Consider the following 288,358-nt stretch of genomic DNA (forward strand, 5'->3'; position numbering starts at 1 on the left):
GTTGTATTTTTCCCAGTTTGGCGTCCGTGGGCGACTTGAATATTCAGCAGGTTGCCTGTGTGTTTCCTGACAGCTGTTGGACTCGCATGTGTCACTGGCACAGTAATCATTCTCTCGGGCACAGAGTGAGTCCCCCTGCCAAACCTGAAATGAGTTCATTTTGGTCGTTCACGTTAAAAGCAACTAGAGTACCCAAATAATTCATTTATTTCCTCACACATGTTGACAGACGGAAATTAAGCATTATCGGAACCCATCTGCCAACCAGTGACTGGGCGACCGAGGAACGGTAACGCGTGAATTCGGATGCAGGGAGCTAATAATATGGAAGCGCAATTTCTGACTTCTTCCCTCCAAGAGATCGGAAATCTGTCCTTTTCATTTGTCAGATAGTGTTTGTGTGTTGAACATCTGCTGTGTCATCTTCCTGTGCATTGATGATATGAGCGTTTACTGCTCAGTCAAGGTGGGGAATGTTCCTTCTGTGTTCCACATTCAATGGGAACAATGGAGTGTAACCAAAACCCTTTCACTGGCTCATTACCATACACTTTTATGTATGGGAAGTGGTTGCATAATCCCTGGAAATTAAATCAATTGATTAATGCTGATATTTTATGGCTTGGAGGTTCCTCAAGGGCTCCATGCTGCTAGGCGATAATCAACCATTCACAGCCACATGCAAACAGTCAGTGCCTGAGGGGATTTAACACACATTAAAATTGATAGAGGGAAATTAATCTCATTGCAATTAAATTATACATTCTTCTCTGTGCAGTTCAGTAACAGATATAGTACATTATGCAGGGGAGAAGGGCAAGTTATGTTGGTGTGTTTGCATATTTAAAATTTGCATCAGAACACCAGTATTTGTGTGTTTGTTTCTACATCTTTGTGTTTGATTTTCCCACATCTTCAGTTTACCAGGTATTTCCAGATGTCTTTGGCTGTGTTAGAATCTGAATTTGCATTTTAATTTAGAAGTGGCGTCTTACAAATATATTGTAACGCAAAGAAAAAACAAACCAAAAACAGACATATTCACTCTAATGCTCAGCTGCCTGGAACAGATGACTGTAAATTAAATGCTTGGCGTTCTTCTATGCACATATAAGAGATGGCTTTATTTTTTCAGGTTTGTATATTAGGACACAGGCCTTAATATTTTGGTCGGATATTCAGTGGTTTTCCACTACAGGCGTTGGTCTTTTTCATTCCTGGGACCTTGGAAGAGGTTTTGTTTGAGGTTATATTGCAAGCTCTTGAGAGCTCTGTAAATGGTATTGTGCAGAGTTTACCATTAATGTATTTAGTTTTAAAAAAAAAAATCCCAAAAGTGGGCATTGATATGCATTGTCAGTAACAAAAGTTTAAACTAGAAATCAAATCTGCCACATACAGCTTTCGAGTCATGTAAAGGCTGTTGGTGTTTATCTGTCATAATAGAGATGTGAAATTCTGAAATGACAGAAGATCATGATTAGGACTGGCAGCAATGGCTTCTTTGTCTAGCTTTCACAAGTTATAACCGCTAATAATGTTGTTTTTCTAAGGTGATAGTATTGTTTGCACACTACCCAAACACCAGAGTTTTGCAAGACACAGTGTGATAGATGACCAAGTCATCGTGGCATGGGTCTATAATATTTTTATTTTGCAAAATCATATGGTCAATTCAGGGTCTTACTGGGTTCAAGGCCAAGATATGTCAAATACTGATCTCTAATAACAGCTGATATGCCCTTGGAGGGCTATGTGTGTCAATATGGGTTCAAAAAGGTACTGTAGTGTATTAAAAAAATGCTGTAATTATAGGAACACAAATACAATTGAGTCCAGTTCATATCAATCTTTTTTTAAATATTTTTTTATATAATGTGGTGGTGTGCTTGGGGCAAGTCAGTTGGGTAATTATAGGTAATAATAATGTGATCTATTGTAACAATTAAACATTTCCCTGGATAAGGGTGTCTGCTAAAAAAATATATAATAAATTAGATGAATGTAATTCTAATCCATGTTACTGAGACACTTTTAAAACCTTATAAACTACAGATAACTGCTCCTATAACCATTTCCATCCTTGAACATTGGATGGATACTTTTGACAGGTTTGTAAAATAATATCCAAGATAGAGATTATAGTTCTTGAGAGCTGGTGCATATTATTGTTAATTGTCTCTTATTTTTGTATAATTGCTTCATCAATATTATTGTATTTTTCTGAGTTGTAAACATAAGTCAAAGTGAAGTAGTAATTACTGATATGGGATCAAACTCAACCCATTAAAGCAGAGAGTTGTCCAGTTAGTATGAGGTACACCCCCCCACCCCCCCCGCCCAAGACTCTTGTGTTTATTTTGACCTTCACATCCATTAACATTTAATGTAGTGAAGTATGGGGTACATTTTTTCCAAAGACCCCCTTTCCAGCCAATCTTCAATTATGGCTTAAATGACTCCAAACCTTTATAATGTTCCCATAGCAACTGCTTCTGACCAAGAAATCCTTTTCTCACAAATTGTAAGGATTTTTTAAAATTCTATTTTATAAAACAATGCCATCAAGAAGCACTGCAACCGCTGTCAAAAGGTTAAAAAAACGAACAAGGTGATGGGAGCTGATTATAAAGTGAGGGAGTAAAGATGATTATGCTTTCACAGAACTGTTATATATATCATTAAATATTTATATTAAAATGTATTTCGAGCCCAAGTTATATTGTCCATTTTCCAATTACCCGGAATTTGAAAATAAGTTTTCCAGAAACTCATGTGTTTCTTTTAATAACCAGAGGAGGCAGGTCTGCTCCCAAATGATCTGACTGGGTTAAGAAAAAATACATTACAGGCATTGATGTATAACTTGAAAAAAGATCTGATTGTTTATTTTTGGTCAAAAAGAGTGAAGCTTAGGGAGTGATAATCCCTCCGATAATGGATGGTGCCATACTGGGGGCAGAAATACAATGAATACCTGAATTACTGGGGATTTCAAGGGTTGCTACCCAGTTCTGCATAATGGTTAAGCAAAGGTTGTACCAATTATTTCAGATCTGTGAGAACGATCAATTGGCCCATTTAACCAAAGCAGTTACATTTAAACAGTGTTTGAGACTTCTTGTGTAATACTAGGGCCTGTCTTTGAGTATCTGACTTAAGTGAAATGGTTTAGAGGGAGATAATGATTTAAAAGCAAACGGATCATTAAGTCCTAAAGTCTCCTTCACTTTCTTAACAAACTTTTCTCTGTCTGTCTCTCTCTCTCTCTCAATATCTCCACAAACCCTGGTGAGCCCCTCTCTATCTCTCTTAAATTGACAATTGAATGCCTAAGGAACACATTTTGTGAAGCTGGGGTCAGCCCGGTGATCGCACTTGAGAAAAGTAATCTGACTGGGATTGCAGGATTTGGGAAAACAGAGTTGGAGTGTACTAAGTCTATAGAAGCTCACTATCAAATGGACCTAGAGAAAAATCAGCAGATCAACTACAGGATTATTATTAATATTTTTGTGATGTTATTATTAAATAGTAAGATTTTATTTTATCTTTGTTATAGGAGTGATTCCCTCATGGCTAACCTGTTTGTCTTGAACTCAGCTTGAGTCATTAAATGAATGTGAATGTTTATATATATTCATGTATTTATAGTTATGCAGTTGCTTGCCTTTGTATATGAAATGCCATCGTCTAAAAACATAATCAATAATCTAAAGAATCAATATAAACACCTGTAGGACTCTAGCACTGAATTGTAGTATTTTGTGTGAAGATTGCACTTGAATTTGGGTGTTGAGGGCTTTACTGGATGAACAGGTTCAGACAGACTACTGTGTAACACTGAGATTGTGGATTTGCTCAAGCCACTCAGCCATTACTTCTTTATTTAATTTAATTTTCACTTTCTGACTCTTTCGTCCTGAAGCGTTCCAGCCTTTCTTGTATACAGTTCAGCCCCTACAATTTTCCCTTATGCAACAGTGGAGCAAATGAAGCTTTACAACTGGAAGGAAAAGCTTAGTGTTTATGTTATGTGTTCTGTGTAGTTTACAGGTCACTGGATAAGAGAGTACAGTGCACTTGTGGGTGGCAAACCTCCCGTGTGCATCAGTCACCCGAGGCAGTATTACTGCACATCAGACCCGCGCAGTCCGAGTCGTTCTGTTTGATGGCTGGCACAGAGATCTTTTTTACTGCATTATCAGGAGAGTTGTATTCACCTCCCAGGTTATCTGTTTGCGTACTCTGTTTAGAAACCAGCTTTTCACATTTATTTATGTTATTTTAAATCGCATGTCATTTGTTCTACCTTTTTTTTTTTTTTTTTTAAGAATACTACAAACTAAACTAAGACCAAGATTGTGTTGCTGTAATTTCTCACAGTTTTTATCATGGGGGAAAATAAGAGGAATAAACACACACACACACACACACACACAAACGTTGGTCATTGTAATAAACCGCTGTTGTATAGCTGCTTGTCTCCCTCATTAAGAAATCCATTTCACAGTCACATATTACCAGCCGGCTATGAAAACCACAGTCACTGAAATGCTCGATTTTAAAAATGTTCAATTATCATTAACTGATGGCTCCATTACATATTTTGTTCTAGAATGAACTTAATTATCTATCCTTCTTTAATTAAGACCGATCATGTTACCCATTTGAATCCTTAATTTAATACTTTTGTAAGATGGAGATTTGAAATACATCTACATCTACAGAATTTTTCAATACACCTGGTCATGATAATATCTTAAAAGCATGGCTTCGTCATCCATACAGTAAATACATGAATCACAATTCCAGGTAAGTGCTATGCTATTTTAGTAACCCAAAGAGGTTTCAGAAGTATAAGCCTTAAGTACAAGTGAGTATGTATGAATATGTTTGTTCTGGTCTTCTAATGGGTTTGAAAAAGCATAACTGACCTTAACCATAGTCAACTCTGTTCAGTTTACCTCCCCTTTTTTAAAAGATGAAAAACAGGTGCTCAATTTAAAACTGAAGCATTTCATTTGTTTTTGTTATCCTAAATCGGCACTCTTCAAGCTTTGGCGCACTTCTCCACTTTTGTCATTTTTGTCATTTTGTCAGGTGTAAGCATAGCAAAGGCTTAATGGATGTCTTTCCTGTTCTTATGTGTTACTTTATCCTCATTGGCTGCTACTCAGATACTTATTCTCAATGTTCAGGACTAATGGAGTTTGACAAACATCAATCCAACAAAAGGCACTGATTACGGTGAATCAGAAAAGTGATTTCTGATTGGAGAACAAAGCAGCATTATGTCTGTGTTGCGTGTTTTTCTCTGGAGGCCACCATTCTAGTCACAGCATTGGTATGCAATGCAATGCAATGCAGTTCAGTTCACCAACTCAGCTTGGCAAGTGAATCCATTGTTAATGAAAGCGGTGCTAAGGTGTGAGAGAGAAGAGCTGGTGTACAGGAGTTAAAATACATCATATTAATGGCTATAAAAAGATACACTTGTGACTATTATTAGCAGTGATGTTTGTTATGTGCTTATTGTTTTTGTTAAGATTGTGTTGTTTATTGTGTAGTCTGTGGAGATTCAGGTCGACTGCAAACTTAAAGGTTTCAGAACCACTGGTCTACAAAACAACACGTATCCTCCCTTAAAGCATAAAGCAAAAGGCCATCTCTGAAACGCCTAAACATAACACCATTTTATTTTAATAGTGAAAATGTATTGATCTGTTTTATATATATATATATATATATATATATATATATATATAATATAATATAATATTAATTCCCAGCATCCGATCTAAGGGTTGACTTGAAAACTATGGGCAAAGAGACACAAAAACATAAAACATAATGCTGAAGTGTTTCCAGTTAACTACTCTCAAGTTTTCCCTCATTAGGAAAGCTTCCTGCAATGGCACTGCGAAAGGGAGAGGCGTCTTTCAAGTGCTCATTTACCAATGAAAATAGTTTCTGTCACCAATGATACAGGAGTTAACAGTCTTATACTTTTAGACCATGTTGTTACTTTGATCAAACCAAGTCACTTTTTCAAAACTGTGCACCAATCCTTGTTGCCTTTCACTCTTGCCTGACTTGCCCTGCAATTTGCACTGCAAGTTTCACAAGTGCACAAGTCATTATTTCAATTAATATGTGAACAATCTTTTTCATCCAGTAGTTAAAGGGAAGGTCTGGGCATTTCACGGTGTTTCTGATTTACAAAGGAAATAAAACCATAAATACATATAAATGGTAATTCCTTAACCAGAATGATTGAATAATCTATTCTAATTAACAATATCCATAGATTTAAAACTCTAGAATTAATGCAAGTAATAAAATAGTCCGGAGAAAAGTCTCCACTGTCACAATTGCACACATGGAGACTTCGCTGCAGCCCCTTGGTTGGTAAGTGCATTTGAAACCATCTGTGCCCACACAACTAAGTGTGGTGTTCCAGAGAAAAATCACATTTTCACTCCCAACACTTGACTACCATTTGAATATCACCTTCTTTAGATTTCACTGCCATGGAGCATCCTGTTGAACCATTTCCATGGTAACTCCACCCCTGCATCCCCATGGCAACAGTAGGGGGGTGGTGAGATGGGAACATGCATCCGCACAGCGCTTCAAATCACACTCCTCACCCTTGCCACCTTATTGATTAAGGTACTGGCTTTCTTGTAAACAGGGGAAATGTACTGATGTCACAGACAAAGATCATGTATTACTTCCATTTCAGAATGATTTTAAAAGCAGATAAATGATCAGTGGGTGACTTCTATTGAAACACATTCAGTGCTGTAGTTAATGAGAAACTGTGAAATAGAATGCCTCAAGGATAAGAGTTCCATCTTCTCTTTATTGCTAGAATGTTTCCAAGCTTGTTTATTGATCCTTCATTCTGTAGGCATGCCTGTAGTAGCATAAGAAAAAAACTTATGTCATGCACTTTTAAAATTCGTTATTTGTGTTTCATAATGGCATTGGTGTTAACAAGTATAGGTCAATTACTGTTTCTGGCTACTTTTGCTTCAGTCAATTTTTATTTGGCATAGCGCCCTTTCGCAATCCTGTCACAGTTTGCTTCGGACTCTGTAATAGATTCCCGTTTTATTTTTTGTTACGGAGTGGCTTACAAACAATGGGTTAATGGCAGCTAGCAAACTAATAAACATTCTGTTCCTAATTATAATAGGCCTTTCTTTGGAGACATCTTAAGTGAATTAGATAAAGGTCACTTGATGCATGAAAACGGGGACTGCGGTCTTTAACTTGGGAGTGAACTATATTATATATAATAAAGAGTCTCACCCTCACAACGGTATAAAGAAATTAATATAATCAGAAAAACATATCAAATAATACTTGTATTGCTTTTATTTGTGTGTGTGTGTGTGTGTGTGTCCATTCTGATCAATGCTTGGAACAAGTTTGAATGCAAAGTCAGTAGTTCCATGGGAAGACTGATGCCATCCTGTTGATGGGTAGCTAGAAGATTACCCTGCATATCAGTGGCTTTGTATAAATAATGCAAAATGGAGTTGTTGCCTTCTAGTTCTCCAAACAGTAAATTCCTCCTGTCTGATGGATTTGCTTCTTTTTACAAGCAACAATTATCAAGCCCTGGAGTGGTATTGCATTAAGTGCAACTGACAACTATAATCTATACATGAAATTGTGCTTTACTTCACATATACTCATCATGTTCTGGGCTGCCTTTTGGGATTTGTCACTGTTGTCTTGTTAGGGGCATGAGTCAACCTCTGCCGGACTGCTGCGGTGACTACACACACAGTGACGCTGTTTAGTGACCTCAGAGTGTACGCAATGCTAGCCTGTGGCCATGCCAGGAAGTGAAGGGGTTAAAGTGCGGAGCGGAAAAGGGAACCTACTAGGCTTTGCACAGTGATTGGGGTGACAGCAGCAAGTACATTCTGTAGTGATTAGTCCCAATTGAATGCCCTTTCATTGCTGTAAAAGCACACTTGTTTTCACATGATTTCTCTTTAGACAGTAAAGCAGTGGTTGATTACAGATTGGACTGTTTTTTGCTGGCTGTGTTCTTAGCCAGGAATAAAATGAATGTAAGGAAAGCGCTCACGTTTTGCACTTTTGTATTTCCCTGCTATCCATGTGCAACTTTACTGTGGTTAGTCTGCTTTCATGATAAATTCAGATCACACTCCCTGTTCCATTCCCGCTGCACACGATAATGGGAAAATCAACAGGTTTCTAGCCACTGAAATGCCAGACCGGCCGTTCTATTGACAGAAATCGCTGCAGTGCCACTACCAACATTGATTACCAGCGACTTGTGTGCTTTTCTGTCAACAATTGGAGGATGATGTATGAAAAGACCGTCTGTGTTTAATATGAAAAAATGCATTCAAATCTGTACTGAAAGTAGGCCATACAAATAAATGTTTAAAACGCTGGATCTGATTAAGCATTTGCTCAGCAGGTGTGCAAATTTGAATTGGAGCCACAACGGAGAACAGAGAGCAAATCTGTGAAACTGAAAATAACATCTAGGGACAATGAAAATCTTGTTCATTTTTTTTTTTTGGTCACTACAAAATCCACTGTTTGCACTACACCTTTAGAAGCCTACACCTGGTGTATGAACACATTTGGAACTGCGAGATATACAGCGTTGCTGGAAAGTGACAATTTGTCACGCAGCCATGCATGTTGCCTGTATATTTCAGGGAAGGAAAAAGAACCGCAAGCAATCTTCCTCTTCTAGGTTCTAGGTCAATTTAATCTCTTAACTCCCTTTAACTTTTGGTGTCTTTGTAGAGAATTGACTGCATACCGAAGAGACATGAATACAGACAAGGCCCCAACACTCATATGACTGGGTCCAAGGTCTAATTAAAGCTGTGCTTCTGACTCATGCACTGATGTGACCCACAGGGGACAGGCCACTTGGCCTCTTGAACGTTTGTCTCCCTTCTGCAGGCAGAGAATCAGACAGCATAGCCTTAAAGACCATACGTGTCTCCTGTAATTTCCACTTCCCTGTTCGTGACAATGACCTGCCATCGGATGCTTGGAAACCTTGCATGAGATTTACAGTGGTAAAGATTAGACCTAAGCATTTTCTATGCATGTATGCATGTGTGTCATATATACACTCACCTAAAGGATTATTAGGAACACCATACTAATACTGTGTTTGACCCCCTTTCGCCTTCAGAACTGCCTTAATTCTACGTGGCATTGATTCAACAAGGTGCTGAAAGCATTCTTTAGAAATGTTGGCCCATATTGATAGGATAGCATCTTGCAGTTGATGGAGATTTGTGGGATGCACATCCAGGGCACGAAGCTCCCGTTCCACCACATCCCAAAGATGCTCTATTGGGTTGAGATCTGGTGACTGTGGGGGCCAGTTTAGTACAGTGAACTCATTGTCATGTTCAAGAAACCAATTTGAAATGATTCGACCTTTGTGACATGGTGCATTATCCTGCTGGAAGTAGCCATCAGAGGATGGGTACATGGTGGTCATAAAGGGATGGACATGGTCAGAAACAATGCTCAGGTAGGCCGTGGCATTTAAACGATGCCCAATTGGCTCTAAGGGGCCTAAAGTGTGCCAAGAAAACATCCCCCACACCATTACACCACCACCACCAGCCTGCACAGTGGTAACAAGGCATGATGGATCCATGTTCTCATTCTGTTTACGCCAAATTCTGACTCTACCATCTGAATGTCTCAACAGAAATCGAGACTCATCAGACCAGGCAACATTTTTCCAGTCTTCAACTGTCCAATTTTGGTGAGCTTGTGCAAATTGTAGCCTCTTTTTCCTATTTGTAGTGGAGATGAGTGGTACTCGGTGGGGTCTTCTGCTGTTGTAGCCCATCCGCCTCAAGGTTGTACGTGTTGTGGCTTCACAAATGCTTTGCTGCATACCTCGGTTGTAACGAGTGGTTATTTCAGTCAAAGTTGCTCTTCTATCAGCTTGAATCAGTCGGCCCATTCTCCTCTGACCTCTAGCATCAACAAGGCATTTTCGCCCACAGGACTGCCGCATACTGGATGTTTTTCCCTTTTCACACCATTCTTTGTAAACCCTAGAAATGGTTGTGCGTGAAAATCCCAGTAACTGAGCAGATTGTGAAATACTCAGAGCGGCCCGTCTGGCACCAACAACCATGCCACGCTCAAAATTGCTTAAATCACCTTTCTTTCCCATTCAGACATTCAGTTTGGAGTTCAGGAGATTGTCTTGACCAGGACCACACCCCTAAATGCATTGAAGCAACTGCCATGTGATTGGTTGGTTAGATAATTGCATTAATGAGAAATTGAACAGGTGTTCCTAATAATCCTTTAGGTGAGTGTATATATATATATATGTACACACACAAACTGTATGTTATATGTATATGTGTTTAATGTATGTATGGTTATTTGGCAGTTATTCTTTCTTGGCATATGTTTTTAAACTCCTTCCCTTTGGCTCCATCATCAAGCTGTTATCCTTTAATAAGTTAAGAGGTCATACACTAAACAGGAATTTTAAAGTTAATACATCATAAATAAACTATACTGACAAAAATGACAGTGCCAAGAGGAATCTGGTAATCAACATGCATTACTACTCAGTGAAAATTATAACATTAAATGTTTTCTTGTTTGAAGTCCACACAGACTTTCCATGCGTTCCAAGTAAAAGGAATTTCATTCCAATTACCTTGACAAGACTACAGCTTCAAACACATCTCACAATCACAAGGATGCCTTAAAGGAAAATGTAGGTTTATTTAAGACATCTCCTTCATCATAAATGTCTAAGTATGTTTATGTCTATCCTATACTCTGTACTCATACTTGTGTTAGTTTGTGAATGCATTTATATATATAGATATTTATGTATAACCTTTCCTATTGTAAAAGTACATTCCAAAAGCTTGCATGCAAATTGATATACATTAAAATGTTATCCTTTACCGATTTCCCCAAACTGCCAAAGGCACCTTCCTTATATTTTCCAAAAAGAAATGCTCACGATGATGTAGACTGTTTAAACATGGGCAGAATATTTGTATTCATGCTAGAGTTGATCTTCAGGCAATTTGGAAAAATAACAGCCCTAAGCGTTTTGATCAGCATTAACTTGTTTTCTCAGGGTACTGTCTCACAAGCGGATAGTTCAGAAATTAGTTAACCTGAAAGCCCACTTTTAATCAATTCAGTAAACTTTAACAATTATTGAAAACACGTAGTTTTGGGAAATTCAGATAATTTGCATTTCAATCTCTGCATTCTTTTTTTTTTTATTCTTAAACTGTACCTTCCAACTGATTTTATTAAATAGCATCCTGATTAATGATAACACTCAACTGTTGGCACATAATCAGCTCTGTTTAAATTACTTGCCAGAAACAGAATAGCAGATGAGAAGCCAAGTCTGTAGATGCCCTTACCTTGAATAATTTTACACCTGATATTACACTAGTTGTAATATTATATTTTTTTGGTTTTCAGGGCAGGATTCTTTTGAGAGCTGATATTCATTGATCTAAAAGGTTTTGATCTCTTGCACTAGCTGAGAAACCCAACATGATTTATTTACTTATTTGACTCCTTTCTCCACTGTGCCACTGGATTGAAGGATTCACTTGATTGAAGATTTGCTTGACTCCTTCAAAACTGTAGCGTGGAAGACAATATTGTTTGCAAAATAAAAAGTGAAAAACTGACATGCTGTAGCAACTGGTATGAATTTAAACGTCTTCCACTGGGTAGTCATCTGAGCTTAAATTTGCTAAATGTTGCTGAACATAGTGGCTTTCTATGTTCAACGCTTGTGGAGTTTTACATTGATTCTAGATCCACAACATCAATAGCTCCGGGATAGTAACCGCATGACTAATAAGTATACTATAAATGCTAATGATGCAGTAAGATGACTTAAGAAAACTGCAAAAGGATAGACATTGATCGTCTTCAAAATTGGATGTACATAATTACTGTAGTGTAGATACCCAATTCCCGAATCTTAAATGAGTCACTATTAGAACTTTTAGATAAAGTGACAGGCAGATGATATCTCGGGCTAGTTTACATAATCTGCTTTCTCTTATTTCATATCTGACTTAAATCCAATCCAATTTTTTGCCTGCTTAGTGATTCTCTTACGTATTTTTTATTCTAACAACTGCAGTAAAAATAGCTTCCGATACAAGTAGCAGTGAGTGAGGATATACACTCACCTAAAGGATTATTAGGAACACCATACTAATACTGTGTTTGACCCCCTTTTGCCTTCAGAACTGCCTTAATTCTACGTGGCATTGATTCAACAAGGTGCTGAAAGCATTCTTTGGAAATGTTGGCCCATATTGATAGGATAGCATCTTGCAGTTGATGGAGATTTGTGGGCTGCACATCCAGGGCACGAAGCTCCCGTTCCACCACATCCCAAAGATGCTCTATTGGGTTGAGATCTGGTGACTGTGGGGGCCAGTTTAGTACAGTGAACTCATTGTCATGTTCAAGAAACCAATTTGAAATGATTCGACCTTTGTGACATGGTGCATTATCCTGCTGGAAGTAGCCATCAGAGCATGGGTTCATGGTGGTCATAAAGGGATGGACATGGTCAGAAACAATGCTCAGGTAGGCCGTGGCATTTAAACGATGCCCAATTGGCACGAAGGGGCCTAAAGTGTGCCAAGAAAACATCCCCCACACCATTACACCACCACCACCAGCCTGCACAGTGGTAACAAGGCATGATGGATCCATGTTCTCATTCTGTTTACGCCAAATTCTGACTCTACCATCTGAATGTCTCAACAGAAATCGAGACTCATCAGACCAGGCAACATTTTTCCAGTCTTCAACTGTCCAATTTTGGTGAGCTTGTGCAAATTGTAGCCTCTTTTTCCTATTTGTAGTGGAGATGAGTGGTACCCGGTGGGGTCTTCTGCTGTTGTAGCCCATCCGCCTCAAGGTTGTACGTGTTGTGGCTTCACAAATGCTTTGCTGCATACCTCGGTTGTAACGAGTGGTTATTTCAGTCAAAGTTGCTCTTCTATCAGCTTGAATCAGTCGGCCCATTCTCCTCTGACCTCTAGCATCAACAAGGCATTTTCGCCCACAGGACTGCCGCATACTGGATGTTTTTCCCTTTTCACACCATTCTTTGTAAACCCTAGAAATGGTTGTGCGTGAAAATCCCAGTAACTGAGCAGATTGTGAAATACTCAGAGCGGCCCGTCTGGCACCAACAACCATGCCACGCTCAAAATTGCTTAAATCACCTTTCTTTCCCATTCAGACATTCAGTTTGGAGTTCAGGAGATTGTCTTGACCAGGACCACACCCCTAAATGCATTGAAGCAACTGCCATGTGATTGGTTGGTTAGATAATTGCATTAATGAGAAATTGAACAGGTGTTCCTAATAATCCTTTAGGTGAGTGTATACACATGTACGTGTATCCTTAATCACCAAGCTTCTCATATATGAAGATATTTTTACAAACTGAAATGTATTTAGAATAGTTTGAAGCCTAAACAACAACAAAAAGTTGAACAAAATAAGCAAAATATATTCTAAGATATCATGGATGAAAAAATAATACAAATCTGACATTTTACTTTGTTTGGATCTTTTCATTTACAAATGCATACCTCATAAAGCTGCTGAGGTAGATGTAAAATGCAGCAGAAGTGAAATAATATAAAGACCAGGAAAATAATATTGGAAAGTGACGAACTGCAAACACTAAAACAACTTTGAGTAATCAGTCTGGAAGAAGTGTGACCCACTGGTCTTGTATCTCTCCCTAGCTCTTAGTCTTCATGATCCTGACTTTATGATGTGAAAAGCCTGCCTTTATGGAAAGCTTGTCATATTGATCAAAACTCCAGTTTTATTATATTTTCTTAATAAAGCTTCATAGATCCATTCTTATTGCTTGAGTGGATTTCTTTGATTATTCCATCTGCTTATTTATTGGACCTATGGTTATAGACGTTTGTGCTTGCCTTTCTTATTTGCAGACAAATATTCTGTGCCTCCAAGTCAATAAATTCAGTGGTTCCTCTAAGAAATGAACAAATGCCAGTGCAAAATCCTCAGCCTTGCATTCGTTGCTGTTGGCGTTGCCTGAGCTCTTTGCAAAGATACATCTAAGAGGCTGTGTGGGCGTTTATCTCCAAGAGATTCTGAAACCCAGCTAAACACAGTTATTGATTTGAAAAGAAATATAATTTTAAAAGATTGAAGTTAAATCTAAAAAGTCTAAAATACATTACAAATACAAATAAATGTATTTTACAAAAGGGGGCATAGATCTTAGAACACCTAAAAGTGTAATTTATTAAGCCGTGCACACAAATAATGTTAATTTACAACACTCTTGTTGTCAACTTGCTTAATGCTGAATTAATTCTAGGCTAACCGAGCTGAGTTTATTCAATAAATAATTACGTACAATTAAAATGGTTTTAATGGTTTTCCATGACACAATGGTTTGATTTTAAATAATTTACCCTCTGTCCCTTTTTTATAAATTATAATTATGTGAGCTTTGAAATAATGGTTGAGTATACTTCTGTGGTTGTCAGTCCATTTTCTTAACAGGAAAACATTGGAAACCTTGTTTGTTCCAATAATTAAGCTCTAATGTACCCGTTACGTTTATTTCCCATCTGTGCAATTTGTATTTCCCCTTCAAATAAACATACACCATCTGCTGTGGTCTCTTAACCTGCTCCTGAACTTTAGGCTGAATTGGTTCCAATGCACATTGGGATGCATACCTCTGTGGCTGGTTAAGATAAGAACGGCAAGACTTTAGAGGAGACCTTTTGTCCCATCATGGGTATGTAATTACTAATAGCTTATGGGTATCAAAAATCTCAGCCATTACAATGTACATCTTAGATCTAAGTGGCTGTTGATATAAAGGTGCCTGGTAAGATTTTAATAATTTGCTTGCATTTTGAACCTGGGCTTTGCAAGGAGGACATGAGAAAAAACATCTTTCCTCGTTTTGGTGCCAGGCCAGGAGACCAGTGGCCTCCTCCAAATTCTTTATGGTTTGTTGTACCAGGTCATGTGATTCAGTGAAGGCCCGGGGGACAGGAAATTTAGATGTCATGATGTCACACAGATGTCCTCCGATCAGTCAAGCTACTGCTTTTAGAAATTAGGCCTGAAAACTTGCAATTATGGTGCATTTGTGAGTCAGCTGTGTAATTTGCTGTTAATTACTAACTAAACGTTGGTGTTATTCCAACATTTGTTTGTAAAATGTGCATTAAATATTTTTACATGTGATAGCCTGTCATATCAGTGCAAACATGTATGCTACTATACATTAGCTAATTATTATTACTTCAGCTAAGAAGCTGTATTCTTGTCTATCCTTTTGGCTAACATTTTAAAATTGGTATTTTCCGATAACTAACTTCTTTATATCATGTTCTTATGAATCTTCTGTCCGTGACACATGAAGATTTCTTGAACATCCAGTACAGTTTTAATGAATTAATTCATAAGCATACATACTCATATACAGTACACACACACACACACATTTCTGCAGTACTCTATTGTTGTAAATCAAAATGTTACCTTCTTTGATGATACAAGTACCTCTGTATGTCTGTGCCACCATGAGAGCACCCCACCTACGAGTCAAGGATAACATTATTACAGGTTAATAGTATCCTTAGCTGATTATATTCGTCCTTTGAACTTAAACTTATGAAATCACTGGAAAATTACACTATGATGTCTAAGATTAGAAGCAGAAGGTCTGGCCATGTCATTTCTGTTAAATGTCAAACCATTTAATTGGGGGCTCAGGACCTCAAAGATGTACATGTACTTCAAAGAGATTTGTGTTCTATCAGCATTTTATTTAGACATCTTGTGAACATTTTTCACCTATCTGCGTTAGGTCTCCGATACAGCATTAATAATGCCACTTGATATATACGCTAGTGGACATTGAAGCACTCGAGGGACTGAATAAAGGCTTTCTCGATTTCTAAAGGATACTCAAATACAAAAGCAATTGAAAATACATTGAAAATGAATGCACGGGAATGAGGTTCTTCTATTCCCCCCTGAGACTCAATGAGGTGGTTTCACAGACCCAGATTAGCACTTGTCCTGGACTATCCAATGTTATTTTAGGTAGAGTAGTGCTAATCAACACTGTGAAACCAGCTGAGTATGTACTTATCATTTTGGAACTCATAAATAAAATGAATCATCCAGTTACATGTGATTGGAACTTTTAAAAAGTTGGGTTCCTCCACAGTAAATTGTGAACAGAAGTGTGACCAATCACAGCAGCCTCTTGGTCTCTTGGCTTGTTAAGGTTACAGAAATCCCTCACCTGAAACCACTCGCTCTCCCAGTTTGAATGGAGCTGTTGATGTCTCAGTGCTACACCACAGCTAATAAAAAAAATACCCCTGCACCAAGGAAAAAGCCATCACTGATGGGGTTACTTTGGTGGAAATTCAATGGAAGTGGCTGCCTCACTTCAGTAGTGATAGGGTGAGGTCACATCACCTGCTGTGGAGTGATTGTTCCCAAAATGTTGAGTACAACATTATATAATTCAGTGATGAATTTCAAAAATACAACATACAGCAAACTTTATGAGATGCAGAATTAATGTGCACTTGCAATTTGAGCATACAACTGATTATAAAACAAAGGGTGCTTGTCATTTAAATCCTTGCCGTGGGCAGTGTGAAGTGCTATTGTAGTGCTGGAAACACAGTAAGTTGCCAAATGGAGATGGAGTGTAGAGTCCACTGGTGCAGTCAATCAAATGATCCACATTATGGAGACATGTTCCTTGCTGGATTGTTTTCTAATAAATGATTTAATTAATCATATTTTAATCATGCCAATTTCATGCTGGCTAATAACTATTGGCCAGAAACAACATGAGAGCTACAGTTCAGTGTTTTAAAGGGAGGGGGAGAAGGTGGCTGTTTTAGTGAAGGGAAGTGGTCATTTCAGATGTTATTTTTTTTTGTTAACCAGGCTAAATACTTGTGCTGGGATCATTGCTATCGTTTTTGTGTGTGTGACTTGTGTGCTACTTTTGAAACTGGCTCAAACAAAATACCATTTCTTCTTCATTTCTTTATTGGCGTGCGATTACCTTTGCGACCTGCAGTGTTCATGTCAGTAAATGATCATTCCTGTCTCTGTAGTGCCAGTGTACATTGTGAAACTGAAACACGGAATAACCGTTGGAAGGTCCAACATAAGGGCAAGCTTTCTTGGTGTCATGAATCTTTAAACACATGAAGATTGTAAGCACTGCAAGTTCAGGTGTAGTTCTCATTAAATACAACTCAATCCAATAGGTAAGGAGAGATGTTGTCAGTTTCAAGAACTTATCCCTAAACAGAATCAGGTACATTTTGCTCACAGATTGGTTTAAGGAGATTGTTGCATTTTTTTTGTATCATGCCTTTTTTTTTAAACTAAGCTTATTAACCCTAGAAATATGAATTCAAGTGCACTGATATCCTCGAAGTAGAGATTCCACCACTAGCCTAGCATTACCCGACGCAAACCAGTGCGTTATGGAGATGTGAAGTGCAAGCTCATCATCCGGCTGTTAGCCTGCTAGCAAACCCGGCCCCAATGATTGCAGCCTCAGCATCGATCAGCCTGCCTGGACCCTGGAGGCTTGCAGGGCAGGAGCTCTCCTCCATATAGACCCGTCTCTGTCTGCATGCCTGAGATGATGCTGCATTAGGATCTGTTACAGCGTCGCCTCCAATCCACTCCCACCACCCAGCGGAGAGCAGCGCACACCCATCCACTTGCGCGCACAGACTGTCAGAGTGAGCAGCTGAGGAGCCCGCAGATCCCAACTTGCAGCTCATCCCGAGCGACTTCAGAGCCGGCTTTGGACAGGCACCATGAGCCATGGGCCAGGCTTGTGGACACTCTCTCCTGTGCCGTAGCCAGCAGTACCAACCCGCAGCGTCCGACCTGTAAGTGGGCTTTGTTTTTCCTTCACTCGTTGTTTGCTGTAAAGTGCAGGCAGAAGCGGCACATCATTTCTCAAGGCGTGAACACCGACAAGACGTGCCACACAAACAACATGCATTTGAGACGAGTCGGAGAGGGGGATAGGCACACGTCAAATGCCGCGGTCTGCAGGAAGGACAAGGTTAAGTTGTTGAGGATGTGAAAGTTTATCGGCAAAAAACACGCCGTGTCTGCAGTGATAATGTCCACCTCTGTTATGCCGTTGTTCTTGTTAGCATGTAGCTGTGCATTGCAATATGCACCCCCCCCCAATAACTTTTAACAACTGCTCCACGTGATCTGATCACATTTAAAAACGCATATGTTGCAATTTTAGGATACAATGATGATGTTTGTTTATTTATGTAAAGGAAACCGTTACAGTAGTATCCTTTGCTGACATTATTTGCAATGCAGCTCTATTTATAGTTCATTATTTGTTTATGTATGTATGTATGTATGCAGGTTCATAGAGAGCAAAACATAACAGGGTGAGATATACATATATTCGTGTGTGTTTTTGTATACTTTTAACTGCGACCATTACAAATGCAATATGTACAGTACATGGAATAATGGATACTATTTCTTTATCTAGCAGATGTGGTGAAAAACAATTCCTAGCCTGATGCGTTTTTTTCTGGGGATTAAGCTGTAACCAGGCATTTATATATATATATATATAGCGATCAGAAGGAGTAACCCTAATTAATTTGGTTTATGAAACCAGCAAGGGTTAATTGGTGGTAAGGGTTGCCTTTTCTTTGCAATCAAAAAATCAGTTTAGCTCTGAATCCTTCACTGAGATGAATGAAACAGAGAATCATCTGCACACAGGACTGCTTGAATTGTTCTGTAGTGCCAATGTTGATTTTAAATGATTTGGAATAAAACACAACTAATATTTTGGAGCAAGGGTAGAGTACATATAGTTTTCAATCTGTTTAAAACTATTTTACATCTTGGAAACTATTATTCATGTACCATATACTGAAGGAATGAAAAAAACAGTTTATGGTTCTCTTTACATTTGCAGAGAGGAACCAGGTTGTTGATTACATAACTTGGATTAATTATTTTAAAGATGTGAAATAACAGTCAATTTATGCTATTAGTTATATTATTATATTATTGATCTATGAAAACTTGCCCTCAGGAGATGACAGTATAAGCAGGAGTTTATTCCTCCAAAAGAAGCAAACACTTATAGGTGCTGTTGAGAAGAGGAAACTGGTGGTTGAGTTTTCTTTCTAAGACATTGAAAAGGGGATATGAGGGTTAATGAACACATGCATCAAAAATGGTTTACACACTGGTACACAACAGTATTAAAAATGCCAAATAAACTATTATTATTATATGTATCAATTCATCATAAACAAGGATGCTAAAAATTCAGAATTCCTGTAAAAAGTGACTTGAAAACATTGTGAGCCTAACCCAGAACGGAAACCACAATTATCTCTGCTCTTTTAACTTCGTATAGTCCCTGTTGTGTCCCTTCAGCCATGTTGTTGGTTTGCTTTGTTCCTTATTAATCATTAGTCTTTTGCAGATATTACCATTATTGGTTCTTCACATTATGACACAAATTAATACATTTCCTTTGATCTGTTGTTCTCCCCTTTGCAAATCTGATGACGCCAAGTGTTTTTTTAATTTTTTTTGTAATTGTTTGTTTTTTATAAAATTAAAATTAAAACTATTTTATATTACTTTGCTGTCAGAAACAATGCCATCTGTTGGTAGGTAGTCCAAAGTATGTGAACTAAGTAAATGTGGAGGCATAATGTATCATAACAATTTCAAATTGTACGCATATTTTGAAAGATAGTTGTTGTTATTCTTGGTCATTTAAAAAAATGAGTAAACATTTTGTGTTGACCTTGACATGTTTTAATTTGATTTTTAAGTAGTAATAAATAAATAAATAAGTATATAATGCATTACATGAAAATGTGATAGAACACAGTTTTGTAATTTGTGATTTGCGGGTATGTCATGGTCTAGCCTTCTGTTGCATTGATGTTTAAAAGGGGCTTGTAGTTCTCGATCAAAACTGAATCTTGTTGCTGTCCTTAACAAAACACTCCAAGTTATTTACCAGCTAGCTACTCTGCTAGTCTCTTCTGTGAAGGTCTCATGTCAGGAGTGCAGTCTCAATATTATTGGTTTGAATCTGGCTGCCCCTCTTGTGGTCTGTGCTGGGGTGTCCACAGTGGCTCTTTGGCCCTTGAGATTGGAATGGAATACAAAAACTTGACACCAGACCTTTGACTCAACTGTTGTTGCTAAACTGCGTGGCTGATGTTTGAGCACTGTCTTTTCTTCACTTATCAACTTGAAAGGATTATGATTGTGATTATTTGATTTTAGTTATTAGTGTTATACAATCATGCTTGTGCTTCCATTACTCTTTCACGACATCATTATTTACACTGGTCAGCATGGCCAATGAAGAGCGTAGCCCTTGTCAATGTGAGCTGTCGTTTGTCCCGGGTCACCCATTTTCTCAGCTGCATCGAGTGCTCCACTTACACAGATGTGTCATATTCAGGAATCCTGTTTGAATCCTTTCCAGGTTTTCCTGTGAAAACAGACCCGAGTTTCCTGAAGGGGCCTCATTCACTGCGATCTCAAGCCTCTGCCCTCCATTCTTTAATGTGCTCCATAACTTCTCTTAATAAGAAAAACATTTACAAATTTACAAAGGTGGAAACAGCTAGGAGTTTCTAAAGTGTTTTTCTTTAACTAGCTAGGAATGTTCCTGTTGTGTCAGATGTGTACAGGCTTATCACTATCATGGATTTTTCTTTTCTCAGATCTATAGTTTGGTAGTCTTTGTAATGCCACAGATCGGCAGTGTAAAAGTACAAGCAAATGCAAACTCAAAACAGTGTAACACTGTGAAAGAAGTGTTGTATAGTAACCTTTCACACTAAGGACATGAACACACTGCTATTTGACTACAATCCAGTGTAAAGATTGAGCACTTTTCTTGTCTGGATAAAGACATTACAAGAGGTAAGCACATTTTAATTAACACACACTATTGTGGAGGCGTTCAGTTACTGAAAAGTGCTTGCATTGGCTACACAAATTGTTGGCTTGCAGTCATGCAGTCTGTAATTGACTAAGCAGACAAGAACGAGGCATTCTCAGTAGAGCAGAGAGAGCTTGAGCTAGCAGGGTTTTAAGACCATTGCTCTTTATACTTAATGTTTATTTGGACCTTCTCATGTTATTCTTTGGTGTGTACCCTCTACTGTTATACCTTTAGGATCTTTAACTTTGTATGATTTATCTGAGCCAACAAGCTAGACAGATCCTTGCAGATCAAGGATGCAAAAATATTAACTAGCAAAACGTATTAGTAGACAGAACCATTAAAAAGGCTTTGCAGTTTGGTGAGCGTGGTGAACATGGTATTTAGAAAACACTTTCCAATACTGGTACAGACTTTTTAACAGACAGAAGAGTAGAAAACATGTTGTGGAAATTGAAGACATGGTCTATCTCCCACTTTACTTGTGACAGGAAATTCCATCCAATTTGAGCAAATTATGAATAGGGATGTTCAAAACATTAAGAATGACCTCATTCCTCTTGGAGTTCTTCATCTTAAATGAACCAATTCGATTTCCTGTGCCTGCACATCATACCCTTCTTGTACAGAATCTGGATTTTACTCTGACTGCTCCTTCCAGACCTCAGAGCTAACTATGTACTATTTTGAGCCACAATTTACTCTCATTACACTCAGTTTTGACAAAGATCCACAGCATGCTGATGCAGACTTGATATGGGAACAAATTATAGTCCAGAATCTGCACAGTACACTTTTAATCTCCTCATGCAACCTTTCAGGAAGACTATTGCTGTGTTCTAAGGTAGAAAAGAACACATCTTAAATTGTATTGGCAGCCAATGCAAGGATGCCGAGACAGGAGTGAAACGATCATAAGATTTCAGTGATGTCACTGTGGAATTCTGTACACACTGCTGACTGTTAACAACATGAATAGAACAGGAGGAGAAAAAGGCACGTACCAGTTTCTCTGCAATAGCCACAAAGAAATGCTTTGTACTCATTAAGGAAAGGCATATTAGGAATATATTAAAGAAACTTTTAAAATGAGTCAAGCAGTTCACTTTTTATTTACAATTTTTTTTTTTTTTTTTGCTTTATTATAATAATGCAGACAGCTGCAATGAATGGCTCTGTAGGGAATAGAAATTCCTATTCACTTTGATGAAGGATTTGATAAAGGCATATAGATCACGCCAAAATCCCAGGATTCATCTGTGCTTTACTACACTTTTTTATTTTTTAAAACCACACAGCATGCTGTACATATGGATATCACTTTGAGTGAATGAGGATTGATCTGACAATATGAAACCAGTGTCAGCCAAAGCATATTCCAGGGTCTCTGAGGAGATTTCATTGGGACATTAGATGCTTGATCACAGAGGAAGATGAATGGTTTCTGATCCTTAAAACACTGGAAAACTAGGGCTGAACTGCTGTGGACCACATAGAGGCCAATGAAAATCTAACGTCAATGCAAGAATACAGATGCAGTTTGGAATATGGTGTGAAGAACCTTTATTTTTTTGTCTTGACTATTTAATCACAGTTCAGACTTGCACAGGAACTTGTGATGCATAGTCAGATTTGATCAACACTGATAGTGGAAAGCTTCCCTGATTCCTCATCTTCAGGGGTATACTGCCATACCAGGTTTAAGCAGTTTAACAGATCCTCACTGATACAGACTAGTCAGGGAGTCTCCTTGATAATTTGTACATTGTTTATTACAAATTATGTGGCTTTGTGCTGGAGTTCAAGAAGACCCTATCAAGTACTTTTGAGTTCCCTTATTGTTTGGTCAGAACATGACAGATTTCTTTTTAATCCAGAAGCAATTTTCTATTTAAAGTTTGTTTTTGTTTTGTTACACTGATCTGCTGACTCATTTCATACCATTGTTTTGTTTAGTTATGTTGACCATATTATCATGCTGTTGTTCTCCGTGTATGTAAGTTAATTGAGGACCTTCAAGTTTTCTTCACTTTTTGTAGTTTCCTCTGTAAAATAACCCCCCTCTATAATCAATCAAAAGCTTTTACAAACAGGGTTCTACACCACCAAACCATATATTGGTGTGTATATACACTCACCTAAAGGATTATTAGGAACACCATACTAATACTGTGTTTGACCCCCTTTCGCCTTCAGAACTGCCTTAATTCTACGTGGCATTGATTCAACAAGGTGCTGAAAGCATTCTTTGGAAATGTTGGCCCATATTGATAGGATAGCATCTTGCAGTTGATGGAGATTTGTGGGCTGCACATCCAGGGCACGAAGCTCCCGTTCCACCACATCCCAAAGATGCTCTATTGGGTTGAGATCTGGTGACTGTGGGGGCCAGTTTAGTACAGTGAACTCATTGTCATGTTCAAGAAACCAATTTGAAATGATTCGACCTTTGTGACATGGTGCATTATCCTGCTGGAAGTAGCCATCAGAGGATGGGTTCATGGTGGTCATAAAGGGATGGACATGGTCAGAAACAATGCTCAGGTAGGCCGTGGCATTTAAACGATGCCCAATTGGCACGAAGGGGCCTAAAGTGTGCCAAGAAAACATCCCCCACACCATTACACCACCACCACCAGCCTGCACAGTGGTAACAAGGCATGATGGATCCATGTTCTCATTCTGTTTACGCCAAATTCTGACTCTACCATCTGAATGTCTCAACAGAAATCGAGACTCATCAGACCAGGCAACATTTTTCCAGTCTTCAACTGTCCAATTTTGGTGAGCTTGTGCAAATTGTAGCCTCTTTTTCCTATTTGTAGTGGAGATGAGTGGTACCCGGTGGGGTCTTCTGCTGTTGTAGCCCATCCGCCTCAAGGTTGTACGTGTTGTGGCTTCACAAATGCTTTGCTGCATACCTCGGTTGTAACGAGTGGTTATTTCAGTCAAAGTTGCTCTTCTATCAGCTTGAATCAGTCGGCCCATTCTCCTCTGACCTCTAGCATCGACAAGGCATTTTCGCCCACAGGACTGCCGCATACTGGATGTTTTTCCCTTTTCACACCATTCTTTGTAAACCCTAGAAATGGTTGTGCGTGAAAATCCCAGTAACTGAGCAGATTGTGAAATACTCAGACCGGCCCGTCTGGCACCAACAACCATGCCACGCTCAAAATTGCTTAAATTACCTTTCTTTCCCATTCAGACATTCAGTTTGGAGTTCAGGAGATTGTCTTGACCAGGACCACACCCCTAAATGCATTGAAGCAACTGCCATGTGATTGGTTGGTTAGATAATTGCATTAATGAGAAATTGAACAGGTGTTCCTAATAATCCTTTAGGTGAGTGTATATTATATATATATATATATATATATATATATATATATATATATAAAATCAATCAGTCATAACATTATGACCACCTGCCTAATATTGTGTAGGTCCCCCTTTTGTCAAAACAGCCCTGACCCATCGAGGCATGGACTCCACTAGATCTCTGAAGGTGTGCTGTGGTATCTGGCACCAAGACGTTAGCAGCAGATCCTTTAAGTCCTGTAAGTTGTGAGGTTTGGCCTCCATGGATCGGACTTGTTTGTCCAGCACATCCCACAGATGCTCGATTGGATTGAGATCTGGAGAATTTGGAGGCCAAGTCAACACCTTGAACTTGTGATTCATCAGACCAGACCACCTTCTTCCATTGCTCCGTGGTCCAGTTCTGATGCTCATGTGCCCATTGTAGGCGCTTTCGGCAGTGGACAGGGGTCAGCATGGGCACCCTGACTGGTCTGCGGCTACGCAGCCCCATACGCAACAAACTGCGATGCACTGTGTGTTCTGACACCTTTCTATTAGAACGAGCATGATCTTTTTCAGCATTTGAGCTACAGTAGCTCGTCTGTTGGATCGGACCATACGGGCCAGCCTTCGCTCCCCACATGCACCACCGCTTTTCCTTCCTTGTACCACTTTTGATGGGTACTGACCACTGCAGACCGGGAACACCCCACAAGAGCTGCAGTTTTGGAGATGCTCTGACCCAGTCGTCTAGCCATCACAATTTGGCCCTTGTCAAAGTCGCTCAGATCCTTACGCTTGCCCATTTCTCCTGCTTCTAACACATCAACTTTGAGGACAAAATTTTCACTTGCTGCCTAATATATCTCACCCACTGACAGGTGCCATGATAACGAGATTATCAGTGTTAATCACTTCACCTGTCAGTGGTCATAATGTTATGGCTGATTGGTGTGTGTGTATATATATATATATATATATATATAGTTCTGTCCAAACGTTTTAGGCAGGTGTGAAAAAATGCTGTAAAGTAAGAATGCTTTCAAAAATGGACATGTTAATAGATTATATTTATCAATTAACTAAATGCAAAGTGAGGGAACAGAAGAAAAATCCAAATCTGTATTTGGTGTCACCACCAATTCTAGGTACACTTGCACAAAGTCAGGGATTTTGTAGGCATATACTCAAGTGTATGATTAAAGAACTATACCAAACAGGTGCTAATGATCATCAATTCAATATGTAGGTTGAAACACGATCATTAACTGAAACAGAAAGATCTGTGTAGGAGGAATAAAACTGGGTGAGGAACAGCCAAACTCAGCTAACAAGGTGAGGTTGCTGAAGTTTTCTGTCAAAAGTCATACACCATGGCAAGACTGAGCACAGCAACAAGACACAAGGCAGTCTTGCATCAGCAAGATCTCTCCCAGGCAGAACTTTCAAGGCAGACAGGGGTTTCCAGATGTGCTGTCCAAGCTCTTTTGATGAAGTACAAAGAAACAGGCAACGTTGAGGACCCTAGACACAGTGGTTGCCCAAGGAAACTTAATGCAGCAGATGAAAGACACATCATGCTTACTTCCCTTCACAATTGGAAGATGCCCAGCAGAGCCATCAGCTCAGAATTTGCAGAAAACAGTGAGACCCTGGTACACCCATCTACTGTCCGGAGAAGTCTTGTCAGAAGTGGCCTTCATGGAAGACTTGTGCCCAAAAAGCCATACCTCTGACATGGAAACAAGGCCAAGCGACTCAACTATGCATGAAAACAGAGAAACTGGGGTGCAGAAAAATGGCAGCATGTGCTCTGGGCTGATGAGTCAAAATCTGAAATATTTGGCTGTAGCAGAAGGCAGTTTATTTGCTGGAGAGCGGTGCACGAATGAGTGTCTGCAGACAACAGTGAAGCATGGTGGAGGTTCCTTGCAAGTTTGGGGCTGCATTTCTGCAAATGGAGTTGGGGATTTGATCAGAATTAATGGCCTCCTCGATGCTGAGAAGTACAGGCAGATACTTATCCATCATGCAATACCATCAGGGAGGCATCTGATTGGCCCCAAATTTATTCTGCAGCATGAAAACAACCCTAAACATACAGCGACAGTCATTAAGAACTATCTTCAGCGCGACGAAGAATAAGGAGTCCTGGAAGTGATGGTATGGCCCCCACAGAGGCCTGATCTCAACATCATCAAGTCAGTCGGGGATTACATGAAGAGAGAGAAGCAACTGAGGCTGCCTAAATCCACAGAACTGTGGTTAGTTCTCCAAGATGTTTGGGCCAACCTACCTGCTGAGTTCCTTCAAAACCTGTGTGCAAGTGAACCTAGAAGAATTGATGCTGTTTTGAAGGCAAAGGGTGGTCACACCAAATATGGATTTGATTTTAGATTTTTCTTCTGTTCACTCACTTTGCATTTAGTTAATTGATAAATATAATCTATTAACATGTCTATTTTTGAAAGCATTCTTACTTTACAGCATTTTTTCACACCTGCCTAAAACTTTTGCACAGTACTGTGTATATGTAATATATATATATATGCTCTACACAAATCCAGATGACCTCGCCTCAGCGATTTGAGTGACGACACATATCAAGCACACTCCAGTCGAATTTTAAATGGTTCCCCGGACTTCAGTCATGCAGAGAGGGTTAAGTAGTTCTGCCCCAGTGTTTTGTTTAAAATGACAATTTGTCCTCTGAGGGCAGCAGCTGTATTTTCACTTGGCGGTCGCCATGGAAACTTGAAATTGGCATTTTGGGTAATGTCCGATTAACTGGGAATCATACTAATCAGGGGTGAGGTCAGGTACAATGAAAATAAATTGAAAAACCCCATCTGTGGAGCTGGAGGTAGACCTCATTCTGTGTGTTAAGTGGGGCTGATGCTGACGTACTACAGCAACAGAAAACCCAGTGAGTGATCGTGGGTCTATTCTTCCTCAGAGGCTGCTGTTCTAAGTGGATATGTACAAATGATTTTGCCCATATCGCAACTTTTCCTCATCTTGCTGTGATTTTTACAACACATTTCTTACAAATCCAGAATTTATAATTACACACCAGCTTCTTGATCGTTGACTTTGAACTTTCTGCATTCTACATTCTTACCCATCCCAAAAGCATCTGTTGACTCATTAGACATATTTTTTTATTTGATGTGTTTGATAATTGCTTCGTACCCTGGTGGTTTGTAGGGGCGAGTGGTGTGGGCTGAGTGTGGTGGGGGTATAGATCTGTTGCTAGTACAGTTTCATAACTAGGATTATTTGCAGCTCTGCCTTTTTCATCATGTAACCATTGACAGCTGAGGAGTTCAGTTCCCCTGCCTCTCCTTAGAATTGTAGGCATCACTGGACCCGCATCTATTGCATTTCAGATACAGTTCTTGTTAGTGTAATACTACAGTTGTATTATGTGTGTGTTATGTATTCACTATGCTCATTGAATTTCTCACAGTCTTGAATACATACATTTGACCAGAGTTCATGGTAACTTATTTGATATGGTTTGGTCAAGAGCACTGCCCAGATTACTCTTTTTGCTCAGTCCAAATCTGCAGCTGATTTTCCGAGGTTTAATCTTTTCATTTTCTTAGTCAACATACAAAAAATTGAGCTTATTTTTATTGCTGATCTAAAAAGAAGTTTATCTGATTTGGTACTGGAGTAGAATTGCTTTAAAAAATGAACCCAACTGTGTGTATAGGAATTTGTGTGTGTTGTGTAGACTGATATACTCGCACGTGTCGCTGACTGAATCGTGAATGATTTCAAACTTAATCCTGTAGTAAATAATCCATTAATGTAACCGTACTTTCCCTCAATGAATGGTCCTGAAAAGAAAATAGTAGTGGGGGTCAGTAGCAGTTATATTATTACAACTATTAAAGCTTATTTTGTTTATAGAGGTGTGTAAAAAAATCGGACAAATACATATTCATGACACACCTTTATAGGCTCTGGCAGAACAGTACTAAGATGTATGGAAAATCAAGCTTCTTTCCAGGACAGTTAAGCTCTGAATGTGGGTACTGCATGAATTTTGTATGTGCTTGTAAAATAGCATTGCATTCTTTTATTGTAATGTCTTTTCTTAACCACTATCAAAGCCAAATAAAATGTGTTTTTACATTCTCATTTGTCCGTTACAACGTGGAGAGTATCACAGTAAACTTTCTAAAACAGATTCGCCAGGAATGGATAAGAGTGACTGGGTTTTGATGACAGGGCTGTCAACTGTGAAGCACAAAGTGATTAGGTTCTGTGTAAATCTCCACTTAGGTTAATGGTGTATGCCGTTGCATGCCAATTCATTTTTGGGAGAGCTATTCTGGTTGCGTCAAAGCAACAGGTGCTGGTAATGCATTCGAGATGTTTCATTGTGAAACATAACAGAAATTGTTAGGCACATAATGAAGTAATGACCTCTTGAGCTCGGTGAGAAGTGACCTTTTCGTTCATTGTATATTCCTCTACTACTCTTGGAATGGGCCCAACATATCCTCTCTTACAAGAGGTATTGGGACAGCGGATACATACAAAAGACTGCTGTTCATAATGGTGTCAGAATGCCAAGCTGGCAATGCAGATGTTTTCAATGGTGTGTGTTACTTTGAATGGTTATGATGGTGCTGGTAGATGTTTTGGCCATATTGTGCTTAATTCAACATCCACTCGGACCTCTGTCTTGCTCAGTGGAGTGAGACGTGTCTCCCTACTTCTGTTAATATGGTATATCCTTTGGGATACAAGCAATAGTTTAGTCATGTTTTAAATTTACTAAAAGGTGTAGTGTATATGGTGCTATTGTAATGCATATTAGACACCCTTCTGTTTCATGAAAAGGGAAAACATAATTACACCTCCCCCACCCAATTTTTTTTTAATTCTCTTACATTGAATATTCCCTCTCTACTAATAATGTGTACATCAGCGTGTATTATTTGATTTACAAACATGATTACTATTCTGCATGAAGTAAAAAAAACACTTGGGTCTCCTGTTTGGTTTCTATGGATTACCTGAATCATAATAGGATTTACAAACATCTAGCTAAAAACAACATCAGTGAAAGCAAGGGTTGACCTTGGTTACATGCCTGTTATGTGTAGCGCACACCTTATTGCCAAAGTGTACTGTGGGTCTCAATACAGACTGCTGTCTTGGGAGCTGCAAACATTAAAAAAATAAAAATAAAACATCCCCTTGTCTTGAAGTATGGAGTGAGGTCCTGGTTCTGTACTTCAAAATAATGGAATTCATTCTCTTTTGACTTTTCTATTCAATAACCTATATTTATGAAGATACTGTTATTTCATACATATTTTGGGGGTTGCCAAGCAACTAATGGGCCCACAGAAAGGACGCAGTTACTTAGCTAGCCTGAGTCTAGCTTCCAATCAGGCTTTTATTTCTTTATTTATTTGAAGCCTTTTTATACAAGTGTAATACTTATTTCAGCTGTGGCAGTCTGCATGCTGTGCCTACCAGTTTGTCAGCTCATGGTCCCCCCTGAATATCCCAGGCATTATCTTCTGAACAGCGTGCCTTTGAGTTGAAAAATAAGCAACCATCACATATACAGTATTACAGGAACTGAGTCTCACAAGCACTTGGTCTGCTCAATGATACTAACTGGACAAAATCTACAACACAGTTGATGGTTTACAGAAAAAAAAAATATATATTTCAGATTTAAAATCAGAGAGAGTGAGTTTAGATGGAAAAACAATGTTACACGGATACAAACATTATGTACAGCCCCCCAAAACAATCTGTGTGTATGCTTCAAGCTCCTTGATTTAAATGTCTGTTTTCCTGGTAATTTAAGGAAATCATCTTAATGTATTGCATGTACGGAACATCGTGTATACTACCACGTGTTCCAGCCTCGTGGCAGATACATACAGATGCAGTAATTATAACAAGAACCTGGTTGTTAATGTTTCAGTTGTATACATAAGCATCAGCTGTGGCACAGTGCTCCTTTATCTGATCATCTTAAGACTAAATATCAGAAACTGTCATCTGGACTCACTAAGGAGAAAGGTCTGACCTTTCTGCAAAACCATCTGCAGGGAAAGAGTTAAACTTGGAGCATTTCCAAGGAAGGTGCTGTTTACTAATGAGGTCGTTTTGAGTTTCACTGAAATATTTATGAATCAAGGTCAAAAGGAGCCATTGACGTTGCGCAGGTCAACCTCAACAATAACAGTGCCACTTTTGCTGCCTTGTTCATTGCTGACCTTGTCACTAAATCGCCCTTTCATTGAAGACCTAAATTTGAAATCAGCTGACTGTGTCATATGTGAATATATGGATATGCATATGCAATATAAATATATATTCTGGGTCTTGTCATGTACAGACACACAGAAAAGTACAGAAAAGCTTTAAAGAGGTTCTATTCTATTTAAAAGGTAAGCAAGGCCACACATTTACCTAAATATAACTTGGGTGAATGCTGCCAAAAAGAGATTGATGTTCCCTTTGATAATGGCATAACCCATAAGTGCCAGTTTAATTATCACATGCCTGCACAATGTCTTTGTCTCCTTCGTAAGGTCTGACTGTTAATTGGCCAGACTTTGAACTGCCAACCTCTTGCTTTGGTGGTTCAAATATTAGAAAGAAATGGTTGGTTGAAAATCTGATATTACAAATATGCAAAAATCAGAAAACTAGATGGGGGACAAATATTTTTTCTTATATTTTGCATATATGCAGGACATGCTATTTCTGAGCTCTTCAATTGTGGAGGATGCTGTTCTCTTGGTCAAAACAGTTTGAAGTGTATTGACCTTAAATGGCATTCTTTCAGCTGTTACTATATTAAACCACCAGTAATAACCATTTAAAAGCTGATAATTAGGAATTGAGTGCAGAGAGGCTGATGTGTCACTGCTAATAGTAATCACACCAGGGCAAGCATGGGGACTGCAAGAGGAGAAGGCCATTGGTCTCCACCATGTCAGTTGTTTTGTTCCTTGGCCTTATGAGTAAATTATTAAAAGCTGCTTGGAATAATTGCGTGCGTCATTTACCAGTATTCAGGTTTCTATTTCTTTTGCTAAGAGAAGCCACATTAATATTGAATGAGAGGTAACTGCTTGGTAAAACAAAACCTTGCAGCCTGTCAGAAAATCCTCGTGTCTGTAATGCGTTTTGTGCCGTCAGGGAGGCTGTTTGGGAATTAACATATACAGCACAGGTGATCTAATGAATAAAGAAAATGAAGGTAGCTAATTGTGCAACTAGGAGACTTCGCTGGCTGGTATTGTGACTGTGGCCTTGAATTAATGCCAGCTTTAGAAGCCGCATTAGAAACCATGGCTGGAAACCTCATTATCAAGGAAAACACGACGGAAAAACCTTGAAAAATCTTGATGTGGAAATCCTTAAATGGTTTTGTATGGAGTTTTAGAAGTGTATACATCATATGCCATAATATTAATTATTTAGAATGTGGTTTAAATGATAATGATTTGCACATGTGTGTTCCCTAGGCACTGTGTTATGTTGTTTGTCGCTTCTTGGATTTTGCCAACGTTTGTGTATTCTATAAATATGCAAATACAATAATTATTTATCCAGATGCCCTGTAGCCACATCATAAACTGGAATTCGAAATCAGATGGAGAACAGAATTACCTGACCGTAATTTATATTGATTATAAAGTGTTCATTAATGGTTCTGTGCCTCGGAGCCTTGAATCCCTGTTATGAAAAGAGCGAAAATTGGTTAGCAACACCTTGGGATTAATAACTAACTGACCTTTGCTTGTAATCATCTTGTTCATAGGAAACCTCAATACAATACGCATTACCACCTCTGAATTTCCTGAGTGTTGTCATTTTTAAATCTATGTTCACGTGTACCAGGAAAGGTTATTAGTGGCATCTTGGTTGTAATGGAAATTCTGTTTCATAAAGAGCTTGTAGACAGACCTCTGACACAGCCATATAAACACTGTTTTTATTTTTTATTTTGATCCAATTTGTGTGCTCCATTAATTATCTACAGGAGACTATATTAATGATGCAATGTTGTATTATTGTTTTAGTTTCCTTGCCTTATAGCCTCTGTTTTAAAGGACAACAATGTTCACAGCTGGTTTACCTCGCCTCACCTCAAGTGCTGAGGGTCCCATGGGGATAGACTTTTCATCCAGCTTCAACGACACTTACAGATTGTTTTTTTTGTGGCTTGACCATGTGCCATATGTCCATTTTTCCAGCACATCAAACAGAATTATTACAGTCCATCAATGGCACTGAATAATTTTCCTTAGAAGTGATTTTGGAACTTGTGTGACTTAAAACTGGTGACTAAGTTGTGTAATCTATGCGTGATGAAGAATAAAACTAAAAAGCAATTCCTTTTGCACCAAGAAAATCACCTCCAATCAAGAAGTTTACCTCCTCTGATGTCAGCTTGTACTTGCCAGCCTAAGACCACAAATGTCGCTTGGCTAACCTAGACAACGGGAGCATTTTTACAGTTGTACATTTTCCTGGCTTGATGCTTTAATTAAATTGCGTACACCTAGTGCATCCCAAAGTACGTAATTGCATTACTTCTGGACCATGAAATTGTTAAATATTGCAAACATTCAAATTCCATATGCTTTCCGCTGCTCTCTCTCATGCATTATACATCTTTCTGTTGTTGTGTGCGAAAAGCACAGTGGGAAAAGAACTTAGTTTTTTTTGTTTTTGTTTGCTGGGCATGATTGTGTCAACTTGGATAAATGACAGAACATCCTGATTTAAATTTGGCTTTAAAGTGATTTCTAGTGTTTTGTGATGTACCTTTCATTTCACCTTAATACCTTCCGATCCGATATGGTTCTCCATCTTCTTGTATCTTCCTTTCTCGATTTCTGTCTTCATCCTGCTCGCCTCTTCCTGTAATCTGCCTATGCATCTTCACCTCCTTTTTTGGGAGCAGTGTGTGAAGACAACTATCCTATTCATATGTGTGCATCTGTTCATCAGTCCTTTAAGGTAGTTAAAGACTGATCCTCACTAATTTCACATTATACAGTGGTTTAACATAGTGAAAATAAAGTCATTTAAATTCACCACTGGCAGACAGGCACAGTATGCATTCTACTTTTCATCCAATCATTTAAAATAGTGATACTTTAATTAATACAACTGCTGCTGAAGAATTTAAAGCAATTTATTAACGGTAACCATTTACATTTTTTGCCCTCACTGATTGAAATATAAGTAAAAGGCTTCTGATTTTGCCATTACGAAACGACTCATTACTGTACAGGTCGGTGTAATTGATTCACTTCATGAATCTAAGTGATGGTAAGTGATATTTATTGATGGGTTTAGTGGTAAGCTAAGAAGGGAGACATGTTTTAACAAACATATTTCTGCTTTACTTTGGATTATTGGTGGTTAGACTTTGTCAATATCAAATTTTGACTTTATAAATTGGACCATTTAAAATCACAGCACTGTTGTAGTTGCTTAATCTCTGCAAACCACTGTTTCACTCCTCACTGTTGGTAGAATACATGCCCTGAAAATAAAAGTAATTCAGTGCTGGCGATATAATGTTATACAAAATATTGAAATACATACTTGTGGTCAAAACCCAATCTGTATATAGCACATAGCCTCTGGGACAATCTGTTTTTACCAGAGGCTGGAAAATCCCATTACGTTCCATATTATAGTGGAGGTCTTTGTTGCTTTCTAAAAGCTATAAAAGAATACTCCAGTGAAGTACAAAAACACTGTATTTATAATGTTTGGCTTCACTGCATTATGTTTTGTTTGCACTAGACTACAAGAATAACTATATGGTTGGGTTCTACTTTTGACATTTGAATATTTTCAACAACTATTCATAATCGGTTCATACGATTCAGATAATCTGTTTGTGTTAAGAAACAAAATACAAGAAAACTATCAATACAGAAAAACATTAAACAAACATGTCAACTGTGAAACGATCATTAATATTCACTGGAGAATTAGGAAACTAATCACTGTCCTGTGCTGCTTCTTTGTTGATTTAAGACACTTCAATTAAATTGATCTGCACAACAGAACGACTGGCTAATTTACTGAACATCCTCTAGTAATGATTGATATTCATAATTTATTCGCTGTGAAACAAGTGCTCTGCAGTAGACCTTTACTGGCCCCCTTGGTACCCACCTCACCTTTATTGTACTTCCAATATTTCCATATTTCTTTTATAGGTATATTTTTCTGCGTTTTCTATATTTGCCATTTCAGTTTTTAATGTTATTTTTTTTTTTTACTAGTTTTTACCTTTTTCAACCATTCCACAGTTACCTCGAGATTGTTTTACCCATCTCTAGCTGAGCTTGTATTATACCTAGCTATCCCTCATAAAGTTTTATTATGGTACTTCTAGCACTAAGTGCTTTTTGCTCAATAAATCTCCAATCTAATATCCTTTTATTTTGGCTCACCGTCGTTAACTTGTGATCAGTAGGGGAATGGATTTCCATTAAAACCATATCTTGTACTTCATTTGGTTTCCTTAGAAACAATAGTAAACTAGGACTCTGCTCTTCTCCTGTGATGTCAGCACATGTAATATGAGGCAGAGGATAATGTATTGAGACAGAGTATCCGTTTATTTGTTTAGACTACAAACCTGCCTCGTTATGTGGCGCACCAGATGCTGATCCATAAATGTCAGTTTATTCAGGTTTTACATCTCTGACAGAATAGATTAGCTATGTCAACCGGCACAAGAAGGAGATACCGAAACGCCTCAGTGTGAGAATGTGATGGAGTTGATAAAAACAATGTTTCAATGAATAAAGAAATCGCTTATGCGGCAAACAAATGTGGTGTGCACATTTTCGGGCTTCTCGCATTGTGCCCAACATTACTGTCACTTGGTAATGAGCATGCTTAGCTTTTCCTTGTGTAAGCCAGTCTCACGTGGCAGGTCACAATACTCTGCACACTTTATTATATGCATCTTGTTTCTCAACTTCACAGTCATACACTCACACAAATGGGTTGCCTACGTCTAAATACTGTATATATTTATAGCCAGGCCCTTCAGGATGCCTGACACTTCTAATTCAATCTGCACCTGATAAATGTCACGCGTGCCACAGCACAGGATTGACAATTATATATATACACCGATCAGCCATAACATTATGACCACCTGCCTAATATTGTGTAGGTCCCCCTTTTGCCACCAAAACAGCCCTGACCCATCGAGGCATGGACTCCACTAGACCTCTGAAGGTGTGCTGTGGTATCTGGCATCTGACGTTAGCAGCAGATCCTTTAAGTCCTGTAAGTTGCGAGGTGGGGCCTCCATGGATCGGACTTGTTTGTCCAGCACATCCCACAGATACTCGATTGGATTGAGATCTGGGGAATTTGGAGGCCAAGTCAACACCTTGAACTCGTGATTCATCAGACCAGCTCACCTTCTTCCATTGCTCCGTGGTCCAGTTCTGATGCTCACGTGCCCATTGTAGGTGCTTTCGGCAGTGGACAGGGGTCAGCATGGGCACCCTGACAGGTCTGCGGCTACGCAGCCCCATACGCAACAAACTGCGATGCACTGTGTGTTCTGACACCTTTCTATCAGAACCAGCATTAACTTTTTCAGCAATTTGAGCTACAGTAGCTTGTCTGTTGGATCGGACCACACAGGCCAGCCTTCACTCCCCACGTGCATCAATGAGCCTTGGCCGCCCATGACCCTGTCGCTGGTTCACCGCTTTTCCATCCTTGGACCACTTTTGATAGGTACTGACCACTGCAGACCGGGAACACCCCAAAAGAGCTGCAGTTTTGGAGATGCTCTGACCCAGTCGTCTAGGCATCACAATTTGGCCCGTGTCAAAGTCGCTCAGATCCTTACGCTTGCCCATTTCTCCTGCTTCTAACACATCAACTTTGAGGACAAAATGTTCACTTGCTGCCTAATATATCCCACCCACTGACAGGTGCCATGATAACGAGATTATCATTGTCATTCACTTCACCTGTCAGTGGTCATGTTATGGCTGATTGGTGTGTATGTATATGTATGTATGTATATATATATATAGGGCTGTGCGATATGACGATATATATCGTATGACGATAGAAAAACGTCTATCGTTTCATATTATGCTATATCGTTTATATCGTGGTGTCGCAAATTGCAATCTTTACGGCAGTATTTTTCGTCATTAGGACGTTTTGCGTTCTTCCCGGTTTTTCCACACGTGTCGGATGCGGCAAGAAATGAGCATCAAAAACAGACAGAGATGAGGAGAGAGAACTGACGCACAGTAACCAACACAACCAAGAGATACTGTAATGCGCAAGCGCACACGCTGCGCCCCGCTCTCATCGCCGGGCTGAACTCGATCTGCACACACCCCCACCCCAACTAATTTAGATTGATATAATTTGTACAAAATTAATAAACGTTTGTTTGCATTGTAATTAATTGGAAAGCAATGCAAACACATGCAGAAAATATAATTTTCTTTTCATTAAGATGGTGAAGTGGTTCTATTATTATTATTATTATTATTATTATTACTATTATTATTACTATTATTATTACTATTATTACTATAACTATTTTGTATTAACAACGTGCTGTACTTGTAAGTAGAATCGAAACGCGACAGTCAGAGGAGAAATGTCTCTGTCCAGCAGATGTTAATGTGCCACTATAAACCCGGCTGTGGTGAATCTTCCTGAATCTGTACCTTTTACAGCGCATGTGTTGCGTGATCACTATTACTTGTGTTATTGTTGTTATGTGACAGTAAATCATACTGTGTATATGTATATACACTCACCTAAAGGATTATTAGGAACACCTGTTCAATTTCTCATTAATGCAATTATCTAACCAACCAATCACATGGCAGTTGCTTCAATGCATTTAGGGGTGTGGTCCTGGTCAAGACAATCTCCTGAACTCCAAACTGAATGTCTGAATGGGAAAGAAAGGTGATTTAAGCAATTTTGAGCGTGGCATGGTTGTTGGTGCCGCTGGGCCGGTCTGAGTATTTCACAATCTGCTCAGTTACTGGGATTTTCACGCACAACCATTTCTAGGGTTTACAAAGAATGGTGTGAAAAGGGAAAAACATCCAGTATGCGGCAGTCCTGTGTGCGAAAATGCCTTGTTGATGCTAGAGGTCAGAGGAGAATGGGCCGACTGATTCAAGCTGATAGAAGAGCAACTTTGACTGAAATAACCACTCGTTACAACCGAGGTATGCAGCAAAGCATTTGTGAAGCCACAACACGTACAACCTTGAGGCGGATGGGCTACAACAGCATAAGACCCCACCGGGTACCACTCATCTCCACTACAAATAGGAAAAAGAGGCTACAATTTGGACAAGCTCACCAAAATTGGACAGTCGAAGACTGGAAAAATGTTGCCTGGTCTGATGAGTCTCGATTTCTGTTGAGACATTCAGATGGTAGAGTCAGAATTTGGCATAAACAGAATGAGAACATGGATCCATCATGCCTTGTTACCACTGTGCAGGCTGGTGGTGGTGGTGTAATGGTGTGGGGGATGTTTTCTTGGCACACTTTAGGCCCCTTAGTGCCAATTGGGCATCGTTTAAATGCCACGGCCTACCTGAGCATTGTTTCTGACCATGTCCATCCCTTTATGACCACCATGTACCCATCCTCTGATGGCTACTTCCAGCAGGATAAGACACCATGTCACAAAGGTTGAATCATTTCAAATTGGTTTCTTGAACACGACAATGAGTTCACTGTACTAAACTGGCCCCCACAGTCACCAGATCTCAACCCAATAGAGCATCTTTGGGATGTGGTGGAACGGAAGCTTCGTGCCCTGGATGTGCAGCCCACAAATCTCCATCAACTGCAAGATGCTATCCTATCAATATGGGCCAACATTTCTAAAGAATGCTTTCAGCACCTTGTTGAATCAATGCCACGTAGAATTAAGGCAGTTCTGAAGGCGAAAGGGGGTCAAACACAGTATTAGTATGGTGTTCCTATTAATCCTTTAGGTGAGTGTATGTGCTCTGAGGAAGAGAAGTCGAAACGCGTAAGCATTATGATGTTCACTTTTTCTCTAATAAATAATTTTTCAGACATCGGTGAATATGGACTGTTTTTAGACGGGAATTGCTGTACCATCCTAATATAATAGGGATAATTGTTCTATATAAAATCCCTGGGATAAGGCACCCCGCATTTAAGATTTATTAAAACTGTTGTAACGCCAGCTATTTTTAAACTTTATATATATCTATATCTATATCTATATCTATATCTATATATATAATCCCATAACAACATAACACACGTAATAGTAATCACACAACACTTGCCCTGTAATGTGTTGCAGGCTGTCATGGTAAATATATGCAGAATGCATGTAGTATTTGTTAGTTTTGCTTATTGGAGGATTAACGAAATACATGTAGTTTGAATGTCTTTGGTCTTATTTTGTGGCTTGATTGGATAAAAACAAGAAATATCGAGATATATATTGTGTATCACCCAAACTTTTAAAAATATCGAGATATTATTTTTAAGTAATATCGCCCAGCCCTAATATATATATATATATATATATATATATATATATATATATATATATTTTAATCATGTCCCCCCATATGCTTCCTTTGGTTCAATCACTTTTTTAAAGCAGAGAAAGCACAGGTGTGGTGTAGGCTTGATAAAATGTTGTCGCTGTGGTTGCATATCCCAACAAAGGCAAAGATCAGAGTCTCTGCTGTGCTAATTGCAATTCACTGAGCCAGCTATAGAATACCATCCCACAGTGAGAAGCACAAATCATGTGGGAGGAAGACAACAGCGTTATGATTTGACCAAGTGATTTCCTGGTAATGTTGGATGTCGGAAATTGTTGGATTTGAATGAAGACCTTCATACTGAGCAATAAGCAACGCATGGATTCCTTTTTTGTATGACTTTTGGCAAAGGTTTTTGACTGGTACCAATCCATGGTGAATCTTCTAAGTGTTTTTCCTCTTCTTTTGTTTCTACATGCTGTGTTCAGCTCTTGTCTCCAGTGTAGCGCATGTTATTTCACAGAACATAACAAATGTTGCTTTTCTGGGTCAGGTAATTTATAAGTATTGATCAGAGCTTCTAATGTAACCAAGAAATCCCTTGCTGGCTTATAATGCACTGTTGCTTGGTGCTGGGAAGTGTGTTTTATCAGAACTGTGCAGCAGTTATACTACTCTGGGGTCTGCTGGGGCCTTCGTTACAGGTGGTAGATTATTAATCAGAATGAAGAAGGCTTTAAATTACTCTATCGCACATTGGAATTGTGTTTGGAAACCAATTACCTTGTTTTGTATTTATTTACTTACCATTTTAGACCTTGCTGTTTTGTAATTGTACAGTATGTATTTAAAAAACATCAGAGCCTCTGTTTCCTGTTTGAGTGAATTCATATTATCAGAGAGATTTTTGTCAGGTGTTAATCAGCTAATATTTGGCAACTTCTGCCTTTCTAATTTGAGGATGTGTTACTTAGTAGTAAAAGCAGTTCCTGTGTATGACATTTGTTTCGATATATCTGGTGAAGATCTTAACATTTTTATTTTTATTTTTTCTTCTTTTGCAATGAAAAATGCATGTAAGCTTTCGACTTTGAGCAAAAGCTTTCAAATGTTGCATGTAGAAAAGTTATTCAATTATAAAATATGTTTTTTCAATAAGCTTTGTACATCAATACAGGGATTATAGTCCTAAAGAAATTAATACTAATGGTAAACAATGAGAGTATAACTGAAAGCTCAAGCTTACCAACAGAAGGGAAAAGGTTGCCATAGCCATCAAATGATAAAGCCACTGTTTTCAATAGCTGCAAGTGTTGTATATCTAATGAGAAGAAACTTGCAGGCAGATTATTGACAAATAACGTTTATAATTAAAAAAAACAAAATGCATCTAGCTTAGGTGCAAATTTGTTCTTCGGAATTCATGATTAATAATATGACCTCAAAAATGTGCAAAAGTATTCAGAGCTATTGGATTGTAATCAAATTCCAAATGTTTGTCATATTGAGTAATGTTTGTATTTACAGTGGCGGGTGTTAGATTACTTATGTAAAGGCCAGCTGGAATGAACAGTTTTTCCATTGCGTAACATGCATATTAATTGGATAAATTGGCGTACTTGCGTTAAAGTTTAGCATGTAAGCTATGATTATTAACATTATCAGACCCATACTAACACTCTTAGCTTTGTGCACGTTGTTTTACATTTTCGACAGTTAATTTCTCTTGCAACCTTCAATTAGTGTGGGTGTTTTTTCCCTTTTGAAAAAATAAAGACCTTTTTGTTGGCATTCTTTGAACTTACCTTACAACTTTTCCAGAATTGAATGATAATCACAGAACAGAACGATTCCCTGAAGCATTATGGAGCTGGAACTGGTAGTTTCTAACCGTTACATGAAGAACAGACAGATAACGATACCGGCTGATAGGTCCCATTGCAAACTGATTGATGTGCCGGCTGTGTTGATGTTCCACCTCTTTTGAGACACCACTGATCTCACCGGCCCAGGTGTGACCGTGAGGGCCAGGGGTGTCTTTGATTTGTGCTGCCTGTAAGGAATTTGGCTAGGGCTGTACACTTGCTAGACTCATTTAGCAGCCAGAGACGTTTCCCCCGCTGAGAGCTGTTCAGGCGGGAATTCCTGCAGGTTGCAGCCTTTCAGTGTTTCAGTTGATTCCTGGTTATAATTTCTGATGGGCTGGAATCAACATTGATGGTGAAATGGACTTGAACCTGTGCTGGTTGTCCTCATTCCCCTGCAGTATGGGGCTACAGAGCGTGCACCATTGAACCATTGCTATCTTGCTGCTTCTGCCTGATCCTGTGGTTCTCACCTGTGCTGTGGTATTAATCTGTCACATCTGTAGAGACCTGGTCACTGAAGCCCCCTGATTTCTGCATTAAAGGCGATGTATACAATAGCATTGGTCTCCCTTTTATATTTTAGCACTACAAAGGTATTGCTTAATTGCTTTTTCATGCATTTAATAGTTTAAACCCTAGAGATGTATTCTCATATTTGGCACTGCCTATTCTTCTGTAAAACAGTTGTCATGAGGTATAGAGGAGAGAACCGTTTGACATTTTCAATGCAAGACATGGCAACTAATGTTTCAGGAACAGGAAGGACAAGAGATAGTGCAACTGAGCTAAGGTATTTGACAGCTACACACATAGTATTTTATTTATTTAAAATATGTTTTATGGTTGAATTGGAAGTTGTCAAGGTATGTTCACCCTAGTCCCAAGCTTTGCATGATGATATCGATGTGATACGCAAAGTCAATGTTGCAAATGGAGTAATTTCAAATACTGTATAAGCATATTTAGTATAAATTATATTTAATAATAACAATAACACAAAAATGTTTACTATAATGTGATTCTCTGTGGATGCACAGCACTCTTCTATACAGCTTCTAATTGCTCTCTTTGGGGCTATGCTGCAAGTTGTCTCCCCCCTGGGTCCAGCAGTATCTCTTTATTTATTCATGTGTCTCTCGGAGGTGCAGAAATGCAAACAATTAGCTCCAAATCTTGCTAAGCTATGAAATGTGAAATCATTTCCCCTGCCCACATTCAGCTGTGCTGCTAGATGTTCACTCCTATTATCAGTCTTAAAAAAAAAAAATTGCTGGGAAGAAACGTGCTTATTCCTGAAATATTCAGTGCATATTTGCAAGATATTGTTATTATGATGTTAGACACATTTTTGTCAAAGAACATTTCACGGGAATTATGGTGGGTCTCATGGTACACACTTACAGCTACACTTTCGTCTGGTAATGTGTTTTAAATTGACGTAATTCTGCTGCAAGCCTGAAATTATAACACAATATTCATATTTATTCAAAGCCAAAAAGTGAAATCACAGCTTCCAAACCTGCACATTGTAGGGTATATTGTTTAAACCTTGACCTATTATGAAGTACAATGTTAGATATTTGTATACCCATTAAACAGTACACATCTTTGGGTTGCATGGTTTCATATGCCTACTTGTGTACAGGACCCTGTTACAATTGCAAATCTCCCTTATATTTGGAAATCCACCATGTCAGTTGACAGTTTTTCTTAGCGTAGCAGGTTTTTTGTTCTCTTAGGGCATGTGGGTCAGCAGGGACAGCAGTTTGGATCCGAGTCAGGATTTACTTGAACTCCACAAAGACATTGTTTACATTATTACTGTGTGCTACATAACCTTAGGCATGTCACATAAACCTCCCAATAGCGCTGGAACATCTATAATTTAATAGGTCATGTGAAGAGGTGTCTGTTATTGTTTAAGAGCGATCATCTCGGGCAGTTTGGGTTCAGGCTATGCAATGAGAGACCCCTATCATACGATATCTGTACACAAGATTAGAGGTATAGGAACCTTTGGAAATGCTTCTCTGTGATTGTCTGGTTTCTCATGTGATTTATAATCGATATAATAGATCACTTTATAAATAAGAATAAAATACTCTTACAGGAGCTCTGACTGAAGCAATCAGAAAAACAAGCCAAGGTACCCATGTTGTATATGCTAATGAATCACAATTATGGTTGAGTATGGATTTAAAGACAGCAGTGTGCAGAGAAATTTTGCCAAGTTGTTGAAAGCCCGGATTCATAATAAACAATCATTATTTTGTAACCTATTCGATGTTTCTTTTCTTTTTTTTTCCTTTTCCAGATGAGGGATGCTTTTGCACGAGTTCAGTTGGCACAAGCCCTCGACAACCAACCTGATTTCGTTAGAAAGAGCTTCGTGTATAATTGATATTTGATGAAAAAACTGGATAAATTGCACTTCTTTGGTGAGACCAGCAATTACTGCAATTGCAGCAATTAAGTCTCCTTTGACTGGCGCTTCATTTATCAGATTGAAAGTATTGTTATCAGAGCTCATTAGATTATATCTCAATTAAGGCCATCAGCATTTTGTTTGTCTGCTTCCTATCAACACTTCTAATGCATAGTATTTCTGTGACGTAGACACTAGATCATATCCTTTACTTGCTGTGCATATTAATTTGGAGAGAAGGCCTTGTGCCCCAGACATTTAATTTAAATAAGCTGTATTTTTCAAGGCTTGAAAAGCAACATACTTACATACTGGATATGAATTCACCACTACTAACCTCACTTACACGGACACTTCCCCTCTGTAGATTTGAGTATTCATACATGTTGATTAAGAAACGATGTACTGCAGATTTGTTTTGGCAGTAATTGGGTCATTCACTTTTTTGCATCCCAAAATAGACACCCATGTGACGGCAATGTGAGACATTACTGAGCTGAAATCACAAGGGAATTTAAAAGAAAAAATCGAAATAATTAAAGAAAATGGCTTTTATTCATCAGTTGCTCCCATGTAGTGAAATTCACGATCTGTTGTTGTTTACAGTATTCCTCCCCTCATGTTGTTCCACTAAGAAACATAAAAGCAAACACTATTTTATCTCATATCATAATTTGGCAACATCCTAGGAATGGTTGTGCTTTAGGGACATTTTTAATAAGTTTATAGGGACTTATTTATATTTATTTTATTTATTAATTTAATTGTTAATCACTGTGGGACTTCAGTGCTACCTCAAGGCTTCCTAAGTTTAAGCCGTGCTTAGTATTCTCACTCTCACCATTCCCATAACCCTGCTTAAGGGAGAGGAAATTCAGTCTAGAAAGTAATAAGCCTGCATTTATAATAACCAAATGCTTTACATCCATTGTTTTGCATTTAAAGATCCTTTTAACACCCCAGTATGTTCTTCTGCGATGTATAATACTCCTATAATGGGACTTAGGACTTTGTCAAAGGACTCATTTGGAGTTCACAGGTTCTTCAATGAAAGCTGTTCTAGTTGAGCAATTGAGATGTGACTAGATATAACATAATAATGTGAACAGATGTCATACAGAGTGCAACTAATGTACCTATAATTTTTGGTTTAGTCATGTTTAAGTACTCCCAAATAACTCCGAGGACCATGCTGACAGATCAGTAAAGAAAGGATTTTTAAATCTCTGGGCCTTATTCCATTTAGATTTGCTCACATTCATGATTTATTATTCATTATATATTATTCATACTCTGTCTTAAATATATTTAACATTTTCCTTCAATAGTGAATCTACAAATTATGATCTTGCAGCTGGTTAGTAAGTGGGCACATTTGAAAATGAACCTGCTATACCATAAGTATGTTACAGTACCCCCCCCCCCTGAAATGTTACACTATAAAAACTGTAGGGTGTATTATTAATGAATTGGCTTATACAGGGACAAAGATTGAATTATTTAGAGAATCAAACAGCATAAAGTAAGGCTTTGAATTTGGAGGCATAATATGAAGTTTGATGAAGAGCTGAACAAGTTGGTAGAATAAGAGGTTCTGATGAAACCGTTTTATCTGTCTCATTCCTAATCAGGTGTAAAGTGTTTTCAGACGTTTGTGCTGTGACTGGAACGTCTTCGCAGGTCTGGAATTAAAGTTCACAAAAGCAATTTGTGCTAATTAGGTTGGATAGAAGATACAAACTGAGAGTCAGAATGATGTAAATTGTGCTCAGAGTCAGTGGCTTTCCAATATACATATCAACTAGACCTTGACTCATGATTTATTTCTTTCCTAGTCAGTTCAAACAAAAACTTTTTTCTTTTTTAAACTAATAACAGACTTAATTTATTCTCTGAATGTTCAAAGACATACTCTGCCAATCACTCACCTCAGCTGATCAGATAGCAAGCTTTGGGGAACAGTTTACCTAGATTTAAGATTTCGTGCTTGAGTGATCCTTTATTATGTTGTTAATAAAACTGAAGCTATTAGACTATTATTTTATCTCTGGTAAAGTCAAATAATTGAAGCTTGCTGACACTTGATTCATATCCCTCTAGTAAACAATGGAGGCCCTTGGGGTGCTAAACCTTACCAAATTCACAGTTAAAAGTCAATGGACCACACATACGACATCCATGAAGCTCCTATTTCTTCTTCGTCCAGATTTGGTCATGATGTCATGATCATCTTCAACTTTTAAAGACCTGTTAATGAGCTGTATTCAGTTTGTATGGATTCACTTTAAGGTGAAAGAAAAACAATTTGTATTGTTTTATTTGTAATTGTATAATTTCTCACAGTGTCCATGAGTTTGAATGAAAAGTAAAGTGTACATATTTTCTATTAAATGCAATGGTATACCTTTTATGTAAGCCAACTCTCAATGCAAATGTAAAAATTGATGCCCCAGATGGATAAAGGTGACATTTACATTTGAATTTCAATCGGATTATTTAATAGGCCAAGCAAGCATTCCTCCGTACTGCAGAAGTATGAGTCTATATGCTGGAGCTGAAAACATGATAGCTTCTGTTTACTCCACTTTGATAACCCAGTCCTTCAGCTGAGCACCAGTTGTCAAATTATTTTGGTTTCATCAATTTCAAGTTCTTTTTTAATTTCTCATATCAACGGACCCCAAAATGGGTCATACAGAGTGCCTTGGCATACAACGATGTCTAACATTACTTTTTACTATATCCACACACGGATGAGAAAAAGAGCAGAAAATAGAAAATGCCCAAAATCAGTATATTTTGTACCCAATTATGTTGATTTTCTATGGTGTGCGAATGCTCAGTGAACCTGGCAAAGGGAATCGATGCTCATACCTCCAAGGTGGTTGCTTTGCCTTGTTCTTTAGCTGGAAAGGTTACGGTTTAAAGCATGTGATTGGTTACTTAAAGAGCTGCTTCAAACGTGTGATCTGTCTCCAAATGTCCATATTTAGATGCTTGACTTTAATCTTTGATTAATACTGCATGCTGTTATTCCACAGAGGAATGTACATTACATTGTTTATATAAATATTTCTTAACCTCCCCATGTATGGGAATGTAATTGACCACACTTTGCTCTTCACTCTCAAATACTACCCAGATATTATATTCTAATATAGCATTTTCATCGCAGAAAGTTCATTATTATAAACTAAGGTGGAAGCAGCCCTCAAAATCATTAATCAAATATTATTTGAACTTAAACATAAACAAGAAAAGACTGGAGTCACCGAATAGGTATATTAAAGTAATCTGTTTCTTTACATTTACACATAACTTGCAGATTGTTAAAATTCAATAGATCCCTTTCAGTAAATCGAGGTGCAATGATGAGATTCCTATTAAATGGACAAGTTATTTTTGTGCTTCCAAATAAGACTTTTGGCTCATCTATCTGTTCAATACAAATTGAAGGTGAGGCCAGAGCTGGTGTAAAGGGGCCAGTTGTGTTATTGATCCTAATATTAGGGATTCTCTTCCATAGAAATCAATAAACCTTTCTATCTATCTGTCTGTCTATCTGTTTGTCTCAAACTCTTAATGACATTTATTATATTTTCCACTGACACAATGTGGTGCGTGTGTGCGTGCGTATGCGTGTGTGTGTGTGCGTGTGCGTGAGTATGCACCTGTATCTCTCCTAGATGGAGAGCTGTTATTGAAATATTGCCATGGCAACAGCATTTTTCACCCCCCACACATCTGATAATAATCCAGAACATATTCATGGACACTTTTGCACTCGCAAATCAGCTTTGATTATTTCAAGCTCAGAGAAGCCTTCACTGCTGCTGCGCTGCTGACCCATTATTTGCTGTCACAAGAGGCCGCTTAACATTCTGCTGGCATCTTGGCAAACTCTATCATCCCTGTAATGCGCTATCAGAGCCTCACCTCCTGATGGAAAAGGCCTTTTCTCACTTTTTTTTTTTTTTAATAGATTTGCAACAAAGTTTTTCTTTGCTCTTGTCATTTGAAATTGCTGCAAGAGAGCAGTGTGATTGTTTTGATTGTTGTTATTGTGCAATACATTCTGTGTATTTCTCTTGTGTTGTGGTGCAGCGTAAAGCAGCGGTTGTTCAGACTTTTAAGTAGAAGTGTCTGGTAGCTGGGGAGTGGAGATAGCAGGGCATTGCAATATTGTATAAAACAAAATCCTTTTAATCTTTTCATAATTTAATTTGTTCCCCTGAAATTTAATTATGAATATTATTCTTATCTTATGATTTCAGCAGGACTATGGTATAAACATACATATACACAATGTAGTTGTATTTACTGCTCTGCTACTTTTTTGTGGTACAGGGCTTCCCATTGACTTTATGATCAGGTGCAAGGGTGGGGGGTCACAACAGGTGGAAGAATATGACCAAATACTGAGATGCAGTCGGTGCCGACCTGGTGAGGAGCCAACCCAAGCTGATGACTCAGACTGAAACGGCAGCTGAGTCACAGGACTTAAACACTTTTTAAACCTCTTCTTTTATAAAGGCTAAGGTTTGCCCCGTATCCTCACCATGTCAAAACAGAGTTTCCCTTGTGGACAGTCTGAGCATATCCTTAATCCTTTTAAGCTACTTATAAATCTAATGCATTGTTAAAAGCTATACAAAAACACACAAAACATCACTAAGAGCAATTGTTACTAGGGGTTTATCTTCTGCAAATGCAAATGGAAGTCTACTTTTCCAGACATTTAGTGTAATACAATACTGTCTGGTCTAAAACTGAAACGTGGACTGCTGAGGCTCTGAAAAACTGTGATACTTACTGTCATTAAAATAGAAACAACAGAAAAATAAAATATGGGATCTTCTACAGCCAAATGACGTTTTCATCTTGTTATTAAGTTTGGTTTAATTACATTGGCAAGTTAGTCCAGTTGTTCTAATTCACCAGAGATTATTAAAATGCAGTAAAGGTAATAATTGATAATTACAGTTATTTATGGGAGTCCTAGCAACTTCTTCAAATGACAAGGTTTTTCTTACACCAGCCATTAAGGAGCCCCCACACTCAGGGATGCTTTAAATTATTATTAATGTCTTATGTAGAAATAAGTGTGTTTAGCTGTTTTTCTACTAACACTTGCAACTGGCTCATATACGTATTAATCAAAAAACTGTTTTGAAACTCAGGCAGGGGACATGAGTGGAGACAGATGGTTGTCAGAATTCATTAATTTGCCTACTGAGGAGAACCCTGCATCTTTGAATTCAGATTTGTGTTGTTAAAAAAATCAATATTAAATAATGTCACTTTACAGGTCCACCTATACCTGGTACATGAAATCTAACATCATGTAATCTTGACTGACAAATAAATTCAAGACAAGAAACCCACTAATTAATTTACCTTCTCTGATACAAAGTCCTTTTCTCTTGTCACTGTTGAGCTCATTGGAGAAATGATTCAATAGCTCCATAACATAACTGGTGTTTTTATTCACATACAATGCCAATATTTGATCTGCTAGTCAGCATACAAGTTTCTTTCTCCTTGTAGTCAAAATATTTACCATGTTATCTACACCTATGAAGCAGAAGTTTTAAGAAAAGGACAGTTTTTAATGGTGTCATCCATCCTTAAGGAAACCATACTGATTTGTTACGTCATTCCATCCAATTATTACTTCTAGCTGTGGGCTTCTGATGCTCCATTGTCCTGGGACAGACAAAAAGAAAATGCATAAATAAGATTAATTAGATTAACTTTACCAGTAGATTAACCTTTGAAAAGTCAGTGCGTTCCATATGTTTTGTCAAGACCAGTCAAGCTAACAAAGGAACTGTACCTTGAGGCTAGAATCCTTTTCTCTTTGCATTACTGCGCTGGGCTGATGGGGGGGATGGAGATGAACCACAGCGACGTACACAAGCAAGTGTGTGGTAATAACGGGTCTGCGGTGGCAATCGCTACTCGATTTCAGGCCATTTTTGTCTCAATTATTGACCCTTAATGGCAGCAGAATTTGGACTATTAGCAATAATGGATTTAACGCCAATACTGTTCAGTATTTCCAAAACATAAATAAATACAGTTAGGTCCATAAATATTTGGACAGTGACACAATTGTTATCATTTTGGCTCTATATGCCACCACAATGGATTTGAAAGAAAACAAAGCAAGATGTTCTTTAAGTGTAGACTTACATCTTTAATTTGAGGGTAGTTACATTGATTGGCTGAACCATGTACAGTCCTGGAACAACATCCTATGGACAGATGAGACAAAGATCAACTTGTACCAGAATGATGGGAAGAGCAAAATGACAAAAGCAGCAGGATGAATTCTGAAGTGTTTAGGGCTATATTATCTGCTCAGATTCAGCCAAATGCTTCAAAACTACTTGTTGGACGGTGCTTCACAGTGCAGATGGACAATGACCCGAAGCACACTGCGAAAGCAGCCCAAGACTTTAAGGTGAAGAAGTGGAATGTTCTGCAATGGCCAAGTCAATCACCTGACCTGAATCCAATTGAGCAGCATTTCACTTGCTGAAGGCAAAACTGAAGGGAAAACGCCCCAAGAACAAGCAGGAACTAAAGACAGCTGCAGTGCAGGCCTGGCAGAGCATCACCAGGGAAGAAACCCAGCATCTGGTGATGTCTATGGGTTCCAGACTTCAGGCAGGCATTGACTGGAAATTATTTGCATCCAAGTATTGAAACTCACAATTTAATTAATGATTATATTAGTTTATCCAATTACTTTTGAGCCCCTAAAATTGGGGGACCACATATAAACATGGGTGTAATTCCTACACCGTTCACCCAATTTCGATGTAACTACCCTCAAAGTAAAGATGCTACACTTAAAGCAGATCTGGATTGTTTCCTTTCAAATCCATTGTGGTGATGTCCAGTACAAAATGATGACAATTGTGTCACTGTCCAAATATTTATTAAACTAATTGTAAATACAATAAAAACACCTGCAACCTTTTGGTGAACTGAAATGTTGTACTTATTTTGAATTTGTAGCAACCTCCGTGAATTGACTTTTTTGTTAATTATTAATATTATTATAATTTTAAACATTAAAACAACTTATTAACATTGTGTCCCATGACATTGTCAGGGTTTGACATCTACGCTTTTGCATGAATGAATTAATGAACATAAGACTGCTCTGCATTAATGTGTTTATTAACGTAAGGCTACAAGGGACCTCATCAGGCTCATACGAGTGGGGTTTGTAATCACAGGTTTTCAGAAAAGAAACTGCTTTTGTGATGCATAGAAACCTGGCCTATTTAGATGGTAAGTTTGAGTTTTGCCTTGCCGTGGCTTTGCTGAATTTGAGTAGGCAGCAGTGTATTCTCAGCCCACCTCTCTCTCTCTCTTGCTGGACAAAAGGTTTCAAAAGAGCAAATTCAGATTAGTTCTAAAGGTAAACCACTGCCAAAAGCGAGATGAAAAGCAAATGCAATATGAAGTCGGTGGTGGAGTGGGGGATGAGGCTGGTGCAAAACTCATTTAAGGGACCGAAAATGGAAAAAAGAAGTATAAATGAGATGAACTCTAGGGAACAAGGGGAGGGACCGTTTGCAGATCCATTAGCTAGCAGGCTTTTTATATGAGACAACTCTTAGACTGCACAGCTGAAAGGCTTTGGTTCGCTGAAGTTTCAGTGTCTTTTCCATGGGAGGGATATATGTAATTTACTGAAATATGGGTCTCTCAATTCTTCTGTCTTCTGTCACTTTGGGAGATCTATTTCAAACTGAAAGGAAAACAGACAAATGAGACTTCCAAGAACAGGTTTCGACATAAGCCAGGTTATGGCACCAAGCTGCTGGAAAAAGCTGTTTAATTAACAGTCCTGTAGCCAGCATGCAGGTGGTCTTCTGCCACCCCCGATGATTCAGAGAGGCTTTCGCCCAGGATTCAGTTGGCCGGTATACATTTTACATGCAAAAAATGTGCAACCGAGGGAAGCAGAGAGAGTTATTGATCTTACAGGGCTCTTTCCCCAATGAAAGACCTTTTTGGTAAATGAGATCCCCCTCTCATTTGTCAATGACGTCAATGCACTTTTGTCAGGCAGTTATATTGGAATGGTTTTAATCCACATTGCTTTAGCCCAAGCCACTGACTTCGTGTAGAATAAACTACTTTAAACACCCTGCCAGCGAGTCCTGTCCTGGGTTTAATTTCATACCCAAAGGATAAGCGACTGAAAAAAAAAATCTCAATCGGTGTGTTAAATTTCGGTTGGTCATTCTTGTGGGAAAATCATTTCAAAATAATAGTGGGGCAATTTTCTTTGATTGGCAGGTTGGGGATTTTGTCCCCAACCACTGAAAACAATAACCATGGAAACAACATGGAAATCATGCCACTTGATTGTTTCATGATCAGAAATAAAATGAAGAGCAACAGGAATATAAAAAAAACCATCCCCCCGCCACACACACCAGAAATGATAAAATTGTGAATGTAAAGTGATTGTCATGACAGGCTGGGAATCATTATAAAGTGAAAAAAATCCCCTTTGCAGCATTGTGACACATTCGTTAGGTTTTGATCTGTCATTCAACCTAGGATTGCTCCATTTTCCTTCCTATTGTGACGGAATTGTCTTAACAAAATACAGAATTTAGACAACTGTTTCCATAATAAGAACTCATGTGAAAATATTCACTTTCTGGGTGTGAAGCACATACATATTATAAATTGCTACTGGCATACCATACACACAGCTTACAGTTATATAACACCCTTTGTGGCAAAGTTATTCACATGGTGCCAGAGAGAGATTCCAGCCATAAGGTTGGTTTTACACAATTATTGATATTTTTAATCTGGATGCCATAAATAATCGCTAATAATTAATTGAATTCAATTTAATGTAATTTTTATGAATTACACTTGTCATTTTGTTTTCTCTTTTACTGGTAATAGTGCCACTAATTACACCACAATTCAACAAATTGGCTAAGAAAGGAAGCTCCATACATTTTCCCACAATTGTAGTGATTCATCTAATGAAGACTTCAAGCAACCATACAGAATGTGCATAACAATATGAATCGCTTCTCTCACTGCGAACACTGTTACATTTATGCACTTCTGTAGCAATTTCCCCAGGAGCAGGTAATCTTAGCAACGCCACCCCTGTGAAATAACATCCTAATTGAAATCCCTTGCATCGCATCTGTAGTTGCTTGGTTGCCAGAAGCCTAGCCTGAGCTCACACAAGCCCTTGTTTGTTTTGATAACTTCAACTGGATTCAATTGCAAAGGCAGGCGGAAGCTCTCGGCTTTGATTTGCAGTTTCCCCATACAAACGTGGATGTGTGATGAGAATGGCATGATACACACATACAGGGCACAATAGCTGTGTCGGCAGTAAGTGTGATGACCTCGGTGGGCTACTGAGTAATACAACATAATTAAAATATAGAGAATTAGTACATTTGGAGAGATATGGCTATTATACAACTATAGACATGCAAAATATTTGATTAACTGTACCCACTTGTATTTTTTCACTTCTCTTGCTAGAGCTGTAACTGCCTAATTTTATGCTTTAGTTAGTTGGCATTAGATTTTCAAGTTTGAATTCTCTGAAGGAGACAGAGAAGATAATTGATAAGAAAATCTCAAGCTTCCCTCCTTAATTATTTTAAAAACCTTGCAGATTGACTGCCAAATGTAATTACTCCTGGTGTTGTAAACCACAACAGTCTACCTGGCTATTTTCAAGACAGTCGGGCCTTCTTTGTCTTTTTCACAGTTTTTTTAAACACTGTAGAGTGTATCTGTGCAAAGAGATGGTGTCAGTCTGTGACATACTGCACTGTGTATCTACTGTATATTCCTAGCAAAGATAAATGACTCTGAATTCTGCGGTTTAGATCAGACGTTAGTGAGTAAAACAATGTGGCAGGACACTGCATGACCAATTAAATTGTATTAGCCACTGTGTAAGAAGTAACTTTCAAGACTCTACTACAGTAACACTTGAATTTGTAATTGAAAAAGTTCAATGACACTTAAAATGTCCGAAGGTAAAGAATTTAGTTCAGTGTTGAACAGATATAGACAACTAAGACGTCCCTGTGAATTTTACAACTTAAACAAGTGTCTGTCTGTTCTAATTTGAGTGTTTTAACTTAATCTCTTAATATTTATTCCAACTTGTAATAGACATTTAACCATGCTTACAAAAAAACTGGAACTTGGATTGCACTAGTTAGAGCTCATCTGGATACTGTGGACAGTTCTGGGCTCCAGACTTCAAGAAAGATATCGCTGCTCTAGAGGCAGTTCAGAGGAGAGCAACCAGACTTATTCCAGGTCTGAAGGGAATGTCCTACTGAGAGACTGAGGAACTGAACCTTTTCACCCTGGAACAGAGGAGACTACGTGGGGACACAAATGGAAATTGGGCTTCAAGGCATTCAAGACGGAAAACAGGAGACACTTCTTCACAAAGAGAGTCGTCACAATCTGAACAAACTCCCCAGCGATGTGGTTGAAGCTGAAAATTTGGGAACATTTAAAAATAGCCTGGATAGTATCCTTGGATCACTTAGTTATTAATGGACACCAAACGAGCACGATGGGTCGAATGGCCTCCTCTCGTTTGTAAACTTTCTTATGTTCTTATGCTAGTATATTACTTGCACATTGATTTATGTATTTTATGTAATAACATGAAGACATGAAGACAGGGCCCTCGTTCTGCAGTGATAACCCCACAACTTGCAATATTAATCCTCTTGCCTGCAGCCGCCTGTAGCTGTCATCTTATGTGGAAATGGAGAGTTGTCCGCACTGTAGCAGTCCTGTCAGCTACTTTTAGGCAAATTTGATAAGGCATCAGAAAGATTTGATGGATGCCTATAATCCTGAGACTGAAAGGCAGTAGCCAAACCCAATTCCTTTCTGCCACCTGCCACTTATCCCATCTCCGGAGTGCTGTCAGATTGGTTGGCATCATGGATTTAAGTAACAGCCCCTGGAGTCCGGCATGCAGACTCTACTTCTATGACAAAATGGACCATCTTTTGGGTGCCTGTCGATTTGAGCTTTAGGCTGCATTAATGAAACATCTGGGAGTTGCTGAAAGGATGAGCCAATTCTCTTAAGCAGCGGATTGATTTATTCAAGTTCTGTAACTATTGTGTGTCATCTGGAAGCAAGCATTTTACAGTCACGAACCCGTAAAGCAAGGCAATATGACCACAGGGGTTGTGCCACAAAAGGTTTGCTTCATTTTCATCCATGGCTAGTATAGAGCAAAGAGACCCTTTTTTAGGCGTTTGGCAAATGGCAGACAATGGGTTTCCTCTCTGTGAGAGCACTGTAAATGTGAGAATAACCGACACTGCTTGGTTTTTGTTTGGGAGATTGAATGGTGGTGACAGAATAATGTGTCAGAGCTGCAACAAAGGCTGAGTGCAATCAGGCAACCATTCCTCCTTAATTAGTTAGATGCTTCTAGTTGTCCGGCTCATAAAAGTGACTGGATGCTGTTGTGAAGTTTGCCTTTGGCAGGTCTATGATTTTCTCAAAAGAGTAGTTAAAACCAATTAATTACCTTATGTATTTATTGGGGGGAGATTTCATTTTCTTCTTCTGTCTTCTTTTGTTTTACAATTGTTTGCTAGAACAAATATCCAGGTGCTGCAAGATTGTGATACAATATCTCCTGTGCAAAACAAACAAAACCACAAAAGTCTTGGTTTTGAAAATGCCTGGCAGCCATTTCAGCTGCAGCTCTCCTCTGTTTCTGCACTGATCCCTTTGGAATGGTTATATAATGTTCTAACAATCCTTTTTAGGCATTTGCAAACACTGTTTTGTGTATTTATTAAATTAGTGCAGATTTAAATTTCATAAACAATATTTGGAATACAAACATTGCACAGATTTAACGGAAAATTAAATTAAATGCTAGTATTAGCTTCAAATTAATAGATTTTAGTAATGGCATCTTGAATGTAAAGTAAAGGCTGAATTCTATATATTTTTCTATGAAATACAGGAAGTCCGAAGTAGATTTAATACTTTAATCAAGTAGGTCATTGTGATTATAAAGTGCTTTTAACAGTATTCTGTATCCTTCTGCTGTAGAAGCAGCCTTGGACAGATTGTCTTATTCATCTGTGGTTTTCAGGAGTGAAAATGTCAGATAATTACTTAATGTCAGTCTCCTAAGTGCCTTGACCCCCCCAGCTATTAAATGTCACAGATATATGAATCCGTTCCCTGCCATTATAGTTATTATGTGACTTTAAAATGTAATTATACAGAAGTGCTTCTCTTAAAGTTTGCTCTCATGTCATCTGTTAATATTCACTTAATGAGCTCTCCCACTTGGGCTTTTATGAATATTCATGCAATTCAAGCCATTAAAAAGAAATCAATTTAACGATTTTAATATAGCACACGATTCCTAAAATTTTATGCCTGATAATACATCTTTATGGAACTTTTGTTTTGCAACCCTATCTGCATAAAGAGTGCAGTATATTTGAAAACTAAGTTTGAAACCTACTCACATGCATGAAACAAAGCCAGCGAAAGTCCTTCAATCAATTGAGAAAAGTAGACTGATTCTTTTAGAGTACAATACATTGCCAAGAAACTTTTGGTTAAGATGATTCACCTAATTTGCATTTTTGCTAACCCCTCTTAACCTCCTGCCTACACGTTGCTCACAGAGTTATAATCCTGCACTATGAAGGAAAAAACATACAGTGAGGGAAAAAGTATTTGATCCCCTGCTGATTTTGTGCGTTTGCCCACTGACAAAGAAATGATCAGTCTATAATTTGAATGGTAGGTGTATTTTAACAGTGAGAGACAGAATAACAACAAAACAATCCAGAAAAACGCATTTCGAAAAAGTTATAAATTGATTTGCATGTTAATGAGGGAAATAAGTATTTGACCCCTTCGACTTAGTACTTGGTGGCAAAACCCTTGCTGGCAATCACAGAGGTCAGACGTTTCTTGTAGTTGGCCACCAGGTGTGCACACATCTCAGAAGGGATTTTGTCCCACTCCTCTTTGCAGATCCTCTTCAAGTCATTAAGGTTTCGAGGTTTTCAATGCCCTGGCTGAGGGAAGGAGGTTCTCACCCAAGATTTGACGGTACATGGCCCCATCCATCGTCCCTTTGATGCGGTGCAGTTGGCCTGTCCCCTTAGCAGAAAAACACCCCCAAAGCACAATGTTTCCACCTCCATGTTTGACGGTGGGGATGGTGTTCTTGGGGTCATTCCTCCTCCTCCAAACACGGCGAGTTGAGTTGATGCCAAAGAGCTCGATTTTGGTCTCATCTGACCACAACACTTTCACCCAGTTCTCCTCTGAATCATTCAGATGTTCATTGGCAAACTTCAGACGGGCCTGTACATGTGCTTTCTTGAGTAGGGGGACCTTGCGGGCACTGCAGGATTTCAGTCCTTCACGGCGTAGTGTGTTACCAATTGTTTTCTTGGTGACTATGGTACCAGCTGCCTTGAGATCATTAACAAGATCCTCCCGTGTAGTTCTGGGCTGATTCCTCACCGTTCTCATGATCATTGAAACTCCACGAGGTGACATCTTGCATGGAGCCCCAGACCGAGGGAGACTGACAGTTATTTTGTGTTTCTTCCATTTGCGAATAATCGCACCAATTGTTATCACCTTCTCACCAAGCTGCTTGGCGATGGTCTTGTAGCCCATTCCAGCCTTGTGTAGGTCTACAATCTTGTCCCTGACATCCTTGGACAGCTCTTTGGTCTTGGCCATGGTGGAGAGTTTGGAATGTGATTGATTGATTGCTTCTGTGGACAGGTGTCTTTTATACAGGTAACGAGCTGAGATTAGGAGCACTTGAGTGTATAAAAGACACCTGGGATCCAGAAATCTTGCTGATTGATAGGGGATCAAATACTTATTTCCCTCATTAACATGCAAATCAATTCATAACTTTTTTGAAATGCGTTTTTCTGGATTTTTTTTCTGTTATTCTGTCTCTCACTGTTAAAATACACCTACCATTAAAATTATAGACTGATCATTTCTTTGTCAGTAGGCAAACGTACAAAATCAGCAGGGGATCAAATACTTTTTTCCCTCACTGTACTGCTTTTCTCTTTGTTCACAGATGAATCAACACTAGTTATATCACAGAAGTTGCTTTTTAAATGTCCATTGCGATACTTGCGTTTTGCCATTCCAGATATACACTCACCTAAAGGATTATTAGGAACACCTGTTCAATTTCTCATTAATGCAATTATCTAACCAACCAATCACATGGCAGTTGCTTCAATGCATTTAGGGGTGTGGCCCTGGTCAAGACAATCTCCTGAACTCCAAACTGAATGTCTGAATGGGAAAGAAAGGTGATTTAAGCAATTTTGAGCGTGGCATGATTGTTGGTGCCAGACGGGCCGGTCTGAGTATTTCACAATCTGCTCAGTTACTGGGATTTTCACGTACAACCATTTCTAGGGTTTACAAAGAATGGTGTGAAAAGGGAAAAACATCCAGTATGCGGCAGTCCTGTGGGCGAAAATGCCTTGTTGATGCTAGAGGTCAGAGGAGAATGGGCCGACTGATTCAAGCTGATAGAAGAGCAACTTTGACTGAAATAACCACTCGTTACAACCGAGGTATGCAGCAAAGCATTTGTGAAGCCACAACACGTACAACCTTGAGGCGGATGGGCTACAACAGCAGAAGACCACTCATCTCCACTACAAATAGGAAAAAGAAGCTACAATTTGCACAAGCTCACCAAAATTGGACAGTTGAAGACTGGAAAAATGTTGCCTGGTCTGATGAGTCTCGATTTCTGTTGAGACATTCAGATGGTAGAGTCAGAATGAGAACATGGATCCATCATGCCTTGTTACCACTGTGCAGGCTGGTGGTGGTGGTGTAATGGTGTGGGGGATGTTTTCTTGGCACACTTTAGGCCCCTTAGTGCCAATAGGGCATCGTTTAAATGCCACGGCCTACCTGAGCATTGTTTCTGACCATGTCCATCCCTTTATGACCACCATGTACCCATCCTCTGATGGCTACTTCCAGCAGGATAATGCACCATGTCACAAAGGTCGAATCATTTCAAATTGGTTTCTTGAACATGACAATGAGTTCACTGTACTAAACTGGCCCCCACAGTCACCAGATCTCAACCCAATAGAGCATCTTTGGGATGTGGTGGAACGGGAGCTTCGTGCCCTGGATGTGCATCCCACAAATCTCCATCAACTGCAAGATGCTATCCTATCAATATGGGCCAACATTTCTAAAGAATGCTTTCAGCACCTTGTTGAATCAATGCCACGTAGAATTAAGGCAGTTCTGAAGGCGAAAGGGGGTCAAACACAGTATTAGTATGGTGTTCCTAATAATCCTTTAGGTGAGTGTATTTGACCATGAAGCTAAATGCTGGGAGACGTGCAAAATTAGGAGATAAGGTCTGAATAATAAGCAAGATTTACTGTGTGTCTTGATGGGATGAAAGATTGTCATCTCCACGTGGGGGGGGAAAGTTGTCATCCTTAGGGGAAAATATCTTGAATGAACACTATTTTGCCACAGCATGCTGGAGAACAGAAACTAATGTAGATAAATCTTAAAAATAGTAAAATAGTTCAAATAAGCGTGTACAATATTCTGTGATGATTTTGTATGTGAGGTAGGTATTCGAATCTGAAGCAAAACTATTTTATAGATTGTCTCAAAGGTTGTAGCCGAGCTTCATCAACACTAGGTGGCAACCTTAGAAAGTGGAATAATTGTGGCTGAATTGTAAATTGTTTATACTATGCTGTACCTTACTGCTTTACTCATGTAAGCTGTATTATGATTATTATTCGAAAAATCTGTAAATGTCCACTTCTTTCAAGTATGTCACTTTAACACATAGTGATTCAATCCTAACTGTCGTCCTGAATTCAAAGCAGATTGTTCTAGTATGCCATTAATCAATCAACAATTATACCTGCCAGAGAGGTCAACCCCACCCCAATTAATCTCCCATATTTAAATATTTTTAAATACTTTTTCTAATGATATTGACTTTCAATGTACACATTGTTCTATTAAACCCCAGAACAATTATCTACAAGCATACTTAATAGAGATGAAGATGAAGATAGAGATGCCAAAGAATAGAATCTATAAGGCTTAATTTAAAAATAATATGCTCCCCTAACTTTAGATTTGCCAATAGTTGGGGAACTATATGTTTAAAAATAAGGTTTACCAGGTAACCATTTTATATTGTTTTGTAGCAGGTACAGAGTTTCAGCTCTCCATAATCCTCCAGGTATTGCAGACAGAGTGAATTTACGATTTTGACTTGATCTCTCTTGCATCAAGTACACATAATTTTACCTTTTCATTTCTTGAATAATAATGCTACCTTGCAATGTATTTTCACATAATTCTGGAGAGATTGTGAATAGACCACCATAAAAAAAAAGAAAAAAACTCTTTTCCCTTCATATATCTTCAAAATTCTCTTACAGTCTTATGGAGAAACTGAACTGATTAATATGCTGAGTGCTAGAAAAATATGTTTGCAAAAATTGTGTGGTGTAGATTTTATTTTTATGGCCTGTGTAATATTCCAGCACATTGGTATCAATTATATTTATGCTCCCACTCATTAGATTTACAGCTTGAGGTTTTCTGTGCTTAATTCCATATACTTTGCAGGCCTCATTTAATCTAACTTGCCTTGTAAAAGGAACGCTTTACTGTCTCTCACACTGCGGTCTCCAGAGCTCGCTGTCAAGGTCATCAAAACAATATGCAATCTCTTGCTGTGACACTAGTCACTCGTGCTGACTCGCTGGGCCCAGACTTACAATACTCTTTTCATCCTCTCACGAAGCAAAGGTTTAAAAACAAATACCTCAGATTCCCACTCTTTATTAATATGAATAATGCGCTGGCCTTCGATTTCTTTCTGCCATAGCAGAGTCAAAATGGAATCCATTGAGCATTACAATTCAGGAATGAACAAGGAATCCAATGACTTACAACTACATTGACCTGAGCTGGAAACCACAGAATAAGTGTCTAAATAAGAGACCAGAATAAATACAAGTATCCTGAACTACAGTTAGGTCCATAAATATTTGGATAAGGACACAATTGTCATCATTTTGGCTCTGTACACCACCACAATGAATTTGAAAGGAAACAATCAATATGTTCTTAAAGTAGACTTTCATCTTTAATTTGAGGATATACATCCAAATTGGGTGAACGGTTTAGGAATTACACCCATGTTTGTATGTGGTCCCCCCAATTTTAGGGGCTCAAAAGTATTTGGACAAACTAACATTATCATGAATTCAATTGTGAGTTTCAGTACTTGGTGGCAAATCCTTTGCAGTCAATGACTGCCTGAAGTCTGGAGCCCATAGACATCACCAGATGCTGGGTTTCTTCCCTGGTGATGCTCTGCCAGGCCTGCACTGCAGCTGTCTTTAGTTCCTGCTTGTTCTTGGGGTGTTTTGACTTCAGTTTTGCCTTCGGCAAGTGAAATTCTGCTCAGTTGGATTCAGGTCAGGTGATTGACTTGGCTATTGCAGAACAATCCACTTCTTCTCCTTAAAGTTTTGGGTTGCTTTCACACTATGCTTCGGGTCATTGTTCATCTGTACTGTGAAGCGCTGTCCAATGTGTTTTGAAGCATTTGGCTGAGTGTGAGCAGATAATATAGCCCTAAACACTTCAGAATTCATCCTGCTGCTTTTGTCAGCAGTCACATCATCAATAAATACAAGGAACCAGTTCCCTTGGCTGCCATACATGCCCATGCAATAACATGCTTCACAGATGAGGTGGTATGCTTCGGATCATGAGCAGTTCCTTCCCTTCTCCATACTCTTCTCTTCCCATCATTCTGGTACGATTTGATCTTTGTCTCATCTGTCCATAGGATGTTGTTCCAGAACTGTACAGGGTTCTTTAGATGTTTTTTGGCAAACTCTAATCTGGTCTTCCTGTTTCCTGTTTACATCTTGTGGTAAACCCTCTGTATTTACTCTGGTGAAGTCTTCTCTTGATCATTGACTTTGACACAGATATGCCTACCTCCTGGAGGGTGTTCTTGATCTGGCCAACTGTTGTGAAGGGTTTTTCTTCACCAGGGAAATAATTCTTCTGTCATCCACCACAGTTGTTTTCCGTGGTCTTCTGGGCCTTTTGGTGTTCCTGAGCTAACCAGTGCGTTCTTTCTTTTTAAGAATGTACCAAATAGTTGATTTGGCCACACCTAATGTTTTGCTATCTCTATGTTTGGTTTGTTTTGATTTCTAATGTAAAACTGAAGGCAAAACCCACCAAGAACAAGCAGGAACTAAAGACAGCTGCAGTACAGACCTGGCAGAGCATCACCAGGGAAGAAACCCAGCATCTGGTGATGACTATGGGTTCCAGACTTCAGGCAGTCATTGACTGCAAATGATTTGCAACCAAGTATTGAAACTCACAATTTAATTCATGATTATGTTAGTTTGTGCAAATACTTTTGAGCCACTAAAATTGGGGGCACCACATATAAATATGGGTGTAATTCCTACACCGTTCACACAATTGGGATGTAACTTCTCTCAAATTAAAGATGAAAGTCTACACTTAAAGAACATATTGATTGTTTCCTTTCAAATCCATTGTGGTGGTGTACAGAGCCAAAATTGTGTCCTTGTCCAAATATGTATGGACCTAACTGTATATAGTCACAACACATACATTTACTCAATTTAGTGTAATGGTCATGTTGAAATATGCATTGTGGATTATGTTTAATTGGTATATACATGGCCAGCTTCATAGCCTACCCCCCCTGCTGCTACCATAAGTGCTCTAAAACAGATTTCAACCCATTGAAGTAACACTTAGGCTGTGTTCAGTCAATCAATAAAAAATGATTATTATTCTCCTCATTGCATTGAGAAATAGACAGAGAATCTAAAACCTTCTCTCTGCGATGGTTTAATCTTAAAAGACAAACGCAAACCCATCACAGACGATGCCTTAAATGGGGAATTAATTATTCCTCAGTCTTTATTCTCACACTTGATAATAAAGCATTGCATTAAACATTTCCTCCTGTGCGCACCCTGTCACCCCCCCCCCCGCCCCCCCCAAGATAAACCCTTCTATATCCTATAGTGTCAAAGAGATGAAAAGCATTGAAGTGAACCCGTTATCCACACCTGGCAGACCTGTGCCAGTTATTTACTTCTTAAAAGGGTGAAGAAAATCCTGGCTCAGACAAGCTTGTTTTTGAATGATCTAGTGTCTGCACAAGTGTCCATATTTAGGGCATTTAAACCACATTTTTGAGTGTTGGGCACGTTTTGTTTCCAAAGCCGTCACTTTAAGAAACACATGACATCTTATAGAATAGTATTCTAGGTCAAGTGGTACCTGTTCTTCTTGTAAAAGTTATATCCCCCTTTTCCAGTTTGGTACCTCTGAGATGATTAGTTTCCCTTTCTTTATGCAAATGCCTGAAAGCTCAGTATTTCAGACTCTAACTAGTGGGGGGGGGGGGGGGGGAATGAAATCCTAATACTAACATCACAGAAGTTTCCAAGTGTGCTTCTATATCCTGCGGCTTTTGCAAACAGATGTGTTCTGGGTCAAGGTTTTGAAGGGTTCCAACAGTGAGAGAGGCCATGCTTCTATCTGGAGAATGACAATCAAGGCCACTGCATCTGTAGATCTCCTAGCACGGCGCTCGCTCAGCTGGGTGTTATCAGCGAGTGAGTTTAATAGCGAAATGCCCAGAATGGAACCCATCGACAGTGTTAACTTTGTCTCTCTTACCTGGTGTTTTAAAAAGACACTCCTTGTTTTCCGGCATGGTAACAACAGATGACCCTACAAGACCCACTTGTAACCTGCAAAAGCAATCGGAAATGGCAGTTGAAGAGTTAACAGCTAAAGATAAATAATGAGGAATGTAAAGTTATTAATATGCCTTGGTATTTTGAGCACCATGGCAACTGCAATTCAAATGCTTTTTGCTTTTCATTCACTATTTTAAAATGACAATAGCTATTAAGTTTTTCTCCTAGGTAATTCTGGACACTATTAAATAGTCGTTTTAAATGCCTTTTTGAAAAGAAATTCTAGAAATAAATTCAGATTATGACATAGGTTTTTATTTGACAAAAATCACTTGTATGTGTTAAGCAGTGTTGTTGCTACATTTCAAGGATGCAATTTGAGATTGTTTAAATTTTCCAGTTCATTAAACCTTTTTAATTCACAGCTGCAATTAGGAGCTGTCCTACTTGGAGGTATGTTTAACTAGGTTGTTGCTACTGCTAAAGTCCAGTACCTTGCTCCAGGCTCTGAAATCCATTAGAGAAATGGCAAAAACATCATCATTTGATCAATACCTCCATTAAGAGAGAAATGGTAGATTGTAGCTCAGTACTCCTCTGGTTTGAGAGAGTTTTTAAAAGTTTAAATACTTCTCACTCAGGATTTTCACTTGGTTCATTTGGAAGTGAGCTATCATGTACAACCAGTCCACTCCTTCCTGCCCAAGAGAGGAGATGAAACATTTAGCTAATGCACTTCATCCACTACTTGCTTGATCTAAACACCTATTTGGCAAACATTATCATAAAGTATTCATCACTGCGGCAAGCAAATGTGGTCCTCTAAGCAAACGGGCCAGATGGGAAGCAGAGCTGAAGAAGTTGAGCAAAAACAGCAGATGAGAAAATTGTGCTTTTCATGGCGGTCATTGATAAGAAATTGACATGGCTTGTAAAAGTAAAAAGTTGAGTGTATCTTGTCAGATCCTAGTTGCCAAATGCTGGGCCCATTCACTTCATCAAAGTTTTCAACCACAGAGAACAGAACTCTGTCTAGAAGTTGGTTGTCAACTCTCAAGCACTGGTTATTGCGTGCTATCTGGGAGCAAAAGAGAAGGTAGGCCTTGTCTTGGCAACAATCCCAGAAGAAGAGTATCGATTGAACCAGTTAAACACAATAATTTCTAGGTGGCAACCATCATAAACGGGGCACTTTCACGTTTTAGGGTAAACATTTTTACATATTAGAATGTATAAATACATAATCAAATTTAAATGTATGAATACAGCTCTGTGAAGTAGGCAGCGATTGAAATGGATACTGGAAGATACATTTATGTCTTCAGGCCTAGTTTTACAGTAGAGACACTCTGGGGATATGAATTAATGATCTGCAGATTAAACTCTTTAAAAGTTTGCAGTGGCAGATAATTGAGGAAAAAAGCTGTCCAGTTTGCATTTGATGTGGTTTTAGGTTCACTTTTGTATCCATTATATTAATTTCCTATGATTTTGCATAATATGCTATGATTTTCCACGTTGTCCATGGAATACTAAGTATTATTGATGTTCAAAAACAAAATGGCTTTACATTTTCCAATATTTAAATATGCTAGATGTTAGAAGGAGCACAAGTTACCTACCACTCTTTATCTTTATTATCTTCTCTGCACCCTGTACCAGCTACAACCAGGTTTTCTTTGTCCTTGATCTCAGGAGTGATTTTGATGCCACCTCAGTGTGTTTGTGGATAAGAATGCCATCAATGATCTGTACATCAGATGCAGTGTATGCAGATTAGACCTTGTCAGTACCTTCTTTAGTTCAGCTCAGTTAAAACATGCAATCCCAAAATGTATGCCCCAGCGAGGGAAGTATCTGGGGATTTGTCTAATTTTTCACTGTATATAAGAAAGTTTAAAAACGAGAGGAGGTATTCGACCCATCGTGCTCGTTTGGTGTCCATTAATAACTAAGTGATCCAAGGATCCTATCCAGTCTATTTTTGAATGTTCCCAAATTTTCAGCTTTAACCACATATCTGGGGAGTTTGTTCAGATTGTGACGACTCTGTGTGAAGAAGTGTCTCCTGTTTTCTGTCTTGAATGCCTTGAAGGTCAATTTCTGGAAAAGCTCCTCTGGTTTGAAAATAACATGGATCACCTTTTTAAATATAGATTTAGCCTTATTATATTACAGATTTTATGTGTTTAAGTATTTTTTATTATTTGTTCCTGTTCTTCAAAGTTTCTAGTCCCAGTCTTTTTTCTTTCCTTTTTATTTTTTTCCCCTCATGTGGCGGTTTTATCAATCGGAAACTCTTAAAGTTGATTTACACCATAGGGACCACATCATTATGCTTTTAGGTTTACCTATCTTGGCTGCTACAGAAACCATGGCAGGGATATAAGTGCCCACACAAGGTTTATGGAAGTGTTAAAATAAATTATTGTGCAAGCACTGCTGTGAAGAACAAGGAAGCAGAGTGAACACATACTTCTTGGATGTTAGAGAGGTCTCTCTCTAACTGTTTTTTAATCTCTTTCTTGCTTGTATTTTTGTTAACTTGTGGTTATGGTGGGATTTGGGACCTCCATACCTGACCTCCTCTGTGCTTTTTTATATTTGCCTCCCTCTTAGAGAGACTGTGGGCAGTCAAAGACAAACCCCCACCAAGAAAATCTTGTAATTGTGCCTATAATGTTCTGTTGTTCATTGCTTTGGTGATAGATTGTCGTGCATTTGCCCCAGTGGGGTTAATGGGAGTGATTGCATTTATTGATTTGATTGATTATTAGATGTATTTTATTTATTGGCTAGCATTACATATTTCTGATTTAATGCATACATATAGTTCCAGTAGTTTTCCCTGTCCCTTGGCTTTTAGCGTCAAGGGGTATCAAAGACTGGAGGCCTAAACCACAGTGTAACTTAGTTCTAACTTGTAATTATACATTTAAATTTGACATGAATTAATGAAATTGTGTAAAAATAAGCAAACCTTTTTTTAAGTGTAAATAAATAAATCACTGCACCACATTGTTTGACAATCTGTGTAATGTTCCGGTCACAGTATAATTATTTGTGTTGTTTTTGTTTTTATAGATTGGCCTATTTTCTCAGGGTGAATTGGAGGTCCTGAGGGGTTATGCTGAGTAAATATGAAAATGACAGGAACTGTGTGTGTGTGTGTGTGTATGTGTGGGTGATGAGACTTCCTCTTTCCCTGCTTTGCCTCACAGTTTCCTTCTAGAGAGGTTGAAAGGCTGAGAGACATGGTGCCTTGTTGTGGAATTCAGAGGTAGTCAGTGTTCGGTCAGTTAGTTTCCAGTCTGTCTCTGGGACTGAAGGAGCCACCTTCCTGGCGGTTTTATGATATTGGTTGTGCCCCTGTTGGTTTCAGAGAGTATCAATCTGCAACACATTCAGCTTCTTAGTGCCTTCTCTCGTGTTTGTCAATTGTCAGTCAGACACATTATTGGATTGGATTAAAATGTCACAGTAAGTCTTTTTTTCTCCTTGTTTTTGAATAGGAACAAAATTTGACTAACTGTAACAAAAACATTTGCATCTGGTTGTGCGTGTTTCTCTTCCTCTCTGACAGCCACTGTCTTTCGTGACAAATAGGAATATATATATATATATATATATATATATATATATATATATATATATATAAAGAGAGAGTAAGATGATGTCTAAAACCTGACTTTTTGGGTACAGAGGAAGCAGAGATAATATAAGAACACGAATAGTTGTGTGTGAAAGGTTCTCATTGTACTGATGGGGATTTAGATGTCACGATAAGGTACTCAGCTGTGTGATTTTATCCTAATATGAACTTCTACATTTACATTCCTGACAGTTCTTATTTTGTGTGCGTTGTGTGATCTCGAAAATAGACATTCTGTCTGATGTATAAAAGAAGAACATCAAAAGTTGTGGACACAAGACAATTTATATAATACTTTAAATGGGACACATACAACAGACTTACTTACTGCAAATAAATTATTTGCTGGAGTCCATAAGGTGATGCATTTGTTATTTTGTGGCTAGATAGCTGACAGTCATGACTACAGAAATTGTAAAAACCTTAGTATATTTTATAAAAAGCTTTTGTTTATTTTGAATGTAACTCATTCATTCGTATCTAAAATGCTATATATTTGGGATGTGTAGGGACTTGCAAAATAATTCACAATTTCTGGGGAGTAATTCCTGTTCAGAATCAGTGAAAGAGCACAAATCAAAAGTCAGGACTTCAGTGACCCCTTAGCCTCAACAAATTCTGTCAAGTGCTGCTTCTTCCCTCTTTACTGCCCTGCAGTGGGTACTGTGTGTTTATTTTTGTCATTTAGCAGACACTCTTATCCACTGCAACTTACATTTGTACCCATTTATACAGCTGGGCATTTTTAACTGGAGTAATCTAAGTCAAGTACCTTGCTCATGGGTACAACAGCACTGCCTCACCTGGGATTTGAACCCACAACCTTCTAGTCATGAGCCAGAGACCTAACTACAACTCCACAGTGCTGTTTATCAGTTCAATGTTACGTTGTTTAAATGTTCACAAAACATTTTCCGAGTTTAAAACTGCAAGTGCATTATCTGCATTTTTCTTCTCCCATGCCTGACATTTTATTTAGCTCCTCTGCAACTTGTTTGTAGAGTTGCTTTTTCAACTTTACACTTCAAATTAAATCACATACTTCAAAAATTTATAAAATACAATCATAAAGAGAAAAGATAAAGGAAGAAAGGACGTTATTTACTTTGGTCAGATTGCTAATGTGCACAAATTCTATTAAGCTTAATTCCCAGTTGGCAAATATATCTTCACACGTAGTATTTTCTGGTGATTTGCCAAGTTTTGATGTCTCATGATTTAGCTGTAATAGATATCTGGGAGACCAACTGCATTTCTTTTTGATGTATTTTAATAGCAAAATGGATCTGAGGGAATTTTGAAACAAAGATTAAGCAAAATTTGTTCTACTTTTGATAAAGCATATTTTAGATCAAAAGTAAAAATTCTGTCTTAAAATGTCATTGTGTTTCATTGATAACATGTTTTATATATGGTGACGTGGGATGTGATGACTGGTGAGGGTTCAGCAAATTACACAAATTAGTAATTTACACCAGTCACAATGTCCCATTTCAACACCACAAATGGGTGTCCCTTTCCATGGATTATTATGATCACTTAAAGACATATGCGAACTATGACACAGGGACTACTGAACTTGGTCACAATTAAAAGCATTCTCTCATGCTTAATTAGGAGACCACATCAGCTCAAAATATAAAACATATACCCACACATAAGCAGTGCTAGGGGAAAAAAGGAAATATTTTACAGCACTAGCCAGTCAAAACATGTAGCAATGAGCTCGTTAGAGTGCTTACATACTGCAGTAAAGTATTTTTCAAAGATTTTGTGATTCTCATTTGCAGTATGATTGTGTATCAGCTGTGTAGTTTAATGAAAGCTCTTGCTGGTTGTGGTATGTGTTTAGCACAGTATTTATTTGTGATGTGTGTTTTTTATATATATCTTTACTGAACTAGATCTAGAGGAATCATGGTTGTATATATAACTGAGGATTTTTTTTCCAAGCAAGAAGGCTTTGCTCGTCTTATAGGAGTTATAACATTACCGCAATGTTTATTGAATCTGGAAGGATTACAGCTGCGTTTGGGTGTTGTTCCGTCTCTGTGTATCCTGTCTAGTTACTGTAAGGGAAGAGATTGTGTAAAACACTGGGTTTATTCTGGGTTTGACTTTGGGCGTCTGTGTACGTGTATTTGCATCCTATGTACATTAGGTTAATTTTTTTTGTTCCACATTTGCTTTGGATATATATGCCGTGTGAGAGTAATGCCTTAGTAGGGATGTCAGCCCTATTGTTTGACTATACTTGTGGAATTGTTCGCCGATTCTCCAGGACAGTGATGAGGGAGCAAACCGGGAGAACAATCATTCAGAGGAGTATTTTGAATGTCTGTGGAAAAGTGATTTCCTTCACTCAAAGCAATGACATGTTTATAAATATTTGCATATCATTTACCTGTGCAGATCGTTTGTGATTACATAAAATAAATATAAAATGATAGTCTTTCCTTATTCTATGTCTCCCTTTGTTGTTTTGTGTGTGCTTTGACCTTACTCGAGACAATATGCTACACTGAAAGATTAAATTACCCTCTCTCTCTCGTGGGGTTACATGGTTTTAGTTTATTACACTCGGGACAAGCTGCTGTTTACCCCGTGTCATACAAATTAAGGAGAAAGGTTTGACTTAATATGCAAATTAGATATATGTACAGCACAGTGCATTTTTTGCTGGAAAATTCCAACACAATGTAAAGTACTGAACAGTGCACAACCATATATATGCACAACAGACCCACAACATTATAGAGAGCATAATGATAACAGAAGAAGAAAATCAAACTGCTCTCCATATTAACATGAAATACACCATTGCTAACCGTGAAACATCCATCACCAACTTACTTTACCTTAAAACCCACAATAAACTGACCAGTTATCTTCCGCTTTCATAGTGTGTTCATTTAAGGATGTACGATTATCTTGGTGAGATTTACATGTGACATGCGGGAGTATTTGGGATTGACCCTGCCCTTCTCTGTGGCTGTTTTTTTTGGCCCCAAACCTGATTCTGACAAGTTTTTGGGCCAAAGGTGCACGAGCATCATCACTTCATGAGTTAAAAACACTGCATGTAAACTTCGCCATGGAGTCTATGATATATAAACCAGTTTTAAATGTAATACTTATTCATATTGAGACAGGATGGACTTTGAGATGTGTTTGAAAAGATTATTATTTTCTGGAAGCGAGCCAAACAAAATCCCAAGGGTGATAACTCATTTTTGATTCTGTATAATCCCAGATGATTAGTAGTCACTCCTACACTATTGATGTTCTTGTAAACCCGACCCAGTCATTTATCTCAGAAGTTGCCCTCAGGGACGTATATAAAAAACATGCTTCTTTTCCCCCTACATTTTCCTCTCTGTTATCAGTTAGGATCTTATTCTCCGACTGAAGTTAATCGGCGGACAATAAGAATCACACTGAAGGTTGTTTAGTTATTTCACCCCAAAGTCCTGTAGCAGAGCTAGAGTGGAGCAGTTAGCATTGTCACGCACAGTGGTAATTTGAATCAAGCTGCATATTTACTTTCTCAGAAATCAGGTTGATTACGGCAGACAGGACTACAATTGGGCAATAGGGATCCCTCACTAAAAGCTTCCTTACTGTTTCCCGGGTGGTCTTTTAAATTAGCTGCTTCATTCAGCATTGGAGGACTACTAGAGTGCAGTTGTATTTTACTATACTTTGCTGCTTTTGTATAATAAATGGTTTCAGCCTTTGGAAAAACAAATACAGATTGTCTTAACTGTTAAAGTAGCCCAGTAGAGCCAAGTCTCTTTTTCTCTGGGTTTTGCACGCCTTGTTGTTCAGCGATAATGTTAAAGCTGAAGCAATTTGTTAACTGTTTAGCTGTAGTGTGGCTGTGCTTACCTAGGCTTCAGTAAACTCTGTAACTCAAAAAATCTGCTAACGCCAATATTCATAATATCACGAGTGCCAAGGGACTAGAGTTCCTCTGGTGCCTTCAGTGAAGCTGAATTGATTGTGCTGATGAGGTCATGCCGAAAGCTTCTTCCCCGCACCAATATGATTCAAGGTGCCAGTCAAATTTCTAAACCATGTCTGAATGCCAAAACCGCATATGGGTTATGATTGGTTTCTAAACATAGAGTCAAAGGGTGATAATATGCTTAGGCTAAAACAACGACATAACTATGATCAATTTACAAAACATAGATGGCTGTGCTTCCAACTTCACTTTAGTCATGCACATCATAGAAGTATCTAAATCTGTGTCCCTACATGCACCAAATATAAAATTTACCTCATAGATGTGATATCCTTCAAAGAACATTAGTCTCGGGACTTATCTTTAAATTGGGTTAAAAAAACTGTCATTATTTTTTCTCATTTTTATTTCAGCTTAGATTTTATAGAGCTGATTTGTGAGGAAATGTTTATTTCCCAATCCACTCACATATTTGCAGATGTTGTGCCTTAGCAACAGTTTTAAATAAAAATGATAATAATAATAAAAAATGAAGAATGGATCTCTTTCATGAAACTCCATTTAGGCATTCAAAGGTTTATGATTTTAAATGACCTATCAAGTCCTTTGCTGGATTATTGATAATTACATTTCTTATCAATATGAAATAACGGCTGCTTTTTAATCAGCATTTTTCAATCAATAGCACTTTGCTAATTCAGTGCTCTTCTGTGGTTTGGTGTTAACCCATTAAGTCCTATTGGCCCATTAAGGTGACACTGTGTGTCCCTCTGATTACTAATGCATTCAGAGGAAGTCGCAAATCCTGTAAACTACTACCCCATGACAGCTGTGTTTTTCCTCCTTAAAATGTAGGTCTCCCTCCTCTTAACCTCGGCAACAAAAGCAATTTTTCAAGTCAGCTGTCACATCCAAACACACACACCACTAGTATTTTAGAAGGGTGGCAGTTTGTGTTGCCTTGAAGTTGGATTCCTATTTCTGCAATACTGTTGGCCCTACGAAGCCATGTAGTTCTATTTATTTCCATATTGTCTAAACTGATAATGTGCTTGTAGTTTCCTCTGTACACAAATTTTACCAAGAGCAATGGGGCATGCCTCCTTCCACTAGTAATGGATTGCCCCTGAGGTTGTGTGGTTAAAGTAGAATGGTGTCAAAAAACATTTCACTGCCTGCTCCCAGTCTTCACTTAAATGCACACAATATCTCTGTGATTTAATGCGGTGGTGACATGAGGATGAGGCCACAAACAGCAACGTCTCTCACTGAACTGCAAATTACTCTTTTGGAAAATGGCAAATGGCGCGGTATTCCCTTTGGTCATGTATCAGGAAGATTGCAGTTGTTATTAAGGCCAATGTTGGCTCTTTTTTATGTTGAGCCCACTGTGAACAGCTGCCTTCTTGGTGTTTGTCTGATGTTCCAATACTTTATTTTGAGAATAATTGCATATGGCACATAATTTAGTTGAGGGTCATTTGAAATGAAAGCTAGACATCTTCTTACGTCAGATCAGCCAAGAATACACTTAGAAGAAAATATGGCGGTGGAGGGTTTAATGTAGAGGTCTCAAAGCCTCTTACTGGGTGGTCCAATATCGCGCTGTTTACAGTGCCATTTCATCTGGACCTGTGTTTGAGAAGTGCCTGATATCGTGGTGCCATATTTCTTCACACTATGCTGGTGACAAGATTATCTGTTCATTCAAACCAACTCATGCTTCCGAAAGGACGTTTTCTTGTAGGACTTTTGCTTTGAAAAATCTTTGACATTCTTGATTGCATTCTTGTTTACATTCCTCAGTACAGAGAACATAACATCAGTGTAGCTGTTACTTTTTAAAGTGGTGAAGTGGTTTAGCAAAGAAGGTTTTATAATGGCCACATTTACTAGCTAATTATGACATACTACTCTCTATCTGTGTCCCTTTGGAAACATTAAGAAAGATTAATATTGTGCCGGAGTGTAAACCTGATTTGAAGCCAGGCTAGGCAGTCTGACTATTAATAACGAAAATGCCACCAGCAAAAAACAGAACTCTAGTGTTGTAAACCAGAAATAAGACACCTGATGAAGGTATAAGCTATCTTGCAAACTTTTAAAGAAAAATATCCTACTGTCAACTTTTCAGCTAGTCCACTGAGACGCCGTGCAGAAAAGGAAACATTTAATTTCACATTGAGTGGGACTGAAACAGGAAGCAGGCACTGGGACCCAGAGGAGACTGCAATCTCGAAGCTCTTCCACCGTCTTTCTGCATAAGTGTGCGTCTCCTGCAGCAGCCCTCCTGCCCTCTCGCTTTGCCTCTCACAAGGGGAGGCTGCCTGCTCGCTCAGTCGCTATGTGAAGCAGGTGTAGATGACACCCCAGCCACTGAGAGGAGATGGAGGGAGGGACCAGCTTTGATATGTAGGATGTGGCTTCAAAAAGAGTCACTACAAAAAAAAAAACAAGGAAAAAAAACCACACACACAGACACACGCACACACGCTGTTCATAGTGAGAGAGAGAGAGAGAGCGAGAGAGAAGGGGGAGAGGGAGATAAGCAAAGGGTGTGCGTATATGTGTGTGCTTGTGTATATAGACACTCTCTCCACAGCCACTGACAGAAAGCCAGGGGAAGGGAGATAGTAGTGGGAGAAAGCAAAAGCTCAAGCATGGTTTTGATCCTGCAGCACATTCTGATTGCGGTCATTCAATTTTTCAGAAGGGGGCAGCAAGTGTTCCTGAAGGCAGACGAGCCCCAGCCACATTCCGACGCCTTACAGGTAGGGCAACTGTCTTATGCTCTGTTCTCTTCAGTTTTTGTTTGCCTTTTTTTCATTCCTCACCCTTTTCTTTCTCTTTTCTGTGTTCATTCTTTACGTGCTGACTGGCTGTGGTGTCTTGTGACAGGCGGAGATTGGTTTCCACTTCATTCATCCACTATGCATTCACTCACTCAAGTAAACTTTCTGCACCCCATGATTAAGAGGCGTCAGGAAATGCACCTGTGCCGACGGGATTTCTTCTGTATCAGGGAGATGAATGGGCTGATTTTCATGCTCACTGCTTATTATGAAATTGAAGACGATGTTAAAGTGAAAGTGACTGACTGTCAGCAACATCTGTAGACGCTCCAAAAATCCCTTTATTTCCTATGGCACTGATATGACAGCCAACAAAGCTTTTCCTGCTTTGTTACTTTCTCCCCTCTCTATGAACTATCCCAAGTAAGATCTGATGTACAACATAAGAGTTTGTTCATGCATGAAACGAAAAAATAAATCTTTCTGGTCCCTTTGAATTAAGGCTTATTAAAATGTACCGTGGCACATTCCTGGCTTCAACAATTCATAGCAACACAAAACTACCCCCCCCCCACCAAGAAGCGTCTGTTTGTCTCACTGCAGTTTGTGCATGTGTGTGTGTATTTAAGTGACAGCTGATGTTTGACCAAAACAAATATTTTTAATTGACAGCTATTCAATTCATTTTCTGTCTCTCAGCATTTCACATTTCAAATGAAGGGGCACTTAACGTCCTTCTGTTCAGACAATCCATTTAATTTGTGCGCACCTCTCGACAGCAGCGTATGGTGCAGAAGAACCTACTTAAGTGCTGCCATTGGATGCTAGTTTAAAACCAGGCACCTTATTTGCAACTTGGGGCTGGTAGACTACTACTATATTGTGAGGGAATACTTAATACTTTCAATCAAATACTTCATACAAAATACTTCAATAATATCTACATTGAATTTATCTACACAACTTAGGAGTACAACCTCCCTGTATTTGGTATGCACCTGTTGATGGATCTGATTTCAAAGGGGAAAAATGGGATACGCACACAGACTTCTCCTTTCTAAAGCTGTCTACTCTGGCCTTGCTTGCTCACGCTGGCTGGTGCTTGGTTGTGGATCAATGAGACTGCAATACAGTTAAGTGCATCTTTCACGTCAGCTGGAGCAGCGCTGACAGAGTGGCAGAGATCTTAACGTACCACCGCACTTCCCCAGGCAAGAGGTGTGCAAATATTGTGTACACTTGAAACCACTACAGGTGTACAACTGTGAATAATGGCTTGTTGCGTATGAGACCTCAGTTTTGAGATTTGTGACTTTGGCAAGCTTCTTTTTTTCTTGACATCTGTGTCTGCTTCTCTCGCAATGAAAGTTTCCGTTTTGGCTGAAATCTGTGGCATTGTATGCTCAGCCATAAATCTAACCAATTAAGGTGTTATGCATTACAATTTGTATTATTCATTTGAATCTATGATGTGAAAAGCCTTCATTTAAAAAAAAATTTGATCCAATATGTGAATTCCATATTTTAAATAGAGAAAAACTCTGACCATACATTCTAAACACACAAAGCACAGAGCACAGTGTTTCTATCATAACTGCATTATTTATCACACACAGGTTCTGATTCATTGTGTGTTGCAAACGGATCGGCAACTTTTCCCTGAGCCCTTGAAACAGACCCAAGACAGCACTGTTTTCTTGTTATTCCCCCAAGCCTGTTATCCCCTAGTGTGCACCGTAAATCTCCTTAACTGAATGTTCACATGGCAAGTTACACACAAGGAAAAAATACTTTAGAGGTATGTGTGTGTATATGTATATGTCTATATTCAATCTCCTTTTTATGGCATACAAGCTTGATCAACGGGAGTAGTCTGCATTAGCAAGATGCAGTCCCACCATATTTGGGCATTTTACAGACCCTCAATTACCCAATGAATACATGATTTCCCAGGAGGTTCAGATAGGTTGAAAGAGCAAAAAGCCAGACAGAAATAAAAGTATACACGGTTTTAAAAAGAGACCAATGAGACTTATTGGAGCTTCAGATTCCCACTATGCCTGTCCACATAATCCCACAGCATGTTCTCTATGAAATTTAGAAAACCCTCTTATTAGATTAATAAATAATAACTTCTTGCCACCGATAAATAGATAGTATGTTTTACTTTGACACATTTGCAAACAATCTTCTTCCTGTAATGAGGATGTAATGTTTTTGGCAGTGCACTGGAAAGATAGCTGTATCACTCTATGCAGATAGCTGCACACTTTGTCAATAATCCAATTACAAATTAACGTATGCCTCATTGAAGTCTAGGATTTAGTCAAATTGAATGATGATACCCAGTGTTATTGTGGCAACATTTTCTGAAACATATTCATTAAACATTAAAAATGCCTTGTTGATAAACAACGCCAGTAAAAGAGGCATCACTTACAGTTCACAAAAAAGTAACACTCAAGAATCCATATTTGCATAAACTTTGTACTAAGAGTGTTCGCATTGGCCTCATTTTCCTTGCTCCAAAACTCTTAAAGAAGCCTACAAACAGCACCATTGTGACTATTTTCAGTGTATTTTGCCTGTCAAATGGTGTCATAAAGCATTACATGTTCTAATTGTTGACCATCTTCCAAGGGCTTGTAAAAAAAGATTAATAAAATGTATAGGAATGAAAGATTTATGGACATTTAGAGAACTTGTGTGCATGAGCTCTCTTCAAAAAGAAGAACTTGGATTAGAGAATGGAAAGATTTTCTGTTTAGCAGGAATAGTGAGTAGACTCTAGGGAGCATCCCTCCAGACTTCAGGTATAAAAAACAGTGTGTGAATACATATGTATATAAAGTGCATATAGAAGGACCCCACCTGTTATTGCCTTGGAATTAAAATGCAATGTAATATAGTTGGTGTCCCATTTATCTACACATCCTACCTGATAACTTCTAAGTGAAAACATTTGAGAAATCTGTGGAAAAAATATTTAAAATAAAACCTGAAATAGCTTAATGGGCTTAAGTGTTCACCCCCTTGTAATAGCTATCCTAAATTAGCTCAGGAGTAACCAATTGCGTCACAGGGTCGGTCCCTCTGCTGGGTAGGGCATTTCAAAATAAAGACTCCACCATGAGCACCAAAGGACTTATAAAGGACTCTGAGGCAAAGTTGTTGAAAGGCACACATCAGGGGAATTTCCCTTGGAGCACGGTCAGGATGATATATGGCACAACCAAGACCCAGCCTAGATCAGACCATCCCTGCAAACTAGATGACTGAGCAGGAAGGAGACTGGCCAGAGAGGCTACAAAGAAGCAACTGTGCAAGGCTTTTGTGGCCAAGACTTGTAAAATTGTGCATGTGACAATTATATCCCAAGCACTTCACAAATCTGGCATTTATATTAGTCAAGAAAGCCCACCTTGAATCCTGTTTGAAAAACATTCAGGAGATTTTGTGAAATGCAAACTTTCTGGTCTAAATGCAATGTGTTATATTTTGGCGCAAACCTAACAAAGCACATCAACCAAAGAACACCATCACTACTGTGAAGCATAGTGGTGGCAAGCACTGCAACAAAGTAACAAAGAAAATGGAACAAAGTATAGAAAAGTCCTTGCCCTATGCAAGAGAGCTGAAACTGGGATGGATGTTGACCTTTCAGCATGACAATGACCCAAAGAACAGCCAAAACTACACTTCGGTGGCTAAGGAGAATGTCATTGAGTAGCCCAATCTAATCACCAAATTCAATCAAATTGAAAATCTGTGCCATGATATTAAGATTCCTGTCCATCAATGTACTCAAGGAACTTGACAGTGAACAGTTTTGTAAAAGAGAATGGTCAAATATTGCCAAATCTACTTGTGCAAAGTTGGTAGAGACCCATCCCAAGAGACTCCCAACGGTAATTGCTGCCAAAGGTGCTTCCATCAAGTAATACGTCAGGGGGTGGAAACTTATGCAATTATGATATTTCCGTTTTTTATTTTTAATATTTTTTCATAATAAAATATTTTTTCCCTTAACAGTGTCTGATGTGGTGTGTGGATAAGTGGTGGGATGTTCCTAATTTAAATGCAAGAAACTATAAAGCACTCACACAACAAAATGTGAACAAAGTTCAGGGGGGTGTAGACGTTCTATAGGCACTGTGTATGCAGGCTATATGGTGAATATGTGTGTGTGTGTGTGTGTTTATGTCTGCACCAGCAGCAGCAACCTCTTAATCAACAGCAAATGTTCGGGCTTTTCAAGCTGCTACAATAACATTTGGGATTCTATAAACCATCTAACAAATTACTATCTAAACCTAAGTAAATGTAAAATTACAGCAAGTCGGTACTGGCTACAAGCCATTTTATGTCATTAGCATTGTGTCTGTTGTTTGTTGTAAATGTACTGATTTCTGTAAATCACATAGAAGCCAAACTGTAAGAATAGAACTGTAGCAAGTAATTAAGATTCGTTTTAAAGGCTTTGTTTTCAGAAAGGCTGTGGTTACAGAGGTCAGTAGGTTCAACAGTAGGTATTAATTATTTTGCGATACATTTTACCTGAAGCCCTGAAGAAAAAATGTGTGACTCTCCTGTACATTGGTGAGTACTATTTATATTTATCAGATAATTATATTTACATGTACTTGTTTAGCATTGGGGTAGAGGTTTTGATTTACAGCATCAAGTCTTTTAAGCTTGTGATTAGAGCTCACCCTGTTTTACAACTTTTTTTACAACCTTTAAAGTGTGCAGGTCAGTTTTCAAAGTTGCCCTGACAGACTGCTATTGCCAGTGGGTTATCGATATCTTCAGACTAGATTTGAAAGGACTCCAGGTGTGAAAAAAATGAAACAACCATTCACATGAATAGACCATTATAAGATGTAATACAATACTCGCACATTGAAGTCAGCATCAGATCCTAATCTCAGCTTCAAGTTTATTCTTTCAGTTTTGGGAATAGAAAGTGACACCCCCTGCCCTGCTTTTGTTTGTCTTCTGAATTCCTTTAAAGAACTAAACTTCTCTCAGGGTAAACTGAAGGCTTTGGACAAAACTAGAAAGAAAACCCGGGATATCTGAAGTTTTCTTCAGTTGGTTTTCTTTTTAAACATCCCTTTCAAGTATTGTTAGACTATACACATCTATAATTTAATTTACAGAGCCTTCGGTGAGAACGTTTGTGTTGCCTATCAACATGTTCGTGTCGTGTTGCATATCAAATTTCACTTCTGTATTATGACACGCTGCCTGCTATATATGTTGCTATAAACAAAGTTTAAAATTACTATACATATCCAATTAACGCATTTATTGCTGACTTGTTACACTCTGATGCTTGGCAACCATTAACCGGTCAAACACACAGACATTTGTTTGTACTTCCTATAAAAGCAGCTCCTTTGACTACCAAACAGACCACTACGTGTTTCTTGCAGGTTATACACAAGCTACTCGTCAGTGGTCTACATAGAAGGCTCTGTTTAATATTTACAATCTCAAATCCTAAGAAATTTCACAGGATTATACACTAGCCCAAGGGTGATATACTGTCTTTTTGAAGATGGAATTGTAGAAGTTTTAAAATCATAATCTCTCCTATACAACTAATTAACCCAGTTCCGTCTAAACAACACTCCCCACACAGTTTATTATTAAGAGAGGGTTGGTAGGAGCTAGATGTATAGTCTGGACAGGTGATGTATAGTGTAGGAAAAGCCCAGAAGCTACATCCTGAACTTCTTGAGCAGAAAGTGAGTCTCCAATGTATGAGTTGATCACTCCTGAAGGGGAATGGCCCACAGCAGAAAGGGTGATTGATGACTGGCACCCATTTCCCAATTGCTTCTGTCAACAACATGGAAATGAATTAACTCTCAGGCTGAATCAAGAGATATAGCTCCTGTGTCCCCCCCCCTTTTTTGTGTGTTCTCCACACCTGCAGTGTCCCATGGTGCCTCATTTGCAAGCTATTGAAAATGACAATGTGGCGAAACAAAGCAAAACTCCCGACAGCTTCACTGATGGCATTAAGAAGCAGCAATTGAAAAAGGGACTCATTTCATCCTCCCTCACCATTCACTGCTGCACTGCGCCTATTTGCACAGGAGCCTAATGGAATATTGCAAAACTGTCAGCTCGGTGCTCAGCGTTCACTGCTTTCTCCTCAGCTAATGCAAATCGTTTCTTCATTCTGGAGACTGGAAAGAAACTCTATGATTTACAGAAGTAAAACATCCATTCTCAACCTAGTAGCTGAGAGATGTAAAAATTGAGAGAGATCTCATTCAGCTTATGAAAACGAACAATGTGAAAGATCAACCATTTCCCCATCATTTGTGCATCAAAGGTGCACATTCAGTGAATGTGGCTGTTTTCCCAGTGTGATGCTTCATTTGAGAAATGGATTGGACGTCAAACAGCAGACCTTAAAATAAGAAATAAAACAACTTACACATATTTACGTCATGTAAGTCAGAAGTGGGTTACAGGAAATTTCACAGAGGTCAAAGTATGTGAAAGAGGAATCCCTGTCTCTAGCCTTTTCATCTTCTCTTTTTTGAGGTGCTTGAGATTATGGAGGCAGTTGTGGGGTGTGAAATTCAGGAGTCCTTGATTCTAGTGAGCTCCAGGACTACTCTTCCTCCCAGTCTAATTACTCAGTTATTATGCATGCTAATCCGTGTATTTATGCTGTCTGCATATTATGCTGAGCCACTTCTACTTTATCGGTTTCTTGTGAAACATTATATATTTCAAAATGTTGAACAATTGCTGTCGGGCAGATTTTGTATTACTGCTGTGAAATAAACGTATCTGAAGGTTTTCGATATCTTTGTGCTCTCGGCTCGTCACTGTGTGGCCCCCGGGGGGATCATTAGCTCCTGCTAAGACGTTCTAATTCACTACCTCTTCACCGCTGGAGAGACCGGAAGCAGCAGCTCGAGCTGATTCCAATGCTACATTATTTATCCAAAATTTCCAAACCTGTCAATTCCAATGTAGAAGTCTTAAGGTTGACACTAGTTTTATAGTTTTTTCTCATGTGGAAACTGAATGAAGGCACTTTGAAAAGCTGGTATTCATTTTGCTGCTGCTGTATGCGTGATTTGCAAGTTCTTGGCACATTCATGTAAATTCTTGTGTTGTGCTAAAACGATTATGAAATCGTCTTGCGTGTGCTTTGCTAATGTCTTAAAGACATTTTGTATTTCACATAATTGCTTATAATGGAAATACTCATGGGTTCATTTTATATGTCTTGTTAAAAGTTTCTTAAAAGCTCTTTCAAAGTATTTAAATGAAACCTTGTCTTGCTCAATGAGAACTAAAACAATGTTTTACAAAGTCGTCATGTCACTCCAGAGGGTTATTTAATTGCACAAGAGAGGGCAGATACGCTAGTTATTAAATTCACATTTTTCTTTTTTCAATGTCAAAAATGACATTTCGGTGCACAACACGTTTCATTCCAGTCAATGAAAGAGAAAAATAAATGTCTCGCACATAAAATATGGTTATGCCCAGCATCTTTATGGTTGAAAATCTTGTCAATAAAACTTTTATTTCGTCAGATTATATAGTGAGCCGTTTTAACAACAACAACAAAACATCCTCACTTTAATTTCTGGAACTGAATCTCCATAGAAGGTGTTAGGGCTCGTGGACACGTTTTCTCAGTGCTTATATCTGGTAAACATTGATCGACGTAACTGTGTAATCCCACCAGAGCCGCCTCTGCATTGTGTGGAATAATAGATTGGCCAGATAAATACTGCTCCATTACAATGTGGAAATGGTATTCATTACTCTGGGGCCCAGTATGATAAATATGTTTTATAACCCCACCCGGCTAGGTCACACTTGTAACTTGGCACTGCTGTCTGCCAGCGCTGTAAATGGAAATGCAGACTTTTAGAGGCCGTGACGGTAAGTTCAGCCCAATGATTATTCAATAATCCCCACTCATTTACTCCTGTCAGGGTCTTTGGCAGAGAGGGTAGTGAAGCAAAAAAGCAAAAGATTCCCGCTTTGGATGTACTTTTCTCTGTGGCTTAAGACTCATTCGAAGCTGTCAAAGTGTGCCATGCTGGGGATCACACAGGCACGTCAAGTGCAATGCGAGGGCTCAGTTCACACTTTCATTACTGAGGCTAAGCGTAATGCACAAAAATTGGTCATCACTGATGCGCAAATGAAACAAATGCATCTGATGTTCCAGATGGATATGATTAATGTATTAAGTAATACTGTATCGTATCATTAACTTGATGGTTTTTCATAGTTATGTTGGCTGTGAATAAGTTCCTTCTGATTTGGATTTGGCAGTTTCCATGGCACAAAAACCAGCGATCTGCACATTATTTAATAGCATTCGGTGGTGGTCTGTCTGTTGTTTTCCTCGCTTTTGTGATCTCAAGGCTCACATTCCTCCATCACACATCAGCACTATTACTACACAGGAACAATGTATTCACAATGCAGCAGATCACGACTGGCTTTCAGGTAATTACAATGCGTTTCTCTGGCTGCATGTGGAGAACATACCTTTTATATTCAGAAAAAGAAGACAAGAAAAACACTTATAAATCTTTTTTTTTTTTTTTTTGTACAAGCTGTTGACATTTTAAAGCAATACGATTAGTTTCTGAATGAACCCAACAAAATCATGGTACATGGTTACTTTATGCTGATGTTTTCCATGATGATTCCCCGTAAAATGTATGTTAAACAGCTATTAAAAAACTTTCTGAACTGATTGTGGAAATATAGTATCATCTAAATACAGTATCATATAGTATCATCTAAAATGTGAAGAAAATGGACAAAAAAAATCTCCAATCAGAAACTTGTACACATAGTTGTTTATGAGGTTGGATTTCTAGCCTTGAGTGTGTTAGGGTAGACGTCACACATGGCATTTAGACACAAATTCCACTCATCCTGTGTATGATTTTCACGTGGTTGATCCTTTACATGATCGCCAAATAGTTTCAGGGGGGACAAAACATTTTTTTACATGCAGCAAGCTTGACAGTGAGATTTCTACCCATGAGAGAACTGAAATCATGTCACACCAATGTCAGTTCACTGATCTACACAGCATGCTTGATTGACACCATTAAATCATTTTTTCTTTTTCTATTTCATTGCTCCCGTGCTCTGTGAAATGTCCCCTCTGTTGTGCCCTGCTGAAGGAGTCATTGAGGGTTTTTGTTCTGTAGAGGCAGAGCATTCAGCCACTTGTAAGAGCTGGTATTCTCAATAGCTCCCATGTTGACAGCTAACAGATTTTGCCCCTTTTTTGGGGAAAGATGAGAAGCAGGGTGATAAGGTAATGTTGTACACTGCTGGGTACACTTATATTATCAGCCCAGACATGGAAAGAATAAAAAAAGAAGGAAATATTGTTCCTTTGTGTGTGTGGTTTTTCATCGAGAAAAGTATGAATGATTCATGATCTTGTGGGAATGTGTAAAATTTTACCAGGACACAGAATACTGCACACACAGTAGAGATATAATTGAGAATTACAATGAATGGGTTGCAGGGAGAGTAGAGACCAGACCAAGCACTTGGCACACTGGAAAGTCAACAGATGGACAATGCTGACAATGAGAAACAGAGGGAGACGAGCAAGGGGAATATGCAGGGAGGAACAAAATACAAATATTAAATTACATTTAATTAAATTGAAGGCTGTATACTCTATTGTAAAGTGGAGTTGGTTTAATTTGAATGGATTAGTTTTGTTTTGTTTTTGTTGTCAGTCATCATTGAGTCTATTTTGAAATCTGCACTTGAATGTTGGTTGTCAAGCACAAAACAAGCTTTTGACTTGACATAAAGAGGGAATTGATTGAGACATTGATGCCAAAGTAATTAACAGTATTATAAATAAAATAAAAAAGTAAAGGCTTAATGAGATGAGATTTTTAATGGCTTAACAACTGCCTGAACCCAAACGCCAGCCAAGTCCTACATATCCAGTCAGGCAATTGAAAAGTCTGATGATGAAATAAAACATTGTTAATTCCCATTCAATCCTAATGTGATAATAACTATTTGTAATACCATTGAATATGTTAAAGATGGTTATTAAGCTTGTGCTTAATATCGCAACATAGTTTGGATGCTGTCACCTGCATAGCCTTCAGTGTCTGTAAATCACATACTCTGAATCAGGCGAAGAATTTGTATTTGTAGCATTTCTTGTGGAGGAATTGGACTCCTTATAATTGCGTTATTCAGCCAGTGTCTTTATGTATTTTCTTGTAATTGCTTTTGCTTCTATGGATGAGAATGTTGAGAGTTTGCATTTTGCATTTTCACCTCATGGCAGTTTTAGTTAATTAAATATTCTGTGTTTCAAACAGCTTGTAAAAATGGAATATGCCTCAGAACGTGGGTCCACGTATTCCATCACTGAAGGTAACACAGTTTAATATGTTATAGTGTGGCAAACAATAAAGGGGAATACTTTTGGGCTTCTGTGAATACGCAAGTTGCATTCCATTTGAAGATGATCTCTAATGACATTTACTCTAGGCCACTTGTTTGTGTGTCCCAGAGATTCATACATGCAGTTCTGCTGCCTCCTGTACATCACTTACTATCTTGCAATAATGGGACATATCCCATTCATGACACATCCACAGTTAATAACTCTGCTCTAGGTCATGTGGCATGGTGCTGTTTTTTCAAAAAATGATAAAACCGCACTTTGAGTCATGCTGAATTGGCACAGGCTCCGTTACAGAAACAATGAATGCTTCCATTAACACTTTAACAGCTGTTTGGATATTGATGTCATTGCACAACCGTAATGCAGTAAATCGTTCACATTGATTAGACAAATGCTTCTTTACACAGCGTGTGGTGCATGGCTTGTGTCAGAATACCCATATGTCTTGCTTTTTGAGGATGCTTATCAAAAATAGCACTTAAAAGTAATCATCCATCCTCTGTCCAGTCAGATCATTTTTTTAGAGCTCCTGATTGGATAAACATACACCAGTCCTCATTTGAGATGGCAGGTCCATTTTTTTTCTAAACCACACTTCTGTACAAATCATATTTTGACAATTCACTAATTTTATTTGTTTTTCTCCCCAAATCTACTTTTAGAAATATATTTTGAACTGCACTGAATTGGAGGCATACAACATAAATGTCATCATTGGTGGTTTACTCTTTTTCACTTGTATTGTCACTGGAACAAACCAAGAGAGCCTCACAGCTGCCTTTAAATCTGATGGCAATCAGCCACACCACAGACTAATTCTGCAGGTCTTCAAAATGGTTTGAGAAGAACAACAATGTGTGTGTGTGTGTGTGTGTGTGTGTGTGTGTGTGTGTGTATATGCCTTTCCAGGAGTAAAAATATTTCTTCAATAAGCATGCACTGTCTTATTTTTTATTCTACAATTAAATGTCATCAGTTTAATGCCTTTGCAAATTATAGGCTTTTTAATAGATGCTTTCAGACATTTGATGTACCATACCAAATTTGCTCACACGTTTTATTGGAAAATGTTCAGCTACTTAACCGGGTATGTTTCTTACACGCTTAAACGGGCTAATGCTCATAACAATTAGATTGTATTCATCTCCACTCAATCCTCCCTTTTATTTCCTGCATGATTTAAAAAAATATGTTTAATTTGGTATAGTCTTCACCCAGACAGATGCCACAATATTATACTGTTAAAAATTAATAAAGACACCCTCTTACATTAATGTTGTTCATAACATTCTGAGCAACAAAATTTTTGTAAAGTGAACCATTTTTGTTCAGCATCAGAGTTCAATTCAGATGTTTGTGATGTCCTAGTTTGTTTTATTCACACAGGGGAAACCTCAGCGGGGGATCATGAGGTATAATGAGGCGCACAGGATTGAAACCCCCTCTGTGAAATCATACCTCAGTGACAATGAAATGGCCTGCTTTAAGACTTAAAAAAAAAAAAAAAAAACTATGCTGAAGTCTGTTGCTAATGAGCTCATCTCTCCACAGTCTAAATATAAAAATACTTCCTTTGATATGTTTTGAAAGGTATTTCATAGGTTTATTTTAAATATAACTACATTTATTATTTGGTGATCAATCCCCAGTGCTATTTCTTTTATGACCTATTATTTAAGCATTTTAGTTTGCTGAATTCAGACAGCTTCCCTTTGTGACACATAGGGACATGTTACCATAAGACTATGAATTGCCAGATCCTCCCCAACAATCTGTTCTTTAGTAGCTTAGATATTTTTGCTGAATCACTAGACGAGGACTATAGATAGAAACCCCAAAATCTGTCTTCCAGATGGTTTTATTTTGGAAGGGTTAACAGATTTGTATTCAAGAAGGTGAGAAAGAAAATTCACTTTCGGACAATCTGACATTTGTCTGCGACTCCTCGTTGCTGGCTTACCTTTTTCCTGTTCAGTTGAAACAATCCCCTAATTCGCAAAGCTCTGTGCAAATATTTAAACGGCTTCGATTTACTACCAATCAAAGTCTCAGGCAAATGGAACTCCTTGAACTATCGCCGCTGTGGATGAGGTGCCACTGATTTAAAAAATAAGGTCATGGGGGTCTTTTATATAAAGTCAGTACACAGGAACATTATTTACTTTGAAGGCTTGTATTGCAGTTTGTTTTTCGGTTACTTGTCTGTGCCTGTACATGCTCTGGACACCTTTTTTTTTGTCTTCTGTTTTGCAAGATACAGCAAGAGTCTTTAGATGTTGTGCAGGCACAGGGGTTATTATAATATGACATGACTTATCTGCTCAAAGACATAGCCTTATTTACCAGGGATAATTACTTTTTTAAGAATTCAACCTGGTGCAAGAGAAAATGCTATTCTCAACTGGGGGCTGAGTGGGGGTAGCAGAATTGAAATGTCAAATAATTTGGAGCTACAAATCAAGAATAGTCTGTACCACTTTCTTGGCTCCCTTTACTTTCACTCTGTGGTACAGTAACTGACATGCATGCCAACTATTTGATGTCCGGTTTGCTGCTGGTTTCAAAGCTTCACAATGTTTTGGTTAGAGCTCTATAAATTATCATCTACCCACAAATATCTTGACTCTAAATAAAACGGAAATTGCGGGCTAATTATTATTGCCAAATATGAAGACTCAGTAGCTTGTAAGCTGTTCTGCAAACTCGACACATGCATTTTTCTGTTATTGCTTATTGCCTTTTTGTATGCGTACTGCATGAAGCTGTTTTATGTCTACATATATTGTTCTTTCCAGTCAATTTATTCAGTTTGCCAGTTCAGTTTGCAGTACCTCACAATACAATTTTACTTCATGCTAAAGCTATAAGAAAACATGGTTTACCCATATTGGGCCAATTTTGCAAAGGTATTGGCAGTACATATGTTTATAGGTCTACTCACACAAAGTGGTTGCAAAAAGCCCACCATACATTTTTGTATTTTGAAAAACTGCAATATGTAAGAAATTGCATTAAATCTGCTGGTCTTTTTATTGAGTAATGAGTAAATCAAGCCCATTGTGCTGATGCAGAAAAGCATGTTCAGGCTTAATGTATTACTAATTTCACAAAGAACTGCACACAGTGAATTTGCTTTGCTTATTAGATCTTATATTTTTCCTGACATGTCATAGTATAGGCAGGAGATTATTATTAAATAACTGATCATGCAACATCCATCCATCTTCATTTTTACTTAGAAACAATATATTTTGTTGGTATTGTAGCAGGTTGGGGGGCCTGTCATTAAAAGGGCTGTATGTAGGCAAGGGTCTGGTCTTGAAACACACAGTAGAGAGGCAGGCAGAGGGTACAAAACAGGCTCGCTGTGGTTTTATTGCTTCCCTCAATGGCAGTGTCAAAACAAGCAAAACAAAACCTAGCTCTGTTCGAGCGCTAAATAAACTTTAAACAGTCCCTAACTAACAAACAAAACAGTACTAACAAGAATAACAGTAAATGCCCAGGTCAGCAGAGCCGAACACCGGGCAGACAGAAGTATAAAGGGATAAGGCAGGTTCGTAATCAAAGTCCGTAATCCAAGTTCGTTACTGGTGGGAGGTTGTCAGACAATTCGGGGTTCAAGAGGGAGAATGGTCCAGGTCCAGAAAAAGGGTCTTAAGCCAGTGAATCCATCAACTGTAAACTCTCCCCCACTCTCCCCCACTCCTGTGCACCTTACTACCCCCCCCAGCCAAGCATGCACACTCTGGTTCGTTTCCTGCTTCCTTTTATAGAGGAAGTGGTGGGCGGGGCTATGGCCATCAGGAGCCCTGCTGGCTTCTGGGGTTTGGAGTCTTGGAGGAGAGATTTTGTAGTCTCCACCACTGAAAGACCCGCCCTGACCCCAGCCTTGCCTCTCACACTCCCACAGTATATACTGATTCACTTATGTCTACTTTTACCACTTTAGTCATCACAGAAAGGTGATTGGATTGTTGCATCGCTTGGTTGATTTTATCTGTCTGCCTGGCTTTGTTAAAAGCAGATTGATTACCTATTTAATTGTAAAATAGCGTTTTCTGAATATGCTAATCTTTGACTTGTCAGATAGAGAAGAATTTGTTGCAAAATGTTTACTAAAGCATTTCACAGAAATTGTTTTTGTTCAAAGCCTTAATCCCACTTAAAAACAAATAGACCTATACACATACACAAGAATAGTTAACAATAAGTATAGGAATTTGGACATGAAGCATCTATATTGGCTGGAGAGAAGGAAAAGAAAAATGCAGAGATAAAAATGAACAATATAACAATATGAAAATGAGAACTGGCCAAGTGTAAACACTGCAGATTTGTTCAGGACCTCAGAGAAAAGTGTATTCTGTATTCTGAAAAGCATCCCAGTCAACCCATTTCCCAACACTCCTTAATACAGAATACTTGCTGGGAGTGGGTTGCACATAGGAAAGCATCCATGCAATAAGGAATCATGTTACTAGGATGCATAAGACCCCATTAATTACCAACCCTATTCCATGCAAAGTTCCAAAAACACAGGTGTTCCTTTAAAGTTTATATTCCAGATCTGCATTTTCAATTGCAGTTATCCCAGTTATCTTTTTCTTTTCAGTATGACCCTCAACGTAGTATCCGTGGGAGAGAAGCAATCCCTTGACATGCTCTTGAAATGTTTTGAGTAATCACCTTCTTTTCATTAATATATATATAAATTAAATTAGTGGATTTATTACTTTGGAAGCCTGCTCCGGCATTTGATGAATGACGTGTTGGGAGATAAAGTGAATCTTAATGAAGCTCCAGAGAGCAGAAGCAAGGAGAGAACAGCCAGGGCTGTGGGCTGCACAGACCCTCTCCCCTGACACTATCATACATCCCCCCCATCCTCCAGGCACTTGGAAACATACATCCACTTTTTTCTTCTTAGATTTCCTTGATGGACAATTACCCACAGAGGTCTGAAATTCCTCTGCGACCCATGCTTATGAAGCAGAACACAGACTGCTTTCTATGTGGATATCTTTACAAATCTATAACTGCTAATAATAACTAACAGAAACTTGGTAACTTTGATTAAATATGCCATAATAGAGTGTTGGAGTGACTCCAAGCCAAGGTAGCCCATCAGCTGTCTCTCTGTTTTTCTTTTTTTTTTACAATGGTGAAACCAAACTCATCAGTTCAGGAGAAGCAAAATAATGAGTATTATGTATTTCCTTTTTGTTTTATTTTATCCCAAATCTTCATGGTGGGGCTTGATAGTGTACTATAGGGTTGGTAGTTATTTAAAGCACTGTTTTTAATGTTTAAACCCTGATCTAATGTGGTGACTTTATAAGGTAAATAAATCCTTTTAGTGAACCATAAATCCTGAGTAGGTTAATGCTATTCCAAACCAGGAGCACGAGAAACAGAGCAGGTGATCCAACACAGAATCTCCCAAACAATCCCGTGGAAGACATCACTGTATGACAATGCTTGGTTTAACTTGCGTTTGCACAGCCGCCGTGCTGATACTGGCTTCTGCCGCCACTCACAGAGTCCAAAGGCAGCACACCTTAAGTTCCCTTGCCCTCCAGTCACCATCTGGTTTTAATCTAATTCCTCCACTGTGCAGGCCGTCTTTTCCACGGGTGAGGTGGGTACATTAAAAAGGAAGAGTACAGCACCTGTAGCCTGGAGCAGGTGGCAGTCTTCAGCAGGATATTCCAATGTAGCGTTCAGAATGGATTAGGCTTTTACACCTTCCTTGGGGATTGTGGTGTGTTGGAAAGGCAAGGGATGGTTTTTGGCTATATTCTCGCACCCCTCTCCAACCATCCCCCCTTCCTCTTTTTTCCTATTACAAAAATGGATTTGTAATCTTTCACTAACTAACTGGAAAAAAAAAATGTTGTAGCATATGTGTTCAACCGAGTAGAAAGTTTCCTCGAGGGAAATTCTTGAGCCTCACATTCTGCACATCTCAGCTTTTCTGTGGAAGTCGAATTGAAGTAATAACAAGTTGAAACATCCTGGAGGGATTTTCAAGCACAAAAAAAGAAAAGGTGAAAAAGCTTTACAGGCAGATTCGAAATAAAATGGTCTTTACATCAGCGAGAGAACCCTCGTTTCTGTCTGGAATAAAGCGACAATCATGTTCATTTCCCCCTATTGTTGAAAGCTTTACATCATTTCTGCTCTTTTGCCCGTGTTCTCTGATCTCATCAGTCATTAGCTGTTGCTGTTGTCTCTTGCATGTGTTGTACGAAGAGTTCAATTCAGATGTAGGATGTCATTCTGATTTTACTCAGCCACAAAACCATGAAACAACATAGTGTTCCTAAATAAATGTTAGCTTTGGTACCTGCGATACGAATATGTAATGCGTAACATAACAAGGCATAGGCAGTGAACAGAATATGCTTTTTATAGTATTTCAAAGCAAATGCTGAGACAGGTAAGAGAATTCTCAAAATAGTCCACAGATGTTTATATAAGGTGGTGTTTCTAAATAACACACATACTCAAAACATTTTTAGTGGACAGGCTGGTGTGTGGATGTAGTTTCCTGTAGGATTTTCTCTGAAACATTTGCAAGGGTCATAGACAGAAGCATCTTAATGTACTACAGCCTACTAGATGCACTTTCTCACTTGACATGGTACAGTGATTCAGTTATGTTTGGAAGGGCTTTTGGTTGGCAGCAACATGGCAACTTCTCACTCAAACTGTTTCAAAGCTCAAGGAGTTAAACATTGTGAATTCCATCACTAGGGCAGTGATTTCCCATAAAGCTCCAGAGAATTAATGCCACAAGCAGAGAAACAAAACAAATCTTTCATATCGAACAGATGAAAGAAGAACTCTGCGGGCTTGATTTTCAGAATGCATGTAAATGTTAAGCATTTTTGCACTTAATATTCATCCACATCTCATCTCTTTACCTTTAACATTGAGTTTCGCATTCACAGAGTATTGTTTGCTGGCATAAGGAGTTGGCATTGAACTAACACCTACAGCAGACACAATGATGGCAAATCATGGTTTGCAAACATAATACGTACAGTAGTCAAACAACACTACGTAGATCTCTAGAGCAACTAGAATAACTGTGATTAAAAACCATCACATTAGAAAACGCAGCTACGTGCAAAGATTACATGTTCCTGTCTATTTGATAAAGAATTTGTTCCCTGTGAGCACCGACTTCCGATTTATCATGCAAATTTCTTCAACTGGAATACTTATGTTTCATATAAAGTTTTCTGACAAGTTGGAACCAATGTCTACTATGTGATTTGACAGATGTTGGCATTTGTGGATTATGGAACAAATGCTTTTTCCCCTTTTCTGTCAGAATGACTTCACTCAGTTTGAGTTTTCTAGCATTTGAAGGTTGTCTATGGCAATTTCCAGTGCTTTTGCTGTGCTTTTCCAATTCTTGTTAGATAGCTGTTTGAACGTCTTCATTCTTCCAATATAGTTGCTCATGCCTTCCCATCTACTCCCTGGATTACTCCCTTGGATATATAAAATGAAAACTGTTTAGTTTTCTATGGAAGATAAGTGGTCTAGCAGATAATATATTTTTAGGTGTTAAGAAAACTAAGTTAACATTTGTCTCTGAAACAGGCAGACTAGAAAACTGTTATGGAAAAAGTTCTTAGTCAGTCCCTTACACTGTGTCATGTCAGTGACCTTTCGGAGACACTGTTTCCTGCTCTGTTTCTGGGTCTTCGCTGTATCATCGAACCTTCATCTGAAATACTAACCAAACTCTTTTCATGTCAAATGTTTCAGTCCTGGAAGAAAAATGTTCTCCACATTTCCTGAAACAAGACGTATAATGAAACACAAAGCACTGCTTATTCCTGGCTCTCATTTCTCCCGGAGAATGGGAAAGTACCTGCCTTGGGAGGCGGCACATTTGAAGTGTGTGGAAGTGTGTGGCAGACATTGAACTGAACCCTGTTTCCCTTGTTAAGCTTTTCCCCTGTGAATTGTGCTGCACTTTTGAAGTGATTGTTTGCATCCTGCCCGTTTTAACAACCTTTTAAAGAGGCTGTGCATTTCCTTCATTATTGTAATCTATGTATGTGTTATCTTCCCAGCGGCTGGTTTTCCACACTCCTCATTCTTTCTCGATTGTGATATTGTTTCATGATGTGCACTGCTGTTCTTGTATCGTAATTTCCTATTAGAATATCATATGTTAAATGTGTACTCATCACTCTGGATGTTACACTGCTATTTTCAGGGGATGTGTTAGATTGTGTTGTTTTTCAGTATATGGAATAATAAAAGGAAGCCCTTCATTGTTTAAGAGGTTTGTGTGAATTAAGCTTTTGTTTGCCTCTAAAACTAATATTTACATGTGTACAGTACATTACAGGAATACACCTTTTCACTTAAGTTCTCTTGGTATTGATAGTGCTGAATTAGGAAACAAAGATAATAATACACATTGTTACAGATATTTCTCAACAGTATTGTGATGTTTAATTTACAAGTAAGGTTTGTCACAAATCACTCCATCCTTGACATACTCATTAGGTTATGAAATATAGAACATTGATGTATATACATTTGTCAATTTTACAAGTAGCCCCAAAACCCACTGGGTCATTGTATTATGGTGATATTTCTGGATAATTTCACCTTTGTTTAATTTTAAATGCATGTAAAACCAGAAAGAGTGCAGAAAGTACAGTTACAAAACATGCTAAATGCAATCTATCTCAAATAATATACCACATTATGATTTTTTTTAACCAAGAATGATATTTGACAAGATAATAAGATGGTATCAGCCCAAAGGATAATATGCCTTACAAGATTAAAAATTTAAAGCTATTGAAATGAGGAGCACTAAATCTAATTACAATTCTCATAGGAAACTTTGTACTTTTGCAGCAGTGATGCTTGACACATCTACTTCCCATGCTGTAGCTTTGTTAACATCAGGCAGGCAAGCAAGCTAGACCTGATCAGTATAGTACCTGCACAGTTCTGACCAAGTTTCACAGTTAACCAGTGCTTCACATAAGTAACTGCAGTGTTTATTACACAGTAATTGTAAGACATTACAGTCGTATATACATTATTACATGTTATTACACACTGTTATTACTTTGTCAGTGGCGCATTCGTTTAATATCAGTTAATGGCTGTAGATAGCTCAGTATCTATCTTTGGAAAGTCCATGAGTTTGTCTCAGTTTCAATCTGTTCTATGGCCCTTATTAATGGAGTTATTCCGAAAAAAATAATAAAAATTAAAATTAAAAATAAAGAAAGAAAGAAATATGAATCGTGAACTTATGCCAGAGAACATTTTAAAGGATGGTGGAGGTGCAGGTTAGTTTGAATGGTATATTACAGCAAATCTGGGATCGTTATAGCAGTAGAAAAAAAAAAAAACTTAACTGATGGAATAAAAGCCTATCCATTTGTTTCTTTTCGTTTTTTCCCCAGCTTCTTAAATATTTTTTTACTCCAGACAGCTAAGTGGCCCTTTCAGGAATGAAAATCGCTAACTTAAGAGTGCCAGTCATTGGTGCAGGCGAGGCTTGTCAGTTTGATGGATGAGCAGGCTAGTGCTGTCTGTGTTATAAGTAATCCTTGCCTTACACATGATGGTATCAGAAAATGAATTAGGAAGAATCACTGATAGGAATTGGGGGTGGGGTTAATTAGAGGAGGCCTTTTGTTCTAGTGCAACTTTTATTGTAGGATCCCTTTCAGATACTTAAGATGAAATTAGAGCCAAATTAGTCTTTTAAAGGGAACTCAGATGACATGCTGGAAGGTAGCAAAATCACATCACTCTCTGGTTGAAGAGCTTTTCTTGTTTCCAGGTTGTTTTGCATAAAGGTTCTCGTCTATCAAACACTTCCTAATAGAACTGGCTTTTTAGAAATGTAGTTGGTGTAATTCTGATGTAGTATTCTTTTAATTTTTTCCTTGCAATCAGTGTTGGTGTTATGCAAATTATATTTAGAAAATGTGATGCATCATCTCATGTCTTCACTATTGTCCAGATTGCTTTTCTGTGACATGAAAATACTGTTACAAAAGTTGATATATCAATGAGGTTTCTTGGTAATAAACTCCAGAGGAAAAACATTCTGTAATTACCTCTCTTATGCATTAGTATTGCTAAATAATAAAGCAAAGAATAAATAATATTCTGATTGCTTCGGTTTCATACGATTATTCTAATTGCTATAGACGCATCTTCCTCCTACACATCTATATTGTTTGGATAGCAAAAATAGGGCTAGATATCAGAGGTTATATAAATTGACAACATTTTACACCATCTTTTCTAGTCTGCAGGCTGGGGATTTCTAACAGCTCTCAAGTCATTTGATTTACAGAACTTTTTCTGTGAAGGTGAAGGCAAAATTACATAATTTGCCAGATTTATAAGCATTCAAAATAAGCTGTAAACTTCACATGGACAACTCCTGATACTTTCAGTGGAGATGGTTCATTTAAAAGTGGGAGATGTTTATTTTCCACACTCAAGAAATAAAATATTAACTTTCTATCCAATTGTGAGACTACCTCATGACATCCACTGAGAAAACACATGGTCATTTCTCCATTTATATATTTTTTCCCCATTAGGATTGAGTTCAGAGATCCCACTTTTTGCCTAGTTGGCTGTTCAGGGTTTTGTAGATATATGAATTGCTATGCTGTTATTTCAACTTTAAATGTTTCCTGCCATACATCAGTGGGCAGGAATCGAGGCAGAGAGGAATTGCTTTCTTCTCTTATTTGTTAATACCCCCACATTCATTGCTTTGTTTTTCAGCATTAAGCTTTTAACCTTGTCTTGGTTTTTCCATACTAGTGGTTCTGTTGCATGCCCCCCTCCTTGGCAACATATACATTGAGTGGAAGAACATATTTCAAGTCTCTCCACATTGTCATGTGCAAATGAAGTATTGGATGAATCATCATAATTAAATTGATGGAACCTTGATGTAAGAACAGTACTTCAGGGTATTTGAAGATCATGAGTTCAATTTTAAAATGGTTCTTTTTGTAGTCCACCGGGGCTTAAACTAATCTCATCTAGTCATCTGTATATTACAGTACATAGTGTGATTTCTCATGCCACATGAAGTATATTTAGACAAGGCAATCCATAATACCTGATATTTATTGATTTTATTCCATACCCTGGTTGCTGCATGCCTCACTCTATAACTTGTCCCATATGGAGAAAGGAACACAGCAGATGGTGGTGTTAACTGAGCTGCTGAATATTGATGCAAGCCTGAATTCTTGGCAACTGATTAGCTTCGAGCTATCTGTTTTTCAATTTTATTTATATTATAAAGGAAAAGGTGGAAATTATTATTTGTTTACCAGCTATAGGCTAGTACAGGGATTATAAAAAAAAATGTGATTTATAAATTGCTTTACATCAAGCAAGGAAATGGCAAAGCAAATATGATGGCTTGGTAGGTTTTATTCCTGAAATTGTCCTGCATTACTGAGGTACTCTCTAACTTAAAGGAGTACTTTGGTTTAGAGTGTGCTTGATGTTATGGAATTGTTTGTAATAGCCTGATAAATGCCTGATAATTTTCCATTGTATTCTCAAGAATGGACTTTGCAATTGCTGTGTTAATCATTTTTCTAGATGTGATGGACAAATCTGGATGATTGTACTTGTGGAGACAAGTTTACACACTGTACTGTTCTCAGGACACCCAAGCCTTTTGGATCCAGCATAGTGTTTAATATGTGTACTGTTTAAAGTAATCTCAAGCCAACTGTGTCAACAACTGCACCACGAAATAGCAGTCCTTTGAATTTAAAATTAGCCAGTGCTAGCCTCTGTACACAGCAACTGCCCATCACCTTTGTTTGTGGGTTTGTTTAAGAATTCATTTGGAGCCAATACTACACCTACCAATCACAGTATATCCATGCTCATTTTGACAGCTTCACATCCCTTCTTCTTGTATTAGTGATTGCAATTTAAAAAAATAAGATAAAAAGGTATCTCAAAGACCTTGACCCAGGAGACACAAACAATCAATCCATCATTTCATTGCATTTAAAATGCAATTATTCCCCACCTGTTTAGTGTTTAGTTCTTAATTACATGGAAACACTTTCTGATTGGAATGAGGCATTTCATTTAGTGATGAGATGATGTGCTGCAGGATGGGAATTTAGACACTGAAACAGACCTGCTGTGTTGTGTTTTGTGCCCAGCCTCCCCACGCAAACTATAAATAACCAGCTCTTTAGAAGTTAGTTTTGAAGCCCCTTCAAAGAGTGCAATTTAGCCCTCTTCCTACATGTCATGTAGGAATTGAATCTCCTGATTTCACAGTCAATTTCAGACACCACGTCAAAGTTCAGGTTTTTAGAATGCTGAGTTTTTCTTGTTCCAGGGTATCCTTTTTCTGAATTTCATCATCCCAGGGGTTGGTACATCCAACTTCAAAGATATGGAAATGCAGGAAGTGGCTGCACTTCTCTCAATTTGTTGTCTTGGCTGAATGTTTTATATAAAATGTATGTTGAATGTCTTGAACTCCCAGTGCGGTGGACTAGGAAAGTATAGCAAATAGCAGGGAAACTACCTAGGGGTAAAAGATGTTTGTTTCCATTACTGTTTAACAGGACTGCACCAATTATAAGACTGACACCAAGTTATTTACTTGCAATGCACTGACCAAGAGTGCTGATTCTTTTACTTTTGAGTTGTATTTTAAAGTAATCTTTTTTGCTTGTGACACTGAAATACTATTTACTGAACATATCTAAGTTCTTTGAAAAGGAATTATGCAAAGAATGACTCTTAGCTCTGCACACACACGGGACCCAGTCTTGATAACTGACTAATAACAGACAAACTAACTGATCTAGATAGCATTTTAACTGCTGTGACTACTTTTCTCCATTTGTGAGCTCAAGATAAATTAACTGTTTTATAAGAGACCTTGAACTAGTACAGAGGTTTCAAACAGCATCAGTGGTAATGCTATTACATACTGATGGCAGGTACCAGTGTTGACTGTCTTTGTGTGGGACTTTAAATTATTATAAGGTGTGATCTAAGTTTGATTTCATTCTGATACTATACTTCTCTTCTTTTATTAGGGATTAATATTAGTACCAGGAGATTTTTCTACTGCACTGATAATTGAATAGCTGTATATACACCGATCAGCCAGAACATTATGACCACTGACAGGTGAAGTGAATAACACTGATAATCTCGTTATCATGGCACCTGTCAGTGGGTGGGATATATTAGGCAGCAAGTGAACATTTTGTCCTCAAAGTTGATGTGTTAGAAGCAGGAAAAATGGGCAAGTGTAAGGATCTGAGCGACTTTGACAAGGGCCAAATTGTGATGGCTAGACGACGGGGTCAGAGCATCTCCAAAACTGCAGCTCTTGTGGGGTTTTCCCGGTTTGCAGTGGTCAGTACCTTTCAAAAGTGGTCCAAGGTAGGAAAAGCGGTGAACTAGCGACAGGGTCATGGGCGGCCAAGGCTCATTGATGCACGTGGGGAGTGAAGGCTGGCCTGTGTGGTCCGATCCAACAGACGAGCTACTGTAGCTCAAATTGCTGAAAAAGTTAATGCTGGTTCTGATAGAAAGGTGTCAGAACACACAGTGCATCGCAGTTTGTTGCGTATGGGGCTGCGTAGCTGCAGACCAGTCAGGATGCCCATGCTGACCCCTGTCCACTGCCGAAAGTGCCTACAATGGGCACGTGAGCATCAGAACTGGACCACGGAGCAATGGAAGAAGGTGGCCTGGTCTGATGAATCATGAGGTGTTGACTTGGCCTCCAAATTCCCCAGATCTCTATCCAATCGAGCATCTGTGGGATCTGCTGGACAAACAAGTCTGATCCATGGAGGCCCCACCTCACAACTTACAGGATCTGCTGCTAACGTCTTGGTGCCAGATACCACAGCACACCTTCAGAGGTCTAATGGAGTCCATGCCACGACGGGTCAGGGCTGTTTTGGCGGCAAAAGGGGGACCTACACAATATTAGGCAGGTGGTCATAATGTCATGGATGATCAGTGTACACTGTAACCAGTGGCAGGTGATGCATAACTAATGAAAACCATGTAAGACCTACAGGGTCTTATATAGGGTCTGGTATATTTTGCTGCTGTCTATTAGAGTATCTTGTAAACATATGAAGATTGTTGGTAGATAAATAAAGATCCATGTGTACCTGTAGTGAAATACATTCAAGCCTCAAGTACATATCTCTTGCTTATATTATGTGCACCAGGGCTGTGAGTGCATATATAAATTATTCCCTTTTGAGGGTAGAAATTGGAGACAAATCCAGTGATGAAATTATAAATGAATTGACTGGACACGGATCTCGGTGCACAAAACCACAAGGAAATGAAATCCTCTTAGAACTGAACATGCATTTTAGGTACAGTAATTACAATCACTCCAAAGTATATATAAAGTATATGTCTTGGTTTACTCAGTTAATTTATTTCTCATATATGTCTTCTAAATATAATTAATTTTTCTCATAAACCGTGCCATGAGAAGATCTGGTTAGAGTTGCAAATATAAGGGGAAATACTTGGGTGATGTTACTGTATATTTCAGGGGATTCATGAACTTCACAATTTTTAACAGTGAAACTGGATATAAAATGCTTAAAAATGTGTGTGTGTGTGAATGTGTACATTTAAATATATTTTTAACATTGATGCTACTAAAAAGATCAATCAATTAACCAAATTTTTTGCCAACTTTCCTTAACAAAGTTTAACTCTTTGACACCCAAAGTAATTCATACAAAGCAACTACAAGAAAGCTATTCACGAAGCAAAAACATTATGTGCCTTTCCAAATCATGTCCAATCAACTGAATTTACCACAGATGAACTCCAGTCAAGTTGCAAAAACATCTCAAGGATGATCAGTGGAAACAGGATGCACCTGAGCTCAATTTTGAGTGTCATGACAAAGGCTGTGAATACTTATGTACGTGTGCTTTTTTGTTTTTTATTTTTAATAAATTTGCAAAGATTTCAAACAAACTTCTTTCATGTTGTCATTATGGGGTTTGTTTGTAGAATTTTGAGGAAAATAATGAATTTAATCAATTTTGGAATAAGGCTGTAACATAACAAAATGTGGAAAAAGAGAAGCGCTGTGAATACTTTCCGGATGCACTGTATATAAAACATTTGTACAAAATGCAACAAAATGGGTAAAATGCAATTGGAACTTTGATTTGTTGTTGTTGTTGTTGTTGTTGTTGTTGTTGTTTAAAGTCAATTACTATTTATTTCCTTCCTCCTGAAAGGAAAATACATATGCCCAGATATTCATAAAATCTAGTTTGGCGACTTTTGCCTGTACTCTGTTTGAACCAGTTTATTTCATGTAAGGAATGTTGTTTCACCAAACAGGTTGTGGACGAGGAAGATCTGAGTCCCTTTGCAAAACCATTCTGAAGAACTGAAGAATAAAAAAAAAAAAAAAGGCTTTTGTCTAAAACTTGGCATGTATATCTCAATCCTAAGCTTCTGCAATGATAATAACTTACAAGTTTCTGGTTGTTGTACTTTTACAAAACTATTAATAACATGTTATATAATAATAAAAACAATAATTTGTACAAATTGGCTTCAAGGCTGTTTTGTACAGAATAAATGAGCAGTAAATTAAACTACTCTTTGCTGCATTAATCAGGCTCTGTTTCTCTTTCTCCTATAAAACAACCTTAAATAATTAAAACGGTTGAGCTGTAATCTATTATGTTTCTGTCAGCTATGAGTTTTGGTGGTGCGCTTGAGGTTAAATGATGCTGCCAAGACTTGATCAGTAATGAGCTTTTGAAGAAAATGTGCTAGTTCATCTACAAGGAGTAGATGAGCACAGCCTTCTCTGTGGTCATTAATTGGAAGAAGAAAAACAGGAAAACATCTGAGGAATGGCTTACCCTATGTTAGAGAATCAATAAAGTCATAAATACAGACATGAAATCCACTGGTATTCCTGGAGATTTGCAGGAGAAGACTGCTAAGGAGTTACAATCGTATAATGCAAAATGTGGGTGATCCCAGTATAGGGAATGCATTTTCTGGGCAGAAACAAGTATTTTTAACTGTCGAATGTGTCTTGTGTAACTAACTGATGCTGGTTTTATCTTAACATCAGGATACATATTAATAAAGCTCCAAGGCTTCACTTCTTATCCTTACTAAGCAGTTGTCAGTATCAAATTAACAAAGGGAATAAATATTTATAATTACAATGATTTTAATAAATTCTCTGATTTACTGAGCTCTGAAAACGTCCCTCTATGTGACGATGACAATCTTTTTCTCCATTTCAATATGAAAATCATTTAAAGTTATTCTGCATGGATCCTGCAAGCATTAATGAAAAAGCGTTCTTCAAAATGTATTAACTGAAAAATCTGTCCTTTTATTTATTTATTTATTTATTTATTTATTTATTTTCTCAAAATGACAAACATTTATAAAACAAATGCTTTAGAGCAGGAATTAGTATTGTAGCGAGTCCGGTGGGGAATGAGTCACACCTACTCCGGTTGTGATATTCAAACAAAGGGGTTTTATTTGTTGCAGACAGGTTCGCCTCAGGGCGCTCGACCTCCGACCACGAGACGGCTCCACACCAACACCCCCCGGGGCAACGCTCCTAGAAACCCTGGGAACAGAACATTAAATAGCTTTGTCTATGCGTGACCACCGGCAGGTCCAACCCCCCTACCGGTAGTACACCTATCCCCGCTCGTTCACCCTACATGATCAAACCCAATTAACCAATCACAACACAAATCATAAGCATGATAGGGTCTCAATTTAGCAGGGAACCTCCCACATTCACATGCACAGTGCCCTGGCACTCCTGTTGTATACAGCGTATTCCTACGCCGTTATGCAAGAGGAATTAGTCCCCAACAGGACTAATCACATACGGTTCGCCCTATAACACCGCACATAGTACCAGGCGAGGGTGTACCCCCCTGACATGCTACAGTATATTGAAGAGTGGCCGAATACTGACAATTGGTAGCATTCAAATATATCGAAGAAAGATTAGTTAATATAGATCTAATGCATATAACTATCTGATATAAATATATGGCCATGGTGGAGAATGTAGTTATAAAATAGAATGTAGAATGTAGAATAATAATCAAAGAAGCATAGTTCAACTCTGAGCAAACCGCTAATTTTACTGATCATTTCCCTTCTCCTGTAGTGTAGACACTGCCCCCTTCCCCCACCAAGGCATATTAATGCAGATATTGCACCTTAATGCTTCAGAATACAGGATACCTTTCTATGTTGCCATGGAAATAAGAATCAAATTATGTCAGAGATGGCCTGCAAACTCTTTTTAATACAAATAAATGCATATGTTTGTATTGTACTGATGTGTTCAAGAACATAGCAGGAGGATATTACCCAGTATACCCATGACATCTATTATACATGCATTGTCATGGAAGATACTTTTTACAAGGAGGCCATGTAACAACAGTCACTGAAGTATCTCGCCAAAAAAAGCAACTAAAACACTAGCTGTGATTTATGTCCTCTGCTGCATGTCTTTTTGAGCAGTGGTGGTTTCCCACTCTTTGAAAAGCAGAGGAAAGAAAGGCTCCAGCTAAGTTGACAGTTCAATCTACTAGTGATGAAAACTTGGAACAGCCAGGGATATTCCACTTTGATTGTTGTCCTTGTTTAAAGCAGACAGTTATAGCAGTCTAGTGGGACAGATTAAATAGGCTGCAGTTTTTAACGCACTGCCTGGTCACTACTTTCCTGGAATGTGGAATAATGCTGGTGTGAACTATTAATTAGACATATCTCTCACACTGGGCTCCTGCCACCTGCATCACAGGGAAAATCTTGTTATCTTGTTCTGGAAAGTAGCCGTATGGTTTTTAAAATATCTGTCAGAAGCTCCACTGCTGCTGAAGATTCACTGTGTTTGAGGAGAGAGAGGCAGCAGGTGAGTCTGAACGAGGTGGAAAGTTGTTGAAATGTAAAGTTATTATTAACATTCCTCTTTTTATTCATTTTTAAACAATATTCTCATTTTATAGGGTCTATTCCTGGAAAAACATGTAAATGTTAGTAATAGTGGCAGTGCGTACAACACATTTCACTTGACTGCCCTTCACAAAAGTTACTGCATCCTTCTTTATTGTCAAAAGAAGAAAAGGAGGGCGCTAGCTGTCGTACCCTTGTGTGATGCGTCTGCTTGTGGTGTTGTGCATACCACAATAACACAAAATGAGTCCCATAGCTGCAGTAACCATTTCTTTTCAGTCACTAAATCCCAGCTGGCACCACTTCTTTTTCTTTAATGGTGCGGGTACCTAATAATGACATGTAAATTAGGCACATAGTTTGTCATTGCTGGCTAAAAATAGCAGAGACCTCTTGGCTAAAAGAATGGCCCATTGTTATTCGACATTAGCATTATTGCATTTTGCTTAAATTGACAGAGGCAATTGGATAATGTGCTCCAGTCTCGAATCCCTGCAGATTGACGAATGTTTCTAGTAATGTCCCTGCAGCTCCCGTTGAGACACCTTGGCTCTCATCCCCTGGGAAATCCCACTAGTTCAGAACGGTAGTTTACAGCCAGTGGGGAAGCGAGCATAGAGATTGAAGCAACACAGAACCCTCTCTCAGCAACAGATGACTTTTAATAGTAGCAGGGGGTATGTTGATTGTCTGCAGAACAAGCACATTTTTATATTCAAGCTTATGAAGCATGCAAGCATCCAAGTGTTTGGATCACATTCGGAAAGTCACCCATAATTCATAACAATTAAGTGGCAAGTATAACCAAGCACAGAAAGGGTAGTGATAGGAAGACTTGCTGCCTTACTGTTTAAGTTACATAAATTAGAGACACTCGTCTTAAGCATTGATGGGAGTAAGTCCAGTACACAGCTATTCCATAATACAGTGGTAAACCCCCTTCGTTGTATCAACTGGATCTAAAAGATTATACCTGGAGACAAAGCTATTCCCTCCTAGAATGGATGGAGTTGGTAGGTGACTGTTTAAAAGATCAACATGTGTGTTTTTATTTTGCTTTGAACCCATTTGTTGTAGATATTGGACTTCAGGTTGCATAACTTCATACAAGCCACCTTTCAGAAGCATCAGATGTATATAGACAAGTGCAGCATTGTTACCATTTCATCTGAGAGCTGGATTTTAGGCTGAGGAAAATAGTGTCTCTGCAGAACAGATTGGAATGTCGTGGAAAAAAAGAGAGAGCGCTTGCTGTGAAAACAACTCTGAAAAGAGCTCTGTGTTCGTCACTATTAGTTTTTTTTTTCATTCTTAATTTATTTGGGGGAAGATTTTGTGTGTGTGTAATTGAAGGCTTTTTCAAAGCTCTGCAAGACTTAATTTCCCTTTTTAAATGATTTTCAAAAATAAAGTCTGTAAAGTACTGAAAACGCTCCTCTGGGAACACAGACTTGAGAAAAAGACTGTTGCCGTGACAACACTCCTCAGATCAGCACGCCTCATTATCGCTGTGTACAGTAATAACGTCCATTTTCACTTCAGCAAATCGTCTTTGTGTTATTAGATGTATCGAATGTGTGCAACTCTTTTAAGTGTGCTTTAAATGCCGTGCATAGCAGCACGCAACTCTTTATTAATTAATACCGGTGTTGGAAGTGTAGTCAGCCTTTTGATATCAGGTTGTTCTCATCTTGCATTCATGTTTTAATCTGGGGTGCACAGCGAGTTTTTGAAAGCCTGGTTTTGAATTATGCGTCAGTCTGCCTGAGTAGAGTCGAAACTTTCCTCTGTCTGCTCTAACTGTTGCCTCAGACCTTTGGGTGGGGCCCCGAAGCAAGTTGTGCGCCCAAAACTTATTTTTGAAATGTGTTACACATTTAAATGAGACTAAAATTTTTAGGGACTAAATGGGTCTTTTGCGCACGATTAGCCATGAGGTATGTATAATAATAGACGATTGAAGTCCCGCCTCGATCGATCAAATGCTCACGCAGGCCGCAGATGTTCCCTCACCCTTGAAATGGAATTAGGAAATAAAAATAAAAGCAGAAGTACCTTTGATTTGTTATTATCATTATGGCTTATTTTCAGTCACTTTGAAGACTGTTGACGTCAAAAGGTGATTGATCTATTCTGGAGGTGCGGCGGCTTTGTGAGGCCAGCTGCAGTGGAAATCTGTCTGTGAAGGGAGATGAATGGATGGTCAGGTTTTAGTAGCGATGTGATTCTGACAGGAGTTTTTATGCTGAAACTGTAGTCATTTATCCATCCATAGTTATTAGTCAATCTCATTGTGGCCTTGACCTCTCTCTTTAATCTTGTACCTATCGTGGTTTTAATTTTTCTGGAAACCAGTCCTGCTCAACAAGAATACTTTTCTCAAATCTCCGCATTTAGGTATCTTAAATATATGTATAATTCTAGATTTTAGATAATTTTATGAGTGTTAGAATATATTGGATATTACTCTATTTAATGTACTACAGCAATTGCACAAATCTTACATTAATCGTCCTTAGAAAGAGAAGCAGGAGATATATAGGGGTGCCTGGTTCCCTCTGGTCCAGTCGTTTAAAGACCTTTAAAGGGGTGTGAGAATAAAAACTGTTGCTTGCACCCCTGATTTGTTCTCTCATTATTCGTTGTTTTGTTGTGCCAGTTAAATTCAGTAGCAAAAGCCTAAATATAGCCTATCTATTTATTTTAATCTCTACATCCTACCCTATGTTGTCTCTCATTTGATGTGGAAAGATAGTTTGATAGTAACACCTGCACTACATGTATATTTGAAACCCCCTTGCTAATCTGTTGACTGTGTACTTTGTAATAAACAAGGCAGCAAACACATCACTCTATATGAATGCTGTATGTCAGGCATGTAATAAGGTACTGTCAATAACATGCTTAGCCATCAGGAAGGATATGTCTCCTGGGAGGATAAAGATTTGTGTACTCGTCTCCAAAGTCTAATCCAGTAATCCGTGACAGATTACATATTTTGCAATTTACATGTTTATGTTCAATACCGCATCATTTCCAAACTTTCAGACAAGTTGGAGATACGTGTGGAAAACAAATTAATGTTTTGCCATTCAAATGGGGAACAAATACAATTTTAACAATCACATTCATCATTCACCAAAATTCACTGGAAACCAATATATTATTGCTATATTTTTCTTGTAATTTGTTCTTTACAAGAATGTAATTATATCTCTATGAAGTAATACTTACATGCAAAACCAACATAGCTATTTTACAGTTGATTGGCTACATTGGTAATTAAACTTTATATATATATATATTGAATTTGAAATGTAACATTGTAACAGTTATTAATGCTTAGTGAAGTGATTTGTTTTTATATGATGCACTCTTCAGGGAATTTGTATTCGTAAGTTGTTCCAATTGTATTTCAGCAATTATTGAGAACTGCCGCATACAATGAGACGCCCCGCTATATTTGTCACCTGTGAATGAAAAAGTACTTGCATGCGTTAAATGGCTGTTCTCACAAATCAAGGCCGTCCTCTTGAAAATCAGAGTTCTGCATCAATTGAAGTGGTGTCAGTCAAAGGTGTTCAGATTCAAAGTTCGCAACACACGTCAGCGCCTTGCAATTGTACACCACCCCCCCTCCTCTGTATTTGAATCTGTAGCTTTTTTGATGTTTATATTTGTAAAGCAATACTGCACTGATTGCATTTATTGGTCTGCAACATTGCCTCCTAGCAAAATTGAATGCAAGGTCCTCTCTGCTCTATTATATACATCTCCACATATCAGCTATTCCATAATACTGAAACACAACTTGCACTGTTCTGTTTGATCACAACTGTTGATATTTATCTCTGTATGACATTGACTCCAGTCACAAGGTTGGGAACGAGTTAAGTGTTTTCCTTCTGTGCTTTGCATCAGAGATAAAGCCAACTTGTTTGTAATACAGGGTGGGATACTGTAAAAGCACTTTGACGCGACTTTTTGTACTGATGAGCGTCAGTGCACAGGGATATAAAAGTTTCCAGTGAAACAGGACGTGAACAGACATGTTGTGTTACTGCTTATAAACTGAGTCTGTAGAAAAAGCTGTGACTCCCATCTGTCAATGGCTATCAAATATAAATAATATAATCACCAATGCACTTTCTGCTCTCATTACATTTAAGACAATGAACCACATTTTTTTTAATCTCTTTCTATCCTTCTTATGACTTGCAATTTACAAATAGGTCAGAAACATGGAAAAAATATCTCTGTTACTGGGAATAATGTTACCATTATAGATAGGGCCCTGCATTTTACACAGCCTGCATTCCTCGCAGCACACAGTGGTCATGTAGTCTGCTAGCAGTAATTCAAGCAGTAATTGATTAATAATCTCCCAATTAGTCTTGACATGCTGATTAAGCAGCTGCAGCTACAGACATTTATTCAGTCTTGCATCCCTTTATTACTAATGTTTCTTTATCAATATTATTTTATTGAATGTGTAAATAAATAATTGAAATGTTTCTAGTAGGAGCACATCGTTGGTCACAGAAGAGTAGAAAAACAGCACTGCTTCCCGGGACAATTTATATGCCTCTGTGAAATTGAAATCAACATCTCGGTGGCATTCATAATTGTCTTTCTCCTTATGTTCTTTACTGGAGGACACACCGTCTCATAGCTGTCAATCTCAGCCTTTTATTTTCGTTGTTTTTCTTTTGATGAATGTCGGTCCATTGCTGACTTTCCGCTGTGGTTCAAAGATAAATTGCAAGTTGTCCAAAATAAATTATACCCATCAGTGTACAGAACACGAGGTGGAAATGATTGCGTGTATTCGCCCAGTGAAATGCTTATTGATTGCAATGCGTGTTTAGGTCTCACAATTTTACTTTTCAGATGATTCAATTGCCATTTAATACTCATCATAATTAGTTTTGATTTGATTTGTATTTGATTACTATAACTGGAGTGGCTGCAAGAACATCTAGGGGGTAACAGTGGAATTACAGTTGAAAGAAACTAAAACACAGAGCTCTAATTATTATGCATCATTGTGTTTGTAAAATACAGTACAGATCCCTAACTGATCCCTTTCTTTTGGTTGTAAAAGTTCCTGTATGCTTGCCTAGTATTATAACATGCAGACACCACTTGGTCACTTTATTTAATCAGTCTGGTCTTTTAATCAATTCTTAACTCATTATAGCCAATATAGTCACTCTTCCTTCTGGTCAGGCTCAATCATGATGGCCAACACTTGAATGTTTTCATTTTAAAATAAGGTTACTTTGTAGGGGCAAATATCAGTTTTATTTTACTGACAAATGCAAAAGTTATGATATGAACAGCAGGAATAAAGGTCTCGGTGTCTGTGACTAGTGTGGTGTGTGGGTATTTGTTTTATGCATGAGTTATGCAAAACTAATTGAATGGTTATAGACTCCAAGTATACAATAAAAGGAAATCCTTTAATGAGATAATTTCAGTCTTCAAACACATACGTGATGCGTCCTTTGTCTTCAAAAAGATCTCGCTGTCTAATGTAGATGGAAGCTGGGGATTCTGTTTGTACATAAAAGCCGTGGTCTTCAAAACGGTTTTGATTTTCAGCAGGCCCGTATTTTCAGAAGCAATTTTAGTTTACTTGAGTTATCATGAGATGAGTAGGATGTGAGTTTAATACATTCAAATGAGATTAAACGAACATGGAAACAATGTATGTTTGATGGATGTGGGCACCGACCCAGGCATATTATGATATTAGAAATTCACAACCACCTCCACCGCCATATCAAGATTGATTTTCCTGTATCCCCCCCCACCCTCCGCCCTGTCTGTCAGTGTCTATCTGTTGCTTTTTACAACCAACAAAAATCAGACATTAAATTAATCATAGAGACAGTATCAAATTTGACCGCGATCTCAGCGGGAAGGTGTGGTTCATTGGGGAAGGAGACTCCGAATGCTGAGGATCTTGATTTTCCCGTTGTCAAGGGAACCATTGCTGAAAGGGGTGGGCCGGGTTGAGGCTTTTCATAGATGTTGTTCATAGCTAATTAAGAACACAGCGTTTAACAAAGTAGCAGCTTGGCTTCTTCTCAGACCATAGCCTTATAACCACATATCCCAATGCAGTACAACTTAAAATACATTTCTTTCTCAATCTGAAAATCCCCTTTGAGTTGTTTATGGACAGATTTAGTTATTCTAGTGTTAAGTATGACTTAAATCTGCTTAATTTTTGGTCTGTCTTGCCTCTATGAGTTGCAAAGTGTAACACTAATGTCTTGGTCAGGAGGATCTTCGAAATGAGACTTGGCTATCTGTTAAAAACTATCTGAATAAAATAATAGAAATGATTGTCTGGCCTAGGACATTATGCCTCATTTTAGAAGCTTTCCAAAGCCTTAGATCCTTCTTTGCTGTAAAGGCACCCTATGACAGAGCTAAGTGTAATATTCTGTACCTTGAATATCACAAACCTTTCCTTTCCCTTAGAAAGTCATTGTCACAGGATAATATGTTTCAATGAATTGTGCTAAGTATATGTCCAGTAGCTTTCATCTCAGTCTGAACTGAATCTATTAAGACTCTGCTTACATTGTCTTCCTGTTCCTGGATGCATGATTTTCAGGTTTGTAAGCTCAGGTATGTTACATGCCTGGTAAGACTCAATATCCAAGTAGGGTGCAAGTGAACAATGACTTTCCAATGCGTACAATATATTTCCATTAAGCTAGTTTCTACATTTTTGCACCATTAACAATAAGATGCCTGACCATGTCACCACCTGAATATCCACCTGGAGTATAAAGTGAAAATCAATTAAAATCCAGGCGATGAAGCTAAGACGCTGTCATTGATCATTTATAGGCAGTGTTTGATGCAAAATGGGTTGCCTGAAGGATACTACAACGAGAGTGCTTAGAAGCTCTATGAAAGATAAGGTAAAAGATCACTGAGAATTCAGATTGAGAGTTGCAGAATTCAAGCAATTATATATTTTCTGGCTGTATTGTAAACCTCTCAGGAATATAAGGCAAGCTACACAAATTCAGTGTATTGTTAATCTTCCATTTCAATCTTGACTGTAAAGAAGCAATCAATCCCTTGTGTCCATTTCCATTAGAGATATAAGTTAGTGGGCTAAAATTAGGTCTCCAAAGTTCCTTGATAACCAGTAACTGCAATGCAGAAATCTGATTACAGAGAAAACAGTCCCTCTCAGACCTGGGTTTTCTCCCAGTGAGATAAACAGTATGTAATTAAGACCTGCATATGGTCAGAGCGGCCACAGAATGCCTCGTGCTCGGCACTCGCCAAAATTACAAAGATTTTCACTGCATTGATTGAGTAAGCAGGCTGATTTAATTTTACAAATTCAAAGTGTTTTGTTTTCCAATTATTTAAGCTGATTCGATTAAACGTGCGTGAGCACCAACTGCTCAATTTGCTGTCGTAATTTAATCAGGTCTTGGGCATTGTACACCTCAATCATCGTGCCAGTATATGCTTTCCACACTGGAGCATGGGTCTGTTGTTCTGGCCCCTTTCCAAAGTAAAACTGATTATGTCTAATCTTTTATTCTAATGTACGTGGGGGTTGCGGTGCTATCAGTGAATAGTGAAGTAAACATTGACACATTCCACCAAAACAGAAAAACTAATATATAATTTTTTAAGCAACCTGTTTAAGTAAAGGTACTTTATCTTGCTGTCAATTTAACACCATTTCCCTCAGGGTGTGTTACGTTCACTCACCTTCATAGAAGGCAAGATTTTACCGAAACAAAAGTTTACAATTCCATGATGTAGGTTTAACACTGGCGAGATGTGACTTTAAAGATTGCTAGACAAGTGCTGCCTATGGGGCTTATATGAATATTCAATCTAGACATTTCTGAGGGTTATATCTGACGTTATGTCATAACCTTGCCAAAAGCTTTTTATTGCTTTCTGGATTTGCTGCCACACTGATGTCGATGTCCTCATTAGGCTACCAGGGGCAGAGCTATGTGTAGTAATTACACAGGAGGGTACAAAATGTACCATAGATGTGTACTTACATTTGTTACATGCAAGTATGTGCCACCAGAAGCTAACTAAATTTACATTAGCTACAATGGAAACTGGTATGGTGTGATGATAATAAGTCCCACACATTTTCTTAAAATAGGAATATATTATTGTAATAGCCTATTTTTACTGCCTGCGATTATCCCTTTCTATTTTTTTCAATTTCGATTGTTTGTGTCTTTCTTAACATGTGTTATCAGAAACTTTGCTGCCCACCATTGACCTGAAATTAACATTCCACTATGCACTTGCCAGAAAAGACCACAATAAGCACAATAAACAATAACCGGTCTCTAATCGCAGAAACATTTTGTGAATTTAGTTGATTGATTTTTAATAAGAAGAAGTATAGCACTCATCTGGTGTGGAGCTTATTACAAACCTGCTAGAAAACTCGTCAGATAGTTGCTGGGCATTCATGTATTCCTTACTCTCAGTGATATTAAACAATATGTATTTAAACGATATTTAAAATAAATAAGTAAATGTCAGCAAAAAGAATACTGAACTAGTTGGCACATTGTCTTTTCTTCCAACCAGTCTAGCGGCGATGTCTCTGGTCAGAGAGATATAATGTGTGCCAACAATTTGGAGGACGGACTGAGAAACCAAACATTGGCAAACACTTCACAACTTGGAAGGTGAATTTGATCCTACATTCCTTTTGGCGGTGGAGTTTTTCGAGATGCAAGTCTGGACTCGTTTCCAAGTAGTCGGTTCCGTAGAGAACAGGCAATTGGCAGTGACTCTCAGTTTACACAAACAGTCATGTTAAACTAGTTAATCCATGGAGGCACCTAGCAGAACCAGTTTATAACATTTTATAGGCGTTTGATTGATAGACTAGGAGACTGTGTCCAGGATACGAGGGTAAACCTCATGCCAGTCTGCCATTCTTTCATTTAGTTTTAATTGTATTTGTAAAACAATGTTATAAATTGCTCATCCTCTTCCATACATGTTGCTGATTAGCAGCCTGTTGATATGTATTAAGCAAATGAGACCAAAGGGCCTGCAGCCTTCCACCTAAAGCATTGTCTCTCAGTTACCTGGCAACAGTACTTTTCATTTAACTTCAGAAATCATCTCCTCAGAAGTCAACCTTCTTTTAATATAATTACAGCAGGAACGCAGTGTCCTGACAATTTGCCTATTGAATACATTTATTTAAACAAATATTTCAAGTGCAATTAGCTACCAAACCTAATGTGCCAAAATTAAATTATTTGTAAACAAACTAGACTCAAAGATTGAAATATTGAATTGCTGTTTTTCTGTTTCCCACCTCCTAAATCTTTAACCTTGTGATTGTTTTCTGTTTAAATATTTTCTCCCTTTTTATTTGTTTTCCCTCCCACTGTTGACTGTGAGGCAGAGACTTGCAAACATAGAATAAAGCAATTAAAAAGTTAGGCTGAGTTCAGAATGCGGGCCATGAAAAGTCAGCAAAGATTACACACAGGATATCTGCCTGGAGACTAATAGTATTAGGTGCTCATTTTTGTGAGTGCATGCAGGGTTCAGCGTGTGTTTGTTTGATCTTCATCTGCCTACCTTGATGGAAGACTTTACGGTCACTGAGGTCATTTTCTTGAGCTAGAACTCAGGAAATCCTAAGGTGACTGGCAGGATGCCATCATATTGTCTCTTAAGTCCAACCAGAGGATATCAACAGGAATTGCTGTGACCTCTGAATTTATAAATACAATGAGACCCCCCACCACCCTTCCAGTAGTGTTCTGGGAGCAGAACAGCAAGGATATTGAGAGGGAGTTGTACCCTCAGGCAAATATAAATAAACCCAATACAATTTGTAAGGGACTGTTGTGTTCCTGGGCTGCTTATTACTCACAAAACATAGAAGACGATGTGCTGTGTTCAAAGTTTAATGGAAAGAGGTTAATGAATAGTAGTTGTAATGCAACACAATTCTTTAAAGTTTTTTCTTACACATAATGTTATATTTACATTTCATTTTGTGGTTGTAAGGATTGTGAAGTTTTCAGAGAGGAGGAAAAGGTTAAACACAACATTTCAGCCTAAGCAGCTAGAGATTGCATTCTTGTTTTAGTAGCAATAGAAGAAATAGGACGTCATGCTTATTTATTTGTAATCCATGGCTCCCTTCACTGTGAAACCATCAGGTCTGCACTGCAAATATTGTCCATTATCTTCCAGAAGCATTGCACCAAAATGATCATCAATCAATGACAAGGTGGTTGATAGATAGCTGAAAGCAGACAAACAACCCCGAGGCAGTATCTCTTCAGACAATGAAAACATCTTCACATCTCTCACACAATTTTGTAAAGTGCTGTTTGTCAGTAAAGTCAGTGAGGGTCATGGGATGACCTGACAAAATACTTTTTAAAAAAAGCTGTGGTCAGATGTTTTTGGCTGAAAGGTGTTTGAGGTACAGTAATTACTTATTTGCCACCAGCACTTCATATTTTAATATTAAAAACTGAGCTCTAGTTTGCATATTTTCCAGCTGAAGAGCTTAGCTTTAACCTTACACACATTACACAATTCTGCCACTAGATAGTTACTCAGATATAAACACACACACACTTTGGGAATGCTTAAATAAAGAATAAAAAAATCTGTTTCAAAATTTCCTCCATTTCCATTACCAGCACAGTAAATCCATAATCTTCACCAGTACTACAACTAGGAAGTGGCAGGTAAACAGAAGTTAAGGTTTCCCTTCCTATTTTGACTAGGTAGATTCTATCTTATTTTTTGTGTGTAGCATAGATTACGTCATCTTAGATGGGAGGGACTGGTGCATGTTAGTACAGGTAAGCATACATGTATTAATATATGTATTTATTTATGTGTGTGTTCTAAAAGGATTACTAAGAATAATTACACTTAAATATTCTCTCGAGGAAGGGAAACAACATAAAGTAGTCTTATTAGAAAGCCCTAATTAAGGCCTACAGGTGGTTGAAATTATCCTTTTAACATTTCCCTTGTTTCTAAGTACTCTTTCCTTATTGCTCCCTTAATCTTCGCCAGTCTGAACGATTTTACACATTCTCTTCATCCTCTCGTCTTTAGGAGGAAAATGGCAACAGGATTAGTTATGGCTCCGTCGTTTATGTTCAAACTGTCAAAGGCCCTGAGTGCTAACAGTAATAAACTAGTGAAACTGCTAAAGGTTTGAATAGTTACTTTATGAAAAGCTGGCTACAGGATCTCCTTTCACTTGATTTTATTTCTTATGTTCATAAATAAAATAATGTGTATTTTTCTGGGGGTTCACTTTAATTAGTGAAATTGAATATCCCAAAACTAGTTTGTGTTGCCGTGTTAGGGTTGTTAAATGCTGTGTGATGAAAAGCAATGACTAAAAGCAACACAGACTGATGTATATATAAGAACCAGATAGGCTGGTCAAAATGTTCACAAGTCACAAATGTAGAAGGGTTCAATCCGAGAATCATAGTGACGTGCAGGTGTAACATAGGAATTATTCAATTTACAAACAGTGTATTGCAAGAATACACAAATAAATAAAACCCCAGCTGTCCGAACCCTCAAAATGAAGAGGAATACTTTTTTTTAATGTTGACCTGAGCACAGAGTCGCCTATCCATTCCCTAAAACGTCCTCAATCCTATCCATGTTCTTTTGCAAGGGCCAACATGCAGAGTAGCTTTTAAGACCGGATGACAGATGAGTAACGGCATAGGTTGAGTGTGGGTGGTGTAACTCATATTAGGTAGAGGAAAAATTTATTTCAGTGCCCTTACAGTGACCTTTTTGGGAGCTGTTTTCATTTAGCTGTGAAAGAATAAATAATGTATGGTTATCACAACCATTGAAATCAGTAACACTTGATAGCCCAGCCATAACTCCATTGTAAGACAACAGACTAGCCCTGTTCTGATGTTAGAGACCTTATTTTACGCAGTGCTGAACTTCTGCAGGAATGTGTATGTGGGAAGGCTGTCATATGAAATAATAAAGTGAATTGAAACATTTAGTGAGTGTGTGCGTGCCTGTGCGCGCACCGTAGGTCCACCTTTGCATGTATACATCTACAATCGATACAAAACAATGCTTGCTGAAGTTTTCACTGTTCCCATACACTTCCTCCCCCACACACTCCCACACACACTTTGGTATCGCTGTCCTTATTAAGACCTGTGACTGTGGGAGGACCGTAATGAGGAGGAAAAAGAGACCACAGTTCCAGCATAAATACAGAGTACCGCAGCTAAAGTTGTTTAGAGATTTATAACCAGTTACAAGGATGCCATGGTTTTGACAGCCTCGCTTCTTTCAGATCTCTTCCCTCACGTGGCCCTTTTGTAGCAGGGTTTTGAAGTACAGGAACCATCTGTTTGTATGATCCGAGTAAATGGCCCGTAAATGATTGACTTTCAATGACTGCAGCAAATTTAAAAAGAATCATAATAGAGCCTTTCTTAATCTCTGTCAACATATCAAGATTATATGGCTTTATATGCACAGAACATCTACTGTTTCCCAGCCCATGTGTACTCCATGAACTCAAATGCAGTTTGCAATATTGCCAGGATTGTTCAGTTGTACTCTCGTTCCCAGGATGGGCTTTATATATATCTATATTTTCAAAGTTATTATTTGCCCCATTTCGAATAATCAAAACACAAAGCACAGTGTTGCTTCTCTCACTGACTGACCTGATCTGTATTGAGTACTGAAGACTTATTCCTAAAAGGGTGTGGCGTTCTGATAACAGCCGCATCAGAGACGTAAGACAGGTTTGAAAGTTGTTTGTTGCTCAACGGCCCTGCCTTGGAACACATCCCAGGAGGCGTGGTGGGCTGTAATCTGCAGGAAAAGTGTGTGCTGTAAGTGGACACTAATGGGTCAAATAGATTTTTATGGCACATCATTATCATGTTTTACACCTACTTATTACAGTTATTTGACGTGGCCAGACCTTATGACATTGGTTAGCAGTGAACCAACAAGGCTAACAGCAATGGATTACTTTCTCTGTGCAGACAATAATTTCTTTCTGTCTAACTTTGTTGCTGTCTCTTCAGAGTTTGTGGCATATTCAGTGGAGAAAGAAATGTCTTATAAATCAAACCACCTTAAATAAAAATAAATACAACTTCAATGTCAGTCTGAAAACTGGTTTTAAAAAGCTGTTTGTCACTGGTAGAAAATAAACTCATTGCATGCTTTTAAGGATTTCCTCTTATACTAAAGTCTTCTGAAGATGGCATGGGCGATTTAGCAGTGGGTTATTTTAGATGGAAAAGCTTTTAGATACAGGCTATCAAAAACAACTACAGCTCTTAATATAATATTTTTTCATTGAAGAGACACTTCTATAAATTGCTATACATCCCGTCCAGTCAATGTCATGAAGCCTAATATTTCATTGTGCACGTGTAATCTGGATTTTTTCACAGCAGCGAGTTTATGGCCTCTTTTGACTATTGATCTTGGCATATGCTGATTGAGTCACACTAGCTGATTCACTTCCATTCTTTCATGATCCAGATGTTCCCATGTTTTCGTTTGGCTATATCTGGAAGTGTTCAATATCTGTAAGTACTATTCCATTAAGATGCCGGCGAGCACTATGCTTCTTCTGCCAAGAAATCTATGTTTTGTAGCACCGCCAGGTCATCAATCAGCCTGTCGAATGCATTCATGTCTTGTGTGGAGTATGACACATGGCATAAGAGACAAGTTTAGCTGGTGCAAACTAAGACTTCAAAATATCAGGCCTGCACTGACCAGCCTACCTGACTAAGTCAATGTGTCATAAAAAGACACATGTTATATGCCATTTGACTTGGTGTGGAATCTGACTGTCCTGCAGGGAATAGTTTTAAATAGAATATCATGTAGCCCAAACCTTGTGAACTGAAAAAGTATTGAAGACTTACTGGACTGTGATATGTCAGACTTTGACTGACCCTTTGAGCCTTAGCCTCCAGTTCTCAGTAAAAGAAGAGATATTGAGGGTTTAGAGGACGTTGCTTAGTTACACTCGAAATCTGCTCTTGCTGAGGCTGATAAAAGTGTAATAATGATCTGGAAAAATAACATGTCAAGACTGTGATATATATATATATATATATATATATATATATATATACACATACATATATACATATATACATATATACATACATATATACATATATACACATATATACATATATACATACATACATACATATATACATATATACATACATACATACATATAGTTACATATACATATACATATAGTTACACATCAGCCTTCATTAAATCCACTCTTCCTCGACAGTGCCACTGACACAGGGTTATTGCCCTCACTAACCTCATTATTTGCCCCTCTATAAGAAGTCTGTCTCCAATATCAGATTATTATTTACTCTGGTCCCATTAAAAAGCTCTATGTCCTAATGCTGTGCATTAAAATAACCACCTCAAAAATCCCTTTCCTAACCAGTCCGGACACAAAATCACCATTCTTCAACCATCACCAACACTAAATTGGAAACACACACGGAGGTTTGTATATAGAGGTAATCTTTTAATGAATTCAAGTTTGAGTAAAATGCATCAGACAGTAATTTGATCACTTTGGTCATTCACATTTCAGTTGAAAGGAACCAAAGATATTGCAATGGAAACTTTAACAATGCTAATATCTGACCTGATTGGTGTACTCTATTATAATGTCCAAAAAGGTGTATTATGACCACTTTGCAAGACATTTTCACATTTATTTAGACCGTGTGTTTGATTTTTATTAAACAACATATTATTTCCAGTTTTAAACATCAGCTTCAGATAATGTGTTGGCACAATGTGAAGAGCGGTGTACAAACTGTCAACAAGACACCTCAGACAGCAAATACATGAATAACTCAGGGACATCTTTGTGTACATCATGCAAACACCAATAAAGCAGTAAACGCCATCTGAGTAATAAACAAAGAGAAAATTACCTTGAGTTACCAAAGCAGATGGAGACTGTTTCAGCGCACAATGTAAACAGCAGGCAAGGTATCAGTTTGATATCCTACTTTTGCTGTTTAATGGGACTTGTTGTTTGCCTTTGCATGTTGTAAGAGGTCTTTTGTCTTTATGGAATCTGTGTAATGGTTTTTCTTTTGTTTATCCATATATCTTTCAAGTTGATTACTTTTGGAAAATGAACTTAGTGTCTGTGTACTCAGTGGCCCAGTGCCAGCGCTAGTATAACATCGTTTATCTCTTTTTTGTTTTGCTCGTTTGTTTTTACTTTTTTTTTCTAGTGGTGGATTTTTAAATCCTCAGTTAGAGGAAAAAATAAAGACTGCAAACAGACATCAGTAGAAGCAGAAATACGCCTACCTTGGATGTAGATTGAGCAGCCACCTTTCATCAGTGTTGCTTAGATAAAACATGATTTCCATATTCCATCTTGCAAATTAGACCTAAATAAAGTTGCTTGGATTGGAGCACAGGGTAGGTTAATGAAAGGAGGCCAGCCAGTCAAGGAAGCTTATGATTAAATAATCCCAGAATCAGTCTGTTGGCTTTTACTTAATCGCTGGCCCACGCTGTCTTGATGAGGACAACACAGGAATCAATTTACAGATAATGCCAATTTGATCACTTCTGATATTCATATTTCGGGATATCAAACATGTTTATCCCAGAGAAGCAGTTCTGTTCCTTCTCTTTAAAGTGACAGCGACCTGGTGTCCTCTGCACCAAGCTTCAAGGAGACAGAGGGTTTTTCTGTATTTAATTAAAAGACTTGTTCTCTCACAGATGGCTGCCTCACCTGCATATATATGCCCACTGCATCACCGACCTGTAGTGTATGGGTGTCATTGTGCATCAATCAATACATGTTTTCTCACTACCGTATTTTAGTATGAAAAGCATGTTCAGTGGTCGAACCATAGTCCTTCATATACTCACTATAGATATTGTGTGTGTCTGTGTGTGTGTTTTCCAAACTGAACACCAGGGGGTAACTAAAAACCAGGCTTAACACTGGTCCTTCTTGTCTGGTGTCTTGTAATCTTCTGTTCAGCCTGCGGGGAGAGGAGCACCGGGCGTAGAGGCTTCACAGCACTTTGACAACCGCAGTCCCTTTCTGTGAAAGGTCCTTGTCAATGATGGCCGACCGTCTGGTTTCCCTCCGGGTCTGCATCTCGCACAGCTAGTCTGTTCAGAGTGCCAGGCTACATCTTCATCAGAGCCCTGTGTTAGTTGCTTTGAATTTTTCACTTTTAGTTTCACAAAACTGTGATGACAAATGTATCAAACCATAATTATATGCTTAATTATTATTTTCTATTTTATTTTCGGGGGGGGGGGGGCGGGGGGTGAGGCAGTTTATTTGGTTCCCTTGTACTTTACTGTGCAGTTGGCTTTGATGTATCAGAACCTGTAGTAGTAATAACACTATGAGGAGAAACTGAAATGGAATTCTACAGAACACTTACAAAAGGATTGGGATCAAGCAGAAATTGTCAGAAGTGCAACTACTAATGGTCTGCTTTTCTCTTTTAAAGTACCTTGTCAGGGTTTCAGTATCATTTAGCCTGAATATGCCTTTCAGGGAAGTGTCCTTTTCTAGCAGCTGATCCGGGCTTCTTGTTGTTGCTCTCTGGAGCCGGTGAGATGAGTGCGATCGATACCGTTCTCTCCCTCTCTACCAAAGGAATAATAACTGTCCATGAGTAATACATAACAAGTGCATGGCGTCTACTTGCGCTGATAGGATTTGTAATGTTTCCTTTAATGATGTTTTCCAAAGTCGGGACAAAGGTTTGTAAATGAATTGGTGGATGAGTGGAAGTGTTGTGGATTACAGTGGCGATGTGTGGTTACCAGCTGTACATACAAAGACAGGCCAATGGTTTACGACCAATGTTGGAGCCAATGAGGTTCGAAGCTGAACCTATTCAGCAGCTCATAAATATTCTGTAATTTAATATATATATATATATATATATATATATATATATATATATATATATATATATATATGTGATTTATTTGACTTAGTGATGTAGAAACATATTAAGGAAACAGTACTTCAAGAGTACTATCAGTACCAACTGAAATCAAGAGTGATAAATATGTTTTCTAAAATAAATAGCCTAGAGTGTTCTACAGCTTAAAACTGAATGTCATGGTATTTATACTGTGGCCCTGAAGTGCAGAACACAATTGCAAAAAGAAAAATGCAATTGCAAAAAGAGAAACACAAAAATAAAAAGCAGAACGCAAATGCAAAAGGAAGAACACAAATGCAATATGAAAAACACAAAAACAAAATGAGAAAAACTAAAAAATATATATATATTTTTTTCATCCCCTAGCCGTGTTATTTCGAAGCCCACCGCTGTGATGGGCAGCTACACGCCCACACAGGACTGAAGCGCTGCTATTGGTCAGCGTCTCTGTTCGCTGTTCTCTGCTCTGTGCTCTCTGTGCAAGAGAGAAGCGCTCGATTTGAAGTATAAGTATTGATGCAGGTTATATAATAAAGGTTATATAGCGATGTTAGCCTACTTTAAGTGTTTCTTAGAGCAATTGCCTTGCACATGGTGTGTTGGTGAGTTAACAGAAACAACAACAACAACTAAACACAGATGGCCGATGTTAACACAGAAATTAGAGGATTTCACATTAATGAAGAACATCATGCTTTTATTAGCTGAACATTAAAATGTTACAGTTCAGACATTAGTGTATGCGTATGTGGGTCTGTGTGTGTGTGTGCATACATTTAATACATATGATGACAGTGTTCACTGGAAACACTGTACAGGGAACACACGCATGCACACACACATAATTGGTGCAATGAATGTGAGTTAAGCTCTCGTGTTTATTTCTGATATTAAAAGTGATTTGATCCCAGGGCTGGTATTTTTACATTCTATATTAACAAATATAGGACCTACAATTGTCGCCCTATACAGTGCACAGTTTACAGCGTGTCATGATATGTATTCAGTTTTTTTGTGTTTTTAATAAATGAAATCAGAGTGACATTCAAAAAAATCACAATTCCAGGAGCCGTCTGATTTCCGGGTCTGCATCAATACTTATACTTCAAATCGAGCGCTTCTCTCTTGCACAGAGAGCACAGAGCAGAGAACAGAGACGCTGACCAATAGCAGCGCTTCAGTCCTGTGTGGGCGTGTAGCTGCCCATCACAGCGGTGGGCTTCGAAATAACATGGCTCGGGGATGAAGAGACGGGACACATTTTCTATTGGTAGGACTGTAGATGACGCAATTCCGTATTAAAAAAAATATATATTTTTGTGTTTTTCTTTTTCGCAGTTGCGTTCTTCCATTTGCATTTGTGATCTGATTTTTGTTTTTGTGTTTCTCTTTTTGCATTTGCGGTTTTCCTTTTGCATTTGTGTTTTCCTTTTTGCATTTGTGTTTTGCACTTCAGGGCCACCGTATATTAACCACTGAGGGCTTCTCAAGTCCTTTGCTTTCCAAATTGTGAAACAATGCAGAGACAAACTGGAGTGGAAAGCTTTTGATAGGTGATTTATTGCACTGTGAAACATTTAACTTGGGGTGTGCTATTTAGGGTTTGCAAAAGCAAAATGTCAAGTACGTGGACAGAACAAAAAAAGACTCCTGACAGAAAAAGGAAAAATGCTGCTAGAAAAGCTTGATCAGTGAATCATACCTCCAACAGTTTCCTAGCTGACATATCCCCTTTGGATTTGGAGTTCAGATTAGTCTTCAGCCAAACCGTGGGATGAACACTAGGTCATGACTAAGTTGACGCAGAAGCGGGAGTGAAGACTGCGGTGTGTAACCAGGCTCCAAAACATGTCTATCATTTAAATGCATTAAAATTTAGAAGCTATGCATCGGTATATTGTTGCAGCCAGAGCTCATCAAAAGGAGCTGAACAGAAAATCGATGCGTCATAAATATTTCTGAACAACTCAGGAAGGGGAAGTAGCCCTGTTGACCCTGTGGGAAAAGCTGGCAATTACCTTGCCAATTGTGCGCTCTATGGCATGAATGACGTCCTGAATCCCTCTCTCACTCGAACAGCTTGAAAGTTGCAATTATGACGAACAAGACCACAATTCCAAAAAAGGTGATTTCAAAACTCAGAGATGTTTCTGTATGAATTAATCTGAATTCCTGTCAATTTAAGGGAAACCTGTTATTGTGAAACTTCTGCTGAGATGCAGCAACTGCTAAATCAAATGTAATTAATCTCTAAAATAAAATCTGCATGTGTTGCTTGGTTCTATTTTCCAGAGATTGTATCAATTGTAATTTATGCCTTGTCACTGTCTAAGCCACTGTGGTATGCATCTCTTGGTTTGACAGGAATACTTTAGTGGAATGTATTGCCATTCACAGCCATTATAGGACAAAAACAGTCAGAGAGTTCACAGACTCTTCCTGTTCACTGTTCGGTGCACAGTGTGGTTCCTTTACCTGCTGTGATATTAACTGTGTATTTTACATATTGCTTAATTAGTTTGTCAGAAGCTTCAATATACCCTAGTTGTACTTTTTTTTTGCAAGAAAATGCAGGTGTATACTCAGTATTTTTCTGTACATATCAATCTTACAGTAAAGAATTGAAGTTGAATATTCTATGCATCAATAACATGTCTGTCAAAAAATATTTACATATATATTTGAAAGCTTCACATATATTACTATGCTCTTAATCCTTTGATGATAACAGCTTTTCAGGATTTGAGTGCACCAGCAGACAGTCAACACCAGGCCCCCGGGGATCCAAAGCAGCACAAATCCACATCCATGCTTCACAGTGGGTTCACCACTAACCTATAGTATTTCACATGGACCCCCCACACACATTTCCACAGATACACAAACTAGCTCCCTCTTATAACAGCAAGAATAGCTCAGACTGGCATAGGACCTCATCATCTCAATACATCTCATAGTGCATTAGAGAATGTATGTACCGATCTCTCCCACAGAAGCTTGCAATTAGTTAAAAGCAAGACTGAATAGATGGGAAGAGTGTTGACCTCCCCAAGCACTCAGACAGAAATGCACAAGCTGATGCCTACACTTCACCATGCACTTTCCTAACCTGGGTTTTTGTTTTTTTATGTTAAAAGTTTATGCATGCCAAATTATCAGTGCTAGTGTATACACTCACCTAAAGGATTATTAGGAACACCTGTTCAATTTCTCATTAATGCAATTATCTAACCAACCAATCACATGGCAGTTTGTTCAATGCATTTAGGGGTGTGGTCCTGGTCAAGACAATCTCCTGAACTCCAAACTGAATGTCTGAATGGGAAAGAAAGGTGATTTAAGCAATTTTGAGCGTGGCATGGTTGTTGGTGCCAGACGGGCCGGTCTGAGTATTTCACAATCTGCTCAGTTACTGGGATTTTCACGCACAACCATTTCTAGGGTTTACAAAGAATGGTGTGAAAAGGGAAAAACATCCAGTATGCGGCAGTCCTGTGGGCGAAAATGCCTTGTTGATGCTAGAGGTCAAAGGAGAATGGGCCGACTGATTCAAGCTGATAGAAGAGCAACTTTGACTGAAATAACCACTCGTTACAACCGAGGTATGCAGCAAAGCATTTGTGAAGCCACAACATGAACAACCTTGAGGCGGATGGGCTACAACAGCAGAAGACCCCACCGGGTACCACTCATCTCCACTACAAATAGGAAAAAGAGGCTACAATTTGCACAAGCTCACCAAAATTGGACAGTTGAAGACTGGAAAAATGTTGCCTGGTCTGATGAGTCTCGATTTCTGTTGAGACATTCAGATGGTAGAGTCAGAATTTGGCGTAAACAGAATGAGAACATGGATCCATCATGCCTTGTTACCACTGTGCAGGCTGGTGGTGGTGTAATGGTGTGGGGGATGTTTTCTTGGCACACTTTAGGCCCCTTAGTGCCAATTGGGCATCGTTTAAATGCCACGGCCTACCTGAGCATTGTTTCTGACCATGTCCATCCCTTTATGACCACCATGTACCCATCCTCTGATGGCTACTTCCAGCAGGATAATGCACCATGTCACGAAGGTCGAATCATTTCAAATTGGTTTCTTGAACATGACAATGAGTTCACTGTACTAAACTGGCCCCCACAGTCACCAGATCTCAACCCAATAGAGCATCTTTGGGATGTGGTGGAACGGGAGCTTCGTGCCCTGGATGAGCATCCCACAAATCTCCATCAACTGCAAGATGCTATCCTATCAATATGCGCCAACATTTCTAAAGAATGCTTTCAGCACCTTGTTGAATCAATGTCACGTAGTTCTGAAGGCGAAAGGGGGTCAAACACAGTATTAGTATGGTGTTCCTAATAATCCTTTAGGTGAGTGTATATTGTATATATTGTTGTTATGAAGCAGTTGTTGCCAAACATTAATTAAATATATGCAATTGTTGCCAAACATGAATTAAATATATGAAGCATTTGACATTTTTTTCTTTCCCATTCTTTTTCAAGTTGGCCTAATTATATTTTCAGTTAGGCTGAGTGCAACCATCATAAAACAATTAATTAAAATAGCTTACCTTGTCTAATGATAAATAAATAATACTTTGTAAATCATAATGAAACATACAAACAAAATTAAATCAACATGTGCTGAGTGTGAATGCATTCAGTGTTGGTATGAGGTCTTCTTTAAAAGGATAATATAATTTATTTGCACGTATTTGTTGTGACTGACGCAGGCAGTTCTGTAACCTACTAATTGTTTTGGCACGTCACTGCAGTGGAACTGGAAAGCAAATGGTTTGATAAATCAAATAATTAAATTGCTGCACTGTTCACGAGCAGATTATATTACACTTGTATAGCACTTTCATAATACTGGGACTGAACTGATGTGCCCAGAAATACATTTGCTACAAGTTCTTCTCATCTTCTAATATGAAGCTGTTGGGTGAATAAAATGTCATCTAGCTGTAGTTCAAGGTTTTCACACCATTCATTTGAAATTTTGTTATTTAGTAATACATTTGTTTTAATAGTTCTTGTTCATTAAACTCTACTTGTTTATCAATTATATCTTTATTTTCTTAATTATGTTCACCCTATAGAAAACTGTAAAGAGGTCAGTCTAGGTGCTTGATATTTGCAACATGTTTACTTTGTAAAGTAAATTTGCTCAAAAATATGCATGAAGTCATATGTGAAATGTTTCCTTTTCTGCGTCATGAATATGATGTAGCATTATATGACCGACTTCATTTACAGTAATTGGCAATGCCCATTAATATAACTCAAGCTTATGGTATATGTTTTAAATAAACATTTTAGAAAACTGTTCCAAACTTGTCTAAGAGGCAGCAAATGTGGCCTGTTGGCATGTGTTTATAAATACTACTCTGTGTCTCAATTGAGATTATATGATATAAAGGGATGTCTGAGCATATCACTCCATGGTGAAAGAGTTCGACATGTCCCTGACAGCCTATGTTTGAAGTTCTCTGAGAGATAGATGTCTGAACCCTGGGGAATGTTCCAGAGTTTTTGTGGAACATGTTATACACCGATCAGCCATAACATTATGACCACTGACAGGTGAAGTGAATAACACTGATAAAGTCGTTATCATGGCACCTGTCAGTTGGTGGGATATATTAGGCAGCAAGTGAACATTTTGTCCTCAAAGTTAGAAGCAGGAAAAATAGGCAAGCGTAAGGATCTGAGCGACTTTGACAAGGGCCAAATTGTGATGGCTAGACGACGGGGTCAGAGCATCTCCAAAACTGCAGCTCTTGTGGGGTGTTCCTGGTCTGCAGTGGTCAGTACCTATCAAAAGTGGTCCAAGGAAGGAAAAGCGGTGAACCGGCGACAGGGTCATGGGCGGCCAAGGCTCATTGATGCACGTGGGGAGCGAAGGCTGGCCCGTGTGGTCCGATCCAACAGACGAGCTACTGTAGCTCAAATTGCTGAAAAAGTTAATGCTGGTTCTGATAGAAAGGTGTCAGAACACACAGTGGGGACCTACACAATATTAGGCAGGTGGTCATAATGTTATGGCTGATCGGTGTATATACTTGTGCCTTCCCCATAACTAAAAACATTGAACATTTATTAGAGAGTCATGCCACTTTTCAGAAGTTTGTGTGATATCTTTACATCAGAGTCTGGTCAGGTTATTTGAACTTGCTTTATTTATGGGCCTGATCATTTCAGCTTAATTGTAATTCTGCAGGAAAATGTGGAAAACCCAATTCAAGTTGTCAAAAGAATCAGATCAGACTCGGCTATGATGAGATACCACTAAAATTAAACCTGTTATAATCATTGATATATAGTTGAAAAAAGCAATGGGTACTAATTGAACGATCAACACTGCTATCTTTCGTGTAATCTGAATGTTCTTAATAAAATCATAAAGCTAAATGCGCAGACCACAGTAACTGGCCAGTGTGGGCCTGCTTCAGAAGAACAAGAATAAATATTGCTTTAATCCTGCTGCTTGTGACGTACAGTTTATGAAGAGCCTCAGGACTGAGTGTGTCCTGCTGGGTTTCAATCAAGGAACATTTTGCAGTTTTAACTATAGCAAAGAACTTTAATCTCACATAACAGGAGTAAACGGAAAATGATTTGTATCACAATAAAATGCATCACTTTACTGTGAGTGGTCTGTAGACCAGAGGTTTTCAACTCCAGTCTCAGACCAGGAGGTTTTTATAGGTTTTGACCTAGACAAGGGCAATGCAATATTCACAGTTAAGATAAGTATTAGGAGGTTAGGAAGAATACAAATCAAAATTTATGTGCTCCTCAAAAACAAGAACACCTCTGAAGTAATTGCTTACTATTCTTATGCTTCTACCCAACTATCTTTGTAATATATATACACATTTGGCAGCAATTACAGCTATGAGTCTGTTGGGATAGGTCTCTACCATTGTCTACCAAGCCTAGACTTGGCAATATTTGACCATTCTCTACAAAACCTGTCAAGCTCTGTCAAGTTCCTTTGGGAGTGTTGATGGACAGTGATCTTAAAGTCATGGCACAGATTTTCAATTGGATTTAGGTCGGGGCTCAGACTGGGCCTCCCAAGCACAGTTACCTTTTTGTTTCTTAGTGACTCCAGTGTAGCTTTGACAGTGTACTCTGCGTTGTTGTCACTCTGAAAGGTGAACTTCCATCCCGGCTTCAGCTTTTCTTGCAGAGGGCAACAGATTTTCCTCAAGGATTTTTCTGTATTTTGTTACATTCATTTTCATTCTTTGCTGACAAGTGCCCCAGTCCCTCCTGATGAGAAACATTCCCATAAAATGATGCTGCACCACCATGCTCCACAGTAGGGATGGTGTTCTTTGGATGTTTATCTGTGTTGGGTTGTGCCAAACAACAGTTTCCATTTAGGCAAATAAGTTCAATTGTCAGACCACACAAAGTTTTGCCATATTTGCATACTTCAAACAGGATTCAAAGTGGGCTTTCTTGAATATTAGCTTCCTTCTTGCCACCCTACCATACAAGCCAGATGTGTGAAGTGCTTGGGACATTGTTGTTACATGCACATGTTGAACAGTCTTGGACTTGGAGGGAACCTAAAGGAACTGCTGAATTTATCTGGAAATCATGTGAATCACTACAGTTTTACACGGGGGATGCCACTTAACTTGGGGTGTGATTTTGAAGGCAATCAGTTACACCTGAGCAGTTGTTGTTGACTTTCTATACCCTTTGTATATCACTATTTATTATCTAAATGGTTTGATAGAAGTAGGTCAAATCCATATTTGGTTACTGAATTAGCACCCTTTTAAATATTATTTGAATTTAAATTAATTAAGTTCAGGCAACATTTTGTTACTGATATTCTGGAGCCTAGTGTCTTCCAAGTTTTGAATGTTACAAATATATTTTTGTCTTGATGTTCCCAGTGGTTAAACTCTGTGCTCTGTGCTGTCCACCTCTTTTTAATGAATTTACTTTGGGACTGGCAGTTTGCCCTCAATGGAAATAAGGACTTCTGTCTTGTTAAGATAATTGTCTGTAGCAAAGTTAGGAAAAAAACAATACAGTCATCATGCACATACGTTTCAAATAACATAGGGGTGGGCAGTCAAAGGCTTACTCCAAGAAGATACTTTTTTTAAATGTATCTGCCATGGCACAAATAAAGTGTCATTTATGTACAAACAACTTTCCACATCTGTTTTTAAATACTAACCGTGTGGTGAATGAGAATTTTAGACACAGATATGTACATCCTGCCTTTAAAAATACCACCGTCAGTGCGTTCAGTTAGTTGATTATGAATTAATGAAGCTGTGTCTGTTCGGTGGTCATTCTTGAGTTGATAGGTGGGATACATTAGCACAGCAGACAGGGCAAGACTGATGCACAGAGTTGTAAACAGGAAATAGCATCAAGTGCAAGGAAATGGCACAGAACTGAAGTGTTCTAATCTCCTCGAGCATCAGCATTCAGCCGTGTGTGCGTCCCAGAGTAGTGGCGTCTAATGGAGTTGTCAGGCTACGGATTGACACAATGATTGGGGTGAAGCTGCCGCAGCCACCTGTGGTGCTTTGTAATTGCATCAATCAAGCCTCCTGCTTGTTGTGTATTAGTTTTGCATTTCATTGTTTTATGCCCCCCCAACACACACACACACACACACACACACACACACACACAACACAGGGCAAAGTCAGAGTGAGATGTTATTATCCCTTTTTGTTTCCACCCCAGGCCTCAGGTCGATATCTTCCATTGGACACTAGAGCAGAAAGTCTGTGATTGACATGGGATGGCCACACAGCACAGACCAGTCCCTTCTGGACCATTTTTTTGTTTGTTTGCCAGCCCAGCCGCACCAGCAGAGAAAATGCAGACAAGAATATTCACGTAGAGGGACCTGAGTATTTTTGCCAGCAGAAACGGAAGCTCTGGACGTGTCCTGGCACTGAGCTCATAAATGTACACAATGAAACCTAATCAAGTCCCAGTTAGGTGTTAAAATCTGCAGCATTAACTAAGACAGGCTATTAAAAACTGCTGTAAGGTTTTACTTAGTCACCTATGATTTCAGTATGATTTACTGGGGCTTTCTTGCTGATATAAATATCAATTCATCAGTCCATTAACCTGGGGAGACTCATAAATGACTTCTCAAGATAGTCATAGACCCAATATCTTTGCAAAGACCTATCACTGTGGTGAATAGAAACCAAGTTTATTCACCACCACTGTGAGTGAACTGAAATTGAAATGGCTCGGTGCAGGAATACTCCTCATGGCTTATGCATAAGCCAGAAATATTTCAAATGCAGGTGTCTGGCACTGTATGCCCTTGAATTAACTGCTTTAGCTACCTGTCTCTTCTAAGAATGAGCAACGACAAAAAAAAATGAATTGCAATCTTAAAGGAAAATTGCATTGCTCTGAGCTGAAGTTCTTTTAAAAATAAAATAAAAATAATAAAAAAGCAAATTGTTTAATTTACAGTATCTCTGACAGATAGGTCTTGCTTCAGGTGGTTCTTTTGATGATATAATTTTTGGAAACTCACATTTATAAGTGATAAGAAAGCAAGATCTGATCAGAAAGTGCATCAGAGCTAGCGCTCAGAGTCTATGATGTGTCAGATAGGTGTCAGATATGTGCAAAGGAATGAACACTGAGAAAGCAAAGGAAAGGAAAGGAAAGCAGTGAAAGGTGAAGGAAAGATGCGAAGAACTTGTAAATAGATTTTCTATTTTTTTTCTTCACACAGGCTGCATTGCCCACAAAATAAGTCAATTAGAAATATGATGGGCAAGCAGTAAAGACTGAAAACATGTAATCAGTGATCACAGTCAGACTAAGCATTACTCCTAATATGCATCTGACAAGCCTCTGTGGACCATAAAAACATCACAGTGAAATGTTCTGTCATGTCTTTTGCTTCAATTTGTCTGAAACAGAAGCATGCTTCTTTCTGAGGTAACAATGTTCTGCAACAAATTACAAGCAAAGGAGAAAATGTATGAGGAGGAAAAAAAAACTTTTAGCTCTAAAGAGACAATAAGAAAGGAATTGCTTTTATTGATGTGTATTGAATCGATTGAAGGCGAATAATGCATTTGATGGAGAAAAGCTTTTGCAAAATGTAAATAAGACAATATTGAGAGGATTGGGGGCTACTAGACATAAAGAAAGCTCGAATAGCTGTAATGCAGTACTGAGAAGCCTTTAAAAGAATGTATATATTTGTTACCTGACTGCAGATGACGTATTTTCAGAAGAAATCGAAAATAGGCGTAAACAGGTCTTAAATGCCACAGTTGGCAAAATTCATTCTTCTGGAGACAGAGGCTTCCCCCTGTGGAGAATGCAGAATATATCCTCCAGTGAGTAATAGCTTTTTAAAACCTTGAGATGTTTTTTCTTAAAGATAAGTACTGAAGAAACTATTTGTTGCGCAAGGCATGTCAAGAGCAAAAAGGAATGCTTTTTTGAGAAATATAGTATTTGTTCTGGGTGCATGCATGCGTGTGTAGGTGTGCGTGTATGTTCAAGTTATCTGACTCAAAGCAGATCTGCTGTCACCTTTTTCTCTCCCCCTCCGTACAAATGTCCCTCCCTCCCAATTAAAACCATGATTGCTAATGCTCTGACCTCTCCATCAGTTCAGAGCACATGCATCCCACATCTACAGCTACTTTCACATGTTCGGTTCCTCACATTTAATTAAAATAATGCACCTTCATTTAACTGTCCCCTCAATTACTAAACTCATCCACACTCTTTATTTTAAGATCACTGAAATGTAGAATTAGAGGGGGTGGGATGTCAAATGACTAGGACATTAACTGTCATTAAATTAATCCTGTGTGATCCTTTTCTTTTGTGTCATTCTTTCAGTTCTTTGTTGCTTGAGTTTGTGTATCTTCACACATGATTTTCACATTTACAATCCGAGGATTTAGAGACAAAATGTTGTTTTGTCTGTCTTTCCTGTAGTGTGGAGTGTTAACATCATTATTGGACTCCATTAGGGAGCTTGAATTGTTCAGTTCTGGGAATACGGTGCAGTAAGACACACTGATGCATTTTAGAAGCTGATTATGAATCATGAAGCATTCAGTTAGAATCGAGTTAGAATCTAGTAAAGATGGGGGTGCGTAGTAATTACACAGGACAAATAATTACATGGTTGGTCTTGGATGACTGCCATTTAAGCAATTTCCAGTTCCTGTTGTGTATGGTATTTTAATACTATTTTTAAGATTGTGTTAATTGCAGTTTATTCACAGCTTAAAAAAAAAAACACACACACAATAGGAGCTGTAATACAATAGAGCTCTAATTTTGGTGTATCCTTACCTGACCTTTTCTTTTTCTTGCAGAATATTTATTTCACTTTACTTTGTAGTTTTGGTATAAGTTTGGTTGTTATAACGAATTTAGTTTTTCCACAACAAAGCATTAACATAGGTTGCATTCTATCTTTTTACATTTTTGTATTTCATGTATTAGTTATTCTGCTGTTGTGACAGCTTTGTTGCTCTGGACAACCAGAGCAGTCTGACGATGAACGCTTCACACTTCGGTTCGCGACACATTGGTGACTTTTCAATCAACGGCTTTTGGCTCAACACATTTTCAAGAGAGTACAAGGATTTGTACTGGAGATAACTGAACCTCTCTACATGTCGATACATCCACACAATCGGCCAGTGAAGATATACCAGTAAATTAACTAGAATAAGCAATGTTTGTCTCAGTCGCTGAATTATTTTCTGTTGCTGGCATGTTCAGTAGTATAGTACAATTATAAGAGCCTGCTACAGTGCAGCTTGTTTCCCGTGCTTTTGAGGATTGGGAGCTGTTTGGAAGTTTCTTTATGTAGTACACTGTATTTTAATAGGTTGTCCTCTTCTGCCCTTTCCCTGTAAAGTCATGTGTATTCAGTACTCTTTTTATTAATAATAAGCTGCATTAAACCTCATCAAATGGATACATCACTATGGTTTCGAGTTACACATTAGTAAAATGCTATGAATAAACCTAAATGATGCCAAGACTTCAAATGTCTCAATCCCGCACTTTCAACTTTTTACTAATTATACACATATACACAAACAGTGAGCGAGGGAGATTGCTTATTCTTGTACTTCTCGGCTGTTTATTTGTTGCCGGTGCAATCATTTCACTTCCAGATGAAACAACTCAACATGATGTCCCTGCTTCTTAACACAATTACCAGTGCTGACATCTCTAGTTTCAAAAAGGGTGCCAGGTGTGACTGCCAACCCATCTATATCCTGCATTGTTCGGTTGTAATCATGGGAAACGGAACTAGACTGCAGTCAAATCATCAGCATAATCCTTACTAGATTACTCGGATCACAAAGCAGCGCTGGGGGCCAGAGAGGTGCATCCTGTCATTTATAGCTTTGCTTTTTCCTCCAGTTCCATTTTCACCAGCAAGTTGGCTGCTAGCAGTTGAGCTCAAGGGTCAAGGTGTTACCGCTGTCTGAGCTGACAGATTCCTGTAGGAAGTTGCAACTTACCATTAGTGCAGTCTGGTCTGTGCCCCCATTCTTGGAAATTGTGGCTGATAGGGTATTATATATACAGCATTTATTTTGATGTGATGTTTCCCATCCTTTGAAAGCTTAAAGCACAACTATTTACTTACAATTTTACCAACCATTATACTGTAAAACAGAACTGAAGGAATTAAGCCATTTGATTATTATTGTCCTTTTTTTTACATGTTTCCAGAGGATCATTCTGTGTAATGTACTGTATTCACAGTGACTCATCTGCCATTCACAACCAAACGTGTTTGTTTCTTCGCTAATAAGATCACTCAATCGCTAATTTAATAAGGCTAACTGATAATCAGACGCTGTTTACCCAGAGTTCTGGGTAACCATTTAGGGATGCACACACCATCGGGTTGTCACAGAAACGGCTGATTATCTTCCCGAGAAGCCAGGGGAGAGATGGAGCTTGTGTGCTGCATTTGATGTGTTTTCCTTTGAAAGTGCATAGTGTTTGTCCTTCCAAGGCCACATTCAGCAGAAAGTCACATTGCACTTGCACTCGTGTAGCAGGCTCCACAAATGTGACAACACCCAGGGCTGAGGAAGGGAAGCAGGTCAGAAACATGTGGAAGAATGTGCAAGAGTTGTTTTCTAAATGTCAGGTGTCTATGTACTGGAATTCAACTTTGGACTGAAAGCGACGCCTTCCAAACTGTCCGTGCTGCAATATTTCAAATCATAACCCCCCCTTACACACATCCACACACACAAACAAACAAACATCCACAAAATTGAATGTTTGTACCTTTTAATTTCAGGGTTATTTGTCTGTCAGCATGGCTAGCTGAATAACACCAGTGGTTATTATTTTCCCAATGTGATTTTTCCCCAGTGGGAGACTGCAGAGCTTCTTCCTTTCCACAGATTTATTAAAAGCCTGCAAATCACATAATTGACTGATATATAATTTTCAGAACTGCAGCTGTCTTTACCAACATTGGATTTTTCCTCTCCTAGGGGATGTCACTCAGTTTCTGCTTCACGTTCTCTGTTACATTTTACACCCACTCTCCCCCAAAATGACTAGTTCCTTTTAAAATTCAGCTTCATGTATTGGTGAGAGAGTAAATATTTTGACCTTTTTTTTTTTTTTTTTTCAGTGGCTTGATACAATATTTATTTTTGCTGTCAAAATCTGAATTATCTAAAGTACGTAGTTGCAACACTTTTCTTCATTGTCAAAACAGTACCAATCAAAGGAAAGTATATTACCTTCACCCCAGTAATGAAAAAGGCTGTTTATTTACAGGCCTCTGTTATTCACATAGTAGTGACATCATTTGTCTACGCAACTTTTGACTAGAATTGAAGATATACTTTAAGTCTGTAGGTTTGCATTAAAATCTGAGAAGTTCAGATTTTGCAACTTGCATTAAACCCAATATTGCAGAACCGAGTTACTTATGACACACATTTCTTTACATTCATTTGCTGGATTGTAAAACGGTACAGGAAATTATGTGACCGTGCTGAAGGGAGACAGGTTCTGCGTAAATGTAGGTACCAAGTAGAGGAAAAAACTGAGAGCTTCCATTCTCCTGTCTTCCATTAACAGCACAACAATTTCAGAAAACAGGAATTCTGTCGCTGATTGCTATGGCAACCTTGACACCTGTCTTTTTCTTTTTCTTGCATTTTTTGTGGATGTGGTTAATCTTTTTTTATCATAATTTTAAAATGATGGAGAATAAAAAGAAAGCTTAAAAAGCGATATCAAATAAATGTTATAGTCACTATTAGGACTATTAATATATGTGTCCTCAATCTCTCTCTCTCTCTCTATATATATATATATATATATATACACTCACCTAAAGGATTATTAGGAACACCTGTTCAATTTCTCATTAATGCAATTATCTAACCAACCAATCACATGGCAGTTGCTTCAATGCATTTAGGGGTGTGGTCCTGGTCAAGACAATCTCCTGAACTCCAAACTGAATGTCTGAATGGGAAAGAAAGGTGATTTAAGCAATTTTGAGCGTGGCATGGTTGTTGGTGCCAGACGGGCCGGTCTGAGTATTTCACAATCTGCTCAGTTACTGGGATTTTCACGCACAACCATTTCTAGGGTTTACAAAGAATGGTGTGAAAAGGGAAAAACATCCAGTATGCGGCAGTCCTGTGGGCGAAAATGCCTTGTTGATGCTAGAGGTCAGAGGAGAATGGGCCGACTGATTCAAGCTGATAGAAGAGCAACTTTGACTGAAATAACCACTCGTTACAACCGAGGTATGCAGCAAAGCATTTGTGAAGCCACAACACGTACAACCTTGAGGCGGATGGGCTACAACAGCAGAAGACCCCACCGGGTACCACTCATCTCCACTACAAATAGGAAAAAGAGGCTACAATTTGCACAAGCTCACCAAAATTGGACAGTTGAAGACTGGAAAAATGTTGCCTGGTCTGATGAGTCTCGATTTCTGTTGAGACATTCAGATGGTAGAGTCAGAATTTGGCGTAAACAGAATGAGAACATGGATCCATCATGCCTTGTTACCACTGTGCAGGCTGGTGGTGGTGGTGTAATGGTGTGGGGGATGTTTTCTTGGCACACTTTAGGCCCCTTAGTGCCAATTGGGCATCGTTTAAATGCCACGGCCTACCTGAGCATTGTTTCTGACCATGTCCATCCCTTTATGACCACCATGTACCCATCCTCTGATGGCTACTTCCAGCAGGATAATGCACCATGTCACAAAGGTCGAATCATTTCAAATTGGTTTCTTGAACATGACAATGAGCTCACTGTACTAAACTGGCCCCCACAGTCACCAGATCTCAACCCAATAGAGCATCTTTGGGATGTGGTGGAACGGGAGCTTCGTGCCCTGGATGTGCATCCCACAAATCTCCATCAACTGCAAGATGCTATCCTATCAATATGGGCCAACATTTCTAAAGAATGCTTTCAGCACCTTGTTGAATCAAAGCCACGTAGAATTAAGGCAGTTCTGAAGGCGAAAGGGGGTCAAACACAGTATTAGTATGGTGTTCCTAATAATCCTTTAGGTGAGTGTATATATATATATATATATATATATATATATATATATATATATATATATATACTACTAATCTACTTAATTAATCTTCTACTATCAAAGTACATCACCCAGCTTTGTGAAATCCTTCCTTACTATGTAGTAAACATTTTAAATAACATTCCTATCAGTGAGTATAAAGTGGATTATACTATATTAAATAATGGGTACATCAGTTACTGACTAAATATGAAATATCCACCAATAATGCAGGACAGTTTGGTATTATTTTTGATCTGCAAATTACAAATTATTTGCATAAATGAATAATAATGTAATCAGATACGCTTTATTTATTTATTTTTGACACTTATTAAATACGGTTATTTTATGTTTGTATGAATGTACTTATTATGTATAAACAAATCTAGAAAAACACCCTGAACTTTTCTGTTTTAATCTCAGTTCTGATTTCAGGTTGAATTAGTTGCTCACAGTTAATCTACAAACCATGTGGCCTGAATATTAGACTCGTTTAAGGAAGGATTTGGGAAGATTTTGTGCGCCTAGCCAGTGTTGCTCAATGGCTAATTAGATTTTAGGCTGAACTCTAATTTCACACACTGGTAGCTCCACTAATCAGAAATATATTGGGTCACCTTGATCATTTTGTAATGTCAAAGCAGAATCTTTAAACATTTATTAAACATCTTGTTCGTAAAGGTTAATTTCTGCATTGAATTATGTGTTTTAAAGTTGGCTGCTTTTTTATGCGTCTTTATGACCTTTCTCTCATTATATTAAAATACAGCAATCTACAATTAACCAGTCGTCTTGTTATTAGGTGAACATAGATAGTAAAATATTTAGTTTTTGTGATTGTAATAATTATAATAATAATAATAATAATATTGTATTGCACTTTTCAATGAATAATCAAAGAATGGATTATTTTTATTCAACTCTCCTGAATTGGCTGCATGTACAAGATGGAGCAGTTGTTCTGAACATTGACTTCAGTGACTCTACAAACTAGTTACACGAATCTGAGTCCAAAAGAGATGGCACCGTGATGTGAAACCCAGCATGCCGGATGAGACGACGGCCAGTGAAGGTCTGGCTGTATTCTACAGTGCATGTGTCTCCAGTGTTCATAGGCTACCGGAGATACAGCCCTGTTGGAATAACATTCAGAACCAATGTCCTCGCCTGGTATCATCTGGAAAACCTTGAGGTGCACGTCCAAAACAACAACACAATCAGTGAACATGTAAACCTGTGGATGTCTTCAGGGTGATTGATGCAGATCAAACGTGTGTACATCATTAAAACATTTCATATTGCATCAGTGAAAGGTTACAGAGTGTCCCATAGATACAGTAGTGACTTTTACACATGTTCGTGGGTGTTGGGTATAGCCTGCCAATCCCACTCCCATTGTATTCAGTCTTCCTAAATGTCTTGCCCTTGGATTCATGTATTTGTGTTATGATCAAAATGTTAATTTTTAAAGAACATTTCTGATGGTGAAGCGATTTGTATTTGCAAAGAAAGCAGATTAAATGTTCATACCTCTACAGAAAAGATAGCATTTACTTATTCTTCATTAATATGCAAGCATGTAATGAATGGGTACAGCACTCCTATCAGTGCTGTTTGGGAAATCTCAAACACATTTAAAAAGAGACATTTCATTTTATTTTTTTTTATTTTTAAATTGATATAATCGGTGCTCGTGCTCTGAACCATCTCCGTAAAGTTTGCTAAAATTGCTATTAGCAAAGATAACCTCTCAAACGTTATCCTAGGGAAGTGTGCACAGGAAGCAAATGACTCCTGCATAGACTCAGACTGCAGCCACTCACAAATTCAGCTCACAGCAGGCCGTCTGGCAAAGACATGCATGTGGTTGCATGGTCATTTGAGGTAATCCGAAACCGATTAGAATTAAGTATCTTTTACGGTGGAAATTGTCTGATGCTGTTGACAGCATTGTTCATTTGAAAGGGAACGCTTTGCTGCTGAAAGTGAAGCTGTCCAGCCTTCAATCGTGTGCCTGAGCTGGACGAGAATCAGTTGAAAAGTGCCTGGGATAGTGTGGATTGGTTCAAATGCAGTATGTATGATCAAGAATACACATAACAGCAAAAAAACACAAAATAACCCATTGTAGTCCTCTCTGTATCTTCAATCAATACTCAAAACAGAGAGGGAGAAGCCAAGCGCTGTTCATGAAGTCTTCTTTACATGCATTATTTAATTCCCCCTAAACACCTGGGATTATTTCCTACAACTGCTTCCAGTTGGCAGCAGACCAACCAGTCCAGAGCTGCAGTGGCCTCAGTTGTCTCCGATGCTCTGGAAATAAAAATGTTGATCGTGCTGAGAGCAGCAGGTGTTTGCTGAAAGCATTTTGTGACGTAAAAAAAATAAACTGATTTGCCGAACCTGACCTTGAATATCTACTGTTGTTTTGCTCTGCCCGTCAGGAGTGGATTGTAAAGGAAGTCCACTGGGAAACAGGGTTAAAAGCAATTAACTTTGTTTTTTGTTTTTTTGGAGCTGTGTCAAATAAAGTACTTTGAAACTTGCCCTTGCTAATGCCATTAAGGTGGGCGTTGAGATATGCGATCTTACCCTGTAGTTGGGCACGTACACATCGTTTCAGAGCCAACGCTACGTTGTGAGAGAAGGTATTGTTCTACAGATCAGAACTCTCCAACACTGAGACAAGTTGGTACTATTTTCATTACAATCTACTTCTACTGAAATGTGCGTGTGTTTATTTATTTATTTATCTTTTGCAAATGACTGAACTCATCATAGTCATTAAACAAATGTGTTATTTGTTGTATTGTTTTTAATAAATGACACACCTGCAAAGTGTTTACAAACTCTTGTCCAAGGTTGTGGGTCACCTGATTGTGACTGGATCATTCTCTTTGCATTGGGGACAGAACAGCTCCTGAACATTCATTTGAAGTGATAATAATAAAGAATATATTTGAAGAATAGGTATTCCCATTCATCAGTACCTGCTAGGGATGTTATTCCTTGGGAAACAGTTTTGAAGAATAAGAAGAATTCTCTTTCTATTTTAAATGAAAGCACAAGGGCTTCTGTTGCCAATACTTTGAGAAATTAGTTTTACAAAAGCCAATCGATCTTGTGTATGTGTGTCTGTGTGTGTATATATTGTATATTCCATTCTATTGTTGATGCATATTTATAATAAAACTTGCTTTACAAGGTTTGTGTTTTCCAGAACACTTATTTCCTTAACAGGAGCTTTATATGTCTGAATCTTTAAATCTGTCCTGCTAAGTCTAGGGCAGGTTTATCTGTTGTTGTTTTTTTCACTTAATTTGTTTCTCATTACCGTTGCTTTAAGAAAATAATAAGCCACAGGCATGACGCATATAATCAGCACTGTAATAAGGAAGGCAGTACAGAAAGGCCCTTTGTTTGTATTTTCTTAAATCTAAACAGGAGATGGCAAATTAAAGGTTATATCCATCACTGTAAATCATCCTCTGCTAAAACTCTGTAATGAATGCACGTCTTTTAGATGCTTGACTGGTCGACTTCTTCATGATGTCAGCTTCTAAGCAATGCCATCAGCTAGCACTAATACACATTAAGGATGGTATTCAGGGTTTCAAGTAATATAATCATCAGCCTCCCAAATCAGTTCATTAAGAAATACAATGATGTATCCCTTTGAGATACAGGCATGCAGTCTAATTACTGTTGCCTGGAGTATTTGTTTCCCTGTTGTTCAGCAATATGGTGTAAACTGTATCCCCCATGGTCTTATTTTCAGGTCAGGCTATTGTCATTGCCCTGAATGAACAAGCCAACCACATTTAAACCTATAGTTTATCATAAATTGTGTTGTAATGTTGTCAGTCTTAATGTAGAACACCTTTAAAAATGCTTACTCCCTATTTAGTTATGCCATGGGGATCCACATTTGTGTGTGGATTAAAATCATTTGACATCAGCTGATACTGTGATACTGACAGATCATAAGGAAAACAAACTGCTGGCTGTCAGTGTACTGTGTGTAGACAGTCATGAGATAGCTCTCTGGATTGTGAAGTGAGAGAACACAGTTGATTTATACATTAAAACAGTTAGATGGTTGGGGGGGCACAAAGCAATTTACACCTATGAGTAAAGCAGTATTACAGGCACTGTTAATATTTCACCTGCTCAAATTGAATTCGTTTCACAGGTGTAGAATAAATAAACAGACCGTTCAATGCCTTGATTCTTTTTCTTTCCAGTATTGTTATGATTAGAATAATTTACCCCCTCCCTTGTAATTGCAAAACAGCTTCTTCACAAACCACATGAGCAAATCTAGTGAGCCATGACATCCCCAAATGAATACCCAGGTTCTTGTTAATCTCACTGTGTTGGCCCAGATGTGCTCTCGGAGGAAGAGCCATTTCACTGCAGCTCAAGCTGACATTTCAGGTGCCCTCATGATGTTAATTAGCCGGAAAGGTCAACACAAAAAACACAGATTAAACAAACAGGAAACTAGGATGTAATTAGCAGTTTCAATTTAAACTTGGTTAATTTGACTTTTACATATGGTTTACCAGAACGCCATTTCAGATAATTAATGTTTGTATGCATTTCATAATATCCATTTTGTCTCCATCTCCTTTCCTTTTGGGACCAAGTTTAGGACAAATATGTTTAGGAGTATCACTGTGTATCATTTAGCATTGGATTAACTTTAGTATCTGTTATGAATACCTTAATTATAAGAATCCTTACCTTTGTGGAATTAGAATTATGTGCAAATGGTTTAGATACAATCGATCTTAATTATGTTGGCACGGCGGTGGCAGGTAGCAGTTAAATGTTTATGCAACAAGTATTTAGAATAAAGATAGATAGGTAAATATATTAAATTCTACAGAAACCTATAAGCCATTTTCAAAGGGACAGAAAGATCAACAAAATGATAGTAAATACGAATTTTACTAACTTTTGATTGCTCTCAGCTCTCAGTATGTATATGTGCTGCATTCAAAGTGGTCCCTACAGATGACTGAACTCAATGTTATCTCAAAATGTGGATTATTTGTACATATTTCTTCCAGTGCAGCCTCTTCGCTATATATATTTTTAGAAGTACTGACACCATTTTTGTTTCCGGATTAATGTCACTGATGACTTGTTTCTGTGTGGATTTTATATTGTGGTACAGACTCAAAGATAGGTACATGGAACCATAGATAGCAGTATATAGACTGTTTTACTGTATTTTATAATATCAATATTTTTACAGAGGATTTTACATCAAATGCAACCGTGAACTGGATGTGCATGCTCAAATATATGGGTAATGAAAAGCACTGAGTTCAAAGATTTTCACTGCTACTACCATTGAAATTAATTCAGTTCCTGACACCCATTTTCTTAACTTACAGATCTACTGAGACTGCCTCTCTTCAAACCTGGCTTTGGCCCGTGAATTTATTTTTAAATGCAGGTTTCGTTGCTTTGATATCAATTCCTGGGCTTTAGCTCCATCTCGTTCTAATATTCTTAAGTACTTAAGGTAATAATGAGCTTCACTCTTAAGCATTTGTAGGTTTTTAAAGGTCAAACCCTGTTTTACTGTGTTGCTTTTTTGTTGTTGATTTTTTCACGCTGTTTTTTGAAAGCATTTGACTTAAAAATGTCGAAACCTGTAAGCTTCAATACATTTACTTTTGTAGTACATCTTCAGAGCTGGTTGATCTCTGCCTTCTCCAACCAAATGTCTTTTAACATTCATTTCGTTCTTAAATTTTTCTTTTCATCTTTGAAATGGTGTTGCCTAGAGCACTTTCATTTATTGTGGGCCACAGAAATCCACTGCGCCGTTGAATCTGTATAATTTATAGATTTTGAGCAAACTGAAAAGTAATGAAAAGCTAATAAGAGAGATGGTTCCATATTGCTGTAGCGCGTGTCCATTCAGTCAAAGCAATGGCTTTAAAGTAATATAGATGGATATACGTTACATTTGGAAAATAAGGAACACTAATTCACACACAAAATCGGTAATGATTGTATGAAATTATACTGTCACATTCTCCACAAGAAATCTGAAAACCTGCCAATTGAGGTTACAGAGGCCTTAAAAATAACAGTTGAACATCCTGGAGAAACACCTTTCATAAACTACTGATTTTGCTAGTGATCCTCATTAACAAGCTTGATTGTTGACTCTTCTCCACGTCTACAAGAGTTGACATGTCCTCTTTCCTAGGTATGGGCTCTTGAGTAGTTGTGCCCAAACCAGACACACCTTAGCACAATTAATATAATTTTTACTTTGACAAAGCACCACGGTACACCTGGTAGTCTATTGTATGTCAGTTGATCTATATAGTTGGGTAAGGGTGCCTGCCAAGAAAGAAACAAAGCAAATACTATATATAACTCCAGGTATTGTGTTGTATAGAAACTTTCCTCCAATTTCCTCCAAGTTTCTTTTGTAGCATTTGTGATAAGCGGCTTCCACTCGTGAATTAGATTTATTTTGTTAAGATCTCTTCTAATGGTTTTTCTTTTTTGACACATTAAAATTGCTAGCGTCAGCCTTTGTATACAGGAAATTACAGGCAAAGGCAGAATTAGCTGCATGGTAATTATTTATGAATTGTTTATACCCCACTGCCCACAGTCACAGGGAATACATGTTGCCAGTAAGCCACCAAAGATCCAGCATTTGCACATCTTATTACTTTGAGTATGTGATAATTGTGCCTTTCTGAATGTACGTATTCAACTCCTGATTAGCTTTGTACACTTAATGGCAGCCTTATTTTCCATGATTAAATTATATGTAGCAACCCAAAAGTCATATATCCTCCCAGCTTTAAACGGGTACGGTGAAAGTGAATATTTATTAGTGTATACCAGTGAAGTGGTTGCATTTCTGCTGTTTAATTTAGCCTTGTATCCTAATGGATTTGTTTCACTGCCAATTTGCCACGCTGCATTTGTAATTTGTGTATGCCCATGTGAATATGGTTAGGGTGTGGAAGATAAAATGTTTTTGTGGTTAAGTGCTAAATACCACCTGCATGCAGTATTTTTGGCAGGGCTAAAGAGACTGCTGCAAGTGGCCAGGTCAGACATTAAATTGACTGGGCTGCATGATATCCCTTAGTATTCACAACATGAAGAAGCCAGCTTTCTGAGGTCAAGTGTGACTAACATGGAAAAGAAGTTGGGGAGTTAATAAGAGCCATTTACTGTCCTCCAAACATCATTAGCACCATGTTCTTAAAAGTTTTTTTTTTAATACAAACACTGAAATGTTGAAACAACTGGAGAACTTAATGTAGCAGAACTACAAACACAGCTTTAGACCTTCTGAAAAAGGCTGAACTGCAGGCCAACCTTTGTGGGATACACTTGTGGTCTTGTGGTTCACAATGTTAGAATTATCCCATCAGCTGCCACTGAGCGTAAAAGCTTGGATATGAGTTGCAGTCATTCGTGGCTCAGAGGTGGCAGGAAGCCTGACATTCAGATCACACTAGCCTTACATTTTTTTTCCGAGACTGAACTCAATCTAATTTGTGTTTTCTGGACTGTGGGGGTGTGCTTCTCTTGTTCCCTTTGAATCCCCTCTTCCAAAAAAATAAAGGAATCTGTGCTTTGGCTTTTCTGTTTCCAATGACAATAGTAACTGCAGTGTTCAGGGAAATATGTACCAAAACATGTACATATATGCTGTGTATAAGTATTCAGACCTTCCATTTGAAACAACAGTTGTTAAGGATGTTTCGGTTTGTAGTTTGTCGAATACTAAAGATACCCAGTTGGTGGAACTGTGCTAGGTTTTTGCCATGCATTAAAATAAATGAATCACTGAATAATGTTTTACAAATAAAAGATGTGAATCATCTGCTACTGTATATATGCCTCAAAGTGACCAGGGATTGAAGGGTTAGGAGGCAACTCTATATACATCTCAAAACAAAGTGAAATGCGTTTCAAAGTAAGGTGTAAAATATTGCTATAGGCCTATATTATTATATAGTAACTTAAACTGCTGTGGCTATACATGGGTGAGTATAACAGTCATGTTGGAAGCCCTTATATTTATTCATATTTGTCCGTGAGGTCTGTAAAAGAAGTATAAAGAAGGTCAAAAGCAAACAGGGTTTTTAAAGGCTCGTGTTGCTTTAGAAAGCAGGTTGACGCCTGTGAGCCAAGCAGTGCCTTATCTCTGCCTCAGAATTAGATCCAATTTAACCTGCGGCCCTGGAAAGTTAATTAAAGGAGTAGGTTAAACTTTATAAATTTGGTTTCTGTTTTCCAAGGGCATTTGTGCTCTGCATATATTAACATGACAGTGATTTCTAAGGAATTAATAGGCATATTAAAAGTCATTTTCCCCCTCTTTTTTAATTGAAAAAAAGAAGAAAAAATGTTGTCGCTGTACATAACAGATCTGAGTTCATCACCCAGCAGTTTCGCTCAAACAACAATTCTGCAATAAAGGAGAGGATTTTAACAATTTTAAATGATATACTCTCATTCGGTAATTGCTGCTAAGACTAATAAATTAAGTTATCCTTGAAGAGTCAGTTGTGGTTAAACACCGCCTGGAGTTAGAGGTTATATAAGTTTGTTGATGGCAGGAGAATAATGCAAGAACAAATCAATGAACAGTTTCGGTATATTTGAACCCTTCATCAGGGTTCATTTTAAAGAAAGCACAACAACAATTAACTGGTGTTTTTACTCCCCGTTTTCTGAGCTAAGCTGAGGATTCAGGTCCTGAAACACAAAATCAATATAGCCTTCATATGTGTTAAGTGCAATGGAGCGTGTGCAGATGGCGAACTGAATGATGTTGTCTTCATTTTGAGATGGAAAAAAGCATGTAAACCAGCACCTCAAAATAAATATCTACTAAAGGCAGAGAGCCAATTGATCTAACAATGAGTGAATTAAATTACACTATGAAAACATGATGTCATTTTCATTTTTGGGTTTCAGGTTTTATTAACCCAAGTGAACTCAAATAGGTTCAAGATAGTTTTGCTGAGGAGCCTGACTCTTCCCTTGAGGCATACACGTATCCCAACATCCTTGCTGTTCGGAAGCTCATCCGCTTGGAATTGGCAAGTGAAAATGTTCCTGTTAGAAAGTGATAGAAAATGAATGATACGTTGTTGGGGTCCGAGAAGACTTGCCAATACCATCTGGGAATTGTGAAGTAACAGAAGTGAAGAAACAAACAGTTCAAAATGATGTATACCTAGATGCAGTTTAAAGGAGAGTGGTTTAAATGTCTGTACCAAAACAACAAATCGGCACCATAAAACAGTGAAGGACACTGTGATGTGGTCTAGGCCCAGGCCTTTCGTTTGGTTAGTAACATGATTTCACATTTTACCCATGTTAGAACTCACATGAATACATATGAGATTTTATATGCAATTTATTTGATGTCGTTTACAGGTAGAATAAAGAACAATTTGCACAGACATCTCTCTCACCTCTCATTGAATTTAATTTTCTGCCTCTAAACTGCTAACATAAAAATGCCCAGATACATCTAAATCTCTGGAGGAAAGTGCCCAGTTTAAAAAGATGAAATGTCTACAGGCAGTATTGACATAAATGGTATTACTCTGCTTCACATGAAGGCCCATCACGTGTCCTACATTAGGACAAGATTTGTGCTTGGGACTTGGAACGAGAGAACTGTGAATGGCATTCCCTGGGAATCAAGTCAGGGACTACAAAACCCTTTCGAACTCATTCAGACCATGCAATACTGTAAACAGGGGGCCATGCAGTGTTCTTCATCTGGGTTAAATGGATGCCTAAGTAAATAAATAAATAAATGTAATGGCCAAATGATCACCGTGGCCTTCTTAGGGTGACCATCATAATGAAATTAATAATGTGACTATTTCCATAACTGGGCTTTCACAAATAGTGTCAGCAGAGGTTGGAAGGAATACATTATAGCCCATGAAGGAAAGTGGACTTTTAATCCTGCTTGAAGCCATGACCCCAGATAATGAAGTGAGGACCCAAGGTGTCAAGGGGTTTAATAGTAGCATCAAGACACAATCGATCTGGAAAGTACAGCGTTCAAAGTTTTGGTGTTAGGTGTAATACCAAAGCTTTGTAATGCTTTGAAGATGTTTTTTGTAATAGAAATAGGTGAGAATTTTGAGTTTCATTTAATTAAATTAAAAAGTTAATGTAAGTCAATTAAGCCAGTGGGCCTTTTATTTTAATTGCCCAATTCTTTCATTCATGGTTGTTATTCTCTCAGACATGACAGCATGAATTTGTTCTCTTCATATCCAGCTAAAGCTTTTGTACAGAAGATTTAAATGATGATTAGTATGTATAATTATATATTGCAATCATGCAGGAGTGTACTGCTCTGTATGAACACAACCTTACCCAGAAAACAGAGTCAACTCAAAGGGAGAATATCTGAAATCTTGGTCAGGGTATATAATTCTTTCCTCTTGATTAATTTAAATATATATTTGTTTTAAATCCACAGTTCTATTGTGTGTGTCTTATATTCTCTCCCAGGCAAGCAGCACACAGAGATAAGGCATCACATTGTATTTTATAAAGGAAATGTAAAATGCTTGAATGTAAATGAAAAAATAAATAAGAAGATGCTGCTAGACCTGTCTGCTCTGCTGATTTACAAGGCAGTCATTGTTGACAATGGATGAAAAGGCCCAATGGCAGATTCATTTGTAGTGGCTAACTTTCAGCACCTCTGGAACATGATTGTCATTTCTCATTTATTGTAGCCTGGGCTGCAATACAGGGGTGTGAGAAATAGCATCTTCATTTATTTTTTTCATTACCTCAAAAAGACTGCCGTTCAATACATTATACTTATAATTACATTTGCTCTAGTTTCTTTTGTAACTAGTCAATGTGCCAGTGATTGGATTTCTGACAGCTTTCTTCCTCCGTTTTTAACAGGGTCGCACTTATTAACAGAAATAATGAGAGAGATAGCAGATCAGATACAATAACTAGAGCATATTGGAGGAGTTGTGTTAACTTTACCATTGATGAATATACTGATAGTAATGCACAAGGCAGTAGTAGTTGTGTGACCTGTGTTCATTTTGAGGATTCATATGTAAAAGTTAATTTGTTATTTGGTAGACCATAAATAAGATTCAGGGTTTCTTTTTGGATAAATATTCTTGAGTGAATAATTTAATTAATTGTCTTTATCTTTTTGTTCATTTTCTCTTGTATTATTGTTAATTGTTAATGTGTCTTTTTAATTAATAACCAATGTATTATTTAAAAATATATCAATGATATTAGTAATGCAGCATTTCTGTTTTTGGTTGTTGTTTTTTCCCAGGATGCACTGCTGAGCCTTGGCTCAGTTATTGAAACCAGCTGCTTGCGAGATGTCATCAAGGATGTACTTGAGGCAGTGCTCCCAAAAGTGGTAGGTATCTATTGCCCTGGCAACAAATTATCACATGCTTGAACTTTCCCTTTAAAATGCCAAGAGAATTGGACAACTTAAATGAATATATCATCCCCTAACATCTAATCTGCTCCTCTAGAGTTCCAATTCAAGTTTACATGTCTATTCATCATTTTCCAGACCGACACAATTTTCCCCAGTGGTGTGGGGACATTCAAAACCTTTGAATCGTAGGACTAATGACAAAAGGATATCATTTCACATTTTGGCACTGTTAGAATTGACATGCATAAATATGAAATTTGATATGCAATTTATTTGATGTGGTTTACAGGTAGAAAATAGAACAATTTGCGCAGACGTCTCTCTCACCTCAGATTCTCAGCATTTTATTGGCTCTAAACTGCTTACATAAAAATGCCCGGTTACATCTAAACCTCTGGAGGAAAGTGACCAGTTTAAAATATTAAATGCTGGCAGGCAATATTGAAATACATTATATTACTCGGCCTCACGTGGAGTCACGTGTTCTACTGTATACATTAGCATGAACACCCAAAGGAGGAAAGTCTTATAGAACTGAGTTCATTGCTCTCTCAAAGGACCAAAATCCACTAGCAGATAAATACTCATTAAAGAAAACATAGATAAAATCCTTCCAGCCAGGTCGCTGACCCTTTATGAAAGTCGCAAAGAAAGTACAGAAGGAGTTGTCATGGAAAGAGTCGCTAACAACGAATTGGTCAAGAATAGTGTTTTTACATTTTAAGACTTTGGAAGGAGCCATGACTCGCCACTTACTGAGATGTTGCTGTCAATGTAAATCAGGAAATATAATTTAGTGGAGCTGCCTTACAGTTCTCAATTACTTGTTTAATATTTAGATGTATTTCTCAATCCTAGACCTACTGATAAACACAGGGCATTTGAACCCAGTCTGATGCGACAGAGCACTTATGCCCCTGCAATAACAAACGCTTGTGTTGGTGTCAGTATCTCTCGGACTTCCAAGACAGCAGCTGGATGCACTATTGGCCAGGATTACTGAACTGTGACTTAATTTATAACACAATTGTTTTACTCTAATCGATAAAGCATTTCATTGTCAATTAGATCAGTGCATTTGAGTAGCCTGGGAGATTTGGGAAGTCCTACATTTTTAAAACGTTGGGGAAAAAAAGTCAAAGCTCTCCTTGGCATTCTGTACAAATTATAAAATAACCCAATTGCAGGTTATTCAGATATAACCAACTGATAATACAAAACTTCTATGACAACTTCATCCACCCAGTAAGTTTTGAGGAAAGTCATTTAATAAATAGCTGGGGGCTGCAGACTGTTATGTTTTACACTAAATTGAAATCTTAGGTCTCCACCTTACTCAATCAGAGTTAATCTTTATGTTTTTGGTGACTTTTGTTATATGTACTGTAAGTTCGCTGTGAATACATTTTTTCTTCTTTTTCTTTTTTCTTCATTAATGTGTTGCATTTAGCCAGTGAAATAGAATACAGAATATTGCATAAAGATATATTACCGCAATTCTACAATATATACACTGTTCTCAAGACATAGACAAACTAATTATACATTATCAATGGAGAAGGCAAATGCTTATTTCATATCAACTATAATCATTAAACAGATTATTTTTCTCTAGTTCAGAGCCAAGTTATCAGCACATCATTCTTGTTGCTATGACACATATCCTTTCTAAACTGAAATGTCTTGAGGTTATCTGTGCTGCTCCTCTAATGGTGCACTATCTCATGTATACAGACCAAAAATTAATATTAAAATATTGTTCAAGGTGAAATGTATCTGTTGGCAAGAACAAATTCTGCATTTTAAAGCCATAGCTGCTGGGGTGCATTTTAGTACTATGTCACAGTATCGATGATGATAATAATAATAATAATAATAATAATAATAATAATAATAATAATAATAATAATAATGTGTGTAAGAAGGCAATATTTCCATCATACTAAACAAAGCCATAAAACACAGCTGTGTTGTCAAAATATACACAGAAAATGTGGGAATAGTAGTAAATCTTGATTTTCACAGTGCAGAACCTGACAGCTACATCATAAAGTCAATGATTGGTCTTATTCCTCGATACATGGTAAAATTCATTCACAGCTGGAAAGTTGGAAAGTCCGCAGTGTTGATCCACAGTCATAAACCTTTTTAATTTTAAGGACTGAATTTCTTTCCACTGCAGACAGAAAAACCTGTGGTGGTTTTGTGACGTAGACTGCTGTCCACAAAGAGACCTGCTCAATCTGCCAAATCCATATCTCTTGTGATTTCCTTTGCAGCTCTTTCTCCAGAGGTTGAAAGGGGAGCACAATTTCCCACAGAGCAGACCTTTTATTTTCTTTTATAGATTAAAAAAGTGAAAAGAAACCAAAAACAGCAGCTATCTAGGCCTTGCTGATGGAGTTTATTCCTACTTGAAATACTGCTGAAGAGTCAGACAAAATGAAGACATCACAGAGTCGTGACTGGTTTCAGACTGAACTGGGAGGTCAGAGCCTGCCTGCGCCTCCTTCGGATCGCAAAAGTTCTTTAAATATATATCTTTAATACACCTAATTGTTTGTGCATTCAATGACATTCTGCTGGAAATTTGTTGAGGTTAGCCGATATGATTTTTAGTTTCTTGCTAGCTGGTTTCTTCTGAGCATCATTATAGCTGGGTGACAGCAAGAGCAATAGCTAGAGAAGTCTTTGTTACTTTAAAAGCCCTGACATAAAAGTCTGTCTGGCAGGTGGATCAGCATTGAAAATCAAATAATGCTTTTCTAACTTAGTGGTTTAATAAGTCACTTGTATTAACAGATCTTGTAGAAGAATTTGGTTCCCTTTTGGAAAAATGTATTTTGCTGAGGAGTCTGAAGCTATGCTTGCATAGACGTGGTTAGGTTTGTTCTGTTTCTGCTGTTATTGTTACCCCCCACACAACTTTATACGTAAAAAGTAAAAAAATAGATTTTTGACAGCGATCTTAGAGCATAAGAACATGAGAAAGTTTACAAAGGAAAGGAGGCCATTCGACCCATCGTGCTCATTTGGTGTCCATTAGTATCTAAGTGATCCAAGGATCCTATCCAGTCTATTTTTGAATGTTGCCAAATTTTCGGCTTCAACCACATCGCTGGGGAGTTTGTTCCAGATTGTGATGACTCTGTGTGAAGAAGTGTCTCCTGTTTTCTGTCTTGAATGCCTTGAAGTCCAATTTCCATTTGTGTCCCCGGGTGCGTGTGTCCCTACTGATCTGGAAAAGCTCCTCTGGTTTGATGTGGTAACCTTCATCCTTTTAGTCAAAGTGTCCCTGAAGAATAAGTCTTTTCTCTTTCTTTTCTACAGGAGGGTGTGTTCATCTATCTCCTGGATGTGGAAACCAATAGACTGCTGTGTGATGACCCCCCCCATGAGCTGCCAGCGGAGGGAAAGCTCAGGTAAGCCTGGACACGAAAGCTGTTTCCAACCCGACTGGGAACACACCTGATATTTGAATTCACAGCTCAATGAGTGACACACTGGAAGTAAAAATAATCAAGTGATATCATCGCTTAATTACCACAATATAAAGAGCGGGCGCTGCAGTTCCAAAAATACAGTTAGCCTATGTGTTCCCATGTACTGACCCTGATATGACTACTTAATTTCCTGAAAGGTTCATTATGGATGTCCACTTTAATGAAATACTGCCCCTTTCATGCACCAGTCTAATTACTTCTCTCGGTTGTTAATTCTGCATATGCATACTTTCAAGAGGATAAAGCTAATCTACTACTAAAGAGCCAACGTCCTGAGAAAATCATCCATATGTTCACCAAAGACGACTCTTTCTAGCAGCTGTTTTGGTTGTTGTATAATTCTCTTAAGTTCTCTTAAGCAAGAGATTTCACACACTGTCTGTCTGGAGGAAAGTTGGGAACAATGAGTAGGATTCCAGCAGGAGAAATGGCTGAAGTGTTTGCTATGCAGATGTCTATTATGCACAGAAATACATAAATAAATACATACATGACTGTATTATCACATTAGATTTTCTTCCAGAAGCAGGTTAATTTGTTTTTTCTTATTACAACATTTACACTCACGAAATGGTAGTCCATGGTAATTGTGCAGTGACTGCATTCCCTATAGAGACCAGCTCTGTTTTGGGAGGATATTTTAGAAGGCAAGTCTTAAACCCCTGACCTCTCTGATTACCAAAGCGGCTGCACCTTTCAAAAGGGTTAATGAAGTGATATTGAGAGCAAGGAAGCAGGACTGATTAAATCGTTCCCTTTAATTGTGCCGCAGTCGTGGTTCACTCCTGGGCTGAATGGCGTGGCTGTAAATCTTGGCTGTTGCGTCTGCTCAATGAAAAGCTGTCGCCAAATTAATAAAACGGGAAAGGTTTCATGAGTCACCGTGCTGCCTTGCTTTAACCTCAGCCAGATGAGGAGTCTCAGCGACGCTTGAGTGACAAGAGGGACAGATAAACGATCGGACTTTTTATGAGTTTTTTTCTCATTTGAATGCTGAGCCTGGAGACAAAAATCAAAGGGATCAGACATAAAAATAAAAATAATGACATATAACCAGGCCAATTTGGAAGGAGCTCTTAAACCTTTTGATCTTCCAGGCCAGAATTCATATATTTTGCCTCAGTTGTGACATATTTTCTTGTTTTTTTTAATTGCCTTATAAATCAAATCTCTGTTTTGCCTGGCCTTTGTATTGAAGTGTCATAAAGTACGTGTTTATTTTGTTCACCTGAATGAAGTGTCAATTCCTGACTTAAGGTCTTTGAACCTTTCATCTCTTGGTTGATCAATGCAGATATATTTCAGTTTAAAAAATAATCTGTTCATATTTGTATTGTTGTTATTGTTGTTTTTATTAGGAATGTGTTTTATATTATATTAGCTTGGCTTGATATATTGGACAGAGGGTTACAATGTATTTAAGCTCTATATTGATGAAATTGAAACATCTCTTTGTCATTTAAGGCAATTAGTAATACAAATTGCTTGCATACAGTCCCAAATCAAGGCTTAATTGCTAAAGAAGTATAGAGTAAATCTAATTGCTTCCACAATGTTAAAATCCAGTCTTTGTTTCACCTTTCTTTTTAGTGGTATAAAGCTGAATGATGCAGGGCAGTAATTGTAATAGGTTAGCTCTCAATTCTACAGTTTTCACTGTCTTTGACTTTGGTTCGTTATTCCTCTTAAAGCTCCCTTTTTTTAAGCCTGGCACCTAGACTCTTGAGCTATATCTGTGAATATTTTTTTAAAGGATTTACAGTATAAACTCTTATTTTCTCCTGTAGTGTGAGAGTTGCTGACGGGGCTTCTATGCAAATGACGCAGATTATTAACTCATCACAACTGATCATAACTCATTGTCTTACAGTTAATAAAGCAAATAATAAATATGCTGTGCTTTGTCATGCCTCAAAGTATCCGTGTTATTCCTGGCAGAGAATCAAGCATAATTCCTGTAAATTCTGGTCCCATTTCTCACTCCCAGCCAGACTGGGTCTCGACCTCCGCACAGAAACCTGCCCCCACTGCCTAGCCAGATAATCCATCAGCATCTGAGTTGTGGGAAAAGTGTGGGTGAGGAGGTGTTGGTTTCATATGTTGCTTCATCGGCTTCTGCTGGTTTTCACATTAAGAGAGAATATCCGGGAGCCGGGTTAGTCAGCTTGGAGCTGTCAGCCTGTCAAATGGATCGCATAACTGACGAGATCTGTTTGTCAGAGAAGGTCGCAATTACAGATTAGGAAAGCGTCTCTTATTTATAGCAGGGACACTTTCCACTGCTCAGAAAAAGTACATCTGTGGGGAATAAGTCGTTATCTGAGATGGAATCTCAAAATGCATTGGGATATTTATGGTCTACAAAGCACAGAGGGTGCTGGTATACTGCCTGAGCTGAGAGATAGCACTCTGAAAGTGCCCCATGCCACCATATAGGGGTATCACTAAAGATCCTTCCCCCAAGGACAGACGCTTACCAAAACGTGATCTCAAAGCCGCCTGGCGTTACACAGTTAGGTCGTAGAGCCTTAGCGAAAGAAATGAGTGCGTTGTAATCTGCGAACAGAAATCTCTCACATTCGCTCATATATCATGAACTTTCCAATTGTCTTTTGATTGCTTTCCTGAAGTATCATTCGGGAGGTAAATGCTTTGTGGATTTTGACAATGACATCCATGTTTCTGCACAGAGCCTAGAGGGTTTTAGGCTGACTGGCCTTCAGAAGAATTCAGGATTTAGAAAATCACTGACTAATCTGAAGTTGCGATTGTTTTGGTTTGCTACTTATCGTGTTTTGCAGTCTGCTAGGTGCCAAAGAAAAGTTACTGGCGCTTCAGTTTGTTTTAAACTGGAAAGAAGTTATGCTTTTTCTTTTAGTATGCATGGGATATGCTTGCAATGTGTTTCAAATATGCTGCAAAGATTATTCACCATTAACCCTCATGCTTGGGAAAAGACAACAGAGCTGATTCTAGGAATGCTCACTTCTAATGCCTGAAATTGGATACAGCGCTGAGGTAAATTAAGTAGAAAATAGTATCTCATCTCTTTTTATAGAATCTGGATATTTGGATTCATAAACCATTTTGAAGGTGCTCTAAATAGTGGCCACAATTCTTTTTTCTGTAATTGCCAGAGAAGGAAAAAAAATGAAATCAATTTTGTGATGGTTTCAGTCAGGTTTAAGCTGAAGTGAGTTTTAGCAAGGTCACAGAGAGACAGGGAGCTGAGACAGTGCTCAGCATGGTAATGTACTGCGTGCGTGATCACTCTGCCTTGTTAACAGAGGATATGCACTGTCTCTGCCTGCTAACTGTTCAACTCTGAATCTTACAGATGATTCCTGTTATTAACCTTATCAGCAGAAAGGACTATTGGGGGACTACAAAAAAATAAAGACTTGGGCTCCATTCCTGATCTGCTGCCATTTAACTTGTCATGAGTCACGCAAGGAATGCCAGGAATAGAATAGTTTCTGATTCATTAACTGTAATGTTAATCAACCCTCCATTAAAAAGTTATCTAGAGCTGATATAATGACCAGCACTTGACATAGAGTGTGTGGTTGAACTTTTGTACTATCGCAAATCGTAAACGGAACTTTGCTCTCATTATGAGTCAGATATAGACAGAGAGGTGCTCATTAGGATTCAGATAATAAGTCAGTGATCATGCATTATACCAAGACCTTGCATTTGAGTACGTCTGTGTGCTGTTTACAGGACTGCTAGGGAAATGAAACAAACCCCATTGATGAGGGATATTTGATCCTTCACGAGGATCCTGCATTCTGTTATTCTGTCAAATGCATTTAAATATTGCTCTGATTTATTCTGGTAGTTGTCATGTGGATTTATTTGGTGGGAGGGCATCTTCTTTAAAGCCTTATGAATATATTTCCCTGTATACGCTGAGCTATCTCCCAAAATGTTCTATGTTCTTGTGTCATCCACTCAATTTTGGATGATGTCACCAGCACCGGCCTCCTTACTTTGCGCTGCTGTATTTTTCCTGAGACAGAGCCCCCTCCTCCTGCAGTAACACTAATACAGGTTTAGTGATTTATAAGAGTTCTGCCCTCCATGGGCTTTTTAAATGAAAGACCTTTTTATCAAGGTTTCAGTTTTATGTGCAGTACCAGAGTAATATATTGCATGTTTTATGGAACAAATTGTGTTGTCCAGTCACATAAATACAGACTTTTAAATTAAACCTGAGTAACGCAACTCAAATAAAATATTTAGGCCTAATTAATTAAAACTCTTGTAAACTGGCTACAAATATACCTCATATTTTTACAAAGAGTACGCTGGATGATATTCAACCTGAAAATGTAATTTGATTAACTGACACTTAGGAAAGCATATTGCAGTTTCATTTAGGGCTATATATTTGTATTAATAATATATTTAATGTTTACATAAAATCAAAAGCTTATTTGTGACAGGTCTGCTGTGTGCAAAACAAGGAGGATCAAATCACTCCTGAACATGATTGTGAAATGTCTTTAGATCCTCAGATTATCACAACACATGTGAAAATGCACCGCTCACAAGGGGTCTCTTGTTGGTGGGATTTTTACATTCACTCTATGTATCTGATTGTTTTTCTTTTCCCATTTCTCTTCCCTGGTTGCTCTTCACACTTATTTGCATATCACCATCGATGGAGTGGAAAAATACTAATTTACAGCTTGATTAGTATAACTTGTAGTGTACTGGAAGGCCATTTCACAATAAGATTTATAGGTTCACTTTTTGTTTACAGTTTTTCCATGCCTGTGTATCTCTCCATACCTGTAGTATTAGTGAATATGAACCACAGTATACAGATTGAAAATGAATTAGATAAGTCTTTGATGTATGATTCTGCTGATTATCTCTACCGTAATAGAAAATATATAAAAGTGTATGAAAGGTTCTGTGGACTCTGTATAAAAACAAACTCAGATTTCTTCTCCAAGTGTTTCCAGTTTCCTTGCTTTTGTTTTTGTCTCTTGAAAGGCTAAGAAATTACTCCTGCAATAAATTTTAGTTTTAATTGATTTGGACTATGTATTGAATTGAGCTGCCTTTCCCAGTCAAGTTCAAGTTTGGGTATATAATAATTGGCAGCTGACCGATTTTGTTTGTGTAAGGATTTATGTGTAAATGCTCGGAAAAGGTACTCTTGCAGCTCCGCTATAGACTGGGCTGGGGGCCGCTCAGTGGCACAGAGATGCAGAGGTAGTGACTGTGTATTGACTCGGTGTCGGAGGAACTGCTCCCTGCCCTCATTGTAATGCAATCTGCGTGGCCAGTATTTTTGTGTAATACCAAGAAGGTTGTATGTTAATGGGAGACTATAAGTGGCTTTGAATACAGGCCAGGGCCCAGTAGCTTTGTGTGTTTGGCACAGAGAAGGTCAGAATGAATTTACAGCTGCATTAAATCAGAGGCTGCAATCTGGGCTCTTCTGTTGCTCCGAAATGTTCCAACTCATCTTATTCAGGTCAAATAAAAACTTGTGAAGCAAGCTGCATATGTAACACACACACATGCACACGCACACACACACACACACACACACACACACACACACACACATACACACACATAATATATTACCCACATTTCCTTGCCTCAAGGCAGTTGTCATTGCATGAGGGCTTGTTAACATTCAGAATATTTTCTGGTGGCTTGAGACATAATCTGTGCGTGAAAAATGTTCAGCTTGTGACCTAGTGTGGCTTAACATTGCTAAACCGATTTTCTCAATAGAATTGCGCAAAGAGTCCCAATCATTGAAACAAATCATTCAATGGGACCAGAAAGTGATGGTGTAAGAATTTCAGCATTATTTATTTTACTATTTGGATTTGTTACTCATATTATTCCTTTTTAAAGAAGCAGTCGTTTTTTTATTCATTAAATTTTTTCGTGGACCCAATTTCCCAAGGCTGCAAGATATGAAAACAATTAAGTGTCTGGAGGGAACAGGGAAGTAATGCTTTAGTTCCTGAAGGTCTGCGTGGTAAAGTGCATTTGGAGGACTCGTGCATCACAACACTGCGTTCTCCTGAATGACTCCTTTAGCTCAAGGGTGATGTTTTATAAAGACATAAGCAAACTGTCTGTAGCTATTGTTTTAGTGATTGCAGGACTAGTGGTTCCTTCCGTGTCTCTAAAACAGGTGTTTAACACAAGGGTATTGCCTTTTGTAAAGACAGAGTGGCGATTGTCATCTTAACGTGTGACAAACACCTCCAATGTTCCCTTCCACCAGAACAAAGTCAGAAAGCAGAGATATTCATAGAAATCTGATGTCCTTTGCATCATGTTTTATAGCATTAAAAGAGGTAAAACTGTTAGTTTAAAGAGCGGTCTTATGCATATTCTGTCCTTATGTAGGTAATTGTAGCCCAGTTGGGACTATTTTGTCAATATAACCATTAATAAAAAAAAAAAAATGAATACCTACACAGAGAGTTTCAGACCAGATGTGTTGGGTACAGGGTGTCTTCACTGCATTATAAAAACAAATGCCCTTCCATTTGCATGTGAATAATTGATTAACATCTGCGACACAATGCCAGAGCAATTAATATGCACACCAGGACATGTTGTAATTGCATTTGTAATTGCCTCTCTCATTAATTTGAAAGGGGTATTCTAGTCTTAGGTGCGTGGGAAAACAATGAGAGCGTTAAAAAGAATATATGTAACCTGTAATGATGCAGTTCAGTCTATTGATTGATTGATCGATTGATTGAATGGAATTATTTAATTGCTTTCATTTGAAATGAGGTTAGGATTCTCACACGGGCACTTTTATCTTTTATACGGATGCTTCAAAGGCCACATTGTCATCACACAAAACAAAAATGGAACACTATATTCTCAAATGGAAGCTGTTCCTGTCAGTTGTTTGGCTGTGTGAAAGCTACAGGAAAGATGAACTGGGTCACGAGCAGATATATTTTTATTCATGTAACACACTACCACTTCATAACCCTGCTCTTCTGTGAGAGTAAAGCTCCCAGAAGTTACTTATTTGATCAAAGTTCTCAATGACTGTTTGTAAACCTGCATCTTTGAGCACAGAAGATGGAAGATTTCAAATCTCCTAGCATGTAATGTACGGGATCTGCATTAATGAGCAGATTATTTAGAACCCAAGACATGGAGGAAAAGAGGCAGTATCACTGGCCACCAATCTATTTAGAAGCCCTTTAACTCTGTACAACATTGAAGGAAATTGTTTTAGCAGTTGAGACCTGTAGCTGTGTTCCTTAGACCCATGAAGCTCCCATGATGTCTGCACTGCTGGGTTCTGATATAGCGTCCATGTTCCCTTTACTTGCTCAGCAAATACAAGCTGAAAGGATGTGTTTGGCAAAATGGCACTATTATACAGAATGGGCCAATCAGATTATGCACAACATGTATTTATTTCTTATTACTTAGAGATGAGGAGGTCATAATGGTTTGAAAGTAAAAAGCAGATGTGTATTGATCTCTGTAGACTTGGGGACACATTTAGGTCTCCCCATTAATGTCTGGGGCATTATAGAGATGTTTTAACTGTTGAAGAAGATGCAGACGTTCTTTGCATTAACTAGAAAAAAATAAATGCATCTGTGATTCTGATTAATTTATTTCACTGTTTGATCAATTTTAAATAACACCAAAGTCAAGCGTAATATTTTCAGTTTCATGCAATTTGGTTTATTCTGAGATATTAAAAACCTTACCAGAAGCTACAAAATCCTGGGGCACTCATATGCATTTTAATTACTCTAATCAGAAGTGCTGTTCAAACTTACTGGAGTGTGCACTTAAGTGTGATATGCATTCAGATATCAGCTATGATACAGCAAGCCACCTCAAAGAACACTGGGGAGTGAAATACAGCAAATGTTTCCATACTGTAAGACTACAAGTGCTTGTCCTAGCTTCTTGCAAAGGCTTATGGCCCTGATAAAAGGATAACACTTTCCTGGTCACAGTGAGGTGGGATCTGTGGCGGTATTAAGCTCCAATCCTTTTTACCTTTGAAGCCCATAGACGATTAAAGTTTGAACAGTAATCCACAAGCAACTTTTTTCCTGCCTGTTAAGAGGAAAGTGAGCGGAAGTTAAGTAGTCATGGAAACAGGTCTCAATTCTTTTTTTTGTGTGATTGAACCTGTCAGCTTTCTCGCTTCTCTGTGCATCTCCAGAGTTTTCACCTTTCCTCCTTTTCACCCTGAAGCGTATAGCTAGAGTTCAGATACCCAGGTCTGATTGCTGCCAACAGGAGTTTGTTACCACTGCTTGAACTCCCGACAGTACCCAGAAATCTGGCGCCTTCAAGGTAAATGTGCATGGTTCCTAAAAGTATGGTTTCATGCCTCTTTCGGTGTTGCTATAGTTTATAAGTTATATGAATAACACTTTTCCAAATCTATTCTATCATATAAGCAAGTTTTAAAAATTAAAATGTACTTTCCAAATAAAAACTAAACAAATAAAGCTCCTTTAGGGTTTCAGGGCATGTTGTATCATAACTCCCTGGATAGCACATTAAAGCCAAAACAACTATAAATTCTCTGGATTTGTCAACCCCCATGGCAACTCGAGTCATTATTATCAAGTCAACTGAGGTTTAGTGTTACAGTTTTAAAAGTTGTTTATATGACAGAATCCATTTGGAAGAGTGGTAGACATCTTACTTATACACTATAACAACATGTACAGATGCATTACACCATAATTCTAAGAACTGTGCATATTTCCCTGTAAAAGAATGGACGTTTCTGTATAGTAATGGTAATAAATTAATAGTTACTGCACAGTTATGCCATTCCGCTTCAATTTTACACCTCCTTGTTTTATTTTATTGCAGCTTAATCAGTTGCATATTCATGCAGCAAGTATTACAGTTTTAAAAGTGTATTTATTTAATTGGGAGTTTTAATAACACAATGTTGTCTATTAGTCTGCCTCAGGCTTTTTCATTAGGAGTATGAAATATTGGTGTGGTTGAAAATGACAGCCCACACTCACATTTAAGCTTTATACAGATATAAAAGACTGAGAAAGGTGTGTGTTTTCTCTTACTGAATTTGCAATGGGTGACTTCTGCATCAGATGATCGTTTAAAATAACACAATGATAGCAATGTGGATTTGCTTTTCATTTTATGTATGGAATCCAGAAGACAATAATTTATTTCAGTTCTGAGACTTTTGGCTCTTCAGTGATTACGTATCAAAAATAGATTTTTGTGAGGAAGTAATTTAAACACCTGAGACTGCTTTTGATATATATTTGGAGTAGTTTTTTTTTTATTAAAATCGAGATAATCAGGTAATTTAGAAGCAGTCTGAAAGACACAGAGATAAAACCACCTCAGACAAGTAATTATATTGTTTTATATGGGACTCTTGCCAGCAATTTCCAGGCCCAGGTGGATTTCATTGCACCATGTGCTGCTGTGGTAATAAATTAGACCAGGGTCCCCACGGGCAGAGTTGTAGAAAAATAAATAAAAAATACGGCTGGATTATGTGATTCAACAACGGGAATTAACAGAACATGTTTGCATCCACTCATGTTTACTGGACACAGGATTTGTGTAGATAAGTGTGAGAAATATGCCTGTTCCCTCACTGAATCATAGCCAAAGGACTGTATTGAAACCCCTGCATTAGAGATCTGTGCAGTCAATTTCCTGTTCGGAGTTTAGTTTATTGGAATTGTTATGAAGAAGTCAGAAGTCAACCCCAAGCGAGAACTATTCTTGAATTCACCTGCATTGTTATAATTTGTGAACCGCAAGTAATTCCAATATGTGGTGGTACTGTTGTGGTTACCCTGGCAACCAGATTCAGAACCCCCCAATGGCAGTCTTGTGTCACATTGCAATTAGCATTTCTCTCGGTTTGAAAGATAAACTACTGCACACATGCTTAAAAGTATTTTTCAGAGCACTTATTGGTCAGTGCATCATCATGGATGAAGAGCATGTACATGATCAAATATTTGCTTGGATCTCTACAATGTCAGTAATGAGGATTTATGTTATTAATTAATGTTATCGTTAATTCGTTTGCAGTGTTTTCTTACTCTACAGTCAAGTGAAGTCCATATCTGAGTATTGTCTGGTTATAGAGGGATGTTTGAAACTAGTACTGGAATACCATGTTAATTTTATCGAAAGAGGAACTGAGTGAGGCTGAATTTGGACCCAACTGACAAAGGCAACATGTGCCTTAATCATTCACCGAAGTCATGAAGACAAACTCAGCAACTTTTGTTTACTACAGAGCGTGCCTTTATTTGTGTGTCTACTGTGCATTTTACTTAATGTGTTCAGTCAAGGTGCTCTGTAAGGGAGTCCAGAAGATAGGTTCTTATGAGGAGCAGAATCGGAGACTGAAGAGGTCTCATGGTGGCAGAAGTAAAATAGTCTCCGTTCAGCATCATTAAGTTCCTCGCTGTCACCAGCACAGGGAATTAATAGAGGACAGAAGGCAGAATTGGGTTTAGAATGGGTTTAGCGTACTAAAGGCCAGAGAGGCTATAAACATTTGAATTGGTTTTCCTTATTATTGCAGCACTGTGCTCCTGACAGAGTCTGCAGAGTTTGGTTTTTTACTAATAAACTTCTGCTGACTGTGCTATGAATCTGCATTCCCTGATCAATTCTGTACATTTCACAGAGGATGCTTATGAACACTGTTCATGCTTGACTATCTGGCCCAGGGCAAGCTTTGTGGAGCTACACAATATTTTGCTCCCTTTTACATTTCTGCCACAGATTGGTAAGAAATGCAATCAACGCTGAAGTACTGACAAAACCTGCATTGTCATTATTATTATTATTATTATTATTATTATAAGAAGTGGTAGTAGTAGTAGTAGTAGTAGTAGTAGTAGTAGTAGTAGTAGTAGTAGTAGTATTTAACAAGCACATATTTTTGTGTTACACTGAACGGTGCAAAACAAAGATTGGAAAATAGCAGTATGTGATCCTACTTTCTCAAGTGAAACATTCTTACATTTTTGTTAACAGTAACAGTCTGATCTTGCTGGCTTTAATGCACCATATGTGTACTGTGAATATATATGATTAATACACCAGAGTTACGTTCTGTATTTTATGATGGGGTTACAGTGTAAAGTCTGCAAGCAGAATAATGTTTCTTTCAAATCATGATTCAAAGAAAGTAAAACAAATTCCACAGTAATGATTTACAGAGTGCAAGGAGAATTTAAATAATAGATGTCTCTGTGCTGGGCTTCCCAATCTGCTCCTGGAATTTTGGAATGAGAAGATTCAATTATGTGTGACAGATTTAATGTCATGTAAAACGTATGCAGACAAAGCAGTATGCACAATGCAGGCTGCAAGTGGCTGTGATTGTGAACATGAAATACATAATAATCCCTCCGATTGATCTGCAGAGGGATGTTCTCTCTTCCTGTGTACCTATGATTATTAGAGACATCTTTTCTTGTCACACACACAAAAGATTAATTATCTCTGTGATGATTTTGGCATATTGACCGGAGAGGAGTTGTTGTTTTAAGGAAATTGGAGTACTCTAATGCCTGACAATACGCTGTTAGTCATTTACATGGATTTCTGAGCCTTGAATCAATTTTTCCTATGTTTTGTGGATATCAGCTCAAAGTTTAAGAGATTAACCTCAGTCCCACAAGACTAAAGTAAAAACCCACAAATCAATATTATTGCTGTATAGGCCTCACAAAGAACCTCATTTTCAGATTTAAAAATACACAATTCTTCCTCTTCTTCTTCTTCTTCTTCTTCTTCTTCTTCTTCTTCTTCTTCTTCTTCTTCTTCTACATATTCATGATATATTGCTTATTTTCTGACATCAGTACTGTGTCCATTTTTCTTCCCAACGGAAGTCATTGACCTTGCAATAAATACATTCTGTCAGCATGATACTGGAATGTTACAAGCCCGTGATGGGCCGAGTTAACGCCTGTTAAGCCATATCAGCTCTTTCTCTGTGTCATACAGTCCCTCGGGGGGTTAGGGAATGGTTTATCTAAATGGTTCCCCTGCACCTAGAAGTTCGCTCCCTTTAGAAGTGGTCGTGTCTGCTGCAGGCCGTGTCTTGTCTACAAGCCGGTTTGGGAGAAATGTGTTGAGGAGCTCTGTTTTGGGATGCACTCTCCAGCCCTCGCCTTTATGATCGAGTCTTGAAAGACACAGGCGTTTGCAGTGAAAGTTGTACTGCCTTGCAATGTCTAAATAGCAGCCTGTAGCTGTGAATGAGCGGAGAGGTGTACTGTGATGCTTTTCCAGGCCCAGACATGATTAACTGCCTTTGGCTACCATTCTGCATGAAGCACATCCACAGGGAAATACATTTCAGTTCAACGTGCAGAGAAATTGGCAGACAGCGGTATGTGGTGTTAAATTCGAATCCAGGTTAAAGTGAGTTTATTTTCCTGGGAAATTACTACAAAGATACACTCTCATTTGCAGACAACCCAGTAGTCAATTACAGTGTATAATAAACTATTAATCAAGAGACTGTTATTTAAATAGAAAAACTCATAGAAGTAATAATACATTCTAAGAACAAAATCAGTTATAGACTTTGAGGTAGGTGCCAAACAGTAAATAGTAATTTTGGTGTATTACTTTTATTTTTGACTGATTTTTCCTAAATCAGCTCTGCTTATTTAAACTCTTTTTTTCTTAACTAGACGTTAGACAGAGTAAATTTTTCTGTTTATTCATCGCATTTTTTGCTTAACCACCGACATCTAAAGAATCAAGTGCAACATTATATTTTTTTCTGTTAAAGCAAGGTTTCCTCTAAAGTCTTAAGGCTTGAATCAATCTATTTGAACCAGAAAATAAATAATATTAAAAAGCAAATGACCAAAACTGTTGTAATGATGTTAAGTCTATAGATTGTAGTATCTTGAAGTGAATGTTTTACTAATGTGACACAGTAAAAGAAAGAAAATCAGTGACTCTTTCTATGATGTGCATGTGAGGAGAAGTTAAGAGGTTTAGCAGTGAAGCACACTTAAGCAACAGCACATTTTGGACAATCTTGAGCATGTTGACTTGTGCTTTCTTTCAGAGATGCGGTTATTAAACAGAAGAGGGTTGAGTGGAGTGGTTTGCCTCCATCCGAGCTACAGGAAAAACAGCTCAAGAGCTTGGCGGCCCCTCTTCCACCTGATAAAAGAGGTGAGCTCTTGGAAGTGGTTCCCTTTATCATAGAAACTGATATACTTCAGGGTATTTAGTGTAAATTATCCATGGGTCAAAACAACACAACATAAACAAAACAATGTTGTTCAACAGGCAAAATAACCTTATATTTCTGGTATTCACAGGAAATACAGGAAGTTTCGATCATTTTGCAATCCTTTACTAATGAACAATTGTTATATGTTTCGCTATTTATTTATCTGTCTGTCTGTCTGTCCCTCCATCCAATATGCTGTTCCTTCTGTTGCACAACATCAAAAGCAAAAGAAACCTGGTCACTCTTCTGTTTGTCTGCTTCCAGTGAACATTTATACTCATGGATGCCAACGCAATCAGTTTAATTTGGCAATTAAGGAACAACAGAGGAAAACTGATTAAGAAGGAGACAATAATGCCTCCCTAAACTTACTGAAATGAGATTTGTGTCCAAAGGCAGGATTAAGTGGATTGGGTCTGAATGCAAATTTTAGTGCCGGAGAATTCAGTGCAGCTACCTCATACACAATGCAGATGGACTCCTAAAGGACAGAGTTTTTAAATGACTTCTCACCCCTGCATGCTGTATGTTTGCAAGCTCTCTGGACTGCACACAGAGCGGAGTGTTTGGGGCAAGCGTTGCCTTGCTCAGGGCACCGCATGCCCACTTATCATATTGTTTCTGGTGGGTTGTTTCTGAAGTGTTGGTTTTGAAAGGAGGATTGTGGGGGGGGATAAATCATAACCTCCTAACAGTGTGAGAAGATTAAAGCCTGCCTCCACTTCACTGTTTCATTGTGAGTCCCCCTTTTTCTCTAAGCTCCCAGAGGCTGCCGAGAATCATGCGTTGAACTGTGCCCCAGAGATTACATTCCTAATGTGCGGGATTGTTCGCCAACAGTCTGTAACACATACAGCCAGTGCTCCTGCTAAATGAACACCATCACCTTTCCATATTTTGCTCTGCAGGCAGGTTTTATTCATTATGCATGGGCTGTAGTTGTCAGACACAGGCTGTTAGCTATGCACTTGCTGTTCATGCCTAACAGAATTTGTCCCTCCGTATAATATCACTAGGACAAGCAGTCCAAGCAGAGAAAGGGACCAGGCTAGGGGGAAATGAGGAATGCAGAGGGAAATAGCTGATGTGAAAGGCACTTGAGTGGGAGCAACTGATGAGGGAGAAGATTAAATGAGATGAATATAAAAGGAAATACAATTTTTTGTTGTTTTTTTCCCCGCAAAAAAAAAAAAGTGTGGTTCTTCCTCTATCACTTGTTATGCTTGACAACCCCTTAAGGCATCCCTTTTCACACAGGCAATCAAATGCTTCTGTTTCAGGACACACAGCATCAGTGTGGGGAAAGAAAGCACAATATGACGTGGCTTATTAGAGTGAGCCTCCAACGAAGCATGGTGATTCATCTAGACACTTTATTGGGCGATGCAGTGGTGAAAAAAAATCAACACCTGTGGTTTTAATTAGCTTTGAAGACTACCCTGTTCACTAATGACTTTGCTTATTAATTTAGCCTCATAACATTTAGTTAAATATAATTTATTTAATTATATACATCGTAATCATAATTCTCCAGCTATATACTGAATCTTTTCCCTCTGTTTTCTTTTTTGTCTGATTTCTTCTGTTCCAGTGATAATAATTCCCATTGTGGACCAGGATCTTGGGGCAGTTCTAGCTGTTGTCTTGGTGAGTATTGCCTGATATGAGAGGATTTACTTTTATTATCAACCCAATCCAGCTATTTGACGTCAAAAGACAGTAAATGAAAAAAGCCCTGGCTTTCTTTCCCTTTAAGCCCCAGTTTTGATGTTGACACTCAAGCCGATATTCAAGCCCCTGATAAATGTCACAGAATTTCTCATACTTTCACCTAAAAAGGAAAGTGGAGGCAACATTTTCTATTGACTAACAAATCATCCCTTTTCCACACATTATCTATTAGGGACATTGGTAACACCCTTCCTCTGTTTATCGTTTCCTATCCTTACATCCTTGGCAAGGTTTTTCTATATATAATTGTGTATAATCACTTCCCTCCATTCTGAACCTCCCCCTTGTAGTCATTTATTCTGTCTGCTGGGTTTTATGGTTTTGTTTTGCTCTGGTGAAAATGATTTGACTGATATCCTTAACTCTCAAGCTAAACAGCTTCCACTTCTTCCCATTCAGAACTATAGACCAAAATGGTTGTCTTTCCACCTGTGATCGTACTGAATAAACAATACTGTTTCCTTTAAAGCAGCGGATCAGTCTAAGCATTTGTATTATATAAATTACCAATACAACCATGCAGAACTGAAAAGAGCTCTAGATCTCAGGACTTTTCCATGACAATAAATGCCATATTATCTAGCCAAGCGCTGTAGAGGAATTTGTGTGAAAGTTGTGGTGCTGCTTTTGTTCCATTCTCTAATTTAACTTTATTTTCCTTAATTGGTCCAACACTGCAGGTTCTTAGGCAATTGCTAATTGAGAGAGACCTACAATGGCCATTGGTTTACAGTGCTTGAATAGTGAAGATTTTTCATCTATTCTTATTAGATAGATGCTTGTTTAAGGAGAGCACACTATCACTGTTTCTCACATACTTAATGAAGCAGCCTATGAGCTAGAAGGCGTGGTCATTTACCCACGGCATTGCCTTCATATAGAGAAGGGCTAAATTATGAGTTTTCATTGGTTTTCAAGTCTGCCATCATGACTTAAAAAGATTTCTAGTTTCTAGTTTGCTTTTCAAATTAGCCGTTGCTAATTGGTCCATCTGTAGAACACTACCAAAAAGAAAAACACAAGAAGAACAACAAAAAATATCTCACTCTCACACCAGCATACAAATGAAAGTTAATGACTCAGTAAACTGGATTCAATATAAATAACCAGTTGCCTCTGTGGATGTAACAGCCTGCTTGGAAATTGAATTTGGTGCTAAAGAGGAACATGATCAGACAACATTTGATACAGCTGTCAGGGGCGGAGGGGGAGTAATATGCATGTATTTTTACTTCCTTTCAATGAATGCAGAACTAGACAGTGATACACATAGCACACTGGCACTATAGGGTTAAAAGCGCATTATGCTCTTGTCATTAAGGGCTGGTAAGAGAGCATTGCAAGAGAGAAATGTCTTATTATTCTGGGTAAATCATCTGCCCTCCCCTCGGCCCACACAGCTGTAATTGAAAGAAGAAGGTGTTTATGTGAGATTTGTATTTCCCTAAGTAATTGAATAATTAGAGCGAGGATGAATAACATGGAAAATAATGGATATTCAGTCTTTTTCCCTAACCAGATAAGTTTGGTATTTTTCCATGACCTGTGTAGACCTTGTGTAGACCTTGAGTTGTACACACCAGTGGTACCTCCCCCAGCAGTTTTATAACATTTTATTCTCATGAACAAGGGAGCAAGCCATTGGATCCAACAGTGATGTATTCTGTTTTCCTGTCTTCTGGTGTGGCCATCTGAACTTTAATCATTAAATCTTACTGCTACTCACTGTGCTTACAACCAAATGGGAGATCCAATATCCAGTGTTGGGAAGAATGATTTAAAGCAATACTGATAATACAAGTTACCGAAAACACTATTGTTCATCTCTCCAAGTCAAATTGCATCAATCATTAATTGCATTATATAAATGAATTATTGGAATACATTACAATACAGTGTGGAGCAACATAAATGGTCAGTCTAGTTCTGTACTCCCTTGCTAATAGCATGTAATTATTTATCAAGGGTAAGTAAGCTTCCTGTATGAGAAAGCAGACAAATTGTGTCTGGGACAAAGTAAGCTTACCAGTGGCGTCACTAGGTCCCGAAGGTCTTTCAGGGGAGAAAAACAAGCTCAGCCACGCTGCTGCTGTGAGGGAAAGAATAGAGACAATCAGACTGCTACAGAGGTTGATTGTAAAGGTGATTTATTATTCTCTTGGGAATGCCTATTGTTATTATTTTTTTCTATAAATATATGTTTGTTTAAACCTGAAAGGATATATATATATATATATATATATATATATATATATTTTTTTTTTTTTTTCAGCATATGTCTGTCATGAGTAATTACTATTAACCCCCCACCCATACAGTGGCTCTCAAGAAGTATTCACCCCCTTGGACTTTTCCACATTTCATTGTGTTACAGCATGAAATCAGAATGGATTTAATCAGGAGTTTTTGCCACTGATCAACACAGAAAATGTACATAATCTCAAAGTGAAATATATAATCTGCAACTTGTTCTAAATTAATTACAAATACAAAACAGCCAAAACAAATGCTGTCAAAAGATTTCAATGGGATTTAGATTTAGTCTTGTCTCACTATTCAGTACTTCCTGGGACTTTAATCAGGTCAAATAAAGTCGCATATCACTCAATATCCATTTTACTGAGTGAGCTTTTTTATTTAATTTTGTACATACCTTTTGATTGTGAAGATAAAATATGTAAGTATTAAATATCACCAGGTTTTGTTTTACTTGTTTCAAGGCCTATAACTGATATTTCCTATGCACTACTATGCAGTTTTGCAGAACCCAGCTGTTAAATGAAATGTCAAAGCAGTGATAGTCTGACCACTGGATCACAGTATGCATGTTATGTTATAGACATCCATATACATATAAAATAGTGTCTTGTGAATGAAGCAAACACAAGAATCTATACATGGGGGCTCCTGTGTTGTACTGCGGTGTTTGTGTCTACTTGCACTGCAGATTGACAGCGTGAGGAGGCAGGCACTGAGACCGTGACCCAGTAAGCTACACTGCAGAAGGAGAACCAGATACCATACCTGGCCTATGGCAGCTCCAAAGTGACACATAGCTCTCAGATCAAGCTGTCAGAGGCTCAGAGCGCTCTTCCATTAAATCTCATTACATGGCAGGAAGTGGGAGCCACTGCTGATTCAGGGAAACTGAAGTCTTGCTGCTCTCAAAGCTGTCCGGGACTACAGGCTGTGAGGGGTGTCTTTATATAGCTCTGCTTTACAAAAGAGGTTGCATATCGAGGACTCTTTTCTCAGAGACACTTATTTTTATTATTAATAGACATTACTGTCCAAGTGTTGAGGATTTTGTGGTCAACAGATGCTTCATTGGTTTGACCTCTTTATTCCCGTCTAGGTTTCCTCAGCCGTCCAAACAATTGTGAGACATCAATTCAGCATGACAGTCTCCAGCTGTGTCGAACATGCTGGGTATAAAGTACGCTCAGTTCTTGATGTTAGGACGCTGGATTAAGTTTCCTTTCATACTTAAATTACTGCCTGGCTTACACCCCTTCCTAAAATGAGAAAGCACCCCAGTATTATTATTTGATTGAGAATTTAGTTTCCAGGTTAATAGATGAAGATGGGAGAAACTGGAAGACTGGACACATCATACCATGTTGTGAAAAGACTTTCTACATTAATGTAAATAAAGTGGATCGGATGCATAAATAAAAACTAAAGTGTAGAGAGTCAATTTGAATTGATTTTTAAAAAGACTAACCTGTTTTTATTATTTCTTGTGATTTTACAGGTTTGCTGCAAGCAGATAAGCGAACTGGATGAACATCACCTAAGTATTCTTGAAAAACATGTAAGAGAAAAAGTGTTTTTGTGTGCGTGTGTGTGTGTGTGTGTGTGTGTGTGTGTGTGTGTAGAGGTGTATAAACCTGGTGCCACCTACATGCCCATGATGATATACATCAAAATATAGTTAGTACAAGGTTTATGGTTGTCTGATTTCTCAGGCCCTAATGAGGATTATATAAAACTACTAATTATAAACTCAAAGTCTAAATTCTAGAAAGTTGAGGTTATAGAGGGACTACAGAAGTACAATTGATGCTGCTGTGGGAAAAGACATTTTGTGGGTAAGCTTTCCACGGCATATGCAAATGGGAAAGCTCTCTTATCTCTCTGCTTTTATCAAACACTCAAAGGACTGTGATTATCGGTAAGAAATACATAGCAGTGCTTCTTTAATTATAATATGTGAAGAATGCAATCCTGAATCGGGACTAGGCAAAAAAGGTTAGACAAATGTATCCACAAAAGACTGAATTTACTATAAATATAGTCTTGTGTCTGGTTTATAGATTGGTTGGGCTCTATTGGAAGCATCAGATATGTACTAAGAAGGTCAGACAAGGATGTAAGCTATGAAGCTTGTTGAAATGGTGAAATGATCAGTATTGGACGCAGGGCGGTCCATTGAAACAGACGTCCCTCTGGGGAAGGGGCATAGCAATTGATTTGTTTTATGCTGGTGTGCAGTATTTCACTCAGCGATCGCAGCTAAGCTAACAGGCCTCCTGTGTGGTAAAGCACAATCAAATGATCACCTATCTGATGCATGTCCATGTCCTCACTCAACATGGCTATTGACAGTGCCACCTGGGGATTAATACACTACACACTCCAGCTGCAGCGGACCTCCAATCTTATTGTCACTCAGGATAAACACTGCAAGAAATGTCAATGTGGATGAATGGATTAAATAAAGAAAGCATTCCAGACCATGAATACATATCACTTACATTGAGAATAATCAGTTAATTGGAGTATTAAGCTTGTCTTTCACTTAAAACCTGTACTCTTACCTCAAAATATACATTCAGGAAAACTAATATCAGTGCAAAAAGAGCATGCTGGATGAACATACATTTACTCTGGATATTTTTAATACTTTAACCTTATATAATTTCTTATTAAATGCAAAAATATTAATTAATGAGGATGTGCATCTGAGGTCAGCCAACAAGAAAAATCTAATCATGGCATTATTTCAAGATATTACACTGTGTCAAAAAGATTTATTACAGAGTGTTAGTTACAAGCTTTTCACTGATAGCAATCGTGCATTTGTTTGCAAATTTTGGAGTAGGTTATTGTAGGCTTATATCTTTTCTGAATTGTTCACTTTAAATGTAAGCTGGTTAATTAATGGGGATGTGTATCTTTGAGCAGCCATGATGGGAAAAAAATAAATTTAAAAATAAATTTAATCATTGCATTATTTCAAGATATTACATGTGCCAAAAAGACGCACTGCATTATATTAGAGTGACTAGCTAAAATAACCCTTGCAGTATTCGCTATAGTCAAAACATAAAATGTGAACTTCATCGTCTGTATTGTTTTCTGACTTGCAGTTTCGTGTTCAATTCCTCGTCTCCAGGTTACCGTGGCGTGTAAAAGAGTTCAGTCGTTGGAGAAGACATCACGGTGGCCACAAGTCCACCTGTCTCACAGCACGTCCCCCAACTCCATCACCAAGTCAGATTCCACGCACAACGGGACGTACAATGAACTGGACCACAAGATCTTACAGCTTTGCGGTAATAGTGCCAGAAACATTGTTTCAGCAGAATGGATATCGTGCATACACTCTATGCACATCTTTACTGTATAAGGGTCAGCATGATTGAGCGTGGGTCATGGGAAGGCACTGGGGCTTTCATGCAAAAGTGTTACTGAGGTTAGTGAGTCAAATAATAACTGAACCCCGGGAGAACCTATTAGGTCAGAACGGAAAAGGCAAAACAGAGGAAAAAACAGAGGACACACCAGACATACTAAAATAACTAATGTAAAAAGACAATTTGAACCAGTTAAATAAATGAACAGTGCAGTTCAGTCATATGAACTTGAGGTGGAATAAAAACCCCAACACATGAGGGTACTGCAGGACTGTACACACCTTTTCCTTTCTATAGAAATGCTATATTAAAGTTACCTCATCCATCTGGCCCTTCCATTGTATCCTGTAAAAGAACAGATGCTCGGCTCCCTCTGTCCTGACAGGCCTGTCTTCAGCCCATCCCTTGAGAAAATGTGAGGCTGACTTCTTGTTTCTCTCATACTTCATGCCCATTTATTTGGTCTTCTTTTATTTTCAGGTGAACTGTACGACCTTGATGCAGCCTCTCTCCAGCTGAAAGTGATTAATTATGTAAGTACAGGAGCCTGTTTGGGATTTTCCTAACCGTGAAACAGCGCCTTACGGATAGGAAAGGAATGAGGCGGCATCCAAAGACACAGAAAGAGTTTTAGTTCTCACTTGCTTGATTTGGGAAAATCACAATGGATATTTTGACAGGAACTCAAATAAATTTCCCCCCCCCAAGGTTTAAATAGGCATTATTGTTTTTTGTTTTGATACATGATATAGACGTACATCATCAGTGGGTCTTGTTAGTCACTTGAAAACTACACCGGACTGCGGGTGGCAAAGATGTGTACAATTCCAGTAAAATACTGCTTGTTCTAAATATAAGGAATTGTTTTTAACTATCCAGGCTCATGGAAAATGTATGATGATTTGAGCAGAGAAACTAGTGGGAAAACAGAGCCCTACTCATTTCAGGATTGTTCATCTTACTTGCCTCTATCAACAAACATGTGGCAGATCACCAAAGATCTCGTTTAACTATGTTCTAGATAGCAGCATGGGCCAGAAAGGGAGCCCTCTCTCCATATATAGATGTATATCTTTGCTCTCTAAAATGATCATTAATAATCAACAATGTTTATGAGGTCCCTGTGGCCTGAATAACTCAGTGTGTAATGTGTTTAATGTTAGAAAACATTTGGTTTCAATCAAGTTCCTACATCAGGGAATGGAAGCTGAGAGAGACACACAATATTGACACTCTAGTTTTTAAGGGGTCATAGAATTGTTTGTCTTTTTGCAGTAGATGAAAGTTGAAAGCAAACTCAATCAGGTTAGGTGTCTTTTCTTTTTCTTGTCAGTAGAAGTGTAAATGAAAGTGATCTACACAGGGGAAATTAGCCTAGCATCCGTATTCAGATGTAAGCCTACATCTACATAGAAGAGAATGAATATTATATAACATTATGAAATAAGTACTTGTGTCTGATGGGAATGCACTGTGCATTTTAGATTGTACTGTGAGAGAAATTAACCCCCCCCCCCCCATCATGGCAAGCCAAATTATCATTTTGAGATATCTCTAAATGTATTTAAAGATATCTTCAAATATTTAAAGATATCTCTAAATCATTTATATATATATCTGCAAATGATTTAGAGATATCTAAATAAGGTGCCTTTTAAAGATATCTCTAAATGATTTGCAGATATCTCTAAATGATTTGAAGATATCTCTAAATCATTTAAAGATATCTGCAAATCATTTAGAGATATCTTCAAATGACTTCCTGTATTTTGGCTGAGATGATCACTTCCTGTTTCCTTATTCAGTTACATAGAAATTAATGAACAAGTTAACAGGAAGTGATAATCTTGGGCTAAATACAGGAAGTCATTTGAAGATATCTCTAAATGATTTGCAGATATCTTTAAATGATTTGCAGATATCTTTAAATGATTTGCAGATATCTTTAAATCATTTAGAGATATCTTCAAATCATTTAGAGATATCTCTAAATGTACTTTTAAATGAGATCTTTAAATGATTTGCAGATATCTCTAATTGATTTGCAGATATCTTTAAATGATTTAGAGATATCTCTAAATGATAATTTGGCTTGCCATACCCCCCAATTAAAGCGCTGTACAACATGAAGCATAAGTAATTGTCACAGATGGCACCAAAGAGTGTTATGCATCATTATATATAGATGAATAATGGTTATGATGGAAACTAAAATTATTGATGGCTAAAACCATCGCTGTATTGCATCGCTGTGAATGGGGCATGGGTCTGGTTAAAGTGTGGTTCTGGCATCAACTCCGTTGGCTGCATAACCGCTTTTGAGCTCTCACATCCTGCATCAGTTTAGTTACTCTGTGAAGTAATTCACCACTGAATTGTATTGTTTTCTACTTAAACAAAGGAGCTGATGGACCACAGCTGACTTAATAAACACCCCCCATTCTGTACTGTACTGGTGTTTTATTGTAATATACTCCTGATTTGTAACAGCTTAGAACTGTTTTTGTGTTTTGGCCAGGTTTTAATTGTAATCCACATGATATATGTTACATTACATAAAGGCTGTCCGACACAATACGCGTTTTCATTATATTCCATTACTGTTGAAAAAACAGTTTTGAAAGGTGTCCGTATTAACCGCTTTGTGGAGAAACAGGATTAGCAAAGAAAAAGCAGCGATGAATGTTCACAGATACTATTAAAATGCAGACCCACACTGCTTCAGATGCATTAATGTGTCAGATCTGAGCAAATGTGGGAGTATTACTCATAAGGATGTACAGGTGTCTATGGGGGAGTATGTTTTAATACAGCACATTTGCAATTGCACTACCCTGCTTCGGCGGCACAAAAGAGCTTGAAAATGTCTTCCAGTGGAGAGCGGTTCACCTTACATAACCACGAGCTGACTCACTGTTCAGGAAGTGAGCTTGACTGCACTCGTTCCCTGGTTCTCCCAGAAGATGACATCCCAGGAACACTCTGGGAGTCACTCTCCGGACAAGGGATGAAGACTGGAGCTGTTAGCTTGGGCGAACGCAGACCTCCGATGCTAATTCCGGGTCATGAGGGAGCCCTTCGCTTCTCTGACACTCTTTTTGACCTTTCGGAAGTGCACCAGCCCCAGAGAATCCATTCAAATCGAGCCCGATCTGCTCATCCGCAATCATATCATCAGGCAGCTCCGAGAGAGAGGCCAAGCCGACGCTGGGAATCCCAACGCTGAGCGCTCAACACCTGCTAATGCACTCACTCACTTGGCCGTGCCATCTGGAGAGCTGCCAGCTTCTCTGAGTACGTCTAGCCCTGTTTCTCACCGGTGCTTGGAGAGCCTCCCGCCAGCTGTAACATGCAGAGCAATGTAAAACACACTGCTGTTTATTCACACAGGGCTTAACATGTTGAAACTCTTTACTCCCTGTCTTTTTTTAATATTTTAAATGTGGCGTTTGTGGTTTATAAACTACCTCAATATGTGACTGGGGTCTCGTTTCATCATCTCGTGTCGGTTAAACCCACTTTTGCAAAGCTCTGCAGTGTTATTTATTTCTGTTACAAATGTGACGTGTTGAGAAGATGCTACAAACAGTGCATGAGATTTTGACCAAGGAATATCTGCTCCACATAATGAAAGCCACTAAGGAAAAATACTTTGTATGCAGCCGATTAATTTTCCTGAAACATCAATGCTTTGTTATTTTGTTTGTGTTTCAATCAAACTGTTTTCATCTCCCACATTTGGTATTATATATATCACCCAGCTAATTCTACCTTATAAGGGAAAGCACAGCGAACTGTTCCTAAGTGGGAGAGTGTAGCATTTTGGGGAATCTTTGTTTTGTCTATGTAAGGTTTGAAGAGTTTGCAGGGGTTTGTAGAAGCCAATTTGTTTATTTACATATTTTTTGTGTGTTTCGAGAAGCCTTTCGTAACTGCATTGCACATAACATTTTCTGTATATGAGATATTGGAAATGTTTTTCTCAAGCTAGGAATAGCCTTGTTTAAGATGGTTTAAGGTATGCGACCGTTCAGTGTTTTTGTGTCGTTCAGGTGTAATCAGTAGTTTTTCTGCTAAAACCAGGAATAAATAAGAAATGCACTACAACACGAGTCCCTGCCTTGCTGACTGTGGCGTTCACCTCTGAATATGAACACCTTTAACAACACGGGGAACTGGCGTATTCAATGCTTTTAAATGCCCTGGGCAAGGAAAGGCAGTATCTATTTTTGTATGATTCCTCCTTTCCTGGGTAGCAGCGAATTTCATGCCTCTGAAATCAAAAGCTCTGTGTGTCTTCATTCGGACAGGGCTGTTGACCCCGAATACTGTCACCAGAGAGTCTCTCACCTTGCTTTGCCCTGTCTTGTGGAAAGTGCTCAGGAAAGTGATCAGTTTGACAACTTTGTAAGCTTATACTACTTATAAGTCCAGTGCAACCGCTTTCAATCTGGTTGTTAGTTGGTTCCAGACATTGGGAGTGTAACTGTGTGGATTTGAACGATTTATAGAGAACCTCCTGAATTAAGCAGACACTTTCACTGAATCAGCCTCCTGATCTTCTGTCTTCACTGATTTGAAGGTCCTTGAGTACTAAAATACAGTGGAAAATTAGGTTTTCTGTTGGGGAAGAAAGGAGTGGCTGAATAGGCAAAACTTCCATCCGTTCAATAGCATTACCTATTTTATCGGCTTGTGTATAATTGATTAAGCTTCTAACGCGTACAATTCCACTAGAGTTTATGAAAACTGTGTCTATGAACACAACCTCCCAATCATTGAGAATCGGAGAGAGAGGCTTTTGGGGAAAATTGAAAGCCACAAGCACCCTTCCTGGAACTGAAACTGAAACCTCGCATAACATAATCACGCCACATTAGAGGTCTTAACTCCCGCTCCAGTTTTTGAGATCGAACACATTGTGATTGAAGGCTTCAGAAAACATCTGTGAGAAGTCTCCTAAAAGCAGGCAGTTAGGGAAGAAGTATGGTGCCATTTCGCAGGACAATAAGCAGCAAATGAGCAGAGTTGAATTTCGTAGGTCTCGTAGGAGTATCCGCTAGTGCCATTAAATTTAGTTAATGTTAATGACAAAAATTATGAAATGACCTGGATTATTTAAAAGTTAACCATCTTCCTCTCAGCTCAGCTGCCGTGAGGCACAATAGACAAAAGCAAAGAAGAAACAAAAAACAGAACAAAACAACAAACATTCACACATTGTGTTTTGTTTAGTTTTTTGCTTCTTTTTCCCTGTCTATTGTAAATTAAACGTGGCATGTCAACAGCCAAAGCTTGTGAGATCATTACATCCTGAAATGACTAAACTGTGTTTGTTTCTTCCTGAGAACAGGCCATTATCAGCTCTGCTAGACTAATGAGGTTTACCCAGCTGTCTTGATTTGCATTAAAAGATATGTTTGTGATGTCTTTGACTCACATTTCTAATGCAGTACAGTGATCTACAGAAGGAAGCTTGCTCCCCCCCTTTTTAATTAAAATAATAATACTGCAGATACCCATTGATACAGACTGTCCTGCTTTTTAAATAAAATAACCACCTTTTAACAGTGGAGCTATGCAAACTCCGTTGTGATTCCAGATTTGTATTCAAATGTGATGCGTGTTATTTTCAAAGCTGAAGACATTAGCATAATAGCCTTATCTGTGTTTGGACAGCATTCTTCTCACCAGCTCTGTTGATACTTATTTTGTATTTTTCCCCTCGTTCTCTTGAGGTTCTTAAAGCCGGTTACAGATCATCTCCACAATGACCCCTACTGGCACTCACAGATCTCTGCAGAGTGCTGAAATCAATAGCAGGAGTGACTTATTTATTACTGTGTGTCTACTTACATTAGGCTTCATACCAGGCGGCAGTGTTTTTAATAAATCAGATCCATTACCCATCCCTCACCCCCCTTCGTTTATAATAAAACATATTAGTTTTGATCGTAGTTCATCCTTATCTACACTGCTGACGGTTTTTAAATACTTGGCCGTGCGACAGTGATCAATTATGTCCTTATGTGATTGGGTAAGCATCAGGGCGGTTTTTCATAGATTATAGAAACATAGAGCCAAAACACTTTTTGTGTATTATATGTATAATCTGCCAGATGCTATATTTTCAAATGGTATGGCTTTTATAAAACATGGTCCTGATTATGTGTATTTGTTGTTAATCTTTGAGCTTGTAATCGTTTTCCCTGGACAATTCAGACAGCTGATCTTATATAATGTTTTACTCTCTTTTCTCTCTCTCTCTCTCATTGTTAATCAGTACACATGTCACTGTTAAGAATGTGTAAATGAATTCATTGATAGCCATCTTAAAAATGTAATATAATCCGATATTAGCTCTTACGTTCCATATTGAAATTAAGATTTTTGCCAAATCATAGTTCAAGCTTCTCCATTCAACACCATGAAAGGTTTGAAGCATATAAGGGAAACAGTCCCTGTTGCGAAACTGTAATGGAGCATAATTGATATTATATTTGCATTTGATGGATTGTCCAGACAGAAGCTACATGTATTCATATATTGGTTTTGCTACTGTTCTTAATTTCCATTGTGTAAAGCATCCTCTAAATTAATTTAAGAAATCCATTCTTCTCGTGCCTCTAATGTAGGTTGTGCTTTAGAGCAAAAATTGGCAGAAACATAATACAAATTATAAAAAGAAATAAAAAATGAAATCTATTGAATATGTTTAGTTTTGTCTCAACACAGCAGCCATTCTCTCCATTCAAGCTCCAAGCTCAGTGTTGCTACGATCTGTTTTTAAATTCAATGTGTGAGTCTCAGATATGGGTTGTGTGGGATTCTTTGGTTTGTGTGTTTGTTTCTCCCCTACATTACGGAGATGCATCTTTAAATATCTCATCGCATTGTAGGTACTATATGGATAATGGAGGTCTTTCTGTTGGACTTGTTTTAGATGTTGGCAGGTACTGTAATATATGCAGCAATGACTCACTGCCTGGAAACAAGATTTGGTCCTGCATGGTGTAGAGAGCTGATAATCGTTTTACTGCAAAACAAGCCGTGGCCTAGTAGGAGTAGCCTGGTTTGACTATATCACTATTTTTCTTTCACCACAATACATCCGTTGTACATATGTGTGCTGTATATAAAACACTTTTACCGTTACATACATAACCAAGAAAATAAAATTCCAGTTAGAAATGCCAATGAAGGGATTACACACAAATATAAGCCATGTACATTTTGTTTTCTCATCAATTACTACTCTGTGTAAAAAAAGGAAAAACAGATTGTTTACTATGTACTTCTGCATGGTAAGGCAAAAAGGAAGATGTTGATAATTTTTTTTGCATTTACACTTTTTGGTAATAAATCTGTTCAGTTCAATCTCTTATCATCAATGAGAGGCATCAGCTGGATACAAAAACATTAGAACAAAAGTTGGAGAATGAGACTGTGCTGTTGTAAGGTCAATGTTGTGCGTCTGCTAGATCCAGAGGCCCTGTTGACCATTGTAAAGGGTCCCTGTTGCTCTATAGTGAACTCTGCTTCCCTAACCACTTCACAGGGAGCCTTCTAGAAGTCGTCACCTTGGTAATTGAATTCAGAAAAAAACTAACCACTTGTTCTTCCTGCACAGCTGCAAAAGGAGACCCAGTCGCTGTGTTGCTGTTTGCTGCTGGTGTCAGAAGACAATAATCAGCTCTTCTGCCAGGTACTTTTGTTGAATATTTCATTAATATCTGTAGACTTAGGTTCTCTATGTGTGGCACTCCCTCTTTCAAGAGTCCACTAAACCGGGCAAATATTATTCGTCTCATGAACACGCTGATCTTTGATTTCATTATCATAGTTGTTATTATTCAATCAACTCAGGAAATTATTTCTGCTTTCTTTAACAGCCATATGAAAAAAATGTGATGCTGAACTCAAATAATCAATACAGTGCATGAAAGAGCAAGAGTTTCAGTGGAAATCCTTTTCACTTACAATATATTTGTATGTGTTAAATATATTTTAGTAAAATAAAATACTTTTATTTAAATGAACACAAAAAAACAAAACCACCAGCACACCAGAAACAACACAACTCAAATAAACTCTCTTTCCCAGCCCTTCAGCCCTTCAGTCATCTGACATTACTGTCTCTTTCACAGGTGGTAGGAGACAAGGTTCTGGAAGAAGAAATCAGTTTTGCTGTAAGTATCAATAGTCTTTCCGTTTCACACGTGTTTCCAGGTTATACAATGGAAACAGAAATAACTTCTTTGGATTATAGAAGAGGGGAATGACCCATTCTTATTAATGTTTTGATATTTGTTCAAGGCATAAATATTGATATGCTGTGTCGATACAAAAGGCTTGTGAAATTACATACTTCATCCACAACTTCTAATATATATTTCATAAAATCATAAATAAATGAAGCCATAAATATATAATTATTTGAGTATAGCACATGAACGAGGTGGACTAAGGAGGGAAAAAATAAGATTACTTCATCAAACTGAATGATCACATTAGCTGTATGTTTTATTGCAATTTGAAATGACCAGTTCATCATTAGTAGTAGTGGTATTATAATCATCATTCCTCAATTGTAATTCATGTTTGTCCAATCATTATATGTTTATTTTGCTTGGTTTTCATGTTCTAATTCTGGAATTAATATTGCTAAACATAATGTTGTTGTTTTTTTTCAAGATTTGGCTACACTTTTGAAACTCATATCATAATACAGAAATTAATAATCGTTTGTGTTGGCTAATGTCATGAGCCATAATAGCTTTTGTGTCTGTCAATTGCACAGTCAGTGTAAATGTGAGATAGTCCCCGCTGTGAGAGGTGTGTGCAGGTGGCACATTGGTACAATGTATCAGCAGATTAGTGACAGTTCTCACCATCTGAGCCATCCCGTCACGTCTGCATCTAGTGTGAACGCTTCAAGGTACAAATTATAATTACAGGAAACATTCTTTGCTCTGGCAGCAGCAGGGAGCTGAAATCCAAAATGAGTAAAGGAGTTGTAAGTAAAATAAAATTAAATAGATTTCAGCTGTGAAAACCAATTGAATTTATAATGGCTGTGTTTATACGCTGGTAAAAAGGCATGACTTCTATTAAGATGGTTACCAGCATGTAACATAACCATAGTGGTACTTTAATACAGAATAGACTTCAGTTATTCATGTCTGTTTCCTTTTTTGTGTGTTTTTGTAATCCAGATGACATTTGGTCACCTTGGGCAGGTGGTTGAAAAGAAGAAATCCATCACTCTCCAGGATATCAGTCCAGTGAGTTCCTAAAATGATACAGCTTGCATCTCTACTGTTGCAAACTGATGCTGCGCTAGAGTAACGGGACCCACTGTTGCTAACATAGTCCAGTAGAATATTTTAAACTCTGCAGGCCCGAAAAGACTGAAGCCACTTCAAGGAAAACTAGACACTCAATCTCATTAACTGTTGATAAAAAGCCTCCAAATGTTGTAATTTCAATTTTTTTTTTATCTGTCCTTGATTTACTTGATTGGTCATGTTTAATCAACACTAGGGAAAACTGTCAAGGAGGATCCAGTAAATGCACACTTCTTCATCCATTGAGGTTAAGCCAAATTCAGCAATGGCTGGAGGACACAGCAGTTGAGGTTGCACTGAGTTGTTTTTTAATGATTGCATCAAAGACGTCCTGCAGAACAAAATGCAAGCTTGAACAGGGAGCCAACTCAGCTCATTTAGTTTAAACACTGGACTACCCAACCTATTATTTATTTGTGTAATGCCTTATCCACTGCAGGTTCTAGAGCAGTGAGCAGATGTCATGCACCACTTTGCTATGCTAAAGTTTTGTGTGGTCATTTTGTAATGTTTTAGGAGGAACATCAACAGCTAAACAACATGCTGGGATTTGAAGCTTACTCCATGCTGTGTGTACCTGTTATCAGCCAAGCGACATCCCATGTGGTGGCCTTAGCGTGTGCGTTCAACAAGAGAGGGGGCCAAAAGTAAGTCACCCTCTGCTTCAGTTTTCACTCGTCCTGCATTTTTTAAACCCAACACAGGAAAGAACATGAGCTCCTTGTTCTCAGCACTCATCTGGGTAAGCCTCTTGATTATTCAGCCAGTGTGCATTTGGAAAATTGATTTTGATTTCGATTTGAGGATGAGTGCCATCAAAATGTAGATTAATGGGTACGTGTTGTAATTTGCAGGTTGGAAATTTCCCTGTTACAATTCTGGCTGTGCAGAGACAAAAGAAAGAACAGAAAAAAAGAAAAAAAAAAGAAACAGGCTTTCGCTTCAGCAGTAATTCTTTTCATTGCTTTGTACCTGTATGTTATTTTTAATTCAAAGGCTGCGGGGGGAGGAACAGATGGTAGGTTCAATAGTTTCATGACATTATTGAAAATCAGAGAAATGGTAAAACTACCATTAGTCTTTTTTTCCCTTTCATTTTTTTAATAATAGAATACGTGACTAATCCATTGGAGTTTAAAAAGTACTTTTCACCTGCCATAAAATGAATAATCAGAAACTTGGAGTTGAGTCCAACCCAACTCTTGATTTCTGCCTTATTATCCTAACTCCTAACCCCCCCCCCCCCCCCATCAATATTAAAAGCAAATCTATTCTGTAAAAGACTATTCTTAAGTCATATTGAATATGATAACACGCCTCAAGGCCTTATTGATTGAAACACATAAATGACTGAAAGTGCCTCTTCTATTCTTGGTTAAGCACTGACATCTGCAGTATGGAATTAGCAGTCTGTTTTGAGTGCATTCGAAAATATTTCACCTGTCAGTCCTCAAGGTAATTAATTCGTCAGATTCTTAAAAAGTACTGGCTGCAGGCCACACATATTAAACATGTTTTATTGGATCCTAGTGTTACCAGAGTGAGTGACTTTCCAATCAGGTAGTGTTTTCTTTTTCTCGGGCCAAAAACCCATGTACTGGTTCTGCGCTATAATTTGCAATAAGCTTCTGGATCAAAGCTCTGATTTAATCCCAGACTATGTTTCATTTTCTATTCTACTGTGCCTGTAGGGTCCCAAATGTCCAACTCAGATTTATAACTACATGTCGTACAAGTGCAGTCTATATTATAGTGTCTCATTACTGACATGAATTACAGCAAATAAGGTTTTTGGTGAATCTAGAAGGATTTCAATGCTGGGAATCCCAAGGCCTAGAAGATTTGGTTTGGGATGAGGAGGATGTAGCCCTTTAGTAACAGGCAATGATTTGAATTCAATGCAGAGGCTTCTTTGTCTTTTTTTTTGCTGCTCAACTGATTCAACTATCAGTGCCAAACCATATTTCCTTCTCTGGGGGCTGTACAGTGAATATTAAAACACTGCAGAGAGTAAATGAGAGTACTGATGTATCACTGTCCTTCCACATCTTGTGCCCTCTTTAAGGGCGCTGTTTTTGTTTTTATCACTGAAAACAGAGTGTAGTTTATTAGAAAATGCTATCTTGTCTGTGGCACTAGACAAGGCTGACCTACACGTCTTGCCTGGCAGTGTAAGATGACCTTTGTGTGGAGAGACAGATTGGCAAGACAGGGCTTTTGATGGAGTATGTGAAGGCGAGGGGAGGAACTCTTTTGTTGTCATTGTGAAGTGAAAGGGTCCATTAAAACACAGACAGCTGTAACTGTGGCTCCCTGGTACTGTGTACAAGCGGTTAAATAAGGTAGCCAGAAGACTACACTCATCACAGCTAGTAAAATTGGGTTCTGTGTCTTGTTTGTTTTGTTGCTACACCTGGATTCTAAAAGAGGGACATTTAATCTGTGTACAAGGGCAAAAATACTGTTTTCCCCCTTTTAATTGATAATGTAAAGACTTCAAACATGTGGGACTATCTGTCAGATGGAAATTTGAGACGACTACTGCTTCCTTGCTGGTTTATTGTTTGTATCCGAAGCTGGCAAAATGTCAGTCCTGGTGGGGAAAAGCAGAACTTTGTTTCTGGCTGAATCTGTGAAACTACCCAGCGCACATCTGCACATGAATCAGCTGCATGCACTTGTGTACTATCTTAGCAAGAGCAGTTGATTCCAGGAGACAATGTCAATTTGTGGCAGCACTGTTATATACAATGAATAACCATTTCCACACTGATTGGTTGATGCTCTTGTCACTCAAGTCCTGAGTCAAATATATTATTTTTAATGTGTGGATTCTTGACACCAGGGTCATCTTACTGGTGGTCAGAGAAGGTAAGACTTTTGATGTTACCAAACTAAATTTAATTTTCATCTTCCTCAGATCTTTGGTTGATGAACCTGGTGTTGCAGAAAGATCAAAGTATTTATTTAGATCTCTCAAACTAACATTGTTCTGTTTTAAAATGCAAAGTATAAGTATTCAAAAAGTTGGGACTGTATTTTATTATTTAAATTGTACTCACAAGACATACATTGTATGTTCTGTTATATAAAGTACAAAGTATCTAACTCTCTATTGAAAATAATAGGATTTTCTGTATGATTTTTAGTGCAACTGATAGAAAACCCAATTAAATAAAACGTGCTTATCCCATGATTTAAGTAGATAAGTTATTTTGCGTTTCATTCATTTTATATCTTGTGTGTGTATATATATATATAAGAACATAAGAAAGTTTACCAAGGGAATATGGAATAATATTGTTTTTATACACACTATAGGCATGGATAAAAAAAGCACCACCAGATTGAATCTTACCCTTCCTCCTGGCTTATGTCCCTACGGAGCTCTGATTATTAACAAAGATAACCAGTGAGGTTGATTGTACAGTTCCAATGTAAATATTCCTCCCACAAGCTGCTGTTTCATATCCTGGTGATGTTCTTTGTCATCCACACCTTTTGCCACCTGCTCGTCTGTCTCCCACACTGAGCCATAGCTCCCACCTTTGCTCCAAGCCTGCTGCTGATGATGCGAATAACTGTGATGTTTTGACTGGAAACAGGCAGCAGGTCCATCTGTGACAGGCAACGACACCAGCTCAGTTAAGCTGTGGAAAATGTAAAATCGATCTGTAACTCTAAAGCACTTTGTCAGGGTGACAAAAGGGCTTTGTTTAATGTGTTATCATTGACAGTAAACTGTAGTACAGAGTATAGTAGGGTGTTTATTTGAGTTTAGTGACTAGACCCAAATAAACACCCTACTATATTCTGTACTCTAGTGTTCAAACTCTAGCCCAACCTCTGACCTTAATGGCTGCTGCGATGCTTTGGATAGATGGCTGTGCTATTCCTCTAGCAGTGGAGAAGTTGGTCTCTATGGTCCCTTCCTGATTTGCTTTTCTGTTTCTTCCCAGTTGCTCAGGATGGCCATCAGAGTGGGCAATGAAATTAATTCAGCAATATTCTGCTTGACTCACAATGTTATACCCCCCGCTGTTTGCGTTACTGTGTATATAGATGTATAAACACTTCAATCCTAGCAGTACACTGCTGTTCAACATATCACAATACACACTGCTATGATATTGGGGAGCAGTTATTGATGTACCATGATAATATCTTGCAAGGTCACTAGCGCATTTTGTGCCTCTATTATATGTCTACCAAAACAAAAAGGATCTCTTTCTTTTCATACTTTTACTTAATAATTTTCACAAATTGTGCACATTGTATAGTTGTTTTTTTCCTTCATATACCTAATAGAACAGGAGCCACAGAGAGGCCAGTGTATGAATCATTATTCATTTACACAGTACACAGGCAACATTTAAATTACAGGCAACATGTCCCTCTCGGGGTGTCTCTCTTTGTGTTGTAATGAGAACATGCTATGCTCTCTGTTTTCACAGGTACACAGAAGCAGACGAGCACAAAATCCAGCACTGTTTCTGTTACACATCAACAGTATTAACCAGCACGCTCGCATTTCAGAAGGAACAAAAGCTGAAGTTTGAATGTCAGGTAAGGGCATCCTTCCAGTGTCGAGTAGCCTGCTAGGGGAGCTTTCCAATAATATAAAATAAATACATGAATAAGTAAATATATAAAAGTGCTACCTCTGCACTCACCATCTTGAGAGGATTTTCAGCGAGAAGACGGTTTGGAATAAGCAAATATGAAAGGGAACAAAATTTGGTGCTGCAAGGAATCAGCCTCAGAAGGGATTATCAAGTCCTGCTGTCTGTGACATAAAATTAAATCTCATTCCCTGCAGTGCTCAAGGGCCCATGCATTGCAGTACCGTACACGGATATAATGATTTAACCATGTGTTGGCATGAGTTATTTTAAGAAGTGCAAACACAGGGTAGTTTTCAGAACCTGACACCTGATTATTTGCTTTACCTGGTTATTTTTTATTTTATTTGGTGTTCCTAGGAAAATAACCAAATCCTCCGTGTTGTTTGAGAGGGTAGTTTAAGAGGTGGTGTGAGCGTCCCTGAGGAATGCTTGTATAATAAGATTTCTCTGACTTGATGGCCACCTCCTTACATGTGTTGTCCTGGAGGTCCCTTGAGAGTAGGCTAAAAGGTTCTTAGTTGTACTCTCAACTTATGTTCAACTTAATTTGTGCTTCCACATTCCTGATTATGCTAATTTGCCTCCCTGTATTTAGGTTAAGGACAAATAGGTTGTGCCTGAAGTGCTTTTCCACAGCCCTTTCAGTCAGTTAATGTGTGCCCTCAGTTCCTGCTTCAGTCCTATTGGCTCTGAACACAAACAGGTGAAGCTGCCAACATGCGTCTCCCAGGAAGGTCAGGCAGCCTGAAAATAAACACAGAAACTGTCTGGTCCCTAAAGAGACTCTTAGGCTTTTTTTTACAGACAGGGCCAGTACTCTCTGACCATACTTCCATGTCACTGTTGCTGTTTTTTAAGTAGAAACGTATTTTGATGTTTAATCTCTTGGCAAAAGTGTGCACATCATGGTTCTGAGCCTAATTGTTTTCTCCAGCATGAAATATCCAGTGCTTGTTTTGTTAGTGTATTATTATTGTTCTGCCCTTCTCTTCTGTATAAGACTCAGTGTTCCCCCTAAATTGTGCCAGTATTGAGGAACTGTAGTTGCAAAACTATACTGTTTCTCTTCCACTTCATAGCAAGTGAGCAGTGGCATTATTGTTTCTTATTATATCCTGATATCATTGATTTAATTGGAATACAATTAAAATAAAATAAAAAAAACACGAGACAGTTCTTTCTTAGGGAACTGGCTTCTCTAAATCTGGATGTTTGTAAAACTCAAAAACTGTTAAATGTGAAGGTTCCTGCTTTGACTTCCTTTTTCTTGTTTATGTTGTTTTAATTTATAGGCATTGCTGCAAGTTGCCAAAAACCTCTTCACCCACTTAGGTATGTATTCATTTTAGTCTGTATTCACATTTGATTTAACTGTTTTGGCTTGACCTCCATTACCCTGCAGCTTGACAATTAATTCGTTTCGTAACATTAATTGAAATTACTGTGTTTCCTGTGGTTCCAATTTCAAATCTGATTTTTTTTTTTTTTTTCCAGATGATGTTTCAGTTCTGCTGCAGGAGATTATTATAGAGGCGAGAAACCTCAGCAATGCAGAGATGTACGTACAATTCACGGAAACTCCACACACTTGTTTTCTTATTAAACCGGTTTGGGTTCAAGCAATTCTGTGACACAGCACAGCGCTTTTCAGTCTTCTGTAGATCACAAAAACAGCCATAATAGAAACAATGCTAGTTGTCGTTTTGGTAATCGACTAAATGTGTCATCTCTAGCCTGAAGTAAATGTGTCATTAGCAGTAGCCCTCTGTTGCTTTCCTTAAGTAATACTTTTACCACCAGTGGATATCTGCACACCCTCAGCAAATACATCATACATATAATCCATACACGCGTGTCTCCCTCTGGACATAGAGACACAACAACACACATGGAATGGATGCAAGGACTGCAAGTTTTTTTTTGTAATACCAATGCGATAAACTCCCGTAAGACTTGTGGTTATTGTCTGCAGCTCACTCTGTGGAGGCCATAGTGAGTTGTACTGTATGTTGTCAATTCTAAACTGGGACTGGTACAGATACGGACAGATACACACATAGATTTATTCCTGAGATTGAAGACATTAATGACAAGGTATGAAGCAGTTATCTCTGAAATAAGGTGTGCTTCTTTCAGCAGCTACTCTAATGTTTCAATCAATGTTTCTTGCTCTGGTCATGAAATGGACTATAAAACATGTGGAAGCATAACAGTACAATCAGCATTGTGGCTATATTGGTATTGCATATATGAATGGGTTGAGGGTCACGTTGCAGTCCCACTCATGTGCTCATTTTGCTCATTTTGGTATCAGTCATCTTAATAGAAACGAGAAGTAGACTCAGACAAATCAAATGTGCAATGTTGATTTTAATAAGGAATGAATTACTTCTTGCCTAAATTAACGCATTTCTATTTTTTCTCTTCACCTTCAGTTGCTCTGTATTTCTACTGGACAGAGTGAGCCACGAGCTGGTTGCCAAAGTGTTTGATGGTGGAGTCGTTAACGATGAGGTGAGGTTTCTGGCTGCGACTAATTGTCGATAACCTGTTGTGCTCAGGCTGTGTAGGAGATGTGTTGGTATGTGGAATTAGAATGCATTACGAGAATCAAAGCACATTACTCTTACCAAAATGCAAATGATGACAAATACAAACATAAACCTGCTCTGCACTGCCATGCCAGTGCTCTTATTATGCAGTGCTGAGATTATTCTTTATCCATTTGAAGATTTATGTGCTTAATTTTATATATCATAATGAAGGGCTTAATATAAAGACTGTGGGTGTCTGGAACAAATAGCCCTGCCATTTAGTTGACATTGACTCGCTATAATCTTCGAATAAATGGTTTGATGAGTAGTATTGATTAGGAAGCAACCAAATGAGTAAGACAAGCTTATTTGTAACCTGTACAATAATGTATTCTCTGTGGAGGACATTTTTTGATTCTAACAATGCAGTTCTTAATACAAATATTCAATTTTCTTTTAAAGAAAGAATTCCGGATCCCTGCTGATCAGGGCATTGCTGGTCATGTAGCCACCACAGGGAAGATCTTGAACATCAAAGACGCCTACTCTCACCCCTTGTTTTACCGAGGAGTAGATGACAGCACTGGCTTCCGAACTAGGAATATACTTTGTTTCCCCATAAAGGATGAGAATAACGGTAAGCTTGATTGCTTCAAACGGAGTCCATCCTGTTTTATACGTGCACAGATTAACTTTAACAATGCATATGTTTTTGAAGATATTGAAGCAAAGCTAAAGAGTGACTCATATTTACTGGGGTCAGTCTGAAAAAGACAGTGGGTCTTTTTCATCCACACGTACCTTCCCTGGTCTGGGAAGTACTGGGCCGTTACAGATCCGGTAAAGAACTCTGTGAATGTGTTGTGCTGGAGGAAGTGGTGATTGAGGTTGATCATTACCACCCTCTATGGAGAACTTAAGAGGTGCCTGAAGATGGGTAGAACATGCTGTTCCATGCCATCATATTTTCTCCCTCTCATCCATCTCAGGGTGGCATTTGCACGGTGGCCAGATTGGGAAAGATGTCTAACGTTGCCTTAGTAACATAGTCTTGTGGCCGTCATGTGGCAGCAGTGCTATTTCCTCCCTGACACGCAGTCTGTCTGGCACTCGGCTTCCCAAGGCCTTTCTGACTGCTCTGGTGTCAGTTCTGTACAGTATTAGGCATCATGCCAGCGATGCCTGAAGAATGTGAAGAGGAATCTGGTGGGCTTGTAGAACCGAAGTCACCAATCCTCCTTAATCATCACTTCCGTCTTCCAGACATCCTGACAGCCTCTAGCACAACACGTTCAGAGCTGCCAAAGGCGGCAGAGTTCCCTGTGTATCACAGCGTTCATGTGTAAGGGGAAACGTGTATTTTTTTGTTTTCTTTCTGAACAGGAAACTCCTTCATTGTTAGCTTATTGTTTTAGGAAATTGTCTTTTTGGTCGAGATTATGGCAAACAGTGACACGCTATATGTAAAATCAAAAAAGTTGCATAATAGAACACGTAAAAGAATGACTGACAAAAAAATGCTGACTTGGATTCTTGAAATTGTGTTCATTAACCCTTTTATACGCAGGGAACTCCTGTACCACATCTCTGCTATTAAATTTAAAATATTATAATCACCTAATACCAGTGTAACAAACTTAATGTAGCTTCAAATTACCTACATTTTATCTGGAAGTAAATTATTTTTTATATTTTATATTATATTCAGAAATATGTGTTTTTTATATATATATATATATATATATATATATATATATATATATATATATATATATATATATATATACAGTGAGGGAAAAAAGTATTTGATCCCCTGCTGATTTTGTACGTTTGCCCACTGACAAAGAAATGATCAGTCTATAATTTTAATGGTAGGTGTATTTTAACAGTGAGAGACAGAATAACAGCAAAAAAATCCAGAAAAATGCATTTCAAAATAGTTATAAATTGATTTGCATGTTAATGAGGGAAATAAGTATTTGACCCCTTCGACTTAGTACTTGGTGGCAAAACCCTTGCTGGCAATCAAAGAGGTCAGACGTTTCTTGTAGTTGGCCACCAGGTTTGCACACATCTCAGGAGGCATTCTGTCCCACTCCTCTTTGCAGATCCTCTCCAAGGATTTCAAGGCTGACTTATATATATATATATAAAACATATTTCTGAATATAATATAAAATATAAAAATAATTTACTTCCAGATAAAATGTAGGTAATATATACAATATAAAATATGGGGGAGGCTCTTTTTTATATGGAGTGTCTTGGCATTCCTTTCTCTGCAGGAATTATCATTATTTCCCAAACTTTATAACCTCCCTCTCCTTAAAAAGAATTTGGAGACCAGATTTGCATATGAAACATTTCTAATGTCAGCTGAATCTGACAGTTCTGCAAGCCCTGCCGTATCCCTTCAGTATAATCCTCACTCTGCGTTTGCCCCAGTTTTCGTTCTTGAGGTCTGATTTTCAGTTTTAAATCCTTTCACTGACACTTCATATAAAGGCATGCCAATGGACCTGTGCTTAGTTTTGAAAATGGGCTTCAAACTGGTGATGCTGAGAACTAAAAATAGTTAAAAGTTAAATAAAATACTTGAGCTAGTGGCTACTTCTTGATTTTGGGACTTGTTTGAGAATTGAAAGCCTTGGGCCTTTTTCAGAAAAAAGTATGAATATTCTGAGAGAAGTTTGTGGGCTTGAGAAAAATGTATGTTGACATCTACAGCAACAGAGAAAATGATTTAATATGTGCCTCTAGGTATATCCTGATAGGATGATTTCTTGTCTTGTAGAGGTTATTGGGGTGGCTGAACTGGTCAATAAGCTCAACGGACCCTGGTTCAACAGGTTTGATGAAGACTTGGCCACAGCATTTTCAATCTACTGTGGTATCAGTATCGCTCATGTAAGTGACTTTGACATTTCTATATATACACAGGAAAATTCAATACATACATACATAAGTGGGCATTATAAAAGGGTCTTTTCTCATGACATAATTAAGGGTGTTAATTAGTTATTTTGAATTATCACCAACAGAGAACACAGAGTATTTGGTTTAAAGCTACCAAAGTGTTGTTTACATACCATTTTCATCTTACATGGCCAGTCTTTAGTCTGTTGGTACAAAATGTTTAATAATTGCTGTCTTTTCTTCCACAGTCTCTGCTCTACAAGAAGGTCCATGAGGCCCAGTTTAGGAGTCACCTTGCTAATGAAATGATGATGTACCACATGAAGGTAATAATCACAAGACATTTGGGATATTTCCCAAGATACTTTCACACTATACAGTCAATTGGACTTTTTGAACATTTTCTGAATGGCATTTTTGAGGCCATTATGTTTTATCTGCTACATCCAAACCATGGTGTGTTATTAAGATTACCATATGGGCCATCACATCTCTCCTTAACTTTTAATTACTTTAGAACAAATCCTTATTGAGTTAATTAATTCAACAGGACGTGCTACATGGCTCTTCCCAGTCTTGCATTTTTCTATTAATTTCAGGTATCGGAGGAAGAAGTGACCAAACTGCTGACGAATGGAATCCAACCAGTGGATGAAATCCATCCCAGCTTTGCAGAGTTCACTTACACTCCCAGGTCTTTGCCGGATGACAGCACTCCTATGGTGAGATGTCTTCAGGAATCGGGTGTAGATGGTTCTTGTGGTGCTTTCGAAGTCACCTACAGGTTGCTGTTTTCATACCCAGGGTTTATGAGCTGGGTATCCTGAGCTGTTAATGAAACTTTGGGTAGGAGTTGTGTGAGTATTTTGTAGTCAAAATATTATTGGGAAACTCATCCATACTTTAACATACATCCAAACATACATTTAATACATTAACAAAAGAAGCAGGTTGACATGTATAAAATATACAGGGAAAAACAAATAAATACAAATCCATTTGATATCCACAGCTCAGTTTGAAGTACTAGCTCTTGTTATTTGTATTATGTAACGTCTGCCTTCTTCTCTACTCTCCAGGGTATTCTCAGCATGTTTGAAGACATGGGCTTTATCAACACTTACAAGATTGACTTACAAACCCTGGCAAGGTGGGCTCTTGAAGTCTGTGCTACATGATATATTGTCCAGGATATTGTCCAGGACATACTGTCCAGGATGTATGACCTCACTTACTGTACTTGCCTGTGTAAATTGGAAGTTGTAAAATGTATTATATTTTGAATTGCTATGTTTAATGTAAATTGACTTTGTAATGTTTGATGCCTTGTACTTAACTGTATTTTTGCACTTTGTTTTCCACTTATGTTGTAAGTCGCCCTGGATAAGAGCATCTGCCAAGAAATAATAATAATAATAATAATAATAATAATAATAATAATAATAATAATAATAATAATAATAATAATAATCATAATCATAATCATAATAATAATAATAATAATATAATTGTGAATGTTTCATTGTTTTATTTCTGACAATGTGTCTATGTCCTTCCCTAGGTTCTGCCTGATGGTGAAAAAGGGATATAGGGACCCTCCCTATCACAACTGGATGCATGCGTTCTCTGTCTCTCACTTCTGCTATCTCCTCTGCAAGAACCTGGAGCTCTCCAAGTACCTCGAGTAAGAAAGCTTTTCTCTTTTTGTTGACCAAGACAGATAAACAAATTAAAACCCAATCAGCTGAACAAATATCTCATCTTGGATGGTTAAGGATCTGGTAAATATATTGCAGATTAGTTGGTAAAACAGTATGAAGTCCCGAGCAAACATATTAGATCTTTGCTTAAGAAATGAACATGCATTAGTCATTTAACACGCATACTCTAAGTTGTACTTGAATAATTGTTGTGTATTTTTAGGATTTATCTTTGTATGGTGAAAATTTTCTAAAAGATTAAAAATAGTGGTAGACTAAGCAAAGAATAGAGTTTGGACACATAATTCATATAGCGTAAACATACTTATTTTTCTTATAGGTCAATGCACAGCAATTTCAGTCAGATACATTCATTATTATATAGAAGTCTGAAAGCAATATATTTTTTATGCTTTGCACTAAAGGCATTATTTCCTGAATAATGTGCTTCCATCAATGACATTTCTAGACCAAGAGCATGACTCTGCAGTCCATTACCATCTGTTAAACTATGCTAGATGATATTTCTTTTCTCTATCTTGTAGGTCAGTAGAGCTGTAAGATAGGATTCCGTAATAACCTGTGAAATTAGAAATATTCATAGAGCTAGAAAAGAAAGAAAGAAAAAGATGTCAGGACCTTTGTGATATTTACCTTACGCAACATGGTTATGGAAGTGATGGAAAAAATATATATTAAAAAAAGGGGCAGAAATAAATAGAAAAATGAAAACTCGGACACATGGGTGACTAGCTGCATTTGACACTTTGTGTTTGATTCCTTTTGCATAATTCATCAAGCCAGTCCCTTTGGAGGTTTGAGTTGATTTGAACTCTGTTTCTCACTCCGTGTGTGGGTGGCGTGTTGCGTGCCGGTTATGTGTTAACTGGGGGTATTGCGTGTGACTTCTGAACACGGAAGGTGAAGAATTGACAGTAAGGAAGGTCTGTTTGTACTCTGGGATAACGGCATCAAGAACCGATACCTGTGCTTTTAAAAGGCTTTAAACAGGTAGGATTAGGAAAGCAGCTAAACACTTAATTAGTTTTACACAATACAAGAATGGGTTGGAGGCTCGTCTAAACATAGGTCAGGGCAGCACAGTCTAGTTCTCTGATTTCTAAAACCTTTGTTTAACGAGACAGTCATTCATTTTCAGACCTTAAACAATTGGGACTTTTAAGTCCCTATATAGTTTGATATGCAAAATGTTTAGGAGAGTGAAAAATATATATTATATAGTTGAAGGCTTCAATAAAAAAAAAAACCTGAGAATTCAGCGTTAATGCACAACATAAGACAAATCAGTAGCAAATATTTTCTTCATCAGAGTGGAAAGCATTGTGGAAATAAGCCTGGTTTTTGCCTGGGGGATGAGATGATCAGATTCATTTATCTTTTCCTCCGTATCTTGGTTCTACTGATATAGCTTAATATGTGAAGTAAAATCAGGAGGAACTTCTAAAGTAGATTTTTTTTTTTTTTTTTTTTTGGGAAAGGACTCGGCAACAAACTAAATAATTTGTGAGGGATGGACAGGAGCTCTGGTTTTGTTATTGGTATCTTGGTATTACACATCATTTTGAAAGTTGAACAGGCACAAACATGCCTACTCTAATTTTAGATGTACCTAAGGCTTTTTTTGTACATTGACAAACACAAATCCCCATTGGCCTGTGGCTTTGCATGAGCAGGGCAACCTTCCTGCCAGTGCAGTGCTGTGATTGGCTGGCTGGAGGTGGGAAGGTGTAATTGTCTGCCATCGAAGCTCCCCCTGATTTTACTGGAGAACTCGCCGGTCAGTCTTTTTAAATTATGATAACTAGAACTGTTTACATTCAACCGCTTCAAGGTCATACACACCCGAGGTCACTCTTCACAATGTGACTGAACTATTGCGTCTGGATAATTCTCCATAATTCTTCTCCTTTCTTAAAGAGACATTGAGATATTCGCCCTCTTCGTCTCCTGCATGTGTCATGACCTGGACCACAGAGGAACCAACAACTCCTTCCAGGTGGACTCGGTGAGGACTGAACACAATCAGGACTGAACACGATTTCAAAAACGGTTGTTGTTTAGGTGTAATTCGAAAATAATCACCACATGAATTGGGGAACCTCTTAATTTTAGTCATACTGGTCTGACTGCACCACCAAGCACAAGAAAATGGCCACCCCAAATCCCATGAGCCCTAGAGCCATATGGTAGCATCTTGCAGTTTCACACCTAATATACAAAGACTGCTACTCTCCAGTCAGGCTTAGGTAGCAAGTGATACTGCATATACTTTAATAATTCTATATATATATTATATATATTATTATTATTATTATTTTTGTGAAAGTCACAGAAGCAGTTTTAGTTATAAGAAAACAAGAACAAACCTATGCAACAGATGCTCCATTGCTTCCATCACATCAGAGATTGCATTGAGAGCGGAGGGGAAGCTAAAGCAGGCTGTTCTGTAGCTACCTGCCAAAACGGAAAGACAATGATTTGGTTTAATCGTGGTTGCCGAAGGACACAAGGCAAATGCAGTTCAGATTCTTTCCTCACCAATCCCATGAAAACAGATGTTATTTGCTACAGAAACCAAATGCATTAGGGTCTAACCTAAGCACAGAGCATCTGCGAGGATCCCATCTGGGTTGTTCAAAAGACAACTACCTGGTGAATGAATTTTGAAAACATTTTAAAGCATCAATGCATTAAAAAAATGCATTACGTTGTAGCAATGGTTTTGTTCTTGTTGCTTTTAAATACAGGGCTAGGCAAACTCCCCAGCCCACTAAATTGTTCAGTTTGTTCATAACAGCAGTATACGTTTTCCAGTTTACGCTGTGAAGCCCTTCTGTGAATGTTAAAAGTGTGGCAGTGTGCTCAAAAGACATGTGAACACTACCATAGTCTTGAAATCCTTTTTTTCTGTTAAATAAATATTGATTTACCTGCACTCTTAGAAGCACATCTTCAGTCTACTTCTCTGATTGTTGAATACATGCCAAATGTGTTTTTTTCTTTTCACAGCAATCTGTACTGGCAGCCCTTTACAGCTCTGAAGGTTCAGTGATGGAGGTAAACATCAAATCGTCGTTTTACTATGGCAAAAACAGTATTTCACAAAACAGTAAGAGCTAGATAATGTAAAAGCATAAAGAAGGGGGGGAGTAAAACATATACATGTAGACTAAGAGCTAAATAAGTATAACTGCTATGCTGAAGAAAAATAGATGAAAAAACATATTTATATCCACACTATGACTTATATATACAGAGGACTAGTAAGCTATTTATCTTATTTATAAAAGACCACAAATGGATGGCATATCTCTGCTTATGCTTAGGAATTTGAAACTGGTGTTTGTATTTTATTTAGTTTATATTCCTCAAGGAAATACAGTTGTATAAACATGATGTATTATTTTGTTTGTTTATTAGTTTATTTAATTTATTCATTAATCTATTCATTTTCTATTTTAACCCAGCAGGCTAATTTAGTGTGAGGCTCTACTGACATCTTGTGGTCACAATTATTGTTTTCAGCCACGTCTGGTTTTCCATTTACAAAGTGCTCTGGTACAAATTATCTTGCGTTTTTCTTCTCAGAGACATCATTTTGCCCAGGCGATAGCGATTCTCAACACCCATGGCTGTAACATCTTTGATCAGTTTTCCAGAAAGGTCAGTCCCATTATACACACTATTTTTTTTTTTTTAATTTACACAAGTTGCTGATCTGTCTAGTTTCTTGGAGCATGGAGCTTGAAGTCTTCACTGGTTTTCCTACACAAAATAATTTGACACAGTGTTAGGGGAAAAAAATAGATTTGGAATTGCTTCGTTTTATTTAAAACTAAATAAATTCCAGTGCTGGGAGATCTGATGTATAATTTAATACATTAAACTCATGTAACAGACAGATTTGGGTTTTATTGAGACTCTTTTTTTTCTTGTGGCATTTTGAGTATTTATTATGGGTTTTTTTCAGGATTACCAAAGAATGCTGGATTTGATGAGGGATATCATTCTGGCAACAGACTTAGCACATCATCTGCGTATCTTCAAAGACCTTCAGAGAATGGCAGATGGTATGTTTTCATTGCAATATTTCAATTTAAATCTTTAAAATAAGAAGAAGAAGAAGAAGAAGAAGAAGAAGAAGAAGAAGAAGAAGAAGAAGGACACTGAGAGAACTTCACTTTACAGTTATAGTCCTACTAGAGCGCAGATACAGCAAAAACAAATGTTTAGTTTTTGAGATCCTCCTCCATTTGGGCTTCAAACATATTTTCAAACATATTTTCAGATGTCTTTCTCTTAACTCTCCTTGGGGAAAGCACATTTATTAAAGTCACATCCTTTTTTTAAGTTAATTTGCAGACCTGCTTTAAACAGTTAGGATATTAGGAATTTCAGTTTAATATTGGGCTATATGTGATTTATAAACAGTTCTTTATGCATTTCCACACACATATCTATGGGCTGTAGTTGTTTTGATTACTAGCTTACACCCATATGTACAGACTGTCTGTTTTAAACTGGCCAGTTATGAAAAGGACATGACCAGTTTGAATTACAGCCAATTCGTTACATTTTTTTTTTGTCAGGAACACAGAACAAAATCACAAGCTGACGGCAATGTTATTGAAATGAGGTTTTGGTAATTGAATTGGCACTAGAAACCCTGAAAATGGCTGCCAGCTATTGAAATAAAAAGCAGAGACCCTTTCACTGCCATTTTAAATAATGGAGGAACCTTCTCTTGTATGAAATATTAAGTAGGGTGCTGATCTTCTAAGCTTTTCATGATGGACATGTGATTTTAAAGTGTAGGCACAGGGCAGCGAAGAATATAGTGGGGAAATACTTGCCAAAGGAAAGGGCTTACAGTGTAAAAAACAAAGGAAATGTTTATTTATTGACTCATGTATGCATTCAGATTTCAGTGCTCTACAATGTCTAAGAAGCTGTTCTTATTACTGATTATAGGAGTATTATTTAATTTCACTTTGTCAGAGATCTCTGAGGTGCATCACACTTTTCTGTTTCTTTCAGTGGGTTACAACCCAAAGAACTGGCATCACCGCAGCTTGCTTCTTTGCCTCCTCATGACCTCATGTGATCTCTCGGACCAGACGAAGGGATGGAAAACCACTAGGAAGATTGCGGTAAGCGAGCCCCATTGAAAACTAACATCTGCGCTCAAGGCTGCATGTAAAAGAAGAGAAACACACTAGAGTGGCTCTTCAGTTTTTGCAAGTGCAGCAAATAATAGGTGGTGCACTTTCCACTGATTAAATCCAAACCAGATATATATTGCTGGAGATATTTTCCAAATGGGTATCTGCTGTGAAGGCAGGATTTGAGGCATACAAGAAGTTCAGGTGATTTCACACTTTGGGCTTCAGCTAAGCACAGTTGCTGCTACAAAGTCATAGCAATGAATCATTGTCATTGAAATAAAAGATACGTACTGTAAACACAGTCCAATCATTGCCCTTCTGTACTCCTGTCATTATCAGTTTGCACTTTTGAAAAAGTTTGAGGTTTGTCTTTAGATAAGTGTCACTGCAACAATTGCTTGGCACATTTTTATTTTCTTATTAAACTGTACCACAAATGAATTAATGCACAAATGTCTTTATTTTTTCAGGAGCTGATTTACAAGGAATTCTTTTCCCAGGGAGATCTGGTATGTATTCTTTTGAAATGCTTGAAAAAAGAAATGAGTTTTACATCATCCAGTGATATGTTGGTACATGGATAATGGTGAGCACATCTACAATGGTTCACAGTATTTCTAACTCAAAGCATCATGCTGCAGATGCAGTAGATGTCATGATGCATAATCTTTAACATCCCATGCCTCATTTTAAATGCTTGTCTAACTTTGTTTTCCCATCCCATTGTGCAGGAGAAAGCCATGGGCAACAGACCCAGTGAAATGATGGACAGGGAGAAAGCATACATTCCCGAGCTGCAGATCAGCTTCATGGAGCATATTGCCATGCCTATTTACAAGTAAGAATAGACTTTCTTATTTAAATTACACCTTAAGGTCTGTAAGCATGTGATGAAGCTCAACTCTTGAGACCCGATAGTACAAACTTCAATGTGTCAATAGGTTCCACAATTTCACACTGTCGAGTGACAAAAGGTCCATTCCATTGCAGAGAGAAAGCGTTTTTTATGACTGCGCTACTCGTCAGTGAATGAAAATCCTTACACTATAAGGTTGAAGAGAAGTAGCACCTTTGATGATCAATTAGTTTAATGATCTAGAAACATTAACTACTAAACTGGTTTCCCTATATTGTTACACTGGATTTTTTTTTTTTTTTTTTACTGAGTGGGTATTTAAAAGCGGTAACATAATAAAAATCATCCTGTGGAGAAAGCTGTTGGGGAAATAGAAGTGAGTTTAAAAATGGTTTTAATTAATCAGATGAAAATATATAATATGGTCTGAGGCAGCATAGATACTATTAACTGGCTGAGGCCCAGCACTATTAGAACACAGTTTGTCTTACTATAATTGCATTTTTACGGCCCCTCGAAGGCAAGAAGCAAATATATCGCAGTAGTTAAAGCTTTAGGATAGTGAAGACATTTCATGAGCACTAATGTAATAGTCTGAACCATCTTGTGCAGTACTCCGGCTCTTAATGTATACTCCCCTGTGTTTCCCCTCTCCGTAAGGCTGCTCCAAGAACTTTTCCCCAAATCTAGAGAGCTGTATGAGAGAGTCGCAGCCAATCGGAACCAATGGACCAAGGTTTCCCATAAATTCACCATCCGCGGTTTGCCTAGCAACAACTCTCTTGACTTCCTGGATGAGGAGTACGAGCAGTTCCAGGAGCAGGCAGGCGAAAGTCTGAGGATGAACGGTTGCTTGGAAACCACAGGATCAATGGAAGCCATCGAAGAAGGTGGCGATTCAGAAACGATCCGGAATTAGTTACAGACTGTGAGAGACAACATCTTTTCTAATAAAACAAATAAAAATAAAAAATAAAAATCAGTAACACCTTATGTTTGAAGGGAATTACCTTAAAGACTTTGGAAAGGTTTGAATGATTGCCTGGGACATGACAACCCATGCTGAGCCTAGGAGAACAGCAAAGGAAAGAATATTGTTTTATTTCTGAACAGCTTGTGGTGTCTTTCAATATAGTTCATCAACTGTGGAAAAGATTGTTTTTCTAATATATTTGTTTATACAGTGTTATCAACTGTAAATTCTGCTAGTATTAAAACGCGTACTGTTACCCTTTATGGTAATAACCTGTCGTCTCAGTAATGAATGGTAATTCCAACAGTGTAAATATAAAGTGTTACTTTGTTCAGCTTTGAAAAGCCAAAACAATAGTGGTTGCAGGTTTCATGTTTTTCTTTTTTTTCATATTGGAAACAGTGTTTGCAAGCAGATGTTTGAGTCCTTTATTTTTTAAATATGTGTTTAGTGCTGGTGATGGAAGACTCTCAAATTCACCCTGTTTAAACACATAGGTCTCTGATGTCATAAAAAAGCAAACTGTAGAGATGTAGTTTTATGAGATTGATCAAGAGGGTCTTTAAGAAATGTAGATACAAATCTTTCACACATTCAACAAAAAACATTGCGTCCAGAAAACAGGTCAATCTGTCCACATTGCTAAGTGCTTTTCTCCCCAAAGATTTGCCTTTTAGAAAATATTTAAAGATCTATGCAGATCTGATTGGGATCTTAATTTCAGCAAAAACCTATATTTTAAAATTCTTATTGTTGAAGCCTTCTTTTACAGTGAAACCAAGGACAATTACAGACAATCAAAGTCAGTGCTGCGTTCTGCTTGTTCCTTCATCTTAAATTACTGTTTTGCTACATGGTTATTCCTATGTTTATATGACTCACTGTATTTATATCCTGGGAATCTGTATTATTTTCTAAAGTTTCCAAGCTGAGCATAGAGGAGAAAAGCTGACACTGATATGGGTGTGGGACTTATTACTTACAGTGACATCTGACTTCAATGCATTTTAATAAACCATATGCACAGCTTCCGGTAGCACAAATAGCTAGTTTGTCTTTGGTGTCACATGTACAAAATACTGCTTATGGTTGTGTCTCTCATACTCACACATAGTGCTGTTCCATGTGTTAATTGCATAAAATACTAAACACACAGTAATGTCCAAGACCGAGTTTCCGCCTTCATGATTTGAGTTTGCCTACCATAGACAGGTGGTATGGAAAGACATTTCATTGTGATAATCAAATTAAAACCATATAGGCTGAATTTGGGAAGAGAAGGAATCCTTCTGTTCTTCCATTGCAGACAAAAAGCAAAAAAAAAAAAAAAAAAAAACTTTTTAAAGTATAGATTTTATTAAACTTTTGGATTGGAAAGAGTAGTCCATCTTCTTTAAAGAGTAATTGAACTGCCTACAAAACTATACAAGTATGTGTAAGTGCATTTTAGATATTAACTAAATATGTGTGGACCCTCTTCAGACTGTTAGGTCTCAGGTAAAGTTATTCAACAATCATTACCATTTAACAAAGAAAAAAATGCTGAATAAACATGTTTTTTTGTTTTGTTTTTGTTTTGTTTCAATGTTAAATGCATTTTTTTAATTCTGTGAAATCACTACAAAGAATACAATCACATTAAATAACCCTTTAAAATACAGTTAACTACATACTAGTACATGTTACTTGTGTATGTTTATCCATTGCACAATGTTTTACAAGGTCAATATTTTAAAATTAAGTCTATTGTAAGACTGTGGATTTGGAGACAAAAGAATGTAGCAGTTTGTGTATCTGAGTTATGTGTGGAAGCTATTCCCTTGAATTTAACTTTTTGTAAATGCGTGAGTGTGTAAATAAATTCTGAGGGTGTTTTAAATAAGGGCTAATGGCCCTTTAAGGCATTTATGGTCAATTGAACCCTGGCAGAATGTGTATATTATTGATTTGCCTTACCATATCTGAGTTGCCTTTAGAGAAAGACATATTGTATAAAAAATATACCTACAGTGTACATGTTTATATTTACAGGGGTGCTGGAACCTTTATGCTTCTTCTTTCAGAAGTATTGAGTAATGCATTTTATATTCAGAAATATCTACTATACATTGGCAGCAGTAAATTATAATTGAATATACTCAAAGGGCAACATTAGTTCATTCTCAATAGGTAATGTATTCAGTTTAACTACATAGTAATTGCAACTAAAAGTAATTAAAGATTATGACAAAATAAAGACTAATAATAGGGCTAATAGTTTTTCTAGTGTAGAGAATATGTAGTCTTTGTTTATTATTATTTCATTTTTATTGTCAAATTATGTTCAGTTTGTCATACATTTGATTTTCCTTGAAGAATAAAATGCAAGTCAACTTGAGGCATAAAACCCATTTGGCACCTCTGTAAATAAAGACTCAATGCCCATGTTCCACTAAAATATGTGTTGCTACTGTATACTCAGACTCTTCTGTACGTTACTGCTGAGTTGTCTTTTGTGGTTTAAAAGATTTTGTGTTGCACATAACATATTCAGGTTAATGTATATTTTTCTGTTCTTTTACTTTCCTTTCTTAGCTTGACAGTTTAGTTTCCATAGTTTATATGCTTCTCAAATTCAACAATTAGTTAATCTCCAACCCTGTTGCATACATTCTGAGTCTTTTATAGATCATGGATATTCTAAATCATGTGCATCTTCTCCTGGTTTTAAGTTATTTCCTTGTGGATATTTACTTTCATTAAACGTGTTTGGGTTATATTATTATAAGTTATTTATTTGTTTTGTTACTAAACCTGACACTGACTATTTTATGTCACCAAAAATAAACTCCATGTGCCAACTTTGGACCCCATTTTGTAAATCAATAATTCAGGCCTGTACTGTATATGTAGTTGTTGCTAGTGGCTGTCCTGTACATATGATAATTCAATGTTTTTCAATATACAAATAATCAAAATAAATTTAACAGGCAGGAACGTAAATGTACCCATTGCAAACATTTGAGGTGCTTGCAGTGAATATGAATTATTACTGAATTTTTTAAATGCTTTTATTTACCTGAAAAAGTTCAGATTTAGTAACTTGTCACAAACTAATATTTTTAGATTGTTTTTATTACATTAATGAGGTGGAAGATTTTTTTTTTTTTTTTTCTTTAAGACAGCTGGTCATGAAAGATTTTAGTGGGGGTACAAATATACCATGGGAATAGTAATATGTCAGACACTCATAAAATGAAGGTTTAACCTTCAGAAGGTCATTTCCAATTTTATCTGAAAACAAAGTAGCCACAATAAACAAACGGTGGAATAGTCATATGATATTTGCATAAGTAAGTTGTATTTTTTTTCTTTTTTTGGTTTCTTTCAATGTCATTGTGTTTTCATTTGTACATACCTCTGTAGATACTGTAAAGGGAGTCTGTGTCGGAGAGTTTAATTATAACATGTACGGAATATGTTCAGAGAGAAGAGTGCAAACCTGTAGGAGATGTCTTCTGAGAGAGAACAAAGGCAGTTGAATTTTTATCAAAATAAATTTCATACATTGAATGAAGTTGTGTCTCTTGTTTGTCTTCCTCTGTTTTAGTTCATATTCATGCCGCTCTGCAACATGTAACCTTAACAGTATTTAGCATTTTAACAGTGAATCACCTTGGATACATCATCACACACAGACACACTATATATATATATATACACACTCACCTAAAGGATTATTAGGAACACCATACTAATACTGTGTTTGACCCCCTTTCGCCTTCAGAACTGCCTTAATTCTACGTGGCATTGATTCAACAAGGTGCTGAAAGCATTCTTTAGAAATGTTGGCCCATATTGATAGGATAGCATCTTGCAGTTGATGGAGATTTGTGGGATGCACATCCAGGGCACGAAGCTCCCATTCCACCACATCCCAAAGATGCTCTATTGGGTTGAGATCTGGTGACTGTGGGGGCCAGTTTAGTACAGTGAACTCATTGTCATGTTCAAGAAACCAATTTGAAATGATTCGACCTTTGTGACATGGTGCATTATCCTGCTGGAAGTAGCCATCAGAGGATGGGTACATGGTGGTCATAAAGGGATGGACATGGTCAGAAACAATGCTCAGGTAGGCCGTGGCATTTAAACGATGCCCAATTGGCACTAAGGGGCCTAAAGTGTGCCAAGAAAACATCCCCCACACCATTACACCACCACCACCAGCCTGCACAGTGGTAACAAGGCATGATGGATCCATGTTCTCATTCTGACTCTACCATCTGAATGTCTCAACAGAAATCGAGACTCATCAGACCAGGCAACATTTTTCCAGTCTTCAACTGTCCAATTTTGGTGAGCTTGTGCAAATTGTAGCCTCTTTTTCCTATTTGTAGTGGAGATGAGTGGTACCCGGTGGGGTCTTCTGCTGTTGTAGCCCATCCGCCTCAAGGTTGTACGTGTTGTGGCTTCACAAATGCTTTGCTGCATACCTCGGTTGTAACGAGTGGTTATTTCAGTCAAAGTTGCTCTTCTATCAGCTTGAATCAGTCGGCCCATTCTCCTCTGACCTCTAGCATCAACAAGGCATTTTCGCCCACAGGACTGCCGCATACTGGATGTTTTTCCCTTTTCACACCATTCTTTGTAAACCCTAGAAATGGTTGTGCGTGAAAATCCCAGTAACTGAGCAGATTGTGAAATACTCAGATCGGCCCGTCTGGCACCAACAACCATGCCACGCTCAAAATTGCTTAAATCACCTTTCTTTCCCATTCAGACATTCAGTTTGGAGTTCAGGAGATTGTCTTGACCAGGACCACACCCCTAAATGCATTGAAGCAACTGCCATGTGATTGGTTGATTAGATAATTGCATTAATGAGAAATTGAACAGGTGTTCCTAATAATCCTTTAGGTGAGTGTATATATATATATATGTATATACCCACCTGAGACTTATCACCACATGGATCCAATCCATCTGATGGAGCAATCACCTAAAGGTGGCACAATTGACTGAGAGCCTTGCCCACTGTCCCTCACTGCAAAACCAATACCAATGCCTTTGGGATTCATACTTTCCTTGGGGAAACATATGTACAGTCCTTCAAAAGTTTGGGAAGCTGGCAAAACAATGTAATATTCTGACCCTGTCTGTTCTACATTAGATTCTGTCAACAGCTCTAACTGTACTGTCCTCTTCACTACTTTATACACACACTCAGTGCACCTCATGGACATTTATTATTTATTGCAGACTCCACCACAATGTTGCATTTTGTACAAGCCTAAAGAGACAGACATTAGACCTATTATTGTCAATATCAGACAGCCTGTCTATTCTAAGGAATTATGAATTAAAATCATAATAATAAGGTATTAACTCATAATTATGAGATAGTAAGTCACAATCAAGATATACTAATTTGCAACAGAAATAAAGCATAAAGGATATCCTACATACTATGCCATAAAGAAGTAGATGCCAGTGTATAGTTAGACAATAGCCCTTATAATATGAGATGCCTGATTCGTCGTTACTTTGTGTGATTTATAGAAAACAGGAACTAGGAAAAGCTCCAATAATGGATTGACTGTTCTGCACACGACAATTGATAAGACAGTCACATCAAGCCTAGAGGGAGCGTGTTGTTTTATCGGACACACAATTGACGTCCACCAGTCCGCAGAGAGTTGCACATCACCAGTGAAAGAGCTGCAAATGCACTGAGCAGCGCATCCCTAAATCCCCCAGGTCACAAACAATATCCCCTAAGATTTCCTCCCATACAAATATTGCCCCCAAATCCCGACCTGGGCACTTAAAAATCGCCCAACTGCGGAGAACAATCCCCCAATGTGGCAACCCTGCGTCCCAAGGATGCAATCCCTACAATAAGCCCCGCCCCTGTGTTTTCCCGGGAACTCTGGGTAAAGATGGCAGCTTCCTGTCCCTGTACCAGCTGTGTGCTGTGATAGGAGCCTGTTGGGAACATAGGGCTCTCTGTTCATTTGCGCTGGTGTGGCTTTCTGTCTCTCTAGCTTTGAGTTTCCTCAGACGCAGGCAGGCGACCGCGGCCATGGAGAAGAGCGGCAGCAGCGACAGCCTGGGGTCCCAGCGGTCCTCCTCCCGGCAGCCCAGCGTGGACTCGCTCGCCAGGTGGGGCTTCGCCGCGGGTAGAGGATCTGTGACAGACGGAGCCCATCACCTGCGCATCTACAACACGTCGTTTATATGCATTTCTAACCGACTCAGTCATTGTATCTTCTCTCTCTGTTAGAAACCTAATGTGTTGCTTTTTCAGGAATGAGGTTTCGTTCGTTCTACTTTATTACATCATTCACTCGCCCACATCCGATCCATAATAAATCACAGTGCAAGAATAGTTCCCAAAAGTAAAACGTATAGATCTATAGATACAGAAGATCCTAATAGTGACTCCACTACATTTATGTATTTAGGACTTATGTTCTTCACCATATTTAATTGTTCCTTTCATTTTAAAAACAAAACTTGTATGCAAATCCTATGGGGGTCTGTTCTGTTTTAGGACTACAAATGTATAGTACATTTTTTTTTTTTTTTTTTTTTACAGTTTAATCCAGTTTAGGAATAAATAACATGTATATAGATGTATTATTATTATAACTTAATATCTGATTGTTTTATTAATTAAATATATCTCATGTTTTGACTGGACTTCATTACCAAGAATGTGTAAAACTGTACTCTCCTTTTCAATTATATGAATGGGATTTTGAAAGCGATGGATTTTTAACTTCCAGGCTATAAAAAGTTCAGTTAGATCGGTGTTGTTTTGGGATTTCAATGGCTGTCCTGAGGTTGTGTATATGTTGGCACTGGTCTGTTCTTCTCCTTCTCTCTGCAGTACTTCCACTTCCACCTCTCGGTCCGACCGCTCTTTTCAGGCGAAACCTCCGTCTGCTCTCTCCTCTGACTCGGTCTCCACTTCCACTGAGTTCTCCCCTGAGCTCAGGGTGTGTATACCACTGTGACCACTCTGAGGACACTCTGGGGGAAGGGAGCATGGGGTTGGGGATTAAATATTGATATTCACGTTATTTTAAGCAGGGAACAGCCAGTTTGATGTTGTCAACATCTCTCTTCCACTGGTATGCCAGTTCATTTGAAGACATGAAATGGTTCATATTTTTCCTGCATCTCTTCTGTTGACACTATAATGTGTATTGGCATCAGTGTGCAATTGAAATGCGATTGTTCTTCGGTTGCACAGCATTTCTTTCAAATGCACTGAAGTTTAATCAAGGACAGCACAGCAGCATTTGAAAGGTTGTTTTAAAATGTATTTGCATGCATTAAGAAGACTGCCTTCAATTTACTGATTACACAAGAGAGAGAAGTCCTACAGAGTAAGGACTTTAATATCAGGCCATTCGTAGTTTTAAAGCCGCTGTAGTGATTTATAAACTCATTAGCTTTTTTTCTTTCTTTTTTCTTTCCTCAATAGGGTAAAAGCATTCCAGATGTTAAGGTAAAACATTCTGTGATTTGTTTACACTTTTTGTTTATATTGTGTTTTTTATCATTGAATATCTTAGTAGTATCTTAGCTTCTTAGTATCTAACATTATGCATAAGTGCCGGAATGGCATGGCTCTAACACCGGTAAAGCAATATGCATCGAAAAATGCCGTGTGTTGTCGTTATGGTACAATTTTAGTTAACAGCTTGCAGTTATTTTGTACTCTCTAACTTTTCTGTCTTATACTGCAACTTTGCTATTCCTCAATTAATGTGGATACAACTTCTGACCGAAGTCGTGGCAGCATACTCACTGAAAATTATTCACATCCTTCATGACCATCTCTTGTTTTAACATTCATCTTTCATGATCGATTTCTACAAACATACTATTTGCATGTTTAGTATGGGCAGAGGAATTGTTAACTTTTGAATCTATTCTAGATTCGCAATATTGGTATCCATGAACACACTGTACCTCTGCCTGATTGCAAATTGATTTCCTTTCTTTTCCTCTTTGCTAAGTGTCTGCTGTCTGTTAGTGTCTATGCAGTCAGTCTGTAGGGGCTTAGCCTGTCAATATTCTGATACCAAATACATTGCTCTGTGGCAATGAAGCATTTTCCAAACTCCATGCTTGAACTTGCGCAAAGTTGAGCTATTCTATGTTGGGAGCCTAGAGCAACTCGCATACTTCCATCCAAGTCCATGTTTTCATACAGTTTTGTGTGTGTGGTTTTATTTTATTTAGAGATTCTTGAACAGCTTTTATGTGATGTGCTATTGCTTTAGGCTCTCAATGTATAGCATGCACAGGCTTTGTGAATGACACAGCGCTCTTGTTTTGACAATAGGTGCTAAGGGACGCTAATAAATTGGCTCAATTGGAAGAACCTCAATTACTACCCAAGGAATCCATACAGGATATGGGTAGGTCTACCAGTGTGTAGTGACTCTCTCTATTACAGGTTTACATGTTTTAAACTGGTGATCTTTACTGATTAGCATGTTGGCAGTCATCTGTAATGTATATCTGTTCTTGATCTCACTCTTGTCATTTTTGTGTGTCCCAAATGAAGTGTAATAATGATTAAAAATTGTGCTCATCATGAAACTGTAACATGTAACATCTAACATGATGTGATATATCAAGGTTTCTTCTGTAGATTATGTTGTCAGCATAAGAAAAATGTTTTTGCATGTCCATTCTGGTCCTTGCTAACCATGTTTTTTTTATTCTTCTTTGTGTTCTGTTGAATAATTTAAAGCAGTTTCTTCCAGATTGTCTTATTGTCTTGTTTTTTTTTTCCCCTGCAGCTAAAGATGTGACTTATATCTGTCCATTTGTTGGTGCTATAAGGGGAACCATGACTGTTACTAACTACAGACTGTTTTTTAAATGCATAGAAAGGGTAAGCTTTCCTGTATTTCTTACATACTAGCACCTTCTCACCTTTCAAAGTATCTTTGGAAATAATAAAAGAAAACAGTTGAGTTCAATACAGTCATGTGGGTCAGAATGGTCTGGATTAAATATTGATTTGGCAATACATGTTTTACAAATGTTTTAAATTAATGACTGTTTGAAAACAAATGAAGGTGATTGGCCAAGGGATCATCACACAGAATAAGAGAGGGTTTCTAGTACTCGGAAATATGCATTAAAACATCTCTTCCTAGCTGGCAATGACAAGATGACATTAAATGGCACCTGTACATGTTATTTTTTAATATAAGCAGATATAAACAAAGTTGTTTCAAGATTTATTTCTGCCTTGGAAAGACGCTGGCTGTTGAAAGGTTCTCATAAAGCAATTAATGTCTCAGCTGAAATTATTGCAGATGCTTCAAACTCTTCCTTGTTTATTGGTCAGGATCCAGCATTCGTCCTGGACCTTCCCCTGGGAGTGATCAGCCGCATCGAGAAGATCGGCACGGCCTCGAGTCGTGGGGAGGTTTCTTTCGGACTCATCTGCAAAGTGAGTGCCCAAGACACCAGGGCTGTGGCACAGCTTCTAGATGGATTTGTTGCTATTACTGCCAAACTTATTGTTGTCTTGTATTATTTTGCTTGTATTGATCAGCGCTTTGAACCCTGTGTTTCCACAGGATATACGAAATCTGAGGTTTGCTCATAAACAAGAAGGTCACAACAGGAGGTCGATATTTGAGACCCTCATGAAATTTGCATTTCCCATTTCCAATAGCATGGTAAGGAGGCATGTTTACCTTGTCTTCTAATGGTCTCAATGTTTTCAATACTAACCAAACTGCCTGAGCTTGTAGAAAACCCACTATTATTATTTTTTCTTTCTTTCTTCGTATAATACTATGACTTTTGTGTGTGCTGGGTGGCGTTCATAACTACAGATAATCTTTAGTGTTTTTCTTTCCTTTGTTTACCTATTTCCTCTTTTTGCTGCAGCAAGTCTTTGCATATGATTATGGACAGGTTTTCCCTGAAAATGGCTGGAAGATGTATGATGCCATTTCTGAATATAAGAGACAGGTAAACACAGCTTTTTTCTGTTCCACATTTCTAGTCCCATAACTTTCAGGTTTGAGGATTGGCCTGTTTGTTGACAAAGTAATTGTCCTTTCACATTCAAGGGCATCTAATATGCGTCAGCCAGCTATAGATAATAGAGAAATGTCCTTAAACTGACATTCATAATGTGTGTTTATTTGTACTGAATATGAATTTGTTATATCTTAACCCATAATACATTTGTAAAGTTTTTATTAGAATACATAAACCCAAGAATAACCAGTAATATCAACTTATTTGAAGTCGAATTTGTCAGTTTTGTTTTCAGTGCTGTTTTTGTGGTTTGATTGTTGTTGTGTCCACTCTAGGGCTTGCCCAATGAAAGCTGGCGAATAACGAAGGTCAATGACCACTTTGAGCTGTGTGACACCTACCCCGCTGTACTGGTCGTACCTGTCAACATTCCTGATGAAGAGCTGAAGAGAGTTTCAGCCTTCAGGGCCAAAGGTCGAATCCCAGTAAGTGTGTCAGTATGGTGGGCTTCAATTTGCCATTATTATAGAAGACATCAATCTGTACTTATTACTACAGTATCTAAATATCTAAGGAATAGGATGACCATAAGAATCCATTGACACTGGAACACTTTGAAAGTTGCCCTTAAACTGAAAGAAATTAACTTTACATTCTACATCCTAGGATTTTAAAATAAGAAAACCTACTTCAGTTTGAAATTAGAATTTTCTAAACAGCTCCTAGGAAATGCAGTAGACGTGGTTGGCAGGTTCTGTCTTTTTGCTTCCCAGGTCCTGTCGTGGATCCACCCAGAGAGCCAGGCCACCGTGACGCGCTGCAGCCAGCCCATGGTGGGGGTGAATGGGAAACGCAGCAAAGACGACGAGAAATACCTGCAGGCCATCATGGACGCCAACGCTCAGTCCCACAAGCTCTTCATCTTTGATGCCCGGCACAGTGTCAATGCGGTCGCAAACAAGGTCTGTTCCCTCGGTATCGACACTGCGCCCCCTGCTGAGCTCACGGCAGGCCCTTACTTATAATAATAGTATACATTCTTGGTGTACATTCTTGAGTTCAATATCAGTTTATCAGTTTAAACCATTTGTCTTTTAAAGATCTGTCCTTGTGTAAAACTAGCTTCCCTAGATTCCAAGTGCTGCGCTGTTAGTGTTCATTGTGATGCTCGTTTCAGACGAAAGGCGGGGGCTTCGAGAGTGAGGACGCCTATCAGAACGCAGAGCTCGTGTTTCTGGACATCCACAACATCCACGTGATGAGGGAGTCCCTGCGCAAGCTCAAGGAGGTGGTGCACCCCAACATCGAGGAGACCCACTGGCTCTCCAACCTGGAGTCCACACACTGGCTGGAGCACATCAAGGTGAGTGGTGGGGTTGGAGAGTTCATGTAGAATAATAATAGGACAACTTAAAATGGAAATGAGCAACGGGGGTCTCCGTGTTTGTGATGAGAGGCCGCTTGTGTCTCCTGCGGCAGCTGATCCTGGCCGGGGCGCTGCGCATTGCCGACAAGGTGGAGTCGGGGAAGACCTCGGTGGTGGTGCACTGCAGCGATGGCTGGGACCGCACCGCTCAGCTCACCTCCCTCTCCATGCTGATGCTGGACAGCTACTACCGCACCGTCCGCGGCTTCCAGGTGCTCGTGGAGAAGGAGTGGCTGAGTTTCGGACACCGCTTCCAGCTGGTACTGCTGCATTCCCCAGCGCAAACCGTCATCCTCCATTTTTTTTTTCCTCTGTGCCCAAGACTCTTCTCTTCTCACTTCTCTTCTAACTCTTCTCAATCCTCCTTCACCCACAGAGAATCGGACATGGGGACAAGAACCACACGGACGCTGACCGCTCCCCCGTGTTCCTGCAGTTCATCGACTGTGTGTGGCAGATGACAAGACAGGTAAGAGTGGGGCAGAAAGCATGTCATTCATTTTGAGTTAAAGGAGAGAGAAAAGGCGAGTCTAATATCTTCAGGGAAGTGTATTACAGCATCTTGGAGCTTTAACACTGAACTGTTTGTCCCCCAGAGTCTTGACATATTAGAGGTTACAGAGGTTGCAGGTAGAGCTGTCATGGATGAACCTGGCCAATACGCAGAGTCCTGTGCATCATTGCAGTTCCTCCTTTAGTTACAGAGTTCCCATCATGGCATCCGTGATTTACTCATCTTGTACTTCCCTAATTACTGTCTCCGGTGTCTGTGCCTGGTGTGGCAGTTTCCCGCAGCGTTCGAGTTCAACGAATACTTCCTCATCACAATCCTAGACCACTTGTACAGCTGCCTCTTCGGCACCTTCCTGTGTAACAGCGAGCAGCAGCGAGTGAAGGAGGTGAGAGCTAGCGGGGGATGCGTTACACCTCATCCACACGTTTCAGTGCAAATAACAGCCAGTCCTGCGAATGCAAAATGCATACAGAGAGAACAGCATTGTCAGGATTGTGTTATGTTGATATTTTTATTTAAATGTTTACTTTACATGCCACAACCATGTATATGTAGATGATCTCCATGAATCGGTTCTGGACTGGTGTATGTACTGTACCCGGAAAATGGCAAAAGTGTGACTCGGATGTTGCTCAACAGGAGGTGCAGAAAAAGTCCATCTCACTGTGGTCCTACATCAACAGTCAGCTGGAGGAATTCACCAACCCCCTCTATGTGAACTACACCAACCATGTTCTGTTCCCCGTGGTCAGCATGCGCCACCTGGAGCTCTGGGTGGGCTACTACATCCGCTGGAACCCCCGAATGAGGCCACAGGTGAGGAGGCAGCTTGTACTTTACTAATGTATTATTTACAAAAAAATATTTTCGTGGAATAGGGTCTATTATATTGCTGGGATAGGACCTTCACTCAAAAACCCAAAACACCGTTCAATGAACAACTGGTCAATGCCTGTAAATAATAGGTGATGACTGGTCAGATTGTGGCACCAAAACAAGTTATCCTGGTGTTCTGTAGCTGAGCTGGTGTTGCTGCTGTTCAGCTACACACTAGTTAAGTATTTTCTTGTGCAACGCTGCCATGTTGCTGCTGTTGATTTTCCAGGAGCCCGTGCACCAGCGCTACAAGGAACTGCTGGCCAAAAGGGCAGAGCTGCAGAAGAAGGTGGAGGAGCTGCAGCGTGAGGTGACCAATCGCTCGGCCTCCTCCTCATCTGAGAGGGCGGGCTCCCCCACGCGCTCCATAACGCCTGTCCAGACCTTTGTCTGAGGAGCACAGATCCACTCGCTGCACCTGCCGCCCGGTGCGCTGCTTCCAAACAGATCCTATTTATGACCAGTATACGTATACATTGCACTGTAGTTAATTTCTGCAGGGATCGCTCTGGAAAGAAGCCTTGCAGTGACATATTGGGAGACACGAGAAGACGAGCTTCGGCGCTGAGCTTCACTCCTGCTCTCACCAGCTGCAGCTCCCCTATGCTAGGACTCCAACCCTTACCTCCGGAAGCGGAACGGGAATGTCATTATCAGCGGCCGTGGGGTGGCCTCACTCACTAGCCATATTCTAGTGCCCTCTGTGGGAGGGAAGCTTGCATCCAGACTCTGCCACCGATTATTCACAATTTACAGTTATTAATTTTATTTTGTGTAACAAGCTTATTATCCCTTAAAATGTATTCATTTCTTTAGTCTGGGGTTTTACAGAAGCTATGTGATAAAATGCATTCAGTCAACCAGTTATTGGAACTGAAATAGAGGTAGTTAAAGCAAGTATAGAACTGCCATGGTTTAAGGTAAATTGTGCTTTCTAAACTTAATCAATACAGAGAAGTGTCTTTGCTTCCTCACATGCACAGAGCAGTTGATAGGCAGCCAAACAGCCAAACACATGATAGGTGACCAAATGTTGTTGCTAAACACTCTGCCATTTTATTCCTCTTATTGTACAAATAGTATATGTTCCCTATGGTTTAGCACTCCCAAGTATCCCTCTGGAGATGTGTGTTGGGAGTGCTTCATCATTGGATAATGGTAGCTAGCTGGACTTGCCTACTTCAAGTAGTCTAATGGGTTGCTTTGAAGACCTCACTAATAGAATGTAGTATGAAGAATCCTTGAAACCTTGAGACTATTAATATAGGTATATAGAGCATGAAGAGATGAACCTTGGCTTCTATAATCATTATTAAGTGTAAATGTATATAGGTTTGCTAACTTATATTTGATAGTCTGCTGGGTGACACAGCACCAGTTGTCTTTATTTTTCAGATCCCAGTGCTCTGGTGAACGCTCTGCAATCCCACTGTGCCCAACAATGCTCAACTCCCAGACAGCTTCATTTTACTTCCTGTGTCCATCTTAAGTACATTTCTGGTGCTACAATGTTGCGTTCAACACCCTTCCACAGGAGAAGCATGCTATCAAGTGCTACATGTTCTGTTCATTGGGAGGCACACTGTAGTGTTTTACCCTTCTAACCTCTGTAAAGCAAAATATATTTTCACATTTACTCTGCTTTATCCCATTGAAAGCTCTATATTTATAAACACTATATCTCAAATGTTGTAAAATTCCATCAGAAATACTTTGTTCAAAATAACCAATCGTGCAGTTAGCCTACTTTGCACTTACTTTATTGCACTAACCGTTCTACCACTAAACGAAGAAATGTATCATTTATGGTAAGACAGTGATGCTAAAAAACGCTGGTCGCATTTACAGTGTGAACCAGCTTCGTTTACTTGGGTTTGAAAATTATTTATTTAATGAAGGTGGGATGATGTATGTGTAAAACCATTGTTATAACAACTAGCTTGTAAGTAAATATTTATTTTCATCTTTTGCATTTGTTTGTATAATCATTTAACCATGTTTTTGGTTTGAATTCAATTCTCCCCCTAAGTGGGGAAATCATTGCCACTGCTGTTTTCATTGTAACTTGAACTGACTGAACAATGTTCCCATAATGAAGTGGATTATCTGGCACTGTAACTAGTTGCTGGATAGTTTCACTGGATGACTCGTGTTTTAATTGCATTCCGTTCGTAACATCACTAATCCCAGTACTGTTCATTATTTTTTTATTTGTTTTGCATTCCATACACAAATAAAGCCATTTCAGAGCTTTTTAATTGTGAGTATATTTCCTGATTTATAATGGTAACTATGCCAGCTGTATATATACAAAGAGTTGAATGTAGTCTCTCTCTCTGTCTCATCTATACATCTATATACACTCACCTAAAGGATTATTAGGAACACCTGTTCAATTTCTCATTAATGCAATTATCTAACCAACCAATCACATGGCAGTTGCTTCAATGCATTTAGGGGTGTGGTCCTGGTCAAGACAATCTGAACTCCAAACTGAATGTCTGAATGGGAAAGAAAGGTGATTTAAGCAATTTTGAGCGTGGCATGGTTGTTGGTGCCAGACGGGCCGGTCTGAGTATTTCACAATCTGCTCAGTTACTGGGATTTTCACGCACAACCATTTCTAGGGTTTACAAAGAATGGTGTGAAAAGGGAAAAACATCCAGTATGCGGCAGTCCTGTGGGCGAAAATGCCTTGTTGATGCTAGAGGTCAGAGGAGAATGGGCCGACTGATTCAAGCTGATAGAAGAGCAACTTTGACTGAAATAACCACTCGTTACAACCGAGGTATGCAGCAAAGCATTTGTGAAGCCACAACACGTACAACCTTGAGGCAGATGGGCTACAACAGCAGAAGACCCCACCAGGTACCACTCATCTCCACTACAAAAAGGATAAAGAGGCTACAATTTGCACAAGCTCACCAAAATTGGACAGTTGAAGACTGGAAAAATGTTGCCTGGTCTGATGAGTCTCTATTTCTGTTGAGACATTCAGATGGTAGAGTCAGAATTTGGCGTAAACCGAATGAGAACATGGATCCATCATGCCTTGTTACCACTGTGCAGGCTGGTGGTGGTGGTGTAATGGTGTGGGGGATGTTTTCTTGGCACACTTTAGGCCCCTTAGTGCCAATTGGGCATCGTTTAAATGCCACGGCCTACCTGAGCATTGTTTCTGACCATGTCCTTCCCTTTATGACCACCATGTACCCATCCTCTGATGGCTACTTCCAGCAGGATAATGCACCATGTCACAAAGGTCGAATCATTTCAAATTGGTTTCTTGAACATGACAATGAGTTCACTGTACTAAACTGGCCCCCACAGTCACCAGATCTCAACCCAATAGAGCATCTTTGGGATGTGGTGGAACGGGAGCTTCGTGCCCTGGATGTGCATCCCACAAATCTCCATCAACTGCAAGATGCTATCCTATCAATATGGGCCAACATTTCTAAAGAATGCTTTCAGCACCTTGTTGAATCAATGCCACGTAGAATTAAGGCAGTTCTGAAGGCAAAAGGGGGTCAAACACAGTATTAGTATGGTGTTCCTAATAATCCTTTAGGTGAGTGTATATTGATACAGATTTTTTTTTATTATTTTTTTTTTATTTACTTTGCAACTTGATGGACTACATAGTTAGACTTTTAAACTCTGTAACCAACCCATCATAGAAATGTCAAAAATAAATTATATATATATATAAAAAAATAAAACCTGGACACAATTAGAAATGTTAAAATCCAATCCAGATGGGACAGTGTACCACCCTGAGGTGCTCTGATATTACAATCCTTATGCTCCTGTAGTCCTGAGTTTCAATTCTGATCAATTTAAAGATACCACACGGTCAGTTTATTAATTCCAATTTACAATGAATATTTCCACAAGATTAATGCATGTGCATTCTCTTCAAAGTCATTTGAACCAACAAGTGTCATCTGGAGGAGAAAGGAACTGAACGTAGTTCAAATGTTAGTAAATAGTCACTGAATCATCATGATCAAAAAGGCAGAAAGCAGATTAAAGCCTGTAATCTGCACACGTAACCTTTGCGGTCTGTCTGGACATCCTCGTAGGTCCATTCCTCTGTAGAAAACGGACCCGTGACCTCTGGACACCGAGATGTATAGCTGCAATGCTGCGTATGCCAGAGTAGCGCACTGCCCTCGCCCTGCGCCCTGCAGGTGGGACATCCTCAGTAGTCCCAGCTGATCTGGTCTCTGCACAGGGAGGTCTGCAGGCTCTGCATGTCCCTGAGGAGACGCAGGCTATCTTTGCTCTTCTCCCCCGGCTTCACCTTCACTGTCCTTGCTGCCGGGCCCCGTGTGGTCACTGTGGTGGTGACCTTCACCTCCCCTCGCCCGCCCTGCCGCCCCCTGACCTCCCCTGCACTCCTCTGCCGGCTCCTAGACTCCTTCTTCAACTTCTCAAGCTGAAAAAGAACAAGAGCGGAGGTAAATATCCTGCGGTAAAATGGGGTTACGATTACATCAAGGTAGTTCCAAAGCACTGATTTGAGTAATTCAAATTAAGTTATCAAATTAGGGTGACATTTTGGTCTGGGCTAGAGCTGGGGTGAGAGGCCCCAGTAAACGTAGGCTCTCATAAAGGTTAGGGTTGTTTTTCTATCTAGTTAACTGAATTAGGTGTGAGCTCATATGGGCCTAGCTTGACAATCTGGTGCTGACTAGGGGCAGGTAATTACTAATGAGTACAGTTGGTAACCATGAAGACTCTCTCCTTTCTGCACTGTAATATCACAGTTCCACATAAAGACTCTATATGGTGTGAATGGTATTACAGTTAAATTAAGGTTGTTAAAAAGCATTATGTTGAGTAATTTAATCTACATTTTGCATTAAAGCTCTACAGCTGCTTAAAAGTTATACATGTATTAAAATTGCCCATTTTTATAATTAAAAATATTATAAAAAAGTAAACAAGTAGAAGTCAGTCCTTAAAGCCACAGTCACATGATAAAAGGTAACTGACCACAGCCTACCAGTGGCAACACTAGTGTTTACTCACACCTCACTATTCACTGTTATTAGATTCTACAATATTGAAATGTTAATCTGCAGTGCGTACTACTGTGTTGTGTGTGGGTAGTACTTACAATAGGCAGTAGCCTGCCCTTGCCCTAGCTTAGTGACATCCCTCATTTATATGGCCTGGAGCTCTATCTAAGCAGACCCTGCAGCTCACACCTGAATTTGGTGCCGGCGGACTTTGGCGATCTGCTCCCCCTTGCTCTCCATCCTCTTGACCAGGCCTTCCAGCTCTCTCTCCAGGTCGTGGCGTAGGCGGTCTGACCGGGCTTCCTGTGTCTGCTTCACCAGCTCCTGGTGCTCACTGTCAACAACACAAACGCCCATCAGCACTGGCAGCAGCCCCAGAGAGACACTTCAAACACACAGATGAGGGGGAACAACTATATCAAATGAACAACATAAATAAGTACATAAGTAAGTACAAACAAACATTAGAGCTCCCATCTTATCAGAAACTTGTAACATTTGCCGATTCAATTTCCTTTCCAAAACCAAAACAGGTACTGGGCTAAGAAAGAACAAGGCAGAGCTGCTCCTCACAGGGAAGAGTGGGCAGTGTCTTCCTCAGCAGGGCGATACTCACAAGCTCATGTGTCCAAACTCGTCCTGCAGGGCCAGCAGCAGCTCAGCCAGCTCTTCACTACAGGAGGAGGAGCAGGAAGAGGCGGAGCTAGTGCTGGAGCTGTGGCCAGGCTTCTTCCCATTGGCGGAAACAGTCACGGAGGAGGACTTCCTAGCCAATGGGGTTTCGCTCAGCACGCGGTTGTTACACAGCTGCCGGTTGTGCTGCTTCATGAGGTGCAGGACGTGCTGGACGTTGGCACGGACGGAGTGACTAGAGGCTGTGGACTGCAGACCAACACCAGGGTTAGTGCATCTTACTACGAGGGTGGAAACATGACAGATGTAGGACAGGAAATGGTCATTAGATTGAAGGAATGATAAAACAAAGATTTTCCAATAACATGCAGGTTTGGCAGATATATTATTATTATTTTTTTCATAGCAGAACACCTGTACCCAAATCATAGGGTCTCACCTTCCCTGCCACGAATGGCACGTCCCCCAGGCTGAGTCTGTAATGAGGCTCGGCATGTGAATGGTGTTGCTGTGGGACCTTCTGAAGGAAAGGAAAACAAGTCAACCGGTGAAAGGTGACAGCTGGACTACAGATGCATTGGTTAAAGCATATCAGAAGCCGTTTTCATTTACATTCATTTCATGAATTCATGCCATCACGGATCTGTGCATAGCAGGTATACCTGCATTATGATCTCTACACACAAATAGCAAACGCCAAACATTTTGTAAGCCTTACTTTAGCCTGTTGCTTTTTCTTCTTCTTCGTTTTTGTCGTCTTGTGAGGAAGCGGAGACACTGACTGGAGCAGGATTCGGTTGGCCTCTAGCCCGGTTTGTAACTGCAGGGAAAAGCCAAGGTGAGATTTTCCTTCCAAGCTAAATTCTGTCTTTTTTTACACTATCAGATGATCTCCTGCCAAAATGAACACACTGCATATGAAGTCCATTGAGGAAATTCAGTTCCTATAATGAACCATGCACTTTACTGCTATGATTGGGGCAGCCCAGTGCAGTGGTATCTTCTACCCATTACCATTTCAGCTGTCCATTTACACAACAACGCAACCACACATAAGCAGCTGGGTGCACAGTGACCGGACGCTGGGAAACCGCAGTGCAGTCGAGCTCTACCTGGGCAGCTTTGTCCTGAACCAGCTTCCTCTGATGCTCCTCCTCTTGAAGCTTAATTTCCAGCTCACGGATTTTATTCTACATCAGGATAAGAAACACCTCAGCATCAACACAAGTCCCGCACATCCATGTTTTTAAAAAGTAGTCTTTTACTAAAAGAAGTCCAAAGGAGCACAGTCATCTTAAAGAAAAGATTAACAGAGAAATTTTGAACTAGGACTCTGAATTAGGACTTATAGGAACAGATAACATGTCCAGTTAGGGGATTATTTTTGAATAGGTTTAAGAAATGTATGCCTTCCTACGAATGCATGATGCGAATTGAGTGCATTAAGTTCAAAAGCATAAACTTGCAAGTGTGAAAAAACTTGGCTATATTCTTTACTACATTCTTCTTTTCAACTGACTGTGCCACTTCCACATTTGTGTATTAGACACTCCCCTTGTCATTGATTACATTAAATCAACATCTAGTGATTGTAAGACATTGCACAAATCGCCATGTCTGACCTCTGCCAGGTTCTGTGTTTCCGTGAGCTTCAGGTACTCCTGTTCCAGCAGGTCTAACTTCTCAAACTTGGCCCGCACGTCCAAGTGGTCAGCAGATCTCTCTCTTTCCAATGATACCTAAGGCAGGAAGGAATCAAATACTAATCAAAGAACTGAGCATTTACTCTTCTTACTCTCACTTGGAATGGATATTTCTGTTTTTAGCTACCTGCTGCTTCAACACTGCGGTCCTCTCCGACTCTGCATTGCGCACCATCTTCCTCATGTACTCCAGCTGTTTTTCCAGGAGATTACAGCGCGACTCGGCAGCAACCAGCTGTGTCGCCAGCTCTGAGCGACAGGAGCACAAAACATCTACAATCAACTACCTCAGATCCTCAAGCAACACTTGTAGTGTGATGCGATTTAAACCCCACCCCTGATAATAAATCTCATTTAAACTACACATGATTTAACTAATTGTGCAGGGAAAACCACACACTTAAAACTCGGCCCTCTTTGTTTTGCGAGCTGACAAGAGGTACATGTTTAATTCTGATTAAATGTATCCACACACCCTGGTTGTGGCGGGCAGCCTGGGTGTAGCTCTCATCATTGGACTCTTTCTCGCGCTCCAGCACCCTCTTGTACCGAGAGGTCTCCCGGGACAGACGCTGTAAGTTCTCCTCCGCCTGTGTCCGCTCCAGCTCTAGATGCCGGATCTTCTCCTGCAGGTTCTTCAGTGCAGACAAGATCGCTGGGGAACACAGGGCTGGAGAATCAATATCAGAGGTAGCAAAATCCTTTCCCGGAGAGCTTCCTTAGCCTCTCCTGTAGGAGACCCTAATCCTTCCTTCAAATTACATCAGCAGATACAGGTACAACTTCGTTGTGTATTACATAAACTATACAACCAAAATATTGAAGAATATAGGTACAATTAGGAGAGGGGGAAAAATCACATCATACCTGCAGTGCTTCAACATTTTGGTTAAAAAGACATGTTCTGAGATCCATAAGTCTCTTCCTGGAAAAGTTGTAGATCAATGAAAGTGTCTCCAGATGCTATGTTTGTATTCTCTTTCTTTCATAAAAACATACTTCTATAAAGAGCTTCAATACATACATCTGCCTGAATTAGAACAGGTCTCCAGCTCTCCTGATGAGTATATCTTGTCTGAGGCATAAACTTGTTTGTAGGAAACAGAGCTCTCTCATTTCGATCCGACATGGGATCAGGTTTCCCAGGGCTTGCCACTAATAGACTAGGAAGCTATTGTAAGTCAAGCTTCAGCACGACAGATTTAAAGTTGCCCTCCCATTATTCTGATACTTCGAGCTTTGTCATTTCAGCGTACATGCAATATACATGGAAAGGAATTCTCATCAATAATTAGTAACATCGTCACTGAAATATTAATGTAACCACCACAAGCAGAGATCTTAATTGAATCACACTGCACTTCCTACAGCTTCAGACTGTGTTGTGCAGACGAGTGTAAAGGGGCAAACTGCAATCCTATCACTGCCACACTTTCATCACAAGACTACCAAATATAGCCATTTGCCAATGTTGTTATTCAGTATTTTTAATTTTGTATACTATTCCTAATGTATCATGAAACTGAAGATGACACTTTGGCCCATAATTATAAAACCTTGTACTGGTAAGCTTACCACCCCTTTTTTAAAGCACTAAAATGTGCATAAGTTAAATTACTCTGAAAGCTATATTTAACAGTCACTAGGAAAAGCAAGGGTTAACTGTAAATGTTTAACAGGGTGTAGGCCCAACTTCTTCCTGAACAGAGAGCATAGCTCCACAAAGGGAACAATCACAGGATCCAACGCCTTTGTAGTTGAAGGCAACATGGAAAGATGGGATGGGAGAGGTTACCTGTGCTGCTGCTCTCAGGGTAGGCTTTGACCGGCCTGCTAGGGGATCGCCGCAGGCTGGCATTGAGGAAGGGGCGCTCTGAAGGGTAGTCCATATATGAAGGCAGGGACACAGTGTCAGACATCACCGGCACATGGCAGCGTCCGGTCAGCCGGTCCTGCAGCTGAACACAAACCACCCATACAGCACTGAAGTAGTCAAGCAGCCATCATCAGTATCTGACGTTCGGTTTAGGCTACATCTGTGGTTGTCTTGTAATGTTATCAAGAATCCATCTATAGACATTATGTTATAGAGTTATGATGTTTCTCTTGTTATACAATGTTCTGGACTCTGCATCAGTGTGGTGCGGTTTAAGCTAAAGTTGCTAACGTTCACACTTAATAGATTTAAAGTCAAAAAGCAATAGCATGTGATACAATTACCTGAAACCAACTCTCAGTAAGTGTAGTGGGACAGAAAGTTAACCATACAAAACGGCTCTGAAGCAGAGTGAAAGGCACTGTAAACTAATGGCGCTGCACCCCCTTGTGCACTTCCTAAAATCTTGGCATTCAGGGAGTCTCTTCTAAATGTATTTGTTCTTGGTTTCCTGAACTGTGTATATTTGTAGGTGCTTGTCTCTACATACATTTCAATGCAAGTAAGACAGACTTGAGCACATATTTATAAAACATCACACCTGACATTAGGCTGTAGAAGAACATGTGAGAGAGTAATCATCATAAATAAATACATAAATAAATAAAATCAAGCTAAGCTTTACAATATAGAAAGTGACATCACAACACTTGTTGCTAAACCATGTGGAACAAGAGAACATTCACAAAGATTTCAATGATATAATTTCGCCACAAAATTACAACACAACAAAATCGTGCAATGCGCATTAAGGCTGATAATGTAATCATAAAACACCTTAATCAGGTTTAAAACAACGTATTAGTTACTGTATATTTCGTATTGGCACACAATTGAGGCGACATACAGTAATTAATAGTTGATGAACTTACAAATGCTACAACATTTCTAACGCAGATCATGATGCTACGACTGGCATCACTAACTTACTGTACCTACAAAATATATATATTTTCAAATACAAACACTATAGCTGACGTATCATCATACCGTCTCCAGTGTGTAAGATGCTCCGGGTGCTGTTGCAGTTGTCGCCATTAAATATGCATTTTTGTTTTTTTAATGTTTTTAAGTATATCATTTACAGATGACTATTGTTATTAAATGGAAATTTGCAGCCAATTTAGCCGCACAACGACAGCACAGGAAACTGCATCAACACTGCCGCGTAAATTCAGTGCAACGTGATGGCGTCAGAGTTGAGGGCGTGGCAAAGAACAAAAAGCAGGTTTGATTGAAATACAATCCGACCAATAGGAAGAGAGCAATGCGAAATTGTAATGCAACCATTGGACATGGAAGGAAATTGGGCAGGACTTCTTGATACAAATTATACTCCGCTTATCTGACTGTAACTTCGCAGCGGGTATTCATTTTGGCTCACATGATTATTATGTTTACCATTGTGCCAGTACAATATTTTAAAACCACAGGTTAATGTTTCATTTGCTTTGTATAAAATCATTAATATGTGCGTGTGTGTGATGTATCTAGACAGAAAGGTACACCAATACCATTCTGCTGGCATATAAAAGAAACCCACAGTTGTGTCCTGCTAGCATTAATGATTAATGGAGTATGATTAATTTCAAAGCCTGCCATCCTTTGACTTTTGTTTTTTACTTTGAATACATTAAAATGTTTCTTGAGCAATAAATGCATACATGTATACGTAGACCTATATGTATATAGTTATGTTACACTAGGTCTATATATTATGTCCTTTATTTTCTTCATGTAATAGGCTAGGCTAAGGAAATAAGCGCCAATTTAAATAGTGATTCATATACCCTCATGTACAGACAGCTAATTCCGCTGGACCATCCCGTCATACATTAAAAATGGTACAAACAAGGGCGTCTTCTTTGTTAAAGGGGAGTATAATCCGCACTCCGATTGGCTCCTGGAATTCAAAAAAACATTCCCGCCCACCGCAGCACGGCTGTGATTGGTCCGATTCTCCTTCCTTTGTAGTCGTCAGCCGCATCCGGTCCGAATGACGCCGCGGAAACACAAAAAAAAGAAAAGAAAAAAAAAGAAAAAAAAAAAAAGGAAGAAAAAAAAAAGAAAAAAGCTGGGAAGAGCTTAAAACTCCCTTTAAAGATTTTTTTGTATACTGTAGGTTATTTGTAATGGAACAAAATATCGCGATTTAATGTAGTTTCTTTGTAACAACTTTAGCACCAGAAGAGCTGGTTTGAATTGCACTTGTGTGGTTTGTTTCTGTCCAGATACATTTATATCCAATATACACACACAGCTACATTTTTCTTTTTTGTGTTTGTGGATGAGAATGGCTACGACGGCCCTGTACGCGTGTACGAAGTGTAACCAGCGCTATCCGTTTGAGGAGCTATCGCAGGGACAGCAGCTGTGCAAGGTTTGGAAATGTTATCGGCCCTCATCCCCGCAAACGTGTGCATGTCTCTGAGCGTCTGTGTGCAAAAGATCCGCCGCCGGAGCGCCGTGTTTCCGCGGTCTTGTGCGAGCATTTGTTTCTTTCATAGACAGACATGGGCTACATTATGTAAGATCACTGTAAAGATAAAAACACCCCGTGCACACTACGGACACGAAGCATGCACAGTGGAAAACAGCACACGGTTAAGATTACCATTTCAAAGCCTATTTGTACAAATAATACAATAAATACTATAGCAGTCCTTGGCTTCGTAAAGACGGCGTGCATGTTTCTCTCCATATCTGTATGCAATCATCTCTAGTTATCTTTTCCCTTGCATTGGGTCAAAAAAATCCCAATTTCAGCGTGGTTTTGAGTTGCTTCACCTGGATCAAGGAGCAAATTCCTGCTAAGGATGGTGAAATTGAGCCCATGAGGACCGGCTGTTTCAATCAAGCACAATTAAAGAAGTCCTAACACTTATAGATGGACTAAGCATGCAGAATAAGCCAATCAATAAAAGGTGGTTAATGTAGTTATGCTGTCGTAATGCAAAGTTTTCAAACCTTGCTGTACTTAGTCGCAAAATAATCCGAGGAGTTGCAGTTAATGAACTGATGTTTCTGTTCTTCACGGTTTGGGGTAAACGCACATTATTATAATATCATATAGTATCAATTAATAATGTCTGCATTCTTATTCGTGACACGTGTTGTGAATGCATCACTTGACACGTTTTTACAATGTTTTCTGGGCAAATACTAGCAAGGCCTAGTGAAATAATGCACAATTAAGATATCACCTTAAAAATAATAATCTAACTGTATAACTGAAATTAGATCATGCCATTCATCCATTGTGTATACTTCAATATATATATATATATATATATATATATATATATATATATATATATATATATATGCTTAGTCTGGGATAATATCATTTTATAATAAAATACAATGGCAAGACAATCATTTAATGAGCATATGTATGTGGTGGGCATGTATATTCATTCTATATGAAATGACACTGGCAAAATATAACCTTAAGCTGCAGTAGAAGCATAAATGAAATATGTTGTCTCATAATTTGTGTTTTATTTTATCTGCAGGAATGTCGAATAGCACACCCTATTGTGAAATGCACCTTCTGTAGGTCGGAATTTCAGCAGGAAAGGTGAGCAATCACTGGTCATAAAAAATAACAAACTCTAGCTACATCTTGCACGAACCTCCTCGCTATTGTATGATGTGGTACATTACAAGGCACCTATTGCAAACAGAGTGAGTGCTGTAAATAGAAAAACAGATATCATCCTAAATAGAAATTCCTCTTCATTTTTTTTTATTACTTAGAATACATGATGATTTAGAGTGAAGCCAAAAACATAAATGTCTTGTGCAGCAATACTATCCAGCACTCCATTAAACAGAGCTTTTGCACATGCATTGCTCTAATTATATATTACATTGTGCACTACTGTAATATCCAGGAGTATGAGTATTACATTGCAAGCATGCACACACACACACTGCAGGTTAAGACACTCCTATTGTTTCCATTTGGTTCTCCACAGATTTACAGTTCTATTTATTTTCTTTCTGCAGCAAAACAAACACAATTTGTAAGAAGTGTGCTCAGAATGTGAAGCAGTTTGGCACGGTAAGTGGTTAATCGAGAATCCAGAGGCTTTATCCAGTGTAACGACCACCACCTATGGCTAATAATAATTGCCTTGATATAAAGTTCAATTCAAAGTACCAATTACTTAGTTTTAAGGACTTAACTTCTCAGTCCGCATTGCACAATATGAAACAATATGCAGCCACCACAGAAACCTTTGAGAGTCTTTTTTTATTTGCTTCTGTAAGTGTATCTGCAATGAAGTATTGGAAAGGTAATTATTGAAATATAAGTACTTAGCAATTTAAGATAACTGTTTTCTGCATTCACTAATTTGCTTTCAATGGTTTCTTTTGTTTTGCAGCCCAAACCTTGCCAGTACTGTAACATAATTGCAGCCTTCATCGGGACCAAGTGTCAGCGGTGCACAAACTCAGAGAAGAAGTACGGCCCTCCACAGGCGTGCGAGCAGTGCAAGCAGCAGTGCGCCTTCGATCGCAAGGAGGAAGGCAGGCGAAAGGTACTGACAGGGAATGGTAACATGTACTGCTTTGGTGCAAACACAAGTCCCGGTGCTTTACAAGGCCTGGTTCTCCGAGACGTCCTCACATGTAAATGTTTCACAGTGACATAAGCCGAACACCAAACTTATAGTATTCCTAATAGACTTATTGAATGGGCAGAAATCTTATATTATGACCAAGGTCTACAATACCTACAACAAAAATCGAATAGAAACAGTACTTGTTTGGTGACTTATTGTTTTCCAGTGGGCTCTTGCATCTTCAAAATGGAAACTCATCTTAAGTATTGGGTTTGTAATTTGCAGTGCTTGGTGGTGAAAGCTATAGCTTGGAATATGAAATGTGCAATATAGAAGAACATACGTCTGGAACTGACTAGATTGAATTCAAGTGGAATTAGGATGGATTAAAACAGAATTGACCCCAGCCCAGCTTAGAATACATCATGACCACAATGCAAATTAATCTGGGCCATAGGGGTCTGCTTTGCTCCCAAGTGCTACATTTTGCTTTAGTATGCCATCTGTTGCTCTTGATCTTTCTTAAACTGCATTAAACCCTATTACATATTTAATGCTGCCATAATTTCCAAAATGCACGGTATTGCGCATTCAACATAAATGTGTTGCTCTTTCAAACTAGTTCTTGTGTAAAGTTACAGGTTATATCTCTCTAAAGTGGGCAAAATGCAAAAGGATTCTTTATTTGTGTACTCAAGGAATTTGTTGGGTTTTACCCCCAGGCTTCAATTATGTTTAACCTCTCTCATAATGGTTACTTTGCATTCTTTGCTCTTGTCATGAATGTGTGTATATATGTGAATGATAAAACTATCATAAAGAGATCTGTAGGTTTCGGAGAATAAGACGAGAGCATTTTGGTTGTCTTCGCAGGTGGACGGGAAGCTGCTGTGCTGGCTCTGCACTCTGTCGTACCGCCGCGTCCTGCAGAAGACCAAGGAGCAGAGGAAAGGCTTGAGCTCCTCACACTCCAACTCCTCTCTGACAGAAAAGGACCAGCACCATTCCAGACACCACCACCACCATCACCACCACCGGCACAGTAGCTCCCACCACAAGTACGCAGTCAGCGCAGGGACAAACCTGTGTTCTCCCGCCTGGGCTTTTCTATGATGAAGCTGTTGAATGCCTCTATATATACGATATAGCCATAGACCAATTCATTAAAATGCATTATACACTCACTGTAAAGGAATACAAGTTAAATATTTGACATTTCAGAAGGTCCCCCCGCTTTCGTCAGTGTACACATACAGTGAGGGAAAAAAGTATTTGATCCCCTGCTGATTTTGTACGTTTGCCCACTGACAAAAAAATGATCAGTCAATAATTTTAATGGTAGGTGTATTTTAACAGTGAGAGACAGAATAACAACAAAAAAATCCAGAAAAACGCATTTCAAAAAAAGTTATAAAATTGATTTGCATGTTAATGAGGGAAATAAGTATTTGACCCCTTCGACTTAGTACTTGGTGGCAAAACCCTTGTTAGCAATCAAAGAGATCAGACGTTTCTTGTAGTTGGCCACCAGGAGGGATTTTGTCCCACTCCTCTTTGCAGATCCTCTCCAAGTCATTAAGGTTTCGAGGCTGACATTTGGCAACTCGAACCTTCAGCTCCCTCCACAGATTTTCTATGGGATTAAGGTCTGGAGACTGGCTAGGCCACTCCAGGACCTTAATGTGCTTCTTCTTGAGCCACTCCTTTGTTGCCTTGGCTGTGTGTTTTGGGTCATTGTCATGCTGGAATACCCATCCACGACCCATTTTCAATGCCCTGGCTGAGGGAAGGAGGTTCTCACCCAAGATTTGACGGTACATGGCCCCGTCAATCGTCCCTTTGATGCGGTGCAGTTGTCCTGTCCCCTTAGCAGAAAAACACCCCCAAAGCATAATGTTTCATCTCCATGTTTGACGGTGGGGATGGTGTTCTTGGGGTCATTCCTCCTCCTCCAAACACAGCAAGTTGAGTTGATGCCAAAGAGCTCGATTTTGGTTTGACCACAACACTTTCACCCAGTTCTCCTCTGAATCATTCAGATGTTCATTGGCAAACTTCAGACGAGCCTGTACATGTGCTTTCTTGAGCAGGGGGACCTTGCGGGCGCTGCAGGATTTCAGTCCTTCACGGCGTAGTGCGTTACCAATTGTTTTCTTGGTGACTATGGTCCTAGCTGCCTTGAGATCATTAACAAGATCCTCCCGTGTAGTTCTGGGCTGATTCCTCACCGTTCTCATGATCATTGAAACTCCACGAGGTGACATCTTGCATGGAGCCCCAGACCGAGGGAGACTGACAGTTATTTTGTGTTTCTTCCATTTGCGAATAATCGCACCAACTGTTGTCACCTTCTCACCAAGCTGCTTGGCGATGGTCTTGTAGCCCATTCCAGCCTTGTGTAGGTCTACAATCTTGTCCCTGACATCCTTGGACAGCTCTTTGGTCTTGGCCATGGTGGAGAGTTTGGAATCTGATTGATTGATTGCTTCTGTGGACAGGTGTCTTTTATACAGGTAACGAGCTGAGATTAGAAGCACTCCCTTTAAGAGAGTGCTCCTAGTCTCAGCTCGTTACCTGTATAAAAGACACCTGGGAGCCAGAAATCTTGCCGATTGATAGGGGATCAAATACTTATTTCCCTCGTTAACATGCAAATCAATATATCACTTTTTTGAAATGCGTTTTTCTGCATTTTTTTGCTGTTATTCTGTCTCTCACTGTTAAAATACACCTACCATTACAATTATAGACTGATCATTTCTTTGTCAGTGGGCAAACGTACAAAATCAGCAGGTGATCAAATACTTTTTTCCCTCACTGTATCGGACACACGTTTCACGAGCTGCTGAAAGGTATGACGCGAGAAGCAGCTCTTCAGAATTGGGGTGTGAGATGCTTCACGTACAACAGATTGTATTTTTTGCAGCTCTCAGTCCAATTACGCTAGACACTTGAAGAGTCATCTATGTGGAAAATGAGCAGGATGAAGGCAGACGTGCTCACTGAAGCTAATTTACCAGGGCTAACAGACAACATAGTGTACCTGCTCGTGTTGGTTGAATTATTTTAACTCTTACCTATATTGACATCTCAATGGACGTTCTTTGACCACCCTTACACAAATCCTAAGAATAAAAGGATGACTGTTTAATCGCCAGATAGACTTGAAGGTCAACAGGAAAGACGGTGCAGCTTTTCAGCAGCTTCAAGTGTTTATGGTCATATTAGGATCAATGTAAATGGCTGCTGAGCGTTCACTTAAAGCTCACTACAAATCTGATAAAAGCCTGACCTAGGAGTGGGGGCGGCTGGCTTTCAAGAGCATTATAGTGTTACTGTGGCAGTTTTAGGCCACTTTGTTAAAGCAGATGTTGTGCTTCAATGTTCTGCATCTTTTATATGCATATATTTTATGTTGTGGCAGTTTTTTTGAATAAGACGAGGATTCTATTAATTAGAAGTGGTTGTTAGTATTGCAGAATAACTCGTGACTCATTTCCTTAAATGGTTTTATAAATATATTTATCTCTTGGTTGTTGTCAAAGTGCATAGTTTATGGATTTGGATATTAGGCAATACTAAAACCATGCTAATAGTTTGTGATCTGATCGTGTTTGTTGTTCTCTTGGGTGTATCTGTGCTATAGACTGAGCAGCCTCAGCCCAGAGCAGGACCAGGGACTGTGGAAACAGAGGTATGTTTCCACACCTTAAAACCTTGAGGTTTCAGTTCCTCTTCTGACAGAACAAAGCTTGTTTAATTGTAGTTTTCCTTTGTTTTCTCAGCCATAAATCTTCTTCAATCCAGAATGAAACTCCAAAGAAGAAACCAAAACTAGAAACAAAGCCATCAAATGGAGATAGGTACGCTGAAGGTTTCACTCTTTTTATACCATTTCCATTACTTTATTACTATCCACCATTGCCTGAACGTATACGTTTTGTCTTTTCATTGGGTGTTACTCCGTGTTTGTTATCCAAAGTCTATCGTATTTGAGATGTGAAAGCTGGATTATACACTGCGTGATCTTGGATAAAGTATTTTTGTGTGTGTGTGTATTGTGTTATTAAAAGAGTTCACTAAATTAGTTCCATTCAGATATCCTATGTAAACAACATGATTCATGCCATTGATCAGTCCCTGGGGAAAAATAATAATAATGTTGCAGAAACTTCAGATCACACATTGGAGCAGTGCAATGCCATCTGACAGTCTCGTTTCTGTCTCTCACAAGCAGCATTATGGTTACATCTTGATTCTCCTCTTCCATCTCTGTCATCAGTAGTTCTATTAACCAGTCAATGGACTCTGGAGGAACAGATAACTTCATCCTCATCAGCCAGTTGAAGGAGGAAGTGATGTCACTGAAAAGACTACTGCAGCAGCGAGATCAGACGATATTAGAGAAGGATAAGAAGGTAATATAATATTTGGAGGATTCTTCTACAATATGTTCGACAGGAAAGAAAAAAGCCCTCAAGCTTAATGTGTTATTTCCATCATGAAACCTTGAATGTGGCGAGCTTTTCAAAACTGATTTGAAGCCTGAATTTACTAGCCTGACTTATGGAAACTTTAGGAGTATAAGCTGGTTAGAGTCACATAAATTTCAGGTGCACCACTTTTCAACTAAGAGCCACATGACATAAAAATGTCAAAACCATTACACCAGCTACAAACTCAACAGTCAGCACTTAATGTAAGGTGTCCACTGGGATCAGGGAAGAAGCCTGTGGCAAGAAAAGCCATCTACTATTTTTGTGATTGAAGGGTGGGTCTGAGTAAATCTAAATATTTAAACTGCACCTAAATCTGTTTTTGTTTTAACAAACAAAAAACAAAAACAAGTCTGAATCCTTACATGATGTTTTTACCATCTTTTTTGTTTTACTCTCCCTCCTATTCAGCTTACTGAACTTAAAGCTGATTTTCAGTATCAGGAATCTAATATGAGAGTGAAAATGAACAACATGGAGAAAGCACATAAAGAAGCCATGGAGCAACAGCAGGTAAGCGTCATAGAGGCTGCGTCCTCACGTGGAATATATTATATCGGTCTGTCAGCATACAAAGTAGAAAAACGCATACAGTGGCTCTCAGAAGTATTCACCCCCTTGGACTTTTCCACATTTTATTGTGTTACAACATGAAATCAGAATGGATTTAATCAGGAGTGTTTGCCACTGATCAACACAAAAAATGTCAAAGTGAAAAATATAATCTGCATCTTGTTCTAAATTTATGAATGGCACTAGTCAGGGAAGCCACCAAGAGGCCTATGGCAACTCTAAAGGAGTTACAGTCTTCCACAGCTGAGCTGGGAGACACTGTGCATACTGCAACACTAGCCTGGGTGCTTCACAAAAGTGGCCTTTATGGGAGAGAAGAAAACTCATATCAAATCTCAGCTAGTTTGCCAGAAGGCATGTGGTAGACACTGAGACCAAGTGGAGGAAGATTCTATGGTCTGATGAGACCAAAATAGAGACTTTTGGTCTCAACGCTAAGTGCTACGTTTGGCGCAAGCCTAACACCATCACACTGAGAACACCATCCCTATCGTGAAGCATGGTGGTGCAGCATCATGCTATGCAGTTGCTTCTCTGTGTCAGGGCCTGGAAACCTTGTAAAGATAGAGGGCAAAATGGATGCTGCAAAGTACAGAGAAATCCTGGAAGAAACCCTGCTGAAGTCTGCAGGAGACCTGGGATTGGGAGAACATTAATCTCCCAGCAGGACAATGACCACAGACATACAGCCAAAGCCACACTGGAGTAGCTTAAAAACAAAAAGGTCAATGTCCTGGAGTGGCCCAGTCAAATCCCGGACCTCAATCCAATTGAGAATATGTGGAAAGAGTTGAAAATTGCTGTTCACCAAAGGTCCCCATCCAACTTGATGGCGCTTGAGCAATTTTGCAAAGAAGAATGGTCAAAAAAGTCCAGATGTGCAAAGCTGGTAGACACTTATCCACATAGACTCATGGCGCCTCTACCAGTTATTGGCTCAAGGGGGTGATTACTTATGCATTCAATTATTTTCTATTTTCTATTTGTAATTAATTTAGAATAATTGGCAGATTATATTTTTCACTTTGACATTATGGACATTTTCTGTGTTATTCAGGGGCAAAAACTCCTGATTAAATAAAGTCTGATTTCATGTTGTAACGCGATTAAATGTGGAAAAGTCCAAGGGGGGTGAATAATTTTGAGAGCCACTGTACATTGTTTAAAAGTAGACTTTGTTTATGAATTACACAAGAAAGCTGAGATTTCAGTAAAATGTTGTCTTATTTCAGTTTTCTTAATAAAGTAAGTGTTTTAATAAGTGTTTTTTTTCCCTCCACCTTCCTTCAAATTGTAGGCAAAGAATCGCGAACTGCTTAAGCAAGTTGCTGCTCTCTCAAAAGGTAAAAAGTTTGAGAAGGCTGGAAGCACACTGCTGTCTCCTTGAGAATGAAAACACACAAGAAACCTCACATGAAAGTGTAATGTTGATTCAACTATTAACACTGTGAAGACCTGAACTTATATTGATTTTTACTTTTATTTTATTTTTTTATTTCCTTCATTCAGGATCACAGTAAATATCTTACTAGTATACCCACACATACGGGGAGGTTTTAGGCGATGTAATGCATCTTTTAACTTTGGAAACAAAGAAAACACTATGGCAATAAAACCAGCTTCTCAGAACGGAACTACTTGAAGTGTGACTGAAAACATTTTTCATGTAGAGTTGCCTTCATTTCAGTAAATTGTCAAGTATTCATCTATTATTTTTTAATCTTTTGCATTTTGGAGGGTTTGTGCTAGTTGTTATTTTACACTGAGTACCTAAACCCCTGCATAACACGTATTACCATCTTTTAAATATAAATAAGCAAATTAACCAACTGCAGTCTGGTATTTTTCGGATGGCACCAGGTAATAAGTGATGTGTGTTGTGGGCTTTTTTTATTTTTTATTTTATTTGATAAATAGTGAACATAAAACATTTTCCTGCAGGTTTTATTTTTATTTATTCAGAATTTTTAATAAAAACAAAACAAAAATGCAGAACAGTGGGTGTGATTGCATATATATTGTTTTATTTTATTTTTAATCACGCTAATGATATATTTGAAACTCTCCTGGAGGCAATGCAAATGTTATCTTGTATACAACATAGAGCAGGGTCCTGAAGATTGTCTTGTGGGGGTGGCCCTTACCAGTTCAGGTGTTTTTTTTTATTCAACCAGCAAATCTTGCATTTTTAAGTAAATTAGGACATGTAAGTATAATAATGTAACACACTTGTGATCCTTATATATGTGATCGGCTGCTGGTTACATGGAAAGTGAATTCTGGGGGGGGGGCATGTGGCGGGAGCTTGGTGAAACACTGGCATAGAGCTAACATCTCACCTTAATTGTAGCTTAGAACTGTGTGTAAATATGTCCGTTGCTTCTGCTGATGAAGCGATGAAGCCAGACTAAGAATGCTTTAAAACTCCAGTCCTGTGTGGTAAAACCTTCATGTATTCTTATTCCCGGGGCTCTGAGTGATCTCTGTTGATAGACGGGGTGGGCGGGGGTTGTGATATTCAGGCCAGGTGTCTGTAAGAGTTAAACTAAGAATTCTGTCATTCGTTCAAGATGGACGTTTTATTTTTATTTTTTGTAATCTATTTTATAACTTGAAAACCCCACCAGTCCCCTCACAGTGCTAGAACTGGGCAGTGACTGTCACTGTGACCCTCTTGTGGAGAGACTTGTATAATTGCATGACGCACCGCTGTGAGGGGGAACGTGGTCTCATGTACTGTATTGTACTTTTAGACAGAATTAAAATGGCGTGTAAAATTCCTTTGGACATTCAAGGCCTTTGTGTATTTTAAACTTGTTACTTGTACGGTTTCTAGTAAGTATATGTAAGGCAATTAATATATCTAGAATATGCTTTTAAATACACATGTATTTCACTTTTTACAGCTCTGGACTTAATGGAAAACTGTATTTGCACACTGGTGTACAGTTTCACTTTTGTACTTTTTTCAAACCCAATGTTTCAAAATATTAAATCTTGGTAATACACCCAATCCTGTCTGTTTGTGTATTCTGTCCGCTGCTCTCCGGAGGTTAGCTTTTGAAGGAAAAATCCAAATAGGTGTGAATGCTGCATTAGAGGCTGTCGTTCTCTTAATGTTTGGCTGCAACGGGGCAGCAGAGAGAACACAGATGAACATGTAGCAGGACGATCCAGTAGATGGCGGTAGATTTATTTAAATGTATGTGTTGCTGTTTTTAGAGCGTAGAACCATTGTGTTTATTTATGTGTGTATGTTTATGTGGGGGTGTGTGTGTATGTATAATAGATATATCTGTTTTTAACTGGTGGTTAAGAACTTATTTATGTCAAATGTCCTCTGAGAACTTGGTGTAAAACCCCTGTGTGAAAACATCGGTCATTGTTCTAGAGTTTCCAGAACAGTGATTGCCAGGACAACAGGATTTTGTGGTTGTAATTGTAATTTCTTTCGTTTTTAAGCAATAAAGGCCATTGTTTCCAGGTCATTGGGCACCACTCTAGCACAGACCTCTTATTTGAACTTGGACATCTCCCCCCAAAAACACAGTAGTTCAGTCTAGGCTGAGCCAAAATACTTACCCATCTCATTGTGCCAACAGCATCTAACTACTAACTGAGAATGATACACAGAGCATGTACATCTATTTGAAGATCTTTAAAATGACCACAGAATTGTTTGTTAAACACACACACACACACACACACACACACACGTTTAAATGATCTGTGTTGCTACTGTATTCATATCAATTTTTACCCCAGACACAGAAAGTGCCACAGAAAAGTTTTTGAACGTCATCTGTGTGTCGGTCTCTGCGGTGGAGAAACCACAAACGACAGGAAAGGACAAAGTTTGTGCAGATGTGAACTTTCGCCTACATTTTTAAAGCAAGCCAATGAGGAACATGCATCGTGTTTTCATCAAGCTGGCAAAGGCCCCTCTCTGTTAAGCCCATCCATGCGTTTCAGTAAGCTTGAAACGTGATTTCCGTGCGAGAAAAGTTTAAGTCTGCATGTCTTTCTTTTTAAAGGGGAAAGGATGGCTTGGAATTTATTTGAACATACAATGTACAACGGTTATTAGATTTCCTGGGAGTTCTTTATTTTGTTGTTTTGGCGGTCATGCTGTTGTGATGCCCATTTGCCAGCTGTAGAAAACTCTGAAACACCTCCGAACATGGCAACGCTCTCCAGTTTCCATGCTGCAGTTTGTCGTGATTCTTTTCAAACCCTTTCAGGTGAATGTATTTTATTACTGTCACTTAAGTTCTCTTTGGATTGGTCCAGAGTAGTTACACTTATTTCAGCCCCAATCTCCTGCTCTGGCTCACTTTGAGTCGCTCTGATCTTGTTGCACTTTCTGATGTAGCATACAACTGAAGTCTAGTTTAAGTAGAAGCTCATGGCACTGTCGAGGCCCTTGACTCTCTGAACTCACTTTGGGTGAAAAAGAAGAAGAAAAAAGTGCTTAATAATGACTACTTCTCATACAAATACTAAAATATCCTATAAAATTGTGTTTTTCTGTTTAAGGTTTGAAATACGAGGCCAGCTGTTAACCCTGTATTATGTGACTGTGCTTCACTTGCTGTGTGCTGGTGGTAGTGGCTGAAGGCCAGAAGTCATGCTGTCTTTCTGCAGCAATACGATTTCAATGCAATGACAAATCAACAGGCCTAGAGGGAGACGTTGAATAATCATTTTCACTTCTCTCTCATGGCCCGTTTCAGTTTACCACTTTTATAAAGCAGATGGAATACAATTTTTCATCAGCTGCTGTGAAACCTTAGTCATAATTTTCTGTATTTATTTACCCTACTCTGACGGTGCATGAAACACCAGGGTGGTTGTGGTGGTCTTATTATTTAATCACACACACAGTATAGCATGTTCCTAATTTGAAATTGCTAAGTTTTAATGATAGTTATATTTCATACTTAACCATCTATACTATGCCATATTAAACCACAAACCACAATGGATCCACCTTACATTATAATCCTGAAACGTATACATAGATTTCCGCAGTAAAATATACATTTAAGCAATTTCTGTTTTCCTCTAATTATTAATGTCCTGCTATATCAAATGAATTGATTTATAAAGAAATTAAACTAAGAAATATTCACCATAATTGCAAATATGAAAAGAACTATAAGCAGTCTTTACAACATAGACGGAAAGCATGTAGTTATTTTCAATAACATGTTTATGTGCCTATTTTGTTTTGGCAAATTATATTTATTAATCAGCGGGTTCTTCTTCGGGATTCACATGGTAAATGAATACAAAATAAAATAATTTGAGAACCTCTAACCTAGAATATAGGAAAACATGTGGAAATGTGATTTTTCTCTTTTTCTAGACCAAACCCATAAAAAATAATATTAAACCAAACAGCGTAATGCTTTATGAAGGTCTGCTCTATAAACAGAAGGCTATGGGTCATGGAAATATATGACAGGGCCTGTGCACATGGAAATGTACTAAGACATTTGTTACATGTATTTTCAGGAAAAGCCCTCTTTAATATAATGACAAAATCCTGCTGTTTTAGTTCACAGTAACTAGTTTTAGGGCTAATGCAAATCAAAACTTTGACCTACCCACAAAACATAAATTCCTAGCTTGTCCCCTATCACGTTTTGATTTATAAGCAGTAGAAAGTGGCTTCTAGCAATAAATTGAAACGTGATCGGGCACACATTTGTGCTTTGCAATTCACGGGTAGGTGAAAGCTTTGATTTGGTCTAGCCCTTAAACTGACAAAATGTCTTTAATAAATTATATGTAGGTTATAGTACTATAAGACTTTTATAATTGATACCATTCCATGTTCAATGTCAAAATAGCTTTGAATATACATATGAATTTATTTATGTATTTACATATATCCTTCCCTATGTGCACATCTGATTATAATACATGTTCCCCCCCGAAAAGGGTTGATTTTTACACTGCTATTTGAAGAAAGGCATCCCAGCCCTCTGTACGGTTGTGTAGTTATTTCCCTAACATCGTCAATTAGGAACAGAAAAGTATGTGATGCTGAAAGCCGGTTCATGTGATGCATTAATCTCTCAGTGATACGATTAGCTTCAGAATCTGAGCGCTTTCCAAGAAAATTTGATCAGAAACGCTCTTTAATATATTTTCCATTTTAATCAGTGGGCCACATTGGATGTGTCAATGGGAATTTTCTTCCCCACTTGGTATTATTTTTCCTTGAGAATTGTTCTGCTCTCCTCAAGCATGGCTGATGTAGGGACAGCTCCAACGATGTGTGCTTAATCCTTCAGAACTGGTGCTAAAGAAAGATGGACGAACTTTCTGAAACAGTTGAAAAAATCTAGAACTAAACTAGAGAAGGTTGATCCTAAAGCCTGTGGTCTGGCACAGCACTCATGCCTCTTGTTGTTTCTGGCATTTGGGAATAGTTCATGGCTAATGTTTGCATTTCATTTATTCTTGCTGTTGTAATATTCAATGCCTGTCACTAAATGCTTTAACCGTGACCTTCAAAAAATTGTCTACTTGGCAAAACTGGCAGGTTTTAAAGAGTGCTTCAGTGGATATTTGACTGTTGATTAAGATGCCCAGGTCCCAGGTCCGGACTGACTCTAATCCCTTCTGTAATCCCTGTGAGGGAATTCAGCACCGTCAGCAATCTGTTGCTGGACATCATCACTAAACGCTGAGACAGGGTCTCCTGCTCCGCTGAACAGGGGTCATATCCCCTTTCCCCAGTTAGCGGTATCACACTGTGTCTGTGAACAGTCTCAGAGAATTTACAACTAGTACCAGGAAACTCAGTTATGAAGATGTGAGGTTAAAGTTTAAAAGTAGGAAAAACATCTTAAAAACAAGCCAGAAACACTGATCAATGACCGTTTCCTTCATCCTTGTTGACAACTTTGCTCTTTAAAATAAATCCCCAATTTTCAGACCAATATTTTTTAGAATGAGAACACTATCATATCATACTGGGTAAAACCTTAAGTAAATAAAATGAATGAACAACCACAGCTGACAATTACAGATACTTTGCTAAAAAAAAAAGGGGGGTAGGGGGTGGGGTCTTTTTATAAACAATAATGTTGTCTTGCATTTGCACTTCGTCACACACACACTTTGTCAATGTGTAAAGTAAAATCTTCTTCCTGGTAGCAACAGACGTATTATTTTTAGAGCAAGTCCAACTCCCTGTGTGTATGTAACCAGTTTGTTAAAAAAATTATAATGCTGTAAAGCAATTTGATGTGCACTTCCCTGTGGTATTATGTTGTCAACTAATTGTAAAACAACAACAACACACATTGTCTGCTCCCTTTGTTGTAAATAGAAAAATTAATGTGACTGTAACCCAAGCTTTACTTCTTCAAGTGTTGGCTCTATTGGGGAGGCCTTTTAAGTTGCTGTCCTGTTATCCTCTTCCAGAATCACCCTAAGCTAGTAACAAATCTTCTAAATAGTTTCAGGTTCTAAAGATAGCAATAAAGCAAGGGGAGTTGGCTGAAAAAAATAAATAAATCTTATTTCAGTGATAGGCAGCTTCTTGATTAAAAAACTAAACTAAACAAAAACAACCTTCTTCTCATGCCAAGACCAGAATTATTAAACATTTAGAAATAACATTACTTTCCAAATAACAAATCAGTTTTTGTTACTCGATTTGAAAGATTTGTCATTATTTAGAAAAGGAAAACTGAAACTTCTATTCTATTTCTGCCGTTCTTGCATTCTGCTGAGTAATCAGTCCAAGATAAGCAGGGGGATTTTCAGTGCTGGTAGAGATACTCTTGCTCTCGATTATGTGAGTCTCCTCCAGCACCGCACTTGGCAGTCCCTGCAGACTGAGCTGATAAACTGGATCAGCAGCCAAGGCAAAAAAGACTGAGCCAGCTCAGCTTTTCTTCGCCAAGTTTTTACAGTCGGCCATCTCCAGAGCAGTGCCATAACCAGGCAACCTAGAAGTGGAGAAGAGTGTCGGTAGCATTTCATGAGGAGGAATACTATACAATGAATATGATAGGAGCCAGAGCCAGTGTAGGCCCCAAGAGACATTGTGGTTTTAGCAAAACAAGGTTTTTATATATTTTGACTCAGACATAAGGCACTATCCTATTACTGTCCTGCAGTAACTGTGTGAAGATTATTAACTGTTCTTTAACTCTCAGGCCAAGATTAAATCAAAACTTCCACCCACCTGCCAAGTGTAAATTCCAGCCGTGCTGCTCCATGGAGGCTTTGTTTTGGCCACGGGCCTTTCACGTCCTACCACAATGGAAAGGGCTATCAAGCGTTTGGTTTGGAGTTTGGGATTGGCGGGTGGATCAAGGTTTTCTTAATACATGGTGGGCGTGATGAGATACAGTGGGATTTTAATGGCACAAATAAGATATACACACAAATACACAAATATCTCTTTGTAAGAGATATGGACAACTGTTTTATGATTAACCCTTTTTGATCATGGATGATTATGACTGCAGTGTTAATATTGCTACTTTTACACTGTGGACTTCTCTTTAATTGGTATGAATTAGACGTTGAACTTTACTGTTGTGAGCAGAGGTAAAAAAACCAGTTTTGAAGCCAGTTAGATATGTAAATGAGGGAAAAAAACACTTCCCCACATAGTTAAGGGCTATATTTCACAATATCTTCCATGTGGTCTAGACAACCTCACATTTCGAAGACAAACGTATAAACTCTCTTCATCACAGGTTCCAAACACACACCTAGACTGTCTCTATATACACCGATCAGCCATAACATTATGACCACCTGCCTAATATTGTGTAGGTCCCCCTTTTGCCACCAGAACAGCCCTGACCCATCGAGGCATGGACTCCACTAGACCTCTGAAGGTGTGCTGTGGTATCTGGCACCAAGACGTTAGCAGCAGATCCTTTAAGTACTGTAAGTTGCGAGGTGGGGCCTCCATGGATCGGACTTGTTTGTCCAGCACATCCCACAGATGTTCGATTGGATTGAGATCTGGGGAATTTGGAGGCCAAGTCAACACCTTGAACTCGTGATTCATCAGACCAGGCCACCTTCTTCCATTGCTCCATGGTCCAGTTCTGATGCTCACATGCCCATTGTAGGTGCTTTCGGCAGTGGACAGGGGTCAGCATGAGCACCCTGACTGGTCTGTGGCTACGCAGCCCCATATGCAACAAACTGTGATACACTGTGTGTTCTGACACCTTTCTATCAGAACCAGCATGAACTTTTTCAGCAATTTGAGCTACAGTAGCTCACACGGGCCAGCCTTCGCTCCCCACATGCATCAATGAGCCTTGAGCCTTCTACTATGCATCTAAGAAGATGTGCAACAGGGAGTTAAAGCATTTGGGCTGTTTTTAACATCTGGAAAGTTAATTGCTGCCTTTTGGCAGGATAGTCATAGAATTTAGAGGAACACAGAAAATCACATAGGAAACGCCACACCTCAGCCATTCATCAACTGTTACTCCTGTACTGACCCCACAGAGACAGGTATGAGCAGCTTTCCTTTCCAAATCAGCCTTTTTTTGTTTGGATGCTTTGTTTTCAAACTCAACAAATTTTTCTAACCAAACATCAGATTTCATTAGATTTTATTTGAATGTATTGTATTTTATATATAAGGATGTGGATTATAACTGGATGGCAAAATTGAGTACTTGAGTTTTGTGGGTACACTCTCCAAATGTGCTCTAAATCCAAATCAGTATGATCTACTGCGTTATTTTCTGCGTTATTCCCTTTGCTTTCCCCTGTTGAATGTTCTGACCATGTTCTGCGTACAGGATAGCGACGGCAGTGAAATTCAGAGCTTTAAAAGGAAGCACCACACCTTCCCATTCACTGTGTGAGCAGCTCCACAGGGGACAATCATGGGAAGTATGTCTCTTTATGAATAGGAGCCACAGAAAGGTCATGCGTCATTCCTGGGTACAGATGACAAGGGGCAAGTTCCCGATGTCTGTGTTTTGTTGCTGTAGATCTATAATTGGCCCTGTCAACTGGTTGACTGCATGTGGCATTTGTCTTCTCTTCTGGGAATCAGTGCCAGATTTCTTGGAGGAAAGCACTATTGTCTGGATTTATTTTTCTTCTCTGATAATATTTTCATTGAAAGGTTTGAAGAATATGGTAGTAAACAATCATAATGGCCATTAACTTTGAATATTTTAGAAGCATCACCCTGGGATATAATATCTTTTGCTGAATTACAGGTTTGCCAGTTTTACTACAATAGTCCCTTCCTGCATTTTATTTTGTTAATGAGTTTATCTGAGGCAGTGATCTGTGGTATCTGGAGCTTCATGCGCTTTCAGGTAAAAGAGTCAAACACCTGTTCTGGGTGCAAAAAACATTGTTTAGGCTAATGGCGACAATCTCAGATGTTTGGGAACTGAATCTCCCCTATGGTCCAAAGACCTGATTACGGTGCAGAGAGAAACACTTCTTCGACTGGAGGTCTACTGGCTTGGCCTGTCTGATTGCATCATGGTTGGCTGTCTGCCCCCCCAGGTTATCAGGTCAGCTCAGAGCTGGCAGCATTCTCAACAGCTGCATCATGTTTACATCTCCGCAGCAGATTCGCCTTGCAGCAAGGCAATCCATGGACCCTCCACAGTTTAACGATAATGAATAAAAACAACAGTGACGCCCGGGCTCTCTAGCTCAGGGAGGTTTTATTTGTTTGCTGTTCATCCTTCACATCTCCTCCCCTTATGTTTCACATTGATTGTGTTCTCCTGCTCTCGTGTCAATGTACAAGAGTCAACCCCTGTCACTCCTGTCTCCCAGCCCACATTCAGTCTTCAGCACCACACTTACAGTCATAGTCAATATACACATGTAAGAGTAAATGAGAGTAAAAATAACAAAGAGCAAATTCAAAATATGGTGCACAATTCTGTTTTGGGACAGTTTTAGTTTGCTGGTAGGAAAAGCCCAATTCAGATATGTAATAGTACAATAGACTTCTGTTACTTGGCAGTTTATATCACCTTCTTGTTTCACTTAATTGTCAGTCTTGTTTGTCTCAGTACAGTATCAGTAAAGGAAGTGGTCTTCCTTAGAAGATTGTGCTTAAGCTGCTGTAAGTAGAAATATGAAGGATGATAGAAAGTCTCGTCTGCAATCGTCTCTTTGTATAAACACATGCTTCCATGCAAATATTTAAAACACATACAGTGAGGGAAAAAAGTATTTGATCCCCTGCTGATTTTGTAAGTTTACCCACTGACAAAGAAATGATCAGTCTATAATTGTAATGGTAGGTGTATTTTAACAGTGAGAGACAGAATAACAACAAGAAAATCCAGAAAAACGCATTTCAAAAAAGTTATAAATTGTTTTGCATGTTAATCAGCAAGATTTCTGGCTCCCAGGTGTCTTTTATACAGGTAACAAGCTGAGATTAGGAAAACTCTCTTAAAGGGCGTGCTCCTAATCTCAGCTCGTTACCTGTATAAAAGACACCTGTCCACAGAAGCAATCAATCAATCAGATTCCAAACTCTCCACCATAGCCAAGACCAAAGAGCTGTCCAAGGATGTCAGGGACAAGATTGTAGACCTACACAAGGCTGGAATGGGCTACAAGACCATCGCCAAGCAGCTTGGTGAGAAGGTGACAACAGTTGGTGCGATTATTCGCAAATGGAAGAAACAAAATAACTGCCAGTCTCCCTCAGTCTGGGGCTCCATGCAAGATGTCACCTCGTGGAGTTTCAATGATCATGAGAACGGTGAGGAATCAGCCCAGAAATACACGGGAGGATCTTGTTGATGATCTCAAGGCAGCTGGTACCATAGTCACCAAGAAAACAATTTGTAACACACTACGCCGTGAAGGACTGAAGGTCCCCCTGCTCAAGAAAGCACATGTACAGGCCCGTCTGAAGTTTGCCAGTGAACATCTGAATGATTCAGAGGAGAACTGGGTGAAAGTGTTGTGGTCAGATGAGACCAAAATCGAGCTCTTTGGTATCAACTCAACTCACTGTGTTTGGAGGAGGAGGAATGACCCCAAGAACACCATCCCCACCGTCAAACATGGAGGTGAAACATTATGCTTTGGGGGTGTTTTTCTGCTAAGGGGACAGGACAACTGCACCGCATCAAAGGGACGATGGATGGGGCCATGTACCGTCAAATCTTGGGTGAGAACCTCCTTCCCTCAGCCAGGGCATTGAAAGTGGGTCGTGGATGGGTATTCCAGCATGACAATGACCCAAAACACACAGCCAAGGCAACAAAGGAGTGGCTCAAGAAGAAGCACATTAAGGTCCTGGAGTGGCCTAGCCAGTCTCCAGACCTTAATCCCATAGAAAATCTGTGGAGGGAGCTGAAGGTTCGAGTTGCCAAACGTCAGCCTCGAAACCTTAATGACTTGGAGAGGATCTGCAAAGAGGAGTGGGACAAAATCCCTCCTGAGATGTGTGCAAACCTGGTGGCCAACTACAAGAAACGTCTGACCTCTGTGATTGCCAACAAGGGTTTTGGCACCAAGTACTAAGTCGAAGGGGTCAAATACTTATTTCCCTCATTAACATGCAAATCAATTTATAACTTTTTTGAAATGCCTTTTTCTGGATTTTCTTGTTGTTATTCTGTCTCTCACTGTTAAAATACACCTACCATTAAAATTATAGACTGATAATTTCTTTGTCAGTGGGCAAATGCACAAAATCAGCAGGTGATCAGATACTTTTTCCCTCACTGTAATACCTATATTTCCATGGAGTACAATGGAGATTACTCAATGCACAAATGATATATTACATCAGTGGTCTGTGCTCAGAGTATTTCAGCCAGTGCTCAAAGGCTGAAACATGCAATCAGGGAGATGAATTGATTTGGGAGCCAACAAATAAAGGCTGGGAACAGTTAACAGCAGCAACAACAGCAAACAAACCTTACACTGCAGCCTTTGACAGCTGTGAAAAATTAACTGAGTAACAAACACGAGAGAGCCTTTCGGGTCCTTTTGGCAGTTTCTCAGGAACCCACAGTCTCACATCATGCATTGGGTAATACTCCCCCACTTCCTCTCTTAACCTCAGGTAGGCAAGGTGTGTAAATATGCGCTGCCGACTCCTGCACCGCGGTCTGCTGATAGTTTCAAGTCCAACTCGATAAGCCGTCAGCTGTTGTGCTATCTTTCAGCAATCTAGGTTTATTGGGTTTCATGCCATAAACATACAGTGTGGGTACACTGCCATCTGTTCCTGTCACATTTTATTATATGAATATGTACTCTATACTTTGGGAGGTCATGCATGAAGTTTAAAAAAAGTTCAAAATTAGTTGAGATTCCAATATAACTTTTTGCCTTGATTTTTTGTAAGGTGGCCCATTTGTAACTTTTATTTTGAGACATTTATATGTTTAAATGGTTCGAGCAGTGATTCTGCTAGCTGTATAAACTCATTGGTGGGAAAATAGTACAGTTTATCAAAGAGTCTCAGTGTCTGAATAGATGTATTCATATTTCAGAATCTGCAGTACATCTTTTTACATCTGCAGTAGGCTGAAGGCAGCAATAGTATACAAAAAACAAAATTATGTTACTCAAACACTGCATTCAGGGTAGTTAATATGTATCAAAATTCCAACACAAGATTGTTTGTCCTCAGGCGGTCTTTATCTGGGGAAAACAACTGTGATTGACGGTTGGTGCTCCTGTCAGTTGACAAGCTGCTCAATGTGGATCGTGACTAAAGGCGAAAAACAAGTCAAACGCTACAGATATGTAAAACTAAACTCACTCATTTTATAACTTAGATGGTAAACTAAACTACTTCGAAATATAAAGAAAACAGCGCTGGTGAGCTACACAGGACATGCTATGTCAATGTCTTAATATCTGTATCATCTGGAAACTCTGGATCTGGAGAAAATAATGGACTCATTTCATGAGTATTATTTAACTTCAATAATCTCCAAAACAAGGCTTTTACCTATGTCTGTGTGAGAAGTAATCAATAATGAAAGCAGAATATGTTAAACATGAACTGAGGCAGATAGGTGGTGTTTTCATATCAATGCACTACAGTTGTCTTCGCTTGTATTTGCTCTGTCAGACATGCCTGCACAGATCTGTCTCCTCCATCTTGAATGCAGTACATGCTCTGAACAGATTCTTGCTCTGCAATCACTTTGCATCCCTCAGATATAGATATAGTATGCGTTTCCATTGGAGGATTGAGATGCCATGCTGCACATCGCGTTAAATGTCAACGAAAATATACAGTCATCTGTAATCTCTCTTATACAAGGAGCCTTGGTTTGCTATATGCCAAGGTCACAGATTTTTATATGGTGGAAGCTTATCTTTACTTAGTTACTTTCCAGTCAAGAACTGAAAATGCATGTCAGCACCCGTTTTACATTTTGACATTATTACTACCATATCATTATAGACAGACATCCTTGAAAAAGCATGTTTCCCCCTTTTCTTCTTCTTCTCATTTCAGTGTAAGGATATGAGTCTATCTCCATGTATTGCAATGAAATTAATTAATTAATCTCCCATATCTGTACTTTTAAGACCTATTTGAATGATTGAATCTTTCAATATCCCACTGCTTTTATGGGAAATGTATATATGGGGATACGTGTTGTTGATTATGCAAGTCATCAACCTGTCAGGCTATGTAGGTGATGGTAATTGTGGGTGTGTGTATGTGTTCAAGTGTGAATGTGAGTGTGTATCGACATCTACGCAAAAGGGTTAGACGTGTTATTGTCTTGAAGCTTGGGAAGCTCGGTATTGCAGGTTACACCCACTCTTTGAAGATAAACACTTACACCAGCAGGAATTCAGAACCATGCTGCTTTTAGATAACACTGTAAATAATCCTATATGGGCTATAAGGGATGGAAAAGCATTTTTTTTATGATTATGTGTTACTAAGTAGGACAATGCATGATTACATAAGGCTACCTCTTGGACTCCAAGCTGATTACTAATTTGTGTTTGTGATCATTTTCAGATTCATTTATTGTTTGTGGGTGAAATGACTGGTATGTGAACCTGACAGGTTTCTTGATAACGGGTAATGGGAATAAACTGACACTTGTGTAAAAATGTGACTTCTGCTCTTGAATGCATATGAACATGGCAAATGGTAGCAGAGGGACAGTCTGGGTTGTCGATTAGGCAAAACAATTAAACATGAAAAGGAACAGCTCTTATGATGACTGAATGCAGATTTTAGTTTTTTAAGTAATCAAGTTCAAGGTGGTGTTGTTGTTCTCTGAAAAAAAACCCACAGAAAACAGAGGAATTAAGTACCTGGTGCATTGAAGAAGTGTTTATTTCTGGGGCACGTGAATACCTACCCTGCCAGGCCAGCTTTACTGGGAGGCAGAGAACAACAACGAAAGCCACAAAGCCATGTCATCTGTTGAGTTAGTCAGTAGTCTGAGCTTGGCCATCTCCAGAGCAGGCCTATAGGAACTGAGATGCTACTGGAGTAAAAACTAACAGTGGGCTTCCTTTATGAGCCATAAAGAAAGGGGGAACTATGAAAACTTGCTGCTATTCTAATCACTGTGAATAGGCCTCATTTTAGTGAAGTGTTGTTGTGAGGACTGTTTGCAAACCACAGGGTTAGTCATGATCCTTGGGGTTGAGCTCCCGAGGACATAATTATGTTCTGCCAAGAGCCAAGGAGCTGCTGACAATGGGAGCTGAACAAGTTTGCTGTTGTTCGGGGGTTGAGATGTGTGGGAAACACAAACTACCATAGGAAAATTAGTCCCTTTGGCAAACCCCTTCTCCGTGTTGTAAAAAGCAGATTCCTACCAGCAGCTGTGACGCTGCCGTTTTGTATGATTTAAAACGAGAATGTTAAGATATAGTGTATTTGTTTGTTTGCAATAAGTGAAGCAGAGTCAGTAGTTTACTATCAGTAATGCAAAATAAATAACAAAAGACTGGTGAAAAGAAAGAAAGTTTATTAAATTCTTAACCAAATCCCTGCGCAATAATATCTGATAAACAAGCTGTACCAGCAATTGTAAGTAACTTAATTATGAATGTAACCCAGTCATTATTTTCTTGATTTACAGATTGCGTTCTTGGCCTGCTGCAAAACTCTTTTGGAGGCCATTGACTTGTAAAAAGACCCGGTTTGTTTTTGTAGCAGCGCTTGGCACACGCCCTCAACAGAGGGACAATCTCACTCTCAGATCTTCAATTTCATCCCCTGAACCATGAAACATCCAGGGCTGCCCAGGGACTTCAGTAGTAAAAACCAGCCTGAGGGTCAAGCACACCAAACAGGGTTCGCTCGATAGTTTTGAAACCTTTACTGAAGGTTACGTAGCTCTTTCTCAATTGAATAATAACAACCACTACATGATATGGTTATCTGATTATGTGGTTTGGCGTTTCCTAGTTTTTCTTGTTAAGTAATTCAAACTGAAACAGCTGCAGGTATCTGTATTGAATAATCTGCACTTTGCAGCAAGAAATGAAAGAAGGAAGGATCCTCTTGTTTTCAGGTTTTATTTCCTGATCCCAGGCTAATATAGAAGTGTGCAACTAAATAGCTCGAAAGGGAATAAACATGAAAATTAAGCCATATCTATACCCCAATCGATTAAATTAAATCCCTCTTAGTTTCACAACAGCAACAATAACAGTCATAATAATAATAATAACAATAACCACACAATTAGGCATCAATTACCATATTCAGTAGTTCTGAGCACTTATCTAAAACAAGTGTTAAACTGACACATGTAGGCCTTTCCTAAACCACAAGGGCCTGTTATCAGTTGCAGCAGATCTCCTGACAGACACAAGATTGTGTTTTCTTAACCACCGCATTCCTGGGTCTCTCACTATGTCACTGTCAATGCAATGCAACCTAACTTCCCTATCCTGCTGCCTGAGGAAAACATCAAGCAGCCAAGCCGTGTGGCAGCCGTGCTAGAGATTCGTTGTGAAGCCACTGAGCTGGACTCCTGCACCGATGTTATGTCTGTGAAGTTTTCTTGTTCCCTCTTGTGGAATGAACTGTGATTAATTGGCCATGAAAGGGCAGGAGATCTGAACACACAGTGGCCTAAAGGTGCATCTGATCGCCAACCCCCAGCACTTCAGCATGTGGTTTCAATACAATGTCCGTGAACTCAATCTGAAATCACTGACTCAGCATTCTTAACCCAACTCGGCAAACTGTCATTTGGTTTTGTTTACATGGTATACATCAACACTAACCCTTGTACAAATAGATTGATTGTAGTTTGCTTGCAGGTATAAATTACACCAAGCACACACATTTTAAAAGAGGTATCATCCAGCCAGTGCAAGATTAACCATTCATCATGCACATCAATATGCTCATTCAGACTCTGCCTGTGTAATCTTCCCTGTAAAACCAAATGGGTCAAACGCTGTGGTGTAATTGCCACTCTTGTCACTCTTTCCACTTCATACTACTTCATACTTCTTTTTCAGTCTGATCAAATTATATCCAATGAGCAATTTGAAGAAGAATTATTCAAGTACATTGATTTTTTATGGTTCATTTTCCCTTCAGCAAAACCTTGCCAGTGGATAAGGATTTGTCATCTATGCCTTTAAAGGAGGTATGTGTCATACAATAATATAGTCCATATACAAAATATTTGATGTATATACAAAAACAAAACAATGTATTCACACTTCTGTCTGGGTAAGATTACTCATGCTCAATAGAAAAGGATTCATGGTTTCTCAAAATTGTCTTTGGAACTCAACCTGGTTTGGCTTTTATTCCCCATGCTTCTTTTTATGATTTAACAGCAATACATTAAAGTGAACACACTGTATGTAAGTTGATGTCTGGAATCCAACTAAGATAATGGAATAAATACAAATGGTCGATATATATGTATATGTATGCTATCATTTATATCTTTACAGCACCCTATGAAAGAAAGGTGGCTGTTTGTTTATGGCATATGTGGCTCATTTTTGAGGTTTACATGGCAGAATTTAATGTGATCTAATGCACCCTTGGCCAATAATATAATTAATCTCTATACTGCTCTACTATAATAGACTATTATTTATCAGATTAGTCCTCTTTAATTTTAGGCTGTTCTGTTGCACTTGTGTTTCTGCAACTTTGTTTCTTGACGTATTTTCAGGGGAAATAACATATTTACAACTTTACAACTGAATAATGGAAGAAGCTCACATTTGTTACAAATAATATAATGATACACCAAAACATACACACACAAAACAGATCATGAATAATGAAGTATCAACTTCATTAGTAACTGTTCTCTCACCTTGTGGAGACCGTCTCTGTGCCTGGACACAACCTCTTGGCGGTTTCTAAACGTTACTGCCGTGTCCTGCACAGTCAGTGATGTAACAGATCATACGAGTCTTCAACTAATGAGGCGAAACCGTCGCTAATTCCATTTCAGCCCATGACAACGGGAATGGGCCATTTTGAGGTGAAAGCGCTAATCAGACTAATCTCACGCACTGAAGTCAAGAAACCATGGAATGTTCAGTATGAGATTAATCCTACTTTATCTAATCTCATTGTCTCAGTCATTCTTGTCATTTTAATGCAAGCCCCTTTTACAGAGATATCTAACATACTGGTACATACAGTTTATAGAGATGTCGTATTCTGGAAATATTACTTTACTCAACAGTGGGAATTGAAAATGCTCTTACCCCTGGTTATGTACAAACTCTTCTGGGTTTTTTGTTTTTTGTTTTTGTATTGTTTTATAGTGTATACATCTAGAACACATTACCTAAACAATTGTGTACAGATTGATATGATTATGCAATTGTTGTTAAGCATTTGTATTATGAAAACAGAAACATTCAAAAACATTCTTTTTAGATCCACGACTATTTCACAGTTGAAATCCCACTCGCCCCCACACAACCTACCACACATATCTTCATACTTCCTCCGTAAAGCCCCTCTTACTGACTTCACTTACATGAAAGAATTACACAAAATATATACAGGCACCCCTGAACTGATGAGATGAAAGTATGTGACAGATCTGGGAGATTGGGGGGGATTTTAGGCATTGCAACGACAGCTTCCCCACAGTCATCCTTATTATCAAGTCAAATCCATCATCTGAAAAACAGAATTGAGCTTTTCACAACATTGTGGCCCAAGGCTCGTGATGATTATCAACAGTATTTGGGAATTAATAGATGTGGGTTCCTCCCTATTTTTAGTTTTGATTACAATCAAATATCAATCAACAATACATTATTTAAAAAAAAGTCCCATATTTACCAATAACCTGTACTGTCTACTTATGGCGGCCTTATTGGAAGGAAAACAAGTAAAAAACGTTGACATATTTTACAGTGAATCAAAGCAATGGCCTGTCAGGACATGTAGTCATCCAAATTTAACCATGTTCAGATTTTAATCTCACAAATCTGTTCACTAACTGACATTTTCCAGAGCCCAATGTCTGTTGTAAACATGCTCTTAAGTTATACTTACATTAATGATATACTTATACCTTATGACTTGAGATGCCAGATGTGGATGGTGGATGCTGGTGTCTACAGTGCTTTAGGATTGCACTACTGGAGGAGCCATTACACACTGGTGTTATACAGCAATCTTGCTCTTAAAATCCATAATTCCCAATCACTAAACATATTTAAATCCAAACTGAAAGAGCATCAAAGCCTTAAAGAGGATATGTATTCGTCTGCCTTTTCTTAGACCAGTATTGTATTGTGTATCTGTTCATTTTACAAACCTTTTGAAATTCATTTTTATATTGGTTTGTATCTTCATTATTAAACACGGTAAGAACATTTGTGCAAGAGACGTAAATTAAGATTTTGGATTGTGATTTTGCTTTGTTTTTGAAACTGTGTGTTGGTTGTTTGTGTGTTATACTTGCACACAGCTAGTAAACTGTAGGTTTTGTTTCATATATATATATATATATATATATATATATATATATATATATATATATATATATATGTGTGTGTGTCTGTGTGTGTTTATGTGCATACATGTTTCAAAGTCTCTGTCCTTAGCCTTGACTTTAGGTCTCAATGAATGTATTTAAAATATCAACAACACCAAGTTCCACTGCCAGGTAGCAGTCTTGGGTCAGTCCAGGGGAGTGTTCAGTAATAAGATACAGCTGTATTTCATTAGCAGAGAGACTGGTATACATCTCTGCACTCTTGAGTATTTAATTCCCTAGAGAGTGACCAAGTCTATACATGTGCTATACATGTGTTCAGAAACTGTAACATGATTCAACAGCCTGTATAGAACACACGTTACTGTCTCTCTCTTCTACTCCTCCTCTATGTGTGGTTGTGTACATTTGTGAAGGCATATATACTTTATGGTTATGTATGTGTTGTGCCATATTTAGAATCTGATCTACTCAACATATACAGAAGTATGGCACAAAAACATAACAGCCTAAACTTGTTTTTTCATATATGTTTTTCTTTGTTAGTGACTGTAGATTCCTATGACTTGTTGGTTTAACTGCATGGTACATTTTCAAAAGCTCCTGATCATTTAGTGCAGTTATTAGCCTGGGTATTAAGGGATTTGATTGCAGGGAACTTATAGAATTGTCACTGTGGTCAGGAAAGCTCTTTGACGATTTTCTTTGGTAACAGAGAGTAATGATCTCAAAAATGTCTCAGTAAATTACATATGGTGTAAATCTTGAAAATTAAATCTGGTTCAGTCCATAATGATGATAAAATGCAGCAGGAAAGTAGTATATTGACAAAGTTGTATTGAAAAAAAAAAGATTTCAAAACCATATTTTGGTTATTTTGCCTCATTAACAATAGTGCAATGTGGAACTGCAAGATAAAAGCTACCAGGGTCAGAGTAGCAATGCACTGAGATAGACTGTAAGAGCAAGGACAACTGGAGAAAGGGTTTGTGAGCTGCAGTTCTGAGGTCAGTGTGACTGAGGAGTTGTGTTTAGCTCAGTTGTCCGACACCTTTTACTCCATTGTATGTCAATAGTATCCAACCCAAAATAGCAACAAAGTGAAATCTTTTTCCCCTGGTCGTTTGTGTAACTTGAGATTCCCTATGAGCAACTAACATGTTCACCTTGTGATCTTGGCAAGTGTGCTATATGTGCAGGTTTTCAGGCCAGTGGTGGAAAAGCAATCTTAACCCTTTGCTATTGACACCCTTTGCCTTTTTCCCCCAGCATTTTTAAAGACTCTGCATTCATTCTGGAGACAGTCTTCCTTCTCACCCCTCAATTGATTTTCTTTATCGTCTTACTAGAGAACAAGGTAGCATGATATTGGTGCTCTTAACCAAACCAAGACATTAATGATGCTGACAATATGCAACCAAAGAAGTTTCTGAGTAGGCTGAAAATCAACAGAAATTGTGGCTGTTTGAAAAGCAAAAGCCTGGCACATAGCCTGGCTGAACAGGCTGTATGAAAAAAAAGTATTTGGCCCAGGGCCTCTGTAATATTCCATGGCTTGGCTGCTTTCCTGCTGACAGCTGGCCCATAACATTCAAAGGGAGACATAGAACAGCAGAGCTGGAGTGTGGAGCAACACTGAAGAGGTTCTTCAAACTGAGGTAAACCGCACAATGCAAATACATATACAGAAACAAAACAAAAAACATAGAAAATATATCCTGGCCACTAAAATGGAAATATTCTCATCCCATCCCTGTGCCAATGGTTAAAGGAATGTACATGCATTCAAAAGCGGATTTCAATTTTAGAGAGTGAGCTCCACCTTTATCCATCAATCACAGCTTGCCATGTGATGCTGTTACCCATCTGATGTAACACTGCACCACGCTTTCCTCAGCACAGGGAGGGTGTAAGGACTGTGTTGTCCACCTTTCAAAAAGAAATAGTCACTGTTTGGCCTAGTGTCATTTGAAAGAGGGCACTGAATTGTCAGAGCTTATTTTTAAATATTGGAGCACAGATCCAGTCAAGAGCTGCATTGAAAAGGCTGTTTCAAGAGCAAGATGGAGAAAAGATCACGGCTACGGGTAACAGAGCTATAACAAATAATTCGAAGTGCAACTGAAGTCAGGGCTCAGCACGGTTATCCTAGGATGTGAGCACAACAGATTGGCGAAGCACATAACAGACATCATGCAGGGAAAATAAAAACACACAAGAACACTGTTGCTTTAACAAATCCTCCAGAAGACATGTGCCCAAACTGTGGAAGGATGACTTATAATCTCCAACTATTCTAAACCTGCAGAAAACAGGGTGATGTCAATGTGTTCTGATACAGTGCATAAAAATTAATGCCCGGGCTGTTGTTCCCTTTTGGAATACAGATTTCTGCACAGTAAACCCATGAGGACTGTGATCCGATGCCAAGTCAGGATGAACTGAATAGAATTCCTGGAAATTAACTGCGTTGTTAAAAATCAAGACCAAGGACTGAATAAAAGAATAATATTTTTTTTTCTTGGAAGAATAATATGAGTCAAAGAATAAGAGTTTGATCTTAAATAAATACTGCCCCCCCCCTCCTCATCCCAAGAGTGCCTAATATTCAGCACATAAGAAATCTAATTTCCTGCCTGCTAAGATTCAGTTTTGGTTCTTTGGGCACTGCTTTGCAAACTAGTCAAGAGAAGATTGTTTACAATGGCATGTGTGATGCTTAAAGGGTCTGTTCAGGAGGCAATGTGTGGCACGTCAACAGTATGTGGGTATTACACACAATTCCCTGCATTAGTCTGGCTCCTAAAGATCATAATGTTTGTTTGCAGGACTGAAGTTACAATATATACTCTGTACCTATATTCCCCTTATCATCAGTGTGAATAGACATATTGAATTTTTGGCAGAACAATCAGTGCAATACTAAGATAGATCAAAGATGAGCCATCTAAGCATAGCACCAGACAAATTAAAATAGAAATATAAGGTTTAAAACATATATTTTGTTAACCTTCCTTACTGTGTCAGTTATGTCCAAACATACCATAAGTGTAACCTGTTGCCTATCTTACACCTTTCTGAAAGTGTCTTGATGTCAATGCACTCTTTTATCATTGCAATAGGTTGTGGTGAGGTGTCTATTGATTCCTTCCAAAAAGATTAAGACGACAATACACACAGAGCATTGGCTTTTCAGCTGTCTATGACGTCATGGCTTATTATTGCTGTGTTACCAATTCAAGGGTGTGGATAATAATAATAAACCAAACCAAGTATGCTGGTTTGATTTTTTTTTAAATCAGTTTTCTAAGAGGGGTCAAAGGACACAGCAGAGGAGCAAACAAATAACATGGCAACAGACATCTGGGACATAACAATATATGGACTTGAGTCTTCTACTGTGACTAAGTGGTTACAAAGATTAAATATGGAATGAGTTTCTACCTAATCAGCTGTAGAGACAAATAGGGAAGTAATTTGTCAGAATCTTGCTACTTCCTCCTTATTTCCTTTGGAGTGCAGCATCATTATTAACCCTTCCATCTTTGTTCTTTTTTGTTCACTGGCTTCAGCATGAGTCACTATTTTCTACCTTTCAACCTAAGGAGAAATCAGAACTGGCCGTACTTTCTTTCATTTATCTGGAAGGTCATTGTCTATAAATAGGCTAATATTTAAAAAAAAACAGATCAGGAAGAACTATGCACTGGATTATTTTATGTAAGGGAAGGGTTAAGTGTCGAAAAAGCTAACACTGGGGTTGTCACCAAACAATGCAAAATCCATAACAACCAAGTATATCGCGTAGGATTCAGAGTTCAGTAAAGCTGGCGAAATTGGATTTTGCTTTTGCTCAACTCTTGGGAATTGATTAAAGGACTGAGGTCAGTATCTGCTCTTTTTTATATTTACCCCCCCTACCCATCATCCCCTTGACAAAGTGCTTATTTCAGCACAATGATTATCTGGGGTCTGATCTCAGTCTTCCTTAGTAAAACCAGTTTTCAGGTGGATAATTATTAACACAGCAGCTATAAAAGGCAGGCAGATGCTTCTCTGGCTCTGGTACAACCATAAATCTATAGTGTCCCCATGCAGAGTAAATTAAGTCTAACTTCATGGAAGCCCTGGATAAAGGTGTCTGCTTAGAAATAAATAGTAATAATAATACAGTTAAACCTGATTAAATTAAATGCATATGAACGTGGGAAAAAAGTTTTTGGAACAGCCCAGTGATATGGATCTATTTTGGGTAGTAATTCCAGAGGTCTCGTTATAATTTCAGTTATATACCAACACTACTGTGAAGTAGCACAGTTTAGCACTTAATTGTGTTAAATCATTGTTGTTATTAACTTCTTTTTTTAGCTGAAGCCATTGTCCAAGATGAGTCACACTCAATTCATCTGCCATATAATAGAGAAAGCTTGAAAAATAGAATCAACCCCCAATATAGTCATACCTCTCTTTATCTGTAAAAATGCCCAACATATGTAAAGAAGTATTTTCCATATCCCTATTCCCTATTCTGTCTGTAGGAGATCTGTATGAGAGCACACCATCTCCATAAATAAGTTTAATAGTCTCAGTATCAATAGACGGGTTTACAGATATGGGGCAGCTATAAATTACTTTCCCAGTGGCTCCCTTGGGCCGATTGCTGTCTCTCCTCCCTGTGCTTTCTGCATGATGAATGGGGTGAAGCGTGGAACAATTGACTGAGTGAGCCATAGCTGAGCGTATTACTGTCGAGTGTTTCAACCTTGTTGTGAACTGAATCTCCTCTGTTTGGATTCAGAACTCCAGAGGTCAGAATCATAAGGCATTATTTTGTCACTGAACGCACTGGATTGTGACTGCTTCTTCCCCACAGGGTGAATGCACATACACCTATCAATCCTAGCAGAACACCTAGCCCGCATCTTGATTCCGAATAATATGGGTGCTTAACGACGGAACAATAAGAATTAAAGATGTCGAGTTAAGAAAGTGTATACAAATAATATCAAAGACTTGCTCAAAGTCACGGCAGGGTGACTGTGGTCACAAATGAGCCCAATCACCCAGATCTTGAGGACCCACTTCTTGTACCACCAAGTTACATCAGCCAATTAGAAAGTGGCCTGTAAAATGTAAGCGTTTAGAGTGGGGAACATGCAAGAATCATGCTTTTTGAGTTTGAGAAAAAGAAAAGTGAAACTTTGAATAAAAAGCTCCTTAAAATCAACAGAGTTAGTTCATCAATCTGAAGTATAAAAGAGCCTGACTAGGAATGATGTTACATGAAGGGAATGTGTTTTCTTTGCAGCTGTCTTTGTGCAAATATTTTCCTACTCTTTTGCTCCTGCATTTCCTTGTAGTTTATCTAATAAATGACACAATAGAAGCTAGGTAGCGCACAGTACCTATAAACGCTGTGAAACTCAGGAGACTAGGTTGACAGAGTGGAGGAAGTGCAGGAGCTGTCTTGCTTGACAGCTATTCAGCCATTGCTAGGATACAGCCCTGTGACCTCACTTCTGCCGAGCGAACCCTGTGATTGGTCACACACTCTTTCTGCTGACATCATGTTGTTGCCGGGTGAAAAACTCTGCAGGCACAGAAAAGTTGTTTTTGAATTTGTTGGTTGAACTATGTGGTTTTGACTGACTACAGCACTGCTGTGTGTTTTGTGTTGGCTTCTTTGTTTGCAGGAGTTCATAATCATGTTGTTACAGGAGTTTGTTTGTTTTTCTCCTTCATTTTCATAATACTATATATATATATATATATATATATATATATATATATATATATATATATTAATCTACTGTATTTTTAATGAGTTTGTTTACTATGGACAGTTTCTGTCAGTTTTACAAAAATTGTCTTCTCAAAATGACTAGAAGAAGAAAAGTAAATCTATTATATGTAAGTTTTAGTTTAATTTGCCTATTCATTATTTTGAGTTATATCAAGGAAAGGAAAGCAGGAGAATAGGATATGCTGGTCAGCTCTGCCATCTTACTCTTATAATGTTACACACAATACACATCTGTTTTGTACTTTTTGAACCTAAGCATTAGATGCTGGTAATCCATGAAGAAGGAGATCACTGTGGCAAGGCAATATAAATCGTGCATGTTTGTGAGTCTCTGTGTGCATGTGTGTGTATTCATGCTGTTCCCTTTTACTCCATACTAAACCAGAAAGAATGTGTTACAGCTGGTGGCTGAATAAAATAGATATTTTTCCAATGGAAACAGTCTCACCGTGCTATGTATTATGACCAACAGCAGCATGTAATTAGTAACATCACATAATCATAAAGGATTCCAGGTTCCTATCATCTAAAGTAAAGAGCCAAGAGCAGTGGTGGAAAACTGAATTGTTTAAACGTCAAACAAGAAAGGTGATTTTCTCTGCAAAGGAAGTTTTCAGTCATTGCATAATCAAGCAGTAACAAAGGTCCTATCCTTTATTTATACATTTTGTTACATAAAGTAAAACCCAACACCAATGAGTGCCTTTAGAATGAAAGGAAGGGACTTTCTTTGAAAGCAGTACCAGGATGTGAATGTGTCCTGCAAAATGAATTGATATAACCATCACTGTTACTGTGATGTATGTTTATACACACATACAAAACACAATGAAACACAGCCAACCTTATATATCCAAAATATTGCACGTCAATCTGTAAAGTCAAAAATCAGCCTTTATATTTATATCATAGAGCCAAAGGTTTTGTTAATAGAATCTCTTCCAAAAACAGTGACTGTTTCTTAAAAGATGATTGCTTCTGTTGTTGTATTTGATATTTGGGATTCCTGAGTTGGATCCCAAGAGCTTAGGCCTTTCTGCAGACTTTTTGCGTTATCTATGGAGATTAAAAAAAAAAAAAAAAAAAAAAAAGTCTTCTGTGAATAATGATTTCAGCAATTAAGATATAGAAAACACAGTCTAAGCAGTTGTCTAACAGATGTCAAAGGCAGGTTGCATATCCCTCCGGATACATATAATCATTCTAATTCAAGGAGAATTTGCAAATATTTATTTTGCATATTTACTTGTAAACTTAGTAAATCTGTGAACGGCCTTTTTTTTTCTTTCTGAAGCACTTCTTCTACAGCGCACAGGACCGGGCGGCAGCGGAGGAGGCAGAGCCAGAGCACAGCCCCGCCGCTCGCTATTGGCCGGTGGGCGTCATTCAACTTTGCTCGGACTAAAGTTGCAAAGTAGTAGCGGCGCAGCACTGGGGCTTCTGTGTGGGGAGCCAGAGCGAAGGGGCAGCAGCCTGTATCTGTCATCATACCGCCTGAAAAGTGCCAGATCGCCCCATCACCACCCATGACATCCAGGGACTTTCGGCTCTTTTAACACCAGGAACATGCGAGTCCCGGCCGGCTGCAGCTGAAACAGGCGAGCAGAGACCGCGGTCCCGAACCGGAGAGCAGCATGAACGTCAGCACCGAGTCCCTCTCCGGCACCACCTCCTATCTGATCTGTAACAACTGTCAGAAAGTGATCAGGAAAAAGGTAGGTCATTGCTCAGGGTGCTCTGCGTCCCCCCGTTCAATATGGAGTTATATGACATACGAGTCCATGCAACTCCGTCTACGTCTGCGTTAACGGGATGCAGATTTGTGCAATGCTTACATTTGGCCATTTGCGATCACATGTATGTATTTTTCTATTGATTTCCACTATGTTCGCAGGTAGGATTTGTTTAAGGGAGAGTTCAAACCTGGACAGACAATTTGCTGCTCGCTCAGTGTGCTGTTTCAGTTGCATTAGTTACATTTTTGGCTGGATAAGCAGTAGTCTAGGACTCCTCTGCCTCAAATTACATCGTCCGGGGCGGATTACTGTGTAACACAGTTGAAACGGTTACAGTCTGCCTCTCGGATAAGAGCTGCCACTGTGTGACCCTGTGTGCCTGCCCTGAAGTGTGTCAGTCCGTCATTAACTGCCCTGAAGTGTGTCAGTCCGTCATTAAGCTGCCCTGAAGTGTGTCAGTCCGTCATTAACTGCCCTGAAGTGTGTCAGTCCGTCATTAAGCTGCCCTGAAGTGTGTCAGTCCGTCATTAACTGCCCTGAAGTGTGTCAGTCCGTCATTAAGCTGCCCTGAAGTGTGTCAGTCCGTCATTAACTGCCCTGAAGTGTGTCAGTCCGTCATTAAGCTGCCCTGAAGTGTGTCAGTCCGTCATTAACTGCCCTGAAGTGTGTCAGTCCGTCATTAAGCTGCCCTGAAGTGTGTCAGTCCGTCATTAACTGCCCTGAAGTGTGTCAGTCCGTCATTAAGCTGCCCTGAAGTGTGTCAGTCCGTCATTAACTGCCCTGAAGTGTGTCAGTCCGTCATTAACTGCCCTGAAGTGTGTCAGTCCGTCATTAACTGCCCTGAAGTGTGTCAGTCCGTCATTAAGCTGCCCTGAAGTGTGTCAGTCCGTCATTAAGTTGCACGGTTGTGTAGAGTTTAGTTCAGGTGAATTGAAACTGCTGAGCTTTGCTTACTTACAGGCCGGCCTCTCTGTCTGCACTAAGTCAGGAAAATTGCCCTGCACTGTTATTGCGAGTGTGCCTGGCTGGTTTTAGTCAAAAACTGCCTCTTAATATTTTATTCATTTGCTTTCTTTGAGTCTGGATGAGAGTTGGAGCGCTATGATCATCCTATCATGGGGGATACAATATAATAAACTTGTTTAGTTCAGATATTACCTAAAAACAGGATTGCTTTCCGTTGAAGAGGGCTTTAGCTGGAGTCAGATCATTGCTTTACTGGGACATGTTTCTTTTGTTCTTTGTGACAGTAATAACTGGCTGTGAATCCTCATGGTTTTAAAATAAACTGCAGATTTGTTCGTAATAAGTGGTTTAGGAGAGTGACTACCCTTCCCAGTATGTATCCATTATGTAGAGGTGATCCTTGTCATTGTGTCAACACTTTTGTCCATTCAACATGTGTAGGCAATATAGCCGAACTGTGATTGAAAAAAATAAGATATCGTGTATTGCATTGGTGGTTTCTTTGCAGTGTTTCTTCTGACACTGTTTTCCTTGGCTGTAATCATTGAATGAGGTGATATCTGCAGTACAAACAGAGCGTCAGTAATAATGACATTGTATATTCACCATGGCTCATAGGATTGGTCTAGGTTATATTTATCCATAAACAGTATGACAACAGTGTAGTCATTGTAGAAAATATAACAAATGCACTTCCCCTTTTGTCAAAGTTTTCTTCATAAGAAGTCCCTCAGAAGACACAGCACCTTTCTATAGAATATCTAGGCTAGCATTTAAGGAGTTGACATTTAAGTGGTGTATTTTAAGTCACTGCTTTAAACACAGAACAAAACACTGCTGATCTTTAATAACGAGATCTGTAAAGCTAAGATGTGTTGTGTAGTATGGGTGTAGTGACATAATGCTGTGTTAATTGCCTGCTGAAGAAAACCTTGATTCAAATGCAGTCTTCAAAGGTTGTTAATTAGTCCATTCCTCTATTCCCCCATTCTAAAATGATTACCTAACAAGGAAAGCTGTCATGGACTTTGGGAAATTGCTGATAAAATATATTTTTGTTGGTATTTAGGTTGTTGTTTTCCCTAGGAGATGTTGTGGTGTGAACCATGAATTATTGTGTTGTAAGCAAACACAAAGCTGCTTTGGCTACAGCCTTGCGAACATACTGTGGGTTGTGGACACTGGAAAGGATTGTGAATTTGAGAGCTAGTGCAGAATTAGCCATGGGGGACACAACAGTGCACTAAGGCAATGCCGTGCACATCTTTATTCTTACGGCAAAGGAATTTGTTGAAATCCTTAGAGTTGTTGTCTTAAATCCCCACATTGCAGCTCTATGTCCTGCGACTTACATCAGTCCTATAAATATACGCTTAGCAGATAGTAGTGATTTTCTAGTGCTGTAAGCTGACAGCAGTGACAAAATAAGTGCATTGGCAAATAAGTTTGCCATTTTAAAATGTTTGAGATGTTTGTCAGCCATCACAATGTACTGTAAGAACTGTTCCGTTGAACACAGGTGTTGTTGGCTGCACTGTATGAAACAAAACAGATGTTCAAATCTGCACGAGCAGCAGTTTGTATACAGTTGTGATTGAGTTATGGATGTCAATATGCAATAATGGGCATTTATTGTCTGAGTAGTTTGTAATAATGTTTGAACTCTTTCTTTGCATCTTTACAATCTTCTTCTTCTTCTTCTTCTTCTTTTTTAACCATCATCTGGTGTTTGTCTGTGGTGAGAGAGTTTTTGTAGCTCTGTAGGCTGCCTTTATGAGGTCATGTTTCTGCTTCCTAGCTTGTTAGCGAGTTTGTCCTGGCAGGGGAGAAGTCCCAGTCAAGTACTGAGGAAACATTCTTAAACAGCACTTCTGCACTGCTGTTGCAAAAAGGAAAGGGACTATGTGTGTATTTAATTTTATTGGATAATGGTTTCTGCCAATAAATAAATAATAATAAAATAATTATATATTATATAAAGAATTCCTGCATCTGTATAATACTGTGTGGAACTTATATGTTTGAGTGCCTGGCATCTCACAAAGCTTAAGCACTTTTCATAATGTACTGCACAGAAACATCTATGTAAAATAAGGCAGAAGAGTTGTTAAAGTGGATTCTCTGAGATTCTTCCACATTGATTAGATTACTTAGATAGTTTTAACTAAACAAGAGGGGTCAAGCATCCATTACTTGATGTTTTTAGTTGTTGTTTAAGACATGGAATCCTGTTTATCTTTTATGTTTGCTTAATTGCTCCAATGTTTTTATTATTATTATTATTATTATTATTATTATTATTATTATTATTATTATTATTATTATTAACCTGAATACTGATTTACAGAAGTGGCACCAATTAGGCCTCATCTTTGTTTTTGTGTGTTTATGTTTTAGTCTCATTTCCCTCTTCCTGAAGGAACGTTTAAAAATAGGTTCTTGGCTTTACAAAATAATTTTGAATTACAGGATAAACTGAAGGCAGCAAAGGTGTTGCAAAACTGGATTTATGTGGTGAGTTAAAATTAGATTTTCAATGAATGCATTGTAACTTCTGCACACAAGTTTAGACTTTGTAATTAAACAAAGTTGCACATATTAGAGATTTAGCTTGTACTTAAACCACTGCCTTTGGCACTGCAGTGTCCTGTAAATGAAGTTCTTGTAATCTTTCGATTTAGTTCACTTTCCAAAATAGAGAATTAAAATAAGCCACTGAAGGCAATGCTTATGGTTTCTCGCACCAGATTGAAAAATAAATAAAAGGAAGGAATTGGTATAGCTGTGGATTGAAAACTGGGATTGGTTTTTGTTTTCTTTTCTGAGGAGATTGCACAAAGTTTTTTTTGTTTTGTGTTATTTTCTCTCTCTTTGTAAAGCCACCATTGTTCGCATGTAATTCTTAAATTGACTGGCTGCCAAATCCGAGGGGAGGGGCTATAGTGCTGAATCGGCACTGTGAATCTCACTTCCCTTTTCAGGGGACCGGCAGCTCCACGGCTCTGCACAGCTACAGGAAAGCTTTTTTTTTTTTTTTAAAGTTCATGTTTATTTTTAATTGCTCAAAGATTTAGGCAGTGTGTGCCAGACAGTGGACCTTCAGCGCTTCTTGTCCCTTTGCTACTATGACAACCACTGTGATTTTTTTAAGTCACGGAGGGTTGAGGGCGCTGCTATAGCCAGGCACTGACTTGTGTGTCAGTAATATGTGTGGTTGACGTTATGCAAACTTGGATTGCTGGCTGCTCTGGTTAGCTCTTTCTCTTTGCTGTCAGCAATAGATCAATGTCATAAGAACATTTCAAAAGGGACCATTGGGGATTTCCATAATGAATGCTTGTATGTGTCATCTATCTTTGGGCAAAGGACAATCGATTTAATCACTGTTACTAAGCCGGGAAGAAACTGCATTTGGTAGCTATTGGAGGAGATTGAAATCGTCTGATTTATTTATTTAAAAAGGGAATCTTTCAGAAAGTGACTTTATCCTGCAGTGTTGTGAACCAGGGTTCGAGGCGCTAGCCAAAACACTGTCTTTCCTGGGGACTGTAGGGGCCTTCTGTCCCTTTATATTTATTAAAGTGACAGGCATTGATTTTGTTTTTGTTTTTAATGTAGCCAATAGCCTATATTTCATTTTGTTAGAATTTTTACTTGATGGAATGTATTTTTTTCTGTAATGTAAGAGTTCACATTTCTTTCAACATATTTCCAAAGTATTTTTGAACAACCTGTACATTTGTTCACATAGCACTGCATTGTATAGTATTCTTTTACTCTGTGTTTGTATTTTATGTAAGAGTGAGGGTACTGGAGCTTCACATGGTCAGTAAACTAATAGCAGTCACAATTTATTTTAAAGGTCAATCATGAGCTGTCTAGCCATAGTTACATCTAGTTTGACTTATCCTTCTCATCTCTTAGCACAGAAAGCAGTGTTTCAAGTCAATTAGCTAATTTCACAGGAAATTCTATTTGTTGAGGGTACTAAAGACCTGTTATATAAGCAGTTTTTATTTTTTTTAAAGTAAAATCACATTCCCACTCTTTACAGGGAGTTAAACATATTTATGTGTAGGCTGTTTGTGTGTATATTCTGTATTCTGACGCTGTTTGTGTTTTCAGTGTTGCCCTCAATAACAAGAGGTTTTTTGAATCCCAGCAGAGAGCTTGAATCCAGTTTAAACTCCTTTGAATGACGGCAAAGTCTGTAAAAGTATTGTGTGTTTCGACTAGAATGTATTTCTGAGGGCTGGTATTGTTTAGACACTGTAATGTGTGTGTTTTTGTGGTATTACAACATTCTTAACAACTTTGCTTTAAAAAACAGGGCCTTACAATTGTGTTTCATTCTGAGGAACTGTGCTCTGTGGTGTAATTTGGGCCTTTGCATAGAATCATCTTTTGGAAGTGGTGTGCTTGCTCTCACCAAGCTTGCCTTAATGAAAAACTTTATGACTTGTGACATTGTCATGTACTCTTGCAGAAACCAAAGGCATTATAATTGATAATACAGTGTTGGCTGACTGCCTCAGTAAGTACTGCACGGTATGACTGATTTGTGAAGAGAAGTCATTTTGTTTTTCCCAGGGTTATAATGGAATATCATAATCCATATTTAATGTACCCTTTATTACCTACTTTACTCTGCCACTTAATTCGCAAACTGCAATACAAGCACATACAAAAAAAATGCTCTCCAAATTTAATGAAAGGTAACTGCAGCAGTGCAAGACTGCAGTTGGATCATTGAAGCCCTCTCACCAGTGGGCACACAGTGAACTGTAGTGTTACCTAACCATGGTGCTTTAACTAACGATGTGCGCCAGTAAAGTCTGTTTATTAAAAGAGTGAAAGCTGGTCTCACCTGATTCAAGCATTAGATAAGTGCACAGATTTTAGCTGGAGGGTACCCTACTGCTTTACCAGGTTTATTTGGTGGGTTTGGCTGTACCCTGATATAAGAGGCAAGTTTATTGGGTCTGTTCAAGTCAATACAGGCTTTGAATATTAAATTGGCTAATTGGGTCCATTTAAGAGGAAGCAAGATTGTTCTTTTAGGTATTTTGAAGAAGCACAGAATTAGAAACTTTAAATTATTAAAATGAATAGCACAACAGACAATTGATTAGTGTGAATTTGATGAGGCTTGTTACTCATTGTACTCCTAGTTTCTGGGGAGAAGCTGTAAAAAATTACTGTACATTCCAGTACACTGTTGAATGAATGCAGCGACAGCATACCTCATATTATCACATTATAACTTTAAAAGGGTTGGTTGTTTTTAAGGTTACATCATTCACTTATTAAGAAGGAAATGCTTGTAAACATGGCCTAGTGTGGTTGCCTGTATATTTTAATATGGCCTAAAGTCTAGTATCAGAATAGGAAATTACTTTACTTTAATTTTGAATTCTTTCCACTGATTTAGCCTACAATTTGTTCTGGTTTCCTTTTTTAAATGGTACTTCTGAAGCAATAATGTTACATGTTTCATATGATAATCAGTGTAGGATTTAATACGTCAATTAAGGGATCAATCCAGATTTCTGTCTGAGGTAGTTCATTAGTTCACTGATTAAAATGGTTTTCAAATAATACCACAGCAGAAATAATCCATTCATAATTATTCTACCTCTGTTTTCTTTATAGATTTATTTAGGAAATAAAATAAATAATGAGTGTATGGCCGTTTTTTAATTGGAAACATATGCAAACCTGCTTTATGTAGTGTATTTTGGCTAAGACTTGCACTTATTAGCTGTGGTGCAATATTTAGTTATTTCTGTATTTATTTTTGGTTCATAGCAGCCCACTGATCTCAAGTTCCTGGATGGAGTCCATGTATTTTTAAGAGGTGTTATATGGGTGGGCAGAACCCTGTCTGTGTTACAAACTATGGCATTCATTTCAATTTCTAGGCTTCAGTTCTGTACGTAGTCAGGACTATTGACTATTGACCTTCGGTCGGTGGTTCTCTTTTGTTCAATGAGATGTTCGGGGATCATGTTGATTGCTGCTCCTCATGTGCAGGTGTTCAGCTGCTGAAAAAAAATATTTAATTTGAAGCTAAATGAATCATGATCCTAACAGTCTGGAGCACTGATGAACTCTCCAGCCACATCTGATCTGGACGTGTCAAGAAGATTAAACTGAAGAACAGTGGGTAACACACATTTATCCAAGTGTATTGGTTTTATTTTCAAGTACTTGTGATAGGATATGTCAATAATACAATTAAACAAACACTGACAACTAAATCTGTCTACTCCTCCACCCCCACCCTCCATAAATCAGATTTCCACCGCTGTCCTGCTGAACGTTGACTTGTCAAGCATTGTGTCATGTAGTCTGGGTATTTCCAAACGGGCAAATGATTGGAATAGTTTGATTTCCCGGGACACAGGTCACAAAATGGAAGAAATATTGTCTGATGGTTCAGAAGCGAATAGATTTAGGTTTTTGTCAGTGCATTCACACACGTTTCCAATCCTGGTGTGGCATGGCTTCCTATAGATCTCTTAACTTAAGACTACTGACTCTAGATACTGTCCCAAATGTTTTACTGCATCATAGATGTACACTTTTTATTTTTCTTCAAAGATTAGGTTGTTTTTTTCTACCCCTTGTATTTTTCTCTCATGGTTTCGAGAAAATCTTTTCAGCAGTATAACGACAATAACTCTGCTGGCTTTGTGGAGAGATGTATTTGTCTGAAGGGGTAGTAATGAATAATGCAATTTATAATCAACTTATTGTATCCCTTTTATTCACCGTCTCTTGGTTGGACTTGTAAGTGGTTATTGCTATGCACTACAGTAGCCTCTGCAGATCTGGTATTTTGCACTGGGCAGCTCCCATTGGGCAGAAAGCTGACTCCACTGTTGCACATGACTGGGCCCTGGGTTTTAGCCATGTTTGAATTCCAGCCAGGCAGAGACTGGCTGAAAGAGTCCAGAAATAACAATCCTTTGAAAACTTTAGCTTGAAGGGTGTGGGTTGTATGTGGGCAACCTGAAACTACCCCTTCCCCCAATACTGATAGAAGTAGTATGCTGTTTAACCTTATGTGTTGTATGGTATTGCATTACCCACCCGAGGTTTGTCGTGTCTTTTTGTGCGTTTTAAAAATGATGTTTCTGTGAGCTGCCAACTTGAAATAGGAATAATAGAATTGGTATAGTTAATTGGTCAGTGAGTGTTGTCATCTGGAGAATCACTGTCCTTTTTTTCTGCACGTTGTTTCCTCTTGTGGTTTGTGTGTTGTGGTAAAAAGTAAAACGTGCTCTGTACTGCACCACAGGGAAATGTCTTTTTGTTTTTCTACTTCTGTGACACAATCTAGGATCTGGCAAGCAGAAAGTGCAGTATAAACACAGCAACTCAATACAAACAAAGCCAGGGTTGTTTTTTTAAGGTTGGTGCAGCATTTCAAAATCCATGGAAGTCACTTGTTTTCAGGTTGGTCAATACATAGGGTGGTCTTTGCCCTTAAGTAGCACACCATATATTGTACACAGGAGGGGGTCGATTTGTTAAGTCATTGTATTCACCCTGACTCCAAATCAACCCCTCTGTCTCATTTATCACTAGATAAAACTGATGGCTTAGTATTTTTTATCCACTCCGAGAGCTCAGTCTTGGTTGATTAGCTCTGTCCTTGAAGTTTCAGCATGTTATTAACCCCCCTCCCACAAAAAAAAAGAAAAAACGGTGTTCATAAATGCTGAAGGAGCTCTGTTTAAACACAGGTGTACAGCGTTGTGAATGGAGGTTTGTCTCCTGGAAGACCGTGTCTCTAGTGAAAGAGGTCTCTAGTTTGCGGGACAGGTTACAGATCCTCAGTCTGGAGCTGCAACATGAAACCTTTTTATATCTGAAGGAATTTAATCTCAAGCTGTAAATCAAACCAGGCAACAAATGTGGCCTTGCCTTGTAGCTGGCAAGTAGCGTTTCTTCAGCACATAAACATTTTCAGGACACAGAATGAATGTAGTGCTGTTTGTTTAAGTTAGGAGGTGGTGGGTTGGAGGGCTGGGGGGTTGTGAGGGTTAGCCAGCTGAAGAAAAGCATTTCCCCATTTGCGTAGGTTTTTGAAAGAACCTTTTTTACATGTTTTTTTTTTTAGGGGAGAGAGAGTGTGGAGATGGGGGAAGTCCATTAAAATTATATAAATAGTCTAATAGACTTGTCTTGTTGGTGGTTTGTCTACTTAAAGCAGGGAAATAGCAAATGAAGCTGTGGTGCTTGGAAAATACTGTGTTTCATGGTTGTTTTTTCTTCTTTTTATTTTTTTACCCCCCAGTAAAAGTGTGTCTGTAAGTGGACTGTGTGTTACACAAACATGTAGAAAAGCTTGTAAGAAGCCATTAACCTCAGGATTTTTTCCCTAAATGCATTGCTGTCTGAACTGCTTCTTAGTAAGGGGCCAAGAATGGGGGGCTTCTCAAGTGGTCAAATTACAGTTAGATGCTTTCCTCTTTCAGGACTGCTTGAGTTAACTGTCAAGTCTATCTTTTTGTCTGTTTTTCTTCTAAGAGTAAGGGGTATTTAAAGGCCTTTCAAATCCTTTCAAAACTCCATTAATCGATTGTGGAAACATTTTAGACACAAAATGTTGCCCAGTGAGAATTTTCCCCGTTCCTGATTTTGAAACCAGAGAGAAAGTTAAACATTAATAAATACACCAAAAAGTATAGAAAGTTTAGAGTATAGAAAATTATAGAAGTACTCTAAATAAAGTACTCTAAAAAAATGCAAATGAAGGATGCTTTTGTGGGATGATGTGATAAAGAATTAACTAAAAAACATCTTTATGCTTTTGAGAAACCAATCAAATGAAGGTTCAATTTAAAATGCAGGGCTTCATCCATCCATCCATCCATCCATCTTTGAAACCGCTTATCCTGGTGAAGGTCGCGGGGAAGCCGGAGCTGATCCCCGGCAGGCATAGGGTGCAAGGCAGGAACACACCCAGACAGACAGACACACACACACACACACACACAGGGAATTTAGTGAGACCAATATGCAGGGCTTTATTTCTCCATTTCATATTAGGTCTGTATTAATGTTTTGCTAATATGCTCTTAGCGGTGTAAAACAACAGGATTGTGGTATTGTGTTATTTTATCTGCCCCTTTATTACTGCCAGCCAGTGTTCATATTGTGTTTAACAAGTAAAGTAAGCCTTTACAATTGTAGCTTGATTGTTTCCAGACTTGTGCAGTTCTGGGTGAGGGGCTACAGGCAGTAATTTGAAAGGCGTGTTGTAATATTCTGCAGCTCTATAAAGCAAACCAGCTGTCTGCTGAAGTTGGGTTTAGGCACTTCTTATTTAATCATATAAGTCAACTATCTGAGTCAGTAAGGTATAATTCATAATTTCCCTCTAATTCCCCCTTCTTCCTCAGAGGGAGTCTTGATTTCAGCATTAGACGTTTGCACAGCACTGAGCTATAGTTCCTGTTCATAGGTGGACTCTGTTTCTAGATTTCTAGATTTAATTATACTTTCATATATTGAAATTGAATAATCATACTGAGATTACAGACACATTTCTGGAAGTCTGTGATGTATGGTTATTGGGAGTACGGATTTATTTTATCAAAGAAGGAAAGGAAATAAGATTGAACTTCATTTTATTCATTCAGCTAGGAAATCAAAATCCCCTGAAAGCCAGAACTGTTTCCCGGTTTTCATTCACCTAATTGACCAGTATGCCAGTATTTTACAGCCAGTTTCCTTGTGGATTAAACCAATTAAGCCCTAAAGCCCGATCCAAAGCATACAAGATTGACAATCCTGTTATAAAATCAGCATAACCATGTAATAATATAAGATAAGGTTGAGAGAGTGTAGTTAATTCTAATAAAAAACAAATGATATGTTTTAACACAAATGCCCCGGTCTTCCTGTGACTGTTCCTGTACTGGGTATATTTACACAGGAACCTCCACAGGACTCAAGCCTGAGAAAACTTCCATGTTTCCACCCTTTCCATTCTGCTCCCATAGAGATACAGGCCTGCCAAAAGAACAGCCGCAGATTGAGAGACTATGCAATTCAATTGGGACAAAAGCCACCTGTGGAGACATTTTTTTAATTATTCTTCAAAAGGATGGTATTCTCAATCTTTTGATTCTGCTATTTATAAAATGTTTCTTATAAAGTGGAGCAACACCTATGCTGAAAAAATATGGTTAATCAGTGTATTTGGAGACTAGATGTAAATGCTGATTTATTCATCCACAGGAGACGTGTGTACTGACTGGGAACGGGGTGTTTTTCTCACACAGTCTTGCCACTTCACACAAGCTGTACACCTGACCTCCCTCTGCTCTCTACAGTGTGTGAGGCAGCAATTAAAGTTCTGCCCCCTGCTACAAGGACACAAGACCACAAGGGTGGAGTGACTGAGTGAGGCAAAGGGAAAGAATTGCTGTAATTTTCCGTCTGCTTGTCTCGACTTCCTATTGCTCAAATTGTTCCAGCTTGGCTTTGTGCTGATTTGCAGACCTATCCACCTGAGCCTCACATGTACGGTGGCTAGAGCACCTGGAGCAGAGATACAATAATGCCAGCTTTATAGAGGGTGACACCAGCTTTGCCAAGTTTAAGGTCAAACGTTGTTGAGCCATCGCTTCTCCCTTTTTTGTCCTGTGTTCAGTTGTGCAATTGCACTTGGCTCACATTCTGCATGGACAAATATACTGTCATGGAATAAATTTACTCCTTTTTCTTATGTTTGCACTTGGATACTTGCATTGAAGTTGTGAATCTGCCATAAAATTGAAATGAACAAGTAGTCAATTAAGTCTATTAATGACCAAAGATACGATTTTCATGAAATACCCTTAACATTTATGTAAGCATGTTTTCATATCCTATCTTTAACTGTGGGTGCCATTGTAAGTTTATCAAGGGAAATAATTAACCAAGTGAATGAAAAAAATGGTTTTATCTTTGGCTTCCTTTGGCTTTTACCTACACTTGGCCAAGGCATAATATAGAGAACGTTACTTGTATCTATTTGTAAAACAACCTTGAGCAATGAACACCATCTTTTCTTTACTCTGGTCCCTTTCAGCTCTCAGATTGGTGTATTCTGTGAGTTAATGTTAAGACGCACATCGTGTGCTTATTTGAGCAGCTGTGGGGGGAGGGGTTGGGGTGGTGCTTTGGGGGGGGGGGCTGGGTCGCTGGGCGGATAGACTTCAGTCTATAACAGATTCGAAATTATACCCGGCCAGAACAGCAGGGGATTTCATAGTGCTCAAGGCTTTATTGAAAGAGTGAACAATGACCACTGCCAAAGTCAATAGAGACACCGTAGAAATAAACACTAACACAGTTTATTTCACAGTTTAGAAATTTTGCTTTAAAGCCAAATCTAAAACTACTTGAAAAATATGAAATGCCAAAAGAACGTGACATTTTGATTGATTTATAAATTTTTAAATGATTTATGAATCATTTTCCAACTTTTGTCCTTTTCTGGAACCAAATCTGTTTTTTTTTCCCAATAAAAAAAATCATGAAAATCTATATAGAAGTGTGTGCAACAACTGTGTTTTTTCCATTTACAATCACAGTATTATTTTTATTCAACCTTTATCTGAAAGAGGTATTTAATTATTTCTTGTGAACAGTCTATCTTGTCTATATTCTTACCATAATAAGACATATTACATATATTGTAATATGTAATATTGTAAAAAGTATTTTTTTATTTGCCATTACATGAATACATAAACATTACATAAGACATAAAGTGCATGTACCTGTAGCCCATAACTGGCATCAACAATGATCTAAATCCCGTCTTGTACAGTTTGATTGATGCTGCCCTGCAGTAAATTAAGCCTGGGTCTTGTTTGTCACAATCATGGAAAAAACAAATAATTGATTGAAGAGCTTGAGCAGTCTTTAAAACTTTCCAGAGCAAATAAGGGGGAAACAATAATATAAATAAATACATCTAAGAACACTGTGTACAGGCTTTAGTTGTTGCCTGTTAAGTAATGATACAAATCTTTTTTTTAACAAAATAATCTTCAATATAGTCTTAGCAGTTGCTCTTAATGAATGAATGACGTACTTACAAAAAGCTCTCCCAAAACATAATTCGCTACACAATATATGATTTAAAAAATGTTGATCATGTTTTTTGCGAATGTAAATTAAAGCACAAGAGCATCAGAATGTGAAGCTTTTCAAAAACGTATGAAGGTAACCTGATAAAACAAATCTGTGGTGAATGCATTTTCTGTCACCCAACATTCTTACTTCTATGTTGTCTTACATGGTCCCTAAATGTATAACCTGCACAACAGGCTGTTTTTGTGTAGAATATGCCCTCCTTTGTCCGCCACAAAAAGAAATGAACTGAAAAGCCAAATCTGCACAGTCCCAGTTAAAAAGGGAAATCATACCTTTCAGAATCACAATGCAAACAACAATTTACAAAAGGCTGCATGCAATATACAAAAGCATAACATCTTTGCACCATCAATAGCAACCAATTTCTTTGTCATTGCAATAGTCCATTTATAAAAGCAGCATAATTGTGTTTGAGCACAGTGAATGGAGTTTACATTTCTAGAGAAAGAGGACAACCTGGAAGGTTTCGTTAATAACAAGTATTTATTTACAGTTCTTCATCATACCTCATAATTTTCGGTTTCAGATAGAGCTTCATCTTGAAAGATCAAAATTATTGTGAAATACCTGCCACCTTTTGATGTGTTCTGGATTTAATTAAATCAAGACTGCTCCAAAATATGATTTCCATTTGGATTTTAATGTGGAAAAAATTCGATAGCAACCAGATAATAAACTTTGCGGTCTTTTCTTCAACAGGAAAAAGAAATGCAAGTCCCACGACCCTTGACCAGCGGCCCCAGCGCCTTCATCCCAGAGAATGAGGTAAGCCGCTGCTTTTGTTGTGTTTGATGAGATTCATAAATTCACACCCTAGTGACCAAAACATCTGTCTGAAGTTCAGCATTCTTCTCTTGGTGATATTCAGTTGTGAGTATATATTCCCAAGAGATGAAAAAAGACCAAGACGACGACCACATAAAAGAATGGAAGATGGAATAAATAAGCTTTGCAGGTGTAACATGGAAAAGGGAAGCTATAGATCAAAGCAAGTGGAAACATCTTGGGTGGCCTTCATCCAGCAGTGGATCTTACCCTCATGAAAGTATTTCCTGCTAAATTTACCATAGGATGTCTGTACTTTTAACACGTGCCATTGTTTTACAGTGGCTTCCTGTGGTTTTAACATGTATCGCTGTGCTTTACCACTCTGGACCATGGGAATACTCTAATTTACCATCATAAAGCATAATAATGACACTGGCAAGCCCTGACTCTGGCCTGTGGCCTTGTTGACCTCTCCTTCCCTCTTAGATCTTGGAAGCGACGCCTGTGGACTCTCACACCCACCTGCTGCTGGTGGAGGAGTACTCCACGTCTGGGCGCCTGGACAACCTCTCACAGGTGATGGGCCTCCACCCTCAATACCTGGAGGCTTTCATGCACAGTCAGTTCTACATGCTGAGAATGGACGGCCCACTGCCGCAGCACTACCGACACTACATTGCCATCATGGTGAGCGTCTGCTACATGAGGTGCAGCATTGTCCAGCACAGTGTCTGATCGTTTATATAGAATGTGTTTTATATAGGAAGTGTGAGGGTTTGAAATATAATAGACAACTCCTGGCAAAACACCTCTCCAGTGGCTTCCTCTTGTCGGGAGCGACTTCCTGACCTTCGTCTCTTGATTTCGCAGGCTGCAGCCAGACACCAGTGCTCCTTCCTGGTCAACCTACATGTTCAGGAGTTCTTCCAGATTGGCGGATGCAGGGAGTGGCTCAAAGGACTAGCTTACATCCCTCAGAAGCTGAGGAACCTGAATGAGATCAACAAAATTCTGGCCCACCGACCCTGGCTCATCACCAAGGAGCACATACAGGTACAGGTGCCCAGAAAAAAGGAGCCGAGCCGGGATGGTTGGTCTCAGGGACAGTTCTGTAGGCGCCGTGGGCTGGAAACGCAGAACGGCTTAGTGATTAGGGGGCTCGCTGATCTCGCTCGCAGTCCAGTCATCAATAATCTGAGATGTGATTAAAGCCTGGATTCCTGCCGGAGCCTGGAGTCCATCTGCTTCAATAATTATTTGGAAAGCAGGTGAAGGGAGGCAGGCAGTTCTGGCTGATTGGTGGGGAACTACTGGCTCATGGTCAGGATATGATTATGTGCTGGCAAGGAAAATATTTTTCATAAAGGGTACTCTAGATTCACAAGGGGAATATATTTTGGCACCTCACTCAAGAGACTTTTGAAATGGCCTTTTACTCTTTGATTTTGTTTTTCCTTTTTCCTGCCCTTGTCAGTATAATGACATACTGTGCTGTGTATGAACAATTATTTCAAGTAATGTACACACTTATCTACTATAATGCACCACACTCATCCTTCTCTCCATGGTTCACCAAAACAGCTCATATTTAAGATCAAAGTCTTCCAATAAGCAATTACTGGGGTTCGTAAAAATAGGGCATTTTACATGACCATTTCAATTGTTTAAGTAAAGTCCCTGTGTGTTGTCACCTGAATCATTTTAGAACCTACAGGTTTTTATTATAATAATAAAAATGTACAGTCTGCAGTATCCTGTTTTGAACTTTCTAAACACAAAGCTTCTAAACATCTTTTGGTAGAGCTGGAACTACTTTACATGAACAAAAAGAAACAAAGAAAAGGCAGCAATTTAAAGGTCCTGCCCGTGCAGTTCTCCTTTTGTCTACATTTCGAGTGAATGGACGGCTCTGAGGCCTGGGAATTTCAGGGCCTCCTTTCTCTGCCAACAGAATCTGGTGAAGACTGGGGAGAACAGCTGGTCCCTGGCAGAGCTGGTCCACGCCGTGGTTCTGCTGGCACACTTCCACGCCCTGGCCAGCTTTGTGTTTGGCAGCGGCATCAACCCAGAGGTGGACAGCAACACCACCGACAACTTCCAGCAAACGTCGGTCAACAACATTTGTGTGTGTGACCTGACCAATGACAACAACCTGGAGGACAACACTTTGAGCAGCACCAGTCCTGGGGTGAGAGGCCGAGATCCACATTCTTAAAACATAGGCTATATTGTCACATAGGCCATGTTGCTCTAGACTTCAATAGAGCTGTACTCCACTCCTGGCACACTCAATAAGAAATAAAGAGCTGCTATAAAAATAGCCACGTCTCTAAGCTGTTGGTGGGATTTCTTGTATTTCAGACAATGGACTCTGTTAGCGAACTGGAGGCTTTGATGGAGAGAATGAAGAGGCTGCAGGAGGAGAGGGAGGAAGAGGAGGCGTCGCAGGAGGAAATGGCCACACGCTTCGAGAAGGAGAAAAAGGAGAGCCTCCTGGTGGGCTCAGGAGGTAGGGCTGATGTAGTCCTCTATACCCACACCTCACTTCACCTCACCAAACACAACCAAAACCAAGAATAGGAGGAAGCTGCAGTCATTTATCAGGACCTTAATGAACTGTTGTTCCTGAAATGGGAATGATTAGACTGCCATCACGAGTCTTCAGTGTGAATAAAGCACTGATGTGATTACAGATGACTTAGGGTAGCAAGTAGGAGCCGTATGCCTCGTAGAGCTTTATTACGCAAGGCAGAAGTTACTTGATTAGATCAGCTTTTGATTTCAAAGAACCAGCCTGAAAATGTTCTAGGAAAGTCCGTGGCCAGTTCCGTCAGGACAGGATGAGGAGACATCCGCCCCACCTGGGAAAGTGATTAAAAGGAAATGGTCCAACAATTTATTTTTTCGGCTTTATTTCCTTTTGTTTTATCAAGACATTAAGGTGGCGATTGTCAGACAGCAAACAGAATGCAAATACTAGTGGCTTAACACAAGCTGGAAATGCAATCCAAACACGGCAGTTACTTAGCATCCCTGCAGTGGGGAATTGCTAAATCTGCACAGGCCTTTATCGGTAACCTGTCCCCGGCTCCCTCTGAGTGAGGCAGGTGGGCGGATGGGATTGTGTAACAGTGCTTTAGTGGATGTGATTACACACAATGTGACTGACTCTAGTCTATCTTATCACTATTTGGCCGTGTTCCCAGGTGTCTTCATTCAAAAGGGGGGTGGAGGGGGGACAAAAAATTGTATCCATATGGCCTTAACATACTGTGGAACTACAGCTAGTGAGGATCTCTTGTAAAGCATGCCTTTCTTTAGATGACGTATTATTATAAACAATAGATTAAGAGATTTATTTTTGTTTTGCTTAAATTGCTACATTTGCACAATCCTTCCACTTTTAAAAATAACTTAAGATGGGAAAATCTGAACTATGATATGATTGAACTTCTGCTCAATCTTTCTGCTTACATAATATATTTATAACTCCTAATAGCTTTTGAAGATGAGGTGGTGCCCACATCCAAAGTCTCGCGCTTCATGGAAGACCCTACCTTTGGGTACCAGGACTTTGCTAGACATGGAGAAGATAACCTGCCAACGTTCAGAGCTCAGGTACTTCAGTCTCTCAGAATCAAAGATGAAGTTGAACTCCTACAATATCTCAAATCAACAATGAATCCCCACTCATTTGCATAAAGAATTGGCAAAATGATCCAAATTACTTATTTGGTTATTCTGGCTTGTGGTAGAGTCCCTGGCATTTGATTAGCATCCTACCTTAGGCTCATCTACAGAGCTGGTCTCATATCTGGCTGGTGTTTCTTGGTTCTGACAGGACTACACGTGGGAGGACCACGGATTCTCTCTGATCAACCGGCTGTACTCCGACATCGGCCCCATGCTGGATGAGAAGTTCCGCACCGTCTACAACCTGACGTACTACAACATGGCCAGTCACGAGGACGTGGACACCACCATGCTGCGCCGCGCGCTCTTCAACTATGTCCATTGCATGTACGGCATCAGGTGAGCAATCAATAACTTTACGGTCCATGATTCGCCCAACATCAACAGGCAATGTGCACAAACCACCTTTTGCTAACAGAGCTGGGAAAACAAAATAGCTTATGTAACCACGTACGAATTGCATGATTCCCTTGAAGTAATGGCAGGTATCTTTTTTTATTATTGAAGTATTTTCTGTACTTTTCAAGTGAACCAGCTGCTTACTGTAGAGAAAGTCCTGTGTTTGGTACTGAGAAACCATTTTATTTGGTGTGACTGCAGTTGTTTGTCTATACATTTGACGACTTCCTGTTTTCAGATACGACGACTACGACTATGGGGAAGTGAATCAGCTGCTGGAGCGCAGTCTGAAGGTTTACATCAAGACAGTGACCTGCTACCCTGAGAGGACCACGCGCCGCATGTATGACAGCTACTGGCGGCAGTTCCGGCACTCCGAGAAGGTGAGGACAACATTCGGGAGATGCAAACTCTTTCCAAAGGCAGAGACAGCCAGTTCCGTTAGGGCGGAAAAGGCTTTTTACGCAGTTCAGAGCCTGTTCATGAAATCACAGTTCAATCCATACCAAACAATTTAAAACAACCACAATAAACATTGATCCATCAAAGTTTGTGTCCACTTGACGGCTGCAGATGTTCTTGGGTATTGACAGAATTTTACATGAATGAACATAAGAATCTTTGGTAGGCGATTTCACCTTGACATGGGACCTTTTGGCTTCTAGAAGTAGTTGATGTTTTACAGCAGTTGTGTTGTTTTTCATCAGGAGAGGGAAATGCAAGATATGAATTGGAATTCGTTGTGTAAACAGTCCCGTGTTTTGCTCTCTAGGTACATGTCAATCTGCTTCTCATGGAGGCCCGAATGCAGGCAGAGCTTCTATATGCACTGCGCGCCATCACCCGCTACATGACCTGAGGCTGCTCTGGGCCCTCGGAGGGATAGACACCTTCCCCCTGGCTGTGTCCATAGCCTGAGCTGGTTGTCCTGCTTTGAAGGATCTTGAGACGAGTCTTGAAACCTGGCACAACTCAGACATGTCGTGCCGTGCATCACATGACAATATGTTTTATATATATATCTTTTTTTTTTTTTTAAGTGCAATGTGTGTTTCCTCTCCACGAAGCACAACACTGAGTAGCAAGCTCTAAAATTATCTTCCAGTTTCTCCAAGAAACTGTAAACATGTTTCTTACTCAGTGACTTTTCAACTTCTTTAAAAAAATCTAACAAAAGAGCAAGTGAAACTAGCTTTAAAGAGAAAGACCTGATTCAGCATAAATAATTTCTTTTTTGTGGAGACTGAGGATGAGATCGGAGTTTATTCTTTTAAAGACTGGTTGATTTGAAGGGGTGGTGATTTTTATGTAGCCTCTTTTAAAATGTGAATTTCATGAAAAAAAGCTAAATTTCTACTTAAGTATTATTATGTTCTCTTTGCACGATTTTACCATGTTTCTTAAAAGGCCTGCCCAATGGCCCAGACATTACCCTTGTTTCTGTGACAACAAAAATCACTACATGAACATTTATATTTCCATTTACAGAAAAACTAAAAAAACCCTATTGTATATTGTATATCCTTGTTCTTCAAATGAGAGAACAGACCTGGAAAACATAGTCTATAGTGTGGTTCAGCTGTTAAAATGTTCAAAGTGGCAGTGAATTACCCCCATGGCCATATTAACACCATATTGCCTTTTATTAACCATGGTAGTTGCTGTGGTTACTTTTTAAAAATTAAATACATTTTAGAGAATGTTTCTCCGCTTTCCTTTTCAGAATCTAAATGTTGATCCTTAAGAGGTATAATTAGTTAAAATGCACAGTGTTAACAGAAAAGGAAATATCTCTTTGTAGGATGTTACAATCTGACAGGGCCTTTGTATAACTTCAACTTTTTTTTCCCAAAGCAAATAAGCTCGAAGACTAGAGAATATGGAGCAAAAACATATTTGTTTAGATGAAAACGTAAGCGCCTCCATTTTCTTCTTGTGACATCAGTGCGCAATGATAAGTGCAATATCCAGTGGTTAGAAAATATAAGAGGATGACTATTCATTCATTTTTGTAACTTGCTTTTGTAACACACTGACTCCGTTTTTTTTTATTATTATTATTTTTTACACACACATCATATATATTTTATGTATCATTTGTCAAATCCCTAGTTTGGATCTTGTATTATGCTTTATTTTGCATCACATTTAAAGAACTTCAGTTTCTTGGATTTTGTGAGCTCTTTAAAACCATATGAACAGGAAATGAATTCTGCAGTGGCTGCAGTCCATGGTACTTAGATGAATTAATCTATCAGAGTTTGAGAAGATTATGCAATTCTTCAGTGAAAATACTGCTTGTTTATCTAGTCCCCCTGTTATTATTTGTTGTGTGTGTATTTGTCATGCTTAGGTTATATTAACTCAAATGATCTTCTAATGGAATTGAAAGATCCAGTCTCATAGTGATTATCTAATTGGTTGGGGAAGATAAGGCCATCTCCCCTTTTGCAAGTGCAACTGGGTTTGGAAAGCATGAATCAAATTTGCTTAAGCTCTGCAAAAATCCTGTGTCTTTACAGTGTAATGCTGCAGCTATAGAGTAGGTGTACTGTAAAGAGATCAGTCCCTTGACAACAAACATTTACAACTTTTCTCTCCCCATGTGTAATAATGCATCATCCTGTTATTCTGGAAGAACCTGAAACATTTTGAAAGATGTGGGATTCAGACTTGAAATGTTCCTTTACTTTTGCTTTGCTGGACTTGTCACGATGTAATGAATGTATATATTTCTATTGAAAACTAAGAAAGGTTTGCTAATGAATCCAATGTACACCTTTTATTCATTTTTTTGGTTCTTTACTTTTTCTTTCCCCTAGATGACTATTTTATAATACGTCATAAAATGACAGCTCATAATACATATTGTATCTTATTTCCTGTGATTTTTGTAGGGGCCCTCTTTCTTAATTCTGTCAGTATTACTAAAATAATCAGTAACGCTCAGTTTTATAATGTGTATATACCAGTGAATTTACAGAACTGTGATGTTATATTTTCCAGTCGTGTGCTTTGTTACTGTACCAGTTTATGTAGAGGAACATTGTGTGAGTGTATGTGTGTGCGTTTTTTATTTTTTCCCAGTGAATTTGAGATGACAATCGGGTCACCTATTTCAGCCAGAAGAAACTTTTCAGAACTCTAATAAGCTACTTACCCTCTGATTTTTTTTTTGTCTAGTTTTTTCCAATATATACTCTTTTTTAACATTGCTAGAACTAAGACGAAAATACTTAATATCTAGTAAGCATGATGCCTCATCATCTACAACTCTGGTGTAAAACAGAGCCAGTTTGGGCCTGGCCAGGACTCCCAAACCCAGAGAACCTGAAACAAGCAAATCTGTACGAAAAGCACCAACCCTCACAAAACCTGTACAATACTTCTGATAAGAACTTTATTACAGGCCTGGATCACACAAGGGCCTTGGCCGTTAGAGGGGGAATATTGGTGCCACCAGTCACCATCATTTTAAATTACTGTGTTATAGCTGCATGGAAGTTTTCTGCATGGATGTTTTCTGCTTTATTTTACACCAATTTACTGTACCACACTGTGTGAAAATACACTAGATTGTTTGATTCAGTGTAGTTTTACACAGTCTAGATCTATTTATAAGGGTTGTATGAGAATTTTAAATGGTGGTATTATCATAGTCTAGTGTACTGACCCCTGGTGAAAATAACATGTAAATGTAGTGAAAAGAAAGCATACTGGTTTCAGCTGTACAAGGAAATGCATTGATTGCTTGGATTTCTTGGGTTGAAAGTGTAGCTAGTGAATGATGAAACAGTTAAATCTCCAGTTCTCCAGTGTCGAAGTCCAAGCAGAGGTGAAATTTGAATTGGCAATTTCAAAATCTGAGGTGAGATTCAGTGGGGTCTTCTTGACTATAAAGAATGAATCCGTAATGTCTGTGGTGCTTTATGAACAAGTGATGCTTTTTGCACAGATATTGAAAGTTTCTCTGTAAAGTCCAAATTACACCAGTGGTTGCAGAGTTTCCTAATCAGTGACTTGTTCGGCTTTAATGTTTGTTGTTTTTGTTGTTATTGTTAAACAGAAACAGTTGTACAAAAAAAAAAAAAGGTTTCTAATTTTTGCAATAGTTTTAATACTTTTAACTGTTTATACAGCAGGCTTTGATTATCTGCTTTATTTAGAGCCTTTGGCGGTTCAGAGCAGCACAAAAATAAAGAAGAAAACGAATGTCAAAAGCATTGCATATTGTTGCAGCTGTGTATCCTAGACAACGGAATGCCTTATGTGAGATATACCATGGAGAGACTCTGTACTGGCATCTTTGCGCTCGATAGGCCTTTATTCAAACAAAGTGATAGCACTGATTTAGTGGTTTTGTATAAAAACATATTACATAAAGAGGTGTGATATAATCTTTTATAATACTGTGTTCATACTATGATGAAGGGCCCTGTGTTTTGCATGACTGAAATTCAGTTAAGTCATGACAAATGCAGGGCTCTGGCAGTCATATCTTGGAATCACCCAAAACAGACATTGGAGCTCCAACACAGTCCGAATGGCAGTGCTATCGGTCTCGTTTTAATCCAGGCCGTGGTAAATTGAAGCTGTGATAAAAGATGTACACAATATCTTATAACTCCTTGTGTGTATTACTCTGGTAACTCTTCAGTGAGTTAATCTGCACTTTTTATTTTTCCATGAGGTTTTTCCTTTTTTTTGTATTCCTAGGTACGGAACAATGGGGTTTGCTTGTAAAACTATTATCACATTTATATGAGCGGGATATTATTTTACAGTTGCTTCTAGAAACATTTAAGAATCTCATTGTTTCAATAAAGCTCTTAAAACAATCCCTTGTTGGTGTATTGTGTTCAGTCTGATAAACTAGTGCTAGAACAGAGCAGTCACAAAGCACTTTTCTGGCTTGCTTGGGAACTTTTAGTGTTTGTGTTACCTGCCGGCTAACAAAGGAGCTGGGGTTTACTACGACTGATTTCCGTTGTTTATGAGGAGCTGCTGGAAGTTTTGTATGTAACCACTAGATTATGTGAATGCAGTCAGAGTGTTTCACTCCAGATTCTGTGATAAAGAAAAGAAAATAGTGAGTCATTTTGAACCCTCATTGAGCATTCTTTGTTGTGTTGTATTAATTCCTACGGTGTTATAAAAGAATAAAAGAACACAATCAAAATAACCTGAAACTTTTCTTAAACACGGCATTTGGAATTGAAGCACTACATCAAGTTTTCAACATTCACTACTTTTTTTTAAGAGCAAAAACAAAACAGTGGAACAAAGCAGAACTAGTTATACTAATTCTAGAACCATTCATTTGCTAGAACCAATTTCCTATTGATGAAAATCCACAGTATTAAATTCCTAATTCCCCTGTTAAATACATCCAAGTTCACAATTTTGGGTCTCCTGTGTTGCTTGATTTTTAAAATTGGAGTGAAGATGAAAAAGCAGTGGTGCCCCTTGGTGTTGTTATTTTTCCTGGAGCTGGGAAAAATTTCCTCTAATGGTAAGGAGTCATTGTGTCTTTGTAATTAAACTCAAAAGAAGACAATAGAGGTATCCACGCAGTTAACAATGCTGTGTACAAGCAGCAGGAGGGACCCTGCTTCTGACTTCTGTCCTATGAGCCAAGTCTGCTCACAGGACAGAAACTGCCCAAAAGCTCAAAGCTTTTTGGTTCCTGTTTTCTTAACTTGGTTAAAATAATTAAACAAACAAATCTGCAGATTTTTTCCACAAAACAAACAAACAAAAAAACATGGTATTTCCAAACAATAAAAAATGAAATTACACAATATAATATGCCTGCATTTAAATAAATATTCCATTATTCTTAATTAATGTTTAGTGTAAATGTAATCAGATTGGTAAGAAACAGATATCTTGTATATAATTGCCTTACAATGACAGGCTTACCAAGGAAAGTGTTTTTTGAAATGCACATTATTCAGAATGTTCTTTATATTCTGCTATTTTATACTTTACACAATACAGTACTATGAAAGCTATGAAGTCAGCCCTCTTGACAGTGGAAAATGAACACTAGAGACAATAATATATGGAGCCATGAATTACTCCAGACATGGTAGTTTCTAAGTATTTGCTCATTAGATTCTTTAAAACAACACTTATGACTGTTAGGGTACATTATGTGATGATGCACTTAGCCATCTGTATGAAAGAGGAAGAAGTAAGTAAGAAGGGGGTAAGAAGTAATACATGCAGTTTCAGTCATTTAAGATTTTAAAAGATTCTAAAAGAGGAAGGATAGGACAAGAAGTTTCTTCAAAATATATATGTAGAGGGGCTGGGTGTCTGAATCTAGAAATGGAAATTGGGCTTCAAGGCATTCAAAACAGGAGACACTTCTTCACACAAAGTTATCACAATCTGGAACAAACTCCCCAGTGATGTGGTTGAAGACGACAATTTGGGAACATTTAAAAATAGCCTGAATAGGATCCTTGGATCCCTTAGCTACTAATGGACACCAAATGAGCACAATGGGTTGAATGGTCTCTTTTCGCTTATAAACTTTCTTATGTTTCTAAAACTAGTCTGCATCCCTTTGGCCTGTTTTTCTCTGTCTGACCTACAGTGCCCCCCGCTGGTCTACACCAGGAACTGAAGAAACAACTTCAGCTGTTACATTATGTAAATTTAGGAATGTGATCTTTCTCAGGTTGCAGAATCCATTTTTAATACTAATTAATATATATGATTTTTTTATACAGGATAAAACACATTATGTGATTCTTAGTCACGGAGTGTAATCTTTAAACTTGATTAAATTACTGATTGGATCTGGCTGCACCTATAAGCATAAGCACAGATGAGCTATTTGTCAAAATTGCTGTTGCTGAAGGTAACCATTTAGCGTAACACTATGAATGCCATTTAAACATAAATATTAAAATGAATAAGATGATATAATTCAAGTTAACAAGAAGATATTAGTATACACATATGCAACAGACTATTCATATACATGGCTGTGTGTATTTCAGAAATGATTTTATCGAGATGTTACATGGCATTGACATTTGAACTGGATTAGCTCTGCTCAGGCCGCTGCACGTTTGGTAGCAGAACCATGGGCTCAAATTATGGGCTCATATTATGCCTACTTATTTTAAACTGAGGCTGGTATTATCAGAACGGTTTTATTACAGCAAATCTCATTAGTCACACATATGTGATTTTATCATCTCGATGTTTGAGATTAAAGTTTAAACTAAATAAAGCGAAAAAAGCTTAAATGTTACAATGAACAATCTCTATAGTATAATGATGTTTAAACGATTACTGTCAGTTCTATCGAATGTGAATGTTTATTGAAATTAACACATAAATCTCCACCTGAGACTATTCTGTAACCACGCGTATTCATTGTTACAAAACATCCAAAAATAAAATAAAAACGCGTTTAAAAAAATCGAAGCGGTCATTTCGGTCTTACAACGCTGCCTAGGTTTATTCTGTCCTGTGTGGCACTCCGTAGATTTCGCGCGCATTGCTCCATGGGATACTGGATGTTTCTACAGTATTAGCGTCTGGGTTCAGGTAGGAATATTGCAAATACAGATTCGCATTAGTCCGTTTAAAACCTTTATAAGATAAAACACAAAGATAACTGGTGTACACGATTGTCTTAACCGTCTGACGTTTGATCCAGCTCGCTATATTGAAGCCATGCCACCGTCTGCCGGTCATTACGTGTGGTACCTGCATGCGTGTAATTTTTAGTTGGAAATACTGTGATAAACGGAAAAATGATATTCTATTTGGTACCTTTTATGTTTTATATTTATCATTATATATGTATATATCGTCAGTCAGCTAACATATGTGTGTATTACTTGTGAAGGAAACGTGGGTTCTTGCGGTACCGGTAATGTGTAGTTACTTTGTTGTTGTTTCTTTATCATGTTCATTGAATTTTGATAAGGGGTCAGTAGATTCAAATTGTATTGCCTGTAGCAACACTTAACACGGAAGGGTGGTTAACGTACTTGCGGTTGATCATGCTGGTTTGAGCCATTGAACACTTCTTTTTGTGTAAAACTGTGGAAATAAGAGCTGTCGAGTAACCTTTCCATGGTGTGGGATATTGCAGGAAGTGGAAGTTTATTTTTCATGCAGCATTTTACATTAATATCCTATTATACCATACCATGGAATCAGAGACTGTTTGCCTGAACACAGGTGAACAGGCTCTTCACTGAATACGAAGTCACCATGTCTTCGTGCTCTTTTTCATTTAAAGTAAATTGTCCACTGGATTTTCAATTGAGTAAAGATGACTACAGCTGCCAGACCAACGTTTGAGCCAGCGAGAGGAGGGAGAGGGAAAGGGGAAGGAGACCTCAGTGCCCTGTCCAAACAGTACTCCAGCAGAGACTTGCCATCTCATACCAAAATCAAATACAGGTAAGTCTCATTCGTATCTGTATATTTGAAATGCACTGCCCAGCCCAGAGAACATAAGGGAATTGCTACATTCATCCTGGAATCAAGTGAATCCCTACAATGTATCACCCATAAGAACATAAGCAAGTTTACAATCGAGAGGAGGGCATTCACCCCATCGTGCTCGTTTGGTGTCCATTAATAACTAAGTGATCCAAGGATACTGTCTAGTCTGTTTTTAAATGTTCCCAAATTATGAAATTCCACAAGTTTCGTTTTGTGTCCCCGGGTGCGTGTGTCCCTGCTGATCTGGAAAAGCTCCTCTGGTTTGATGTGGTCGATGCCTTTCATGATTTTGTACACTTGGATCAAGTCCCCACGTAGTCTCCTCTGTTCCAGGGTGAAAAGGTTCAGTTCCTCAGTCTCTCAGTAGGACATTCCCTTCAGACCTGGAATAAGTCTGGTTGCTCTCCTCTGAACTGCCTCTAGAGCAGCGATATCTTTCATGAAGTGTGGAGCCCAGAACTGTCCACAGTATCCAGATGAGCTCTAACTAGTGCATTGTACAGTCTGAACATTACTGCCCTTGTACTCAATTCTACACTTTTGACAATATACCCTAACATCCTGTTTGCCTTTTTATTGCTTCCCCACACTGTTTGGATGGAGAAAGTGAGGAGTCCACATAGACTCCTAGGTCTTTCTCATGCGTTACTTCATCTAGTTCTATTCCTCCCATAGTGTAATTATAGTGGACATTTTTGTTACCTGCATGTAATACCTTGCACTTGTCCACATTGAATTTCATCTGCCAGGTGTCGGCCCACAACTGAATATTATCTAAGTCCCTCTGAATAGCCTGTGCTGCTGAGATTGTATCTGCTGAGCCACCTATTTTAGTATCATCGGCAAATTTGACAAGTTTGCTAACCATCCTAGAGTCCAGATCATTAATATGAATTAGATAGATGGAGGCCACTTGGTGTTTAATGTGAATGTGATTGATCACACCTGAGTTATAGGATTGCTATCACTCAGGTCACATTTATCCAACCAAGCTATTTCAGTTTTTATTTGTAATTCCATTTCATGAAAAAAAAAGACAAAAAACACTTGAAAGTTGTGTCGTAGGATGTGTAGAAAAAACAAAACCGTTTTAATGCATTTTAATTCCAGTCTATAAGACATTGGAAGGGGGTGTAGACTTTCTATAAGCACTATTTATGTGTGTGTGTATGTATATATATATGTGTGTATATAGTTTTGCTTTAATTACATGCTTATTAATGGTTCAATGAATATGTAACCTCTCATGCTCATCACTGGCCTTCCTACAGTCTTTTTAAAGTTATCTTCTCAATAATGCCACCTTTATGCTAGGATATTTTTTAAATTTTTGCCTAGTATACTACTTCTTGTTTCTCAAAAACTGTCCCCTCGTCTCTCCTTCAGACAGCCTACCCAGGATGCCCCCGAGGAGGTGCGTGCCCGTGACTTCCGCAGAGAGCTGGAGGAGAGGGAGCGAGTTGCTGTCCGGGACAAGACCAGGGACAGGCCCGCCAGGGGTGAGCATCCCCGAGCCATCACTTTCTGTTGCACTTTGATCTCCGAAACCAATAGAATACTGTTCAATGCACTTTGCCAAGATTGAGGTTCTTCTTTTTTCACCAGAGCACACCACTTCATCATCCTCGTCGTCCAAGAGGCCGCGCTTAGACCAGATTCCCGCAGCCAACTTGGATGCTGATGACCCCCTGACCGATGTGAGTGCTCCTTCTGTTGCTTTGTTTCAATCGGTTGTATCAGTGTCCTCAGAATTCCTGATACTAAATCTAAGGCTAGTCCACAAATCCATTTCATTGAATTTTGTTAAAGAAATGAAGAGCCATAGCTGATAATAGCAGACATCACTCTTCACTCTAATGCAAGTGCAGGGCTTCATGCCAGGTGACTAGTATGGCATGCGGGAAGTTGCCGTGTCTTTGTGCACGTGTGTCTGAGGTCTCTGTTTGTGCATCAGGACGACGAGGAGGACGAGGACTCTGATGAGGACAGTGACGATGACACCGCGGCTCTGCTGGCCGAGCTGGACAAGATCAAGAAAGAACGTGCTGAAGAGCAGGAGCGCAAGGTAACCGCTGAACTCCATCCCATCTAAACTGACTCTCGTACCCTTTGTTCTTTTTAATGGAACGTCAGTTGCTGCTGTACTTATTATTCAATTAACAGAAGCAGTTTATCCCCTTCCCTAGTACTAATGCAGATTATGATGTAAAGAGACCTTTACATTTTTTTGCCTTCAAGTACTGCACTTATAGGACTGCTTTGCTTCAAAATCACTCCAAGAATCTTGTAAAGAACATGTCACAGTTTATCCACCAGAGGGCAGAACCATCTCACTGTCATAATACTAGTACTTTAGCGTGGTTGGCATTCATGGATTTACACAATTTTGGATTGACACAAAATCGCATTTATTTTGATATCCCACAGCATTTCCTTACATTCCCCCCCCCCATATATATTTGTGACTGAAGGGATAGGGAATACCTTTTCAATAATAACTCTAAACTTTTTCCAGACTCCTTAAATTATGAATCATAAAATCATAGCATCTTCCCAGAGCTTTCAGGAGAGAAGGGCAATGCTGGATAATGGAGGAACGTACTGTGTATGGAACTGTCATGGCTGAAAAAGCACCCAAATGTAACCAGATCTAATCTTAAATAATGTATTTCAAGTTTAAAATACACACCTTCATTTATTTGGACATTTATAATGGACATTTCTTCTTCAGTTTATCTTTCATTATAACTTTTTTGGTGGGTTGTGTTTGCAGTTAATTTGAGGCTAAAGCACACTAAGTAATAGAAGTGGTGGGTCAAAGCACAGCAAATAAATGACAAGAGTTGCATGCAGCTGAAACAATTTGATTGGTCTACAAGTCTTTTCTGGAGGTGCCAAATGTTTTACTGCAGTGAGTACTTTTTAGATTAAAAAGCAATTGTGGACTCCTGCAGACATGGTATGACAAAAGTGTCAGTGTTTTGTGAATTCTTACATTCTGATACAGTGAACTGCAGTGTTCGAATCTGTCTGAAGCTTTGAGTTCAATAAGTAGCCTCATGCCTTAAAATAAGTTTTGCCTGTTGGTTTGGAAATGTTTTTAGGTCAGTATGGGTGAGGCTTCACAGCTTTGCCTCATTAAAAATAGTCTGCAGAGCATAAAATCATCCCTGCAGTGTCAATTCTGTCAGGAGGCAGAGCCCACATTACTAGAAACAAAGCCATTGCCTTTATTTTGACTCTGGCAGGTTAACTGCTCTTAAAGAAGAATTTCTTTCTCTTGGGGGTTGAGGGCATCCAGATTTAGATTTTAGGGGGGAAAAGTTGTGTCTATTAAATGATTCATCACTGTACCAACCTGCTTCATAATTAATGGGGGAAGAAAATGGTTGTTTAGATAGATTCACATGCAGTATTACTACTGACTTCTTCATTATTATTTTTTCTGGGAAATGCACTGGAGGGATGTGGAGCGTAACGGCAATGAGAACCTTTCCCATCTGAAAGAGTTGATCGGGCTTTTCCTTGGGGGCTGAGCTTAACTGCCCCAGTCCTGGTTTTCTGTGGAACTGGGCCTAATCGCTTTTAGTGGTCAGGATAGTGGACTCTCTTGTGGCCATATAAATGGCAGGATTATTTATATCTTGCTGGTAAATCCCTGAGAGCCTTATTTGTTCCATTTCAACAAGTTTGACTATTTGTTAAACACATGAGTTGATGTGGAACTGTTGGGGCACTGTTCGTTTTAAGTTTGTGATGATAAGCAACAGATCTGCTGATCAACAGAATTTTTTTTTTTTCCAGTAAAGCATAAATAATATATTTTGACACTTCCTTCACTGAGTTTTTTTTATTTTGATTATTCTTTCAATTGTAAAAACTGAAAGAAGTTACCACCACTTTTAACAATTGAAATGTTAGGCAGTAGGAAACCGCTTGGTTCCTATTAGTCATTGTAAGTTAGAAATCAAGTTCTCAATAATTTACACCGTTTCTTTAAAGAACAGGTTATTAAAGTGTATAGTTAAATGACGGCATCTACATTTGATTTATACTTTCTTCTTTGTAAAAATACATAAATAAAGAACAGGTGACTGGGGTATTCTCCATTTAAAATATACACACAAGTCCACAAGGAAACCTTCATTATTTGCTATGAGAATTTG

The 288,358-nt window shown here is 38.6% G+C and overlaps 6 protein-coding genes across 10 annotated transcripts in view; 5 read left to right on the forward strand and 1 right to left on the reverse strand.

The window, feature by feature from the left end:
• The first annotated feature begins 17,825 nt into the window (after nucleotides 1–17,825).
• Nucleotides 17,826–202,024, forward strand: pde2a (phosphodiesterase 2A). Of its 2 annotated transcripts, none has more exons than XM_066699232.1 (31): nucleotides 17,826–18,017; nucleotides 73,482–73,542; nucleotides 146,079–146,168; nucleotides 149,526–149,617; nucleotides 162,795–162,904; nucleotides 164,557–164,612; nucleotides 168,451–168,510; nucleotides 170,095–170,254; nucleotides 170,816–170,868; nucleotides 177,966–178,040; nucleotides 178,483–178,524; nucleotides 179,551–179,619; nucleotides 180,199–180,329; nucleotides 184,137–184,248; nucleotides 185,600–185,639; nucleotides 185,802–185,865; nucleotides 186,743–186,821; nucleotides 187,304–187,478; nucleotides 189,636–189,748; nucleotides 190,006–190,083; nucleotides 190,357–190,479; nucleotides 190,837–190,907; nucleotides 191,319–191,441; nucleotides 193,396–193,483; nucleotides 194,488–194,535; nucleotides 195,067–195,141; nucleotides 195,449–195,548; nucleotides 196,516–196,628; nucleotides 197,114–197,152; nucleotides 197,375–197,481; nucleotides 198,160–202,024. In XM_066699232.1, the coding sequence occupies exons 1-31, from the start codon at nucleotides 17,950–17,952 to the stop codon at nucleotides 198,416–198,418; spliced, it is 2,874 nt and encodes a 957-aa protein (XP_066555329.1). In that variant the 5' UTR covers nucleotides 17,826–17,949; the 3' UTR covers nucleotides 198,419–202,024. The 2 variants fall into 2 exon arrangements, with proteins under 2 accessions (XP_066555329.1, XP_066555330.1); XM_066699233.1 differs by lacking the exon at nucleotides 17,826–18,017 and adding an exon at nucleotides 66,469–66,632.
• A 2,368-nt stretch (nucleotides 202,025–204,392) lies between these two features.
• Nucleotides 204,393–213,554, forward strand: mtmr2 (myotubularin related protein 2). The gene is made up of 16 exons (XM_066699234.1): nucleotides 204,393–204,616; nucleotides 205,347–205,455; nucleotides 205,947–205,970; nucleotides 206,814–206,889; nucleotides 207,277–207,371; nucleotides 207,834–207,938; nucleotides 208,069–208,170; nucleotides 208,385–208,468; nucleotides 208,816–208,965; nucleotides 209,254–209,442; nucleotides 209,658–209,843; nucleotides 209,960–210,166; nucleotides 210,283–210,375; nucleotides 210,692–210,805; nucleotides 211,060–211,236; nucleotides 211,526–213,554. Exons 1-16 carry the CDS (start codon nucleotides 204,537–204,539, stop codon nucleotides 211,688–211,690), a joined length of 1,956 nt encoding a protein of 651 aa, XP_066555331.1. The 5' UTR covers nucleotides 204,393–204,536; the 3' UTR covers nucleotides 211,691–213,554.
• Nucleotides 213,555–215,134: 1,580 nt separating this feature from the next.
• cep57 (centrosomal protein 57) lies at nucleotides 215,135–221,856 on the reverse strand. 3 transcript variants are annotated; one of them, XM_066699237.1, is made up of 11 exons: nucleotides 221,586–221,856; nucleotides 220,455–220,611; nucleotides 219,135–219,314; nucleotides 218,787–218,908; nucleotides 218,579–218,695; nucleotides 218,069–218,146; nucleotides 217,675–217,776; nucleotides 217,396–217,476; nucleotides 216,940–217,205; nucleotides 216,513–216,657; nucleotides 215,135–215,737 (listed from the first exon to the last, which is right to left on the reverse strand). In XM_066699237.1, exons 1-11 carry the CDS (start codon nucleotides 221,631–221,633, stop codon nucleotides 215,501–215,503), a joined length of 1,533 nt encoding a protein of 510 aa, XP_066555334.1. In that variant the 5' UTR covers nucleotides 221,634–221,856; the 3' UTR covers nucleotides 215,135–215,500. The 3 variants fall into 3 exon arrangements, with proteins under 3 accessions (XP_066555334.1, XP_066555333.1, XP_066555332.1); XM_066699236.1 differs by having other exon boundaries at nucleotides 217,396–217,473; nucleotides 220,455–220,617; XM_066699235.1 differs by having other exon boundaries at nucleotides 220,455–220,617; nucleotides 221,586–221,855.
• A 771-nt stretch (nucleotides 221,857–222,627) lies between these two features.
• On the forward strand, nucleotides 222,628–233,248 carry fam76b (family with sequence similarity 76 member B). Of its 2 annotated transcripts, none has more exons than XM_066699239.1 (10): nucleotides 222,628–222,975; nucleotides 224,111–224,175; nucleotides 224,607–224,661; nucleotides 224,987–225,142; nucleotides 226,040–226,224; nucleotides 228,813–228,860; nucleotides 228,952–229,029; nucleotides 229,452–229,584; nucleotides 230,074–230,175; nucleotides 231,533–233,248. In XM_066699239.1, the coding sequence occupies exons 1-10, from the start codon at nucleotides 222,883–222,885 to the stop codon at nucleotides 231,620–231,622; spliced, it is 1,005 nt and encodes a 334-aa protein (XP_066555336.1). In that variant the 5' UTR covers nucleotides 222,628–222,882; the 3' UTR covers nucleotides 231,623–233,248. The 2 variants fall into 2 exon arrangements, with proteins under 2 accessions (XP_066555336.1, XP_066555335.1); XM_066699238.1 differs by having other exon boundaries at nucleotides 222,629–222,975; nucleotides 229,449–229,584.
• Nucleotides 233,249–257,400: 24,152 nt separating this feature from the next.
• Nucleotides 257,401–280,549, forward strand: LOC136746624 (sestrin-3). The gene is made up of 10 exons (XM_066699240.1): nucleotides 257,401–257,702; nucleotides 271,551–271,616; nucleotides 272,106–272,306; nucleotides 272,490–272,672; nucleotides 273,571–273,807; nucleotides 273,981–274,128; nucleotides 275,119–275,237; nucleotides 275,461–275,651; nucleotides 275,950–276,094; nucleotides 276,484–280,549. The coding sequence occupies exons 1-10, from the start codon at nucleotides 257,622–257,624 to the stop codon at nucleotides 276,568–276,570; spliced, it is 1,458 nt and encodes a 485-aa protein (XP_066555337.1). The 5' UTR covers nucleotides 257,401–257,621; the 3' UTR covers nucleotides 276,571–280,549.
• Nucleotides 280,550–283,173: 2,624 nt separating this feature from the next.
• The window catches only part of cwc15 (CWC15 spliceosome associated protein), an 8,866-nt gene continuing 3,681 nt past the window's right edge, over nucleotides 283,174–288,358 (forward strand). The window contains exons 1-5 of the mRNA XM_066699241.1: nucleotides 283,174–283,280; nucleotides 283,984–284,147; nucleotides 285,579–285,691; nucleotides 285,798–285,889; nucleotides 286,147–286,257. Of these exons, the coding sequence (XP_066555338.1) occupies nucleotides 284,017–284,147; nucleotides 285,579–285,691; nucleotides 285,798–285,889; nucleotides 286,147–286,257 (447 nt within the window). The 5' untranslated portion in view covers nucleotides 283,174–283,280; nucleotides 283,984–284,016. The remainder of the gene's footprint in view (nucleotides 283,281–283,983; nucleotides 284,148–285,578; nucleotides 285,692–285,797; nucleotides 285,890–286,146; nucleotides 286,258–288,358) is intronic.

The sequence above is a fragment of the Amia ocellicauda genome, chromosome 3 (assembly GCF_036373705.1).
Source record: "Amia ocellicauda isolate fAmiCal2 chromosome 3, fAmiCal2.hap1, whole genome shotgun sequence".
Classification (NCBI taxonomy): Eukaryota; Metazoa; Chordata; class Actinopteri; order Amiiformes; family Amiidae; genus Amia; species Amia ocellicauda.

Bases quoted from the DNA above. Each gene is read 5' to 3' on its own strand.
- pde2a (XM_066699232.1), top strand. From the start codon at position 17,950: ATGGGCCAGGCTTGTGGACACTCTCTCCTGTGCCGTAGCCAGCAGTAC. The intron at 146,169-149,525 runs GTAGGTATCTAT...TCTTTTCTACAG, and splicing joins AGGCAGTGCTCCCAAAAGTG to GAGGGTGTGTTCATCTATCT. The intron at 190,908-191,318 runs GTGGGCTCTTGA...GTCCTTCCCTAG, and splicing joins GACTTACAAACCCTGGCAAG to GTTCTGCCTGATGGTGAAAA.
- mtmr2 (XM_066699234.1), top strand. From the start codon at position 204,537: ATGGAGAAGAGCGGCAGCAGCGACAGCCTGGGGTCCCAGCGGTCCTCC. The intron at 205,971-206,813 runs GTAAAACATTCT...TTTTGACAATAG, and splicing joins AAAGCATTCCAGATGTTAAG to GTGCTAAGGGACGCTAATAA. The intron at 208,966-209,253 runs GTAAGTGTGTCA...TTTGCTTCCCAG, and splicing joins GGGCCAAAGGTCGAATCCCA to GTCCTGTCGTGGATCCACCC.
- cep57 (XM_066699235.1), bottom strand. From the start codon at position 221,633: ATGGCGACAACTGCAACAGCACCCGGAGCATCTTACACACTGGAGACG. The intron at 216,658-216,939 runs GTGAGTATCGCC...TGTTGTTGACAG, and splicing joins GAGTTTGGACACATGAGCTT to TGAGCACCAGGAGCTGGTGA. The intron at 215,738-216,512 runs GTGTGAGCTGCA...GTTCTTTTTCAG, and splicing joins TCCGCCGGCACCAAATTCAG to CTTGAGAAGTTGAAGAAGGA.
- fam76b (XM_066699238.1), top strand. From the start codon at position 222,883: ATGAGAATGGCTACGACGGCCCTGTACGCGTGTACGAAGTGTAACCAG. The intron at 222,976-224,110 runs GTTTGGAAATGT...TTTTATCTGCAG, and splicing joins AGGGACAGCAGCTGTGCAAG to GAATGTCGAATAGCACACCC. The intron at 229,030-229,448 runs GTACGCTGAAGG...CTCTGTCATCAG, and splicing joins AAGCCATCAAATGGAGATAG to TAGTTCTATTAACCAGTCAA.
- LOC136746624 (XM_066699240.1), top strand. From the start codon at position 257,622: ATGAACGTCAGCACCGAGTCCCTCTCCGGCACCACCTCCTATCTGATC. The intron at 272,673-273,570 runs GTACAGGTGCCC...CTCTGCCAACAG, and splicing joins TCACCAAGGAGCACATACAG to AATCTGGTGAAGACTGGGGA. The intron at 275,238-275,460 runs GTACTTCAGTCT...TGGTTCTGACAG, and splicing joins TGCCAACGTTCAGAGCTCAG to GACTACACGTGGGAGGACCA.